This window comes from Syngnathus typhle, linkage group LG2, assembly GCF_033458585.1.
Source record: "Syngnathus typhle isolate RoL2023-S1 ecotype Sweden linkage group LG2, RoL_Styp_1.0, whole genome shotgun sequence".
NCBI classification, from domain to species: domain Eukaryota; kingdom Metazoa; phylum Chordata; class Actinopteri; order Syngnathiformes; family Syngnathidae; genus Syngnathus; species Syngnathus typhle.
In genome coordinates, this window is record NC_083739.1 from 14,928,369 (window position 1) to 15,181,915 (window position 253,547).

The 253,547-nt window shown below is 41.6% G+C and overlaps 17 protein-coding genes and 29 non-coding genes across 58 annotated transcripts; 29 read left to right on the forward strand and 17 right to left on the reverse strand.

Moving 5' to 3' along the window:
- Positions 1-11,406: 11,406 nt before the first annotated feature.
- On the reverse strand, positions 11,407-13,266 carry tmem81 (transmembrane protein 81). Its single transcript, XM_061272736.1, has 5 exons — positions 12,833-13,266; positions 12,617-12,762; positions 12,232-12,347; positions 11,960-12,153; positions 11,407-11,535 (listed from the first exon to the last, which is right to left on the reverse strand). The coding sequence occupies exons 1-5, from the start codon at positions 13,055-13,057 to the stop codon at positions 11,407-11,409; spliced, it is 810 nt and encodes a 269-aa protein (XP_061128720.1). The 5' UTR covers positions 13,058-13,266.
- Positions 13,267-16,741: 3,475 nt separating this feature from the next.
- Positions 16,742-31,328, forward strand: LOC133148209 (cryptochrome-1-like). Its single transcript, XM_061271383.1, has 15 exons — positions 16,742-16,917; positions 19,096-19,259; positions 21,555-21,663; positions 21,747-21,889; positions 22,007-22,191; positions 24,421-24,509; positions 25,311-25,451; positions 25,605-25,916; positions 26,401-26,552; positions 26,858-27,060; positions 27,178-27,291; positions 27,374-27,487; positions 27,639-27,719; positions 27,928-28,049; positions 29,088-31,328. Exons 2-15 carry the CDS (start codon positions 19,102-19,104, stop codon positions 29,094-29,096), a joined length of 1,932 nt encoding a protein of 643 aa, XP_061127367.1. The 5' UTR covers positions 16,742-16,917; positions 19,096-19,101; the 3' UTR covers positions 29,097-31,328.
- A 6,907-nt stretch (positions 31,329-38,235) lies between these two features.
- On the reverse strand, positions 38,236-41,723 carry sdf4 (stromal cell derived factor 4). 2 transcript variants are annotated; one of them, XM_061272386.1, is made up of 8 exons: positions 41,386-41,723; positions 40,948-41,025; positions 40,718-40,865; positions 40,410-40,546; positions 40,100-40,213; positions 39,645-39,803; positions 39,284-39,459; positions 38,236-39,008 (listed from the first exon to the last, which is right to left on the reverse strand). In XM_061272386.1, the coding sequence occupies exons 3-8, from the start codon at positions 40,849-40,851 to the stop codon at positions 38,832-38,834; spliced, it is 897 nt and encodes a 298-aa protein (XP_061128370.1). In that variant the 5' UTR covers positions 40,852-40,865; positions 40,948-41,025; positions 41,386-41,723; the 3' UTR covers positions 38,236-38,831. The 2 variants fall into 2 exon arrangements, with proteins under 2 accessions (XP_061128370.1, XP_061128369.1); XM_061272385.1 differs by having other exon boundaries at positions 40,718-41,025; positions 41,386-41,721.
- Positions 41,724-42,641: 918 nt separating this feature from the next.
- On the forward strand, positions 42,642-53,409 carry c1qtnf12 (C1q and TNF related 12). Of its 2 annotated transcripts, XM_061272518.1 has the most exons (8): positions 42,647-43,656; positions 50,439-50,543; positions 50,792-50,903; positions 50,986-51,173; positions 52,003-52,111; positions 52,364-52,457; positions 52,558-52,636; positions 52,711-53,409. In XM_061272518.1, the coding sequence occupies exons 1-8, from the start codon at positions 43,480-43,482 to the stop codon at positions 52,807-52,809; spliced, it is 963 nt and encodes a 320-aa protein (XP_061128502.1). In that variant the 5' UTR covers positions 42,647-43,479; the 3' UTR covers positions 52,810-53,409. The 2 variants fall into 2 exon arrangements, with proteins under 2 accessions (XP_061128503.1, XP_061128502.1); XM_061272519.1 differs by lacking the exon at positions 50,439-50,543 and having other exon boundaries at positions 42,642-43,656.
- Positions 53,410-63,897: 10,488 nt separating this feature from the next.
- olfml3a (olfactomedin-like 3a) lies at positions 63,898-68,322 on the forward strand. The gene is made up of 3 exons (XM_061273036.1): positions 63,898-64,111; positions 65,102-65,408; positions 66,219-68,322. Exons 1-3 carry the CDS (start codon positions 64,001-64,003, stop codon positions 66,998-67,000), a joined length of 1,200 nt encoding a protein of 399 aa, XP_061129020.1. The 5' UTR covers positions 63,898-64,000; the 3' UTR covers positions 67,001-68,322.
- Positions 68,323-70,646: 2,324 nt separating this feature from the next.
- syt6a (synaptotagmin VIa) lies at positions 70,647-104,669 on the reverse strand. Its single transcript, XM_061273035.1, has 7 exons — positions 104,513-104,669; positions 76,252-76,654; positions 74,572-75,133; positions 73,159-73,279; positions 71,645-71,816; positions 70,952-71,102; positions 70,647-70,818 (listed from the first exon to the last, which is right to left on the reverse strand). The coding sequence occupies exons 1-7, from the start codon at positions 104,667-104,669 to the stop codon at positions 70,747-70,749; spliced, it is 1,638 nt and encodes a 545-aa protein (XP_061129019.1). The 3' UTR covers positions 70,647-70,746.
- A 10,405-nt stretch (positions 104,670-115,074) lies between these two features.
- trnar-ucg (transfer RNA arginine (anticodon UCG)) lies at positions 115,075-115,147 on the reverse strand. The gene has a single exon. It is a non-coding gene; the product is annotated as a tRNA-Arg (tRNA).
- Positions 115,148-115,515: 368 nt separating this feature from the next.
- klhl21 (kelch-like family member 21) lies at positions 115,516-122,194 on the forward strand. Of its 2 annotated transcripts, none has more exons than XM_061296632.1 (5): positions 115,516-115,660; positions 118,392-119,456; positions 119,530-119,935; positions 120,217-120,289; positions 120,580-122,194. In XM_061296632.1, exons 2-5 carry the CDS (start codon positions 118,430-118,432, stop codon positions 120,898-120,900), a joined length of 1,827 nt encoding a protein of 608 aa, XP_061152616.1. In that variant the 5' UTR covers positions 115,516-115,660; positions 118,392-118,429; the 3' UTR covers positions 120,901-122,194. The 2 variants fall into 2 exon arrangements, with proteins under 2 accessions (XP_061152616.1, XP_061152626.1); XM_061296642.1 differs by lacking the exon at positions 115,516-115,660 and adding an exon at positions 115,690-116,249.
- On the reverse strand, positions 122,055-126,558 carry zbtb48 (zinc finger and BTB domain containing 48). 2 transcript variants are annotated; one of them, XM_061296621.1, is made up of 11 exons: positions 126,505-126,558; positions 124,899-125,584; positions 124,544-124,821; positions 124,362-124,467; positions 124,088-124,180; positions 123,932-124,018; positions 123,699-123,853; positions 123,190-123,326; positions 122,956-123,120; positions 122,791-122,879; positions 122,055-122,557 (listed from the first exon to the last, which is right to left on the reverse strand). In XM_061296621.1, exons 2-11 carry the CDS (start codon positions 125,577-125,579, stop codon positions 122,333-122,335), a joined length of 2,016 nt encoding a protein of 671 aa, XP_061152605.1. In that variant the 5' UTR covers positions 125,580-125,584; positions 126,505-126,558; the 3' UTR covers positions 122,055-122,332. The 2 variants fall into 2 exon arrangements, with proteins under 2 accessions (XP_061152605.1, XP_061152595.1); XM_061296611.1 differs by having other exon boundaries at positions 126,384-126,558.
- On the forward strand, positions 126,325-131,056 carry nol9 (nucleolar protein 9). Of its 3 annotated transcripts, XM_061296589.1 has the most exons (14): positions 126,352-126,447; positions 126,524-127,009; positions 127,124-127,590; positions 127,651-127,861; positions 127,957-128,087; positions 128,418-128,553; positions 128,732-128,828; positions 128,905-129,002; positions 129,176-129,343; positions 129,419-129,680; positions 129,768-129,882; positions 130,199-130,373; positions 130,534-130,667; positions 130,776-131,056. In XM_061296589.1, exons 3-14 carry the CDS (start codon positions 127,156-127,158, stop codon positions 130,887-130,889), a joined length of 2,076 nt encoding a protein of 691 aa, XP_061152573.1. In that variant the 5' UTR covers positions 126,352-126,447; positions 126,524-127,009; positions 127,124-127,155; the 3' UTR covers positions 130,890-131,056. The 3 variants fall into 3 exon arrangements, with proteins under 3 accessions (XP_061152582.1, XP_061152573.1, XP_061152563.1); XM_061296598.1 differs by lacking the exon at positions 126,524-127,009 and having other exon boundaries at positions 126,325-126,447; XM_061296579.1 differs by lacking the exon at positions 126,352-126,447 and having other exon boundaries at positions 126,520-127,009.
- Positions 131,057-131,452: 396 nt separating this feature from the next.
- On the reverse strand, positions 131,453-135,168 carry nsmce4a (NSE4 homolog A, SMC5-SMC6 complex component). Of its 2 annotated transcripts, none has more exons than XM_061296664.1 (11): positions 135,026-135,168; positions 133,613-133,805; positions 133,440-133,520; positions 133,189-133,319; positions 132,981-133,129; positions 132,514-132,613; positions 132,260-132,350; positions 132,103-132,197; positions 131,978-132,026; positions 131,812-131,897; positions 131,453-131,627 (listed from the first exon to the last, which is right to left on the reverse strand). In XM_061296664.1, exons 2-11 carry the CDS (start codon positions 133,797-133,799, stop codon positions 131,568-131,570), a joined length of 1,029 nt encoding a protein of 342 aa, XP_061152648.1. In that variant the 5' UTR covers positions 133,800-133,805; positions 135,026-135,168; the 3' UTR covers positions 131,453-131,567. The 2 variants fall into 2 exon arrangements, with proteins under 2 accessions (XP_061152648.1, XP_061152639.1); XM_061296655.1 differs by lacking the exon at positions 135,026-135,168 and adding an exon at positions 133,915-134,036.
- On the forward strand, positions 135,050-174,122 carry plekhg5b (pleckstrin homology domain containing, family G (with RhoGef domain) member 5b). Of its 3 annotated transcripts, none has more exons than XM_061296556.1 (21): positions 135,050-135,185; positions 146,555-146,631; positions 156,594-156,735; positions 156,875-156,974; positions 157,072-157,132; positions 157,557-157,648; positions 157,801-157,937; positions 158,923-159,089; positions 166,623-166,808; positions 168,402-168,575; positions 169,138-169,233; positions 169,422-169,622; positions 169,786-169,896; positions 169,982-170,131; positions 170,220-170,357; positions 170,593-170,712; positions 170,805-170,937; positions 171,102-171,217; positions 171,294-171,451; positions 171,663-172,493; positions 172,745-174,122. In XM_061296556.1, exons 1-21 carry the CDS (start codon positions 135,104-135,106, stop codon positions 172,752-172,754), a joined length of 3,282 nt encoding a protein of 1,093 aa, XP_061152540.1. In that variant the 5' UTR covers positions 135,050-135,103; the 3' UTR covers positions 172,755-174,122. The 3 variants fall into 3 exon arrangements, with proteins under 3 accessions (XP_061152540.1, XP_061152532.1, XP_061152549.1); XM_061296548.1 differs by lacking the exon at positions 135,050-135,185 and adding an exon at positions 141,578-141,725; XM_061296565.1 differs by lacking the exons at positions 135,050-135,185; positions 146,555-146,631 and adding an exon at positions 151,117-151,360.
- A 2,360-nt stretch (positions 174,123-176,482) lies between these two features.
- LOC133150086 (uncharacterized) lies at positions 176,483-187,279 on the forward strand. The gene is made up of 12 exons (XM_061272384.1): positions 176,483-176,845; positions 178,453-178,514; positions 179,080-179,280; positions 180,274-180,330; positions 180,561-180,662; positions 181,568-181,579; positions 181,840-181,974; positions 182,648-182,782; positions 184,688-184,774; positions 185,392-185,464; positions 185,848-185,943; positions 186,024-187,279. The coding sequence occupies exons 1-12, from the start codon at positions 176,713-176,715 to the stop codon at positions 186,200-186,202; spliced, it is 1,272 nt and encodes a 423-aa protein (XP_061128368.1). The 5' UTR covers positions 176,483-176,712; the 3' UTR covers positions 186,203-187,279.
- Positions 187,280-192,870: 5,591 nt separating this feature from the next.
- irx7 (iroquois homeobox 7) lies at positions 192,871-195,317 on the forward strand. The gene is made up of 2 exons (XM_061272459.1): positions 192,871-193,103; positions 194,426-195,317. Exons 1-2 carry the CDS (start codon positions 192,906-192,908, stop codon positions 195,128-195,130), a joined length of 903 nt encoding a protein of 300 aa, XP_061128443.1. The 5' UTR covers positions 192,871-192,905; the 3' UTR covers positions 195,131-195,317.
- A 607-nt stretch (positions 195,318-195,924) lies between these two features.
- cd40 (CD40 molecule, TNF receptor superfamily member 5) lies at positions 195,925-205,913 on the reverse strand. 3 transcript variants are annotated; one of them, XM_061271512.1, is made up of 9 exons: positions 205,766-205,913; positions 204,300-204,381; positions 204,009-204,131; positions 203,780-203,926; positions 203,611-203,704; positions 203,071-203,129; positions 202,563-202,658; positions 196,704-196,729; positions 195,925-196,604 (listed from the first exon to the last, which is right to left on the reverse strand). In XM_061271512.1, exons 1-9 carry the CDS (start codon positions 205,778-205,780, stop codon positions 196,326-196,328), a joined length of 921 nt encoding a protein of 306 aa, XP_061127496.1. In that variant the 5' UTR covers positions 205,781-205,913; the 3' UTR covers positions 195,925-196,325. The 3 variants fall into 3 exon arrangements, with proteins under 3 accessions (XP_061127496.1, XP_061127492.1, XP_061127497.1); XM_061271508.1 differs by lacking the exon at positions 205,766-205,913 and adding an exon at positions 204,803-204,967; XM_061271513.1 differs by lacking the exons at positions 202,563-202,658; positions 205,766-205,913 and adding an exon at positions 204,803-204,969.
- On the forward strand, positions 197,498-197,570 carry trnar-ucg (transfer RNA arginine (anticodon UCG)). Its single transcript has one exon. It is a non-coding gene; the product is annotated as a tRNA-Arg (tRNA).
- On the forward strand, positions 197,875-197,948 carry trnar-ucg (transfer RNA arginine (anticodon UCG)). Its single transcript has one exon. It is a non-coding gene; the product is annotated as a tRNA-Arg (tRNA).
- Positions 198,233-198,305, forward strand: trnar-ucg (transfer RNA arginine (anticodon UCG)). The gene has a single exon. It is a non-coding gene; the product is annotated as a tRNA-Arg (tRNA).
- Positions 198,590-198,662, forward strand: trnar-ucg (transfer RNA arginine (anticodon UCG)). The gene has a single exon. It is a non-coding gene; the product is annotated as a tRNA-Arg (tRNA).
- Positions 198,947-199,019, forward strand: trnar-ucg (transfer RNA arginine (anticodon UCG)). Its single transcript has one exon. It is a non-coding gene; the product is annotated as a tRNA-Arg (tRNA).
- On the forward strand, positions 199,324-199,396 carry trnar-ucg (transfer RNA arginine (anticodon UCG)). Its single transcript has one exon. It is a non-coding gene; the product is annotated as a tRNA-Arg (tRNA).
- Positions 199,701-199,773, forward strand: trnar-ucg (transfer RNA arginine (anticodon UCG)). The gene has a single exon. It is a non-coding gene; the product is annotated as a tRNA-Arg (tRNA).
- trnak-cuu (transfer RNA lysine (anticodon CUU)) lies at positions 200,147-200,219 on the forward strand. Its single transcript has one exon. It is a non-coding gene; the product is annotated as a tRNA-Lys (tRNA).
- Positions 200,594-200,666, reverse strand: trnat-agu (transfer RNA threonine (anticodon AGU)). The gene has a single exon. It is a non-coding gene; the product is annotated as a tRNA-Thr (tRNA).
- On the forward strand, positions 201,040-201,112 carry trnar-ucg (transfer RNA arginine (anticodon UCG)). The gene has a single exon. It is a non-coding gene; the product is annotated as a tRNA-Arg (tRNA).
- Positions 201,799-201,871, reverse strand: trnam-cau (transfer RNA methionine (anticodon CAU)). The gene has a single exon. It is a non-coding gene; the product is annotated as a tRNA-Met (tRNA).
- trnar-ucg (transfer RNA arginine (anticodon UCG)) lies at positions 202,243-202,315 on the forward strand. Its single transcript has one exon. It is a non-coding gene; the product is annotated as a tRNA-Arg (tRNA).
- Positions 205,860-230,664, forward strand: LOC133148432 (uncharacterized). Of its 2 annotated transcripts, XM_061271494.1 has the most exons (17): positions 205,860-206,166; positions 206,640-206,768; positions 207,265-207,339; positions 207,424-207,597; positions 207,673-207,830; positions 217,734-217,922; positions 218,087-218,585; positions 218,747-218,909; positions 220,620-220,731; positions 222,875-222,965; positions 223,521-223,607; positions 224,946-225,098; positions 226,237-226,366; positions 226,446-226,478; positions 226,551-226,648; positions 227,233-227,316; positions 229,859-230,664. In XM_061271494.1, the coding sequence occupies exons 1-17, from the start codon at positions 206,095-206,097 to the stop codon at positions 229,958-229,960; spliced, it is 2,349 nt and encodes a 782-aa protein (XP_061127478.1). In that variant the 5' UTR covers positions 205,860-206,094; the 3' UTR covers positions 229,961-230,664. The 2 variants fall into 2 exon arrangements, with proteins under 2 accessions (XP_061127478.1, XP_061127479.1); XM_061271495.1 differs by lacking the exon at positions 226,551-226,648.
- On the reverse strand, positions 208,731-208,803 carry trnar-ucg (transfer RNA arginine (anticodon UCG)). The gene has a single exon. It is a non-coding gene; the product is annotated as a tRNA-Arg (tRNA).
- On the forward strand, positions 209,442-209,514 carry trnat-agu (transfer RNA threonine (anticodon AGU)). The gene has a single exon. It is a non-coding gene; the product is annotated as a tRNA-Thr (tRNA).
- trnam-cau (transfer RNA methionine (anticodon CAU)) lies at positions 209,776-209,848 on the forward strand. Its single transcript has one exon. It is a non-coding gene; the product is annotated as a tRNA-Met (tRNA).
- trnar-ucg (transfer RNA arginine (anticodon UCG)) lies at positions 210,647-210,719 on the reverse strand. The gene has a single exon. It is a non-coding gene; the product is annotated as a tRNA-Arg (tRNA).
- On the forward strand, positions 211,093-211,165 carry trnat-agu (transfer RNA threonine (anticodon AGU)). Its single transcript has one exon. It is a non-coding gene; the product is annotated as a tRNA-Thr (tRNA).
- Positions 211,939-212,011, reverse strand: trnar-ucg (transfer RNA arginine (anticodon UCG)). The gene has a single exon. It is a non-coding gene; the product is annotated as a tRNA-Arg (tRNA).
- On the forward strand, positions 212,385-212,457 carry trnat-agu (transfer RNA threonine (anticodon AGU)). The gene has a single exon. It is a non-coding gene; the product is annotated as a tRNA-Thr (tRNA).
- trnak-cuu (transfer RNA lysine (anticodon CUU)) lies at positions 212,831-212,903 on the reverse strand. Its single transcript has one exon. It is a non-coding gene; the product is annotated as a tRNA-Lys (tRNA).
- On the forward strand, positions 213,506-213,578 carry trnam-cau (transfer RNA methionine (anticodon CAU)). The gene has a single exon. It is a non-coding gene; the product is annotated as a tRNA-Met (tRNA).
- trnam-cau (transfer RNA methionine (anticodon CAU)) lies at positions 213,783-213,855 on the forward strand. Its single transcript has one exon. It is a non-coding gene; the product is annotated as a tRNA-Met (tRNA).
- On the forward strand, positions 214,078-214,150 carry trnam-cau (transfer RNA methionine (anticodon CAU)). The gene has a single exon. It is a non-coding gene; the product is annotated as a tRNA-Met (tRNA).
- On the reverse strand, positions 214,884-214,956 carry trnar-ucg (transfer RNA arginine (anticodon UCG)). Its single transcript has one exon. It is a non-coding gene; the product is annotated as a tRNA-Arg (tRNA).
- trnam-cau (transfer RNA methionine (anticodon CAU)) lies at positions 215,215-215,287 on the forward strand. Its single transcript has one exon. It is a non-coding gene; the product is annotated as a tRNA-Met (tRNA).
- On the reverse strand, positions 215,975-216,047 carry trnar-ucg (transfer RNA arginine (anticodon UCG)). The gene has a single exon. It is a non-coding gene; the product is annotated as a tRNA-Arg (tRNA).
- On the forward strand, positions 216,421-216,493 carry trnat-agu (transfer RNA threonine (anticodon AGU)). The gene has a single exon. It is a non-coding gene; the product is annotated as a tRNA-Thr (tRNA).
- trnak-cuu (transfer RNA lysine (anticodon CUU)) lies at positions 216,868-216,940 on the reverse strand. Its single transcript has one exon. It is a non-coding gene; the product is annotated as a tRNA-Lys (tRNA).
- A 750-nt stretch (positions 230,665-231,414) lies between the features above and the next one.
- Positions 231,415-235,631, forward strand: cbln4 (cerebellin 4 precursor). Its single transcript, XM_061271522.1, has 3 exons — positions 231,415-231,881; positions 233,592-233,708; positions 235,020-235,631. Exons 1-3 carry the CDS (start codon positions 231,621-231,623, stop codon positions 235,215-235,217), a joined length of 576 nt encoding a protein of 191 aa, XP_061127506.1. The 5' UTR covers positions 231,415-231,620; the 3' UTR covers positions 235,218-235,631.
- Positions 235,632-244,280: 8,649 nt separating this feature from the next.
- On the reverse strand, positions 244,281-245,328 carry LOC133167102 (probable N-acetyltransferase camello). The gene is made up of 2 exons (XM_061297653.1): positions 245,310-245,328; positions 244,281-245,017 (listed from the first exon to the last, which is right to left on the reverse strand). The coding sequence occupies exons 1-2, from the start codon at positions 245,326-245,328 to the stop codon at positions 244,281-244,283; spliced, it is 756 nt and encodes a 251-aa protein (XP_061153637.1).
- Between the last annotated feature and the right edge of the window lie 8,219 nt (positions 245,329-253,547).

Here is a 253,547-nt window from a genome sequence, read left to right on the forward strand (position 1 = left end):
TGGATAACTGGACAACATGATAACTTTTTTTCCCCTCCAAAGCTGCCAATATGTAAATGCAAAAATTGTTTTACCATCATTAGGAAGTCATTTGGTTGATAGTTAGTTAGTTAGTTAGTTAGTTAGTTAGTTAGTTAGTTAGTTAGTTAGTTAGTTAGTTAGTTAGTTAGTTAGTTAGTTAGTTAGTTAGTTAGTGACACAAAAATCAGACACATTTCTCATGAAGGCTTCAATTTGGAAGGATGACATGCTCCAATCAGGAACTCATTCACCGTAATTGTGGTTGCACAGCTGAATTAAAAATGCAAACAAAGGACCGAATTTTCATTGTTGTTATTGAAGTCCCATTGGAACAATCTCATCCTCGCCCCAAAGAGCACGTTATTTGTCGAGGCCTCTCATTTTGTAGTAGACCCTACCCCAATATGCCACCCAGAATAATCTTGATTAAAAAAAAAAGTTTCATCTTCGAATCATGCTCCCGGTAGCACACGGTATGATTTGTGTTGAGCGGGGGGGGGGGATGTCGTTTCCAAAATGTGATGTAGCACCCGCAGCCTTGCATCTTTTCACAGAACAGAAAGACAACCAACAGGAAACAAACACCCCAATTCCCCGAAGTGAAATAGGCACCAAGCAGCTATTAAGCAATATTACTTTGCAACCAGAGTCGTCTATGTTTCTGGCTGAATGAAATCTGCTCCTCTTCGATTTAGGATTATTATTACTTGAGGGAAACCAGTTTACAGAAGTGGGTGGATGGATCTATCAAAATGTCAAATATTTTCACATGAGATGGAAACTTTGTGATTCCCTCAAGACGGCAAGAGAGAAGAGAAGTTCTTGCGGTTGACCTGCTGAAGAAAAATGATTACAGTAAAGATGTGTCGATCTGTATTTATCATTTGCAAATCATTCGTGCCGCTCCCTTACTAACGTTGAACTTATTTGGGTTCATCGCAGTTTTCTCAGAAGTTGGATCATGAGTGACTTTTGTAGTTATAACACTTTGCTTCAAAAGTAAGAGGAGTTGAAAAAGTGTGGCGTGAAAAAGGTAGGAGCAGCTCACCAGCAGCAATCACACCTTCATCAAGCACCCCGGCCGGTTACCATTCGCTCCGGCATGGCTATCAATCTTGGTCCTCTCGCTAAATGAGCTGAATGAACGTCCGAGGCTATTCGTGCTTCAGCGGTAGTTATTCACTATACATGTGCTTTCGGGCAGCAATCACTCCAAATAAATATTTAACCTGAGTTATTTGTATTTAATGCAGGCCAAATTACACATCAAGTCAAAAACTAACGTTTGCAGTTTTTTTTGTGTTTTTTTTTTAAGTATCAAAGTGATAACCGCGGCTTTCCTTACTGAGGAACTGGTAAACAACAGGATTTTCACCAGAAGTTTCTTCTGAGCACTCTCCTGACACACGAGGGAATTTTTTGACCTCTTCCTCTCACCTCACCATGAAATATTGAAGTGCTGGAAAGGTGTGTGTGCGTGTTTGTCTGTCAAATTCATGAAAAGAAATCACAATTTCCTTTTTTTTTTTTTTTTTCGTACTAGTGTCGGTTTTGCTCTACGTCAGCTGTGTACTGTCCCATATCGCATGAGTTTGGGTCTTTAATTATTGATAGAGTGAAAATTCAATGCGCTGTGACGATGCCACATGGCAGCTGCATTCCGGGGTCATCTGGGACATCCAAGGAAGAGGATGAGATCCAGGAAGTTGTTCACCTCAGGGTGATTTGGCTTTTTGAATTGGCACATTACATAATGAAATTCTTCTTCTTGTCAGTGTCGGAGTGACATTAGCTCCATTACTGCTCCAGCTCCAATGGTTACCATTAAAGATTGGACAACCACATGAACAATGAATGAAAAGCCAATCATTCGTGATGAAGTCAGACTGTGCGGAAAGACGTAACTTAAAGAGACGTACAAGTCGACATCATACCTTGTGCTGACATCACAGAGTGAAATCTTTGTTGATGTTTTGTTATGTTGACACTAGAAAAGATTCAATCCCATTAAAAACGAAGACATCATTTTATCTAAAAATGGTGTTGCGCGCACACACATTTTGGAAGAATATGCTCAATTGTCTTTCTCCTTTGCTACGTCAGGCTTCTGTTTATCACCACTTTTTGTTTCCTGTTCTGGGTCACATGAGTTAAACCTTTACCTGAATTTTAGTCAAATTCCAAATCCATCCGGTAGTTGGTAGTAGTCGGGTTGGTCTGATGTGGATTTCACACCGGTGGCTTGTTAAGAGTATGATCATCAATGGTAAATCCTCTGTCAGACAACGACGTTGCCATGGTAATACTGAGGCTTTTTGTGATTTGAATTCCCAAAGAGGCGGCACTGTGTAATTGTCGTCATTGGCTGTCGACAGGTTGTGAATTTCACTCTGTTAGGCATATCTCCCTCCATGAGTGTTCTCTTGACACATCTCAATTATAGGCTTTATATGCTAAATAGACTTCACAAGACAATCACCTCCATTTTGGCATCTGATTATTTCCTTGCTATGGGTCTCTAATAAAGATAATCTGTTTTCCAAAGAACTAATTATCATAAAGTATCTTCCAAGGACTAACATAAGAATGAGCCTTCTTGCCTGGCATTTCATTTACCCTTTCATGTGTGTGCATGTATTTGTGCCTGTTTGCGTGTATTTGTATGTGTGAGCATGAGCGTTAATTAAGTGGAGACATGTGAGTGTAGAACTATCATCACCAGGAACTACCGTATCCAAAGAAAATAGTACACTGTACACCCCAGTTTAATACTTTAAGCCATAAATCTACTTTAAAAGTTGGCAATTTGGCCATCGTAGCTTCATTTAACTTATTTAATTAGGGTGCATGCATTATTATGCATTGCACTGGTCTCCTGTTATAGGGCTCTGCCAATTACCGTAATTGGAAGGATGTACGCAAACAGCATCCTCAACCTATTTCAATTCATCCCAAAAAATGTTGTAAAAAGTGCTGAAGCCTAAAAGAAGTGTTTTTGTTTTGGTATGAGTACACAAGGTGACATTTGATGTTCACTTAATACGACAGCAATGCCAAAGCAACGCAATGCACTCAATCTTAAAATGTCATTTTGTTCATAAAATCAAGGATGATGTTTGTTGTGAACTGCCATCAAACATAATAAATTGATAAGCTTGACATTGAAGAGATAGAGCACCAATGCAGAGATTCATGACTCACTTGGTGGTAAAGCTGAGTGTTTATTGAATGCGGCGAGAAAGAATCAATCTGCATTATTCTACAAACAATACTCAAATAATCTCCTTAAGTGGACCAGACAGCTGCAAGATAGAATCTCGCCATGTTTCCATGGTGGAGAAGATTAAACCAGTTTAGTTACAATAACACATTACCGCTAACTGTCGTCACAGCAACCAGTGAGGTCTGCTCCTCCACCGGAACCATTGGCTGATTTTGTATAGTTTAGACTTTAAAATGGCATGTTGATAACTCTTGCCGAGGTGTGCGGTAAATTCATCAACTGAGCACCTCTGGTGCTTATTTGAGAATGACACCCAAATTGTTATGTGCACCCCTGCTTATAGTACAGTAAGCAGTCTTGAGTAAATGCAAAATACAACTATTAGACTACCAGTCCGTACGTTCAGGTCATCTGTGACAAGTCCAGTTAATTTTTTCCTATCATTTTATCAGTTCAGCGTGTTCAGGGTTCATTTCCTTCCCTTTCAAGTAACAACATAACACATCCTTATCGGTATCTTACTCTCCACTAATGAAGACAGATCATTGTATCTACCTTGTGGAGGAGGACCCACACACACGCGCACGCACGCACGCACGCACGCACACACACACATATAGAGATTTCATTTTCATTCTTCTAGATCCATTTAAAATAAATAAAGAAAATAGCTCTTCATTTAAGAGAAATAAGGAACTGAATTGAATGTTAAATGGCAGCTTTGAAATCAATCATCGTAAATGGAAAGATGTCAACATCTGATGAACCAACTGATCCACAAACTGCTTGCCACAACACAAATTTTGCCTGAATAACAACCCACCCACACACGCACACACACACACACTGTACACATACATTGAGCTGCACAGTGGAAGCGAATTATCTTCTGATGATTCAGAAAGACAGTAAATGCGAATATCGTTTGCATTCGCATTTTACAGCGTTTGTGAGGTCAGACACTTTAATTAAAGTCTAGCGAGTCTGTCGGGTGAAACCCCGCTAGGCCACTTGGCTGTCTGTAACAAGGGATTAAATCTGACCCAGCCAGGAGCTCGGAGGGATTAACGGGAGTTTAGTGATCGATGGGTAAAATAGCAGAAATTCGATTGGGACGTGGTCGACATGATGAGAGGATTAAACATTGAAAGGACGGATAAAAACGGTGGTTAAAATAACCACGAGGCTCACTGATGGCCACAAAATAAAAACAGATAATGATTTAGAGGAAAAAAAACGGAAAAATAATTAGCCATTTGGGTGCTCGGTTTAGTATATTTTATTTCTAGGTTAAATATCTTCACTAGCAAAATTTTAGGATGGAAACTTCATGGATCAACTCTCTGGAAACCATGTCTCCCTGACACCATTTCCTTTGCTGGCAATCTTCGCCACTATCCCGCTGAGAGCATTCAAGCGGAGCACTGATTGCACAACCCAGCGACATTTACGCTGTGGCATGGCAATATGTGCGCGATAGGAAATACAGAGATATGACAACATACTGTATATGGTCCCAGTTCCGGCAATCAGTGCTACCACCTCAACAAATCCAGAAATACGGAACATAATATTCCCCAATTTTCTTTTTTTTTTGCTGGTGCCTATGGTATTTAATCAAAAGAGGTCTTCGAGGTCAAAGATGATTGGAAAGATACCATCCAGAATAAAACTGATTTGAAAGTTTCCATACTGGAGTAAGAAGGCATTTATACTTTTAATAGCTATCCTAGACAGCTTGCGAAAAGTCATAGTTTTCATTCAGAGTGCGTCATAAATGGTTGTGGAGAAATATGACACCTTGAGAGACCTCATAAATATATGGCAAACCTTGTTCAGCGTGACAGGCTTATCTTCTGCGAACTTGCATCGCACTGTAGAGCGTTCACATCCTTATAGGCTTAATATGTCACAATGGTGGCATGACTAACATCACTGATTTTTAAAATAATATGGTGCGGTATTAAATACGAAGGAGACGATTCAAGGTCCTCACAGTTGTATCTAAGAGGAATGATTTGTTGGTTCTATTATACAGTGTCCATGAAAGGATGAAGTTTCACACTGCTTTGTGTCGAGATCACATCTTACATCTTTTTTCTCAAACTGTCCTTCATCACTTTGCATGAATACGAAGGCACAAGTAACTAACTTCAGAACTAATGACAGAAATCTGGCTCGGGACTATTTGTTGGCAGGAGTGGCGGTTGCCAAAGCAAATTCATTCATTAGCAGGGAATTGGACCGGCCCCAGTTCAATTTCAGCCAAACTCCAATAGCAGTTTGAAATGAAGGTGTGACAGGTCGACACAATCATGCATCTCTGCTAATACAGCCAATATTGATTCTCATGTGAATTAAGAGTCACTGCATGGGGTCAGCCTTAAGACTTACCATGAAACAAACATCAACCTGGTACCCCAAATTAGATGTTTTCACTAATGGCCACCAGAAGATAGCTGGAACCATGTTGACACTAAAGCATAAGAACACACTACTGCGTCCTCAGTGTCTTGGCCAGCATACTAAAAATCAGGCCAATTTTGACCATTTTCCCTGCTTTGCATTTAAAGTCAACTTAGGATGTCGCTCAGAGGGGTAAACAGACATACCAATAACAAATTGAACATTTTTTATGCCTTTGCGATCAGAATGGGAAAAAAGGCCCAATTCTTGGATGTCTCTGAAAGATGATCATTATGGAATATCCTGTGGTGAGAAGTGCGTACTTGAAAATCTACTTCCACCCTGATAAATGGAATTTTAAAAATCCAATAAGGATGCTAATAATAATAATAATCAGAAGAAGAATGCATTCTATGACTTGCTTTCGACAATGATTCAAAGGATTTGACACGCATATACTGGATGGACGGTAAGGCGAAAACATCAATATAGGTATTCTCAGTTCTTTTAATCCTCTGTTGTTAACACTGCCCAAACAACGACTGGGTGGAAAAAAAGAACATGTTATTCCGTTCAAAAGCGGTCGGTGTTTATTGGCTTTCCTGCCACATCAATTGTAGAGGACCCCTTGATGGTTTGCCTTCCATGTCACCCTGCTATTTAACAACAAAAGAGAGACCGATTACAACAGCAATAAGGGACCATTACTGACAACACAAGCCGGTTAGTTTTCATGTCATGTTTGCGGTGAGTGCTGTGAGCGGCTGCATGCTGCTATAGGGCATCTCGGCTGCTGGACAATACAAAGAAAAAAGGCAGTAGTAGTAGGAGTGATAGAACCAAAAGTAGAAGCTATGCTAAAGGGTTTGCAGCTGTAAATACTGCGCAGGTTTATGAATACCAATGCTTCCTATCAATGCGTTATAAACAAACAATGCATCTGGAATAAATAGAGCGGCCTGATAGTTTTCTAGCAACTTCCATCGATGAGCTCAAGCGTTGGCAGCTGGAGAGAACCTCTCCAAAACTAATTAGCATCTAAAAGAAATTGCGTGCATGAAAACTGAGAAGCATCTGTCTGAGGTGGAAGATCATCAGCCCTTATGAAAGGATGATTAAGGTGTAATGTGGACACGTTGTTATGCTTTGATCAATATGGAGGCTTCATCCCAGGGGTGACCTGGCTCCGGTCCGCCTCTGGAACGTTGAGGCATGAATATTAAAAAGAACTCTGTTGATGCCTCTCCGCCCACTCGCAGCCTTCGGTGCTACTGTGTATGGTGTTTTAGACAAGCACTGTCTCCAATGTGACACTTGAGTCGAACAATCTAGCTCTCGTGGAGGGATTAATTATAAGAGTCATGAGTGATTCTGTTTCATTGGAAGTTGGTAATGCCCCATTGGATCATTCGAGCCACAGAAGCACAAGCTGCTCGGTCTCTGTTCATTTCAGCCTGCGCTTCATTTGAACACGATAATGAGCCAAAAAAGAAGTGCAGTAGGACATTCATTAGGGTCGGTTTTTGAAAATGAAATATTTGATCCACTTTGCTGAATTTGAATCCTATCCTGACTTTTGGTACATTATTCTTGTGTGATGAGATTTGAACAGATTAATAAATCATCAACAGTTGATATATTTACGTAGAAACGATTGAGATAAATCAATTGAAAGCAGACTTCAAAAGCAACGAAACATTATATTCTTAGCATATTCAATTTATTAGCAATTTCTTTAACATGCAGACTACCTAATTTGACTTACATTTTATATACCGTATTTTCCGGACTATAAGGCGCACCGGACTACAAGGCGCACCTTCAATGAATGGCCCCTTTTAAAACTTTATCCTCATATAAGGCACACCGGACTACAAGGCGCACCATTAATGCATCATGTCAGATTTTAAATCCAAATCAAATCATTCTCCATTTTATCTTTTTTATTTCAACTTCAGACGCAACAAACATGACATGCTAAACACAGATATAAGAAGTAGCAATTCCAGGCTGTTATCATTGCGCATCGTCACCCTGCAAAAAAAAAAAAACATTGAAGAGGAAGAAGATCTACAGTGCAACCACACTAACACTCATCAGAGATTAGGAGAATCTCTTTAGCGACCCCTGAGGCCTTTCAAGTATGCTGTTGCCTACACACTTAATCTACAAGAGACACACTACAGGTGGTTAGAGAGCTGGCTCACAGTCGGGAGGCCTAAGTTAGAATCTCACCTCAAGCCCACCTGTGCAGAGTGAATACGTTCTCCCCATGGGCTACTTGTTTTCTTTGGGGACTCTTGCTTTGTTCCACAGACGCAGTTGGTTCATAGGCTACTCAAAATATACTCGGTCATGTATTGCTTGTACTTCATTTCCGACTTCCAGTCTTCCTGCACTTGAAAGATGTATAAATGTTGTTTCAATGTTGTTTACCCCGATATGGCTAAAATCAACAGCCATTAGGTTAGCATAGCAAGCAGAGAGAAGTACAACAATTGTAATGGGTGGCAAATGGTAGAAATGATAAAAGGTGATTTGTCATTTTTAACAGATGAATTTAAAACAATCCAGTGACTTTTGAATAAAATATATGACATGTGTTATGCTGGTTGGCTAGGTAACTAACTGAATAGTTTATACTTAAATTAATTGGTGTCCCAGCAATTTGGCTAATATGGTCCGTCACATCTGAATGTCGCCCATTGTTTTGATAATGGGTACTATTATGCAGCCGTGTCTCATTCCGAGTAAACAACTCCTTCTGATCATGGACCACTCCACTCTGTCATCTCCAATTGTGTAGCGGAGGGTCAAATCATACTTCACAAATCTCCAATGCACATTTGCCTCAGAGAAACATCTTCAGAATCATGTAGATGTTGCTTTGTCTCGTTTTCAGGAGAATTGTTATCGCCATGGTGACATATCAAGATTGCAATTAATATTGCTGGACCAGCCAGGACACCGCTCATGCTGCAATGAGGCAAGCATGGGTGCTCAAGTAATGTATGCAGTGCTTATGCAAACAGAAGCAAGACAAGGCGTTATTACACAGAGAATATTGTGCGCATATATTAATCATAATGAAGCTCTTATTTTTGGACATCATATCCCAACATTAAAGGACCCCAGGAATGGCAAAAATTCATATCCGTACTTTGCCCAAGCCAATATATCCATTAATCTCATTAATCCATGGAGTATTTTCACCAATGCAATGGAGGCCTGCAGTTCTTTCGATGTTGTCCTGGGTTCCATCGTGACCTCCTGAATGAGACATCATTGCGCTCTTGAGGGGAATGTTTTGGAGCCCGGCGTTTTGTTTTTTATTACCGTGGATTTAAAAACAGCTGTGTGTTTAATGAGATTCTTAAATATATGAGCGTACTATGAAAACGTTTGACCTGGTTTAGAGCTCTATACTCACTTGATGGTTGTATGCATGACGTGAACCTAATTGGAATAATGGCGGTAACGTACTTTTGATGGCTTTTCAAGTACATGCTTGTGAAATGCACATCCAGATATGATTAGATGGACAAAGGACACAGCCCTTTTAAATTAATTATGCTAATATATCACAGGAGCACAATGTCCTTGTCTATGCAGGTCATAATTGGCATGCGACAGATGAAAAAAAAACACAGTACAAAAAAGACAGCCAGAGGGGAGTTTGTTTTTGTAACTGATGTGGATGTGGAGAAAAGTCGACAGGGAGAATATGCAAAACACATTCAGGAAGGCCAAAGCTGGGGTTCAACCTAAAGAACTGAGATGGATGAGCTTTCTACTTGCTCACCATGGAATAAGGAAAAATAAACTTTTGAGTTTTTTTTCTTCGTTTCAGTTTCGGACAGCCAACAGTGTTGATTATCTCCTGATTGACTCAAAGTTTGCACAAATTCATACAAGGTACATATCAAAGAGCAAAAAAAGGTTGGTAGTCATATTGTGGCTTATGGAGAAAGAAGAACCTAAAAATACTTCCGGTGAAGGCCACGCTGAGAAACAATAGTTACCTGTCGGAATCAGTCAGGTCACACAATGCTTGTCCGGCTACTCGTGCGCTCTCACCTGTCATTGCCATACGAAAATGTCACACTTCAAATGCAACTTATTTAATGTGCTCTGTCATCACTGCAGGACCCTTGGACGCATATACCAACCCCCCCCAGTGCGAACGTGTCCAATTACAGACCGGCTCTTCCCGAAAAGGTCATCCACCGAGCAGTGTGTTTGTGCATACAGTGGAACGCCGACATATTCTCCTCTGGCTTATTTCATGTTTTTTTACAATTGAACATTCAACAATTGCTCCAATCATCACTAAGAGCTGCAGCTCAATCTGTAGAGTAACTCGAAAAGCGCTTCATACAAATATTTATTCTAAAAGTTTTTGACTTGCAGGAGAAATGCCCCTCAGAAGCACTCTCAGGCAGCTGACACCATCTAGAAAAAGGCCTTAAAATCACTGGGATGATTGATGACATTGCCTTACAGTAGATGAGCCATCAAAGAGTGATTGTCGCATTACCATTAGGATACTACGAAGCCACGCCTCGGAGAGCCCCAAGTCAAACACCAAACACCTCTACAGCAGCTTTCTCTATTCTGCAATTATGTTCAACAGCCTTCCCCCTACGGTTGACATTACACCAATGGCTATTCGAGACTTTAATAAGAAGCTGAACAAATATCTCAGCAGATGACTACAATCCTTTAAAGCCCAAGGACCATTTCTCAAAATATTACATGTTTATATGCTCCGGACTGAGTGGCTGTAGATCATTGAGGTGCTCTTAGAATTAGACTTCTAAAATCTTCAAAGATTCTACATAACTTGAATATCTATGCAAACAAAGTTGGGCCAAGGGAATCGAAATGTATGACAGTCAGGTCAATTGCATCACTTGCTTTTGTCAGTTTTCTATTTATTTTTACAACCTATTAGTGTATTGAGATGGTTGACGATGGTCGTTACTTTCACGCCAGACGTCCCTCTCGTGCTATCATGCAATAGTCATTACATGAGTCAGTGTGCACATATCTGTTTTGTCAAGCTCACAAATGGAAATGACCGTCTTGTTCCATGTTCCACTAGGAAATGAAGGAGACTCTAATTCGGATTTTGGGGCCCAACGCTTTTCAGATATGTGCTCAAATAGGACACGTGTGGTGCTGAGCTCAGTTCAGTACAGCACATAGGTAAGTGTGTGATTGTAATAACTGCTACCCTCGAGTGACTTACAAAGCACTTGTTTGCTTTTGAGAAGCGTGGCCAACAAATTTGAGTAGTGAGGGTGAGGGAGCCGACTTAAAAGTGTGCAAGCACTGCCATCTATTGGCTTCTTCTCATGCTCACGCTGTCACTTGGAGACAACGTAGAATGTAGTATGTGGTGTCAGGATAACAGTCATTTTCATTTATGTCAAACGACACTTCTGGAATCACCGCTTATCAGTTTTTACAACACGCCTGAGGGCTATTCATGTGAGCATCTCAGTGAGCTGGGTAACCTGGTCTAAATTGAACCCTTAGATGTGGTGGTTTTTGCAGTAATGGTATGACAGTTACATGACAAGAATACGTTTTCCATCATATTCCAAAGGATGGGAAAGTAGGTCGTTTTTTTCCGTCAAATGGCTTAACAAATTAGAACAAATGAAAACAAGAATATGGTACGCGGACTAATATTTATTCCGGAAATGCTTTGTGTAGTGGCGTGCATAAGCTCCATTAAGTGGCAGGAGCTATCAAATCTCAGTCATAGCTTCAACTGTGTTTTCCTCCTCAGGGAGTTTATATGAGCCTCTTTTCGCCCAGATTTTCAGGACCAGGATGAGCACCCCTACAATGTTGAGAAGGCTCAGAAAGGCCAACATCTGTGGATTCACACATACAAGCAACATGGAATGAATCCGACAAAATACTGAAAGCTATGGTATGTAATGTATATACATAAATATGTATGTACATTCTTTGTGTTCATGTCCACACTAATCAATGGAGAGAATGTGTAAACTGTACATAAATATATGTCTGGGTATGTTGATGTTATTGGAATGGAATGTAGGACAGCTTGTAACAGGTTATTTTTTCTGCACACTTGCTACTTGAGAATGCTACAATTTTCAGTCATCCATTACTTACATGGTACAAATGGACTGAAATCTCATCTATGATCAATGCAGAAAATTGGCAGTAACTAGGCTGGGCTCCTACTTTCAGTTCAATGTGAGACACATTTAAAACTTAGCCATACGTCATGACGCCAAACCCTCAGTTGCTGAAGTGGACCTTACTTACGATGTATACCCAGAAGCTCAGGGAACCGTAGCGATTCGACAAAATGTCCGTCTTCTCGTTCCAAGGTGTGTTCCACATATTCTGAGCGTGCTCGTAGTCCAGATCGATGAACCCTTTTGGGAGCACTCTGACACCCCAGTAAACGGATTTCAACATTTTGGAATTGGGATCAAGGACGTCACAGCGGTACGTTCCTGATGGACACAACGGAAACTTGTAAGCACTTTCTCATGTCACCACAAGAGGCCTGCCCTGATTGACACGTTGTTCACCTGCGTGTTCCTCCTTGATTGGGTCCAGAATGAGCAGGTCCAATTGCGGAGACGCAAAGCGCCTGAAAAGCTTGTCGTCAGAGCTGATTACCCCTGGGGCGTAGTACCAACTGACCCTAGAGTGAAGAGAACACAAAACCCTAAAGAACACCACATCAAGTGACCCTAACCTTAATATAATCTCGGCCATTTTGCCACTTGCTGCTGACTGAAAATGAGATCGCAGTCGTCAGGTCTCATGTCACAACCAATCACGGCTCACCAGTTTCATGAAGCTTACAAAGATACTTACAAAAGATACATTGTGCGGAGCAAATGTTTTGGATCCCTTCCTGTGGCATATCAGATGATCCCTCACAACTAACCAATGGGAATCAACGCTTACCTCCATGAGAATGTATTCATCAGTATCGTTTTCTCGAACAGACAATCCAGCTCCAGCATCTCTCCCATTGTCCTAGTGACAGTCTTGATTCCACACTTCTTAAACTCTTGACACCTGACTTGCTCATCGTGACACTTTTCCGTCTTCTGCAATTCAAACACACCATAATAGTCGATGCAGAATCCTTGCCCCTTGATTGGCCGTGTGCTACATTACCTGGTCTTCGGCGGAAAGCTCTTTCGGATTCTTCCCCAACATCGCATTGCTGTCTTTGTACGAGCAGACCGTTTGCGTTTTCATGCCAATGCCACATGTAACACTGCAGGACGTGCTGTTGGTGACCACCCGCAACTCCAACTCCTTTTTATCAACGCTATCTTCATCAGCGCTAAGATGAGGAGCTAATTGGAGGATTAAAAGGAGAACCAACTTTCTATCCATTGCAGTGAGGAATGTTCTGGAATTGAATGACAATACATGTCAATTGTACAGTATTTAACTGCTGAAGGAAGCTCACAGGGTTGGTCCAATTTCTAACCCAAATTGGCTTGCATCATGTTTTTTTTTTTAAATAATACTTTCATATTTTTTTGCTGCTCATAAACATCTCCACACAAAAGCACATTTACAGCAATATAGTGAAAATATTTACTTTGGAAATTGACTTAGTGTCCACCCCTACATTTTCAAAAAAAGAAATAATAATAATTAAGGTCCTATGCGTATTCTACGTCATCGGCGGAGGCTGAACTACTCCAGGAACAAGGAAGTATAGATGACTGTTTTAAAATGCAGAAAGTTAAAACAAAAGCTTCGGAAAAAATATACATGCATAAAGTAAAAAAAATAAATACGTTACCATACGGACTACTGCTCACGACACCCATGTGAATAAAGCTCATGCACGAAGGTAAGGACTTACAGTGTCACACAAAGAATATCCAAAGGCCATCAGTTGGTATGTGACGCTCAAATTTACGTTTGCATGAAATCCAGGCGTCACTTACTGTGCTGCAACATAATCGTCAGAATTATGTATTAAAGGCAAACGAATACAATTTGTTACAACTTAAACCATATTTTATATATTGCTTGCTCACTGTAACTCTAACAACTGCTTTGCTTTGTTTATTATCTTTTCATATGACGGCTTTACATTATCGTCATGACATCCACTTGCACTTTTCTATCTGTCCAGCAGATGTCAGACAAACACTCGAGACGGTTTTATACATAAAGACAAAAGTTGTACTGTCAGAAATTAGGAACATATTGTGGCGGATCTCAGTATCAGGCCTCTCATTCAGCAGACCAGCAGATATGTTTGTCCTTTGTGATGTGATGCTGTCTTTCTATCTTTAATAAATTGTCCTTAGCAACATTGGCAGACGGTCATGGAATAAAGATGTGTTGCTCACTTCTGCCAATCTGTATTTGTGATGGTGATGCTGAGATGCGTTAATTTACATGACTACAGTAACTAGTAAAGGCCTATATGTAATCCAGGGGTGTCAAACTATTTCTTTTCACGGGCCGCATTGTAGTCATAGCTTTTTTCAGAGGGTCATTATGACTGTCAACCCAAATCAATGTCTGAGCACTTCATTACATACAGTAAAAGTAAACTGACAAATAACTCGTTTTCAAATCAGACAAGTAAAAACTGGTCAAATATTGAAAAAAATATATAGTATATTATTAAAAATGAAGACAATTTGCAATTCTAGTAATGACACACAAATGTGATGCATAATTTGTCTTCGAGGGGCACATAAAATGATGTGGCGGGCCGTATCCGGCCCCCGGGCCTTGAGTATGACACCTGTAACATACAAACAGGCAAAGTTTAAAGTATTTCATTTCAAAGTATTATTCATTCCTTTTCATTAAGAAGAAAAAAATAAATGCTGCTCTTATCTTCCAACCATCTCAAGGTATAGCCCGACTCTCATTTAAGTGTGAATAGATTCATGGATGGATTGAGCCAGTTAACTTGTACAATGGAGGTGCAATGAGCTGTTTAGTGATGACGTTAGCCGCCCCCTCCGTCCTCCCCCACTGTCACCAGTGGAAACACAAGAAAAGCATCCTCCGCATCCTGCTGGCCAACAAGGTGACTGAACCTACGGAATTATCCACAACTCGCTGGTGGCAGAGCAGGGCAGATGATCATAGCGACAAATGAATCAGGACGAAAGAAAAGGGGCACATGTGTCTGTGTGTTGTTTCTATATAGAGAGGCGTCAGAACGTGGCATGCAGCATGTTTGTAACCAATTCAGCTTCACCAACCGTCTGTGTCTCTCAGGCATGTTGCATCCGGGTGTTCACAATCTGTAACAGATGGAGGCACGTGGATGTGCAGGTGGCTTCCGAGAATAACCTCAATTGAAATCCTGTTATTTGTCAACATGAGCGCAAAGAATGGCTGCAATGTTGTCACTTTAACAAGCTTATAGTACTTTTATTCATGTGGGTAGGATGGATCTTATTTCTTATATTGGTCCATTTGTCGATTGTTTTTAAACCATGCACATTGCGTACGTGCTAGGAAATCCAATGTTAGCATTCATTGGTTTACATACTTTTTTACATACTTTTTTGTCACGTATACACATGAATATACACAATGCCGCCTCTTGCAGTGTTTGTGCATATAGTCAACAAAGTCTCAGAAAGAGCTCTCCTGGATTCTTTTTTATTCATGTTCGTATAGCATGCACGGAATAAAGGAAATTCTAGTTTATGAAAGTGAAACACCCCAAAATCCAACCACTTCACAAAAAACACATTCAGTACTGGGTAACTGGTTGATCCTATTGTATTTTTTTTCTTTAAATTAGTAACTGTCAAACCTTCAATGTGATTCCTACAGTTGTCAAATTTGAAATGAAGGAAAAACGTCCAGAAAATATATCTAAAATAAAATTTGAGAGTTCAAAGTATCATGTCAGTAAATCTCGCAACCCGTCAGCTCAGTGGGGGCATCACAACTGTTTTACTGCTCACTATGAGAAACCAGTAATCGCTAATTAGAATCATTAAAAGCCAATTACATCCCCCAAATAATTATACCCAGCAGATGCCTCATTGAACATACAGTGCAACTAATTCAACAGCAAAACAAACACAGACAATCATGCCAACAGGCATACATACATTTAATTCATCCCAGCAATATTTTGAGAAGTATTTTAGGCGCTCTGCAAATATCTGTTTTCTCTCATTTACTGAAATGCGTCATGAACTGGTGAATTGTATTACTAATAATTGTATTAAGAATTTTACGATTTCTTCAGAAATATCATCACTTTAAAAAAATGCAACAAACATTCATTTATTTATTTAATGATATTTTTTAAAGAAAATTTAAATAACAGATAATAATGAAAATGTATGCCAACAATCAGGTTTTATTAATATCACTTTAATTCGAACATTAGTTAGATAATAATCAGCATAAATATAACAAAATTGATCATGTATAATACGATATACCCCTATAATTATTATTTAAATAAAACAGGGAAATAAAATGAAAATCAGATCATGTTTTACTCAATAAAACGGAGTTCTGCAGAGATCAATACCTTTGGTTTTCATTCATTTCCAATGTAAAGTGCATGATAAACTAAATGTATTATTATTATTATTATTATTATTATTATTATTATTATTATTATTATTATTATTATTATTATTATTATTATTATTATCATTATTATTATTATTATTATTATTTGCAAAAATAAAAAGCGTCACAAATTAATCTATCGTTAACTTCCGGATTCCCATGCCGCTCACAACGTGACCCAGTGGGCTATGTAGGCCGGCATGCCGACCAATAGAAAGGCAGAAATTGAAGCGTCGCTGCCCTCACGTCACGGTTATGGAGAATTAAACATTGAGATCTTTTAACTGGAAAAGTACCACTATTTTAGTAAATACATTGTGTGTATAAATTCTTTATGCCTAATCATTTTAATTATATACCATTTCGTGTTTTCATCTTATAGGTCTATAAAATATGATGATAATCATTGTTTTGAAAACGATATTTTCGTGCCATCCTGTCGTTCATTTTAGCCACTGCGGGACTCACGAAAGGAGGCTACATGGATTTAGCGCATGCGCCTTTGAGCCAAGTGTTATGAAACCAGGGATCCGTGCGCAAGCAGTTTTGGACCCTCGATTGAGGCCAACGATCCTGCAAGTGGCTGACGGCACTTTAACACCCAAGAGGGAAGAATGTCCATTTCTTTGGGCTTGACTTAAATATTCTCTTCGGGGTGCTTCCGCAAGGTAAGGCAGTTGTTCTGCGGGCGAAGGTGTTTAGTTTTAAGCGGAGAATACCTTTTACTGTTATAAACAGCGCCACCGGTTACATAAAGCGTTCTCCCCTGACCCGGTTTCTTGTGTTTGTGTCCGGTCGTGGACGATCGTTTCAATGGCAAAGTCTTGCTTTTATTTAGTTGTCATCATTGAATTTGAACGAAGGGTCATCGTTTTGGCCTGATCTGAGTGTCAGATTGAAATTGTGAATGGAGTTTACGCTAGGTTCCAAGACAGCACAGACTCATGACCTAGTTTCCATCTGAGAGAAGTTCAGTGCGCCACCAGAGATGTTATGCATGTACAGTATGTACACTTTGTCATTGTGGTCAGGGAATCTATTTTTGTTCCAATGGAATTCACAAATTAGATTACTATCTTCAATAAAGATTGAGATATTAGCTCATTTGTGTTCCATATTGTTTTTAACTAGTCTACAAATCTCTTGCTGGTTTTAACCGTGTTTGGCGAAAATGTGAAAAGCAAAAGTAATAAATCAAGGTTTATTATTATTGCTGTTTAAAGACTTCATTATTCACTCTGGTCATTTGTTTTTTCGGTCAGTATAGGAATTATTCAATAATTATTTATGATGATGAAAATAGCTCTCAAATTTTGAGTGACAGATTATTATTATTATTATTATTATTATTATTATCATTATTATCATTATTATCATTATTATCATTATTATCATTATTATTATTATTATTATTATTAATATTTTGGACACAAATACACTTTATTATGACTGTCAGACTATATTCAGATTGAGCTGTCAGGTTATTGGCGCCAGTAGCCACACTCTTTTTTTTCCAGACTGTTGCTGTCGCAGGTTTCATATCAGCGAATGGGTCACAAGTGACATCATTCATGACAAACGTTTCCTTGACAAATCTGTCAAGTGTAGCCTCCCTGAGATGTCCGCCAATAAAAATCAACAATATGGCAAAGGAAGTGTTATCCTATTTTTGTATTTATTTTCCATTCCCAGATTAGTAAAGGATTACAAGATGAATAAAGCATCTTTGTCTATCCATTCATCAAGCCATCCACCCATACATCCATCTGCCGTTGTTGCAAAATGAGGAGGGCATTTATTTAATGTCAGGCAAGCGGCTCAAAGTCATTCTTGTACTTTGACCTGATGAGTTCTTGGAAATGTTGTTTTCTAACTCCTTGTCTATGGGAAGGTTCTAACATAGAAATCTCCCTGGGCCAAACAGTTACACCAGATAATGGTATAGCACACACTGCTCCAAAGTCAAATTGTCAGGATTGCAAAACTTTTATGACCTATTACATACAGTAATAACGACATGCTAGGTACATGCTCGAAGGCAATTGTCATGCTTTTATTTTTTTTCCCCAATAATCTGTTTATTTTTTCTTGTCAATGCAAACAATGCAATACTGATTTTCTCTTCTTCCTTTTTTAAACTTTGCCCCTAGCCTCTTTTGTATGTGGATATACTGTAAAACCGATATATCCAGTATGTATACGTATATATGCAATACGGACATTCACTCGGGTCTTCCGTTACAGTTGTTCAACAAAAAGGACAGTCATAAAAAGCAGTCGTCCACAAAGATGTTTAAGAGCTGATAAATATAAGCGGGAACTGGTCAGTTCAAAGACAGAATCTTTGAAATTCTCACAAATACATTGTTTTTGGAATTGTCTGTTCTTGCGTCTTGCCTGTAGACGTGGTTAACAGATTTAGTGATGAGCCTTTTCACACCTGCTCAGTCTGGTGTCTCTCTCATTGCAGCAAAAACAATCATGCAAAGAGCATGCTACCAACTCTGTGGGAACAGTTTGTTCAAAACCCATTTTCTGTTCTGACTGGCTTGGATTGGATTGGAGTGGGATAAGCCTGCTATAAACACCTTTAGGATGAACTAGAGCAAGGGTGTTAAACGTACAGTCAGTGGGCTGGAATAGGCCTGCCGGGGGTTCATACGCGGCCTTTGGGATTGTTGTTCTTTTTCATTCTTACATACAAACTCTTATTTAGAAATATAGGATTTGAACTCAAGTGCCTTAGAATCCCAAGTTTTGAGATTCGTGTGAAGATCGCTGTGCACTGATGTAATTTGTCATTGACGTTGACCCAACACTCCTCTTTTCTGTCGTCCCTTCCACAGACAAACATGGCCCCCAATTCCATCCATTGGTTCCGCAAGGGACTCCGTCTTCATGACAACCCAGCTCTTAAGGAGGCAGTCCAGGGGGCAGCCACAGTGCGCTGCGTCTACATTTTGGACCCTTGGTTTGCAGGTTCCTCCAATGTTGGGGTCAACAGGTGGAGGTAAGAGGATTGTATGTGGGGCAAATTGTGTACAAACAGTGAGTTTGACAACTGGGCCTCATAAGCCTTACAAAGAGTCAGTTATTTGGTCTGGCTCGGCGTGAAGAGTTAAATACTTTCAATTACGTACACAAACTGGATTTGAGAAGCAGATGTCAGGTTTAGTAAACTATTAATTCAAACATTCCCTGTACATTTGCTTTGCATACATCTTTTGGATTTCACTTAAACATTTGCAAGAAATTTTCAAATTCTGGGGTGAAATAATTTTTAAGCTTGCGTTACAAAATGAAAATTTTACTTGACTCAAACATTGCGTTCCGGCAAAAGTAACTGTGAGGTGGACGTGCTAACCAATGCGCCACCACGATCTTACGGCGAAAGTATGGGCCTAAAACAAATTGAATCTTTTTTTTTTTTTTAAATAGCCTGGTAATGACACAAGAAAATGGCAGAAGTCCATGTTTACACATATACCTCAATAATAGTTTTTCCTCACTGTTGAATAAGTGAAGAGGCAAATGTAGGTTAGTGTGCCAGGCAGCGACATTCAACTTGCGAGTGCTTATGTGATCGTGACCTACTTGTGGCGAGGCACTCTCCATACCGGCAGAAGCGTTCCCTGAAAAAAAGCTGCAGGCAAACATGCCGGGCGAAGGAAGTGCGCTCGCTCAACACAGCCGCCATATTACCATCTGCCAAAATATACGACAGCATAGAATCAGGATTTGATTCCACCTCCGGCCCTCCCTGTGTAGAGTTTGCTTGTTCACCCCGTGCCTGCGTGGGTTTTCTCCAGCCACTCCAGTTTCCTCCCACATCCTAAAAACATGCTTGGCAGGCCGATTGCCCTTAGGTGTAGGAGAAACCTGTGGTGAGTCCTACATGCAAGAGATTGTGAACCCGGGATATTTAAATGTAATTTGGTCTCATTCTGATTTAGTGCTTCACCACTCACAACCTATAAAAATAACTTGGTATAATTGGCCACGTTGGCCTATTGTTAATTTTGTAACTGACGCAACCATTGCAGCCTTTACACCCAGCTGGGAGGAGAGGCCTGCTTGCCTGATCAAGGCGTAGTGATCTGAACCCTAACTAACCATCCAACCATTGAACAGTCCTCTTCTTTGAACTGTCCCTGTATCTTTATTAGTTGTTAAAGAGCTTTGAGCGTATCTCCTCAGCGACAGTCTGACAGACGTGGACTGACTGTTCTGCTAGGCTCATGCTTGATCCTCATGTAGATCAGACGTAGTCTAGACTGGTGATGCCGAGTTGTTCTGGTTTGTATGTAGGTCAAACCGGCAGATGTGATTAGGCACCAAAACGAATTCAACTAACTGGCAGAAATTGTCATCAAGACTGCTCAAGACATGTTGTACAACAGTCATAGTATTCGAGGTGTTGCGTGTGGGGGAAGATGGTGATGATAACAGCGTCATCAATGTAAATAGCAAGTACTAAAATCCTGCAAAAAAAAGTGAGCTGTTTATATTTCAGCACAACATTGTACACACAACGCGAAGTTACTAAACGTGATTTATGCACGATGCGTTTTAACATCAAATCACATTTTGTCTACGCCGTTATATAAGTGATAATATCAAAATACAAACCTCTCTCACTTGTCAAAATGGGTTGTCTTCGCCATGACCTGCATTTGAATATCGGATGTACAAACAGTGTTCACAGGTAACAGGAACCAATTTTAATCATAATGAACGCTATCTAACCATGATATCGTACCACCGCATACACTGCCATGAAAAAAGGATAAAGAACAGACAAAGATAACCTGATGCAGTTTGATTTATCAACAGGAATGCTACCTTGCCCCTCTTGTTAATTAAATTCCAAATTTTGTTGAATCACATTCCAATTAAACATGAAAAAAAAAATTTAACACACATTTTAAAACTTAATACATGTATACCTTTAACAGTGGCCCATCTTTGCGTTCGTCTGGTTGAGTTATGTAAGTATTGTGCATTTTTCTGTTGCAGGGGACTGTTTTGTAATAATAATAATAGTTATGAATATTAAAAATAAAAATAAAAATAAAAATAAAAATAAAAATAATAATAATAATAATAATAATAATAATAATAATAATAATATTATTATTATTATTATTATTATTATTAGTAGTAGTAGTAGTAGTAGTAGTAGTAGTAGTAGTAGTAGTAGTAGTAGTAGTAGTAGTAGTAGTAGTAGTAGTAGTAGTAGTAGTAAAGTGCTTGATTGTATGCTGGGTCGCAATTCAACTTGTTTAATTTTCTCCTTGTCCATCAGGTTTCTTCTCCAATGTTTGGAGGATCTGGACGGCAAGCTCCGGAAGCTAAACTCCCGCCTTTTTGTCATTAGGGGCCAACCAGCCAATGTTTTCCCACGACTCTTTAAGGTCAGTTTCTCCTGTAAATGTCCCTCTTGGACGTTTTGTGATTTCATTCAAACACCCTTAAGTGCTTGTTGTGTCTGCCACAGGAGTGGAAGATCTCGCGGTTGACCTTTGAGTATGACTCAGAGCCTTTTGGAAAGGAAAGAGATGCTGCTATCAAGAAGCTGGCTATGGAGGCAGGAGTGAAAGTCATCGTTAAGAACTCCCACACGCTGTATGACCTGGACAAGTACGTTCTAAACCTGAAACCAGGCGGACACTGAAAACTTCATTATTGTGTAGCATCTAGTGTGGCCATGTGCAATTGGACTGAGTGATGGTCTCTAACTCTTCATTTACCCACCAGGATTATAGAACTGAACAGTGGCCAACCACCGCTTACATACAAGCGTTTCCAGACACTGATCAGTCGCTTGGATCCGCCTGAGATGCCTGTGGAGACGCTGTCAGACAGCCTGATGGCCAACTGCATCACCCCCATCTTGGAGGACCACGGAGACAAGTATGGGGTTCCATCCTTGGAAGAGCTCGGTGAGAAACCGCTGCTGTCGCTCATTTGAGTTTTTCCGTTTTCTTTTCGCATTGATGGTAAAAACGCGGTTCACAATGATGAGATTGTTTAGTCCACGTAAGACGTATTGGGCAGGGCAATAGACGCTTCATGGCCTACGTCACAATGATGTCACAGTGTTAGCTGGAGGCAAAAGACACCGGAGGCAACTGAACGGAAGCCAGAAGTAAACAACCACTAGCTTCATGAAGAGAAATGTCGTCTTGTTGTGTTTTTGGTTCCGAAAACCGTAAAGGCAAAAATGTGAAATTCTATCACATACCAGCCTCTGCCTGTCAGAGAAATCGCAGATGGCTGTGGTTGAACGTGATTAGGTGAAAGGATTGGAATGAGGGTATCAACAAACAACGCTCGTGTTTGCAGTGTACACGTCGCATCAGGTAAGATATCACAGCAAATGTACTTTCATGAAATGATGAAATTGATAATCGCCCAGCCTCGTCTTCTGTCCCTGTCGTTGACTTGGCAGCATTTGTGACCGCTTGACACAAGAGTCGTTGCTGAAGTATATTGTAAATTTAAACTTGTCAATTCAAAACGTAGGTAATGATTTATAGCCTCCAGTTTATCAGTCATGCAGAGTGTTAGGGTTTGCAGAAGATTAAGTTAGAGTGAGCACCACCCTAACACAGAGTGACTTTATTCACATATTCACTCAAATGACTGTTTTTTGCGTCCTTTACAACATAAACACTGTTGAAAAGTTCTTTGCCTCCAGCTAAGCCACGCCCCATAAAAACTTTGTCTACAAACTTTGAAGGGGTCTACATATATCATATTTTCAACAACATATTTGTTTACAGAAAAACACAATTGTTTCCATAACATAGGCATTGATTGTAAATTAGCTAACTACGACATAGCACACACTCACATAAGGAAAAAGCATTAAGTGCAATTTTAAAACGATAACAAAAATTCAAATGCAGAATATAATGAGGAAGCATGAAAAACGAGTAACAAAAACATTGTACAGTATAAAAAAAATAGAGCAACAACTATAATGAATCTTAATATATTTTCCACATACAAATGATTGAAGGGAAAATGGTTCTAGATTTCACCATTAAAAAAATGTAAGTAGGGTACGTGTATAAAAGGTTTCAAGTAACATTTTGGCAGCTGTGAATGTCATGCGAGTGAAAAAACAGTTATGCACCTGCTGTTCACCGAGAGACATAACAAAACACTGAAAGTCAGCTAGTATGTGACCCTGAACAGGATAAGCAGTAGATAAAAGGATGTTCTCCGTGGTTGAATCAAGTCTATCCGTCACGCCCCTTTTTTGTATTTCAAGAACCCATTGGTCTAAATCTGACGATTGGATTATCTCATCTTCCTCTTGAGCTTCCATCCAGATGTCTGCTTTCCATTCACAGATGGCTTGGCTCGATTGAGAGCACAGATTTACCTGCGGCCGGCCGGCCGCTGCTGTCACACGGGCCTGTCTTTCACACAGTTTATTTAAAGTTTCTAAAGCTACGCCAGCTAAAGTCAGGCTGTTCGTCTCCTAAATTAGCCTCGAACATTAGTCGCGCTGTACGCCGCTGTCAAGCCACACTGACACGAGGCAGCCATCTGCTGCCACCACCTGAATGAGGTGCAAACTGTGTGCCGCATGTGCTTATTTATACCAAGATCAGCACGTGGGATTGTGTTTATTTATGCACACCACCAGTCGATAGTGTGGACACACATTTTAATGAATGAAACCATGTCCAAACTTTTGAGTGGTAGGGGATTGCTTGCATTGACGGATGGGGTCTACCCAATTTCCGCTGCAGTCACATCTGCAAATGTCCAATATGTATCTGATTTTTATCCACATTAGCAAGAGGTCTTATTCTGATGAATTTATACAATTTCATATATTTTCTTCCTTTGGAATTGTACCCCTCCAGAACAAAAACAAGAACGAGGTCATAAATAGTGCCATTGGCTGGATTTGTGCACAAACTTGATATACAAGCATACATTTGAACTCACTTCACAATAAGCAGCACTTGACCAATGGTGAACAACAAAAGTATAAAGGGAACCAAACCTTAAAAGGGACCCAAATCTGAGGTCCACCCAGTCTTTGTGAGTGGATTGTGTTCCACCATAAAGGTTGCACCGTGTTAAATGATATAGAATGTTCCTTTTTAGTTGGTATTAAAAAGCTGAATTAGTTATTATCTGTGTTTTAGGCTTTGACACCGAGGGCCTGCCGACAGCTGTGTGGCCAGGAGGAGAGACTGAGGCTCTAACCAGATTAGAGCGCCATTTAGAAAGAAAAGTGAGCATTGTCTTTTATATTTCGTTTGTATTTGTGATGAGACAGACTTCCTTGAGCATCCACAAAGACACTGCATTCCAGAAAACTGTCAAGTAGAGGTTTGACCTCATTGTGTTCAAGGCAAATGTACAAATATTTACGCCTCCCTTTTTTGTAGATTAAAGGATTATTCATGTTTTAGAAAAAATGTTAAAAATTTGTTGCGTTAGTCTCCTAATTATATTTCAACAGGCATCAATTGTATGCAGATTTACGTTATTTATGGGTCAGGCCAGTCCAATGTACATTTTGCCAAGTTTGAATGACAATTTGATGTTCTATTGCATGTTTCCAAATTGGAGGTTAAACTTTATACTACCCTTTTTCTGGATTGCTGTGCCATGCCATGTCCACAGAAACGGGTATTTTTAAAAGAAGACCAAATTTCCTGAGCATTTTTGTCCAGATTGAAGTTTGAGGGCACTGAATGAGAACCTTTTAGGATACTCTGGCCATTTTCTTTCTAAACAAGTCTCCTTTGGGAGCGACAGAGGAGAAAAAAATCTTTTGTTGCTGTTGTTTTAATAACTCACCCACAACTCATCGAATGACGGTTGTCAGTCCTCTTTTTCTATCAAAGTTAATGCGCCTTCAACTATTGCTTTGCAATACGTTCGCAATTGGTTGTGAAGTTTTTTTCAAACCCCTGGGTGAGGAAGCTAAAAGAAAATTCTAAATACACGTGCCCATGTAGACATTGTCTTACTGTTGGTTGCTGTGGGATGCTCTGCGCCTCCCCTGTTTTCCTTGTGCACGTTGCAGGCATGGGTGGCAAACTTTGAGCGTCCAAGGATGAACGCCAACTCGCTACTGGCCAGCCCAACGGGCGTCAGCCCTTATCTGCGTTTCGGCTGCCTCTCCTGTCGCCTTTTCTACTTCAAGCTCACGGATCTCTATCGCAAGGTGGGCACTCATCACAGAGATCTAGATTGATTTTCAAAAAGCTGCTAGACAGTTACGTAGTTAGTAGTTTCAAAAGTTGGTCGTTGAAATGTTGCAGTTTTATCTGTTATGAGTTGTCCGATTAAAACTCTGCTTCCAATATTTTCTTCTCAGGTGGAAAAGAACAGTTCCCCTCCTCTCTCACAATATGGACAGTTACTGTGGCGCGAATTCTTCTACACGGCGGCCACCAACAATCCGCGCTTTGACAAGATGGAGGGGAACCCCATCTGTGTTCGCATTCCCTGGGACAAAAACCCCGAAGCGCTCGCCAAGTGGGGTGAAGCCAAGACCGGCTTCCCCTGGATAGACGCTATCATGACTCAGCTGAGGCAAGAGGGCTGGATTCATCCCCTGGCTCGCCATGCTGTGGCATGCTTCCTCACCAGAGGTGACTTGTGGATCAGCTGGGAAGAAGGGATGAAGGCAAGCTATAATTGGATTTTAGCCACCGCTATTAACAACCTGTATGTTCCATAAAAAGTGACGATGATTTCTACAATGTTTTAAGACAGGTAGAATTTGACCAAGTCTAGTGGTTCTTTATAGATGGCACAGCTGCGCTCAGGCATGACTTTCGGCGCATGATAGGTTTTGTGCTGGTGCAAATTTTCAGACTGTTATACTGTGGCACGAGACAATTTGCCGGCTGAAAGTCAACTAAACTTGATGCCAGCTAGAACCACATCTAAAAGTTGCCACAGGTAGTATAATGCAATTGGCGAAGACGAACAATTTGGGTGAAAGGTGGACTCCAAGTGTCCACTTCACAGATCTCCCTGGCCAACTTTAGACCAGCTGCTGGTGCAGATCTGCTTGTAGTACTTCATGAATGTACTTTGTGCATTTCAACCTCTTACATTGACCCCAGCACATAAGTTTCGGCTCACTTGGGTTTGTCATGCCACAGGTTTTCGAGGAGCTGCTTCTCGACTCCGACTGGAGTGTGAATGCGGGCAGTTGGATGTGGCTGTCCTGTAGTTCCTTTTTCCAGCAGTTTTTCCACTGCTACTGCCCTGTGGGCTTTGGTCGGCGCATCGACCCCAATGGTGACTTCATCAGGTGGGTAGCTCTCCCTGCACAGAATTCAAAAATAGAATTCAAATTCTCCTGAAGATATATTCTTTCATGTTGGGTCGCTACACTGTATTTCTTGCTTTTAATTGATTTAAGATGCTATATTGGAACAAAATTGTTTGTCGGTTTATATGTTTGTTTATTAAACATGATAGAAAAATAGCAGAAATTCAAACGATCATATAAAACTATTTGGGTAAAAGTCGCTTTTATCATTCCCACATAAACGCACGCACACCTGTGAGGATCATTATCGAGTCAGGGTATCTAATGTCTCCCTGTGCTTGCAGACGTTACTTACCTGTCTTAAGAGCTTTTCCTGCCAAGTTCATATACGACCCATGGAACGCGCCCGAGTCAGTACAAGCGGCCGCCAAGTGCGTCATCGGCGTGAACTACCCAAAACCAATGGTGCACCACGCCGAGGCCAGTCGGCTCAACATTGAGAGGATGAAGCAAATCTACCAGCAACTGAGCCGATACAGAGGACTAGGTGAGGACACATTGTTATTGATGGACACGTTGTTCTGATGTGTAATACAGATTCTGTCAGTCTGCATTTTCGATAGTCACTCTGATACTTCAGCTTGAAATATTTCTGTCAATTTAGGTCTGCTGGCATCCGTTCCATCCACAAATGGTAACGGAAATGGAGGAATGATGGCCTACTCACCTGGAGAACAACAGCAGGGGACCAACCGAAGCAACAACAACACCCCCCACAGTAAGTGCACAGAGGTTTTTATGGGCACGTTTGCTGTACGCCAGCCATCCTGCTTCAATTTTACTTTGCGCCGTCATTCTAGTGGCCGGCGTGTCGGGCAGCTCTGTCGTCACAGGCAACGGCAGCGGGAGCATCCTCCTTAACTTTAACAGCGAGAAACAGCCGGGGCAGCGACGACAAATGGCGCCGCAGCACGGTAAGTCACATGATATGAGTTTCCAGATTAACCATGGATGAAAAGTTCACCTTCTGATACAAGTTGAATCACACAACTGTTGAGTTCTGAATAGTGTGAACATTTGAATGGGTTGTATAGAAAGCGAGTATGTAAACGTTGTCTCTTACAGGTAACCATACAGTGCCCGAAATCAACACAGCGGTCACCAGTGGCAAACTGTACCATGAGTTTGCCGTGCCTCAGCACCCAGGTAGGATGGCATTTATTTAACTGTTTTATTTGGCCATCACTGGTCATCACTTTTGTAGTGGCAAAATCAGTCTTGCACGGTCTTTTCCTTACCTTTACAATTTCACTGTATAAGAACTCATAAGAGTTCACCTTATAAGATCACCTTTTGCTTCTTTTTATCATCTGTAACCCTATCCCGCCCCATTTTTTATTTTTTTTATCTTCAGGACTTGCACACATCAGAGGCAGCATGACAAGAAAACGCGAACGGGAGATAGAACGCGAGGGTTCGAGGGAGGAAGACACGTCGTCCTGCTCGGGTCACAAGATGCAGAGGCAAAGTACAGAGGTCAGTTGGGAGAGTTTAAGCCATCGCGAAAGCTTTTAAACATTTGCCACATGTAGAGTAGCTAAACAGAGATTTCAAACTTCCTTCAGATCCATACATTTTCTGAATGCAATCGAATAGTGTCTGCACAAACAACAAATGGGAACATGATCACATGACAGTTGACTATATAGCTTACATTATGTGTCTGAGCAATGTTCAGTGGATTTTAAGTTGCACTAGGGCTGGGTGATTAATCTACTGCTATTTTACTAATATGTGAGCATTAAGAGAGACTTTTTGTTCAACGCATCCACAACGTCTGTAAGCAAAGGTTGTTGATATTGACAACTTAGCTATATGGTCATTACTTTTAACTATTAAAAAAAAAAGAAAAGACAACACACCTTGATAATTGTATGAAAGCGTATTTTATTTGTTAAGGGCGGAGGTTGTTGCTGTGCCAACAAAGATTTATGGCCAGGCCGCCATGTTTGATAGGACTTGTATTCAAATATGCTGTTGCTGTGCTCACAATGAAAGATCCAAAACACTAACTATGCAAAACGGTGGTGGTGTTCACTCATGGAAACCACCAGTATCTAAAAGGAAAGAAAGTATCACTCATTTTTAGTTTTAAAATGTTTGCATTTCTCTTACAATGCTTACGAGTTGTTGGTCTAAAGGTGAACACACATCTTGTTCTCGTTGCACGTAGCGATCCACGGCTTTACTTAGCTACCTGTATCCTAGTAAGCTAGTCTTAACTGCAAAATAGAAAGATGACAAAATCAGCAAAATACAACCACTATATTAAAGTTAGAATCCTCAACTAAAGACCAAAGCCATTTCAAGGCTAGAATAGGAACGAAATAGGAATTCCTTTTACCAAAAAATGAAAGCTGATTTGCGGCCAACACTTTCCGTTTGCAGTTCTACTTTACGTTACCCACTTTATTTTTCCCTGTTGCATCAGTTAGAGATCACTGCACACCGAGTATGTTTTGTGTTTTATGTTGTGTCTTCTGATTTTTGCTTGTCATGCTTTGTGTCCCGCAGACCACCTAAAGTTCATCACAAAAGAAGACACCGACTTTGGTCTTCTGTGACACACATTCTGTCAGAAACTCCCAGGGTGAACACTGAGGTGAAAATGTGATTCAAGGCTCAGATTTTCCGACACGTCTGGCAACTCCTGACCTAGCTTGCAGACTTGCAAAAAAAAAAACATAGAAAATAATTGCAACTAAGTATTTATTTGTTTTTAAAAAAAAAAAAAAAAAAAAAGAGAAAGACAAAAAAGAAAAAGTCAGACCAGGTGTGCCCGTAAAAACCTTAATTTGTGGGAGCACTACATAATACTTTTTGCTGCCACTTCTCAATATTTATGTATATAAAATAGTTTTTTTCATTGATAATCCACACATAATTTCTCCCAGTTGCATCTGAATGAAAAATAACAGTTCAGCGTTAAACTAACATGTTGCGTACACAAGTGTCAAACTCAAGGCCTATTGTATTTTTCGCACTATAATGCATAATAATGTTTTTTTGAGTAAAGTTTTTAAGTGCGCCTTATAGTGCAGAAAATACGGTAATTGTCTTCCCTTTCTTTGGGTAAGCAGTTCCACTTTTAAAATAAATTGGAAAAACTGATTTTTAAACAAATTCTAACTGAACGTCGTTATCTATAAATTTGTCGTGTAATTGTGATAATATGAGGTAATCATACATTATACGGGTTCACAGTCACAATTCCCGTTCAAGGGAAACCATACCATGATGTGACCCGTGACCAAAAAACAAGTTTGATACCCCTGCTACAGACAATGATATGGCAGTTAAAAGCAACATCGGGTTATAAAGGACAATCTGTCTCTGTATTTTGGTTCATCTAATCTGAAATGTAAAATGAGATATGCCAGGTATTGACACACAACACTGTATATAGTACCTCAAACGAACGTTTGAGAACCCTTTGAAAAAGTAATCAATAGCTTTTGCCGACTCCTGGGGATGTCATTTTTGAGAGAGCATCACAGTTCTGTTAATCTTTGCCATGTCACATTTCCAACTCAGTGGTTGCCCTGACGTTGTCGCTCGAACGTTCTTAAGGGCACTTGAGCCTGTGCGACATTTTCAACGATGGTTCGCAGTCCTAAGGTGTTTTTAAGGACGCGGATCTTCTCCAAGGTCCCCTTTTTTTCTACTGTTTCATATAAAATAACCAGAAAAATAAAGAAAAATAAAGAGAAGTTGTGTTTGAAACAAACATTCCTCACAACCAAGTCCGACCTCCTGTTGAAGGACGTCAACAGCACCAGCGTGTGTGACAATTGACGTCCAGAGGGTGTTGTAAACTGTCGCTGTTTGAAGGATGCCTGAATCCAATTCATAACAAACATGGCTGACATCGGGTACCCGATGGGCTGCGAATAAGTGGCAAAGTCGGCTGCTGTGGTTCGGAGTCGAACCCGAGAATGTCCACATTTCCCCTTGTAGGATGCAATATGATGTTCATACTGCCTAATAAAATCTACATGATGAGTCAACATGTCAACTCTGAGCCCCAGTCAGGCAGGCCGGGGCATTATTGGATTCATAGGACAGAGCCTACAATGTGACTTTGTGTGTCGAACAGGTCGCAATTCTATTTGTCGATTCAGTGTGACCGACAGTAATTCAGAGGCTAACATGAGCCAAAAATGACTTTCTTCAAAGTTATTGTTTTCTCATTGGATTTTTAGTGTTGAAATCGGGTTGTTTTGTAGAATGACTTATAATAAGTAATAATGCTACATTTATTGTATCATTAGCAATGCAAATATCCACTGCCCCTTTTCAACAGTTGTTTTGTTTCAATTGTATCCCAAAAAGGCAGATTGGGGCTGCAGATCATGTGGCGACTCAGACTATTTTGTTGTTGGATTTTTTTTCTTTTATATTTAGGTGGAGAGGGGAGGGGATTGTGGATCTGTATCATAATTCTGTGTTTCTCTTGAGGATTTAAACAGTTTATGTAGCGATGATCACATCCAATGAGAAAGTAAATGTTTTTCTTTGAGTTACGCTGCCCAGCATCGCACAACGGTGGAAGAATGCCATACGCATCCATTACATTTCACCTGTGGCCTCAGTGTCTCACCTGAAATGAGCTGGTATGAGGTGTGAAATTCCTCCACCGACACCATCGAGTGTCTGTAAACTGGTGCTTATTTTTTGTCCTCCATCGTGATGTGAAAGGCCTTGTTTGTGATTGATCATATTCATGACAGCGAAATAAAAATGGTTTCAACTTGACATTCTTTGATTTGAAATTTTTAGGAACGTTTGCAACCATGTCATGTCAAACTGTCTCATTGATTGTAAATCTATTTTTATGTCGTTGACCATCATCCAATTTTAAAGTTGCTCAGTCGGTGAGGTCACATCTTTTCTCATTGCACCTCAGTGGCTCAGAGCTCAACACATTTTTCACGTGTTGTGAATTCCTGAGGGAAGACCGGTGACTCCCTCATTATTACCTGGAATCCCAGGCGCACTCTCTCATACATACACACACCAACGTTTACACATGGAAATCAAGTCCCTGCACTGTTTGCCTCCAAACAAGAGTGTTGCTAGGTCTGACTCACAGCACACACCTGAATCATGACAGTGGGAGCACATGAACTTTAAAATGGCAGCCGTACTGATTAATTAAAATACAGAAGGACTTTAAGCAACAATTAAAAAAAAAAAACAGTGAGCATGTGAAAAATGTCTTAATCATAAAATACTTACCGTAATTTTCGGACTATAAGTCGCACCGGAGTATAAGTCGCACCAGCCATAAAATGCCCACAAAAAGTGAAAAAAAACATATATATGTATATAAGTCGCTCCTGAGTATAAGTTTACAGATTCATGACATTGTGAAAGTAAGCTGAATGTACCACGTTGTAACTATTGCTTATATAATTCTGCTGTCCCTCGTTGTTCTTTAAGCATTTTAAAGACAGTCCTTCCCAATCTGTGATCAAAACAATGACTAAATTGGTGTTTTCAATCATGCTTTGGATTATGGAACCTCAGCAACTCGCCTGCGGCCAGTGCACCATGCAAATGCATTTCGGCGTCACGGGTATGGCAGGGTGTATAAAAACGGAACTGCCTGGACATACACTCATTCAGTTTGGACAGCTCACAACTTTACTTCTTAAAAATTTACTATTCCCACATCAACATGACTGCCAGCAAAACTCTGGTGAGTACAGAACGTTTTGTTTTCCTACTCTAAAAAGAATTACAACATTAAAATGTACATTCAGGTTTAAAGAGAGTTCAATTATGTTCACCTGGAAAGTTTATTGTGCATTTTAGGTTCATTCTGAACATTCCTTTTCGTGGGTGGTTTACTTTGGGTTCAACACCCTTCAAACATGTAAGGAGTATTTGGAAAATACATCTTGCAAAGTGCTCTTAGTGGCGGGATGGCAAGAAATGCGGAAGGGCGACATGCATCCACTGGCCTTTGCCAACTATAGGCAAATATTGATAACAAGCAAACATTGTCCGCATTATGTTTGGAGTAAGGGGCTGATTTGTTTTTAGCCAAAGCTGCCACTACAAGATCTCTATTAACACGCTTCGAAAGCAACGCTCAGAAGTGCTTGCACATATATGGAATTGTTTAGCCAGAGCATTAAATTAAACTATTAAACAATCAGTGCCTTTGCCCTTACTTCGTTGTTGGGCTCTGAGCCGTCCGAGTGCAAAGGGAGTATTGAAAACTGGACACTGGGCAGGAGAAATGCAAGCTCCTCTCCACTATTATGGTTTTGCGTGCATTTGAATGCTAACACTCGGAGCTGTGATGTTACTGCTTAAGAGATCATACTGACAACTCTTGGGCTTTTATTTCTGTTTTCTTTATTAGGGTTTCCAGCTCTTACTGGTCTTACTGGGGACAGTGTGCAGCAAACCTCTGTGTCCAAATAAGTGCACTTCTTCACCCAAATTTCAGCGCACGCACTTCCAACACGTGTCGGATTTGGGAGGATCTTCAGTTGCTCCCTGGGAACTGACGTGAGTTGGAGTTATTACAACCCATCAACAGTTTTCTGGGAATTGCTCTGGGGTCTAAAAACCTGTCCTCATAAAGTTCTATTTCATTGCAGGTGGAATTTTAGTGAAGGTAGGGAGCCTGAGATCATCGAGCATGCCGTCTGCAAGAATTGCACTGTGGCGCACATGGTTGCCAAGCCCATCTACATCCAGATTCCGGTCTACAAGAGAATACGCAACAAGCCACATGATATCTGGTGCAAATGTCCTTACGAGCTGGCCGTGGGATGCACTTGTGTTACCGCGCAAAAGGAATGAGCTTCACATGGGGCCTGTTGTTCTCCTTGCTCTACTCTAGGACACGTCCCTTGTTCTACCGAGCATTGTCGTTTGACTCACTTTGGTACGGTATGCATTTCTTTTGTGTTTTGATTGTACATAGAACGTTCCAAAATATCCCAGTTTCAACCATCATTACGCAATAGGCTGGTGGTGAATCACCAACAGGGGATTTTCTATGGGGAATGGAAAAGGCAAGAAAAATAAGTTTTTAAGACATTATAGTGCATTAAGAGGGAGAGAGGAATTGAAGTTTCTGTCTCGTGTTTACAGATGGTTACTAAGTATGTCACGTTACCTCAAAGGCCTGGAAAAGTGTTAGGGGCTTAGAAAAATCATTTTGAGCTGAATCCATGCACATGGGCACAAAGAATGGTTTTATTTTATCGATGTGCATGTGGTAGGCAATTAACTCGTTTTGACTTTTGCTCATGCATCTTGGCGCTGTGATGTAATGGGAACTGTCAGTAACCACTTGCACTCCAATCTGACTAGAAAGATCAGCAGCAGACAGACGCCAAAAAAACCCACAAGGTTGAACCTTATGTGATATATTTTTTATTACCATAGTTACAGGCTGCTAAAAGTTGTACAAAGTACACGCAAAGTATCTGATAGAACAGGTAAAAAGCTACACGCTACAAGTGCTACCTTGTATAATCTCCAATCTGAAAAAACTCTGAAATTATAGTGTTGCCATTTAGCAATACTGGAGTAATAGAAGATTCACAGAAGGAGTTGAATCTGTGGAATCTCTACACGATGCATTGATGAGCGGAGAATATTTATTTATGAGTTGTGCACTTTGGAATAGACGACTTGCCCTGACACAACAGCAGAAATGCAAACAGGAAAACTCAAGTCTTTGACCTCGAACCCAGGAACTCTCTAATAAGGCTCCTCTGTAACCATGGTAGTGAGATCCTTTGGAATTTCCTTCAATTAAACTTTACAGTCAGAAGTTGTAGTTGTGTGTTGCTGCAAATGGTCGAGCATCCGCCGGTGCCAATGACACACCTGTTGCACAACAACCATGGATTGATTGGTCACACTGACCACAGACTCCCATTGGGAGGTGAGCATTTGCGGTACCTATAGGTACTGGACAAATCTTCCAGGGGTTCAAACATGAACTGGATTTAGGTTAAAAAAGTTTCTAATAAAAGAATGTTACTGAAAAACCTCTCATCATTGTCATCCAGATGTTAATATGTGGATGAGTTGAATAAAACTGAAAAGAATCTTCTAATTTTATTCTTGCCTATGCCTTCTGTCTGATATTTGAGGTTGTTTAGGAGATGTTTCAAAACGGCATCTCGAAACGAATCGGAGTTCGACTCGAACGTTTCCAAGAGCTTTGTCTTAGAGCGATACTGATGGAAGAGGTCCTTGATCACCAACTTGACGAATTTACTGTAGGTGACCATGTCCATAGTGGCAAAGGATTCCAAGTTGACTTCATTCAAAACTTCCCGATAAACCTTAGTGATAATCATCTGCACTTGGCACTGTCCCATCGACTTCTTCACTTTCTTTGGGAACTGTTTCACTAGCGTCATGATTAGCATGCTTACCAGAGTCAGAGCTAGCTTCTCCATGATTGCTGTTGTGATGACAACTGGGGCTGTGTGAGACTGCATTTCAGAAGACAGTGAATCTTCTGGCTGCCAACTGGATTCCCCTTGACTTGGAGTCATAATTGAAGACATGAGCGTGTCGATATCATTTAAGGCACCGCACACTGCATTTGTACTTGCTCTCTTCTTTTTGGACTCCATCTCCATCCAAAGGAGCATCTGCTGCAAGAACGTACCAACGGAATCCTCCACAACGTGAAACAGAACATCCGAGTTCTGTTCCATATATTTACTCTGCCCGTGCATTTGCTTGTCTACAAACTCGGAGTTTGCCTTGACATGATCATAGATTTTATCACTCAGCTTTTTCGAAAACATTGTAATCTCCTCATTGAGTCTTTCATGGGTTTTCACGACTTTTGTTTCTGGCGTTGTAAATTTGATGTAGAAGTCCTCGATATCGTTCTGGATTGCCTGAAAACTGAAAGGAGGAGGGTTGGAGGCAGGTCGGGACACCTCGGGATCACACAAATCAGCAGAGGCGTTGGGGAAAGCCACCAAGTACTCGGATTCTTTCCACAGACCTTGACGGATCACATCAGCCATCATTTTGTCAAACCTGATTCTTGAGAACTCGACAAACTTTTGTTTGCGCGAGTTCGTTTGTGTATGTGAAGAAAAAAAGTTGGTCAACGTCTTCTCAATCAACCTCAGATCGAAATGAGGTCTTACTGGGTTGCTGCCGTTAATGTCCGTATCTGAGGTGTAGTGAAGATCTCCAACAATCGTTGTGACAATGTCAGACGCTGTGCCTTGAACATCTGCAGAGGTTTCAAGTTGTGAATCTTCAGATCCAGTGTTACTGCTATCTGACCATTTGCGGAGGATTTTAGTCACCGCTTCGGTTGTCTCACCAGCACTGATATTTGATTTTGAGATGCAGGATGACTCCAGACTCTGCTGTTTCTCAACCTCTATCAACTGGCCGTGTTCAAGGCTCGACGGCTGACGCCAGCACGCTCCGAAACACCGAGTTTTTGACTCAACGTGACCTAGATAAGTCCGCAACGCACTGCAAGCGAGACGTACCATCTGGTAAAGCACATTGAGATTGGTAAAAGTGCCGGGGATGTACATGAGGGGCACGATCTCTCGCGTGTCTGTTTCTGTAGCTGATGTCAAAGTGCGATTCACCCTTTCAGAAACCTCATCTGTTAACAGTGAGTCCAACTTGCTGGCGGAGTTGCACTGCTGTAACGGGGTGCCCAGCGCTGAAGCAAATGCGCTGTTGGTTGCGCCCTGCGAGACGGGAGTCAAATCCTCAACTGTGGCTTCACCGACCCGCTGGATGAACTCTGGTATGATGAGTCTCAAGGTATCGGTGGCGAGCTTTCGCGTCATCTCTGTGCACATTTCCGCCAACGTGGCTCCCGTATTGGAGTCAAAATGCCCTTTGGAGAGCAAGCACCACTGGGCTGGTGAAATTTTGTCAAAATGTTTGGACACAATCGGCAGGATGCTGTCCGGATCCACTGCAAAGTCTGATTCCATGTTTCTTGTCCAGTGCGTCCCACTTTGAATTCCAGATTGTTAACAATGTGACTTGATTGTTACTACTGAGCAATTTTGTCTGACTCTATGACAAAGGTGGATTTCAATAAATGTTCTTTGTGATGTGATATTGCCCTCTCACATGAGAGTGATGACATCATTTGATCTTGAAAGGTAGACTCTAATCATATAACTTTACTTTATGTAGTAGCAAAAAGACACTAATAACTTGCGTAAGCATTTACTTCTGACATTTGCACTACCCTCCCTCCTATTAATTCTGAGTTTTTGCTCTTTTTTTCAGAAACATGATTTTGGTCTCCAAATGACTGAGGGTGTGATTATTTTCCATTGTTGGCAATGTGAGTCAGGTATTCCGCATTCTATTTTCGGGATACAATCAAATCAAATCCTCGGCCTGTAATTTTTTTTTTATGAATCTATTGCTCAGTTAATATGTTCTGTTTTTCCATAATCCATCTTAAGTGTTAAAAATGTCTTGCTGTCTTTGAGGATGCAGCGATAACGATTGAACAAACGTGACAATTTGGTTTTTTATCTTCTGAAGTGATGGTTTCGTACGACGCCAGTGATTCTATTCTTGTATTTACCGTCCCATTAAACACAAGGCAAGCGGTGTGCGAAGCCAACAAGTTCCCCAGCCGTTTTTGATAACTCCAAATCAATTTGACAATGTGGGGGGTGCCTTAAAAGTTTTATGCCCCTTTTACAGGTGCGGTATCGGGTGATCCAAATACTGAGAAAAGACAAAGTGATTAAATTTAATTAGTACTGTAGTTCAAAAACATTTGTTACATGTCCCCAGAAGGTAGATGAAACTTTCCAAGGCCGAAACATTTAGAGGACAGTTTGCAGTCCGAGTGGTGGAGTGGTAGACCTGAGTAAAGCTCTGCTCAAAACTGTGAAGAACCTTTTCATCGGGCTCATCTCCATGATCAGGTTAAAAGTTTTGAGATTTTTCGTCAAGTGCTTCGACACAACATCATCAATTGATGGCTTGTCTGACATTAGAGCCTCCAGCAGCTTCTTTTGCGAATCATACTGATCAGAGAGGTCCTCGATCATGAGCTTGACAAACTTATTGTAGGCGGCCATGTTCAGAGCAGCCAGAGGCTCCAGGTCGACCTCCTTCAGAACCTTATGGTAGACCCATTCGATTATCAGCTGTAAGTCATATTGTTCAGTCGACTTCCTGACTTTGCGCTGGACGAGTGTCATTATCAGCGTGCTCACAATGTTTCTTGCCAGTTTCTCCTGATGAGGTGACATGGTGTGTTCTTCCCTGGCAAGAACATCTTCGAAATCCGCCATCGCCTGTTGCTCCTGCATGGTGAAAGCTTGAGACGGACTGACGCTGCAGCTTGTTGCCTGATTGTTGATGGCAGAGTAGCCTGCTGAGCAGCTTCGGTCCGTCTTTATGTGACAACAGGACCAGAGCACTCTATGATGCCACTGGACTTTGTATCAAAGACCACAGTTACAACTGATGACTAGATAACTAGACATCTGACCATAATGGACACTGATTCTAAAAATTAAGACTCTAGACATCTGACCATAATGGACACTGATTCTAAAAATTAAGACTCCCAGCAAGGTGCTGTTATGGTCAAATGAAAAAGCACTTTTCTATTGTGTTATGCAAGGAAGTAATTTTACACCACCCAAAAATGATCATTTGGTAAGGAAAAATTTATTTTGCAGTGCTTCTGCAACAGGTGTGACACAATGTTGCCCTTTTTCTTACACATCACTGAGCAGTGTTCCAACACTACAGGGAATAGAACTACAGACTTTCTGGACCACATTTATGTAAAACTTGCTAAAGAAAAAAACATAATTCCAAAATGAGCCTATGTGACACAGTGGTGCTCATATAAATATATATTTGGGCAAGAATATCAGCTGACCTAAATAAATGCTAGAGTTTTGCTGACACCTGAGCATTTGTGATCATATATTAATCTGTTACATTACTTGTCTTTTATTTAATAAACTATTACATGAAACCCACTTTAATGAGCAAGATAAATTTGCTGCATGCGAGTGATATTGAATATTTACACTGTACACTCACAAACTGCTCTTTCAGTCCTATCCAGGGATACATGTCATATGCACATATTGCAAATGCGCACTCATCAATTGTGAACATGGTGCGACACATTCAAGAGTACAGCCGCTTTGCCTGAACGTAGTCCGCAACCCAACGAGACTAGCCAACTCGAGTCGACATTTAAAAAAAAAAAAAAAAAAAAACATGCACTCTTCAGAACTCCTCGTGGACGTTCCTGGCATAGTCCATCAGTTTGCTGCCAGTGAAGTACTCGCTGTATTTAAGAATCTCTTCCAGCTCCAGATTGTGGTTCTGGTTCTCGTCGGCCACCGCGATCATCTGTTTGGCCTCGTTCAGAGCGTTGTGCTCATTCATTGGGTCCATGTACTCCTGTCAAACAGAAAAGCACCAGAAATTTAAGCTTTGGATGTTAGCTTCCAACCATGAGGGAAAAAACAACAACATTTGGACATTTCTTTGTACTCAATCATTTCAGGTGAAAATTTTTCCTTTCTGGGTACATGTTGGTTTTCAGTCTACGAGGGCATTACTAAACTGATCTTAAATCAAGATTGACATGCAATTATGATTACTCATTCCCAAAATCTGTGTGCTTGGCAGGGCCAGGGGGTCGTTCAGCAAATAGCAACAGAAGAAGAGGCCACCTCCAGTTCTTCCATGCTGACGATGCCGTTGTGGTCCGAGTCCATAACGTCCTCAAACTCTTTCCTCCGCTCGCGGACCCAGTCGTCATCCATTTCCTGGCCCTGCTGGTTCTCCACAGTGCCCACAGGGAGAGAGATGAACTCCGACACGGTCAGCTTCTGGTCGCCGTCCTGGTCTGCAAAACAAGCACATTCGCATTTGGATTCAAAACTGGAAAGGAAAATGATACATTTATATTTAAACATGTTTATGCCACCAACAGATTGTCACTGCTGTCCAATGCAAAAAAAAAAACAAAAAACTTAGAGGCCATCAAACGACACGAGGCCTGCAATGCAGACTAGAAATGAGACGGCACACCTAAGTCTCGCATGATCTCCTTGACCATGTATTTGAGCATGCCTCTGCTGTGCTCCGGGTGCAGGAAGGAAAGGAACTCCTGCTCATTGAGCAGCTGGTCTGCTGGTGGGTTGTCAGCTTGGAACCACCGGTCCTTCAGGCTCTCCAGAACGTCCTGAGCTGAAAGCAGTACCATGAAGAAAGATGTGATTGACAAGTTCTGAAGATGACAACACTACGTTAACATGTACAGTGGACGACTTCTTGCGTGCAGTTTGGAATCTGCAGATTTGCTGATTTACTTAGGTAGGTTAATGGTGTGGAGTTACAAACTATATAAACAAAGCTGCCTTGCCTTTGTTCTTGTAATCAGCTTGTGTATTAATCAACTTTTTTCTCATAGTATGTACTTTTCACACAAATTTATAAGCAAGGAACACAAATGCAGGAAATACTCCATGGAGGTCTTTGCTTACTTTCTTCATCCAGTTTAAGGTCTTCATTATTCTTGATTTTCTCTGCAAGTTCCTTTTCAGTAAAACCTTTGCTGCTAAGAAACCTGATTCTGTATTCATCCCATGTCACGTGACCTGTACAGACAATAAGGGGACAAAATTATGTCATCATGAAATGACTTGAACTGGTCTAAAAAATCTGCAAATATAATGTAAGTATTCAATGTTAGAAAGAATCAAATTCATCCAGTACTTGTTTTTGTGACCAAAGGTTCTGACCTAAATTGTCAAACTCAAATGCTGACTTGTTTCTAAATCCACACAGACCTACCGTCGCCGTCTGGATCGACGGCATGGAAGCTGTTCTTATTCTCTTTCATGGCCTCTTGAAAATGTTCCTCTGTCTTCTCCATAATCCAGCGCTGCATTTCCTTGGCACTCACACTGTGGTCCTTGTTGAAATCCACTCTGGGAGAGAGGCAGGCGTTAAACAGAAACATTTGAACTTTCGGTCTGTACATCTAATCTCAAGTGTCTCGACATTGTATCATGTAAGCCTTTTTTTGTTGTTTTATGAAATGCAAAATCTAACTCAAGTGTTTAACATTCAGCATTTTCTTCTTCAAGGTAAGATCATACTTAGAGAAGATTTCAATAAGCTTCTTCCTGTTCCGCCTGGGCTCAGAGTCCTCGTCAAACTCCTCCATGTCTTTGCCCAAGAAGACCTCCTGGTGAAAGTCCTTGTTGAGGTGGCCGTCCAGCTCCATCTTCATGCCATTCAGGTGGTCTGCCGGAAGAATCTCATTGTCGTCCTTATTGGCTAAGCTCTTGTCTTTCGGGGCGGACATGTTAGCCGGCCGAGCCCTTACATTAGTGTCCAGCAGTAAGATCCATAAAGACAGCGACACGGCCAGAATGTTTTGGCTTCTTTGAACGGCCATGATTTGCTGTGGAGAGGCAAGAACCACATGTCAGACTTCAAGAGCACAAATCTGTAGACCATTTTACGGCATTAGATCAAGTGTCGATCAATGGTCATTTGATCCTTTAGGTTTTGTCTAGGAGTAGTTCCTGTCTCAAACTACAAGCATAGAACATACGGAACGGTGATTGCTTCCATATTTTCAGAAGTTACGGTGGCTACCAGATCGTAGTTTTCTGACATTATCAAAGAAAGAAAAATCGGACGCTACCAAACACGTTGGACAACTTTAAGACGCCGTGTGTACTTCACGCACAGCCGGCTAATGTAGCAACGCTAGGCTAGCATCGCAGTAATGTTGATCACAGCTCAATTATGAGCATACCTGTGAAGAACCGTTATAAAGGCACCTCTGCGAACGATAACGCCGTAGGGAGGTGGTAGTCAAGCGAGCGGTGACAAGCAGCTAATGGTAAACCGGCTCTGCGAGTTTCTCCCCACAGCGGGGCTAGCAAAGATGAATGTCGCTTCCTGTAGACGTGGCTTTCACGATTCGTCGTCCAATGTGGGATGTCTCTCCGCTCGATAACGAAAGTGACCCAAAAGATTGTCGGGAAAGTTATTGTTCACTCATAAAATACACGTCACACGATCTGGCAAAGTGCTCGCTGTTTGTTATGACGTCCTGATGACGAGCTACTAAGGAACTGACGACAGGAAGTGAGACCCTTTTTTTAGGAAGTGGGACTTGCACTCGTATCCCAATCTTTGAGGCTTAAGCACATATTAATATTTTAGTAGGAAGAATTTCATGGCACAGCACTAAGCAAACTTCCAGAGATGGAAGAAAGCTCCGCCCCAGTGCTCACCTGAAATTTCAAAAAATATTAACAATTACAGCTGAGAACAAGATTAAAACTACATCGATGTCGTAAAAGGATTTCTTTTCGAAAACAGCGCTGAAATAGCTTTTTCTCTTGAATAAAAGTAAGGCTGACATGTACAAGGTGAATGATTTTTTTTTTATCAATAATGAAAAGAGCAAGATTGACAACTGGGCTTTCATTTTCGTGTTCTACCTTTGGGAAACGTGCAAACATAATCCAGACTGCGGAATATACAATATATATGCAATTATGACATCACTTTGTCACATAGACTATGGCGCCGCCGTTACGTAGAATTTCATGCTTCTGGTGGTTTTCATGTACATTTCTATGGCCACAGCGCTACTTCGCCTTTCTGCCGCTAGATGGCACAATGCTAAAGTATATAACTGGATACTAAAATCTAAATCGTGTATTTTTAACAGGTTTTCAAAGATACCGTTTTATTCTACGCAGATTCGCACTGAAGGCAGTAAATACCAGATTAACTCAGTTAAGGTTTAAATTTTTTAATTGCCAAATTGCTATTTAGCACCACATTATTTCTCTCCAGTAGATTTATTAAAAATAAGATTGATGAAAGTGCTCAAGGCAACTTGGATCTCAGTGTAGTGTTTTGGAGATGTCTGAACAATTTTCATGCATAAATAATTTGTTGCCAAAGAAGCTCTTGTGCTTCAGGTGAGACAAAACAGACCTGGGCCAGCTTGTGTGTTTGCCAACAGTGCAGAAGGAGAGGGGTGGGAGGATAGCTCGTGATATAAACTCCACCGTGCTCCCTTGTGAACACTCAGAAAGTGAGCAGGGGAGAACATGGATATACAGAGAGCAACAACAAAACTCATTCCTGGCGTCTGATGTCAAACAGATGTGAGTTTGCTGGGGGGAGACGACCTTCAGGGAACCACCCCGGCACCTGAGTGTCATGCGGTAAAAAGATAACAGCTCGACCCTGTGATAGGATTAAGGAATATTCAAAAGGAACTCCTGAGAAGAGATTCGGAAGACTGGACCTCCCGCTATTGTGTCCAATTGTCCCATGAGTGGACAGCAGCAACATCTTTTTCACCCCCCGCCCCGTCTTTGGCTGACCTTCGACTTTTAGCCATTACAGCATCACTTTGCCGGATCCACTGCACAGTGAGAGTGAGAAGAAGCAGCCGCTGCAAAGCCTCAAGTTTTTGACACCCCTCCTCTCTGCTGCTGCTGCTGCTGCTGCTTCTTCCCGTACACTCCCTTGGCCCCTACCTCCCATCTTTCAGCTCACCCCCCAACAGAGCAGAAAGCGTGAAAAATCTCACTAATGGGTTTATTTGCTGTCAGATCTGAGCCCATGTGTGAGACCCTCGGAGCATTCTGCTTGAAACATTTCATAGTTGAGTAAGTCTGCAGCAAGTGGCTGAAGTGGGGTGAAAGGGGCTGGGGGTGGGGGGCTCAGCTGCAGTAGTCAGTGTGACTGTCTCTTGGAGTTGCTCTATTCTTTTTGGCTCCTTCCCATCATTCAGGACGTCTGGAGCCGCTGAGCATCCTTGAATAGACGCTTCCTCAAGAGTATTCCGTCTCCATCAGGATCCTGGTGAAATTTTGTGGAGATGAGGTGTGGGACTGCTCCCTTGGTTGTGGCGATTTGCATTTGTTGGACTTCCTATGTCTTGGATGGAGTGGAAGCTAAAAAGGAGAGGAAGAAGCTGAAGGAGACACCACTGCAACACACCGAGACCTACAATGTGACTCTGTCCAACAGTGAAGAAGAGTCTGGAATTCCCAAGGTAGTGACTGAAACTCTTTAAAACAATGTATAATTTTACCATGTGAGTGTTTCTTTGTGTAAGCAGATAGTGATAAGTGACATGAACAGGTTTATCACCATTTTGCCGTCCCAGAGCGGAAAAGCTGAACGATCGCGGGGGACAGGTGTGACCTCTTGGGTCAAACCTCAGCAGGCCGCATTGAAATGTGTGAAATTCTTAATGGATGACTTCCACGGGTATGCCAGGAATGTGCACTGCTAAAGGCTGATCAGAGCATCAATTAGTGTGAAGTCGAGTGTGAATGTCCTCCAACTATTCTCCAAACAAATACGGGGTTTCATGATCAGGTGGGAATTGCATGCTTCTCATAATACTGGCTACAGAACAAAGGTGATGAATTCTTTTGTTGTTGTCATAAAGGGAGACTGAAACCCCGTCCATTTGTTTTTTCGGATCACTATCTCACCTATGTTCAGAAAGAGACAAGCACACTTTAGTGTAATCGGAGGCTTTTGTGTCTTAACATTTGTCAGCCCAACGGGGTTTGGACTGGCACAGGTGCAACACTGGCGGACAGAGATGACCCAAAAAGGTTTCCTTCCACCAGCTGGCCTGCGCTATAAAGGTTGATGGGGTAACTCCATCTTGGAAGGCGCAATAACTGCATTTCCTTCAGCGCTTAGCATTCCGGCACTACCGTGCGACTACCCCAATGGGTCGGAGTCACTATTATCAGAGGAGATTTCCCAGAGGGTAAAGGCTCCAGGCAACAACGTAGATGCTCAGCCGCTGGTGACACTTATCTACATTGTTGGCACGTTTACCAATCTTAGAATGCTTTGCCAGATGGTACGTTTTGCTTGTGGTGTATTGTGAACCTATATCTGGCTTGTGTTAAATTGACAACCTGCTCAGTCCACGAGCCTCTTGAGTCTTGATCAAGAGTGTGAATCATCAATTTCTGGACACCTTCCCTCAGCATCACATCGCACTACCCTCTCATCGGGAAGCCTGGTGAGCAAGGTCAGGAAGTCGCTGCAGCCAAACGAACTGCAGCTGATCGATAAAGTTGCTCTACACGTGAACCCTCTCAGTATTAAACATGTTGCAGCAGTGATCAGCTTTGAATGTTTGTTTTTTGCTTTATTATGGGTGATGCATATTCATGAGAGTTTTCCACCAGGCCCGATTGTTTGCTTTCAGCCCACCCATTATGTTGGAATACAACGCACACAGTCCGATACAGTGTCTTTCTTTCCCTTCGACCCCTACCTTTGGAATCTTACTCCCGTGGAAACAAGCAGTGAGTTCTCCTTTGTATCTATAAAACACCGTGTAGCTGGCTGTGGTCCGCTGCTGTTTATTTGGCTTGGGCCGCCCTGTAAAAGCAGAACCAATGAAGAATGACCTTGTGTCAACTCTAAAGTTGGACGAGATTATAACCCACTCGGATTCCACTCCTCTGTCCCGTCCCACAAGGTGCGGGGGCGTCTCGTATTTTTCACAAACTTCTTCCTGACACCCTCCTGCCCTTCCAGAGGTCCACCAAAGTCGGCTTTTTGCCATGATGTAATTCCCGTGAACGTTAGGTGGGCGGATATTTTGAGAACCTTGGCGGTGTTCTTCCCAGTCAATTGATTCTGTCATTCAAAGACCCGGTCTGACTCCGCTGTGTCTGGGACATCCAATCGGGGGGCGGTGCGGCCTTGGAAAGTGGGACAACCTGCTGTGTAAGGTCTTCACAAAACCCGTTAGAAGGAATACTGAAAGAGAACACCTTGGTAAGGATTAGCTCCTGTTCAAATCCTCCCTTGTCCTTCCCCGCTAACATTGTTTTCATTTCCCGCAATCACAGCAGACTTTACATAATCTCCAAATATTTTTTTACACGATTGTGTTTCTACTCGCTTATACAACTTTCAAAACATGTTGCAGTTTTTACTACACGCTTGTCCTGTAAACAGCCTCCAACAGATCCAGAGTGTTTTTTCCATGCTGTCACCTCGGATGAAAGTCTAAACTTGCAGCTTGACATAAACTACAAAATGTTAGCTCTAGCCACACTTCTCTGCTTTCAGAGTCAAAAGTGTGGCCCGAAACACCTCCCACTACTTATTTAGTAAGTTTATCGCTCGACATATGGCAAGAAAAACAACATGTCTGGTAGAGGTGACCTGGCGTGAAACGTGCGTTGTCAAACGGGCCAAACATTTACACTGCGCATTTAAATTTTTTTTCCCTTCTCATGCCAACTGAAAACAGTTTTTCAGGATGACCAATCCCGTGTGTGGGCTGCTTGCAGTGGGCAAACCTCGGATCATTTTCCCTTTGCCACGACTGTAATAATAATGCTAGTAAAATGTAGCCTTGTTATACTTTTCTACCCAATGTAATGCTACCTGGCCCACGTCCTTGTTTCAATTGAAATTCTCAAGAGAACGTAAGCCTCATTGCTCTCCAAACAAAAGATGAGAGCAATCTGTCATTGTTGAGAGCTCCAAGGAATCCGCAATGGCTGTAATTGGAGGGAGTCAAGTCAAACATCACACTGACGTGTTGATAAACGGCTCCATTTAGCCTAAGGTGAGGCTTTTGTTTCCTCTCTCTCATTCCTGGTGAAGTCTTGGTGACATTTTGGGATCAACCTCTACCAGGGACACTCGTCTTGTTCAATACTTACTGATTGGTTGATGCTCAAAATACATAAGTGGTGTTGGATGGAAAAACATGGGTGGAATTTGAAATTGTTAAATTTCAGGGACTTCATTTCTTTTTTTTTGTCACAAATATTCACAACAAGTATTCTCCAAAAGATATAATTTGGCTCATGTCAGCAAATTGGATCCACTCAGGTTAACAAGATACCCTGATCCCAGATGGCCTCGGGATCCCTTCCTCTTGGTTGTGATGGGTGCGCTGTGATCCCCATCCAGCCATGCATGGATGACTGCACAGGGAGCAGCACAGGCATGGAAAAATAACAAGAGGATTATAAAGCTCTTCATCATCCTGTCTGTCCAGTCTTAAGCCTGCCTGTGCAACACATTCTTTTTTTCCTCTTTTTTTATCACCAACAAAACACAGCTCCCTGCCCCTGTTCGCCAACTTGTACTTGAGCACTTGTAAAGTTGAGCAGAATTCATGGAAAAATACAGGAGATGCTTGAGCTGGAGTCCCAGAGTACTGTTAGTATTTTTCTTAGCACTCAGCCATGTTTTCCTGTTTATGACTTCATATAAAATTAACCATTTGCCCCTGCACGAATCAACAAAATAAACACACGTCCTTTTATGCTTTAGTCCCAAAGGCATAATTCTGCAGCAACTTGGAATAGAAAAAAAAATTACAATTCCACCAATTCCAAGTTGTAATTGTCACATGATAGATCGATCGATCGATCGATCGATCGATCGATCGATCGATCGATCGATCGATCGATCGATCGATAGATAGATAGATAGATAGATAGATAGATAGATAGATAGATAGATAGATAGATAGATAGATAGATAGATAGATAGATAGATAGATAGATAGATAGATAGATAGATAGATAGATAGATAGATAGATAGATAGATAGATAGATAGATTTCATTTCATTTCATTTCATTTAACAACAGTTTTGTGAACAGTCCCAATCTGGACGAGTGTATCTGTGGCATGGCCAGGGGCAGCACTGAGAAAGTCAAATGCCGCTGAGCTGATTTCAAGCCTCTCATCTTCAGACAGACTTCTTGACACGTTCCCTCACTTTGGGCTGTTGACTGATGAGGCCACTTCCAGGCACTCCTGCATCGGTAGTGATCAAAGATGGGGCCCCGGTGTTCTTTGTCGGCTGTCAGGCTGGTACCAGGGCCCCCACTTGAAAATATCAGACCAATCAACATACAGTTAGACTTGTATAAAAAAAAATGCTTGCCCATCTTTCCACTCTTCAAGACTTGCTGCACGTTTCAAGAACAAAGAAGTTGGCAAACAGAATTCTCTTGAACTCACCCTACCCTTTTCCAACCTTTCCATAAAAGCGACCAATCGAAAAATAGACTTTGTTGACCAACTCCCGGTGTAATGTGAGTCACAGTTGTCACTCAACTAGTTCGTCGTCCCAAGTTTTAATCAAAACTATGTTTTGGATTGCCGACGTTAAATAAACTGGATATGATTTGATAATGTATTGTACGCTTTGTGAGTAAGTAATTCACAATGACGGCATTTTCATCAAACAAATTGAAACAAACTTTTTTAAAATAATTTTCCGTTCAAAAAGCTCTCATGTAAACAGCCTGTAAGACAAGCGCTCTCTTGAAATGAACGTATCTTTCTTTGAATGCCATCGGAGCATTCCATTGTGCTGAAACAGTTCACAGCGAATGGAACAAGTGCATCATTCTTTCAAATGGGGATTAAATTATTTATACAATAATTACTGTAATGTTCAGACCACAAATTAAGATAATAATTATGTTGGCTCTTCACATTTATCCTTGAGGACATAAAATCCTCGAGGGGCAAAATTTTAATAGTTTAATTACAAATGTGTGTGCAGGTAGGTGTGTATGTGTGTTTGAAGAGGATAACAAGCATACGCTGTTATGTTGTCGTTATTATGCACGCAAAGCCAGTACGATAATGACTCAGACGTCTGCTCTATGACATAAACGCATGACTAATGTGAAGTTTTGACTTATTTTGGAATTTGTGGCCTTTATCTTTGCTAATGCCACATATCGCTGCTTCAGAGTAGAAATATTAACACACAGTACCCTCAACTAATATTCCTAGCATATAAACTAATGAACAATTTTTTTTTTTAATCTTGTGGATTTGCCAAAATGGTAAACATTTGCAACATTGAAAACATACTTTTTGATGAAGTTCCCCCTTGATATAGTAACAAACGATAGTAATGTAGTGTTGAGTTATTGCTTTAATCGGTTATCAATTCACAGCATTAAATGCTCATTGGCATCTTGCTCTCCATCTCAGAAAATTGTAACCACCCTTTGGACAAAGCCACTGCAGTATTTCCCCTTACAGATCATTAATGGCGTTGTTATGGCACTTAAAAATAACAACCCAAAGTCTTTACCATGATGACTGCTTGGCTTGAGAAATGTTGTTTGCTGCCTTCCTGCAGTCTGGTCTGCAGTCACTATTTGATTGCCATGGTGACCAGTTATAATATTATTATTCAAAAGAATTCAGCTTTGTTCACCTCCTGCTTTTCTTTTATTTACCGTTTTCATGTTAACAGAGATGGCTGGAAACTACACACATATACACACACACACACAAAGAATATCCCTTTAAAACTGTACTTATTCTTAAAAACTCTCTGTGGAAATTTCTCACGAGGCTCTGTTTTATGAAAGCTGGAAAAGAAGTCTCATAACTTCTCCTTTTCATTGCTTTTGTGTGTTTCCCAGCCTGAGAAGCACAACAAAAACCATGAAAATCCAACATGTTAACTTGTTTATTTAGTCTGCTGTCAGACAGAAGAGAAACTCCAAATATTTGAGGGAGGGAGAGAGGGAGGAGAAAGTGTTTTGATTCCAGCACATTTTGAAGGCAAACAAGAAGCCACTTCTTTTATTGCAGTGGAACAAGAGGCAGGTCTTGTACAGTGAAAAAAAAAACAAAAAAAAAACGGTGTTGGTTTTACAGATAAGTGATCTGCGTCCTGCTGCCAAACCTAAACAAATTCCATTTCAGACGACTCACCTTTCGTGGCTCGTCTTTATCTCCTCATCTATCTTGACTGCAAACCTTTGACGTTTGGTGAAAGGCTGCTTAAGATGAATGCAATTGGAATTCATTCAGGCTCTCGTTTGACATAAATCAAAATGCATGCGTGAAAATGTTGTGTCCAGATATCTTGGAACATTTGGAGGGCCTGTGGTAACTTATCAAAAGTGAGTTGTACACACAGTGAAAAGTAGACTAACAATATTAAATCATGTGAAGCCTGGGTACACACTACAAACTATTATGTTATTATAAACAAATGTTGGCAGTCCGCCGCACTTACATGCATTGCAAAGTTTTTTTTTCTCAACCGTCTTGCTCAAGGAACATTCCACATGCTAAGAAATCACTCACTTTTGTTTACATTTTGTCTGAGACTGTTTGGGAAAGTAAGATTTGACATGGCATCCGAGTGAAATATCTGGACGGAGGAAATTAGCAATACAGTAAGTGATTCTTTTAAGAAGAGCATTGGTCTAATTTAATATGGTAAATCAAAAAAAAATGCATTTCATTTTTTTAAGCAAATTATGGTAGAGAGAAAAACTTTCTTCATCTAATAACTGGATCTTTAAAATTTGAATTGGTTTTAAATTTCTTTTTAAATTGGACTATGAATGTACAGACTAAAGGGTGGCATCTGTCCGAAGTGTCAGAGGCGTTTATTTATTATGGATGATTCACCGAGTGATGAATTTGAGTGGATTGATGTGGCCACGGTGTTTTTAGAAATGAAGTGGCAAATAACTCATTTACACTCCAAATCAATAGGCGGCAGGATTTTTGCAAGTCTCCACTACAAGAGTAAAGGAAAAACATGTGTAGCATTCATTGACATATATAATTTTGCCTCCAGGACAAATTAAACAAAAATGTATTTTGTATTCGACAAAATGAGATTTTTTTTTACCCAGACTTGCAAATTTGAAAAACAGGAATTTGATCCTGTTTACAAGTGATTTGCTTTCTAGGCTAGCGTATGCTCGCTATAAATGTCTTTTACACTGTTCCTCCTTTTTTGCAAACCCAAGGTAATATTACCCTCTCGTTGCAGGTTTCTGACAACCAGAGAGTGGATCCATTGGGATCATGGATGGACTTTGTCAAACGACCCGTTGGCAACTTCCCGGCAAAATGCCGCAAACGGAAAAGACCTCTGGTAAAGGCAGAAGATGGCAAAAAAGATTGATTATGCTAATAAACTACCGATAACACTGATTTGGGAGATGAAAAAAAAGACTTCCGAAAGTTGTCTTCTTCTTGTAATAAAGAGCCACCTGTCAAGAAGAAATACGTCTTCCATTGTTGTGCTTTTCTCTTGTTCTTCTTATCACTAGCCCACAAGCAACATGATGTGACTTTAATGACCTGGTTGTTTGCTAACATTTGTTTTTTGTTCTTCACTAGCCAGGCCCACCTGGTCCTCCAGGTCCTCCTGGCCCACAAGGACCACCCGGCTCACCTGGAGCTGAGGTGACCCAGGAAGTTCTCCTCCAAGAGTTCAAAGAAATGATAAAAGGTTGTCCAACTGATATTTTGCATCTAAGCCGTTGGGGTATGAAAGTATTAACCCGACCTTTGCGATGATGTCTTTCTAACAGAGGCTACGGAGAGACGGGCCGTGGCTGTGGATCGACAACCCACTTCCAGCCACCTTCCCGCAGCTCTCCTCACGCTGCAGGAGGGCATGACCTCCTACCGGCGGATCGACGAAGCTTTCCATTGCAAACTCAAGGGGCCCATGGTGGTTGACAAGAAGACTTTGGTGGAGCTCCAGAATTTTCAAACAGTATGTTGCAAATGTTCACATTTACACTGCTCAGTTATATCCACGCGAACATCTTGTGGGCTTCTTCCCAGTTCTGATATTCTGGGTTCACATCTCAGTTTAGGCCCATCTGTGTTCTTTCCATGCTTAAGTTGAAACTCAGAATGCATGGAATAGCTGAGAATTTAAATCAGGGATTCTCAGGTGTTGGCTTGGAGACTCAAAAGTGGGTCACATGGTACCTAGGTTCAACATTTCAAGATCAGCAGTAACGTAAAAGTGTTATAAGAAGGCACTTTCCGTTAGAGCAAATCCATTCGTTCAAATACAATAAGATAAATTGTGTATTTAGTGTGAGGTTTGGATGGGCCGCCTTTTTCTTTTGATTCCCGTAAGATTTGCCCTTTTTCTTCTCTTATTCTTCAAACTTTTTTTTGCTTCTCAGCAACTCTTGGGGTGGGGTTTGTATTTGGTAGACATTGTTTAGTTTGTGTGAGGCATCCTCCCCTCAGTGGTAACTGGCACTGGTTAAGCCAGAAGTTCCACCCAAAGGCCAACCAGTCAAAAATATCAGTTCAATTCCACACATCACTCTCTGGACAGCACACAAAAGGCACTCTGTGTGTGACTTGGAATAAAGTTTGGAGAGGACAGAAATAGACACTGTAAGAAACAGTTTGCTGTAGTGGAAGACGCCTGTTGACGAGCCTAGCATAGCAGAACCTTTATAGGCAGGCTGGGGGCTAGTCGTGTGGAGCTGTGAGTGTGTCCTTATTCTTAAAATCTCCGTTATGTTATTTCAAAGCAATGTTTCTTACTAAAATGCTGACTCTGGTCTTACTGTTTTCAGCCGCCAGCCAAGGGAGCCTTCTTGAGAGGTTCAGGAATGGACCAGACTACTGGTAGATTCACCGCCCCCATCGCAGGAATCTACCAGTTCTCTGCTAATGTCCACATTGGTAAATCAAAATGCACGGATCACTTTAGATCTAGTTAGTAGAGTTAGTTGCCATCCATGATGCTTCGTAACTACAATATTCAACCTCACTGCAAAATGCATGTGTTATATATTCTGTAATAATTGCTGATATGTTTAAGGTTGAATTTTTAGGACACTCAAATAACTCCAACTTCAAGATGCCAAAACACAATTGACATATTAAGTGCTACAATGTCTCCATGTTACAGCAAATGTCAACTTTTTTTTCCAGATCACAGTGAGGTGAAGAGAAGCAAGACGCAGCTGAAGGCCAGAGACAATATCCGTGTATTAATCTGCATCGAGTCACTTTGCCATAGATACACGTAAGTAGGCCACTCGGGAATCAGGAAGGATACTGGGTGGTGTTGCAAATAAGGCCTCTGTAATTATGGTTCTCAAAATATCATTTTTTTTGTCTTGCAGCTCATTGGAGATGATTGTCGGCTTGGAAAGTAACAGTCGGATTTTCACTGTGAGCGTGCAGGGCCTCCTGGAGCTCCAGGTGAGTAGTAGCCTGTGATCTCTTTTAAACAGACCTCTTCTTAAATTAATACAAAATGTGTTGCCTTCTTTCAGGCCGGGCAGTACACCTCCATCTTTGTGGACAACGCCGCCGGGGCCTCGGTTACAATACAGAATGGCTCCGACTTCATGGGCGTGCTCCTCGGCGTGTAGCGTCACGTAGCAGCAATCTGCTAACGCTCTCCTCAAACGAACCGCTCACGAGCGCCACCGCATCAGAGTACCGTGACGTCGCAAGCAAGTCCAAGCTGACTTTTGACCCGACGGCATGTGGGTGGAAGGGGCGGAGCTTAAGTGTTTTCTATTTCACTGCCTCCCTTCTTGGACAAACCCGTGCTGGTAAAATGACCTGAACGTGCATCATGTCATTGTCTTGTAAGGTTTTTAAAACCCCACATAGAACATACAACAAACGTCAAGTATGAGTCATACCGAGTCTTAAATTCATTTCTCAACGATGTAGTCCCATAATTTGTTCATATTGATTGATGATGAAATGGCGACAACATGGCATCAAATTGTGTATTAAGGGTGTGGTTGTCATGGTAAATCTTATGTCCCAGTAATGTTGATTTGATGGTGTGCTGTATATTCTCGACTGTTCTATTATATTCCTGCCATATATTTGTAATTTATCATAACTGCGTAAAATTGTTTAGGTTTGTACTTTATAATATTTATGTTTGACAAACTGTATCATCCTTGTGCTATTTGACTGTTTGATTCCTGCAACAATAAATTGATATCTTTTTACTCGATTGTACAACATGTGACTACACCGCTATGTTTGAATTGGCCTTGGTGATACTTCCCTGCATGGTAAGACAGAAATATTTGATTTCACTGTTATATTGCATTCAATTAGATTCTTTAGGTGTTCCTCGTGTTGGAGGAAAGTTTCGCATATTGTTGGGCCGGCAGCATCAAGTCCAGGGCGCCTCAGTCAAATGAAAAAAACCAAAAAAAAAAAACCACATCCACTGAAACTCCAAATCTTCTTTTCCCATTGCTTCCTTCCAAATATACAAAAGTGAAGGTTAATATGAGTGTTTTATCCTCTCTAAAAATGAATTTGTAGCCTTCCTGGCATCAATGCAGTAAAAAGTGCATGCAAGCACACTTTTTGGACCTGAGCGCCAACCGCAGGAACATTGCACCAACTCAGGCGAGACCCACTTTGCATGTTTTTACTCCTCTTCAGTTTCATGTCGTTTCAAAGTGCACTAAAAATAAAGAAGAGGGTGGAGACTGTCCGTCAACATGTCCAACTGACAGACAAGCCCCCTCAGATGCCAGGGAACAACATACACACACACATGCACACACACACGCACACACATACACACGCAAACTGTTTTAATTGCCTTGATGCTGTGTTTTTTTTTTTTTTTCCAAATTGTGTTTAATGACAGCTATGCGTGCATGCCATAACGCATTTGACTGCCCCGCAGTGGAACACGGAGCCTGCCAAAAAAAAATCCTTGCGAAAGTGCTCTGACAGGAATTTCCCATCGCGCCATTATCAGCATCAGACAGACTGAGTGATGGCAATTACATGTGTCCAAATGCTGAGAGACACTCTTGCTTGTGTTTCCCTCCAGAGTCAAGTCTCTCTGCATGAATGGGCCCCATTGTCAATCTGTGAAGTGTGTGTGTTTGTGAATGCGTGTGTGTTTGCGAATGCGTGCGTGTGCGTGTGTGTGTGTGGGTGTGTGAGAGAGACTTAACAAAGCTTTGATTAGCACATTCCTCTACTTCGATGACCTGCCGGCTGACGCCGTCGAGCGTACGTCTTGCACCTTGGGAAAAATCCACGCCAAAACTAAATTAAGGGATTGTCATGGAGACAACATGCATGCAATATTGTTTATTACAGAAATGATCAACATATTAGGGTGATAACAGTACTAATCATTAAATGTTCCAGGATTGTTTTCCACCCATGTCACAGAAGATTGCTTAAGACAGTGGTTCCCAACCTTTTTTGCGCCACGGACCGGTTACGTGTCAGAAATATTTTCGCAGACCGGCCTTTATATGAATAAATAACAGATTTATATAAATAATACATTTATAATACACTTTCACGTTCCGCAGGAGCTAAAACTTTTCACGCAGGTGCACTTAACAAGGGAATCACACGGACACTCCATTAGGTACACCGCCATTTTCAAGTGTACCTAATAACAGGCCACTTTATTAGGGAAATATCATGGTCAAAGGTCACAAGTGTCAAGCTTTAGTCATCTGGGCCGCATTCCAACATGTTTTCCAAGGACTGGAGGTCCTAAAGTTCATGTTCTGTAGGAGCTAAAACTTGCCCTCACCCTAAGCTTCAGGAAGCTGCATGGTTATATGGGGCAGCACACGAGAAGCGGTGTTGCAAATTTTTTCTATGATAAAATGTTTCAGGTCCCACTGAGGTTTTGAACCAAGGTCGCAGAAGTGATAGTCCAGAGCATTAACCACTATACTATGGATCACATACTCACTGTGCTTAGAGAGAATGTATATATATGGTTTTATGGAACAGCTCACAAATATAGACCAGTGATCCCCAACCTTTTTTGCGCCACGGACTGGTTACGTGTCAGAAATATTTTCGCGGACCAGCCTTTATATGAATAAATAATACATGTATATAAATGAAAAATACATTTATAATAAATATATAAATACGATGAAATAAAATGATACGACTATTTCTTTCTTTTAGTAGTTTTTTTTTTAGTTTTTCCTTGCCTCTGGAGCTTAAGATCAGGGTTGATTTTTTATATTATGTATTTTATCTGCCCTCTCTGCGTCTATTGCAGCCTGGTGATCCTGAAAGGGGGATTCTCCCATCTGTGGTCCCTTCTCAAGGTTTCTCATTTTTCCCCTGGTAGAGGTTTTTTGAGTTTTTCCTTGCCCTCTTGGGAGCTCAAGATCAGGGGATGCTTTGAGAATAATTGTCAATTTGTTTTGTATATGTGAAGCCCTTTGAGACTGCTTGTGATTTAGAGCAAATTAGATAAACTTGACTTGAATTCTTTCTTTCTTTCTTTCTTTCTTTCTTTCTTTCTTTCTTTCTTTCTTTCTTTCTTTCTTTCTTTCTTTCTTTCTTTCTTTCTTTCTTTCTTTCTTTCTTTCTTTCTTTCTTTCTTTCTTTCTTTCTTTCTTTCTTTCTTTCTTTCTTTCTTTCTTTCTTTCTTTCTTTCTTTCTTTCTTTCTTTCTTTCTTTCTTTCTCTCTACCTGCTTTGTAATTTACAGATACGACCATGAGACAAATATTAGTTTACGTTTGAGCTTCTGGTTCACCCTCAGGAGAAAGGTAACTACTTTCTCTACAATAAAATGTGCTCGTTTTTTCCCGTTCTTGATTCCAGCAGAATCCAAATAAAGCAAGATGATCAATCCATATCACTGTGGATTATTACTCACTGTTTCACTTTACTCCAAACACAAACCACAAGAACACACTTTGGATGAGAGACCATAGTAGGAGACCGACTGTGAAGAGGATGAGCGCTCCTGAGAGCGAGCCAGGCACTGGGCTCGGACTCTACACATTCTGTATTCCTTCTGTGCTTGTCGGCACTTCCAAACATGGCGACCTGCAGAGAGGATCAGACACTCAGACTGCGCGCAAAGGATGCCAGGCTCCTGTATATTATGTCTTTAGCATGCCTTGGATTTTTTCGCCGCTGCTGTTGGTTACGCCAAACACAACCTTGGCGGTCCAAGTCCTGCTGATACAGACCTGGGTCTAAACAAAGCAGTTGCTAGGAGACTGTTTTCTTCCTCCAGGTCGAGGAGATGGAGACAAAGAGAGAGAGAAACACGATTTACTCAGTGAAACCTCGGAAGTCCAATGTCCAGGGCGGACTTCCATCTGTAGTGGATTGGTCAATTAAGTAATTCAAGATTTAAAGTAATTAAATATTAAGATTTAAGCAATTAAGTCTTGGTCACATTGATGTTTCTCTCGGTGTTCTGCCATGTTACTGTCTCTGAGTCTATTCCCGGTTTTGTTTGTTTTGGGGATCTTTATTTATTTATTTATTTATTTATTTATTTATTTATTTATTTATTTATTTATTTATTTATTTATTTATTTATTTATTTATTTATTTATTTATTTATTTATTTATTTATTTATTTATTTATTTATTTACTATTCCTTGTGCCTTGCTTGATTGTAGTCTTGTTTTTGAGTGGACTCCTGCTTTGTCTCACTGCTTCCCTGTTTTGGGATCCTCTACAACGCGCATCTCTAACAGAATGACACACTATCCTTCACAACGCTGCAATTACATTCTGTCAGACGGGGATCTGTCACTGGTATTGATTGTTTGTCCCGATGGTTGCATTCAGGAGCCCGCGGGGGGCCCGGACTGGAGCCACTGGTCAGATTGGTATCGTGTTAATGACTCCGCAGGCTCCAAGACACATAACAGCAAAATCATAAGAGGCCCTGGAATGTAGAGCTCGCTTAAATTGTTGCCATAATTAAAGACAATTGCACACTCGGAGCCATTTTTTTTTATCAGCTGTCGTATTTTTCTCATGGAAACAAGAACATCTGAAATCTAGAAATTGCGATTCCTTCCAAAAAGTACATGTCCAGCATATTTTAGCAATATCTCTGGATGTACTAAGTAAAAATGCCAACTAGTGCCTATGATCAGTTAAGAGAAGATGTTACTTCATTGTGAATGGTTAGATTAGAAGGTTAGATTAAATTAGAGGGTTAAGGAGGGTTAGGAACGCTAACCGAATTAGAAAATGCTAATACTACCAAGTGTGACATCACAATCACAATTTTTTACCAATTAATATGATGCAGTGTAATATTGACATTCAGCCGTCAGTGTAATGTAGTAGAGACACATGTCGGTTCACACAGATTGGACAGTTGTGATATTGTTCCCATTATGTGGCTAAAAGGCTCCTGCCAAAAGTAGAATGCGGCAAGCAGAGGTAAAATGTTTTATTTAACATTAACATTCCATTTTTAAAAGTGCATCGTTAAAGGCGATGAATGTGTCTGGGATTGTTCACCTCCCAAGGAATTCTGTTGACACAAAATATTACATTGAATAATATTCTGGGGAGACTGAGTGCATCAGAAAAAAAATATATCTGAAACGATGTCTGACATCAAGTGTGGGACAGGTCAGTCCTCTCCATGATAACAACTTAAATTGCACTATTAACAATAATAAGGGCAACTATCCCCAATTATCTTTTCTCCAAGTGATCAACTAGAATTGGAGTGGGGGCGGTAGCAAACTGGGGCTCCTCGAAATAAACACACATAATTGTGTTGAAAAGGTGGGTGTGACTTCTTTTTATATATATATATACATAATATTCACTATGCAGCTTTAAGATGTAATCTCCCCATGCACCACTAGATGGCAGACACTGCTTAGTTCCACTTGCACCAGGCCATTCACTGTCTTATACGACATAAAAAGCAAAGCCGTTGACCAGGAAGAAGATCCATCTTACTGATTCTCAGTCCAAACTAAGCCTTAATGTTTGTAAAGGCAGAATGTTTGATTGTACTGGATCTCATTACATTGTGCTTGAAGTGTCAGGAAGAGACTTCCATATCACAAATAAAAATCCCATCCCCAGTTTTAAAAGTGACTCTTCACCCACTTCCTCTTCTCTGATATCTAGACAGGTCATAAAAACAATTTTATTAAAGCAACTGAGACTGATTTGTGAACCAAATTTCCAGGCACAGGCTGTAAAAAATAAAAAAATAAAAAAGACTCCCTGTCGGCCTGATATCCATCTTTGGGGATAACCTTTGACCCTGGAATCGCATGACGTCGAGTGCTTGGAGACCCCGCTAGAGCCAGACAGTCTGTCTAGGAACGCCTTCGCTCTCTTACCCCGACACGTCCTTTTCGTTCTCCCTTTCCTCCTCGGTTGGCCTCTCTCCTCATATCCCTGCTTTATCTTGGACAAGACGCTGCGCTTCATGAACAAACACATGTTATTAATAGCGCATTTGGATCACGGCTTTGGCCTGTAATCAAAGGCAATATACACACCCGGTATGCTTCGATAGACTTACACAGCATTGTATTGCCTGACAAATCTGGATTGTAAAAATACAAATACAACTATCAAAGAATGACGTGAACAACAGCAAACAATAGAAGAAAAAACTTGAAACAGTTCTCAGGTGTCTTTTGCTAAATGAAATTAGCCCGTTTGAGTGCCATACGCTGCTAGGAGAAGGACAAGTACATATGGTGTTACCATGACAACCATGGGTGGCACCGAACTGAACAGGCAAACAAGCATCTTCTCCTTGCACAAGCAGAGCCTCGAGTTAAGAAGTGCCCGTAAAGACAATAAAAGCATTTTCACTCGAGCAGGCACTTCATACTGCGTATGTGCAACACAAGCACACATTGACATACAAAAAAAAAACAAAAAACTGCCACCATTTTAGTACTTGTTAGACAACAGTAGCCAGCAAAACTCAATGCAGCTCTGCTTACCTTGTGGCTTTGGTATGATCGCACCTGCAGGGCTGTGGAAGTTTTTATTTTGCAATACTGCCCTGCGTGATAGTGTTTCCAACAGATATTATTATACCTTTTAGAAAATGTTTTGGGATAGACTATTTTAAAACAATATTTTACCTTGCTCATATGTTTTAAAAATCAAATGTGACCTTTGTGTAATGTCAGCAATGTTTGCACATGTCTATTTGTATGTTGACAATATTGGGATGTGGGTTAAATTAACCTATGGTTTTGTGTGTGCATACCATGATCTCACCAAGCAATCATTAAGACATGACCAACGGCCATGTGCTCGATTGCAGCAAGCATGTCACATCACGCTTCCCTGCGTCACGCCGAGAGTCTTGCCCCCGCCCGCTCCCCTGGCACAAGGCACGTTTCGTGACTCACTGCAGAGACATGCCTGCAGCGTGACGCCTGCCAAAGTATGAAGTGAACATAAATGTGTAAACGCAGGGGGCCCACCTGTGAGACACTTTCCAAAACGTGTTGCTTGCCGCCACGTATTTCCCATGTCGGGAGTCGCTGATGTTCCACTTGAGCTTGTCGTGTTGGCGGCATGCCTCAGCCCTGATTGGCACCTAAGACTGGCTCACAATGTAAACTCTGCATATTTATTTAACAAAGTGATGACACGTTCAGCGGCTTGCTCCGTGTCTGGATGAGTGAAAGTATGAATGCATGCCGTTCTCTGTAATTATCATGTGTCTCCTATAAAACCTCAAATAAATCAACCAAAGCTGCCATTGCGTCACAATGGCCTTGCAATAAGATTTCAGGTACCTTTAAAACCACAATGATGAGGGGGGGGGCACTATTTTTTTCCCTAACCCTAAGCCTACTAGGAAGCCAGATAGGAACGCAAACTTCCCAACATGGCAACATTTTAAATCTTGATTAAAAAAAAATATTGATGCTCTGTCTGTTTTAATTGTAAGAGTGTACAGAAGAGTAGCGCAATATATTTGAATTTTACAAAGCATATGGAAAGAACAAAAAAGACATTGCAATAATATAAATTGAACTAAAAAGTTTGTCCAACATTCTGCTTTCATTCAATAGGCATTGTGCTGCTCCTGGTTTATCCCGCATTGGCCACCAGGGGGCAGTAAAATGTTAGATTACTTACAACTACTGGATGTGTTCCTATCTACGATATAATAAACATTAGCGCTCAATAGAGTCAAGTATATATTGATTTGTGAATGTGTTATTTTGACTCCAAAGCATTACGATCTGATATATTTGAGTAAGACTATTCAACACGTACATTTAATGATAAGCTTGAAAAATATACAAGTATTATAGTGGAGCAGACTCCATCATTTTTATCAAGACGCAAAGAAACCAAGGGAGGTGTTCAAATATGACACGCAGGCTACATTGGACTGAGAAACAGTTTCAGTATTGCAGTCATTAGTAGGTTGACTCGGCACTTCTTGACTATCACCTGGACTGACAGGGGCCGAAAAGTCTATTCAGTCAAGCAGAAAGCCTGCAAGCAGCAGGGCTCTCACCGGGTCAAGTGACCTGGCGCCTTGGGTGTATTAAAACCATTTAGGAGGGCCTAAAAGCTTTATGATCTTCATGTTCTCTGGGTCTGAATGCTCATGTGAGCTGGCGCTGAGCTGCAGCTTTGATGACCTTCCACCGACAGGCTTGCATCTTTTTGAGGTCATGTTTTTTTCCTACCTCTCCTTTGCGTGACATCACAATATATTTCTTTTCAGCTATCCCCACATAGGCAGTCTTTGCTCTATGAATAGATTAAAAATTATCCCGTGGCAAAAGGGGACACACTCAATTTTTTTTTTAAGCTACAAATGCATTTCATACATAAACCTACTTAAAGTTTGACTAAACTACAGAAGTTCTGACTTTTGTATACGTTTGGGTCATGTAGCTGCTGTAGTAAGTCTGAACTAACCCCTTGTAGATAGACTTTTCCGTTGCTTAAAAACATGTAATAATCATGTTTAAAAAGTAAATGTCATACACAGATTTTTAGGTTGTCTTAAGTTTTATAATTTGCTTGACAAATCTTTGCTAATTGTTATTTATCAGAGGAAATACACACACGTTGACACTGGTAGGATGCTTCCACCTGGTGGTTCAACGGTGAAACAATGTGCAAGGCATCATTCAAAAGCAATGGAGGCTGCGGCCCACCAGTGTGCTGAGAAATTATTAGAGCTGCCGCCCAAAATGATCCGATTTTGTGGAATATAGATAGCAAAATTGGGTGTTTACGTACACACACGCACGCACACAAACGTATGTTTCACCGGCCTTGAAATGGACCGGCCTTTCGAGAATCGGGACTTCCCAATGGCTACCACACCGCTGCCCTTGGGCCTCCAGCTTTGCAGCATAAATAAATCTCTTGGTATGCTCTCGCATTCAGAGTTCTAAATGGCCAAACGTTTTGAACAATTCCATGCTCTTACCTGTAAGAACAGTTTGAAGATGGATAGTTTCAACAGTTTACAAAGCAAAAGTTCATAAAGTCATGGATGAGAGTGTTTGGTGTGGATGAACTTTACTAGCCATCGCTGCGTCAACCTGATATAATACTTGGGATGAATCACACCAGAGACTAAGAGTAGTGACCACACAAATGTGCTCCGGGAAAAATAATAACAATAATAATAATTCCCATAAACACACTTTTAAAATTGTGTACCTTCTTCCCAGAAGGGGTGAAGTTGTTATTGCGGCAATTTAAAGAATATGCATTAAGAATGGGATGTTACTTCAGTTCATATCAGAGCCAAGGCAGGTGCAAGAATACTTTTGGCATTAGAGCAGTGTGTAACCTTGAACGCTTGAAACAGAGGAAGATCCAAGTGTAGCTCTTGTTTTTACTCCCCTCTCACGTCCTCTCTCCGCCCCTATTTCTTGCTCACTATGTTGAGCCGTGTCAATGTCATTATCTGGGGCGTCATCTGTTTCAAGTCAAAGTCCTCAAAGGCGGTCATCGTGCTCACTCTTTGATCATAAATCAGGATTAGAATCAGATCAGGAGGTTTTACCAGCTATTTCGTCTTCAGTCGATTGCCCTTATTGCCAATGTCTTTCCCATTTTGGTTCAATAAGGTGTTCTGATGGGCAAAGGATAGAGGCAATAAAGAAGCGTGAAGCAGCAGAAGTAGGAGATTAAAGTTACTCGGATAGAATAATCTGGCCAAAATTGGTAGTTTTGCTAATGATTTGAAGAATAGAAGATAAGTCTTAATTTGGGTTAGGGTTAAGGTTAGGGTACCAAGCAATTAGCTTGATGATGTCATTCCTGCTGAGTTAAGAAGCCCCCCACCCCCCATCTTCTTCTAGATGGCTAGAAAGTTTTTTTTCTTTTTTTTAACAGGCTTGTGTTCATGTTGAGAGAAACAAAATTTCAAATATTTCAGTGATGAACCAAAAGTTTAACAGTTAAAAGAAGGCATGTAAACAAAGTTACACCAAAAATGTTCATTTAAAAACTATTTTTATATGTTATATTTGAGATGAAAGTTGGTCATCGAGAGGGAGGGACGGGGGGGGGGGAAAAAGCATTTTATGGACAGATTTGGTTGTGAGTTCAAAATAAATATTTAATAGACACTCTTAGATTTGTCTCAGGGAAAGTATAATTTGAACAAGTATATTTCTGCATTTTGTGCATGGATTATTTGCAGGCGATTTGTAATATAAGTATTTATTTTTCCTATATGCCCTTGGCGTCTTAGCGCTCTCTGCTGGCACACGAGCTTCACTATAAATTAAATTGTTAGTGGCAAGTTCTACAGAAGGTTCTTTTGTTGCTATGACAACACTCGCTCTGGCTGTGAGCCTTAAAAAATACTAATTGGGGTTAAGCCCCGCAGTAAAAAAAAAAAAAAAGATAGAGAGAGCCATCATCGTAACTAACGATCCAGTGTGCAGTGACATCATTAGGGACTTCAATAAATTACTCTGAAATTAGATTTTTTTTTTTTTTTAGCTTTGCATACTGTTACAGTGTTAAAGGTGGACATAAGACATGTTCAAGTTAAGCCGACAAGAGCATCTAAATGTAGCATTTAAGTGTTTTAATGACAGAACTGCACTGAGGATAAAGGTGTGGCTCCCTATTTTTCTTTTATTTTTTTTTTGCATTCTACCATTGTGGGATGCGGTCTCTTGAAATGAAAAAAAAAAAGAAATATGATTTTTTTTTCTTGTTTCTTGACTGTTTTCTTCAATTTATAATATATGTCAATGTTGTATGTTGAAACTCTGCTTATTGCCTTAGATTGGCCAAATTAATGTTATAATTAAACCCATTAGCGAAAGAATTTTAAGACTAAAGGAAGTAACTGCTCAAAACTAAAAGAGGATGTGATCAAATTCTTTAAGAAAATGAAGAAGGCTGAAGTTTCTTAATTATTGCAAACAAAGAAGTTGCAAGTTGCTCTTTAATCCAATTTAGATGCCTCTCCCTTAAAAATATAGTGCTTGATTACAAAGAATGCTAACTTCTATGTTGCGTATCACTTCCAAACGTAAATACAATAAAAGACGTTTTAGACTATTTTACGTTCATAAAAAGTTAACAATGACTGCAAAGAGGTGAAAACGGTTGTGCACAGTGGCCCAGTTGACTTTGGGAGGTATAGTGAGCAGGCCTCCTCCATCAGGCTCCTCCCTGAGAGAAAACATTCCAGCAGAGAGAGAGAGAGAGAGTGCAAAAGGAAGTGGAAAGTCTCAGTCTTAAAACACCTAGCGCTTACTTGGTGTACCTTTGAGAAAGTTCTGAACCCCGAAAAGTGACGCTCATCTCACAATAGCGATCCCAATGAAGCTCGTGCTCATCCTGCTATTTTCCACAACCTGGATGCTGTGTGGAGCTCAGTTCTACTACCAGGCCCTGATGGACTATCTGGACAACAGATTGTTGGCTATTGAGGTAATCGGATACATTTCCAGTGGCATAACCTTAGCTGCATGTGACATTATGTTTGCTCCCTTCCTCTGTTTATAAAGTTATTGCATCTTGTACACAATAAGGATAAACTAAAATGTCTCCATTGCATTCACGAAAGGCTCTCCAAATAGTCACGCAGCCAAGCAGAAACAAGTGAGAACAATAAACTTGCCAAGCTGGTAGCTGCCAATTTCAAAAAAGAAACAACACCACCATACACGAGACATCAACAGCAACTTGCTCTCCTGGGTCTCATCCAAAAGCATCTTTTGAAGAGCCAAATATTGGCACTGAGGGAGCAGATGGGGTAATGACTAACAAGAGGATCGCTTTATTACGTTTGCTTTCAACGTGGAATCGTCCTCTCAAGTGAAATCATTCACTTGAATTAATGTGTTGATTTTCTTCGTGGTTATGCCTTTCCGAGAGACTGATTTTTGTCATATCCAGTCATCGCAGAGGCTGCAAAAGCGTAATTGACAATCTTGAAACTGCTATCGGCATGAAATTTGAACTAAATAAATAAATAATACAGCTATATGAATCCTTCTCGCTTGGGCGTTAATCTGATCAGTGTAGGTCGGGCGAATTGTGTGAATGTTCAACCTGAAGATAAGTTTTATAAATAACAATTTCCCTAACTCCTGACTCCAAAATAAACAGCGCACAGTACGAACAGTACCTGGAGGAAAACTAGTACATCATAAATTCCAAATCCTTTGCATGACATCACAGTGGGGCCTGTGTTTGTTTTTACGTTGTAGTTGTTGAGTCCTTTATTGAGACAGTTAATGAGTGTTCTGATCTCTACTCACTTGCGGCGTTCCGAAAGATCTGCAGCTGTTTGATGCTCTTCTGAGGGAGTCCAGTCAGAAATCCATTTTGATAATCTAGTCTACGGGAAATAAAAGCAGAAATAAGAAAAAAAGCATGAATGCTGTGAGAAGTAAAAAGGTATCTGCATGTTTTTAGGATCGCATGCACTTGTGGCAAGACCAATCGCGTCAATACCACATGCAACTTCAGGATTTACACAAACAATCCCAGAAGACTATGGACGTTCTGAAGAAGGCCCACAGTTCGCTCTCCACAGACGTGGAGGAAGCGGCGCTCCGACTGAACCGGGTGGAACGAGACGTGGATGTTGTGGGGAGCCGGACGTCCCCACGGGCTTGTGCCAAACGTACCGACCGGGTGGTGGAGCAGGGAGTGTGGAGCCAAGAGGAGAGCCGAGAAGAGGATAACGACGTCTGGGAAGAGCTGCCCTCCAGAGTGACCGGTGAGACACGAACCTCGTGGACTCAAAATTGTTTCCAAAAGCATTTAGACTTATTGAGGAATAGAACTGGTCGATGATAATCAGACATGGCTTTATGGAGGTACTTACTAGGGGAAATCATGATCTGAAATTTGCCCAATGGTGAACAACATTTACGTTTATGACTCCCGATTCCAAGACTCAGTAGAGTCGTTTACAGAGCAAACACACGGAGCGAAAATGTTTGGATTTACTCAATCACATCAATATTTATTTCACTGGAAGTGAAATGTTTTAATTGAATGATGATGTCTGATTGCAAATCTCCTTTGGCAGTATTTAGGCAAAATGAACAATTTCCTTAATGTCTCGCACAAATTCAGCGCGAGCAAGATGCCAGTCATGGAGTTTAGAATTAGACTTTGCGCTTTCTCCCAGAAGCCAACAGCACTGCAGAGCTTATTAGAGACGTTGTGCACATTGTGAGGTGACCCTGAGATGAACCTAATTTCCTTGGTTGGAGAGCTTGATTCTTCTTTGCCTCCAGGTCATGTCTGAGGAGCCTTTTATTCCATGCTGCTTTTAAGTTCCTCTCATCCGTTATGTGGCTCCCTCAAGGTTTTGCTCCATCTACTGTAGTTGTTGTCTCCATGAGGGGATTACAGCTCGGTTCACAAACTTTCAGAGATGGGTTTTTTTTTGCTTTGAAAACCATTTGTGGCTTAACTGGGTTATGCATTATGGCAGTCTAAGGTTAAATAATAATTAAATAAAATAAATGACATGAATGTACAAGCAGCCGCCAACTTTTTGCATTTTGTGTCTGCATAGACTGCGTGGAAATCATCTCTACCATCCGCTCGGGTAAGATCCTGAAGCGGCTGGGCGGGTCTAAAGGTGTGTGGCTCAGAGACCCCCGGTCCTCCAAAGTCTACGTGTTCAACGGGACAGCGGGAGACACCATCTACCAGTTTGAGTCCGTCAGGGAGTTTCTTCAGGGCTCTTCCTCGGTCGCCCTCAGTCACCCGCTCAGGCTGCCGTCCAACTGGATGGGCGGCGGAGTCGCTGTTTACAACGGTTATTTGTATTACATCCAGGAAGGGGAAGACATAGATGTAGTCAGATATGACATCCTCGCTGGCGAGCTCACAGATGTCGCCATTTTCCCCGCGGAGAGCCAAGCTGCTGTCTACAGCCTCAACCCTGAGACGCGAGCAGATCTCGCAGTGGACGAGCAAGGCCTCTGGCTTCTTTATGCCGGCGGTGAAACCGAACTGAGCATCAGCCTCGCAAAAATGGATCCCGTCTCCCTGGACATCGAACAAATCTGGGACACCCGCTGCCCGAGAGAGAATTCAGAGGCGGCTTTCATTGTCTGTGGCGTCGTCTACGTTGTTTACAACACTCGGCAGGCCAGTCGCTCCCGGGTCCAGTGTGTCTTTGATGTCAATGACAAGGTGGTCAGTGAGGAGGCACCCCTCTTTTATTTCCCCCGACGATATGGAGCACATGCCAGTCTCAAGTACAACGCCGAGGAGAAACAGATCTACAGCTGGGACGACGGTTACCAAATCCTCTACAGACTGACAACCAAAAGGAAATTGCTGCTTTGACAGCATAGACAATTATAAAAAAAAAATTTTAGTTTACTATTTCAAACCTATCTCCCATTTTCAACTGTATCACAAGTATCAATACTGTAATGTACCACAACTTGGCAATGGTCTAATTAGATGTTGTAAAACATCCCTGCTGTGCAAGTCAGTGTGGATCCGATGTCGATCGCTCTGGCTCGTTAGGCTGCCGACATTACACGGCAAACGCAAACAACAGCCCACTTTGCATAAATTCTTTAATCAAAAGGCAGATTTTGTCACAGAACCAAAACACATCACACCCCATGGAAGGAAAACAATGAAGAGGTTGACAGTGACAAGTGGGGATCAATAGAATGCCAATGATTTCACCGGTAAATTTATAACAAACACCTATAATTACAGTAAGTGTTCATTTCATCAACAGAATATTTTCGCACTGGTCACTATTATACAAAATACCCGTTAAATAAAAATCTATGTTATTCAAGGTGAGAAAAATTATTTTTGAGGAAGGTGGTAACACTAACACTAAAGTGCAGAGGGTTACAAACCATCAGATAAGTACAGGAAACACTCGAAACGGCAACAGTTCCAAACAACTCAGATTGGAACTAAAATTTCAAGGAAATGAAGGTCCGAATGATGTACGGAATGCAGTACCTGAACAAAATTAGTGAGATAAAATCCTAAACTCCGTCGGTCTATTTCATCCATCGATTTCAAAGACATACTGGTTATTGGCAAGTCATCAAGATTTGATACACGCTCTAAAAAAGTGGCATCAGTACATCCTTGTTATTCTTTTCTTTCCTGTTGTATCATGTTGTATCATAAAAACTCATGCAAAGAGCAAGTCGGGTTAAAAGAAAAAATGGGGAGAATACCTGATACACAGAGGCATGCAATTCTACCGGTCCATGGGGGAAAATTAAAACCTGACAAAAACTATGAAAGCTCCTGAAACTATATAAGAACTTCAAGATGTAGTGGGAGGACCAGGGCCAATTAACGAGACTAAGGTCAAATTTAGATGTGTCCATGATATCATGAGAGGTGATGTCAAGCACAAACAGGGGCCAATGACACAAAAAACATACGTTACCGACACGAAAAAAAAAAAAGAAAAAAAAAGCAGATGACTAAAACAGATCCTGGCAGAAACGTGTACATATCCTGAAGCCCCTTTAGAAAAACTGTGATATATGACACACTGATGCACTGTCCTCCATTGTGGGAAGATTTTCACTTCACCATTGAAAGTATTGTCTTTTTTTTTTTTTAAGATTTTGGTTTTTGGGCTACATGGGGCAGAGGTTGAGAATAAATCAGTTGCGAAAGATCTGACTTGCTGCCACTGAATGTCTTGCCAGGTTGGATGTTCAACCAAGAGGCTTCCAAGTTGCTTTCACAATTTTATAATTGGACAACAATCATGAACACGTTTTTTTGTCAACCCTGATATAGCATCAAGTTCTTGATTCATTTGTGAATAGTCCATTGTGGATAAAACTTTTGTCTCTTTTTTTTTTTTTTATCAATTTGGGTACAGTAAAAGCAAGATTTATATTTAACTTCCATTTGGTCACCACTGGAATTTTGAGTGCCAATATATATATTTTTTTTTAAGTAATTTCTATCAACGCTTTCTCAACAACCTAATGTTACCACCATCATGGTTACAAAACAAATGGTACAATATGGAATGATATTTAAAAATGTCTTTAAAACTAAAAATAACAAACTGAATTCATTAAAAAAAAGAGATGATTCATTGATAAACAAGTTTTACTACTGCTGTGTTACTATTTTTATGCAAGTTAGCATTTCCATAACCATTGCTGGTATTTGTTATTGTCCAAGGAAGGGTGAGCCAAAATTATTTAAATACTATGTTTTTGTTCAATATTATCCAAAACGCAAAGAGGGATTTTGTAGATAGAAAAAAATAATTTGGACACGTTCTTTTTTTTTTTTTTTTTTACAGCGATATAATAACACTGCCTCCTGTTTGTTTTGGAGTAAGCATTGTAAAATCCTTTCTGCTTTTAAATCACAACCTTGATAAAATAATTGCGTATGACACAATTAATTTTCAAATGGGAACACTTTTCCCACTCACAACGTCTGAAATGGGAGTTTCCTCTTGGTACAAAATATTTACTTTATCTACAAAATTAAAATCATGACAAAAATGTTTCATCATTAAAGTTCATGATAGTTTAAACAACAACAGATGTAATAAATTAAAGAAGGGGATTCAACTGAACAGCATCAGCATCTGAGTGACATGATCACGTTTTCCACAGGAGAACCAACGCAATGTTTCATAACGCAGTAAACATTGAGGCAGTGATTTCTTTTTCTCTAATTGTCACCACTTGCTAGGCTACATCTAGCTTCACATCTTGTCTGGGTTGAAAGAAGGCAAACAATCACGAAATGTCTGTACACAATTTTATGCTCAAAATTATACATACACTTCTCTACAACAAAAGGAGACCGAGGTGGCAACAAAAACATCAAGTTGTGCTACTTTCACGGCATTTACACAAATAGTGGTCAGTGATGCTTATTTGTTTAACTTGAGCTGGATTTGGAAAAGATGCTGTCGCTTTATTTGCGTGGAAGCATTTTGGGTTGATATTTTACAATAGGGCGGTGGAATATTTATCAAGTGAAACTGGGCTTTAAAACTGAATAAATGGAAAGAACTAAATATTATGGAGAAGTGCAGCGAAACATCTAAACAGATTTGCCGGAAAAAGTCATGTTACCCCCAGATACTAGTCCGAGTCCAACGCAAATCAGAGTTGCCTCAACATTGTGTAACACGTAAATTGTGATGAATCGTCAAAATGTTTAAGTGCTTTTAAGGGCCCTGTTTACTTGCCTAGTGCAAGCAGAGTGCAAAGTACCGTCTAACTATGCGCACATTTGTCAAAATCAAATTCAACAAATTTGCTTAACACCACCTACGCCGCAACTTAGACTTAGTATCTAGCTAGTCAAAATCTAGTCTTTTTTTTTTTTTTTTTTTAATTTGGGCCCTCAGTGCTTTTTTGTTTTCTAATGTGTCAAGGGAGGCCTCTCTTTGAGGGAGGGCATCAACCACTATTTGAGTAAACGGCAAATATGAATTGCTTTTGTTATTTCCTTGTTTTCTAGCTCTAAAGAACAACTTTTTACACTTGTACTTTACTTATACTATACTTTTATTTTATTTTTCTCATCATTCTGTTTTGACAGCTTGTTAGTGATTTAGCCCCGAGTGGAACCAAATGAGTATCACAGTGCATGACGATGCAACTGGAAACTCAATTTTGACACCTTAATGAAGCTCGATAATGTTTCGACGTAAATGAATGCAGCACCAGGACGTTTTGAAAAGCGGCGCACGTCTCCTCAGACATCTTGCTTCGCTTTGAGAAATATCCTCTGATCACCACCACTTTCTCTTAATTTGAGTCTGCACATATCCAACCATGAAGGAAGGGCATTGAGCAGTCAGAACATCCAAAAATACGGCCTAACCCGACGTGATCCCAGATCAGCTTTCTAGGAACCACGCTGGCGGAAGGTGAAGTTCGGTTGTCGACTGAAAGGAAGGGGGGGGGGGAGGTGGCTGAGGGGGGGAGCGGTCGGGAACCACGGCAGGGTTTCTCCTGAATAATCAGACAGACAGGAAGTGGACCAGCAGGAGGAACCTCTCACCACCCTCCATCTGGGTTGTAGGGGGTCGCAGGGGTCGCAGGTGGCGTTGCTCAGGGTGTCGCTGGGGGGCGGGGAGAAGGGCAGGAGCCCTGGCTGTCAAAGCTGGCAGCCCTTGCTTTCCACTGTGACACACACACACACACACACACACACACACAAAGAGTGAGTCTGACATTTTAGAAATAAAGATACAATGTGGTGCAAAACATCTCCAAAACATATCAAGTGATTCCCCAAAATGCACCCTCGACTCACCTCTTTCTCGGATTTCTTAGACTCCAGTAGGGGGTGCCAGTGTGCGATGGGCTTGCGAGGATATGCCAACATTTCGTTCCAGTGGTCCCTTCCCAGTCCTTCTGCGTTGCACCCGACTCGCATCACGCCGATGACCTCGTTGTGACCGACCCTGTGGGGTACGAGCGTGTGCAAAGAGACTTTACGCAAAAGGTCAACTCTGCCGTTAACATACTGTAGCTAAAGTAAGTATAGTTTCCTTCATTTTGTTTATGAAATATCTCCCGTGAAGTGTTCTGGCAGTTACCCAACATTTTAACAGTTAGCTTAGCGTCTTCCTTTTTATCTACCGTAATTTTCGGACTATAAGTTGCGTTTTTTTTCATAGTTTGGGTGGGGGGGGCGACTTATACTCAGGAGCGACTTATATACATATATATGGGGGGTTTTTTTTCACTTTTTGGGGCATTTTATGGCTGGTGGGACTTATACTCTGGTGCGATTTATAGTCCGAAAATTACGGTACTATTGTTCTTTCATCTTCTTGGTATTTTTGTTGTTGTTGTCAATCTGGATTCTCAGTGCAACCACAGTACGTCTCAGAGGTCAATCTTAAAAATACGACAGACATCATTAAGGGTGTAATAGTAAAAACATGCACAGCAAAATCAGTGAATTCCAAATGGTTGCACGCAGCCCACTTTTCATACGCACAAGTCATAATCCATGACAGAGATGTGCAGGCTGACGTGGTCCATGCTGTCGGGTGGGATGTCAAAGATGATGGCCTCGTTGTAGGTGGGATTCAAGGTGTTCTTTTTGATGCTAGTCTTCTTCTTCTTCAGACGCCGCCCGTCACATATTAGTGACACTTTGACGTAAGGGTCTAGATTAGAGAAGGACGACAAAGCGAAGTCATGTGGGGACACGAACATTTATGACAAGCTGAGAGCGGGCCTGCTCTTGCTCTATTTTGTCCCATTGATTTTGAATTATGCCTGCGTTTAAAAGCAGCTGAGCGGTCCAATATCACAATAAAACGGCAACACCTGCTAATCGGCGAATCGCATGGAAAGGATAAGCCTGTAGCACAGTCGTAAATGTTTTTTTTTTTTTTTCCAAAGATGTTATACTAAAAATAGTGTGTGTAGGCCACACCCCTTTTGTGTATTAAATGTAAGATTTTGTCAATTGAGCATAAAAAAGCCTGATGTTCTGTCTTTGAGGAAATGAAAAAATGACTGTATATAAAACTTATAAGGCCATTAGTCAATTTAAGGTTCATGCCATAGCTATCTCTTAACAGCACTGGTAATGACCATAGTCATTTTGCCGTGTAAAATGTAATACATCAGCGTGGATAATGATGACATTTAAATGATATATAATGAATGTAATCCATAACTTTTCAAATGGACTGTTTCATAAAAAAAATGTAAAAAAAATCAAAGGCTTACATTTAAAATTAAAATGTCAAATCAGACGTATGTACTTTGATTCTAACAGAACACAAACAACAATTTTCAAAGTAGATTTTGTGCTTGACAAATTATACAAATATAAAAAGCTCAATGCATTTTGAAATCCGCCCCTTCCAGATCAACATGTAAATCTCAGAGCTAAATAAATTGCACCAGTCTGTATTAAAACACTCCGTGACACTGCATTCTCATTTTCATGAGAGGTGGTCTAATAAATATGGCAAGCTTTGTACGCATAATGTTCATCAATAATACAATAAAATACATGTGTGAACCTCCAGACCTACTCTCAAATAAAAAAAAAGCTTTACCCCTAACAGACATCTAGAAGTCTTCGCAAAAGAGTAAAAGCCAAACGACTGTACATAATAAGTGAAAGCCAAATTAAAATAATGGTAAAGGCAAAACACACTTGGAATTAAAATCATGACTGATTTTGCATCTCAATAAACATCACAAGAAGAAAATGTCACAATAAATCCCAATTATGGCGGAACAGTGGCATTTAAAGCACAATAAATGTCACGTTTCACACGTGCTATCAGTTCTGCAGGGAGACACGGGATGGCAGCCACTTGAATAAAAAATAAAAAATGAAGCAACGACATCCTGACAGTGGCTTGATATTGCACGCCTTGCCAGTGAATAATTGCCGGAATAAACAGAGAGATGGCCTGCCCGCAACTTGCGTGTTTATGATCTCAGACGAGCGTAAACACACATATGCACACACACACACGCACCCACCTGAGTATCCAGTGATGTCCATGGCCTTGAGATTCCTGCACTTGATGACAGTCAGTGTGAGTCTCCCAGCAGTGGGCAGGTAACAGAGTGAGAACATGATCTCCCCAAGGTCAACGCTCTCCTGAGGATGGACACATGGCACATGATAATCAACCTACAGTATTCAAATAATTGCAAAACCTGGTAGATTAAGTAGATTCGTTGATTGAAGCAGTTGTGGGGAAAATCAAGTGTGCTAAAAAAACATCATCAATTTTGCTGTCTACAGCCGCACTTAGACAATGTTCCCGTGGCCATGGGTTAGCCCCATTTGCCCGAAATGTAGTGCTTAGTTTTCTCACACTCTATCATAGCATCCATGACAGGCCATGAGCAGAAGAGGCAGCTGAGTCCCCGAGGTTCGTCTGCGTGCAGTTTACCGCGGAAGTCACAAAGATTCTCCTGCTCCCTTATGTTTATTATGGTCCGTCGAGACTTTCTACACATAAAACGCCAGGCAGCTTTAGAGCGCATTTCTGTGTGTTTCTTTCACGCTCCATCACAACATTAAACACGCCCAAAACATTTGGTGTTTTGGGTTGTACTTGTGCACACTTGACACGCAAACACGTGAGCAGTTTATAGAGATGAATCGCCATAACGAGAGTATTTAGTAAAGACAATTAACCGGCGAGATGCCCTTTTCTCTGCGTAGGTGCAAACCAGCCCAAATTAGCCGCACGTCATCGCACACTCAGAGCTGAACCGCCGACATCCATGTCTTCCAGTGCTGTGGTGCGGAATTCACTTTGAAAGGTGTGAAAGTCAAGCGGTGATGCCAGAGCGCAGCAGTCAAGTGTTGGAAAAGCATAACGTGACACCGATGGGCTGTGGAGGGACTTGTGCTATTTAAAGTGCCAATTTGACAACCGCAGGATTTTCGGCAATTACCTAAACTGCCAAAGCTGTGGTTCATTCTTAAGCTTTGTATACCGATAGAGCGTTAATGCGATATGAAAGGGTGTGAGGTCAACAGTAAGACGGCACGGAAGGGTAGATGAATCCTAATTTAAAGGTTCGGGGTTCAGATTTGTGCTCAGCCCTGTTGATCTACTTGCCTGTTGGCGCAATTACATATTACGCTGGATTAACTTCTCCATGGATGGTAATGTGAGGGTGAATGCATTGAGATGTGCCCCTGATCGGCTTGGGATAGGCTCCGGATCACTCGGGGAGCTAATGAGGACAAGCGCCATAGAAATGGGATGGATTAATACGGAAAGCCGTGGCAAATTTTGAGTTCCCTCACAGTACTTCAAAGGAGCTCAGCGCAACAAGCAAGTCGGGGTTTTGGGAGTCTTCGTACGTGTTGCTTTAAAATGCTGTCTATGCGAACGTAAACTAAATCACATGAAGTATTGAAAAAAGCCTTACACTGGTGGCATATTCGATGTCTCTCCATATATTGGTTTCCCGGGAGAGGTCGGACGTCTCAAACAGGTTGTCCATCACCACCTCCCCGATCATGTCGTGTCGTGAAAACCTGTCAAAGTCGAAAACGCTCATGTGGAGCTTCCTGTTCGGCAAGTCGTCGTAAGGCACAGGAAAGTGGAAGCTTTCAGTAAAGGTGGGGTTGAGGGTTTTTCGATGGACCCGCGTCTGGAACTTCTTGCGGTCGGGCAGCAGGTAGATCTTGACGTACGGGTCGGACGTGCCGCATAAATCCTTGGCGGGAAGGTCGACCGCCCTGATGATGTTGACGAGCAGGGCCTCGTTGTCGTAATCATACTTGAGAGAGAAGTTAATCCTCCCGCAGTTTTTGCTGCTGCTGTTCTTGGAGGAATCCTCAGAGTCACATGTTTTCTCCTGGTAGAGCTCTGGCTGAATACGGCCAATGCTTGTGGATTTTTCCTCTTTGTCCAACATGTAGTCATTCCCCAGATCCAAGCTGCTGACCTGCATCTGCCGGGGAAGGTGTCTTTTGAAGGAATTGTGCCTGCGGAAGGACGAGAGACACAGGAAGACATGGTGATGGGACTTGACATATGAATTTTGATAACTTGCTAGGATTAGGCTAAGCAGACTCAAATTTTCCTCAAACTGATTTCAATTTTTTTCATATGTCATTAAGTGGGAAGTGAACAAATGCCAGCATGCTGAAATCAGACAAGTGAACCACGACACCAGTGACCTTTACATCATTAGCAGCTTTTTTCTGTGGATCGCATGACAAGAACCCAGGAACATGCCGCCCACAGACCATGTGGTTTCATAGATAAGGTGTAAATGGAGGATTCGAGGGCCTTTATAGTCATGTCACTCTATCTGCTGCAAAACAACTGATAAAGTTCAACTATGAGATGCCTCACCTCATTGTTAGTAGCAGTGTTTTTCCAAAAGGAACATTCAGGGACAGTTTTCTTCTTCTCATGTACACCGTTAATTAAAGCGTGAATGAAGTAAATTCACAATGATAAAGTCAAAGTTAAACAGATGCTTCTCACAGCTAATGAGTGATGACACATGGACACTGATAGCATGCCTCTTGTAGCGCTGCATGCACGAGGCATTGCGGAATGCCTGATGAGTTTTGGAGCTGAAGCCCCCCGGGAGCTGACTCCTGCTTTAATTCAAGGACAAAACGATTGAAAGGATGCACGCTCAACATGCTGAAGACATGCAATCGTTCACAGCATTTTGTCCCTTCGGTGAAAGGCTCCCGATGAAGTCATCGCATGCAATTAGCGTCACTGTAATGTCCTGCAAGAACATGCAAAAGCCTTTGAGGTGGCTGACTTGTTGCATAACGCTTTACAAATAAATTGTCTTAAAATCATCTAGGCTTATGAATTTAACTGCAGTACTATGCAACCTCAAATGTGAAATTATTATTCTTGCCGACAAAGCGATACATACTCACTCTGACGCTCATTATTTTAATCTTGTTTTGACAAATAGAGACAACTAATGTGAATGGCAGAACACGCTGATCATGGACGCACTTCCCGAGGCTACCCACGGACTTCTATACGAATGGCCTACCAATGCTGCTTAGTCGGCGTAACGAGAAGTAAAGCCTCGGCCGCACGTACGCACACACGTGTCATGACTAACCGGGTGGAGGAAGCGGGCTCAGTTGTTTGCCTCTGCATGCGCTGTGTGCGGCGCAGGAAGTGCTCCCTCATGGAGAGCTGGACATCAGTGGGGATGTCAGGAGATGTATGGCTTATCTTCACCGCAGCCTCCAGGAAGCCCATCGGGCCCACGGGGTCCTTCATTTTCTCTGTTGCCATGGTAACCGCTGGCTGCTGCAGCTGCTGGGTACCTGGGGCCGACGGCAACGGCAGCGGGCGAGACAGCTGCAGCGGGCGGTGCTCCGGGCTGGGGGACGGAGTGAGGAAGCTGGCTTTGCTCCGCCGAGGCGGACCGCACCGCTTCCAGAAGCCGAAGGCTAGCAGGCCCAGCAGAACCAAGCCGCAGAGCACAAACACACCGAGAAGGAGGCCAAAAGTAGCGTCTGGTGGCGAGCCGTGGGGTCCGGGAACACAATATGGGCGAGCAGATGGCAATGATGAGGGTGAGAGCACAAAAAGAGACACTGTATTAAGTCAATCTTTTTGCACATAACATACACTGCCATTCACTTCCAGAAACTTCAAATTGCTGAAAAAGTTTTTGGGGCCCTCAATCGGGGGACCGTATTTGCTAACACACGTAGAAAGGGAAAATAAGTGTTTTGTTATTGTACATAGTGAATATTGCAATGACGCTTGATTTAAAGACAATGTATAGTGGTCAATAAACCCAACAGAGCAGGAGTACCCAGAAAAAAATATGCATTCAAATAATAATACTCTTGTGGCGTCGTTATTGAATGGCATTGCCATTGAAAGAAAAACAATGGTTGAGGCAGTGCCAATTGGCGGAGAGGAAACATGCAAATGAAATATCGTCTATTTGAATGCTAATCCAAGAAGGCTCCCGGGATGAGGTGTCAAAATGGCCGACACGTGAAGGAACCTGGTCATTGTACCTCAGTCTGAATCACACACAAAAGACTTGGACACGGGCCGAGGACGCTGACAAGCGAGATGCGTGGAGCCTGAGGGAGAACAGGCAAACCATGCTGTTTCTTGAGTCCATATAATCAAATTTCAGCATCTAATACCTGGAACATTCCCCATTCGCTCAAGCCTGAATTCACGTCCCCACATTTTGCAGCAGTGTTCTTTTCCACGCACTGCGTTGACTCAAATTTATCTACCATAGCTGAGTGCTGCTCTCAGAAGACTCCAGTCTCCACGTAATAGTGCAAACATAGCAGGAAGTCGCTTTAGGGCACATTGAATTTGCTTTTTTCTGTCTTTTTTTTTTCCCCGAGAATGTTTATTGAGCTAAATCTTCCCCCCGCTGAAGACAAATAGAAGCAGCTGGAACCTGGAGGCAAGGATGAGTTCATTCCTGATTGTTTTTCCGTTTTATTCATAGAGGAAAGGAGATTGATTGCTTGCTTGTGGATTACAGCTACATAATGTACATTTAGTAGGTAGGCTGTTTAATCTATAAACCCACACGACAATCGGCATTGTGTATGCAAGACAAAAATAAAATACAGTCAGCATTTGAAAGTGATGCGAGCAATCATGTCAGGTACTTAAATCTGGCTGCCAGTCCTTTTAAAAACAGGCAGCAGTTTTCTGAGAAAATACCTTGCCTACTTTTCCCCCCCAGCTGCTCATCTCAAAGACCACCTATTAACAATAGGAAGGGAGTCCATGTCAAAGTCCATCTCATGTACGTAAAGCAATCTTTAGACATTTGAGTTGTGCACAAATAGAATTTTGCAGGATTCAGTATCCAGTGGCACGCCTGTGATCCTGCTTATAGTGGAACAGATGTCAAGCAAGAAGAACTCCGCCTTGGTGCAATGCCAGGTACAGTGCAGAAATGAGCCAACCTTTGAAACATGACTCAGATAGGATAGATTTGAAAGAATGTCATCTTTCTGGTGTGATATTAATCAGTCTATACCAGGCTTTTGTGGTAGTTGAAAGGCTGTTCCGACATAAATCGGCCCACATCTGTTCAGGAATTGTAACACTCCTATTTCAGTCCAGACTTAAGATGACCTGACTTTAGATTTTCACCTGTTAACAAGCATCCAGAAATAAATTGGACTTTGTTTGCTCGTACTCATGGAAGGCCAAGTCAGTTCAGGACCTAAGCTGGTGTATGGTTGTAGCTGAAGATAATGGAAGACGTTCTGTGTGGACAAGTTATATTTCATCTTCAAGTGTTCAAATATCTTGAATATTCCCTTAATGGTCTTGACTGCTGGACTTCTTTCTGGTGTCATGAATCCAAAATTCATGCATAGAAGTTTGTTTTGCTTGACTTCTGATTTAGGTGACATTTCTTCTTTCAGTCCAAGTTGTTTGTGAACCTCAAGCAAAATATTACTTAAATGCCACAATATCGGATTACCTGCAGAATTATTTCCAGACCTCGCATCATGTTTAGAAATAACACAAAAGAATCATTTGCAAAGGACATGAGAACACTACGATCATGACGTTTTTGGCCTCGTGAAGGATGTTAGTGCCATATTTCAAAGAATTGTTCAGCTAGTAAACTTTTCTCGTCAGTCTCTGCACTCGCTGCCTCGGTTTGGTTCAGCGTGAAAAGGTTAATGAGGGAACGATTGTGCCACCACACCTCCACACACTCGTCAATCAATGTGGAAGCCAAAGCAGCGTTTGCCATAATGGCTACAGAAATAGAAACACACAGGCTGAAAAGCAGCGAATAACTTTAGTGCTGCAAAGAAAGAACAGAGTGCTAATAATCCTGGAGTAGTTAGACATGGACAGTAAGCCAAATAGGAAGTGAGAAAAAAAAACGCCGTTGGTCTTCCTCTTCAGAAACACGACTAATGAAGCAAAGCATATTATTCCCGCCGGACACAATCTTTCCTGACAGCGTGAGAATGAATCAACCTGGAGCTTTTTTAGCTGCACTATTAATGATTACACCCACGCCTCTGCAGGAGTGGACCACCACCGGGCCGCGCTTTATCATCAGGCTCTTTACGGCGGTTCCTTCATGCTGAGAAACACTTCTCGCAATCAATACTAGCGAAGCAAAATCAATCAGGCCGCAACGTTCCTTCAGGTGGCTGCTACCTCTGCACCAAACGGGAGTCAGGTGAGCTGCGATGTTATCAAAGACGTTTCGCATCAAGGTTGTAGACCGCCACATTGTTGAACATTTAAGCTGACATTTCTTTTTTTTTCCCCACATTTGGTCAGAAATTGAGCAAGACAACAGATTGATACGCATAAAGGCTTTTCTCCTCTAATCAAACTGTGTTTCTATGGCAACCAGGTCAAAACCTGCTCATCAACTTCTGTAAAATACGAAAAAATTATAATTACAACAGCATTCGACATATATGGTAACTAATTAAAACAGATTTGTTTGTACTTTGTCTTAATTGTGAGATGTTATTGTCATGTTGAGGAAAAACTCAACAAGCTGACGGGATTGTCATACCATGACACTGGAAATGTCCAACACAGCAGAATTCATTCCAAAATGGGATTTGTAGTTTGCAACGTTAATTTGTAAAAGCTGTTTCATCAACATGCATGGGAAGCTTGTCGTTCCCCGAGGGCGGAAATGATTCCCACTAATCTCGATGTGGGCACCTCAGCCGTTTTTGGAGTGCTTATTCCGTGGTGTCTTTTTCACAAAATCCCATAATCCCACCCCCCCACATCCCTAAATCCTAAAGCTCCGGTGCGTGAGAGGAGGTGTTAAGCGCCGGCGGATAAGTCGGCTGTGTGAAACAGCAGTGGGGGAGGGCAAAAAATGATTTTGACAATCAGGCGACGAGGTAAACGATGCTCATGTAGGAAGTTGTAGAATTTAGTGTATTGCGCTGCTTCAAATATTTCAATTCAATTAGTGTTTCTTCCCAAAATGCTCGCAAACGTATGATTGAAAATGACTTTTGAGAAGTTTCATGAATCTGAAATATATAGAAATGTAACTTTTATAAATGCAATTAGCACTAGGCACACACAGACACACACACACACCCTGTTACCCCCTTCAAGGATAAATTTAATCATACTTATCACTTGAAAAGTAAAAAAAAAAATCTAATCCTTTTTGTATTTTTCTGGGGGTGGGATCATGTTCTCTTAACTTCAAAACCTGCTTCCTTGTGGATTTCCATAGCCCAATTGAACCACATGGGAAATGGAACAATTAACCTGCTTGTTGACCGCAAGCTGCAATCGCTATCGCACAGCTTGCAGCCTGCTTCTGCTTGCACGGAGTAAATATTGAAATTATATTACAATATTTAAATGGGACGTGTCGGGCTTGTTCAGCGCTTCCACTGTTGAATGCGCAAATTCAGCAAATCAACTGTAATTAACAGTGTTTGATATTGTATTGGAATGACTGTCTGCATGCAGAACATTTCAGCTTACTTACAGTTGTACATCATCTACATTGATGTAAATGTCATTCCTATTAACTGTCCTTTTGTTCATTCTTTGACTTACTTTTGTTGCTGCCCTGTTTTTTTTTTAGCTATTAAACCTGCTTGACTTCTTTTTCAGCTTGTATGGCAATGGACCGTGTTAAAATACTTTACAATAAATTAAATGGAGAGGAAAAAAGGATTGGCCGTGCAGCAACATTACTTTCCCTTTAAGGGACAATTCTGCTTGCGATTCCATTCATTCACATTCTAGTATATATTCTTTATTCAGCTCTGGGTCATTGGGAGTTGTAGCCTATCCCAGCTGACTCCAGGCCAACGGCAGCGTACACCAAAGACTAATCACTCACAGCACGTATGAAAAGTATAGAGGCAACTTTGTATGCCAAACGTACATCTGAATGACTTTAAAATTGTATTCCTACAAGAATGCACAATTCAAATGTTCATTGAATCACTTCCCAATCTCGCTCCCCCATCATGTCACATTCATTTACTAAAGTGTCAACCGATCTTGAGATGCAATAATAAAACGCAATCACCCACGTGAGGCTGCAAAGTATTCAATGGACCTTGTGTAGTATAAAGTGCAATCGCAATTTGGACTCTACCGAATCTATTGACAAGTCAGATGAACTATGACCCTTATATGAGGAGGAATTCTATTCTATTCTTGTGGAAAAAAAGGACAGTATTGTTCTACAGTGTAAGGACACATCATTATGCAATAATAATAATCATCGTCTCAAACCATAAAAGCTAGCAAAGGGCCACAGCAGGACAGGAATAAAAATGAGCTCGCCATTTGCTGAGGACATGCGGGCAGTTTTTTAGAATGACTCATTGTAGTTTGTTTAAGCTTTATGATATTAATAACCAACAACATTACGATCACCTCGGACCAATGGTGACAGAGCAGCACAGCACGATGCCATCCAATAATAATAAAGACGGACTTTATTGATGTCAGCCATCAGGCTGTTTGAGTCATCCTAATTTTTATCAGCGAGGAATTTAAATGGATTTGCTTCATCCATTACAAACACAAGCTCGCTGATGCTCCGCAGGCTTGAAGTGTCGCAGTATTGTGACGGATTAATACAACTGCAAGTAAGCCTGTCAAGTGGATTGCGGGCGGAGGAGAGATGCTGATTGAAGGAGGAGGCACTTTATCTACTTAACGTCTTGCATTAGCTGGTTTGGGTGGGATATATGTCTTTTCTTTTTATGACAGGCGTCGTGGTTGCCTCACAATCGGTGGTCTGGGGTTGGGATCTCAGTTGTGGCCTTCCTGAGTGGCGTTTGTAGGCGCTTGCCTGGATTCTTCACATTTTCCAAAACCATGTATGCTAGCTTTGTTGAAGTGAATAGGATTAATGTCATCTGAATGAGTCGAAATGAATGAACTTGCCATCGGCAGCTCACACTGGTCTAATGTACATTGTTGGTGTAAAAAAGAAACAAACAGGAAGTGAGCAATGATGGCCAGTTATGATCAATTTCCATCAATGAAACATTTGTCTTCTCCATCGATTCCACTTCAAGAAGTCAACAAAGTATTGCCCCCAACAGAAAAAAAAGCCACCGCATCAAATTTCCGCGAGCTCTAACCCGACCCTCGGCCCCCCGAGGCACTCTGCGATGGCGGGAAACAACAAGTCAGCATGAAGAAATGATGCATCCATCATTGTGACCCTGTTAGATTAAGCGTGGGCTGACATTTAGGCCGTGTGTACTCAGATGCTCACAGCCTCAACATAACAATTGTAAAAGAAAGATGACCGGCAGAGTTCCAGTCATTATTGTTGGCATTGTCAACCTGCCACTAGCTAGCCTCGATTGCACTCCTTCCTCATCTTGATCCAACAGATATCGACCAATAATCGATCCTGCAGTCAAGGAAATAAGTGTAATAGAATTCCAGAAGTTGTGAGGATAAGCCGCTCAGATGATGGATGGAAGTCGAAAATTGAAAGAGATTGCAAGGGAATGGCGAGCGATGCGGTCGCTGAGTTGAAATGCCCGAGAAAGTTAAATGCACCGTAGCACTGGATAGCGCACAAATAGTAGCAGATTTGCAGTTAGGGATGGATAATTACAGTATTATGTATTCATTTTGGTTGTGCTTAGCGACCCCGAACTGATTTTATGTGGCGCTCAATAATCTGCCGAAGTGTTTTAGTATGTAGTAAATTCACGCAAGTATTGAGGCTTCATTGGTTTGGCCTACTTTTAGGCTGTTATAAGTAAAGGTAGCCGATGAAAAGTGCTGAGGTATGAGAAAATTAACGTAGCTTGCTGCTACACTATCCATTACAATCAACTATTTAACACTCATGAAGACAATGCCGCTTATGATCTGGTACATTTGGCAGGTTGGGCTTCAGGAGCTTTGCTGAAACCATGGCGTAATATTCACCTCCAGAAAGTACAAAATTGGCAAGATTTACAAACAGAACGAGAGAAAAGGCACTGAAAAAGTTTCATAATGGCAACATTTATAACTTGCAAAAGATTCTTTTTTTTTTAACTAACTAACCACAGAGGGTCTCTTGTACCGTTACCTGATTTTACTGAGCTTTCACTCAAACCCTGTCACCAACTTCCTAAAAGCACGTTTTCTCTCTCGCGTGAAAACTCCAACGCAGCAAAGTATCGACTTTGTGGCTTGACTGTTTGAGGAATACTAAATTTATAGTTTTCTGTACACAGGACGAAAACACAGAGATGGAAAAAGCCTCTGGCTGTTTTGATCTCTTTATAGATGCAATGTGCAGGTTGCAGTCAGAAGCAACGGCCTGAGCCTTGGTTGAATAAAGGCTTTGAAGTGTCGGATTAAGCAACAAGTTCTAATGTTCTCGGTCGGCCACAGCGGAGCCCACAAGTCACATCGGCCTTATTTCCATCTAGTAAACATGAGCTTCCTGTAACAAGTGAGATCATTGTCAGTATAGCACCACCCCTCGTTTACAAGGCCAACATTATTTCCTCTTATGCTGTATTGATCGGGGACCAAAGGGCTTTAAGAATTCACTCCAATTTTCTATCGGATTGAAACAAACTGTGCCTGGAGGAAATTGGGAGGGGGGAGGAGGCAGTGGGGGCGGGCTTATCGGACCAATCCCGGCCTCCCGTTTTCCCATGTTTATCGCAGCCTCGGTGAGTGACATTTAAACAAAAAGTCATAAAAGGTGTCACACGGGAGGCGCTGCACACAAAGAAAGCCCACGACCCCCGCGGCCATCCTCCTAGCACGCCATCATCAACACACGTGCACGGTCACATGCTCTTTACAAACGCGGAACTCTACACAGTTGCGCACGCAAAGCACAAACGCAGCAAGCCAGCAAGGGTCAACGGGGCCAAATATGAAAGGATGGCTTTGTTCAAAGTCAAGTTTCCACTAAGCGAGCAATCCAGAGGAGTTCTCATTGTGGATTGGGAAGATAAAGAAGAGCTAAACGCAACAGCAAATAATTCTGTTGTGTCACATGACTTCCATATTCTACAATCTAAACCAGGGAGGTGAGCTTTTGGTGTGCACAGGCCTGGCATGCGTATTGCAGTGTTGTTATTGGTCAGATTTTTAGAATGCATTTTTACTGTACGTCACTGATTCTTGCACGTTAAAATAGTTAAAGGTCGCTTTGGGATACTAGGTGTAAGATGCCAAAAAGTAGCGAGATTGTCCAAAAGCGTTTACAAGCCTACCAAAAAAGAAGCAAATTCTAATTCTCGGTGGCTGCTGTTGCTTGTTGCTTGGGTGAGGAAAAGGGCGTGAATAAGCAGCAGGGATGTTAACAGGTTGCACGGTTTCCTTTCTCTCTTTTTCTTGCCTTCTGTCTTCACAGTTTGGCTCATTATCGAACAACAAGCGTCTCAAAGGTGCCAACTGCTCACAATTACACTTTTCCCTCCAGCTCGTACTGATCTCCTCCCCATTAGCCCCACGGCTGTGGCCCTTCATCAAAGTGTCAGGACAAGGAGCAAGAGCGGGGAGCAAGAGATGGGCTGAAAAAGTGGCAGAAAAGACACTCGCACGAAATTCAAAAGCCTGACTTGACCGTGTTTTGCGCTATGCAGCAGAGCAGGTGGCCTTACCTCGGGCTTTACTGTGTTTCATGACTGTTAAAAGCTGGAGGACAACAAAGGGATGGTTTCAGAAAGAAAAAAAAAAAGCAGAGGCGACCGAGATGGGAAGCCTCATCAAATATTAACACGGAGGTCCATCAACGATATTGTAACGTGCAAAACAAAGAAGCTAGTTGCTTTGAATCCAAAAGTAAAATGCTAAGCAAACTACAACTCTTGCGCATCTCAGCAGCAAACTCACCATCACTCATCAACAAAGAAGACAAAAGAAAGACGCTCCGTGCCGTACTCACCCGTGAAAGTGACTTTTGCGTTCTGGATAACCTCACCCGCTCACTTCTCCGTCTGCTTCTCCTCACTTCCAGCCAACCAGTCACAGCACCTCTCTGCTAGCTCTATCTTTGGTCAATGCGCTCCCTCTCCTGAGCGCACACACTGAGAGCCTTGCATGCACCACCCAGGATGCTCCTTTTGGTTTCTATGGCAGCGGGATGCTGCGGTGTAAAAAGGGGCTGGGGTGTCTGTGTGTGTGTGTGTGTGTGTGTGTGTGTGTGTGTGTGTGTGTGTGTAGGGGGGGTAGGTCAGATCAGACTATTGAGACTGAGCATGCAGCATTGGGGCGAGAAGAGGGGAAAAAAAAAAAGCAAGTGACAATGCAGCAAAGCTGCATAAGTTTGAACCGCATGAATATCAATGGTGGGGGTCGGAGCTTCCTCATAAATATCAAAGCAGGTGGTAAAACACATGCAAAGACTTGTTTGAATAGAACCTGACTGGGAGGTGATCAAAAGGGGCCTTTTATTAATATCATTAAATTGTAAGAAAAAAGAAATAAAAGAAATAAAATAAAAATCGTGCTTTGTTGTATAATATAAACGATGATGCCTTATTATTACGATTATCTAGTAGACTCAACTGCAGTCCTGGCGGCGGTCATGCGACATATTGCAGCACAATCATTGAGAAAGAGAGAGAGAAAGAGAGAGAGAGGGGATGGGAGGGGTGATTCCCCCACCCTCCCCCACTCCTCCCAGTCTTCCCTCTATCTAGATTAGCATCACTTCCTCAGCAGCCTGTGGTGGATGAGACCACATGTGACTGCCGCCTCCCACTGCGGGAGCGACGACAAAATAAACACAACTTAATTGCTTTTGAACAGGAACATTTTGGGGGGAGCGTTCAACAAGGTGAGCCCCCAGACGGTGCGTATCAAAGATAAGAAGCAGCTTAGCTGTAAACCTCGCATCAGCTGCATCCCATTTAGTTTATTCCTTGCTCATGGTTCAAAACAGATTCACTATAAGTATAAAGCAAAACATAATCAGTTGACACGGCTCTATAAAATCGTGTGAACATTATAGGGACAATGCCTCTTAGATTGGCAACCCACTCGGTGTATAAAGTGGGTTGTTTTGAACCTTAGCTTTTGCACTGTACCCAAACTTTATTAGGCCTTGATTTATTAGAAGTCACCATGGGACTGGGTCTCATGCATCATTTCAGGTTTACATTGAAAGTGTGCACTGCTTTAGCATCACAACATGGCTTATCAACATGAGGCGCTTTTGTTAAGGGATAAAAACAATGCGGCAAACTCAAATATTGTGAATAGTTTCAGGAGTGTTGACTTATATTATATATTAATATTTTAAAACAATACTAAAATATATTAACATTTTAAAACAATACTAAATATACGTATATATAGGATAGGAAATTATCTGCATTATTACATTTTATAAATGTTCAGAATGAAATAAGTGAATTAAAAAGATACAGCAGATGTAATGGGCCATCCAAACAGTACAGTAATGAAGACAAAAAATAAATAAGGCATGTTTTGAAATCGTCAACCAATGTCCCTGGAGTACGACGTTAACCCTGCCTGCAAACTGATGATGTTTTAATTACGTACATTTTAATTAAATATAATTAAAAAGAATATAAATCAGATATGAATGGGATAGCAGACAAAGGACCATTACAGTGGATCCAAACAAGAAACATTTTGAGAAAACACTATTCAATAATGCAGAAGTAATCCGTCCAGATCAAACGTAATAATAATATTTAGTGCTCCATATGATGTTATCTCATTTTTGTTTTTGTCAAAGCATAGTTGTTAATCTCTGTCATGGACATGGGCACGCAGGTATTGCTTCTGTGTTAAAACCAAACTAGCCGGCCATTTAATCTGATCCGGGTGATTCAACGTGGTTGTAATCCATCCTCAATCTAACCTTATCACATAATGATATCGTCGGTGTAAACATGCCCAACAATAACCTTTAAAGCAATCACTTGGCTGACAGCAGCTGGATGGGCATTGACGGACGGAGGAGCAGCTCAAGTGCTGACGAGTTCCCGATGAACACATCGAGTACGAGCTGCGACTGTCAAGATCCTCTGGTGAGTATCAGGTGGTATTATTAATATTTCAAAGTCAGACACGTTGCGTGAAAGAAGAACCGAAGGCCACATTTGGCTCCGACATGGTCTCTTCGGGTTCAATTTACAAATGTTAATACTGCTACCTAAAGGTCGCCTCATAAGAAGTGTTATTTTTGTCACATTAACAAAAGATCACCGACTAGCACGTCAACTATCTGCAAAAAAATAACTCTCCTCCTGATAAATCTTTGACGGAAAAAAATTGGGCTATACTTTTAGGACCCCACGCAAGCTAAATCCACGCAAGAGCGCACTCGACAAAGTTTGGGGATTTTCGCAGCTCTGTGCAAGAATGCAAAGCGTGGAATTTGTGGTGGGAGTAAACAAAGGCAACTTAATTCGCTGCCAATCAAAAAGATAGACGATATAAAGTTGAAAAATGAGATCACAGATCCTACTTAGCTCCTAAAATCCAATTGTATGCGTCAGGTCGAAGACAATATACAAATATTTCGCATAAAGTGTAAGTCAGCATGTTTTTTTTTTATACATTGCCCAAATACCTTTAGTCTGTTTGCATCTGTCTTGTTGCAAGGTCTGTGAGTTCTTCTCCAAGCTAGTGGAGTTAGTCTCCGGAGCCCCGTTTATCCTGCCGGATTTCGAGTTAGCTTATATATCATGCTTTCTACGCAGAGCCGACTGAATCATTTATCAAGTAACCATCAAGACTTCAAGCTATCGCTGGCAAAAAGATCCGCGCAAGAGAGTGTGAGCTGCTGGCGGGTCTCATATTTTGATTTACTACAAAAACTGAGTAATAATAATCAAAATGAATGCGAAGAATGCTCAAATTCCATCCATTGTGATATCCCAATACAACGCAGTAATGCGAACACAAAAATAAATAGTAGACCTACGACTGCTCTAAATGACTTGGTAAAATGATGTAATGTTAGTTCGTTTTCCTAGAAGATTAAAAAAATATATATGCCTGTGAATATTGTTATATTATCTGTGTTGCACCACCTTTTGTGTTCAAATACCCATTACTTCAAGGGTTTTAAAAACTGAGAACTATCTATGTTAGCATGTCTTACTTTGATATTAAGCTTCCAATGGGAGTGGCATTAAACAGCTTGAAGCTTTTGTTTTGATTAATTGCTTTCTATTTGCTGATAAACTTTTAATTAGAAAAAAAAAATTAAGAAACAGATTGCCCTTTTGTGTAAGGTTTGGTAAAAATACACCTCCACGGTACAGTCACACCATGAGCAGGAAGTTGGCACAACAGCAGGGCATCACTTTCAGCAAAGTAACTCTGTTATTTATCTGCCATGTTTACATTTTTCCCACTTGACTTTCTTTCAATAGAAAAAAAAAAATGAAGCCCATGAAATTCCTGGTGATCCTCCTCATCCAGACTGGATGCTTTTGTTCGGTGTGTGTCCGAGGGAATGTCTACATCTGGTCGGTCGCTTTCTTCCGGAATCCATTCCAGTACTTTAGCTCTCACTTTATAAAAGGCATAGGAATCATCACCCTATTTCAGCTTGAGGCCTTTTTTGGAAACAGAGACAGATTGAAGTCTTTGCCACAGCAGGATGCAAGAGATAGACGTTCGTGAGATGAGGAGTAAAAGGAGTTCCCCGAGTAGCCAGAAATAATGAAGGTCAATGTGCGCTTCTGACGCCTGGAGGAATACCATCCCCTTCACAGCTTTCAGACCATTATTTACCCTTGCAGGTTTTAAATTGAAATTCCTCATTCATGTTATGGATTCAACTTGTTTTAGGTGTGGCTTTGAAATGTTTCAGTCTGTTTAAATAGAAAGTGGGCATAACTAGACGAATTCAGTGGTCCACAATGTTTTCACTGATGTGGGCTGATGAGCAACTTCAATGATCTGAATATAGTTTTCCCCAAACAATTTGGACATCATGCAGAACAGGAAATGTCTGGAATATCCCGACCCATCTCCTAATGGTTAGCTGACATGATAAAAGCTGCACCACTTCCAGCTTTGTCATCTCCCGTTAAGAGACCAAGCTACATTGTCAGCCTTATACTTTTGCTATTGTGAAGTTCAGTTGAAGCGTGAAAGCATGTTTGTACGCCTTCTTCACTTATTTCTCTCACATAAGCGATGGTGAAGGCAAGCAGAAGACAGCGACTTGTCATGATGTCGAAAATGGCCTCGGGGGCTGTCTCGTAAGCACTACCACGGCGATTAGAAATATAAGCAGAGCAGAGTCCCACCACAGTAAACCATTTTAGATGGAGCCTAAATGCAATCAAAGCCTTTTTTTTCCCCCTGGATGATTTGAGAAACACTCTCCAAGCTTTGTAGTGTTTCTGTTTGATGACAGACCCATTATATACGCTTTGTTACCATTTCGAGTTGTTAACATGATTCAGCTCAGTGTTCCGTCAACACAGCATAGCTTAACGACCAATGAAAACATGCTTTATCTCGCCGTGTTTTCAACCATTTTTGCCATTGCTAGAAATGTCCATCAGAGATTGACCTCCTCCAGGCAAAGACCCACAATACGTTCAGCGTTACTATGATTAATTAAGCCAAGAGAAAAGTTGTACTCTAAAGGGGTGTTTGCGCTATTGTGGGAATGAGCACAGCCAACTTGCTCCTCAGCCAATACAAACGACTCCTATCATTCCCTTTAAATTGGTCTACATGTTGGAAGTACAAAAAAGATTTCTACTCCTTGGACACTGTGAAGTAAGCACTTGGAGGTCACATTTTACCCCCCGGATTTTGTGTCGCGGAAGTCTGTCATTGTCACATTTTTTCAGGCTGACCCAGTCTGTCACTCCGTCATTGTTATTTTGAACATGCCTCGCTAAATTACATTTCATTATCGCTATTTTTAAACAGTCCGTAAAACACATTTTTCAATTTTATTAGTTTCGATAATAGTTAATTTTATTAAATTCTCATAATATTACTGCTCTACCTTTTCTGCTCCAAACTGGGCAGGACAATCAAGTAATTGACTTGCCCTTTCAAGACATCTGGCTACTATTTTAAAGGATCTATTCTAGCTGTAAGAACAATTGGGAAGTAAAACGAAATTGTAAAATATTCCAGGGCAGCGGGACAGGGGTGGATACTCGACCATAACTTCTTTTCATTGAGTTGAAAGCAATTGCCCTTGCATTTTACACATGCACATATCTGATTGCAAGATAGCGTGCCACAAAGTGCAATCTTACGCTTCGCTGGGTTCTATTTAAAAAGCAGAAAATGGCAGTTTATTGCTTTTTCTTCAGGATCTCAGTGTAAAAGAGGCTAATGATGACATCCCCACCGAATTGCATGCACACAGTTGTTTTTAGGATAATTATAGAATGCATCATTATTAACTCATCAACGTTTATTATTAACATTTATACGGTGATTCCATTGACACAATTGGCAGGTGTGTAGCCACGTGAGGTACGGAGCCTACAAAGCAGAGATTTTTCATGTGCGGACGCACAGAAGGTTCCAAGCAGGCGGGAGCCGGCCACCATAATTAACCTCTCTGGATGGATAAATAACCCAAGATAATCCTTCAGCAAGAGTAACCTGAGCAACCATGACTTTCTGTCTTGAAAGGATTAGCAGTGATTAGGCAGCAGGCAGGCTAGATCATTCTCCCCGGGGCTCTCAACAAGAGAAATAAAAAGTCTTCAATGAACCAAGAAGGCAAGATGCTGCTGGGACAGGTCATGAAACCTGGCAGCCACAATAGAGTGGCTGCACTGGTCATTGCAGGTGTTCAGCTATTCATGTTCAAGTTAATTGCCCGAGACGGCAATTAACGTTCCATTCCAGGAACCGGGAACCCTGGACACTTAAACTTGTTCAACTGGCCAGTGGTGGCTTCTCGAGGGGCTGGTGCACTGCATCAAACTGAGACACAATTTTGGCAAGAAATATGCTGTAAAACTGTAATTATGGATCCATGTTTTCCTATTTTTATTTGATCATAAAAGCATATGACTGACATGTAATTGTGAGAAAAGGCTATAAAACGTTAAATAAAAAATGCATTATACATCTCTTTCATGATGCATAAATAAAACATCACAAAAGTGAATGACAAATGTGGAATGTGAACCATAGAAAAGGTTCATTCTCATTCTTATACAGCAGGGATACTCAAATAAATATCCTAAAGGGCTTCAAATACTTTTTTAAATGGGTCGAAAGGTCTGTGTATTAAGCTCAATTCAAACAACAAAATGTTTTTTTAATTGGGAACAATAAAAATGAACAAATCTGAAATAAAATGTCCTTTCCATTTTGACATGAATTCAAATGAATCGTTGATCCCTGTTATGAATTCAAAGCAAACATCAAGAGAGGCTTTAGAAAAAAACATCTGTATATTGCAGTTTCACACGTCACACTTTGTGCCAGTGTTTATGAGATAGGCGGTAATTAGCGTCACCTCAAACACAACTAACGGCAATTGCACACAAGGCACTTCCAGTATACTTGCGCGTGCTTACTCGCTTTGCCAGCCAAACAAAATTTACAGTCCAGTACACACACTAGCAAGTGAGTCACAAAGCTATGCTTCCAGCTAGTCATTATGATGTCACTGGCCATGCTCAAGTAGCGTGAACTCGCCCACTTGAATTAACCCTCCATCCATTTTCAACACTGCTTACAAATAGGCGGCTAGCGTGCCGGATGCTGCCCAGGGTCACTTACCGAGTACTCTTGTCATACAATATTTTGTATATTTGCAGGAGTTGGCATGATGTCATTGTCGAATCCAAACAATATTACATTCTCAGATGAGGTATTGAAGACCATTGCTGTCTTTTTGGAGATGTGTGGTGGAAATCAATAGCCTTGAGTGTACCCAGAATGAAATAGTTCTCTCTGGGGAGTCACACGGTAACATTCATCTTTCTAATGAATGGCACATCAAGACCTTCCTGCACTCTCAGGCCCCATCGAAGCAGCTTGCCTGAGGCGGAAATATATGTAAATTTTGTTCAGAGAGAAAGTGGGCTCATGCTGGGGAACGGCGCGCTCTTTTTTTTTTTTTTTTTACACAAGAATACAAATCAGAATCTCCTCAGGTATTCACAGGAGGAGATTTAATATAGACCTCCTAAAACCCTCTCATGGTTCATGGCGCTAACCTGGAAAAGATGGGGAAGCGGTGACCCGAATCAGGTGAGCAGAGATAAAATGTGCAGGAGAGCTTTTTTCTTTTTTTTTTTCTGGGAATGTTGTAATGTTATTTGCTGCTGTGTTCGGAGAAGATGTAATTTGTCATTTCACACAGAACTATATCACAGGTAATCAAGTGAATTGGACCCCGGAGGTGTGTGCAAGATTCTTTAGGAGAAGCCTGAGAAGTGAAGCATTCGGTTTGATAGAATGCTTGATCAATCAAAATTTCCAAGCACCTTTTTGAGCGGTCACCATTTTTTATGGTCTTGAAAAAGAAAAGAAAAGGTTTCCTGGGTAAACACGTCAACTCCCGGCAATAAAAGGATGTGAAGGTTTAGTGTCTTTGGTTTAATCTATGGTCAGTGGTGGCAGGATAGGAGTGGATTTCGCGAAAACCCAGGGGCGTGTTCTCATCGGGCCACTTAAAGTGACACACTCAGTTCTCTGAACCGGCCCACCCAATTTAAGAGTGGGGCCACGTTTCAACAGTGACAATATTCTTCCAGTCTTGGCCCGATTCCTAAGACAGCTTTGTCTATCGATTTGGATGTCTTGCCGTTCCCTCAGCAAGCATGTCAAGAGTGAGGTAGGAAAAGTAAAATCTAAGGTCGTTTGAATGATTTTGTGGAGCAATAAATCTGAGTGACAGAATGCACTTGAATTTTTCTATAAGCACTGCTTAGAAGAGACACAAAAAGTTAGACATTTGACTTCTGGCTAAAATTTAAGGATTGACCTAAAATGCACTATAATCTTTATTGATGAATAAAATCTGACCTTCTCTAAATGTTTAAAGCAAAATCCCCAACAGGTGTTAGAATTGCTAGTTGAACAATCTGCTTCATCATTCATCAAACAGAGGCTCCTCCTGAAAACTGATTCGAAAAGCTTTCTTCAATCCAAAGCAGTTGTTTCATTCTTAATTTGCGTGCTTAAAAGCACATCAAAATGCTTAACATATCGTTTTGAGTGCAAATTGATTTCCAGAAAGATGACAGCAAAAACAAATTGCTCGGAGCGTTCTAAGGAAAATGAAGCAGCGTTATCCCCGTGGAGCCGTGGAGCTATCTTGTTGCCTGTTGATGCGAGTTGAGGAGCTTCATGTAGTGTTTACTTGCCATCTCATGGCTTCTAAAGGCAATTATAAACCCTTTGAGTGGGAGTGTTGATTACTTGTGGATTTTCGCTGCAGGGCAACACTCTACTTACTTGTTTCATTCTACACTTGATTGGCATCAAATTCCAAGAGACCCAACCACTAATTAAAAACCAAATTTGTCATCATATTTCCTCTATAAAGTCAAGGACTTTGGATAATGAATTATCTATTAATCTATGAAATGTGTGGATTCAATCTCAACTAAATATGATGCCGTTGACTTTGTGAACGCATGTAGAGACAAGTCAAGACGAATGGCAAAAATGAAATTAAACCACTGTGGAAAGGGTCATTAAAAGGACAAAACAAATTGTTAGACTGAATATAGTCCACAAACGAGCGGTGGGAGCAAAAATTGGGAGAGAGTAAAGTAATGATGCTTTGAACAGTTCGATTAATCACTTAGCAACGCTTCTCTTATTTGTCTTCATTACAAAGTGGCAGGTCGAAAGTATTAGCGCCCATGTTCGGCCGCCGACATCGATGGCAGGTGATTCGTTATCACTCCGCTGGCACACGCCTCCGCCTGAACTGCCGCCGTGGCCGCCGCTGTTCGTAATTACACGCTCGACTGGGAATTTGCTTGTCAAAGACCCGAGCAATGATGTCGCAGGGGATGAGTTACCGGCTGTGAAACTTATTTACATATTGAGATTTCCATACGTGACCCCCACAGGTCACCGGCAATAACGTGTAAATTAGCGCGACACTCTACTGACGATCGTGGCAGATTTTATACGTGCTAACATTCTTGGCTACTATCGCGGAGGAGGAGCAATTAAAAACATGAGTATAGAAGAACACCAGTGCCGAGAGAGCACATATCTCCGCCAAGGCTTTTGTGACCTTCGAAATTGATTCAACCACGAGGTGTCAAACTAAATGCTTTTTTTTTTTCCCACCGACTAAAGCAAATTAAGTTTGTCAACTTTGTTTTTTGCTAAATGAATTTCTTCTTTTTTTTCCTATTCCTGTTGGCAGTAAATCTATACCCCTTCCAAAAAAATGAATCGCTTGATGCATTTAAGTCCATTAGTTTGCGATTCTTGACAAGAAGGGGCACTGAGTGAAGAGTTATTTGGCTGTTAAAACATTGCCTGAATAGTGAATGAATGTCTTGTTATGGCAATAAATTAGATATTGGGACAGATATTTCACATGATTGATTCATTTTTCTTATATTGCAATTGGTTGGACTTTTTACTTCCAAACAGTTGGTACGGCGTGCACTGAATAGAGACTCTTAGCTGCTGTCATTGTTATTTACGAAGCAAAATTTGCCGGGAAACTAATTAGGATGAAGTCATTTTTATTTGCTTAGACAATCTATAACAAAATATTCATCTTGCATGGAAAGATAAATGAGATATGCAGATTAGATTGTGCGACCTCCGCTGAATAATGTATCGAGGCTCCCTGCATGGCTGAGTGTGCAAAATCTGCTAATTGTGATAATTCATACTTGTTGTCAAAAACAAATAAACTCGTATTGTAGCCTCACTTATGATGTAATCTTAAAAGATTTAAGGTTAGAGTTGAAGTCGATCAATGTATGGCTGGACTAAGATTAGGTAGGCTGACAATAGTTTGGGCCTTTCAAAAGGGTATCTCTCTTTCAAATAATGTTTTTCATGTAGATCAACAAATTGACCCATTTGTTCAAAAAATAATCCACCTATACGTATCCTGGATACCAGAAATAACCATTCACACTCGCATTCACATCTGTGAGCAATTTACACTTTAATAAACGTAACATGCATGTTTTAATGATTTGGAGGGGAAAGATGAAATAAAGGTAGTTGAGTAGAAGTATATTTTGGAAAAAAAAAAAAACTTTGGTACAAGTAACTTATTCAAATATAATTGCTCAAGTCAAAGTAAAAGAAATAAATAATAAAAGCTCTGAAAAGTACTTGGAGTGAAAGTATTTTCTTTGATGGCACGTGAACAGATGTTTCCTCATCACATAATTCATTTTCTTCCCACAAGTCATATAACTTAAAGACTTGAAACATTGCCACTAACTAAACACACCTTTAAAATAGGATTTCCAATATGCAAGTAGATTCACCTCATGTTGGCAGTTTTTTTGTTTATTACAGATTTTTACATTAGTTAAACAGAACTAGGAAAAAAAACACTCCATGTGTAGTTAACTACAACCTCCTAAAAGGAGATCCAGTGAATAATTTTTTTTTTAAATTAAATAAATAAAATAAGAAGAAAAAACACTCCATGTGTAGTTAACTACAACCTCCTAAAAGGAGATCTAGTAAATAAAATAAATAAATAAATCAATAAAAACAAAAAATTGCAGTGCATTCAGAAAACATCAAGTGCCTTTGAAATGCAACAAGAGGATTGTGCTGTTATATTCATGCTAGTTGCCCACTGCAAAGTGTATTTTGACATTTTGTGAGTAGGCAAATGTACATATGTCTAATAATTTCCCATTTTCAAAAAAGGAAATTAAAGTAATATTGAATGAACATGTTTAGGGGAAAACAGTATATCTGGTTATCCAAATTAATTTCTAGACAAGATAAGAGCTAATATTGGGTGGATGCAGAGTACAATTTAGGGGTTAACTTGGCGGTCGATTAAGCAAAAGCAGCAGTGCGGCAGTATGACGGCGACATTAACGTTACACTACTAAATGATTACAGTACAGACATTTTTAAAATACAATTACATTATACATGACATACAATTTTTAACTACTGTACAAAACAAATAACCAACAAAGGTGAATTTGTGCTGAAGCCAGAAATGAAAATGCTTGAATGTTTTGCTTTCCTGTAATTCATTGAATAATTTAGTTGTATAATAAATAACTCAAAGCAAGAATGTACAAAATAAAACATCTTTTAAGATTTTAAATACACATTGCCACAATTTTGACTAACATTGTTTTTGTAAAAATATTGCTTTCATTCTAAAGTATAGAACCGCTGGGCGTTTGTCTTTAAAAGTGAAAGTGTACATAGCAATAGAATTGTTAGTTGTTGACATTTTGTGTGGAGGGCCTTTGAGGATGAGTTTTAAGATGACGAAGTGGACCAGGCAGCACCTTTCCACCAGACAATATGTAAGGTCACGCCATCCGTTTTCATCATCTTTTTAGGCGGTCAGAGGGCCAAATGTCACATGAAGCCAACAACTTTTGTTTTCCAAGCCTGTGCAGTTGCATTCATGGGAAGATATTGGCAATGTTGACAAACCTGAGCTTGTAAATCTACACCGATGCTTACTTCATTCGGCGCTCTGGTCCATTGTCATGAGCCCCTTATTCAATTCCCCCCACCCAACCCCACTCTTTCACTCTAGCTCCCGGTTTCCTCAGGGGACTATTAATGGCAGGACCAGAGAAAACTACTGGAAGCAGCCATAGATTTCAGAAAATGGGAATGGTTCAGTCCAAAGTGATGAAGCGCCAAAGGCACTTCATGTTCTAGGGAACCAAGAAGTTGCAGTTCAACTAGAAGAAGCTTGCTGATATGCTACTACACACAAATACATAGTGACAGTTGCAGAAATATTAATGTAAAGATGCAAAGATGTGAGGCAAGCAAATGCGTAAGTACTACTGAATGTTAATCAACAATGATGGCTAAATGGATTTTTCAGGTCAAACAAGACATACTTAAAATGAAGGTCAGTTTATCCATACATTTTTTATACTCTGTATACCGTTCTGCATCTTAAGCTGGGCACATACAGACTTGGGACAGAACCCCCACTGAGACTTACTCGCTGAGTGGAAACTGAATTCACACTGCCTCCATAGAAGGCAAGAGAGTAAAGTACCGCGCACTCTTCCGTTAAGTGTTCGATTACCTCCTTATGGAACCTGCTACACAGAGGACACCATCTGTCAAGTTGTTCTAGAATGAGTGAGAGCGCTGAGACTTGGTGTGATCCAGTGGCGCTGCGGTCTGTGCACCCATCACTTGCTGTGACTCTACTGTCTAATGAACAAATAAAGATTTGAGCAACATCCGTCCTCCTCCTAATTATCTCCAAGCTGTCAGCACCTCACACTTGACTTCCTTTCATCAAGTCGATTATGTTTTACACCATATCATCAAGCCAGTCTGACTGATGCGTGCTGAAAGCCTTGTGACTTCTCCTAGACAAATGAAGGAACCTTGGAATGTAATGATCAAGGTAAATCGGTTTAATATACAATACTGTGCAAAAATCTTCGGCCACATTGTTTTATTAGAAACGTTGTAATGATCATAAAAAGTAGAATTCCATCAAGTAGACTGTGGAGCTGGATGGATGATGGTTACTGGACGATGGGGAAGCAGATGGGGTGGAAGTGAAGGAGGCAATACAATTATGGGGGAAGGACAGCGCCAATGGTATCATATCGACTCACCCCCAAGAAAATTGAACATGCATCATTTTCCAGATGATCACGCTAAAGTATGTAATAAAATATCATTTGTAGTGGAAAGGTGATTGTTTTGCACTTCACACACAAATTTTCAACATTAATATGCTAGACTGCATGTTCTTTATATTTTTTTTCCTTAAATGAACTTAAACATGCCTTTCCTGACAAATTTGTTTTTATGTGGCGGTTATTATTTGAAGAACTAATATGTAAATAAAATGTCTAATACGGTGGAAATAAAAAATATATCGTTACACATCCACCATGAGCATCACAACAACCACAGAGATTTTGTTTTCGTGAACTGATCAAGTCATCTCCTCAATGTACTGTTCTGCTCTGGTGATGCACACCAGGACAGAAAAGTCATCTCACGCTCTGTTGTGTTTACTAGTTATTTGCTCTCAGCTGTGCACAATTCGAGCATGAGGAGTCCTCAGTCAATTAAAAGCAAGCATTGTTCTGAGAATTTGCTTGGCCAGTCTCGTCATTTTTACCCTCGGTTTATTTAGCAAGGCGTCTGTGATTTTTGGAAGCATGTTGCGGTCAAGTTGTACTACTGCCATAGGCACAGTCTCCATGGGGAGGAGATCATGCTCCACTTCATTGTGACACCGTACAAATTGGCACTCATGGTTCCCTCTCTCCCTCCCTGCCTCCCTCCCTCCCTCGTGTCGTCAGCATTCGCGCAGCCCCAGACCGTGTCACTCCCACGCTTGCCTGTAGCCAAGGCGCACGTCTTTGTTCTCCTCTCACACACTTGACATCATGTGGACCAAATAAGCGTATCTTGGTTTCATCAGACCACAAGACATGGTTCCAGTAATCCATGTCAGATGGTGGCATGTTTTAGAGAGGCTTCCTTCTGGGATGACACCCTTGCAGAGCAATTTGAAGCAGTATGTAGCATATGGTGGGAGCACCAGCAGGCTGACCCTGCAACCCTTCGACCTCTGCAGCAAGACTGGCAGCAGTCATTTTCCATGGAGTATGATGTTGAGTATGTGCACTTAACTTCTTTGCGAGGTCGCGGCGAGGCATGCGACACACCTGGTCCGCATTCACACCCGAGATCTTGTAAAAGTAACAAGTCACAATATACCTGGCTAATTGGGTCTAATTTGGACATTTCAATTTGGGAGTGTGTTCATATTTATTTTCAGTGGATTAACAATACTTGTTAAGTATCATAATAATCGTGATGCCTTGTGAAAATGATGACAGTCAAAATTGTTTGCAAGGTAAAAGCATTTTTAGAAAAAATGTGTCGAACACAGGAAATCTTGTGAGATAAATCAAATTACTATGTGGATAATGCTTAACTAATATTACAATATTATAATATAATATTACAGCAGTAAAATATATTATATAAATGTGACCAGTAGAGCTATTAAAATTAAATAATCGATTGCTAAATTCACTGTTTTACTCATCGAGCCTTCTTATGATTGTCCGAATTCTCAAATGTCATCCTCTCACCAGTATTTATTCAATTATTTTTCAAGTCATTCCTAAAGACAGAAAATAGTTCATTTTTTGTCTTTCATCAAAACCAGACTTTTGCAAACATCAGCTTTTATTTCAGGAAAAAAAAAGGCCTCAAAAATAAATGAATCAGTCTCAAAAACTTTGAAGAGTGCAGCCTGAATCAAATTGTGTTTTTGGATCACTGACCAATACAAACTAAAGGACAATAATTGGGTGGTAACCACTTAATGGGGAAATGATTTTGCATGCAAAATTAAATTTTGCTTGATTATTCCATTAATATCGACAAAATAAGCTATTCTAAAAATATTCGATAGTGTCAGCCCGACTGAGGGGTGAACCAACTTTTGTGAGGTGCTATAAGCGCAGTCAAGAGTGAAGATTTGTATCCATAGCTTGGCATGGCATAGTTATTCCTAGCGACTGATTCTATCCCGGAGAATTCATGTAGGAGATAACATAAAATTTGCACCTTCAGGACAACCCTGAATGTTAAAGTCGGTCATGCGAGGGTCCCGAAGGTGCTCAAGGAGAGCGCAAGAGATGCAGATTTGTAATGCTGTCCACACAAGCGCTTCTTTGGTATTCAAGCCAATGTTGGACTTTTATATGAAAGCACATTCATGTGGATAGAAATGTGCCCTGTATTACCTCCTGGTCCCACAAGATCTGCCTGACTTCTCCGACTCGTGTCGAATTCTGAGCAATCGTTCATGTACTAGTACTCACTAACTCCTTGCCCTGATCACTTCTTGACTGTGCTATTATGACAGACCCGTGTAAACATGGACTCGCAAGCATCCATCCATCCAATCAATGTTGCACTTTTTGATTTCTTTGTCTTTATATGCATGTTTGTTTTGTTGTGTTATGAGGGTGTGATGCAGTCTGGTGCAGTACTAAATGACAGCTGAATCAAATATCCTCTTCCAATGAAGGCTACTAAAGCTCAAGGGGGGGGGGGATAATTATGATCAAAAATAGGGCCGCTCAATTCAAGTCCACACAGCTGATAATGAAAGTGGAATTTTTAATAAGGTGTTTGTATGGGTTGGTGTGTTCAGCACCCTTTTTCCCCACGAGCTCCACAGGCTTCATTTAAGGATACAAAGGCTTGAGCAAATACCAATATTGCAGATTAGCAGTTGATTAGGTTTTGCAAGCAGCAGCAGCAGCAGGTGGGTGCGGTCAGGTCATGTGATAGCCCTCGTACGATGAGGGCGGGCGGAACTAATTGGTCAACAAATAACTTATCTTGTTTCCTCTCAGTCTCGCTGGAAAAAGTTTCAGAATCACTAATTGGTCATTTCATTGTAGTCAATAAAAAAACAAATTAGCTGTGATACGTAAAGTGGTTATCCATGGAAATGGAAGCCACGCACATGAATATTAAGTGTGAATGTGGACTGAGTGAGAACTTTACTTTCGAGACCCAATTATTTGTACCCAAACAATTCAAAAGTCTATTCCTCATAGCCGCTTCAAGATGTTCAGTGAGGAATTCGGAGATTTTTTTGGTTTTGAAGACAATGACAAGACCAGACCACTTTGATACCCCATGATGACATCACTGCTAATATTGTGCTGAGAATCATTCAAACAGAACTGGACTCAACTGGACAAAACTGGAGTGGACGTGACAGTTCAACATGAATCTATGTCAAAAATGTGAACATAAAGCAAAGAAGCTGGATTTCAACACTCAAGAGGGCCAGCTGAGCCAGATAAGGTTTGACATTCAAGTGGGCTTCATGCCCCGCAGTAATGAGACGAATCGGCAGCTCCCGAACACGTGACACACCGATGAAGATGTGCATGGGGCGACAATCAAGCTGACCCACAATTAAGTATGGTAACTGTAGTAATCTGTTGTGACATCAGCGCAGCTAGTATCTCTGCCAAAAGCCCTCGACAAAGTTGAGTTGAAACAACACTTTTAATACTTCTCTTGGGCGGGAAGTGAAGTGCTCGTCGCGTTATGTGACAGGCTCAAACTTTGACAATAATAAACATTTTTATAACACGAATTGAACAAAATTGAATATGCATCATGAGGAACACAATTGACAGTTGTCAGATCAATCTGGCTCCAAAAAATGTAAATCTATCTTCTCACAGCCATCCCATGTCCACTTCATGCTGCAGGCATCCTGCATTATGCTTCATTCAACTGTTAACCATAAAGAGAAATGTCAAATAATATTATCACGATAAGATATTGCTTTTTTTTTTTTTAATCCCGCACAGGTAGATTCCATGCAAACAAGGCTCAAGATGTCATTACAGCATTGCATTTACTTGACATGGCAAAATTTATTATTGTTAATTATGCCACCTGATTTTGTCTCGCATGCATCAATCATTCTCATGTCCGTAAAATTATATTTGTATTGTCAATTATATGCTCAAAACATGACTTAATATGCAAGAATGTCAACACTTGATTTGTTAAAACTGTAAAAATGAGCAAACCTAATGGTGAATTTTATTTAAAATTATTATTAAACTACTAGGAAAATGAAATTACGTCTTTGCGCGAAAACTGTCCGTGGCCTAAAAAACAAGTGGGGACCACTGTACCGTGCTGAACCATAACATCTTCAATAAATCGATTTTGAATCAATTAGTATTGTTGCTTTATACGTATAAACCCGACATGATAGCAGTGGTAATAAAAATTGGACTAAATCCAATATTCCCTACTGAAGCCCCGCTGGGGTGTTATGCAAACGCTTGACACAACCATTTGCTCCACTGTTTGTTTGCTGTTGTTAATATTTACCATTATCAGAAGCAACCAAACAAATCTGGCAGGAAAAATCCCCTTGATAATTGCTCAAGATAATCTTTCAGAGACATCCAATTATCAAGCGTATGATGACTTTGATCACTAAGGAGGGAAAGTGCTCTATATTTGATGTGATTGCCTGAATGGGTGTTTTGCTATGCTATGATGTCATACGCACATAACACGGGCAGGATTTTAACTTCCAATTCCATAAGTGGGCCACTCAGTTTACAATAAATATTTTGGGGAAAATATAGACGAGGCGACGTCAAATCCCACAGCAACCTCTATACCTCAACATCACCACAAGTATCTCATCTGGAAGATTCACGTGGCAGAAACTGTTTACATCAGCGACAGCAGCGTGATATAGTGGACGTCAGTGGCATGCATGGTGACGTATGATACAACCCCCACGCTGAGAATGATGCGAGATGACAGCGTCGACAAGCGGGAACGGCGTCAAAAAGGCAAGTAAAGCATTTTGGATTGCACCTGCTGACAGCAACTAACTTTTGGATTTCACATCCTGACAACAAAGGAGACACCTGTTAGACTTTTGGACATCAGACGGCCACCATCTTGAAAGGTTTACAACTACATTCTGGTTATTTAACCACATGATTTATTATGTTTACAAGGTAAAGGTTTACAACTACATTCTGGTTATTTAACCACATTAATTTACCGTATTTTCCGCCCTATAAGGCGCACCTAAAAACCTAAAATTTTCTCAAAAACCAACAGTGCGCCTTATAGCCCAGTGCGCCTTATATATGGACCAAATTCCGAAATTTAAACTGGCCCAAAGCATTGTGTCATGAAAGTGGCCCGCTGAAGACTATGAATCATGACTCAAAAAGACTATGGATCATTATTTTATGATTATAAAGTAATTTGTTTCCGTCTGAAGTTGAAATAAAAAAGATAAAATGGAGAATGATTTGATTTGGATTAAAAATCTGACATGATGCATTAATGGTGCGCCTTATAGTCCGGTGTGCCTTATATAAGGATAAAGTTTTAAAATGGGCCATTCATTGAAGGTGCGCCTTATAGTCCGGTGCGCCTTATAGGCCGGAAAATACGGTAGTTGTATTTCAATCATTTGAAAGTTGTGTCTCTTTATTTAGCCTGAATACACACGCGTCAAATATTATTGTTCATAAGAAACCTTGATTACTAATTTAATCATTTCCTTATGCTGTTGCGGCATTTGGCTCGGGAATTTAGAATAAAATGTGGCATGCACTGAATAATGAATACACAAATTATAGTGGAAAAGATGCATCAATGGCCCCGAGGTCTTCAATTTGATTTTGGAGGAAACAAGGTCTCTTTGGTTAGTCATCAGTTGAGATCACAGCATACCTCCAGAGGCCAATTTTCAGCAAGGAATGAACTTTTGCCATGTTTTGCTATGGGGAGAGGGGAGACTTTTGTGGCCTTTCCAAAACAATGAGCAGACTAAACAAAGAGAAGAATGTCAGAAAAGCAACTAAGGAAGATACAAGGGGAGGAAGTAAGTAAGGTGACTCTCAAAACTCTTCAAAGGATGTTAAACATTCTAACTGGAGTTGTTTCACAGGTGATTGGTTATAGTGGCATGGAAACATTCAATGTCATACTTTATAGCATAAGTGTCAAACTCAAGGCTCGGGGGCCAGATACGGCCCGCCACATCATTTTATGTGGCCCGCAAAGACAAATTTTGCATCAGATTCGTGTGTCATTACTCGAATTGCAAATTGTCTTCACTTTTAATTTATTTTAATTTTTTAAAAATATTTGATCAGTTTTTACTCATCTGATTTGAAGACTAATTATTTGTCAGTTTGTTTTGTAGCTTTTACTGTATATAATATGAGGTGCTCATACATTGATAATAATGGCCCTCCGAAAGACTATAATGCTGACACCCCTCCTTTATAGTGTCTGTCCTCACCCTGGTCACAGGTGAGCTGCAGCCTATGCCAGCCGACTTTGATATCCACCGTTTGGAATGTTGGAGAAAGACAATTAATACAAGCATGAGCAATGCACTTCGAACCCATGCAAGTTCTTAGGAAGGGGAGGCTGACATGCAAACCGTGCCGCCCATCAACTGTTCCAAGAAACTGAATACAAACTTTATCAAACAATGGAATCAGCCGACTGTGTTTTAAATTATGATATTGTCTTCTTTAAAAATAAATAAATAAAAATCTGATGTCAAGCAGAACAAACTGAAGCCAAATTAAAGGGTTGTCACTTTTTGTACATGGCAGGTAGAAATAAGAGTGCAAAACAAGACAAGTGAGATTCAACAGCCAGAATGCACGCATCATCGGGATTGTGCTTACCTTGATCCGTGTGCTTGGCGCCGTGACCGGACAACAGAAAAAGGAAGTCCTGACACGTGTCCTGCTCCAACAGCGAGCTGTTGTGCAGGCAGAGGTCCACAATGAGGGTCACGGCTCTCTGACACACCATGTCATACTCGGCTCGCTCCGAACTCATGCTGCTCCCAGCTGCATCGTCAGCCGTGGAGTGCGCTCATTAGAGGGCACAGCAGCGTGCGCGCGCGCGCGCAAGCACTCACACCCTGGCGCGCGTGCGCGCGTGCACACACGCACACGTTGTAGCCGATTATGCAGAAAATGAATGCAACAAGTTGTGTGCGTGCGTGTCTATATGCTTGTTCATTTTCAAGAGGGCGTTGAAAGTTCTTACACTACTTAAAAGTTCAAATAAATTACAGACTGAACTGCACTTCTATTTTCTTCAATCTCTTTTGATGACTCGGCTCTATGAAACAATATCACCATTAAAATGTTCCATACATTTTATTGTGGATCGTCAAATAAAAAGGAATCATTCTTGTAGCAGATAAAACCAAGCAATTCCCCGTGGATTCAAATTGATTCAAATTGGCTCCGTTATTAAAGGATACGTCAAGTCAAAAAAAACTTTATTTACAATAATACATTCTATGCACTCCCACTATTCTAAAGGCTGTATTCTGATTTGAATTGCATTTGTCAACATATGAATTACCGTTTTTTTCCATGTATAATGCGCAAAATTTAACTAATTTGTTGACCTAAAATCTGGGGTGCGCATTATACATGGGTACAAAAAAAATTATTTTTTTTTTTTTTTTTTTCTAAATCCGGATATCATATGGAGGCCGCCATTACAGATGCGCTTTCTTCTCTGCTGTTCACTTCAAATACGCTCCATACGAACACAATGCTCTTGTATCAGACGCTTGCTAGATCACCTGCTCGTATGCTGTCACAATATACCCTACACAAATCCGAAACATTTCTTCGCTATTGAGTATGCTAGTGCATGCGCAATGATACTGACCGGCAGAATAACATCCGGTTGTTCCCAAAGATGATCTTTTTTCTGAAATAATTTTATGTTCACGGACTTAAGTAGGAGTCAAAATTTGGGTGCGTATTATACATGGGTACAGGCTTTTTTCCAGCATCAACATGCCATTTTTAGGGTGCGTATTATACAGCGGGGCGCATTATACATGGAAAAAAACGGTAAGCAACCAAATCCATCTCAGGGGTTAGTCATTTTGCCACTTGATGTCAACTGAAAATGACATCACAGTGCCCAAGAACTCAACATAGTACAGTGACAAAATATTTGCCTTTGTCATGACCCGTCCATGCGCAAATTTATTCAAACATAAGCATACAATATTCGTGTATGTGTGTATTCTGTGTATGCACACCAAACCTCATTTGTTGACTTAATGAAACACATCGTCCCTGGTGACAACACAAAGAGTCCACCGCCTCACACGAATACAAAAAAAAAAAAAAAAACACAATATCAAGTGCCTTGAATACAAATGCAAAATCACCCCCACCTTCCCAACCCAGCTGTGTTTGTCGCCCGACTTTTATGATTTGGACGAGGTGACCTACTTGATACAAGCGTCTAAACGGAGTCTTAACGACCACTGGGCTTATTTTTCTCAAGTCGACGGTCATAATGCCTCCCTCAGGTCACAAAGTCTCATGGGGCATGCTTCTCCTGAGGTAAAGTACCTCTGATGAGGAGGTCCTACACACACACATACACACACACCTCTTTCTGCGAAACCATTGAATGTTTACAACCAAGGATGATCGGGATGATTCCAGGCAATACATTCACAACAAAACAATATCTTGTCAGAAACAACAACACAGCAATTATCCTTGTGGCGTGGAAAGTAATGTGCCTTATTTTCAAATTCGTGTTTGCTTTTTATGATTGATATTTTTGATGAGCTCTTGAATCAAATCTGCACGCATTGAAGCATTCGGATTGGAATTGAGATCTGCCCAGCCCATCATCTTTCCGATGCTGGCGTCAAGTTGAAGGTGCTTAACCTGCCCATTAAAAAAGACAGTCAAGCGATTACGTTCTCTTTTGGGCAGTTTTATAAAAAAAATAATAATAATCTATTGTGCCCTCTGTAGACATGCACTATTTAGTTAGGCAGATACCTAACAGTTCTCCTAATGAGATGCAAATTGTTCTTGCTCCAGGCGGTTTATTTGTCAACACTTATGTTCATTCAATGTACTTTCGACACAGCATTATTGCCAAGATCATTAACGTCTATCATCTTAATGTTAGCATACGGTGGCATTCAATGACAAATGAGACCGTTTCATTCGAGCACAGGAGCAACAAACAATTTGGACATTTAAAATGAAGATGGATTTTCTGTTCCTTTGCACCACATAGACAAATAAAACATGCATGACATTGGAATTGGTGACTCCTGGTAGTGACACTGGAGATTAAGACATAGTTGGGACTATTATGGAGAAGGGAAGCATTGCGGGCTAGTAAGTAGCGACGACTAGCGACTTGCAAATCAGGTTGTACTCTGCCTCCCACCAAAAGTCATCTTGCATCGACTCAGCTTTCTGAAGACCCCAATGAGGACAATAGAAGATGAATAGATGGATTATGGACAGACATGAACTCAGTGCCACCAGAGGAAAAAACGATAAGGATTATTTGTAGGGAATTCATTTACAACAATAATCCATGCTTTATCTGTCTGACTGTCCAGTCCAGGACGTAAAAGTCAGTTGGGATAGGCTCCAGCCAGCACGGCCTAATGAGCAAAGTGCTGCAGATATTGGATGGATGGGCCTATTGATGATGTCTTACTTGTGTGGGTTTCTTCACCAAAACAACAAATACTTTTATTCAACCATCAATCCATTTTCCTTTTTTTACTGTTAAACCTTTGGGGGATGGATGCTTTGAATAGTAAATGCAATCTAATACAATGCAATTTCACTCATGTAATTTGCTTTTATATCTATCTCCTGCCATCTGCACATATTTATTACAAACCCTGGGCATGGAAAGTTAAAACAGATGCAGCGATTCTGTATTCTCTAACATTTCTGCTTCAATTATTTCTTTATGTATGACTCATATTGGTGCGCTCCCCGCCAAAAGGTTGTAAAATCAATTCATGATTGACTTGACTTTGTCACTGCATTGTGGTGAACTGTGTTTGAACCCTTCTGTCCTTTTTTTGCTAATTATGTTCCAAACATAACCTTTAATCAAAGTAATTGAATACACCAAGGGACGAAATTAAATCGAATCAAATCGGATTAGGTGGATTTTAACCAGCTTCTGGTTGACTCCAATTTTAACTGAATTAAAGCAGAGCCAAAAGATGACACCGTCTACCTTTACAGGGGAGCGTGGGGGTTATTGTTCCAGGATAGATCATTAAGAGCTTATCTAAGTCTTTCCCTTGTCCTCCTGTCTCCCTCAAAGGCTTGAATGAGGGTCTGCCATGCTTCCTGTTCTTGAAGATTGGATCTATTCCATGAAGGCCAACCTGATTAGCAGCCAAATAAGAAATTATTTTCATCTGAGGCCTTTCAAAGGAGTCCATTACTCCTGCGTATCTGCTTCACCTGACTTTGTTTCCGCTTGCAACTAGCTGTGCAATGAGCTAATAAGGGCATAATAAGGACGCCAGAGTGGAAGTATTAGCCTATCGCAGGGGTGTCAAACTCGTTTTTTTCGTGGGCCGCATTGTAGTCATTGCGTCTTTTAGGCCATTATGACTGTCAGCCCAAATAAATGTATGAGCACCTCATACGTTTTCAAATCAGACAAGTAATAACTGAAAAAAAAAAGATATTATTAAAAGTGAAGACAATTTGCAATTCTAGTAATGACACGAATTTGATGCACAATTTGTCTTCGCGGGCCACATAAAATGATGTGGCGGGCCGTATCTGGGCCCCGGTGTTAGGGTTTACAGATTATGAGCACCACCCTAACACCCGGGCCTTGAGTCTGACACCTGTGGCCTATCGGTTAAGACCACAACTCCTGTGTTATACTTCAACTGATCCTGATTCCAGCTGTTTCTGCTAATTTTGGTCCCCAATCTGCCTATAGATTTATAGTTATTTTTTATTTCATTTTGAGGTTAGTTTTGTTAATATAATTTAATTTTTAACGGGGAGTAAATTCCAAACAAAAACAACAATCACTCTTGTCTCGTTAATTAGGTTAAAACGTTGATTAAACTGCTGAGATTCAACAGGCCTCACCTTTTATCATCTGTATTAATAATTTGTGAGGTGCAGTTAGCAAGAACGCAAAAACTGTCTCTCGTAGAAGTGCTCAGCCAGCTTTAAATAATTGAAAGCTCTGCAGCTCCATGAGCACTTAAAGGGAAACTAGCTTCCGTATACTAATGGCAAATTAATGAGATCATAAAGACAACTGCTGAGAGAGCTTAACCGGACAGCCACGCTAACTAATAACACGTTTAAGAGACGTTTCCCGGCTGCCATTTGGGATTCATCGTGGAGAAGAGACATCAACCAGGACGTTCGGGGACTTTGAAGCAGGTGCAGCCTTTCAACCAAGAGCCTATTTTGATGTGCAAATCGAAGTGTTGCGAGGCAAATCTTTGAGCTGCAGATGTTGCCGGACAAAAGGTCGGTCACTCAAAGCTATGCTAATCCCCTCCTCAATGCTTCCTTGCTGGCTCCCGAGGGCCACTGCTGTGTCTGGAGCTTCGCCGTCTTTCTATTTTTATTCTCCGGTCAGCTCGTTATTTACTGTCATCAGTTCCGCTTGCAACGATCAACAATCCAACGGATGAACCACTCATCTGGGCAGAAATACTGTCTGTCTGTCTGTCTGTCCCTGTCCGACCATCTGTCCATCTAAATTTTATTTTATTTTCAATAATGCATGAATCCTATTGTCAGAATTCAGACATGCACTGTAGCACAGTGCCCCTGTAAGCAAATATACGTATATATTTCAGGTAAAAAAAAAAAAGATCATCCCCATGAAATCTCCAGTCTGGAAATTTATACCTGCATAATACAAGCACAAAGAGCAAAATAAGAACAAAGCAATTGTCGGGGTTTATATATTGAAATAGAAAAATATCACGTAGTCGAATCCCGGGGATAAGGAGCCAAGTGATAATAACAACAATAATGCAGGACATTTATACTTCTTTACCAAGTATAAAGCAATGCAATGTTTATGCCATTGCTAATCTTGCATTCTGATTACACTTTTAGAGAAAGTGTCTGACACCATGTTATGTGTCAAACTTGTTTTGGTTCATGAGGTCTCCCACTCAAGTTTTGTATTGCTTCTACCTTTTGCATTTGTATTGGGATGTCTATAAAAATAAATTAATGCATTTTGTTGTTTGTTTCTTGTCATGGTTTTGGCGACTGTTTTGGCCCACCTGTGAAGAAAAGAGGAGAATAAACCCAGATCCTGACATTTCTTTGTTTATTCTTAGCTCAGTTAAAATACACAATGAGTTTATGACGAGAGGCAATATGAAATACGGTTTAAGTACACTTTCATTCTTTTCCTGGAGGACTGTGGCCATTAAAATGTACAAAAAGGTCAAATCAAGCCCATGAGAGATTTTTATAAGAGTTGATGTAAAAGAGGTCACTGGTTCTGCTGTCCTGATTTCTTGAGACATATCATGCTACAGAAATGTGCTGTGCAAAAAGCGCACACACATGCACGCAGGCACACACACACACACACACACGCACACGCACACACACACACACACACACATTTTGCTTAATCATACATGTATCCATACAAATTTGATTTATGTTCTTCATAGACACTACATCAATAATCAATATAGTCAATATAAATAGAATGAGTCGTTTTTCGTCTTTAAAAATTCTCACATCCTCGGTATAAGCAAATCAATTAACTCTTGGTGTGTTTGTTACAGCATGACATGGATGGCAGACATTTTACTCAATTTGCCATCATGCAACTAGATCATTACTATTTTAATGGTATTTAAAAATGAGTATAATATTACATTAATGATGATGATGATGATAGTGATGGAAATACATTTATAGTCATTGGTGTTTTTTCCTCCTACATTATTGCCTTTCATCTCTTCCAGTCTTATTGAATGATTTTGTTTATTTTTTAATCTTGTCCACAGAGATCCTAATCTTATTCCATCTCACTGTCCAGTGAAGTGTATTGCAATGACAGCAAATGTATCTTCCATTGTCTCTCATGGGTGAATGCAGCAATGAAATGAGGAGTGTGTGTGTTGAACAGTTGATCTTCTGTTTTTGTCCACTAATTCAAGTTGACAGCAGCGGTCCAGCAAAACTTGAGCTGTGCCCAACGGACAAAGTCTAGCTTTTTGCTGTCTCCTCTCCTCTTGTGAAGAAACAAATCACGTGCTCTTGAAAGAAACCGCCACTGGATGGATAGCGCTGACGTTTGCTGAAAGTCATCCTGGCTCCCATGAGAAGAATGTTGGCATCAAAAAACTATTCCACAATTGTCAATTCATTGCGACACTCCTGAGCATTCAATCAACAAAAAAATATTTGTATTCTTCTCGCTTTTGCGACCCTCTTAAAAATCTCCAAGAATCTTGGTTTGCTGTTTGGTTTGGTTTGGCTCTCACTTTGAACCAGAGTTCTACATTTTGACTTTTTATCAATGTGGGGATGCATCATGTTGGTTTTCTTTCTATGTTCATGTAGCCACCCGGCCGACCACCAAAGAGATGACAAGGCTCTGCTGGTTGGAATAATCCACCGTCTTCTCAGCAGTCTTCCTCCTTGATAACACTGTTGCCAAATGACTGTGACAGGACGCCCACGGACATCTAAGCGCCTTTGGGAAGAAGGGGCGGCAAATCGGCTCTCGAGGGGAAAGGCTGCATCCCTCTCAGGATTTACTGTCTGCTCGGAGAATGAAGTAGGAACACTCTTCTGTCCGAGTGTCAGCTCTTGTGTACACACTAGGGAATGCGTGGAAATGAGGAAAGATAAGAAATGTAACGCTTTTTTTTTCGTCATCCGACTCGCATTTAAATGACGGCAGGATTATTAGCTTGGAAGATACCGAGGCCTAAGCCATGGAGTCAGCGAAATAAAGTTGACCGTGCACACAGCCCGATATCACACATCTTTTTTGCTGACTCAGACATGCATGATTCAGTCTTATTAAGGCTTTACAGACACAGTATCTCTCTGGCATTGTTTTTTTAATTAGGAAGTTGAAGCTCATTGAAGCAGTGTTGCAAAGCTACGATGTGTCCAAGGCCACCATCCCTATTGTTTACTTATGATGAACATTTTAAATTCCAATTAGACTTGAAAGATACGGTTGCAGAGATATTAGCGATAATGTAGTGGTTCACTGTGTGGTCTGGTTTGCAAAACTAGCTTCATTTTTATTTTAAGTGTTTTCCTAGGCTGGTCCAGCAGTATTATAGTGAGACAGCTAAAGTCCATATGACAAGCCATTTTAGCCTTCTGCTGATTTTATCACAGATTTGTAAAGGGCACATTATTCCATTGCTTCAAATGTCAACAGTGGAGACGAGTTGTGTCTCACATTTTGCTCCTACATCTCCACTAAGTGTTAGATTATGTTGACAGGTGGCGACTGCAAGTCATTTTTTATATTCATCAAAACCTTCAACAGCATTTCCACTTCCTTTTTTCCCCCAATATCCTGCCGTTGATTTATAGTTCTTGTTAAGCTTATCTCGTTGAGCACGCTTTATTGCTTGCATCTTTATTTGTTTTATTGATCTGCTTTCAACTCTTAAACTTGTTCACTGCAAGAGCCATATTGATCTATGTATGATATTACACTCGAGATGGCTAGCTAAGGTCAAAGGACATTTTCCCTTTCGGTTTTAGGTCTCAAATCGTCGAGATAGTCATTTCGTGCCAGGTTAGCCAGTCTGTATTTGAAAATATCCATATTTGTGTCTAAATTAGTTCACATTCCACATGAGACTTGCTCACGGTGAAGGTAAAAAGCACAAGTCAATAGCTACTGCATTTCTTTTTGTTGTCTTATTTTGTGACACAGTGTCAGTCTGATCCCGTCCACCTCAGGCCTTCAAGCATGCAAGTGTGTGACAAGCGTGACTAACAGCAGCATTTGTTTGGCGGCAAAGTGACAGCCTCGTTTCTGTGCGGTCCTGTGACATTCTTTGTTTCGCTGTCGTATAGAAATTAGGGATGAGTAGTCAATTAAGATCATTTATAATTGTCTTTGGAATTGTTTGTTGGTGGATTGTGTCTTGAAGCCACTGAGGCAAAATAGAGCTCCAGACTCATTTTTAACTTATTTACCAAGACAAAAACAAACATTTTAATTATTTTGTTTGAAGTTATTATTTATTGAGAGAATTAGAGTAGTGGCTTCAAATAAGAGGGTCCAGGCTTTTGATTTTTTTGAGGTACGAACCCTGTAGACAATTCTTTTCCTTGGACTTCGGAGGTAAAATTTATTAAACAAGTGCATGCAAGATGTGTTGAGATTGGAATTGTGCATGAAGTTAAGTCACATTATTATTATTATTATTATTATTATTAGTAGTAGTAGTAGTAGTAGTAGTCGTAGTAGTGGTAGTATCTCATGAAACAGAATTAAAATCTTAAAATTGTAGATCACTACGACATTCACCTCATGTATTCTTTTAATTAGTTATGTTGAAAAGTCAAAATAATCAGCTACTTTTTATTTCAAAATATTTCTTAGCTATATATTGTAGGTTAAACTATGAGGAAACTTTTAAATAATTGACTTTGAATAGATGTGCAGTCTGTCCCCCCTCCATCCCCATTTCTATTCATTGGTTCCTTGCCAAATAGCTAAGGAAGTCATTGCTAATCACGACTTGCGCAGATGAAACCTCTCCAAGTACAGCTAGCTGCACACGCTGAATAATTCTGCCCTCAGGTGTATTGTGTCGCTCATAAATAACAATGCATGTAAAAATAATAAATAATGACACAATTCGAATGCATGACTAACAATGAATGCAAATAAATAAATGAATGCAACAAAATATTTTCCCCTTTTCCCAATGCGAAGCTTTGCCCTATTTTATGGGCGGCACACAAAGACATTTTGCTTGATATTGTTTGACGTGAGCTGATGTTTAGCCATTGCACTAATCATACACCCACTCTCTCAGCGAGCCCGGAGTGTGGGATTCAAGGCTCTTGAAATCTGTCGCCGTGAGGAAAAAAAACCCACCTGGACCACAATACATTGGGAATTAAATTAGGAAAGGCACATCTTGACCTTTCATTATATTACAGCACACCACCTAAGTAGGTTGTTATGATGCCCCATATAAACGTGGCTAAGCAGAAGGGGACTGTACATTCTTTTATACGGTAGAAGCTCTAGTGGAAGACACTTTGTTGTGAGACCACTCGTATTTTGAAATCACTCTCCCCATTGGAAAAAATGGAACAATAACGTTTTTGTTAAATTTCAAACTGCCTTGATTAATTTAAAATGTATTTACTGTCAGCAAACATGTCATCAGCGGCCTCTCGCTTTCCCCACCTCGCTTCGGTCTTTCCATCTATTGATCTCGGTCAGGGTATTGTTCTAGCTCTGTTTCTAGGGAGATGTATTGACAATGGAAGCTGCGGTCTGTCATATCAATAATTCACATGGTGAGACTGCAAACGGAGTATCAGAATAATGCATACATACACACGTCTTCAGTGTAACTACCGTGTTGTCAAATCAATTTTCCAATAGATTGCTTTCAGATGGATAAACAATAGTAGTCTGCATCTGTCATCTATCTGACAATTAAACTGTAAAAGAAAAGAGCAAATGAATCATTTTAACTTTTGCTGAGACAGAATTCACTCTGGATTTCACTCAGTTTTCTTAAAAGGCATCTAATATTTTTTTGCCTCCTTCAAATAAACAAAGACAAATGGGGGGGAAACGTGTACAGTATTAAATGTAATTATCTCAATCTGTAACTATCTATTTGGTTTTGTTTACGCACAGATATACAAAAGTTAAAATGCTTAGCTCAATGAACTCCATTACAAACCAAAACAACAGAAGAATTTAAAAACTTGCACAATTTCCAAATTAATTAAGTTACCTGCTCAGTGTTTAAAATTGTCTGACTAGATCGTTTTAAACATTTTTGCATTGCTGCCTTTATTGAACTTAATTGAAAAGTGAGGCTTGTCGCCATCTTGTGGCGAAGCTGTTGTAAGGCGCCTGTTTCATCAGTTATATGCCCGGCTTGTTTTTGTTTTAAGTGAGTAGTCATCAGTGATCGCCGAAGAAAAGGCGCTTTTATTGTCATGGTTATGCTTTTACATTTGTGTAACCTCACACTATAAGAGTTACAGAAAATAACAGTAAAGCTTCTACGGTCGCTGCAGTTTTTCATGTTGGAGAAATTATCATCACTTGTCACAAGACAAGTCCCCCAATCGAACGTAGTCTAAAAATACATTTTAATATGAATGGATTCAATTTGCTCGTGACAGTTAAAGCATAGAGACCATGAGTCATCCACAGCGCACAAAAAAATTGACCACGAAGGGACTCGAACCCTCAATCTTCTGATCCGAAGTCAGACGCCTTATCCATTAGGCCACGCGGCCGTCCTGTGATGCAGTTCAAACTGTATGTATTTAACAAATATAATTATCTATGTGATCCCGGATACATTATACTTAAGAAATGTTCCCATCATGCAAAACCATACAAATAAAAATATCAACAGTGATTTGTAGTTGTGGCCTTTCATGTGTTTTTCAAATAATAAGGGCCTTTTGAGTGCTTTTCAAATAATGGCAACCAAAGTGAATGATCTTATTCATTGGCTAGAATGCAATATTTATTTAGATCACAACAGACTCAGAGTGGAAAAGCAGAAAGAGAAATAAAAACCGGAGAAATACAAAATTCCAATATCTACTGCCTGCGTGTTCACTGAAGTACTCGTTTTCCCCACACTCCCTGAAGGCAGCGTGTGGCAGTTCATACTATCATGGCGTTGAAGGAGGCCGAACACATCTGCGACATCAAAGTTTCATCGCTGATTCTTTTGTAAAAGCTTTCCTTTTTTCGCAGTTACTTGAATATTTATGAGGCCAGAGCGAGGACAAACACGGGTAAGAAGGCTTTTATAGTCGATGTTTGCACCAATTTCCATGCAGCGAAGAGTAAGCACGACAGCAACCTTTTTGCTTTTAGATTAAATTATGACGTCTGTAAATTCGCACTCACCGCTCCACAGCGTTCAACTTTTAACAGTGACCCCAAAAAAAATCCAAACAAAAAGTGTTTTTTTCCCCATGTTTCGTCACAAACGCCAAAACGTCATAAACCGTCTATCGGGGTAATAAACGCAATGAGTCGAATCGGTATTCGCCATCCACCGAATTTCTGAGCCATCCCGTTCATAGTTTTTGTTTAAGTATACAAAACAAGGTTCGGTGACTTGTTAATATATTTTGCGTGAGCTCCACTTTGTGATCGAACGTCAGAGTCTCTGTTCGTATTGTTTTAGATGCTATTAGTTCTGTTACTTATGCGGGGAAGTTTTGGCATTCGTCAGTAACTTGAGCCTCAAGCCACAGCGTTTGGGATGGACATGTATGGTTGCTTGAACGAAGGAAGGAAGGATGCAAGGCGACTGACTGAAAACGTCTTCATTGACTGCACGAGGAGGAATGACAAGAATGTGAGAAGCACAGCTTGGTATGTAACAACGTGGCTGGGAGAAGAAAAAAAGTTGAAAACTTGCAAGTATTTTAGATAGTGTCAGATGGTAGAACCTGTGCTTCGGGAGACAATTTCAGATCGATGTCAAGGTAGAAAGTAAATCACACGGTGATCTAACATTGTTCTTAAAGTTTTCCACTTGAACTGAGAGAGACTATGTGCTGGTCTGCTTCACTAAGTGAGCTGAGTATATGTGTGTGGCTTTTTATGGCCTGGTCAAGCTGATCTCTGGTGACTCGGGCATTACGTAGCTGCACTCCGATGGTGAGCAACCGACTGCAGCTGTTGCATGAGTGGCCAGCCAGCCGTGCAGTGCAGATAACCGTTTTTTGTTTAGGTCACCTTGGTGATGGTCATCTGACTCCCAAGATTATGTCCTCATTGTCATCAGTGCACAGTAGATTTAGTATTGTGTAGGAAAGAACTCTCCTGAAGTTCTTGGAATAAAACTGCTTTTACCTGTATGTCCCCTTATCAACAGCAAGACAATTCAGATGTGAATAGAACCAATAGACCTCCATTGAGATTGTTAAGCTTGTGAGGATAGGTAATAAATAATGAATGAATGATAATGACAATCAAATAAGCATATTAGGAAATATGACTAACAAGTGAGTCATGAATTCTGGCCTAACCAGCACGATGGAATATCCTGGATCAGGGTAATTGTGACATCCATAAAATCTGGTGTCACATGGAAGGATTTCTATTCCACTGGTGTTTACACGGGTGTCATTGCTTGAAAAAGCAGCATTAACCCTCAGGAGCTATTTTCAGAAGGAGCAGAGTAACAAATATCATGTGTCTTACGTAAAGCCCAGATGGGTTCCCGAGATCATTTGAGCAACGTGTCCCGACGCTGGTTGGACGTCATTCATAGACTAGCGGCCGGCCACCTTCCCTCCAGAATCACTGTATGAGCTTCTGATAAATCTTCCCACTGTACGTATATTGCTTAGCATTCAATCGGTGGTAGTGGCATTAGGAGAATCGGATTTCCCCAAAGCAACCATATCCTACATACAGACCAGTTCTTACCTTGGTGGCAAAGGCTTATATGTTATTGCAGCGTGGGTTGTATAAAGGTCTCGTTCACTCTCGCGGCAGGCATTTTAATCTTTCACAGAGCTCCATGTGTGGCTCTATTGTTGAAGCGCCTGAGTGGAATGTGTGCCAAGTCGGCTGGCCATAGCCCAGCGGCTTTATTATGACCTTAAAAGCAAACGTCTGTAAGCAGAGCCCTTCTTATTTTAAGAGGAAATGATCTCCAAATGTTAACAAGAGGTGATTAATGGTGCTTCAGCAATGTGCTTATAAAAAGATTGATGATCCTTGAAGAGAATATTAGAAGTTTGATCCCTACCGCCGAAAAGTCAAGTAGTTATTTTAAACGCCTGCACTACCTACTGGTTCAAATTTGATGAACAGTGGCCCCAAAAGTCCAACACAACCAGTTCCAGGAGGTGGTCCGACCATCAATTTCTTCCGATTTAGACCTTAAATACTTCTTGCCGAAATGCAATATTTTACAAATGTTGACCTTTTCAACACAGCAAGATGGTGGAGAGCTCCTGAACGATCTGAGCTGTGGACCAACAGACACACCAAAGCCTAAATCAAAACAATAAACAAGAGCTCAAACGTTAAACAACACTAAAATAGTACGTAGCGTCCACGTGTAACATATTAAATGTGGTCGCAGCTGTCAGGGTGACGCCATCAGTAATCATCGAACAACACGCCACATTGAAGAAATTGTAACCGAAAGTTGGTGCTTTGGATCGTGCGGCTTGCGTAAACTGACATCACAGATAAACGTAAGAGGTCTGGCTGTAATTTTCTGCCGCCCTCACAACAGGCTAGGTGTTCTTCCAAGGCCCCATCCAAATCCCCCCCCACTCAGTGGAAATGGAAACTGTTTGTGTATTTATAGCCTCAGCGCACAAGTGAGCTGCCTGTCTTTAGGAAGGAACTGTTCATATCAGTCCAAGCTGGCGAATGTTCTAGACTGTTGTGTTGAGCCCTGCCCACGGGGTATAGGAATAAACTTTTGAAATGGTTTTGGATTAGTTGTAGAATCTAATGACAGGTGAGTGTGTTCGTGTGCTTTGTTTTTAGATGTAAACGTCTTCCCGAGCGCAACCATTTGAGACGAGATGGAGAATCCCGTCTTACAGACGCAAGCGTCCACTCTGCCGTTTTTTGACACGGCCCACGCCTTCAACCTGCTTCGAGGAATTCACGAGCTCCGGGCAGAGCGCAAGTTTTTCGACGTGACTTTGTGCGCGGAGGGCCGCGAGTTCCACTGCCACCGCACGGTGTTGGCCGCCGCCAGCACCTACTTCCGGGCTATGTTTGCCGGTACGCTACGGGAGAGCATCATGGACCGGGTGGTTCTACACGAGGTTTCGGCCGAGCTTTTGGGACTGCTGGTGGACTTCTGCTACACAGGGCGGGTCACCGTCACACAGGACAACGTGGATCTTCTGCTGAAAACAGCCGATCTCTTTCAGTTCCCGTCAGTCAAAGAAGCCTGCTGTGCGTTCCTGGAGCAACGTCTGGATGTTACCAACTGCTTAGAAATCCAAGACTTTGCGGAGGCCTACGCCTGCCGAGAGCTGGCGGCCAGCGCCCGCCGCTTTGTCCTCAAAAACTTAATGGATCTGGCTAAAGGGAAAGACTTTGAACGCTTGCCTTGGAAGCGCCTCCTTGAGTTTGTGTCTGATGACGAGCTATGCGTGGACAAAGAGGAGACCGTCTATCAGATCGCGGTGCGCTGGGTGAAGGCCGACCTCCAACGGAGACTTCACTACTGGCCCGAGCTCCTCCAGCAGGTCCGACTCCCTTTTGTCAGGAGGTTCTTCCTTTTGGCCCATGTGGAGAGCGACCCCCTCGTGTATCTTTCGCCCACCTGCCTCCGCATGGTCAACGAGGCCCGTAGCTTCCAGTCCAGCGAGTATGACCGCCACGACAGACCGTGCCGCCGCATGCGTCCGCGGCCGTCCACCGGACTGGCCGAGATCCTGGTGGTGGTGGGGGGTTGCGACCAGGACTGTGACGAGCTGGTGACCGTCGACTGCTTCAACCCGCAAACGGGCCAGTGGCGCTACCTGGCCGAGTTCCCCGACCACCTTGGAGGGGGCTACAGCATAGCTGCCCTCGGGAATGATATGTATGTCACCGGTAAGTGTTGGTGCAAATCAAACACAATTTGGCTTTAGAATCGCACGCCATCCATTCTTTTGTCCTCCGGCAGGCGGCTCTGACGGCTCTCGCCTGTACGACGGCGTGTGGCGCTACAAGTCCAGCGTCAACGAATGGACGGAGGTGTCGCCCATGCTGAAAGCGCGCGAGTACCACAGCTCGTGCGTGCTGAAAGGTCAGCTGTACGTGGTGGCGTCGGACAGCACCGAGCGCTACGACCACACGTTGGATTGCTGGGAGGCCCTGCCGCCCATGCTGCACGCCATGGACAACTGCTCCACCACCACGTGCAACGGACGTCTGTACGCCATCGGCTGTCTCGCCGGGGAGGACACCATGGCCGTCCAGACCTACGAGCCGGACAGCAAACGTTGGTCCATGGTGAACTGCGGACAGCTGCCGCTGTGGTCGTTCACCCCTAAAACGGTGACCCTCAACGGCCTCATCTTCTTTGTCAGGTGCGGAGGAAACTGTCAATCTTAAGAGCTGAGTGTATTGTCACTTGGAGTCACTCTTCTTACAGGCGGCGGCAGCGGCGTATTTTCTTCAGCAACTCCAGAAGATAGCTCGTTTGACTGTATCGGTTTTATTTCTGGCCTGTTGGCAGAAATCTGCGTCACTAATGACAATGCGTACCAGTTTGAAACTCAACAAATTGGGAAGGGTTCAAGAGTTGACTCGTGTGCTATTTAATTTACGCTTAATTTAAGAAGAAAAATGACTTGTGCATTTCTTGTAGGGATGACTCAGCAGAGGTTGACGTTTACAACCCCCCGACAAACCAGTGGGATAAGATTAGCCCTATGAACCAGGTTTGGATACTTCTTCATATATTTTGCTTGTTAAGCAGCGTGTCCACTGGAAATGATTTTTACTATGACTTTCATAATAAAATTCATTTCTTTAGCATTTGGTATGCATTTTAATTGAATCAAAATGTATGTATATACTCATTTTGAAATATGAAAGTCTGTAGGAATAAAATCAAAGTCGTTTTTGATTAACGCGATTCTAATGTTGGTACTTGTCATTTTGATACTTTGTGTAAAATATTTTTAGCAGTACTTGATCAAATGTTTCTTGTACATCTTTGTCCATTCAGGTTCACGTCGGAGGCAGCGTGGCGGCGCTGGGCGGCAAACTGTTTGTATCCGGCGGTTACGACAACACGTTCGAATTGTCGGACGTAGTGGAAGCATATGACCCGGCCACTCGCACCTGGAGCGTCGCGGGCCGGCTGCCCCAGCCCACTTTTTGGCACGGCAGCGTCAGCATATTCCGACAGTTCATGCCTCTGGTGTCGAATGCCTTTGAGCCTGTCGGCCCCCCGGACGCTAACGCCATCCACCTGCACCGGCACCAGCGTCACCAGGCTATCCACAACCTCAACAACGTCAATCAGGACGTGAACGCGGCCCGCTGACTTTGGATGGCTGTTCGTTGACTGTGAGTTTTCATCACAATGCTGAAACATGAATGCGTCACCTGACTTTTGGTGACTGATGGTTTTGAAAGAGGATCCAAGCCTCTCGGGCTTGAAACTGTTGTCATGTACATACGGAAAGACTAAGGCAGAATGATCATCATTCAGAAGCTGCAAAACAGATTGATTAAATAGGGTAATAGTGTTAAAAAAAAAAAAAGAAGATATAAAACTTTCAGTCAACTTGAAATGTATCTTTTGCATTTTTAAGTCAAGGAAGTGATGCGGCCAACGGTACCAGAGAAATACTTAATTTCATTATCTAACTACTCGGCTAACACAATCACAACAACTCTTAAGTTTTGTTTTAGCTGTGAATGTCCTCCAGTGCAGGCTGTATGATGAATGGATAATCAAATCACATTTACAAATCACTCATGGATTATTTAAATCGTTCAGCCCTACCTGGAAGCATGCTGGAAGCACCCGCCCAATTAAACTTTTTTCTCATGAAAGTGTGTCAAAACACTTTTGATTCCAATTGTGGATGCTCAGTCATTGAGCTAGATTAAAGGTAACATTGAGAAACATGGTTTAGTAAGTCGTGAATATCATATTTTGAGCTGCATACAGTATGTGCTTGTCAGCTATATTTATAAAGCATGCCACAATGTTTACGTTCCGAAACTGACACTCTGTTACCCTGAAGCATAAATGACGTAATTGTCACAGTGCCTGAGTAATGCTTATTAGTGGTTCGCTTCTTATGTGCATGGACCTTCCCTTAATATGTTTGTGTATGCATGATAATTACATTCTCATAATGTGGTATCAATGAATGCACCTTTGAAACAAATGAGGCAAAGTAGCATGTACTCTGTGGCCACTGTTGAGTTAGTCTCAACTAGTTACCATAACGTCAGAGATGTGAAGTCCGTTAAGGAACTGCACCTCGGTCGGCTGGTCCCAACTGGAAGTGCAACGGGGTCTCAGTTAACTTTCACATGGAACTTTTTGTTACATTTGCGTGCCCATGTATTTCTCTTTTTTGACCTCAATGTAAATTTATCGCTTATGTTTACGATTTTCTTAGCTGGAAGTGAAAGATTTAAGCTTCTTGTGTTGGTTAGCCTCTTGCTAATTGTTAATTTGTGCTCAACTTTTCTTCTTTTTTTTTTTTTTTTACAAAGAAAACAAATGCATGAGGTTTTATATTTAAATGTATTTAATAGCAAGTGTAGCATGATGCATTCGCCTTGAATGTCGAAATAAATCATGCATTTAAAATCAAAAATATTGAGTCTATTTGTTCCCAGGTAAGGATATTTTCAGCACAATGCCATAATGTCCAATTGTCCTTGATTGCTGTATTAAGGAACAGGTAGATGAGAAGAATCCTGTCCTGATTTTGAGTTAAATTATTTTCTATCATTTACTGTTCAATCACCACAGCGACCACACAAGTGGACTCTGTGCCGCCAGCAGCTGTGGAGCCAACCGCTTCCGGAGTGACTGACAAAGGATCTTCGGGTTTGGTGGCTTCAAAGTCACCCGCACCTTCGTCCTGCTCATCCACGACCACGTTCCTCAGCTTCCTTTGTCGCGGGTTGTAATTCTCAGTCCGCTTGTGGATCTGAACGTGTCGACGCAGGTGTGCCTGAGACCGAAAACGAATTTCAGCTACAATTCAGATAATATTGCCTCAAACACTTCAGAATTCATTGTGATTCTTTTATCACAGATAGGAACTGGTTGACTGGCCGCAGCCACCAATGCCCCCCTAGCCATGGAACAGTTAATCAAGCAGCCAACTGTCCCATTACTTTTGGACGATGTGCTTTACTACTAAAATGTGGAAGGCCCTGCCCATAGCTACATGCTGTCTCATACCTGTCGGGTGAACTTGTAGCCGCAGTCGCCACACTCGAACTTCCTCATACCCTTATGGCGACCCAGATGCACGCGCAGTTGTTCTTTGGCTAGCGAAGAAAACCAGAGGTGGTCAAATTTGTTTATTGTTCGTTCGGGCCACTGGCACACCGGCGGTGTTCTAACCTTTAAAGGTCTTGCTACAGATGTGGCAACAGTGGGGGCGTCCCTCCTCGTGCTTGCTGGCCTTGTGGCGAAGGAGGGCGCCCTTCTCGGTGAAGCGCTGCTCGCACACGTCGCAGGGGAAGGGCCGCTCGCCCGTGTGCGTGCGGTGGTGTTTTTCCAGGCTGGCTGCCGTCCGAGCAGAGCGGGATCAATTTGGCGCACAACCAACAATCGCGTCACTCAGACAGCCGTTACCTTGCGTGCGGAATGTTTTGCCGCACAGGTGACACTGGTATGGTCTTTCGCCGCTATGCACGCGAAGGTGCATGTTTAGGTTGTTTTTCTGGGAAAAGGCATGGCCGCAGATGCTACAAAGGAAGGGCCGCTCATTTCTAGGAAAAAGAAAGTGGATCAGGTAACTGATCTCCTGGGAACTTTTAATGGGAATGATGAGAATATACTGGCTCGTCATCTGAACGGAAATACTCAAAACTCTGATTTTGATGAAGTCGGCCGGGCTGCTGAGTAAAATGTGGATAAATGCAGAATACAATGATTTGTCTTCTGTTTTTTTCAGTTTTACAGAAATGTCACAATTTCATTAGAATTGTAGATGGGGAAAATATTTCTTTGCTATAGTCGTAAAACAAATTAGATGTCGTGTGCGGTCAAATATGTAGACTTAATATATGAATATGTATACTAACGGGGGAATGTCGGAACAATCCACCAAACTATTTGAAAAGAAAAAAGTGAGGTCCGACCTGTGGATAGCCTTGATGTGCATCTGCAGGCCGTTGCGACTGGACGCTCGGTGCCCACACTCCTCACACACAAACGGCTTTTCCCCGCGGTGCTTAGCGGCTTCGTGGACTCGCAACTCGTAGCGAGTCCAGAAGGTTTTCGGGCACTGTGGGCACTGACAGAGAAACCTTTTTTTTAAGGCTTTTCATTTGAATGCAATTATGACAAATCTAGAAATTATAGACCAATTTACAGCATGTGGTTTGGGGTGGCCGTGGACCTTCATCATGTGACACGTCAAGTGTTTCTTATACATGAATTGTTCAGCACACTGTGTACACTGAGGAAAAAAAGCGACAAGACGTCAAAAATGAGCATTCATTTCAAGGCACGCTGACGTAGGCGCTACCTTGTAGGGCATCTGTTCAGCATGGGAGACCATGTGTGCACGCAGCTCCTCTTTTCCTTTGAATGACGTCGAACACGTCTGACACGTGAATGTCTGGCGTGAGTGGCAAAAAACGTCATACGGTTCTCCAGTTCAACACAGAAAAATACACTGCACACTTTTGTTTCATTGGTTTTTGTAGGTAAATAAATCCAATTAATTTGATAAATAGATTTACAAACGCTTTTTGACCCATGATAGGACAAAAACAATCAACAAAAGATGTTGACCTCACCTGTGTTGCGGCACAGTGCCTGAGCTCATGAATTAAAAGATTCTCTTTTCTGAAGTAGTGCTTCCCGCATTTGTGGCAACTAAACGGTTTCTCGCCAGTATGACGTCTTGAGGGCATAAAACAGCATTAAACCAGAATTCGTCCCAACGCAGACATGAGAGAATTTGGGGACCGGCACCTACCTGTTGTGCACTTTGAGGTAATATTTACTCTTGAAGACTTTGTGGCAGATAGGACAGTGCACGGAGTTCTCGGATTCTCCTCCGTCCGCCGTCTCATTCTCGCCGCTCTTGCGCAAACTGGGGCGGCGTTGTCGATTTCTTGATGCAGATGCCACAGTGGGACTGGACTTGTCAATGGGTACGTATTCTTCATCAGAGTCGTGGACAGTCCAGTCAAAACGGACGCTTTCGTCCTCAACTTCCACTGAATCGTTCATGTGGCTCGGCGGGTCGCTAATCTGCAATATGTAAAACGGATTATTCGTGTATTTGATATTGAGGTCATCCCCAAAAAAAGTATCTGTTTATTTTTTACCTGAGTTTGATCCATTTGCTGCTCAGTGTTCTGACCCTGCTCATCAGCATGCTCTGAAAATGGATGCAGAGCTTCCTCACTGGCCAGGACATCACAGGAGGCATCTTCTTCAGAGATCATCCGTCTGGGCTCTTTGACCACACGGCCCGAGCGGGTAGTCGCAGCGGTGACGGGGGGCTTCAAGTCGTTTCCGACCCCCTCTAGGACAGATTCCTCTTTAGTCCCTGTCAGTTTGTTTGTGTCTTCACCAGAGACAGAGAAGTCCTCAGATTTTGTCTTTCTCGGTCTGCCTCGCCCTCGCTTGACAAGAGAGACGGCGTCAACTGGCTTGTCCCTAAAGCGTTGACACATTGCAAGCGCTTCGGGGATACACAAACTAGAGGCTGCACTCTGCACATTATCCAGGACACCCGGATCCAGCTTGAGTTCCCCTGTGTAGACGAAGTCCAGCAGCAGCTCGAGGCCTTCGCTGGAGCACTCATGGAGGTGGAACTCCACGCTGGGTGAGGCAGTGGCCATATCGGCCGCCTGAAAGACTTGACTAAAGCAGGCCAGGACACTACGATGGGCAGTGTAGACCACCCCATCGGTCACTTTCAGCAAGGCATCACAGAAGCTCCCTGCTGCCCTCTGCTGATTCAAGGTAGACAGGACACGCTGTGCATGGTCAGCGACACGCATTTCCACTGGAACAAAAACAACGCGAGATATTTTTGAAATCTTCAAATCCATGCATCAATTTTCTATAGCGCATAAATATCTGTAGTAGTTGAGCGAGTGAGTTGATACACCGCCGGGGTGTGTGTATGTGTGTGTGTGTATATATATATATATATATATATATATCATTACTGTTTGTACAGTTTCATTTGAGCGAAGCTGTTTTGGCGCAAACTGTATATCATATTCGTAGGTGCCATTTAAATAAAAGTTATCCTGTAAGGAAAATATGCAAAATAGTTACAAGAAATATAAAAATCATGTTCAGTTTCACTGTATTATTTATAAATATTTGCAAAACAATTTCACCGATTTCTCAAATTGTTAGACGTTATAATAAATCAATTAACCAATTATTTTGCCAAGTCAAATTAATATGAAAACGAATAAACATTGACGTTTTTGGGGGAGGCATCCAAGCGAATATAATAAATATTACAGGAGTGTTAATAATGTAGATGCTCAGTGGAGCAGAACAACGCTGGCCATACTTTGACCTACACTGCCCCAATACATTTACAGTTTCAAAAACAATTGGAGGATGCCCAGTGGTGTACGCTACGGTTGTGGGACTACAAAATATAAATAAACCTCTATAACTAACAATTGCAATATTTACAGTGAAAATAAGTAGTACATTAACTTTAAATACAGATGAACAATGTAGTGCAAATTCTTAGCATGTCGACGTTTACGTCCTAGCATCATTTTTCTAGACGCTCCCTTAGCTTGGCTGGTACGCTGCGGTGGCATTTCAAGACTTACCACAAGAATGATGAAACTAACGTCGATCTGTAAAATGTTCACCAGAATTCATTTCCCGTTGAAGGTGCGTAGACAGTGCATGGTATTTTTCGAGTAAAAGTGCCAAACTAGCTCCATTTACCTTGTTTTGCGTCTTGTAGGCCCCTTAAACAAAGCGGACGTGACGTAGTACGAGACCTCCGGAATAAAATGGTAGGGGTTAATATACCACATCAGTATTTAGCTTGTAACAAAAAAACAAACATTTTTTTAAATATATATAAAGTGAGGGCTTGTATCTGAATTGGGTTTCTGTGTATTCCTACCACGATACAAATTAGGCAAGTATCACGGGGAAATCATTGTTGGCCATCTCCATTCAATCAAGTCTTGTGGCTCCCTGGTACACATGTTAGCTAGCTGGCTAACCACAACTTTGGGACCAGACGATTCGTAATCAACCATTTAAAGTGGTTAAGTGGTCGCCGAGGAGTTCCGAGCAACCTCCAAATTCGTGAATTTTCTTATTGTCGTAGTTGCAGTTTGCCTTTATGTCAGACAAAGAACATTAGACGACCATGCAAAGTTAGCGAGGTATCGCTAGCTAGCCCCGCTCATTTCTCTTAGCCGATGGTTCCTGTTTGAAGGTAAATTGATCTTTTATCTTTGTTATAAAAACGCAAAACTGTGAAATTCTTTTTTTTTTCCGGTTGCATTCTATGAAGAAAGAATATCATTCTTGATTTGTTTACATTTGTTAGTGCTTATCCACCAGCCACCTAACATTGGCATAATGAAGGCGAAGAAAGTTACGAATTCAAAGAGCAGCGCCACATCTCAGAAGTGGAAGGATGTGAGGGGTAAACGGTACAGGCCTCCCATTAGTTCCTCTAACCTCAACTCCACTCCTGTCATGGTTGGGGTGATCAAAGACCATAAGGAGGCCATGAAAAAGAAGCCAACTGTCAAGAGACTAAAGAAGAAGCCAAAGCCAGTGTCTGGGAAAAGTGCAAAGACAAAGTCTTTCACAAATGGCAACATGGGCCTGGATTCTGATGAGTTTCAGGACTCGGAGGAGTACTCCCGGTCGGTCCAAGGGAATGGGCTTGAAACGCAAGGTGCCACAGAGGATAAGCATCCATGTCGACTGGATGGGAAGTCTCTCCATCAGTGCGCAGAGAGGGATGACCAGAGGAAGCATGCAGTACTTGTCATGCAAAAAGGACAGGTACGCTACAGGAAATCTTACCATCAAGTCTATTTCTAACCTTGTCCATTATTCTTTCAGACCCTGTGTTTCCGCGGGAAGTGTTTTTTGACTTGCTTGTACGGGCGCGTGGAAGTGATGGGCTTCACCATCGAAGAGGGCCAACAGTCATATCCGCTCTTCTCTCCCGCCTCACATTGTCCGCTGACCATCACAGCCACGGAGGGTTGCGATGACAGCAGAGACTACGAAAGTGCGGCAACAGAGATCCTGTGCAATTACCTTCCGGCAGGTAAATCAACCTCGCAAGGGGCATCTACACTCGATGAGTGCTGCTGACTGTCGTTACAGCTGTGTTTTATATTTTCCCATCACCTGTTTTTGCAGCGTCACAGAAGAAGCTGCTTAAAAAGGTTGTCAGCAACTCCTCAATAATCCTGCTGGAGCCCATGGAGATTCCGCTGACACGCTTCCTATCGAGCTTCAGCAATCTCAGTACCCTGTTTGACCCCACTATGGTAAGATGACACCCCCGTGTCAGCATTTCTTTTTGGAGTTGAAGCCGTCAGCAGGGTGGAGGGGGAACACGATCAAAACAAGAGCATTTGAGTGTAGACAGAAAAAACAGCGCAGTTTTTGCCCTAAAAGGTAGCGCCCCGATTTGCAAAGCATCGGGACTGAGCCCCGCTTTGTAGCAAAAACAGATAAGACCTCCCAACAAAATATGTGACTAGACGCATTTGCAAATGCTAAACTGCAAAAATGTTTTACGTATCACCTAAAATGTGCTTAGAACATATTTAGTTGTGCGTGTAGAGTGTAAGCTCCTCTCCAACCTATGCTTACAGGCGGAACTGCTGTCTGCCGTACCAGACACGCCCCTTAATGGTCTAGGGATGATTCCTCTGGTCGGCAGTATCGAGGGCCTGAAGGTGTCACCCAGCTGCCGGGCATCCTTGGATGCGGTGGTCAGTGCCTGCAGAGGTTTGAGCATTTGCGTGTTTGTTCCTGGGCAAAAGGAATGTTCAAAAATAGGGTGAAATAATTGATTATAAAGATTGTCAGTTCAATAATATTTGCTTAAGGCTGTCTGGCATTATTCTTCAGCCTTGGCGGTGGTCTAAGATCACCTTTAAGTCTTGTCTGTGTTTGTCTCTCACAGGGGACATGGACGGTTGTGCAGTCGTCCTCGTTTGCGGAGCCAAAAATGTCGGCAAGTCCACGTTCATCCGCATGGTGATCAATACGCTACTAAATCAGTAAGTGTCCTGTTCATCATTCGTGGATGCTCGAATGATATTGCAAGATCAATTGTGTCTCTGTGTGTGCGTGTAGTACAACTAGTGTGGACTATTTGGAAGCGGACCTCGGTCAAACGGAGTTCACCCCGGCTAGCTGCTTGTCTTTGTTGACTGTCAGAGAACCTCTGCTGGGTACGTTTCATCTCGTCCGTGCTGCTTTCTAGATTGTGTTTGACTTTAGAGGTTCCACCGTATCAAATTTCAACCCGCTTGTACTGTGTTCATTTGTTATTATGAATCATTGAATAGCTTCAGATGTCATGCAGGCACTTAATTGTTGTAATCTTTGCACGATCAAATCTCAGGCCCCCCCTTCACACATCAGCGCGATCCCGACCACATGGTCTACTACGGCGAGTCGTCTTGCCAGTCTGACTTAAGCCGCTACCTGGAAAGCCTCAAGTCCTTGTGGCACAGACGCTCTTCAAGCAAGGAGACACCCATTGTCATCAATACTATGGGCTGGGTTAAAGGTCAGTGAAAAGGTTTTTGTCCTCCTCCTCCCCCCCCCTAATCCACTTAAAGTTAATAACGGGTGAAATCTCTAGGTTTTGGACTGCAGCTGCTAGTAGACATGCTCCGCTTCTTCCCGGTCTCACATGTCATCCAACTGGGTCACGCCGACAGCACCGCTCAATGCCCTGCCCTCACCCCCGAGTTTCTTAGGACGGCCCACGGCTTCCAAACGCACCCGCCCGCTCAAACTGCGCTGGACGAGTTCACCGAGAACACACAAAGCCCACCCCTCACCTACGTTCACATGACTATTTATTCCGACTTCGAACGCGGCGGCTCTCAAGGGACGACGACGTAAGCGCCCGTCTTTCAGCGTTGCAATTTCACTGGCGTTATGGTGTGACATCAGCGGATCACGTGCTCATTTGTTGTGTCGGACAGGAAACACCAACGCAGCAATGAGCTGCGAGAGCTGTCAGTGCTGGCCTATCTTAGTCAGCTGCAGTCGGCTGATCCGGGACCTGTTCGACCTCTTCACTCTCTCACGCCCTACCAGGTGCCCTTTTGTTTTTTTTAAACAAGCTTCTCTATTGTTTATGACATCTTCATGAACTTTAAATGAAAATTCAATTCGTCTTTAAACATAGCATGTTCCTCATTAGAACCTCTTAATATCATTTTTAAAAGAGATATGATTAAAGCGTCAAATAGCAATTCGGGGGGAACGATTTTGAAAAATAAGGAACCCCTGTCTCCCAATTTTGGCTTCATCACTTCAACTTTTCATCTTTCATGAAAAGGTGACATGTTAATATGTGGACCCCACTTCCAAAGCACATCATAAAATAATCAACGTTATTGTGCCCCTGCAGGTGCCCCACAAAGATGTGGCTTTGGGTGTGGTCCATTTCGACGTGGCGCCCAATGACATGTTCTATGCCGCCAACTCCAGCCTGGTGGGACTCTGTTGCCTGGCAGAGAAGGTGACCAGCAAAGGAGGTCCGGTTTTGCTGTCCCAAGCTCCCATCTGCCCCTGTGTGGGCCTAGGTACAAAATCATCTTTTCATTTGTTGTCTTCCTGTTTTAAGTGTAAAATAGTCTGTACTGTGTGGTTGCAATTTTGTTATTGTTTTGGGGTGTGCAGAACAAAGGTCTGCGCTCTCTTGATACTGCTTGTCTTGGAAGCTATTCGTTTTTCATCTCGCAGGTGTGCTGCGAGGGATTGACATGGCGCGAGGACTCTACTTTGTACTGACGCCTGTAAATCCTGCCGTTCTGCGCAAGGTCAATTGTCTCCTTCTCGGAGCCACGTCGTTGCCCTCCTGCATCTTGACGACGCAGGTTAGACGCTGGCTTGACTTAGACTGCTCGCCAAAAAGTTTGACATATTGGGTATTAGATGACATTTCTCAACCACTACACACTAACAACGGCAACTTTGTGGGGCAGGGTGGTTTCCAGGGAGAGCTGCCTTACGTCACGTCGGAGTACAGCTTTGACCTGACGGGCGCTGGAAAGCTGCGAGTCTTCAAAGGCCTGCAGAGATCAAGTCAGATGCACTGATGTTGCGACAAGTGCTTTGTGCCACCCCCCCCCCCCCCCCCAAACATCAAGTCTGACATGGACTCTTCAGGAGAGAAATCTCTCAGAACACATTTGTTTTGTACCACTGCCATTTCAAAATTGCATTTGAATTCTGGTGTCATATTAAAAGCAGAAAAGAATGTTCAGATTTGCAGTATCAGTTTTATTCTGATGTAACATTGTAAAAGAAAGAATCTGGTCACTTTCCAAAACAAGATATTTTTCAAATAAAAAAAAGAATATATCAAAAGTAATGTGACCCACGGACCAGTATCCCATGGTTGGGAACCGTTGTCCTAGAAAATCTTCCACTACTGGACTTTTTACAATTATTTTTCTTCCACATAAACAAATAAAATAAGTCATAATTCCAGTGCGGCCTGAAGTCAAAGACTAAACAGTGGAAGGAAATGTACCAACTGATAAACTAAACCCCGCTCTTTATAAATAAGCTTTATTTACATTCTTTTGTATATATTTGTATGATGATCTATCTTTTTGTTAGCTTTGTGGATCAAATGAGTCAATCTAGCATACACCCATGATGACAAAAATGTCTTTATTGAAATATAAACAATATCTCCAATATGAATTCAAAATTGAAACAAATTCGTAACAAACAAAAATGCAAGTCCATCGAGTCCCTGGTTTGGTCCATCACTGACTGTTCAGAGGGGGAATCATGGGCTCAGTGATTTCAAAAGCTTCGATGAGCTCCTTGGAAAATGAGAGGGGGGGAAAATGGTTCGTCAGGTACCACGTAAGAATAGTTTAGGACTTTTCATTTGAGCTCTCCTTTATCTTGTTTGCAGTTTTACTTTCCAGGACAAGGACAAAAAACAGTATGTTTACCCACTTGAGAGCTTTCAAGAGACAATGCTCTGAAAAGGCGTGTTCTCACCTTCCAGCTCTTTGGGCTGATTGTAACAATAGCTGCATGACAGTTTCCTCTTTCTCCAGCTTCTCCTTCCACCTCCTCCACCGGAGCTGAAAGACGCAACAAAATCATCTTCGTTGACATGTGTTGCACGCCCTCTTAACTGACAAATCAATACAAGGTTATTTACCTATAAAAGGCAACTTATCTAGATCCAAACCAATTTGTACCAAACCATCCTGAAAAGAGACGTGTGGAGTCACGAGACGGCAAGCTCAGCGTTCATTTGGATTCTTCATTGCTAAGAGAACTCACCCTGACCAGGAACGACGTGTGAAAAATGTTCTCCACGGTGCGTGGAAAGGAGTTGGGGTCAATGACAAACTCGTAATACGATATCGGCGACATCGCTGTGACGGAAGCAGAGTGGTGAATTTTGGCACAGAGGTTGAGTGGTCAACTGTGAACTCACGGTCATCTTGATGATAACTTTTTAGGCAGGCCAGGATCCTCTCCACTTCTTTCTCAGTGGCTTCTTGCTCAGTCTCTTCCATCGTTTTCAGCTGATATGTGCATGTGAGATCAATACAAGAAGGCAGAAGATAACTAATTCAATGTTAGATTTTTGACTAGTTTTGTGTGGTGATTTGATGGATGTCTAATGTAAAGTGAGAGCCTTATCATTTTTGGTAAATGGAAATAGTGGCCTGAATGGTTCATAATCACCTGAGTGGGCATGATCCTTTTTGCTTCCTTGCTAGGGGCTTTCTTTTGGCGTACTATCTTTTGCTTCGGAGGGGGCGGCTCTGCATGGAAGGAACCCAACCTGATGAGAGATAGAGGACATCACGTGGAGTGCACGGGATACATTTAACCGTCAAGCACAGCTTGGAAAAAAATAGTTCTCTGAATGTACCACCATAATCTGCACATGCCGAACCACAAATAGACATGGGCTGACTGGAGTTGAAAACCTTAAGATCGAGATGACCACTAGAGGGCAGACAAGCCTTAGTCGCACTTACATCGGGTCTTGTACTGTCGAATTGACCTGATATTTTGCAGCAGATTTGGACTAACATACAGGACAAAGAAAAATATTATTTTGAGGGAATTGATTTTGGTGGAAAAATATAAACAGATGGAGTTAAGGCAGGTTAATGCAGTGAGCTGAATAACAATGGCACCCGCACATGTAGTGGAAGGTCGGCGCTGTCCGAAAGCAAGCCTCAGCTCTCTGGGCCAGTCTCTGCCAGGCATCTTTGGGCAAATAACCCTCAATTTCCTCTTCGCTCTGCTCCCCCCTACCACTTTCCAGTCGGTTGAGACCCATGAAGGAGAGCTGTTGACGGGATAAAAGCAATCATAGAATGCAAGTGACAAAAGAGTGGAATCACTTACAAGGTGCTCAGCAAAAGCAGCGTGGTCAAAAGCACTGTCCTCTTCTCGCATCTGGCTGGCTCTTTCGTTGTTCAGGTCCGTAGCCATTAAAACGAACTTGGAATCCAGCACCGCTTCGCTCGTCTCTCGCACTGTCAAACAACTCCGCTGTCAGACATTGCAATGTTCTTCAGTTGCTCACTTTTTCAAGGTACAACACATGGAATACTTTGTCTACTTTAATGAAAAGTTAAGATAGAAATGAAACGTACCATTTTCAAAAAGGCTGTCTGCCGCTTCCAAAATCTCTGTAAGTTTGTTGTTTGATGGACTCAGTAAATCTTCTCTATTTTCTGAAATTAAAAAAAAAGCACAAGCATAGGACCAAAACACAAAAATAAATAAACAAAGCAAGCTGCCACCTCTTGGGAAGTCACCAACTCACGTTGGACTGAATCGATGAGATCTCTGTACTTGGTCCTTATTTCTTTCCTGGTGCCTCTTTCCTGTGCACTCATAGAACCAAAGCTGGACCCCCCATTCAGCTGCTGTTGGTCTCCGCTGCTGTGCCCTGCAGCTCCGTCTTGCTGGGGGGCTTCCTTATCAGTGGACGGCCGTCTGAGCTGCTCCATCGAAAGCTGAACGCAGAAACAGTAAAGTTTGAAGTTTAGATTGACATTTAGTAGAGGTATGTGATTATTGAATATTTATTATAACCGCAAATTCCCATCTATTGTGGCACCTAACTGTTGGTCACTTCACAACTGTGCGGAAGGAGTGCGGAAATGCGTTTTTGGACGGAAATTGCGTCACAATACGGGTGCTGTGACCAGTAGCCCCGCTACCGATGTGCCTACGTGGCAGCCATGTTGGGAGGGGCGACTTCCCCCTCAAAGGCAATGCAATGGCATTGAAATGAAATCATAACGCGCTCATTTCTTGATTAGAAGGTCTGAATGGTGGTTGCACAGTCTACTACGAATCTGTCAAAGTATGTGGAATTCTGAGATAAGTATAAGTTTCAGGGTTTTGTTAAACAATACAAAGGTCTGATGAAAGCAATTCCACACAAGGAAAGATGAGGAAGGTGAAATGTTTTCTTATTCCCGGAGGGGGTGGATGGGTTGGGGCTAGCATAACAGAAAATAATTTTGAAGTTTTTAAATCAATCAATCAATCAATCAATCAATCAATCAATCAATCAAATAACCGTTTTCTGGTTAATTTTGAGTATATTTTTGGGAAAATCATTTGAAATGATGGACTGTTTATATAACGTATATACAGGCATAAATGATGTATTTTGAATATTTATTTGTATTGTAACTTGAGTTTTCCATCTTGTCTTCACTGCGAGTTAGCGTCCCTAGGGGCACTTACTTGCCACTGCAGAGCAAATCGCTTCAGCGGATGAATGGAAGGCAGACAGGCGCTCGGTGAATGTTTGGAGGGGGAGGCACGATGCTAAAAAAGGAGCTGCACTTTGTTTAAAAGTTCTCAGAGTAAATTCGCTTTCTTTAAAACACCACTGGGGACATTACTTTGTATTATCCCATTTGGACAGCAGACTTGCACGCCAAGTCCAACGAACGGCGTTTTCACCGATGAGCATTTAATTTTTAAATGTTAAGTACCAGGTTAGGACAGACTGTATGTTTTGTAGTTGAGGTGAAGACGCAGGGTGGCTTAAACAACACCATTTGCCTTCCACGCGCTCGGCGTGATGTGAGATCCGAATCGAACCGAGCTTCAGCTGCAGTGTGAAAGACAATGTGGAAGCGCTTTTGACCGGACTGCTCAGCAAATCTACCGGGTGATTAGCAATTAGCATCGAGCACACCGCCGGCGGCACGCGAACCTGTTGGGAACCAGCGTGGGCTCCCCGTTGCCACCAAATCACCACAGGACCACCAAAAACGAAGGATTGCACGCCTCCATGGTTCCGAACAAGTGGACCATGAATTCAGTCCTGCACAAGTCGCCTCCGCGGAGCTGGCTCGGACTCAAGTTGAGGCTCAGTAAGTGATCATTTTTGTTTTGATGTTGTACGTAAAGTGGAACGCGCCGTAGGCAATCATTAACGTACACTTTTTTTTTTTTTTAATGTAATCTCATTTGAAAATTCACTCCTCATTCCTACAATGTAAGGCTATTAAAAGAGATTTTCTTTTGCAATGCTGACCTGGCTGCGGAGCAGACAGCAGTCAAAAATAAAATGAAAAACATACAGTAGACAAATTAATAATAATAATAATAATAATAATAATAATAAACTCAAATAGCTAGTCAAACTGTGATGCATTACATCAGGGGTCCCCAAACTTTTTCCTGTGAGGGCCACATAACCTTTCCCTTCTCTGATGGCGGGCCGGTGTCAGTTTGTAACAGAAAAAGTGTGACGATCGTAGGGGAGCTTAAAAATTTTATTGTTTTCCAGAAAGCCACACATAACCAAATAACGGTTATTTAATAACCCTTTCCAGGTTCTATACAGAAAAAAAGTCAGGAAACAAATAACACTACGTATTAATGAAATAAATAATAACTAAATAACCCTCTCTGAGTTCTTCACAGAAAAAACAGGAAATAAATAATAACTAAATAACTCTCTCTGGGTTCTTCATAGAAAGAAAACCATGGAACATTAACTTTCTGTTGTGCCATGCACAATCTTAACAGATAAAAGTTCAGCTCAGTTGTCAGAGCAGAACCTCTCTGACACATATGAGCAGTCTCTTAAAGTTCTTGTGTTCCTTCCTTATAATCCTTTTGTAGGTTCCAGTAGGCTTGTCGACACCGCTGTCTTTTTTGTTAAAGTTTGCTAGTGCGTCATAGTCTGGAGTAAAATTTGTTGTGGCAATTCTTAGGCGAGATCCGAGGTGTTGGTCCGTTTACCTCGATCTTTGACGGGTAGATGTTGACGTTCATGTGGCTGAACGTCACGTCGCGTACGTCGAGCCAAATTGGCCACTCTTTTTTAACATTCGGCACTCACTTCTTTTCTTCGGGCCACTCATTTTAATGGAAGGATTCCAGGGGAAGGTTTGTGGGTGGCTTTAGCGCAAAACTGCATCTGAAAGCTCAGCGCGCAAATTACAAGAATGCTGTCGTCACAGCCCACGCTCTAAATTCGGGACTGATACAAATAGAGCGCGAGTGCGCCATGTCCGTACGTACACGCACTTGTGAGTGTGCACCGAGCTTTCTGACACGGCTTCCGGTAGTAAATGCGCAGGCGAGCGCTTCCCCATCTACTGGGCAAACGCAGTCATTGCAGGCAAAATGAGCAAAAAAAAAAAAAAAAAGTTTAATAATACAATTTGTTCAGGGTTGGCGGGCCGGATTAAACGGTCCCGTGGGCCGTATCCGGCCCGCGGGCCGTAGTTTGGTGACCCCTGCATTACATCATGAAAGCAACTAGTACTGTGAAATCCAGTTTGAGCATAAGTAAATTATATGGAAAAACAGCTAGATCGTGCCAACATATTCGGTCACCACAGCAACTAATATTAAATTCTGACAACTGAATCGTATGAAAACTGAGGCAATATACATACTTCAAAATAATAACAATTATTCATTCAGAGAATCTGTTGTTGAACATTCACAAAATATTGTGACAATATTTTATAGATAATTTGTTGTTGAACATTCAGAAAACATAGTGAAGAAACTTAAGCAAAATAGATGAACAATAAATGGGCAGTGAAGTCCAAGAAAATCTTTACAATATGTTCTATGCACCACCACTAGTCTAAACGTGGCATTCTGATTAATATTGTGTTTGTGGAATACTAATTAAGCAGCAAAATCCACCCATTTTTATCTATCTTACGATTGTTTTGTCACTTGCCAAAAACATCGTCACAGTGTCTTAGCTTGCAAATGTCATGTGACCAGACTCAGAAAACAGGTGAGCCGTATTTGTTCATTCCCTAAGCCCTTAGGCACTGTGATGTCATTTTCAGTCAACAGCAAGTGGCGGTACAAAGCCCAAACACTGTACACAGTACAAAAAACAAGTGACCTAATTGTGTGGGTTTTTTTTTTATTTTGAAGAAGAAATTTGGCTCTCAAGTGGCACGATTGGGAGTATTGGGAGGAAAAAAAAAAAAATGGAATCTAATATCTTCAGATTAGAACAAGGCTTCTTCCAAATGTGAATATAATGCTGTATAAAGGTTATGTAATGTTTTTTTTGCTTCCATGTTATGGCTGCTCTGTGTTGACACTTCTGGAGCCTGCAATTTTGGCATCTTTGCATGCGAGTTGTTTGACAGTGTTTCTATACTTTCGGGTAGCTGCTGAAACCTGGGTGCCTCTGTCTTCTTTTTTTGCCTTGTTTTAAAATGATAATCAAAATGTATTTGATTTACCGTGTGATCAGCTAATCAGCTGCCTATCGATTTCTTTCCTTCTCTGAATCCACCTGTCCTGTTTGGGTGCTTGGTCAAGCAGAATCTGTATGTCTGAATGTTTCAACTCCCCCTACCGTCACTCGACTTCACGTTGCCACTGCCGGCAGTCAACGGGTTCATAGCGTTAACACAATGTGTAAGTTTAGCAGTCTTAATAGTTTGAGTCTGGAGGCCTTCAGTGTTCCAGGCCACTGGAGTCTTAAGTTGGTTTTAAAGTCACTGGTCTAATCTGGAGCCAGATGTCTTGTCTGGTCTCTGTGGAGCGTCCAAAAAGCAAACGGAAACGGGTTTCTCGTCTACCTCCGGAAGGTCTCCCCAAGCATCGGGCAAGTGTTGGCAGACCACCTTTGTTCCACTGGTATAATTCTTCCACTTTAGTCAGCACACTAATACGAAACGCAATCTCGGTCATAATTGCTGACCCCGTGTCTCTTTCCAATGCGTGAACAGTCTTTCCCCATTGGAAATGATAGAAATGGAGATAAACAGTTCTCTTAGTATAACAGTGTAAAAGTAATAAGTCTTGCTTGACTTTAGTGGAATTTTGCCCCTCGCAAACTTCAGACCGAGTGATTTGTGTTTATCAAAGCAATTATCTTCTCAGTAGTGGTCCTTGGCGTGCCATTATAGTACACAGGGTTTGGACCAGACTGTTCTGAGTGGACTTGAAAGTTCTTTAACATCAACTTGTGGAGTCACGAGTGCTCATGTTTTCAGGTGCGCACATGAAGTGCGTGTGTGCGTGCGTGCATCCACATACGTGTGTGTTGGTTCTGGCCCGCCACGTGACTTGTTACAGTTTAGACTTCCGCCTCCATTGTTTTACTTTATGCTCGACAGTAATTTCCTTTCTCTCGTCTTTTTCATCCCGAGGCAGGTCTCTTGTTTTCTCTCTCTTTTGTTCAGGACTAACGTCATCTATACGTTTCTATACTGCACTTACATGGCTTATATTTCTGGATACCGTAAGGCTCAGTCAACCTGTCTTTGTTGTTTGCCCATAATCCGGACATGTGTTGTATTTTAGACATTTTAAATGATACTTTTAGTGTGTTTGCGTGTACAGTGTATTTAAAAAAAATCTCCGACATTTGTTATTGTCCTAAGCCATATTCCTTTGGTACAAGAAGTTGCAGTTAGTTACCACCCAACTAATGTTTTCGTATTTTATTGTTTTATGTCTGTGGCCAAAATATATTGTATATACATTCAACAAAATTGTGACTTTAATTTAATTTGACACATTATTGACCAAGCTAAAGGATTTAAAACAGCTTGCTCTCATTGGTCTCTTGTTGAATGACTTCAAATAGCTAATAATTATTTGATGGAATTTATAAGTGTTGCGTGAGGGTTGGGACTTGGCAATGTCGTCAACTCTGCACTGTAGTGTCATTTTTTTTTCAGTTTATTCCGTGATGAAGTCACCGTCATAAACACGGTCACAGCTGGAGCCCCCCCACACACACACACTCGTCTCTCGTGTGCCTTTTCCCATCATTCTTTTCTCCCAAACATGGTGCCTAGTGTATGCTGATCTTAACTCCCGGGCTCCTCTTTCACTTTTGTACCCGTCACTGCTATTTAAAGTCACTGTTCTTGTTTTTGTGCCATGTAGATTCACCGCACTTAAAAATATCTGCAAAACAGGTGTGTTGTTATTTGTCCCAGAGGTGCTCGGAATTTATTTTTTGATCAGATCTGCATGCCAAACTGCTTCAATCCAAAATTAGCTCCCATATCATATTATTGCTAACTTGGTATTTCAAGGAATTTAAGGTATGTTTATTCAACACAGACTTTCAAAATTTGGAACGACATTATCCATTGTCGGTTTTATCAACGGGCCTGGTCTTCCGGACCTAAATCATCCATGTGGCATACTATGTTTGTTTTTGCACCTTGCTTTGTTGGAGGAAATAGTTGACTTCCCAGAAATAGTCCTCACAGGTGAAAGTTGGAAGCATCCACCTGATAAAAACAATTGCTCACCAGAATTAAGAATCAAAGTGTGCCAACACACTGAACAATGGTAGCAAAAATCTGAAAATTCGACTACCTGACACCCCCTCATTAATGATTACTAATAAATGACTGGTTAAGAGTTATTGCCTGTGCCTTTGACGGTCTGCTGTGCTAACTATAACCTAAATAACGGGCATGGACTAGCGCCGTGCACTCCCTCTGGCATCAGACTGGATCACACCCTTTTAAAATTCTTAAATACGATGAGCCTTCGCAGCGACACACAATTAAGTTGATTTAGTTAGTCATCTCCAGGTACTTATCAGAACTGACAGTTCTTTCTTTTGCTGTATGAAACTTATATAACATATTTTCCAGAAAAAAACAATGGCAAAAATGTTGGTTTTTTTTCATCTTGGGGATATAGCGCCACCTGCTGCTTTGGCATGCACATGACAGGCAGCAAATGTCTCCAAGAGAGTAGTATAGTACTGGGTTAAAAAAAAAAAAATCTTTGTGGATGTCGGAGTGACGTGGGTTTGTCTTTCTAATGCAAACCTTGTGAGGATGAGATCATCCAGATGTAAATGCCATGTGTGCAACATGCAGGTGCTTTGTTTGTGGAGAGTCTTATTATGAAAGGGTGACCTGATGATGAAAGCGAGGTTGTCTCATATCTCCTTTGCCCCCCCCCCCCTCCACACACATCCTTTGTTTCTGCAGGAGGTGGAAATTGGCCCTTGTATTGGCATATTGGTTCTCATGCTTCACATCTGCTTGCTTCATTAAAAGGGAAGCTTCTTGCCCAAAGCTGCTTTTGATGATTACCACATGTCTGCAAAGCCCAGAGCCGCGCAGCAAGGCCGGCTCTCATCCTACCCTCTAATTTCTCATCCCAAAATTGGACATGTTGGTTGCTACATGTGACTGCATCCCTCCCTTTTCTCGGCCCGGCCAGACTCAATCTCGCACTATTCCTTCTCCCGTTTTTAGATGTGCTACAGAAGTGAGTCAGTCCTCAAGGATCACTGGGTAAGGTTTTACAGTACTGTGCAAAAGGTTTTGGTATCCTTGACACATCTAATCAATTTCACAAGCAATAAATTAAGAAATGGATAAAAAAAAAAAACATACAGACTCAAGTGCATCAAAACTACTCTGGTACATTTTATCTCCAAAGTTGCTCGAATAAATGGAACGGGTTACCACCCACCCCTGGCCACTGTTTTGACTGTGTTGACTTCATCAGTGTGCTCATCACCATCCCTACCTTTCATATTGATCTGTGCATAGTATGTAAGCCTACCCTGCCCCCTCCCACACAGACAGAAGGCAGCTCATTGATAGAACCAAATTCAGCTAAAGGGCAAAGCCATAAATTAATGCAGAATATAAGCCCTTTGCAGATACTGCAAAGTAGTGCATGTAGGATGGGTGTTTAAAAGAGATCTTTGTGCAGTCAGGTCCAAAAGCCATGGGTCCAGACTACCCCAGCATGCATCTCTCACCCCTTCATGAATGCACCACTTGTCTGACTGCGTGGGCCCTAAAAGCCCCCCTGCGGTCGAGACGTCCTACACAAGCAGCTTGGCTCGCACAAATGTTTTACAGTTGGCGAAACGCCCATCACAGACACGCTCGAGTCTCAGAGAGAGCGTCGGTGACGGAAGGGATCACTCGAATGGTTTTGAGGACTCTGACAAGGTGGTGACTGGTGGTCTCAACAGGAGGAGGACTTTTTTTGTTCTGTTGTTTAGATTTGAACTCAATTTTATAGGAGGAGCTTCTCCGGTCTCCTCGAGATGTAGAAAGAAGAAGCTTGGCGGCAAGACTGCATGAGATCATCGTGCAGGTGGATGTTTGGAATGAGTCTATTGGCAGACTTTGAACTGGCAAGTTTTTGTTTTGAAAGATGAACTCATCTTGGTGGAGAAACCGCAGGCTGATCAGAAACTCAACAGGCCACTCTCGGCTGGGTCATATCTCATTTGATAGCATCATTTAAAGAGTTGCCTTTTCATGAATAGGGTCAATCAGTCGAAGTCAGCAAAATGTTCCTGTATTGGAAGAAGCGCGGCGCTTATGACTTGGAGCCACCAACATCGTCTTGCTCCCAAGTGGGAATGGAGCGCTACTACTGGTCGTCATCCCTGGACGCCATCCATGATCTGTGCGGTAAGATCACCAACTAATCCTAGAGTGAGTTTGTTGGAATGGCAATAGCAACAGATCTTTTCTATTTTTGAACAATTCCAAATTCTGAACAAATTCAAGACCACCAAATAGATTTAAAGAAAAACATGGATGATGTCAAACTGCAAATGGTCTAGACATCGGTCGGTTTTGCGCTCCACCGTGTTGTCTTTTGATGCATCAGTCAGCACTGTCATCAGTTCTGAGCCAACACCCAGCCATGAGGAATCTCCGGTGCCGGTCGCAAGCCTGCATAAATGGCCGGCTTGCGTCAGTAAGCCTTTCTGGTCTTTAAAAACTTGTGCGTCATCCCACAGTGTGGTCAATGCTCCTCTTTTTCTGTTCTTTTCCCGATGTTTTATACGCATCAACACTGTTGTCAGTTTAATGCGAGACATTTGTTGCACGATTATTGTGCAATTTATTATTTGATCCCTCACTTTGTAAAAGACATGACTTCATTTTGTTGTGTTTACTGCCTAAAAAAGTGCACAGCTGCTCCAAAACACCTCTGTGTGTCCTGTCTCAGTTTTTTGGGGGAGTGATGTGGCACCGGGGCAGTCACTTTCCGCTGCCCTTCCTCATCCACGCTATTAGTGAAAGGGATGTGATAACACTGGCCTGTGAAAGAATGTTCCTCAACCACCCTGCCAGCCAGTCTGAAAAGGCTGGAACTTTCCAGCCATCTTAAAGACGGTGGCTGCTGACGCGAAGCCGTTTGGCAGACAAATGTGTCATCGAGATGTTTTGATCAGTGCATTTTTAATTCTAACCTCTCTGTCCACATTTAACTTTTTGAATTTGTAATTTGAGTTCCAAGGTTACATGGGCGCACAACACACGTACACAGAAGAGTTCTCCTTCACATAAGACTACGCCTTTCTTCGTTACAGGCTTTGGTGAACCAACATTACCGCTATGTAAACTTAAAAAAAAAGAAAATTTCCTGTTGCTTGTCTGACAGTCATTTGTATGTGACATACATTCGACATCCATTCATTTTGATTTGGCAGCTTGCTTTTGTTTGACCACAGTATTGCATATTTCATAGCTTTAAAGCTCAACGGAATGCTGCTTTCTATGTTTTTTGCTGTTATTCTTGGTCGTAGGACATTGGTGGATGCAATATTGAATTAAAAAGCACGAAAGTGAGAAAGTGAGACCCTGGAGGGTCTGATTAATTGTCTAGGTTTTGATTTTGCTTTATCCATGTAGCCCTATGATGGACCTATAAAGCAGGGATTCTCAACAGGTTTATTCCAAGGGACCACTATCATAACCAAGAAGCAACTCGGGGACAACTGCTTTGGCGGAATATTATTTTATTTTCCACCAAAGGAGACCTATACAGGCTATTTATTTGCATCTGTATGTCTATTTTGGGAATATTGGGTGCATTTGACATAATTTGGATGGGTAAATGATTCGCATGATTAGCTGGAAAATATATCAAGTCTGAGTCAGCCATAAAATGTATTTTAATTTTTTTTACAATTATTTACCTTTTCCAATTTTGTAGACCACCTGCAATACGGCCACGGAACATTACAAGGCCAGGGACCACGGGTTGACAATCCCTGCTATAAAGTATAAAGGGCCCATGGAGAACAGACATTTTACTACGATAATATGGATGAATATGTCAACAATGACAATGCCTTCATTTTGCTCAAATCTGCTATTTTACGGCAGACCGTATTATATAAAGGCAAATTGTTCCATAATCGTTTGGCTTTTGTCCTCTTACTGTACCTTGTGACACAAATACCCTCAGATCTTTGGGCTATGCGGTAATCTCCTCGTGAGTGCTTTTGAACGTGGTGACTGAAATATGTGATTAGCCAAAAATGAGTGAGTACATTGAATGCAACTTGATTTGTCAGCATGTTTCAACGTGGAACATGTCCTCCCATCTCTGGAACACTGTTCACTTGGTTGTTCTGTGGCTTCATACTGCATGTAGATGGGAGACCCGGTAGGGGATCCTCTCAGATGTAGGAACCAAGAAAGCACATGCATGTGCGGGACCGAACCACTGGATAGGAAAGTTCTTAATCAAAAATATCTTTTGATGTTTCTGGTTATTACAGTTTTGGGATTTGATTATATGGTGCATCTTCTCCCAAATCTTCACCCAAACCTCAGTTTTAGCCATTTGTCTGCATGTGCGATTTAAAAACATGATCTGTGAAAATCATGCAAGTTCCCATGGACAAAATACAAAATCACAAACATTGCACATTTAATACGACACGCAAAAAATAAAAATAAAATTAGATCCTACTGAAATTCGGCCTAAACAAACGTAACAGATTTTTTAAAGTGTCTATAAAAGAGGGCACTTTTTTGATAATCCTGAGAGATAGATGGACATTAAGTGGCAGGTAAGAAAGCATTATTAATCAATTATTTTTGTGGGCCCAGGTAATTCCCGGATGGCATATTGTAAATCTGTTTCTTTGCAATGCTGACATTTTTGTCAACTTGACAAGTTGCCGTTTATGTGAGGACACACTGACGAGATTACGGGTTCCCGCACCGTAGAAGGGACAGAGCGTAATATTGCAGTGGCACTGCTGTTGTTATCGCTCACCCTTCTCAAATATCGGCAGATGTTTTTGTTATTCTGCTGACAATTATACAAACGAAGGGGGGGTGAGCTTGCTCCATCTCATGTTCTGTGAGACGTCATTAAGTTGCGTGTGGCATTCTTAACATTCCCCATGGACATATGGGAAAACGTTGACAGCATAACATCCTCCTGTCACAGCTTCTGGCGCTGAAACACACACGCCTGACGTTTTCAGATGACCTTAGGCAGAGGTAGCTTGTACTGGAGTGAACTTCCGGAGAAAACCGAAGCCAAACGACAGTCCAACTTTGGTATATATTACCCCCCTCATCAATGGACAATTGACGATATATCTACCTTTTATTTTTCCACATCGTTTGTCTGGCTTTGTTGATGCAAGCTGGTGGCTGCAAGGGTTAGCAATTTAGCACCATTGCTGCCAACCAAGAATGGAAGAACATATTGCAAACCTTTTTCTTTTTTTTTTTTGCAGATTTTTTGAGGGAATTTGACGGAAATGGGACAACGCTTATTGGGCTTCTCAATTAATGAAGATGTTGTCTTTGCCACACGTAACAAATGAGCCATCTATGTCCGCCTTGTGTTTGAAGTGGGATGATGTTCAAGTCAAATATAAAATGAAGACTTTTGAAAATAGTGAACAGACCAAACCCAAATGTCCAGTACAGGCCAAGACAGCGACCCCCGCCCATTGTGAAACTCTTTGCTGTGATTGATGGCTAGCTGCTAATGTGAACATGGTCATGACCCACTTTCTATCACGTCAGTGATCTATGGTTATGACAGTAAAGCCACTTGGCACCCAGAATGCATTGTATGGCGCAACGCATGATTGAAGTTATAAGGACGCAAGTCATAGCGTATATCTGAGTTTGCCATTTGTTTGGTAGAAAAGTAAACAGACTAGTTCCAACTGGCACATACCTCAGTTTGCAGCGAGCGGCATAGAGAGATTGTCCACTGTCTCTTTAGTGTGCCATCTCTTTGTGCACTGTCACGTGTGTATCCGTGTATAGCTTGTGTTAGCTTTTGACTTCATCAGCACTGCTGAGTTGAGGAATTCCGATTCATCAGAGAGACAGAGAGAGAGTGCAAGTGTGAGATGGAACGTCAGCATGATATGAGGAAGTCAACGGGAAGATGGGGCGCAGTGTATAAAAAAATAGAGAATGCAAGTTTTACGATCTTAACGAGATTCATTCCATTTAACAATTCATTGTTAAGAAATCTAAATTACCCTAATGGCCATCCATTGATGAATACATTTAATTTTTAAAATAATTCTTTATCACCTGGGGTGGAGGTTTACATTTGTTGCCTTTTCAAGGAAGCTAGGGAAAAGACCACAGGAAACCGCAGACCATGAGGTCTGCAGCAATTACCGTTTTACTCCCCCATTTCCCACAAGGACCTCTGACCTGTCGGTCTAGCTGTGATCAAGTGGATGACTAAAAAGTCTTACCATGCAGAACAGGGCTTTGGGTCGTTTCTTTTTTTTTTTTCCTCCTCTTGGCCTGAAAATGTTCAGCTTCATGTTTCAACAACAACCTTTTCCAAAGTGCCTTTTACCTTCTTAGACTCCATGGTGAAATGTTATAGTTGGCTTCTTTTGAAAGGGAACAGGTGACACTACCCTATTGTGAACACCCCCCCGCCCGACGTGAGGCCTCATTCGACAGGCGGATGGATAAACATGCCCGTGTTTTCCTATCATGTCTTTATCTCGTGTACCGTATGTACTCGGACAAGCTGAAGACATAAACAAGGCCTTTAATCACTTGCTCAATAGTAACGAACGGAGTAGCTTTCGGAGCTTTGTTTGACAAGAGTGATTTGTTATTGTGGACCATGGAGTGAGTGCACTTAAAAAAAAAAAAAAAAAAAAAAAAAAAAAAGAGGGATGAAGCTTTCTACTCCGTTGCTCCAGTCCTGTCACTCATTATTCATGTCCTTTTGATCTCTTCCCATTAGTGCCCCCCTCCCCACCTCGGTCCCTCATGGCTTGTGTTTACTCTGTCTCACTTTGCTCTCTATTGCCGCTTGGTCACCCCCCATTGCCCAACCCCCTCCTCCACATTGTCCATACATACTGTAAACTCAGGCGATAAGTCCTGGCCATATTTTCAACAGCCTGACCAAAAAAGGAGTGTTAATAAACTCATGTAATTAAGTCTTTTTTTTTTTTCTCATGTGGTGTCACATGTTTGTTTTGTTTCAGATGACAAGCCTGTTCAGGAGGAGGACTGGGTGGTGTGCCAGCACCCCGAGTGCCCCGATCGACGCAGGGCCTCAAAGGTAAGACCACCTAACACGAAATGCCTTTAGAAGTCATATGAAAAGAAGACATGAAACCTTTACACAAAACTAATTAACATGAGTTAATCGAGTACAACCAATCTAAATTTTGAGAGACTTGCAAGGGATGGGAGAACAGTGTTGATTGACAGGTATTTAAAATCGGAGCTTTACGATCATGTGACCGTAGCCTCCCACGGTGCATAATACTCATTTGCTGAGATTTTTAAACGGGGTTGGTAAACTGGAACCTCAAAAAGCAACTTGAGCAGGCCAACCACCTCCCGTGTTGATTTCTTCATCAGATTTAGTAACAGCAAACTATATCTCCAAGGTCAGGCCGAGGGCTAAAGCCGCCGCACGTCTTTTAAACAGTATGAAAGCGGTGTCGAGCCTTTTGTGTCTGGCCGCCGGAGCGTTTAATGAATTAGTGCTTTGAAGCCGCCAGTTTTGACAATGGGAGTCTGGCCAGAAGACGGAGGGAGACGGTGTCCGCTCGCCGTTTGCTTGTTTTGGTTGTCCTGCTCTCTGTCCTGCTTCCCTTCCACCCCGGCATCACGTGAATGTTCCTCTTTTCATTTGAGTATCATGTTGTCTCTGCCTTTTCTCCACAGAGAAACCCCCCCAAAAAAAGGGAAAATTGGACGACAAAATTATTGTTATCAGATTATTTATGTACAATGGTTAATCGTTCCACCCTGGAGAAGAGAACTGTTGAAATCGATGTTTATACAGTTAGCCCCAAATTTATGTGACACTCATTCCCATTAATGTGGATGAAAACGGCAACTGTTTGTACAATTGCGGTCACTAGTGACATTATTGGATTATTCTCAGAAAACATGGTCCTAATTCCAAATGTATCTTCATAATTAGTTGAAAAGGCTAAACGTGCTTTAAATCAAAACTTTTTGCAGTGTGCTACGAAGAAATAAAGATAGTTCATTCTGCCCTGTGTTCGCGATGAATTGTTCAATGCCGAATTCTACTCTGCGGTTGGTACATGGACACCAAACACTGAGTACTGGAGTACCAATTTTTTTTTTTTTAATATATTATTTCTACACTTGAACAGCTTCACAATCTTCAGTCAAAACGGGAACATAGTAAGTAAAAAATGACCTCTGAATATTGTACAGAACCAACCACCATCATGTATGGTCGTTACATTCAAAAGACGACGGTAGACACCACAACTTATCAGCTGTTTGCTTCGCAAAATGCAAAATGCCTGCAGCTGCATGCCTTTCCAATCCTGCAGACTCGTATTTTAGGGTAGGAAGGGCTCTTGTTTACATGGAGGTGTCGCATGTCGGAGGTAATCACAGGGGCTTTCATTGATTGCAAGAATCTCTGATGTTGTTTATTTTATCGCCCTCCACATGATATACCCAAATCATCATTTTTCGTGATTCCCATGTCAGCCCCTAAATACCCAATACAAGGTAATCAATAATTGACACTTCATCAAATCCCCATAAAGAAGCTTGAGGATGGTCTTAAATTTGTCAGTAGTTACAAAAATAGCGCAGGTTTGTCTGCTTATTTGGGAAAGTTATGTAAGGTTTCACACCAAGCCTTACTGTGTCATTTTTTAAACACTTCTTCTCATGGTCTGACTCGCATCGACATGGCCTTTTGCGGATGTGATATTCCCCAATGTCACAATTTCTAATGTTCCTCTTGAATTTATGACATGGAGGTGTGGGGTGAGAGGAGGAAAACACCTCCCTCCATCTTTGTTCTGGCATTTCTTGGCTATAAAGAAGGATTTATTATCAGATCTTGTTCTCTTGATATCTCTCGATCTTATCCTAAGTTATTTATGAATCTGTTTTAATAGTCCTTAAATAGCAAAATTGCATCCTGCCACTGGATTTATTCTCTAAATTCAATTTGATTAGCAAGTAAATATAAATAGACCTCCTTCCCCTCCTTATTGAAATCATCGTCTTTGCTGATTGTGCTGCCGTGTGTTGTCCAAATATTTAGTTGTTTATTTCCATTACTTTGCGCTGCGGGTTGCTGTAAATCCAGGAGATTAAATACTGCCTACAAGGTGGATTGGTGGCGTTCGAAGCAGCCCTCGCTAGTTTTGCATCAAATTGCGCTTGGTGCTAGTCTCAGCTTGCTTGTCTTTTTTTTTTTTTGCCTTTCTTCTCCCTCTCGTAAGCCTCAACGGACAGGACCAAACAAGACAAGTTGTGAGGTTTGCCTTTCCATGGAAGCAGGCCCTTCCCTCCAAACAGCTGGAGCCCAAGGCTGTCTGTGTTGTCACTCTCGCCTTTGCGTCACAATTTGGCCTTTTTAATTTTCACCCAAACTCACCTCTTTTTTCCTAATTGGCGTTTATCCCTTCTTTTCCGCCGCTGCTGTTGAAAATCTAACAAGTGCGGACATGCTGATGTGCTAAAGCTGCGCGGTTAACCCAAGCAAAGCGACTGTTTTTAATTAGCGTTTAGTAACAACAATCTGATTTTCAATTGCTCTTTTTGGGAAAAAAATATTTGAAATGTCATTTGTCCCGAACACGTCAACTAACGATTGTTTTGCTTATTTAAAGAAAATAACTAAGAAAAATCCGAACGCTGGAAAAAAGGGTTCATTCGAGCTTTGACCTCAGCATGCTCCAAGCTTTCCATGACACTCACACACTTTGTCAGCCGCACACTAATCGCACTTTTCTGCCAGTTAGTACTTTTCCATGCAGCCATTGATGATGAAAATAGTGCTGCAGTACAAATACAGAAGGAGCACCTGAAAATATCGACGTTCCCATTTCTAAAGTAGTATTTAAAACAATGTCCAAGAGGTTATGTTTTTGTGATTCTGACACTTTGAACCTGGAAATATCAATTTCCAAACTCATCCCAGAGCAATGTTTCTATTGCACTTGATGTCTTAACAGGAAATAGTAAACATAAATGACGCCAATTCATCCCGTCAAGAGCGTGTCCCTGTTAGGATTCAGGAAGCATTGCAACAGAGAGGGAATAACAGGAAGAGACTATCCATTACTAAAAAAGTTACTTGTAACGGGCCCATAGGTCGGAGTTCACGGAAAAGCCTAAGCGAGGAGGGGTTACGGAAACAAGCCGCCCGAAATTAGCTTAATGAAATGTTGAGTCCGCACGGCTCAGCTACAGATGGAGCGCAAAAGTTTTTTTTCACAAACGCTTGCCCAGTTTCAGCACGCTCGCTTTCCAAAATTGAAGCCAACCAAGCCAGCGGCCAAGAATATGTGGAAACTAACAGCAGTATCTCAGGGGAAATATTTGGCTTTAATCCTCTCCGTGCGTCCGTGGCCCGTTTCATATGCCGACGCGGCTCATCCTCGTTATCCTCACACTGCCGCTTTTCTTTGTTTGCCCTCGCGACGCCGCAGACTTCCCCGGGAAGACCTGGTGGAATTCAAAGCTCACGCTCGGTCAGGGGGTTAATGCCAAGGTCGGGTCACAGAGGCAAGCCAACTATTCATTTCTCCCCCAACAATGGCATCGCTGGCGGGGTCTAATCCTTCACGTTAATTGCATTGCTGGCCTCCCCTCTTTTAAGAGTAGCCTCTTCTAATTAAGACTGACAGCGGGGGACATGGATTCAACAGGTTGCTTTATTTGGAGCAACTGCTGTGGGGGTTGTTAGGCATTAAGAGCCACCCGCAAGCATGTGCCACCCCCACCCCCCACTTCTGCCCTGGGGGCGCCCCCTTGTTTTTGTGAGCTAGCTAATTGCGAGGGATTTAAATGCAGTCATCTCGGATTAGACCGAAGAATAAAAGAGCGGCCGGACTGCGCCGCCTTTTATCTTGGAAGTCCGAACTTGAACTTGGGAATGACATCACTCCCAGAATCATTATTTTCCTTTTCTTATTTCATTTAATGGGCCAGCGCTGAATCTGCTTCAAAACGCCAGAGTTGGGATTAGTCCACCTCTAGTCCAAAAATGTCTTTGGCCTCAAATGGTTGGACGGTCTCGATTGCGAGTGAGCAGGATGTTTTGCGTTGCTAAAAAACAACCAAAGCTTGTGCAATAATAAGTCATAAAAACACAAATGGGATGCCTCCAGGTGTAATAGTTCGATTGTGCAATTCACTTTTCAGATTTTGAACCCCACAAGAGTATTATAGAGATAAAGTAACTGTGAAACTTTTCCTTGATATTTTCAGTTCTGAAGTCTGTCGAAATATGATTTCAATGCATTCTGACCTTTGTGACAACCACGATGCTAGATTTTTCCACCTTTATAAGACAAAGATTACTTGCCATCCTTTTCCGGGTTACTTCAAGGTGACTATTAAACCTTTCATGTTTGAAAAGTCTGGAAAGATGCGGCTACAGTGACGTGATGTGAATCAGCCAGAACGTTAGGGAGCAAAACTGGAGTTGACGTGAGTCAGTTTTGATGCGTGTAAACTTGTGTGGGTGTGATTGGGATTGGGAAGGGGAAGGGATGGTGGGCGGGGCCTGTGACTCTCAGCCTGTGTTGGTGTGTGCGGTTGTCAGACTGCTGTCATAAAGAGAACACATCCACTGTCATCGTTTGGGATCAGGAATATCATACAAGCAGGAAAGTTACTGGGACCGCCTCGCACGATAAGATCCAGTTTGAGTCAGGTCGCAACTGGAACTCTAACATTTGCTGTATCTTTTGGACTTTGTCAATATTGATCGTTTTTTTTCACTGCAATTCCCAAGGCTTGTCGTTCCTGGGAAGGTGCCTTTTTCTATGGTAGGTCATTTTTCAATATGCACTTAATTTCGATTGTAGTACGACTGACTTCTCAAACTTTTCCGTTCGTTCCTGCTCAAAGTAAAGGCAGGTGTGTGACATTAGAATTTACAATGGCCGCTTTTGTTTTTCCACATTTGAGTGGAACAGCACTTTGTCTGTTTTTCTTCCCAAGTGTGCATATTTCACATCTGCTTCTTATATCAACACACCAGCCTCTCTCTTGGCACACACCAACCTTCTCCTGAACAGGAAAAAAAAAAGTTTCAGACAAATCTTTCTCTGTGTCAACTTTGGAACAGCTCTTATCCAAATCAGCAGTCAGTATTGGGATTTGAATATTCTGGGGCCCTGTGCACCCACTTGTCTATCGGTGTGCCTGCCCTCGGGCTATGGATAGAATGGTCGCTCGTTGCCACATAGATTGTGCGAGCTGCTGCTGCTCCGCTTGACTCTGAGTCCCAGCTGTAGGTGAGTGGCACTTACCTGTCATGGTTTGGACGGTCCGGGATTTTAATTTCAAGAACCGCTTTTCAGTGTGTCTTTATTTGTATGACGACAACAAGGCAGGTTCATGTCCACAGTCCATGGATCTGGAGTGCATAGAAAAAACGAAATTTCACATTTCAACCAATCGCGTTAATAGTTTTCTGAGGGGAAAAGATTGATGTGAGCATGTCGTCAGGGTGGTTGGAGTCAATGATTTCCAGAGAAACCTTCTGGCAACAGTCTGATGTATAATTTTGATTTTAGATGATTCTCTGCTGATGGTTGTTTTGATTGTGATGCATAGACGACTGTATATTTGTTCGTAACCAATGATTTCCCAATCTGGGTAAGTCTACTTTTCTGTCATCATGCGTCATGAGCAGATGATGAGGCAGATTGTTGAAGCAGGGCTTCATTCTAGACACTGAGTCACATGACCTTAGATTTACTATAAATATGAGCCTCGCTTGTTGAATCTTGTTGTTTTGTTCTTTATTTTAATTTACACAACATTGTAGTTTTGTTGATTCGCTCAGCTGTGGTGGGACATTGTGATTTACTGAGAAATCTGTCAATGTGATCCTTTCTCAATGTTGAAAGAAAGAAAAGAATTTTTTCCTACTTTATTAAATCTGTGATAATCCTTGTAAAAAATCGTGATGTAGATGAAAATCATGAATTATTATTGACCTAATTTGAAATTGTTATTTCAGAAGTACAGTATGTATCAAAGTAGGAGTCCTTCGCATTAACCAATAACCAAGAAGTAGCTCTCCGTTTCAAAATGGTTGGTGACCCCCTGTTTAGAGCAAGTCCATAGAAAAAGAAATTTGGCGGCAAATCAGCTGGACGTGTGTATTACATTTTAGTATAGATGGGCAATGCTGGCTAAAGTAGGCTGAAATGATCTTTTGATTGGCAGCTGTCCACTAGCTAAAATCTTAATCTCATTCCATCGATTCAATCTTTTACCCCTTTAAATTCAGCGAGTGTGTGGATCGCGTAGGTTGTTGTGTGTACTGTGCACTTAAAACACGTGCATGTGTGCAAACACACATGCATACATATACAGACAAGGTCCAGGTAATTCGCCTCTTTGGCTTTTGGTCTACACACAAATCATATTTGAAGTCATGACTCATGACATTCTGAAAAAAATCCAACTGGGATTCGGTGCTGCATGTAGAAGGAATCTGGCTTTCTTTTCCTTGCGCTGTTTGAGTTACAGTGGAACCATAGCGATACATACGTATAAATTGGAATCATCATCGATAAATCGACAAAAACATCAACAGATTACTCCCTCGTTAAAATAATTATTAGTTAAAAGTTTTGGGTTAAACCTGTACAAAGGTGTCAGTAATATGTGAAATAAGATTGTAATGACGATACTGGAAGTAAGTGGTTATTACCAAAAGTGGAGCTGATAAATCTAAATATACATAAACACTAGACCTGTAAACTACTCAAACATGTTACGATGGCCGACCAACACATGTAACAGATAAGTTGTTACCATTGTTTCTTTCAGACAAATTGAAGGAAAGCCAGCGTCCAGATTTTGTATGACGGCCTTTGTGTTATTTTGTACATGTCAGCTAAAGCGATGGACTAGTCCAAGACGGTGGTTTTGTTTTCCACCTTGAAGGATCAAAGACAAGCGCCTCTGTTTGAGTAGCTCCGCATGTGAGTGGCCACAATCAAGTTGTTTAATGTAAAGCAGGCGTGCGGACAGGCGCCCAGTCGGGTTGCATAAGCGCTCTCCAGGCGCATATTGCTGCACCCAGCTCAACACATGTTCTCTTTATTTATTGATAATAAATAAAGGCATGGGCAGGGCTTTGCTTTGCCTCCCCCCTTGGATCTCGCCGGACACTGATCCCCACTCAAAAGCAAAACGCTTGAAAGGGCCCATCAATAGTCTCATGTTCGCCTCCCAAGGGGATAGTGCAAGTTTATCTGGAAGAAAAAAGCGTGGGGGGGGGGGAGGATTGCGCTGACAGTTTGTGGTGGTGGATGTGCTGTCTGGTCCAGTTAGACCACAGTTGATCCTTCCACCCATATTCTGACTGCTGGTCAGATGAAGCTGAGCTGTGGGCCTGGCTTTGTCTCACCTCAAATGCTTGTGCTGAAAATGGATGGATCCAATTGGATGACAGTATAGACAATGGGTTTATTTAAATGCCATTGAGGTTCAATCAACAGGTCTCAATTGCTTATTTTGGGGAATAAGAAACAAACACACTAAAAGCTTAATTTCGCTTCATATCCCAAAACTCTGATCAGTCTGTCCATTACATTTAACGATGTATGCAGCCTACCGCTATTGTGCCATATTTACACCGCATTTAATGGTCTATGTGCCTCTAATGGACCATATTTACATCATAAACTTTATAGAGCAGAAATAAATGGAGCTTTGATTACTCACCTTGACTGTGATAGGAGGTACTGCCTGCGGTAGGTAAACCTCCTCCCTCTTCCAATCCTCCCACCCTAAACTCTCCTTCTTGGACCGGACAGACACAAACATGAACACAGTGTTGCATAAGTGCAAGGTGTACTGTGGCAGGGCGGGCTGTTCTTTGAGTTTGGAGGGAAAATGCTTACCAGTCTGCTCCTCACACAAGGAACCATCACTTTTAGGTCACCAACACTGTGTGGTCAATTGATTTTTCCTTTCTGGACCTTCAGACAGCTCTCCACAATGCAATGTTAACTCCAAGACTGTAATTGAGATGATTTTATTCAGCTTTTCTGAATAATTGTGCATGCACATGTTAATATGCTTGTAGGGTCACAGAAAACTTTTAGACCATGCATGATGTCACCCAGGGCGTCAAAGTACCTTGTGAGTGCTCGGCCTAGAGTTTGTCAAAGTTGTTGTGTGTTCTGTAACAAAAACAATTTGAATCAAAACATTGTTTTTGGAATTATACATTGCAAGTATATCACCGAACCGAATCAACTTGTTCTTCAGAATACATCAAATAAAACCAAAATGCATTTTTTTTTTTAGATTCCTGATTGAGCAGATTAACATATTGATCGTTTCAGACCATTTCTGACATAAATCAAGTACCAAAAAAATGAAGTCCACCTTGAAGGGAAAACAAGATTTATGTAGAGTACAGTAAATCGTTTTTGGACACGGACGCATTCAATGAGAACTTCTTCAGTATCTTTCTAAATATAACTTTGTTCAGGGCCCAGCTCAGTCTGGCCCATCTATTGTGAGTGTGGCTGGAAAGAAGAGGAAGGGAGGGGTCGTAGCCACGAGAAAGGGAAGGAGGAGGTTCTGGTAGGCCGAGCAGCTCTGTTTAATCTCTGTTGGACCGTCAGATGGTTTTGACAGAGCACAGGCACCAATTAGGCCTCAAGATTAGGCGAGAAACACTTTCCCAAATGCTTCTGGTGGAAAGTTTTTTTCCTTCCTATGTTGCTTTATATTTTCAGTGGGATCCCTCATCCTTCTCCCCTCCGCTTTTATTTAACTACCCTGCCCCCTGCAAGCTGCGATTATACCTGGCTAGACATTGAGAGAGGAGGGGATTATTAATTAATGAGGTGGGGGGGGGGGGCTTGCTAGCCGCCTGGCAAGGTGGCCAAATGGACGTTTAGTCAACGCAGACATGGAGCTGTGTCGCACAGACACGGTTTTACTCTAGCTTGGTGATGTCCTTGGCCCTTTTCCCGTGATGTCAACGGACTACTTCCTCTTTGACAGGAAGTGGAATATTTGTTCTTTCTGTTCATTTGGTTGTTAAGTCATTGGAGTCACACTTGAGGATATGAAATCACTTTTGGGTATGTCTTTCCCCCCCCCCCCCCCTCTTTCTTCTTAAGATGATTAGTTAAGTATTGCCATAATGCATCGTGTAAAGTATGTTAACTTAATCAAATTATTTAACTGACCACACCGGTAACTGAATTAATCTGTGCATTTTCTGCACTGTCAATTTGGAAGATTTTTTCTTTTTGTCGATATAGGTTGAGTAGTTAAAACTTGTTTTTAAATCTGATTAATCGATGAATTAATTAAATGATCGATGTGTAGAGACTATAAAAATAAGCTCTAATTTTATTTAATGTATTGCTGAAGAGCCGATTGACAACAGATGCTATCTCAAAGCACAAGGTCACTGCAGGGGCGTCTCTAACATTAGTGACGACACTGTTGTGCATGCACAGAATCTGCACAAGCACAATAACAGGAAGTTCATTAGCGGGACTGCCATTGTATCTCACTATACATCCTTGCATCCTTGACGCGCGTGTGCGTGATGGTGGCGGAGGCGTGCAAGAGCCTCCTGGAGTTTCTCAGCCTACCACCCCTCGAGGTGAGGGATGAGGAGAGGTCACTGGGTTAGATTGGTGGTGAGTGTTGGATCTGTCTGGTCTGAGACAGATCTCCTTAATCCTGCAGCCTTCTGCTGCCTGTTGTCTGGACTCTGGAGAAAAAAAAGCTGGATCGTAGTCAAACCTGGCTGCTTGCTAACATTTCTTGGGTGGCCATTTTGGATTGTGAACTAGTAAGCCGATCTCAGAGGTGAAAAGCTGACAGACTAAACCAGATGGTGGGAAGGTTGGAGTCTCCAAATCTTAGGAATCAGTTGTCATTTAAATCGCTGAGGTGTTGCCAAAGGTGGATTTATCAAGTAGTTGCTTTGTACTTTATTCTGCTTGAGTCCAGTTTCTGACTGTTACATAATTATTTTTGTACGTATACATTTGTAATTTACAGGTTTGCCACCACCCTGACTGCCAAGGCCTGAATAGCAAAAGCCCCCTACACCTGTGTGAGTCATGTGACTCACGTTCCCACTTGGAGAAGAACGACAACATGCACTTTGACCGGCACCCCCGATTTGACTTACAACCTCAAGGTAGCATGCATTTTCTTCACTCTCCCATCATTTGATCACCGTTAGTTGATATTGGTTAGCAGGAAAGCCATTTTCCACTGCATGGCAATGATGTGGTACTTAGACTCAGTATTGTTATTATTCAACAACACCTCTTTAGCTTCCATCCTGGCCCGGAACGTGTCCACGCGATCCTGCCCGCCACGCACCAGCGCCCCCTCCGACCTCGAAGAAGAAGATGAGGGGAGCAGTGACCGTGGGTTGGTAACCTTCCTCTTATTAGAATGATATAATCACCCCCCCCCCCCCTTTTTTTTTTTTTTTTTTTTTTTTAACTCAAGTGTCCCTTATTTGCAGGGAGAAGAAAACTGGGGGTATGAAGCTGGTGAAGAAGAAGCCAAGGAGGAGACACACTGATGTATGTCTTCATCCTGACTCAAGGCACTTCCTGCACGCAGCACCATAAAACCCACCAGGCAGAAGCATACATTTGTTTTTTGCACATTACACGCTTGAAATTGCTGGGTTAAAAATTGGACCGACCCAGAAAGTTGAGTCAATTTGACCCAACTTTGGTTTGGTTTGTTTGTTGGGTTGCTTTGTACAAAAATGGGCTGTTTTGTCCCTCTTTTAACCCCAAATTGGGTTGGTTTTAACCCAACATTTTTAAGGGCATATGCTGCTAGGAGTTTTCTCCTTAGCTGCCCTGAGGCTTAAAGCTAGAGTGCACTGCATATGAGCCTCCCTGTGGGGGTGCTAAGAGCTCGCATGTGCTCCATCAACAGTGTCGCCAGGGGAGCTTCTGTGTAAGCTAAGAGTGTGTATACCCTTTCTTCCTTCAGGACCCCAGCAAAGAGTGCTTCAGTCTTAAGTTTGACCTCAACGTGGACATCAACACAGAAATAGTGCCCGCCATGAAAAAGAAAACCCTGAGGTGAGATCGGAATTTTCATACCTGTCACCATACTGCTCACATCTTTGATACCATTTAATCTCTGCAAAGATCATGCAGATGGAAGAACCCTTGTGGATTAACATGTTTTGTTTTCCCCAATTCTTTCAATGGCATTTGTCTCCTGGTGCCAGAGAGGTTCTAGGTCCAGTGTTTGAGAGGAACGGCATCGAGCTATCCCGTGTCGACTTGTTCTTGGATCAGTCCAACACGCCGCTGTCCCTCAATTTTGAGGCCTATCGATTTGGCGGACACTACCTCAAAGTCAAAGGTAAAGGCACCACAGTCGTATCATGTCTCATTGGTTGCTCATTTTTTAATACTGGCTGAAGGTTTGGGTTTTTTTCTGGAGTCCAAACTGTCAAATGATGTTTGTCCAAAAGCTGCTGTCTGCCAGATGCTATTGTTCTTACCAACCTAAAAATGACTCGTGACACTGGCATCAACAATACCACTTTGTTCATAGAAAGTAAGAAGCTTTTTGATTCAATGCCAAGTGGTGTATTTGACATATGCACTCTTATCTGAGCTGACCCTTACAACAACGAGGGTAATCTGTATGGACCAGTTTCCTCTCACACCCGTTGTCCTGACTAAAAGAGGAAAAGGAGTGGACTCCTTCAAGTGAATAAAGCTAACAGGAGAGGTGGAACACCTTCTTCTCGTTTATATCTGTGCTGGAGAAAAATAGGGTAATTGTAACAGAGATTGTCTACCCTGATTAAAAAGCAAGCAGCAGAGCTCGGGCCCGGAGCTAAATATGGTCGCATTCAAATAGACAAAACAATTCAAGACAAAGTAAATATAGTGTGTATGGATTCTTGCAGAGAAAGCAAATGCTCCAGAGGTACCTAGTTATTGATGTGCTGTATTGACCTCACTCCCCTGCAGATCCTCACTCCATTTATTTTACCACTTTATATTTGTGTGTGTGTGTGCAGAACAGCTACACACCTGCCTCTCAGTTCTCAGGTTCGAGGTTCAAACATCAAACATCTTTGTGTGGAGTGTGTGTCCCCCCCCCCCCCCAGTTTTCTGAGTTTGGTCATGAGATGTTTGCAAGCTGAGCCGTGATTGGTCATTACCTTAGCCCTTTGGCACTATGATGTTAATTTCAGTCACTGGCAAGTGTTTCCACTGCTGCCTTAGATGAAAGAAAAGAAAAACTAAAATAATAATCAGAACGCTGTTTAGTGAGGGTGCATAGAATATATTTTAAATACCATGTTCGACTTGGCTTCTGTTTTGTCCTGAAGCACGGCCTGGCGACGAGCTAAAAGTGGAACAGGGGGTGAAGGACATGAGGTCGCTGAGCTTGCCCAACATGAAGCCCGCTGGGAGTCAGACCCCATACATCCTCACACCAGCCAATGAGAGGGTGGAGCACGGATCTCTGGGACGTCGCGAGGGCGCCGATCCGTTGGTGAGTCATCTCACACATACACACCCTTCTCTTCTTTCCATCACTTCATCTTCTATTGTTGGACTCCCATCATGCTTTATTGCCATCGCATCCCTCGTCGGTGATCCAATCATGACCTCGGTGTCCGAGGAGTATGTTCCCCAGTGGAACTGGTCTGGAATTGTGTGGCTGTCCTGATACAATACTTTTTAGTCCACTTCCTGCCTCACTCTGGTGTGGAAGTAGGACACTCGAGTCATCAAGTTGATGCTACCTAATGACCCTTGTCACATGGACCAAGAGTTCTATTTCCTGAAGATGAACAACTCGCTTTCATTTCCCAGCATGTCACTTTGGATTAGGGTAGCATTAAATCCCACATACTTTGCTTTGCTTTAGTTAGGCCACTTCTGTACCAACACTGCTGTAATAATTTCTTTAACCTTGTATGCCTAACTTGCCGATCTCCAAATTCCTTCACGAAATGGCGCTACTGGCAAATTAAAAACCAAATTAAAAACCAAACCCACTAAGAAATTAAGGAAAAGGTCTCAGCAATACTAATGTTTTTTTATTGTCATTAAGTAGTATAACATTTTCTGGTATTGGCAAAGCACCTACTTCCCTTGCCGCCAGACCCCCCCTGCTGGCCCTGAGGAAAAAATACAGGCTTCACATAAGTGGCCGTATCTGTGGAGAGGACTAAACTAAACGAGCCAAGTTTCCTCACACACCAAAGCAGCTAAATAGGGTTTTGCGTTAGGTCAACGTTACTATTGCCAAATACATACTGCACTGTCCAAAAAAGTTTGATAACCTGTATAAAATACCAACCCCAAAACAATACTTGATCTTCATCCTTGTGTATTACTAAACAACACAGGACACAATTTAGAGAAGCTCCTAGTCGTATTTGAAATGTGGGCCTATTATCTCTTCAAACTGGTTGTCAAAGCTGAGACTGTGGGTGCTCATATCAATGTGGAGTTGGGCAGGGTAAAACGGTTAAAAATTTCTCTTGACAGCTGTAGTTGCAAGTCTGGAAAGTTAGTCAGCAAGCGCGTACACACACCGAAACAAAACACAAACATCCCGGTTGCTAAGGAAGTCTCTTTGATTCGAGTAGCGTCAGACCTCCCGATGCATCATGGGATATGTCTTTGTGTCTGTAAACTGACACAGTCATTATTTTACAGCTAGTCATCCAGTCGGGAGTTGTTTTTATGTAGGAATGGCAAACCAGTTGTTAAAATGACCCTCTTAGGTGCAGTGAAACAGGGAAAACACTTATGAAATAAGTACAAAATGAATCATCAGGTCAATAGGGGTCGAAAAGCACGTCAATATTATATGAACAGATTGCAGTTTTTGACATGTCAGCCGGAATTTTTTTCTTTTAATAATTGGTACATATTTTATAATGTTGTTATTGGGGGCCTGAAATTGATAGCTGGATATATGGTTGATGAATAAACTTGAGTAAATTGCCCTTCAAAATCAAGTACCTCCATGTTGTGGAACCATTGGGCTCTGCTGAAATATGTCCTAGCTTTAGGTTTCTGTCGGTCACTTCTCTACTGGCTTACTCTTTGTTTATATTTTATTAAGACTCCATCGTAGTCAACTGCTGCTTGTTATTATCTCCTTCAAGGTTGTGATGAGATGACTATTTTACAAGGGAGCCTCAGCTGAGCAATCTGATTGGTCCAAGACGAATTCCGGCAATACTATTTGATAATTCCTATAAAGGCAGTGACTTATCTTTTTAAAAGTGACCTCAAGTTCAACTTTGGCTCCCATGCAAAAAGTAACTAAATTAGCAATTTACACTCAAAGGTCATGCGCTTGACTGAAACCACAGCACTTTACTTGGACTGAATTGTCAGAGTTAGCAGAATTTCATAGATTTGGCTAAGTACATACTTTTAGGTCCCCCCCCCCTTTTTTTTCTTTTTTTTTCATATATATATATATATATATATATACATAACCAGCTTGCCTACAGCCTATATCACGAAACATTACACAAGAAGGCCTTTGCTGACTTGACTTGCGTTAATACACTTAGTGTGTAATTTTTTACGGTACTGGCATTGCAGGTGGTTACCATTATCTCATGATAAAATCTGGACTTTGGAAATATTACTTAAAAAAAAAACCAGAAGTCTTCACGACTGTGTAAAGTTCATGTGAGTGATAAGAGGTTGACGAGTGTGGCCAACGAACAAAAGTATTTCTACACTCTGTCCTCTGTTGTATTGTATTCATTTCTTTGTGTGTAAGCAATTGTCTTCATTAACTTAACTTCCTTTTCCCCCAAACTATGCAGTTAACTCTTGAATCCGCTTCATGTTATTTCTACACAGCTTGACAGTCTCTATCAGACTTGTCTGATGGCTCACAATGGGAGTGTTGGGTTGCACGTTGGCTAGCGTGTGGCTGTTTTTGCATGTCAATGACCGACTGAGTGGCGGTCACATGTGTCTTCTTGGCGGCGTTTGATCTGACTCGCTCTCCAATGAGTCGCTGTCTAATACCAACAATATAATTTGTTAACAGGCAAGTATCAGTGAATGGCTTAATAAAACATACTTAATACTAGGAATGTTCAATATCAGTTTTTTTGAGACCGATACCGGGACAAGTACTCAGTTCTTGAATAGTTACTGATACCAACCACCAATGCAACTAGTACTTTTCATACGTAAAATCCCCCCAAAACAATGACAGATAGTTTTAAAGAATGGGCTAGGGTTAGAATGAATGAATCCAAACATAAAATTTTCCCTTTAAATGAAATCAATGGCAATTTTCTATTCTTCTAATTTTTACATTGGTTTTGGTACTTGCCCATCCCTACTCAATCCTTAAATAAAATATGACCACTTTGCAGCTCAGTTTTCCTCCTCATGCCTATGGTAAAAACGATAATGCCAATGATAAAAACTAATATTGATAAATTTTAAATTGTGTGTTTCAAGTGTACCAAATTTAAATATTTTGACTTTCTCATTTTTCTCTTGCTAAATCGAACCTGCAAAGATCTAGTGTAGTTTAATATGCTGACTGCGTCTTGTGGGTGGAGCAGCAGAAGTATGTGTGTGTGTTGTGTGCGTGCTGTAGGACAAAAGAGATCTCCTGACACCCTTAGGTGGGGATGAGTGGATGCGTGATCTTCGGCCTGTAGCCCTTTGTACCTGCAGGATCAGGTCGCGTTAGTTCATTTTCGTTAGTTTTGAACTACTGCTATTATTCTGAGCCCTGTCTTCCCGACAGAATTTTTTGAATATTGATTTGCGTGACTAATTAAAGGATGCGCTTTAGTCGCCTGTCGTCATGGTACAGCTGGGACCTTCTTCAACTGGAGATCCCAGAGTCTCCACAACCGGACGTTTACCAAGCAAATGACTGTCAGGTGAGAGGCACTGAGCCTTGCGTAGTTGTTGTTTCATGAGTCAATGAATTCTGTTCAATGGGAATTGTTTTATCTATTGGCGTTTTTGAAAATGTTCACTTACAGACAATAAGATTAAAACCTGTTTTTGCAAACCTTCAAAAATGAAGTTGGCAATGACTTGCATATCAAATGCTTGTCTTGCATTTTTTTTCAGAGTTAGTTTGAATACAACAAATAATAAATAATAGTAAATAATTCCAGTAATCTTTGTTTCTGGACCACTGGTGAAATGTGATCAAGCCTTTTCACTTTAGGTTTCCTTCTTAAAAATGTGCATCACTAAAAGGACCGTTATGTAAAATACATTTTTCCTATTATTTAACTCGTGTCAACATCTGATTATCTCCACATTTGTGTGACAAAATCAGCAACCTGCAGCAGTCCGTATGTTTTTTTTGTTTTATTTATGAAACCGATTAGAAAGCTCTCAAGCGGAAACGGCGTCTGGTTGTTGTATTAGTCACTGTGGTGTACAGTGACAGTCTCAATTGAGGCTACAGGTAGGTGTGCTCGGAATGTACTTTTTGTTTACGTCACTTTGTTAGCATTTGTTCAATAAATCGATAGTTTCAATCATCCCTCTATGGATTAGTCTTTGTTCTAACTGGCCGTGGTAGGCAATAATAAATTAGCTATCAATATTTACCAGAGATGTGCAGTTAAGGATACAATTTTATGCAGTGGTGTCCTTATAACAACATTATAGACGAATGAAATATAGTAACCAAGGAGAGTTGGGTGTGTGTGTGTGGGGGGGGGGGGGGGGGGTATTATCTTCATCCTGGAGGGTAAAACAGAAAATAATTGAGAGGCACTGGGCTAACCCAGATTTTTATTCCAATTCCATGTCAACAGTTTCTGTGACCTCTTCAGTGTGAAGCATGTGTTCACAGCGGGGGGATTCCTTGTCACATCCATTTCCTGGTTGTTCAAGGGACATTTCTGTGCAGGCCAATGTCTAATGTGTGTTTTGGAGCTTTCGGGAAGGTTGCAGTGTTGTGTTTTCCCATCGATAATCAAACCTGCCTGGTCAAGGAGAATTGTTATCAGTGATGGGGGAGGGGAAGTATTAACATACAGTCCTCTCCCATGTAAGGGTTCTCCCATTTCTCAGCCAAGGTTACTGCCGCAAATGGCCATTGGTAAGATAAGGCTGTGAGTGAGGTTTAATATCATTAACCTGGACGCCAACCCCCCCCCCCCCCCCCCCCCCTCCTCACTTTCTTACTATAAATGGAGGCTTTGTGGCTTGGAGCATCACTGCCAGGCCTGACACGTTCACAAATGCTTTAGGTAGAGTTAGCCAAGTGAGCAAAACTTCAGAGATTTTGAAACAAATGGAAGCAAATAATAAACATGGAAATAATCTGCTCCATGCATGGTTTCAACTAAACGTTGAAGAAATTATTCTTTTAATCATAGCACTGCAAGCTGTTGCCTTGACGCTCTGCCTCCAAATATTCAAATCAGCCTCTTCCCTCCGGTGGGAGGTGAGGGGGCAGGGGTCTGCTGCCTCGCGTCCTCTTTCCTGGCCAACACAATGAGGCAGGATCCTCCTGGTTGCTATGACTTCATGCCAGTGTCTGCGTGATATGCAAGCAGCCAGGAGCTTCGCTACACCGCCTGGGCGTCCCCCTCGTCAAGAAAATAATCATTCTTTGTGGAACGGCATTACCCTGTGGCCACTCCAACCGGGTCCTGGACCGTAACCCCTCCAGGTAGACAAGAGCCGCGAGTCGACTGGATGCAGGACAGAGTTTAAAAAGGAGAAAAACTGCAGAAGTTGGTTCCAGAATGGCCTGCGACCCATGAGTCCATTTGAGGGATCAGTATGGTTTTTGTTACTTTTGACATGCCTCTGACTTCAATGGTGAGTGGAGAAGGACACTAATCAGAATTTCCTCAATGTTTGCTTCGTCCTTTTTCTTTCTTCTTTTTTCAAAGGCTTTGTTTGCATCATTATCATCAAATGTGAACCCTGAACCCCAAAAGAAATCAATTGTAGATTGTATTCAGTTCAACTGTCAGCAGAGGAGAACATAGGCTGAAAGACCAAAACGGTTCTATATGTTCCTTTACCAATTACTGAAGTTGTGAACACAATTATTAGTAGTCGTCATTTTGCTGAGCAATAGTTCTTTTGGTCACAATCTTGGTTCCTTTATTTAAATAATCAGAGATGAATGCATGGAGGTGACCAAAACGGAGGCAGGAAGCTTCTGCGTTTGACATGCCAAGGTCGTTGGTTTATTCAAAGAAATCATCATAAGTGGTTCTCACCGTCGCGTTGTTGTACTGAATGTCTTTACTCTTCCCCCAGACAAAGTGGAGGAAGTTCCGAAATGTTGGTGATAGTTTAAACAGATTTTGTGGAGGTCTCCACCAGTCTTACCTCATTAGTCCCTGAAAACCTTCTTATTCGGTCTGTTGGCCCAGAGAGTCCCTCAAAAACCGGTAGTTATCTTTTATTCCTTATCTTTCGTTTGTAAGGTTAGGTGCTCTTTGTTACGATTGCGTGAATGGAATGGAGTGTATTTCTTTTTTTTCTTTTTTCAAAGCTATGGAATCATACCATCGGCTGTAAAAGATGAGACGATCAAGTCATTTACAATTGTGTATTCACTCAGGTTTTTGTGATCCAGCTCTTTTTACTCATTGTGAATAATTGCTTGATTTGAGAAGTAATCGGATTGTTTGGCCATCAAATTTTGACAAGAGAGACACCAAATTGTTCCATTTCCATGTTTGTTTTGAATTCCGACTCGCAGTATACAATTTGTGGTTTAATATAAATATAAAATCAAAGCAATCTTTTTCTTGTGTGTGGAGGCCATTCTCCATTTAACAAATTGTCTTGTGTAAAGGTCACGAAACCTTAATGGTCCATGCACCGACCTCCTCCTGGGTCTGACCATAAGCCTTCACCCAATCAGCTTTGAGCACAAACGTGTCTCTGGTGTTTGTTTGCGTCTGCAAAGGAATTTGTTTGGAATTGTGTTCCATTGCTGGTGTCAACGTTGTGGAATGTGAGGTTCCTGAAACTATATTTGAAGGTGCGGGGGGAATTCTCTCCCTGACCTCCCCCCCCTTAGCGGTAGATTCCTCATCACTGACACTGCGGCGGTAAAAAACAAGTGCTTCCTCAGATACGGCGGCAGAGGCCCCTGTTTGTTTGCTCGGTTGGTGCTCGTAAAGTGAAGGGTGCACGGCAGGGCATGCTGACAGGGTAACAATAGTGGGGTAGTGTGTGTGTGTGTCGGGGGGGCTATGAGTGGTCAGTCTTGGAATGGCGCAAACTTTCTGTGATGTAATGAGCATTCACTGCAAGGAAGTGGCCGTCCTTCCCTCTCCTGTTTGTGTCTGACTGCTTTAATGGCCCTGCTGATGTCATCTCCAACGGCAAATTCCCCGGAAAACTTCCTGTTTGTGTCTCCCCTTTATGTATTTCCCTCGTTCCATTCATCCATCTGGAACATTTCTGTTTTCCCGAGAGATGGGGAAAATACCGATACTTCTTTCATGTTCTTTTATTGTCACTGTCCTGTGACCACCGTGTGCTGTCTGTCTATCTGTCCGCTTAATGATTTTAAATGTTAAAGTAGCCTTAATGTTGTTTTGTCTAACAATGGCATCGCATGGTGAACCGATACTTGCAAGTTGGAAATGCTTTTCTCTGCGAGTAAAAATTAATAGCACAAGTTAAAATAATTTTACATTGAAAACTAATGTATAGCCACCTGAGCAATATGCCTGTTTTTATCCGTCTTGGGGGTTTTTCCACATGCTGTCGACTGAAAAAGACATCGCAGTTGCTCGCTTCTGGTAATGACGAATCCCGTCATTTTCACTCGACACCAAATCGCAATATGGCTGTCTCCTGAGATGGATAAAAACAGGTGGATGTTGCTGCTTAATTCATATTCCACAAACACAATATTAATCAGAGTCCTGTTTTGAGACTAGTAGGGGGTTCAAATTCAATGTTAAAAAAATCTAAATTGTCAAGATGTGGACATTCAGTGATTTACATTCAAAAGTGCTGTGATGTTCTTTGCCAAGTTTCTCCTTGCTAAGTTCCGTCCTCTCCACACCCGTAGGGTCAGTCTCGGCGGAGGAAGAACATGACCGAGTTTCTGGGAGAGACCAACATTCCCACACCAGATACGCTCGGTCAGCTCGGTGGCTCGCTGCCCGGCTCCGGTCCTGACAGTTGGAAGAACCGAGCCGCCAGCCGCTTCAGTGGCTTTTTCAGCTCCAACGCCGCAGCAGCATCCTTCGGCAAGGTAAGCCCGTATGGCTTCTTCTTCTTTGACCAATAAGGGCGTCTAGTGGGCCAGAAATTTAAAAATTAGCAGACCAAGGCAACCGTGTGACGACTTCCTGTTTGGCTTTAATGGCTTGCTGGTACTGAAAAGAGAACATTACAGTAAAGCTGTAGTAAGGCAACTGTGGGGTGGAGTTCAATGGTCCAGGTGGTGAGATCATTTCCCTCCAAATACTGTTGGCTCAGATATTTTCCTGCCAGCACTTTTGGAAATGAGTTGTCAGAGGAAATGTTCCGTACTGCTTGTCCCTCACGTTAAAAACGAAATCGTTGACGTTGGTTATTTTCTTTATGGAAGTTTTTAGTGTAACAGTAGAAGGCCGTTGTTTTAAATTAAAGTTAGATTTTTTTTTATATTCATATCAAATTACTGTGATGCGCACAAATGCCAAAACTATGTTACGAAACAATAAATTAAGCCATTATCAAATCAATAATTATTTCGATAATTATTTGTTTTAATACCTTAACTTAAAATTGATCAAATTTTTAGAATTTGAACCTCTCAACAGTATCACCGATTTCTGTTGTCCTCCATAAGCAGATACAGCAGATTCTTTGTGTGTTACTGAAATAATACATTTGCTTTTACTTTGGAAAACAATGATCATTTTCAGATTGCGGGCGTGCAGGTCATATGATACACATGTGCATGTGATTTAGTGGATTTTACAGTAAGTTTCAGAAGCAATGAAGTTAATGTTTGCCAAATCATCACCCTTGTCAGCATTAACAGTTGGATGTGATGGTGTCTTTTCCTGAGAAAGATTTCCTCGGCAAAGTGAAACCAGAATTATTTGTAACAAATCTTCAATGATCTTGCCAGATATTAATCTGACAATGGCTACTGGTCACACCCAGTTTTTAATTTTACTTTTTTTTTTTCTTGGTATGGCCCTAGAACTCCTTTGTTGTCCTTTCCTTTGTTGACGTGGGAATAAACAACCTATCCAAATGTGTAAATATTTAGACTTTAGAATAAAGAGCTGAGCAGAGAATGGAAGTGTTTGACGGTCCTAAATAGCAGTAAACCTTGCTTGCAACAAAGCCCTCATAAAAACATTGTGTTACTTCCCCCTTGTGAGTTCACATCCCACCCAGGGACAGACGTCAGCTAGAGACACAATCTGTCAGTCACCTGTCAGGGGTGGGCTCGTGTCTATTCACCCTGTCCAGCCCCTTTAACCTCTCCAGAGTCTGAGATCCTCCAGCGGGACCTAGACCTTTTGCACCTCAATATTTGCTCCAACCACACACACACACGCACGCACATACCCATTTGAGTAACATGGATCTATGACCCCTACCCCTGGTCGTCCTTTGTTTCTTTCATTTGACATCCCTGCCTTGAAGCCCATTGTTAGAATGTTCTCCCCAATCTTAATTTGATTTCATAATTACGTAAAAGGACCTCTTCTTCCGTTTGACATCACTTCCTTTGAAGCCCATTGTTAGAAGGTTCACCCTGCACACAATTCGTTCTTATGACATTAAGGGCCGGCCGGCCGGCGTCGCCATGTTCCATCATAACAGTCAACTTTGTGGCCAACAGGAAGTGGACCGACTGGAGCAGCTTCATAGCAAGCTGCACTCGTACACATTATTCGGGCTGCCCAAGGTGCCGCGGCTGCTCTCCTTCCACCAGGACTCCTGGGAGGAGGAGGACGAGCAGGAGCCCGACTTGGTCCTGGAAGACAGCTGGCGGATGTTACTGGACAATGCTGAGGTAACCCAAACAAATTCATATCCAGAACCTCTCAACTATGGTAATAGCCATTTTGCTATGCCATACTGTTGCTGTGATGACAAAACAAAATACTCTTACCTAATTTTTACAGTACAAACATCCACTAATCTTTGAGTGGCAGCACAGTGGCCGAAAAGTTATTTTAATTGCATATTAAGTGTTTTTTTTGTTTTGTTTTTAATTAGTGCACATTAATAGTATACATTGTTGATAGTTTAAACCAAAAATGAACCACAAACTATTATCCAAAACATCTTGGAAGGGTCTCGTAGTACACTACTTCCATATGGTTTACCTTCTCTGATTTCCCAGAAGGATGTTTACAAGACAATTATCGCACTGCTGTTAATTTCAAGCGCAAGTGCATGACTAACCAAGATAGCCAGCCATTTATTGCTTTGGCGATACGCATGTGCTATGATTATATAACATGCTATAAATTTACATTGTCTGATATGTGCACATTTCTCAGGCTCAGACTTGTTTGACTCACGTGTTTGTGTGTTTTGTTTCTTTGTTTGTTTGTGCGTGTGTATTTTAGACTTTGACACGGAGACAGTTTCACCAACAGGAGGCAATATGGGAGCTGCTGCACACAGAAGCCACCTACATTAAAAAACTCCGAGTCATCACTGATGTGAGTCCAATAGAACAACCACGGTACAGCCACACGCAGACATACAAAGGTCACAGAATGACAGACATCACTTGCTGGAAGTCGTAAAATACCAAGTAGCCTTTCCCTGAAACATTAGCCAATCAACGTGATGCGCTCATGGAGCTCAAGTCATTTCATCTGTGTTAAATTTATCAATGCTTTTGCAGCTCTTCCTCTGCGGCCTGCTCAACCTTCAGGAGAGTGGCCTGCTCACCGAAGTGGAACCCCAGCGGCTCTTCAGCAACATCCAGGAGATAGTGCGTCTGCACACGGCCTTCTGGAACCAAGTCATGCTCCCCCTGTTAGACAAAGCCAGGCAGGCGCGGGCTCTTCTCGACCCCACCGACCTTGAGCACGGATTCAGGACGGTGGGTTGCAGCTTTTGAAACAGAGGGTCCCACATCTTCACAGTCACTTTGATGTATTTACGTATTTTGGAACAGTACTTGTCCCAATAGTTCTACTGTACCATCAAGCGATAGTGGCAGCCTCACGTGCATGTACTGAGCCAAGTGTTGCGTTTGTCTTCAGTTCGCCTCCAGGTTCAAACCTTACATCCGCTACTGCATGGAGGAGGAAAACTGCATGGAGAACATGCGAGCACTTCTCAGGGACAATGAACTCTTCAGGACCTATGTTACGGTGAGTCAGAGGCAACAGCCAATGGTCTAGTGTGTGTTCCTGTTTCTGTGTTGTGGTGTGTAACAAGTCTCTTGTCTGTTGACAGTGGGCAGAGACGCACAAGCAGTGCAATCGTCTGAAATTGGCAGACATGTTAGCAAAACCTCATCAGCGGCTGACCAAATATCCCCTCCTGCTCAAGAGCGTGCTCAAGAAGACGGATGAGCCCAACGACCGAGATGTCATCGGCAGCATGGTAAGGGGCGCATCGAATACACGCTTATCAGACATTTATCATTAAAACAAGCCTGAAACCGCCCTAAACGATCATGCTTGACCTCTAGGTGGCCTCGGTGGAGGGCTTCATCGACAGCATCAACTCCCACATGCGTCAGCGTCAGGAGCAGCAGAGGCTGGCCACCACATGTGCCCGCATCGACTCCTACGAGGCAGTAGAGGGCAGTAGCGAGGAGGTGGAGAAGGTGAGGACAAAAAACGGTGGAGCTCGCTCAGCAGGATTTTGGAACTGTGAACAGGATTTGCAATTTTAAATATCAGTAGGTTTGACCTACACCGCTGTGTATTTGGTCAGGGTAATTTTTCAGTGATAGTTTAGAATGAGGCCGGAAAAAAAGAAATGACGGCAAATATAGTAAAACTTGGATTTAACCCAAACACGCGCATTTATTTGGTGACAACCCACGTGTTCCCATTCAGATCCTCAAGGAGTTCAACCACTTTGACCTCATGGCTCCCATGAGAGGAACGTCTCCCGAGGAGACTCGGCAGCTTCACCTGGAGGGCGCTCTAAGGATGAAGGAGGGCAAAGACAGCCGGGTAAAGCCAATTTTCCCCTGCTTTTAATCTTTCTGCCTTGTGTGCGTGTGTGTTATGTTTTCTTAATTATTGACTGGTTCTCTTCACTATAGATGGACGTCTACTGCTTCCTTTTCACTGACATGCTCCTCATCACAAAGCCCGTGAAGAGAGTTGAGAAGGTCAAAGTCATCCGGCAGCCTCTCCTCATCCACAACGTCGTCTGCAAGGAGCTGAAAGACACAGGTGACATGTCACTGACGTCTCTGTTGTGACTTACCGAAGGATCTTCTTTTAAATTCACTGAAGAGTCCCCCAATCAGTTTGTTAGAAGCTCATTGGCCCGACCTCCTTGTGCCAACCCTCAATAATCCACCTATGTAACATTTTGCCCTCTCTCATTTCTGAAGGATCCTTCATCCTCATCTACCTCAATGAGTTCAGGAGCGCTGTGGCTGCCTACACCTTCCAAGCCAACAGCGCCCCCCAGGGGAGAAGCTGGATTGAGGCAATCTGCAACGTCCAGGTTTGCTTTCTCAGCATCTCTTCCTTTGTAAAGTGGCAGGAGGAGTTTGTTTAACTTGTCATTTTACACGACACAGAACCAACTCCAGAGGCTCCGCAACGAGGAAGTGATTCGACTGCAGAATTCTCAGACGAGTTGCACGGAGGCTGAAGAAGAGCGAGATGAGGAAGACGAGAGCAGCAACTCCAACGCGAGTTCCCCGTGTCTGAGGCACAAAGATGAGCATGACTTAAGGTACTTGAGGAGGAATATGCAGGACCAAAACTGCCTTTAAAAACAGAGATAAATAAATGTGAAAATAAACATATAAAAAGACGTAATTTAGAATTGTAATTTAAAAATGTTTAAATGGATATAAGAACAACAAAATATACCCATATTCAGTACATAAATAAATAGAAGTAAAACCTATGAACCTGACATATTTTCTTCTGTTAATTTTCAGTCAATCAGATGGTTCCACTGAGACGTTGTCAGTGATGGATGTCGATGAGCCGGCCGAATCGCAAACACCTTCTGCCGCTATCGTTAGCCTCGAGGGACACAGCAATGTAGCCGATAGTGTCTCTGCCCTGTCGGACGTTGAGCGGCCCACAGCTCTTCACAGGACCAGCTCCGCCGTTTACTCTGAGGTGGATCAGGAGCCGGATCCCGAGGGCGACGAGCTTGACCCTCAGTGTCGCTCTCTGTCCATGGACAGCGCCTACGGTACACTCTCCCCGGAGTCACTCCTCAGGGAACTTCAGCCCCCGCAAAGTGAAGAAGATGGCACAGAGGAGGCAGAAGAGGAAGATGAAGAAGAGGAGGATTCTGCTTCGCTTGGCTCGCAATTGTCAGTGGTCCAGCCGTGCAAACCTCGTCGACGTCCTCATGTGCAGTCAAGAGTCCACTGCCTCCAGAACGTGTCCACTCTGGTCTTATCGCGCTCCGAGGACAACCTTCTGCAGCGCCTCCACGCCAAAACGGCGCCCTCGCTCAACAGCGCTGAGCCGTCGCCAACGGACGCGGCCTCACTGGTGCACAGCAAGAGCTTGTCGGAGCTCGGGAGTAAGGACGCCGACTTCCCAGAGGATCCCCGCTGCGCTGTCCTCAAAGAGGGCGGTCCTTGCGTCGCAGACGTAGAAGCTAAGAGGAAGTCGGATCCGACTGGCTGCAATTCGGGAGAAATTTTGCCCATAGCAAGGAAATCGCCGGTGCAGCAGCACCAAAAACTGACGCTAGCAGAGCTTTATCGAATACGCACCACTTTGGTCCTCAACTCCACGCTTACCGCATCGTAAGTGCCCTCATTTACACAGATAAGAGAAGCTACTCACAAAAAGTTGCAAAATTTGTGGCGTTTCGGCTGGAGTATCAGGATATTTGTGCTATGGTATTTGCAAACCGTACTTTGTCAGTGTAAAGCTTAGAGTGACCTTCATGTGTTCATCTCGAAATATCCCAACTTTTTGTGAGTAGGCTTGTTTGATTGATCGATCCATCAACTGTAGTACATTTGACTTACTTTTTGTTTTCTCACTTCCACAGAGAGGTGTAACCACCAACTTGACTTTCTTCCCGGAGACATGACTGCACTCTGTCTTGTTAATAACCCCCCCCCCCCCACACACCTCCTCTCTTTCTCAACGCCGCTCCGGGCAGCCGATGCACGTGGTCAACAACAACAAGCACCGCTACGGTCGTCCCCCGGGAGCCTGCAGCCGAGAGACTCCTTCACTGCTTGCACTTTGCAGAGGACGTAGCACCACAAGGGGGCGCCACTGACCTTTCACTAGAGAACGTGAGGGGTCGTCCGCACCTCTTGAACAAGACCCAGAGTGGGTGTTGTTGAGACTTTTTGATGTGCTTCAACAAGAGGAAAGGTAATTGCACATTTGTAAAGGAAAACAAGAAGAGTCACTAGGGAGTAAAACTACATTTGTGTTTGAATCATCAATGACCAAAAGTGGACCAAGCAACCAAAGACATTTTTTCAGAATTATTTTCTCTTGGTTAGCGTTCTTGCTTCTAGTTTTGGTTGATTTTCTTGCCCAGTAAGGTGCGGGGGGGAGCTAGACCATGACCAGAACGGGAGTGACTGTTGAGGGCTTTGCTGCACTACGACGTATTGCAACACACACGACCTCTTCTTGCCGGTCGTGTTTTTGCTTTTGTAGCAAGATTGGGAAAAAAATTGTTTGGAAGAGGATGTCGAATATTACGAGTATATTACGCCAATTCTTCCCAGGAGATAAAACACTTTAACACTTAGCTTTCCAAACAAAGATTTTGTCTGTTTACTTTTGTTTTGTTAATGTTGAATATTTATTTTGTACAAAGGAGCATGAATGTCTCACTGAAGAGAAAAAAAAATGCTGTTCTGAAAGGGCAAAGTTACAAGATTACAGTTGTAATGCCATGAGAAAAAGGTAAAATATTAAGGGAATGAAGGTGTAAATGTAAGAGATTAAGTTAATCTGAAACCCAAACTATGTTGATAATAAAATAATTTACAAGAAAGAAATTGCAAAAATAGTTTCATCCCAGGAAAAAAAACATTTTGTATTATTGATCACAGTTCTTTTGAGAGAGAATATATATTTTCTTTCACAAGTCCAATTCGGGCCTTTTCCTTTGTTTCAATGGGAATTTATATGTAGTGATATGATTTCATTCTGATATTGTAACGTTTTTTTTTTCCCTCTCCAATGTGGTCAATATGCTTCTTTGTTATTTTGCTTATGTATAAATATAAATAAGATGTTGTTAATATTGTTGTGCTTCCAATATTTGTACATTATTTTTTGTTGACGTAGTCTAAAAATGAGTTTTCTTGTCGGCCACCAATGTGCTGCCAACTGAAATCATGTGTTTCCTGACTTAAAAAGTGTCTTACGGAATAAAAAAAAAAAGAATGCAAACGTGTGTTGCAATCCCTGCTTTAATGGTTTAATCCACCCTAATGGAGCCATCAAGCATTAAAACCTCTCGGAGTCAGACAACAGGTGGTGAGAGAACATCTTTTTTTATTATTATTTTGGGATGGTGCAAAATGTCACCGTCTGTAACTCAGTAGAGCATCTGGAAGCGGGCAGCAGTGGTGGCTCTGTTGAATGACTGAAGGTGCTTAAAATAAGGTATATCAAGGCACCCTTCAATGAGTTTGATGTGAAACAGCAAACCTGTCAAATCAAATGGATACACTGCAACAGCTTGTACAGTCTTTACAGAAGATGGTTGGGGGCGGGGGGACTCTTTCCAGGTTGACATCATGTCCCAAGACTTTTGACCTGACTACAGCGATCGGTCCGATATTAAACGACCTTGACCTTGGCAGCAGAGGTGCTCTGAGGCAGTGCGGCTGGCCTTGCTGTACTGTATTTACAGCTCATTATATCAGCTAATCTGCAGATTACAGCATGTTGAGTCCACACGAGCCACTAAACTGCAGGGGGAACCACGACGACGCTCCCGCCTGTGGGATTTGTCCCATAATCTGAAGCCCAGAATCCCACCCATCATCATTCTCACATCTGGACCGTGCAGGATTTACGGTTGTAATCCTTCACTTTAGAAACAATTTTATTATACCTCACCAGGCTTTTAATTATGAAAATGCAGCTTTGGTGTGGAAGTAATTACAGATCTTTGTCCTATTAGCCTCTGCTAAGTGATTAATCAGGTTGGAACATATTTTACTTTTCCTCAAGTTTGTGCGACGTGGAACACTTTTGGTAGACACTTAAATAATGTGACTCATATAAGCACGTCTTTCTAAGAATGATGTTCACATTGTACATGCAGCCGGGAAGAGAAGGAAAGGGCAAAAGGATTAATACCACTTGCTGTGGCAGATGTCACAAAACATGCTGTAAAAAATGTCCGATTAACACAAAAGGGGCACTTTGACAAATCCCGATTATGGGAGCACTTTCCTTTATTAAACTCGACCCCAGTCGTGCACTCATCGTGAGGGTGGATTAAAAACTGGTAGACACCATTGTCTGTACGAACAATCCCCATATAAACCGCCCCCTTCTCAGTGCCAGCTTATGGCCCGCCTGTAACAATTCCCAATCTTCATCATCATCATCTCAATCGGGATGCAATGGCTGGATTTAGGACACTTCCAGTCCGGGGTAAAAAAAAAAAGAACAGAGAACTAGAGCGTGTTTACAAGTTGGGCGGCATATGGAACGAGCGCGACATCTGGCCTCCGACCCCTGCACACCCTGACCTTCACAATGACACATGGCAACATCTGCAATGCCTCTCAGATGTGTTTGAAGACAGTTGCAAGGAGAGGCTTACATGCAGTACGAGGTTTGAAAAGTTCCAGGACTTGCTGTCGACTGTAAAGGTTACAACCAATCAGCTTTAGAAAATGTGAAATTTTGGGGGTTGACTTCTGTTTCAAAGTCATTTAAAAAAGCAAAGTAAAGTAGCTTAATTTACTGACAGTGAAATCAATTTTGAATGCTTAGAAGACCTTAATAAAAGGTAATCATTTAGAACGATAGTGTTCTAGGTGACCAACGTGCGTGCGGTCAGCTGCTCTCTGGCATGAATCGAATGCACAAAGGCGCGGCATATGCTAAAGGATCAAATATCGTTATCCTCTTGAAAGTTGTGTTGTTTCTGAAATTGAATGAGCATAAGGTCCCGCTTTTTCTCGCCACCGTGTAAACTGCTCACGTCAATAATTGTATCAGTCGTAAGAAGCTTACTGTAATTACAATATTGTCCTGTCCTCAAATACGGACGCACTCATCAAATTAAACGGAATTCGTTCAAAGAGAAACCATGGAGGGATTAACGTGTAAGTCTCCTACATTTAATATTTACAGCGCAACCGCGCAATTAATCAGACAATGTGTTTTGTCTAATGCATGCGGCTATCGTCAACGCGCGTACACGACCAAAAAAAAAGTGACCTAAATAGCATCCAGAGCTTGCTAGCTGCTGTCTTATTGTATTTTTCAAGGACATATTCTGGTTTGCTTATCATTTGGGTTTTTGTGTATATAAACTTAATCAACACATCTTCTTTACATGCCATTTTAAACCTGGAAGTAGTAGTACAGAGTGTACCACCTTTGCATGTATTGACTGTTTATATTTTATGCACTTTTCTAAGTCCAGTACATTAACCACTGCACGCCCGTCGCTATGTTATTTCAATGAAGTGGACAAACGTTTATGTTCGAAAGTGGCATTTCAAAGAGGCGTTCAATGCCACTGACAGAAAATCGGACAAACGAGTACTCTCCCAAAACTGAGGGAAGATGCGACTTCAGCTCAGGAAGGGGTTAAAACGAACTGGAGGAGGCTCAGCAGCAGCTGCGGCGGTAAACTCGCTAGCATGGGTGGAGTGAGATGTTGACATGAAAAGCCGCAAATTAGCCGTGAAGAAATTTCCGGGGGAGGCTGCGTGAAAAAGAGAAGCCGCAAAAAGGGCGTCTAAAAGTAGCCGCAGCGTCCAAAGTGTCTTAAATTCGACGTAAACTGCAGCTAATATGAATGATGTGAGCGAGGAGTCTCTGCTGGATTACTTCTACGACACTGCGGGCAGCTCAGGCAAAGTGAGAAATGCAGACATACTGAAGACTTTTAAGCCTTTTATTGGCCACAGTGACGTGCAGTTGCGTGGTAAGTAGCATCATGATCTCGTTAACTTAGCAAAACATAACTAGCACGACAGAGTTCATATTCTGTATGTGTTGTCATGCGTATTTTAATGTTGCAAAGAGTTTTTTTCTGTTGTGTTCCCCTCGCTCTATGATAAGTATTTTACGTAAGATAAATAAATATAAACCTGAAAGAAAATTGAATAAGGATGCTGCCATTTCCTCCCCCATGTAGGGGACTTGAACCCCACCATGCTAAACTACACGTGACATCCTGACGTCATCTCCTGCATGAGCCAAATCATAACTGTCAGTCGTGGTAAAAGATGCTTGTGTTAACTAACCTGCTGTTGAAAGTAGTTCTGATCCCTCTCCTTCATCTGGAAACTATGATGTGTTAGCCAAAAATAAGATGTTACTTGATTTATATTGTTTCCATGAGAGACAAAACTGCAGCCATTACATTTATGATAATGGACAAGTTGATTCCAAAAGAGACTAGTGACATAAATTCCTGGATCACAAGTGTCCCTGCAAATTGACCTTTTGCCGTTCTGCACGCATAAAATTTAGCAATACACAAAATAACTCGTCTTTTGGAATGGCCATTTTGGAATTGCTGTTTTTTTTATCTTCGTCTGAGGCCGAAAGGCAAATATGTCAATCTTGCCAAACAAATTCTGATCCAGGGTGACCTTGAACTGCTGCCACATGTGGTCCAGATGTGACGTCAGCGCCATCTGACGTGGCCATCCGGTGATTAGAGAAGTGCTTCCCACCATGTTTGCCCGAACATGTGGTTGAGTCTCCTCGTGTTGTAAAATTGATGATCGTATTTTAATCACAATTAAGTCTGCACGCATGACGGGATTTAGTCTTCTAACAAGAGTGTGAATGGGGGATTTTTTAATAGATATGAAAAGTGGACCACGTTGGCAAATGAAGAAGCGGGGTGGATGGGAATTGATTTTTTTGGTCAATGGGTAACTGGACCTTGTAACTTGCTGTCGTAAGCATCTAATATCTGTGTGAAGCACATGTGAGCTGTCGCTTCCTGTTGTTGTCGGTGTGGATCACCACCAGTGCGTATCACCACCAGTGTGTATCCTTTGTGTCCGCACCGGGAAGAGGAAACTTCTCAATAGTCCACGTAGGAATGTACGCAAATACACAGCCAGCCAATAGTCCAATATTGGCGTACTGACTTGCCAGATGTTTGTTCATTTGAAAATAGCCTTTTGGGAGGACAACATGGCTGCAGTGCCCGAGCTAGCTATCCGTTAAATAAACAAGGATGGCGGCCTTGTAAACACATTCAGCAGTATTTATTTTTCCCATCAAATACAGTATCACGAAAACATTGGAGGGAATAGTTAAAAAGCTAACTTTAGTGGGCCGGTCTGATCTATGAAACTCCATGGCTGAAACTAGCCCTGTTAATCTATCATTAGTAGAATGTCTGTCTTGATCAATGCTTTATTTGGTATATTAGTTTTTATTTGTTTTGATTTTTAATGCTAGACATGCTAGACCTTCACGCCATGCTTATATGATGTGATTATATAACATTGTGGGTTGATGGTGCACTAAATATAGCCAGAATGTGAACTTGTTTTCATGTCCTTGCAGCTAAATACAGAGAGGAATTCAAGCTCATTATTGACAGAATTGCTGTGGTCAAGTCTGAAAATGTGAGTACATATACATTGTTGTAATCAAGTTTTGTTTTTGTTTTTTGTTTTTTTTAGTCTTGAGTTTTATACAACTTGATTTGCCTTTGACTTTTGTTTTTACCTCTGTAGGTACTAGAGGTGTTTTTTATAGTAAAATGTACTGTTATTATGACTACAGCTGTGCTAATGCTAGACTATGGCACATTATAATTTGCTTAAAAATACAGGAGTAATGGCAAAGCAAAGTTTCAAATCTGCTTCACGAACCAGTTGTTTTTTGTTTTGTTTTTTTACTCTTCTCAATGGCACTCTCTCTGAAAGCACACTGACTTGCCATGTCTTCGAGTGCCATCCAGAGAAGTCGACAAATATAACAACTGGTTCATGAAGCAAATTTGAAGCTTCATTTTTCCTACCAATAAAATTTGGGTCACATTGACAGTGTAGGACTAGAACTACAAGGAAGCCCTGTACTATGTTGCATTGGTAGTGCAAAACTGCACTTCTTCTTTGTACTATTCTAACCCCTCTCACATAGCTATGTGAACATATAACATTGCCTTTGTTTTTTTTACTATTGCAGGGAGATAAGTACCTTTTCCTCAAGAAGAAATACAGACAGCTGCTGCTAGCACGAGACAAAGACAAAACTCACGGGTCCGATGCGGACGGGCATAGACTTTCGAGTCCCTCCACGGTGCCAGCGACAGCACAGAGGGAGGCAACAGAAAGGGAATGTCGGGATGAGCTGATTACCTACGGCGAGCCAGACAGTGCTGCAGAGGTGAAATGAAAAAAAAATTCTCTTTCTCTAAAGAAAAGCTGTCATTCTCTGTTTCTCTTGGTGTTTATCTGTGTTGAATTTGTCTGATATTGCAAATTTAGTTTAAAATAACGCAGGTCTGATAACAGATTTCATTATGTCAGCGCTTGTTGGGTTGGACGCAGCAGTCTCCAATTTTTATACTTGGGAAGAACCCGGAAACATTCTACTATCCTTTCTTTTATTCCTTTACCAAGCCGCTTAACCTTGACTGTTAAATGCTAGCAGTACCAGTATCACCCGCCAGGTGACGCCAGATTAATTGGGTTCTACATCATTTGAAGCAGCAGAGACCAGACTCATTGAGTGCGAGGGAGGCACAGGGGGGCACAATCTCCATTTAAATTAAGATCCCCTGTTATTATGCTAAGCAGTAACATGTTGGGACTCATTAGGAAGATAATAATCATTTGTGCCTATTAAGAGCAATTCACACACATTCACATTAAAGACATACAGTGTGCAACTCTTTTTGGAGGTTCATGCTTGTGTATGTGATCAGATTGTCTTTTTTCGTTAAACACATTAGTCAGAGCATTGTGCACTCTTGAGGACGAGGGTTTACTATTGGTCATCCAAAACAACAAGTCAAATCAGGTCAAAATGTTTCAAAATAAGCATTTTTCTTTTCTGCGTACAGCAAACAATTGACCAGAATTAATTTTAACTTCTGCATGTGGGTCACTTTTTTTTTTTTTTTTTTCCTTTTTTGCGCTTCAGGTGTGTTGTTTTCGCTAAGTGGATTGTTATTCATTACCTTTCATGTGTAAAACGTCTTTCTCGCTGTCTTGTTAGCTCTCTCCGTCTGACACCCTTTGGTTAGCAGCAGGATGACTTCGAATCAGCCTTACACAACTCTGTGTGTGTGTGTGTGTGTGTGTGTGTGCGTGTGTGTGCGGTTATGGCTGACTGCGTCATACTTTTAGTTATTTTTGCCTTTTGTCCATCTTTCAGTGGGAATCTGAGCAAGACGAGGAGTCGACGGGTAGTATGGGATCTGCTGCAGTCGCAGTAAGTCTATTGTAACAACCTTTTCTACTTTTTACAGTAGAAGCTGACAGATTGTCAAACTAGCAAAATAAAACTGTTGTCTCAAATGTGACACTGTAATTGTTACAGCTATCTGAGCTGTGTTTTCTTTGTGAGGCTGTTTTAAGTGCATGGACAAATGAGTAGCAAAATGAAAATATTTGAGGGGAGAAAACAAATCTGTGTAAGACCCCATTCTCTTTCCATGTCAGCTGGACCCTTTAGAAAAAGAGTGGATCTACTTTGCGGCTGGTGCTCGAGTTCCTGACCTCTCTCATCTGCTTCGACAAGACCCATCACTTGCCAACAAGAAGGTAGCATCATTATCTAGTTTAGTTTGTTATACTGGACATATGACAGCAGTAGACAAATTTACTAAAGTTAAAGAATTTAGAATAGCTAGTTACCAGCAAGTCTGTGCAGGTCAAACCTGGGTTATTATTATTATTACCTGGGTTGTTATTATTTAAAATTACTGTTCAAAGTTGTTATGCTTGCTAATTCATTGTTCAACACTACAAACAGTACCAATCAGTTGACTGCGAATCAAGTAGGCTTTGTTCACACCCACAACTGTACCTGCCTGCATGGGTCTGCGAAAATGCCTTTACTTGGTCTACCATACCAATGTGCAGATGTAGATGACACCTCATGCCAGATTAGCACTGGGTGTGTTCAAAGCTGTTTAGATAGGTAGTGGTCAAAGCTAGTTACGGAGCCAGCTAATATGTGCCTTAGTGAATTTCAGATTAGCACCAAAAACATTTCCCAACAAAAAGAAATTGAAGTTTTTTTTGGCAAAATAAAGTAGACAAAGAAATGGAATAAATTGAACCAGAAGTACTTGTAGTCATGGTAATAAATGGCCACCAGGGAGTTTGCTGGTTTAGTTTGTGTTCAAATCTACTTTCTCTTCCAAGTCAATTTGCTAACTGATGTTCATTTGTTTAGCTCACAAGCTGAATTATATATCTTGTTAAAAAACAAATCATAGTCCTTTAAATTGAATGTGACTTGAGTTGATTAGAGATAAAAAAGATCATTGGTTTTTAAATCAGAAAAATGACGCTTAAGAATTTATGCATGATATGATGTTACCATAAGGGGAATTTCAGTTGGGACAGGACAATATGAATGGAACAGTGTAAATAAAAAAAATATTTAAAAAATGTCTCATCAAGTCTTTAACATGCTTTTTTATGTTTTGTGTCTAAACCAGGACTTCACATCAGTGAGTATTTGATCCATTTCCTCTTGCATGTACTTACAGTCAGGGATACCCATAAGCAGTCCTTCAAAAATTTCTTTTCCCCTGGTTAAGATGCTTTATGATGTGAACACATGAATGTCTCTTGTTGTTGACTGTTTTAATGTGTTAAATAGGGAAACCTGAAAAGTCGGTGAAAGGTTTAAACTGTATGTTGATGATTATAATTCTTTTTCTGTCTGTTTTCTTTTTCCCATGCCCTCGATTATCACCGTATTCATCAGGGGGTGAGTTTCTTTGCTCCTAAACTATTTACACTGTTCAAGTTCTTTTATTTTTTTTATTTGAGATACAAGCGGGCGCACGATGCTTGCCTGCCCTCAGACCTGCGTTCCGCTTGTGTAACTTTCATGCAGTCATTCTGAGATTTTGTCCCCCTCTTAATGGAATTCCGAGAAGGCCGTGTTAAAACATCCAGATCATGCATTTCAAAGGTCCACTATCAAAAGGATTATGAAAGATAGCTTTTTAGCTCCTGTGCCCCCCTTGACAACCCAAATCCTTTTATTTGTCTCCCTGTGCGCTTAAGAGATTTGAGCTCATGTTTGTTGTCCCTCCCCAGTGTCACAGTTCTCACACTGTCTTGCAGTCACTGCGGACCACCTTCTAAGCCACCGCTGTCCCCACCCGGACAAGATAGCACGGCCGCCATTGAAGTGCACGGCAATGAGAGGGGGGGTCATGGATTAAGGAGAGTCTTAATTCCCCACAAAGACTTCACCTACTTAAAGATAATCTGAAAGTAATAGAGCAGGCTGGGATTAATTGTAGAACAATGCCGCTTGTGTCCCTGGGAAGGTGCTAAATCGCTTTTGGTGCGCTTTGATGTTCCCTTTTAACTTCCTGGTTAGTGGAGAGGAAGATGGTTTTTCCACAGATGGCGTCCACGCTTACCTTACCCCGAGTCAAAAGCGGTCGGTCACATGACTCATGAGAACCAGCTCAAAATGTCGGTTTTCACCGGGATTGGTGAAGGGATTACTCTCAGGGAGAATTAAGAGTTTCCTGTTTCTGACCAAATATTGATTTGAGGATTGTGTGAGTTTAAGGTTGCGAGTGAACATGTGTGAAAGCACCCTCACGTTATGTGTTTGTGTCTCTGCTCCCATTATGACGTGGACCTCGCACCCTGCTGGGACCTGCTCTTCCTCTCGGGCCACACAGTTTGTAAGTACATTTTCTGCCCATCACTCCTCTTCATCTTCCTCCTTCACTGAGCCTATTTAGTAGGAGTGGCGGGGTAGTGGCATCCCTCATGTTTTCAAGTAGACAGAGGGTGGGTGTGGGTATTTCAGGAACCCAAGATGCAGGAAATGGAGAAGCTGTATCCTGTTCAGGCTCGTCACTCACTCTTTCCCACTAGGAGTCTTCTGACAAACGGAGCTTTGGCCAATCAGTCTTGTGTTGTGACAGCGGGCTGACAATAGAGATGGAGAGACTAGATCCAAACTAAATTTATGGTGTTCTGTCTCCTGTACACCTCCTAGCCCATTACCATTGTTGTTTTAAAAAAAATATAGCACTTGGGAGGGCAAAAACCTGGGATGGCAGGACTTGTTTGTGACCTTGTCAAGGTCGTTATGTATGTATGTTTGTTTTACCAAAACATTTTATTTTATTTACAAAGCATGACTTTAGGTTATGTGTAAAATAGTGACCTCCAGGTCAATTCCTTCCACAACTTGCATTGCTCACCTAACCCCTGTACAAATGAAAATGTGCTTTGTTTTGAATACAGCTCCATATAATGACCTTATCAAGAAATTTCCTGTATATATTGAGGGATAACAGGTTATATTGTCAATTTATGTTTAATAAATACTCAAACCAATGCTGCTTCTGCATAACTGCTATAAATGATCGGAATGCATATAGGTAAAAACAATTGGTAAACATCGGCCAGTCGGCTGATTTTTTTTTTAGCCGATGTTTGAAAGGACGTAATCGTCTCACTCAATTGGCCAGCCGATTAATTGCTCAGGCCCTAGACATTGCTGCTTTTTGGTATTTAACAACTTTCAAGAATCCAGCAATGACAAGGTGGCCTAGACACATGAAGAGTTGGATGACCTCAGCTTTACATAAAATATTAAGAAAATTTTACCCCCCACCCCCCTTATTAGTTTTTCTGTAACGTTATAAAAAACTGTTCTGGACAGGTGAACAAAAGTATCCTGCAGTAACTGTTTAAGTAGCTTTAGTAGCATTCCCATGGCACACGTTCAAAGAACTTGTAGCCACCCTGAAAGAGAATACTGTCATAGAAAAACATCACGTTGGCCCAAGACAACTTGACCCAATGAACTCTTTCTAAGACCTTCCATACAGTCCCCCATCCAGCAGGCTTTATTCCCATCTGAGGTTATTTACACTTGTCCAAAAATAATAAGTCATTTTGATGTGGCTTGTGTTTGATTTTCCGTGTTAAGGGTCCGATTCCGACAGGATGGTTGTGGTTATTTAGCTGACACCTGTTGATGGCCCATAATTACACACTCTAAAGAGTGATGGAAAAACATGGGAGATCACAGTGCGACAGGTGGACGTGTGTTTTTTTTTCCCTGCTACATACTTGCGTCTATTATTTTCACATTGCATGCCGACCTGTGGGCGTATCTTTGCAAAGCGTCGTTATTGCGCTTTGACGTGCGCTGACAGTTGTGTCTGGGTGGGGCTCCCCTTTGCGGGTCACACTAACATCATCAATCTTGCCTGTGGTGACAGGCATCCCCCCCCCCCACCAGCGTGCGCACCGCGCTGTGTTATTTTGTAATTAGGCTCCGTTAGATGGCAGGAAACCATCCCTCCATTCATCCCCTACCCTCTTGAGTGCAGCTGGTCTCACTGGCAGCGAGTAAAAAAGTCCGATGACAATTTTGTAGCCAAGCCACATCCATCTTGGCGTGTAACGTTTCTTAACATCATGACTGAGAGGTGCCTCAGATAAATGAGGAGGCCTATGTGTGCTTGATTTCTGAACTGCGGTCATGTAGAAATAGAGAAGAGCATAAAATTGGTTCTTGTAAATAAGAGTTAGATATGAGTTGAGGAACGTTTTGCTGTTTTCCACAGACTGCTCTGCATTGGGCTGCCAAACACGGCAACGAGGACATGGCAACTCTGATCGCAAATGCCGGCGCTGATGTCAACACCAAATCGGTGAGTTTATTTCCTCTCTGCAGCCAGCGAGAAGTAAAAAAAGAAATGCATCAATGCTTTTTTTTTTCTTTCTTTAAATACTTGTTGTACATTAGGGATAATAATCAAAAGATTATCATGTGGAATCTTTTTATTCATTGTTTAAATTCATCTCGTCCATCTCTGTTTTGCAGCATGTGAGTATCCTGCCATGTGGCACAGAGCATAAGTCCGCCAACAAGCCAGCATCTCCTGCCGTAGCTCTCCTATGCAATCTTAGCGAAGATCCAGCTGTGCAAATGCACGATGGGAGCGCAGGCACTCGGCTAATAAATCATCACATCATGTCACGTTAATAGTCTCCTATAACAGGGCGTCTGTGTCCCGGCATGCACCGCTCTGAAACAACGCAATTTTCAACAAATTACCTGGCAATTATGTTTTTATCATTATTTTGTGTTTCCACAAGCTTTTCTAATTTCTATTTTCTTTCCTTGCTGTTTGCGTTGGCCACCCTGGGCGCTGGGAAACTCCAGGGGGTAGGTACTCCAAAACACCCCCTCCCCGTTACGGTCACACCAACACAGGAATGTCATCACTGTTCCCTCTACTCATCCACATTATCTCCTCTTCCTCAGGGTTATACACCTTTACACATCGCGGCGCTGCATGGACATCGGAACATTCTTGATCTGCTCGTAGGGACTTATGGTAAAAATAAAAAAGACTTCCAGACACGGCCCAAAATTAAAACAGGGTGCTTCATCAGCTTAGATGCACCAGTTGATGGAAGAAATGTGCCTTGCAAAAAAGCACCTGGACAGAAGGACTCGGGCCCTCCAGAACCAAACTCAGTTTTTCTCTATCATGTCACGTTTTTGAGCTATTCATGACCGTTTTCTTAAATGAACAGCAAAAAAAAAAAAACGTGACATGAAACAACTTATGAAATGGAACAGACTGCAATTTTGGAATCAGCAGAGTTAGCTACAGAATTTAATTTCCCAAAATCTTTGCCCAGGATTATTTCTCTATCTACCTTATTTCATCCACAATGTTTGATAATATTCATATCTGCAAAATATTCCCATCAGGTGCTAAGGAGAATTTGAGGGATTACAGTGGCCGTCTTGCTTTGCATTATCTCAATCCGAAAGAAGCAGAAGGTCCAGAGGAGGACTGCGAGCTGCGTGAGTGCCCTTTACTTTCATACTTGTTAAGTCTGTCAAGTAGCAAGTTTACGACTCTAAGCGTTTGTTGTCTTTCACAGCAGCCGAATTCCAAGTGTCCCAGGCCAGAGAGCGTAACAAGAACAGGAAGTTGGTGTCACTCTTCCAGTCCAAGAAGAAGTGGGGCTCTGCCGAGGACCTGGAACCCATCGAGGAAGAGAGAACGACGACGCATCAGCTGGCCGTTCCCGCTTTCAGACCCAGGAAGTTTTCACGCTGAGGGACAATGGACACTCAGGACTGTTCTGCAAGTTGAATTCAGTTTTTACAATCTGCTTAATTGTGAATGCGGCTTTTGCACTTTGCTTAATTGCTGCATTGGTTTTGAACCATCAATTATCTGTGGACACCAACATCCTCCATACAGCTTCTATCTGTAGTATCTATTATTATTTTGTGACTACATCAGTATTTACACTTGAATGGATATTGCCTTACGCTACATATAGAACCAGCTAGCCTTGGAGCTCCGGGTCATTTTAAAGTTATCGAATTCTCTTGTGTTTATGTTTACACTTTCATCCCTTAAACCAAAAAATAGCTTTTATTGTGAAAAGCTAATTAACTGCCTAAAAAGTGAATGCTTTATTGCTGTAGTTTGAACTAACTGCAGATTTGATCCAAAACAACCACTACGTACTGGCTCATACCTGCACAGTTAGCGCTCAATCTTGTTTGCTGGAAAGCTCTTAGATTTTATGCCATGTTAAACTTTTTTATGCACTTAGATGAGATGAGAGCAAACATAATTGGCTTGAAAGGGAGCTGTGTGCAGTGACTTTTTTCTACCACCCCCCAACCATTGTTTTCATACTGCTAACTTGTAAATTTTAGGTGATTAGCACATTGCCTTCGGGTTTTAATACCTAGGTTAAGAAGATCATCTAAAAATTGTGACCTGTTAAACGACTACTGGGACATTTACAGCATGAGTAGGGGGGAGGGGGGTGGGGTTACACATTCTAAAAACTAACCAAAAGTCTGCAAAGTTTGATGTCAGATGATGGCTCAAGGTGTCACTTGGCTGCCATTTGGAGTTCAGACGATGTGAATTTGTATGGTAATTAACGTTTTCATGCTGGCATCGGATAATTAAGTGCCTTAATTAAGTTTAGCGCTAGTTTTTACTTGTCGATGCCATTTGCAGTGTTACTGTGCCAATTTATATTTCAAAGGGAATTCTGTTTTTTTTTTTTTTTACTGTTGAAAGGCGATACTTGCAATTTGTAACTCAGTTACTTGTACCAACCGTGACTGTTGTTTAAACAATATAAATACATTGTTTATATGTATTGAACTATTTTCTACTAAATTCACCTCCTAGTGTCTTTAAAATTGTATTAGCTGCAGTGGGCTACGCACGGACACATGCACGAAAGTTTTACCTCATACTCAAGAGGATGCTGACAAGGCAGTGACGCAAAGAAGGCATGGTGGGGTGAGATAGATCACCTAAATTTATAAAATGCTTCTCAGATGAAAATAATTGCTGGTTAGAAACAGGATCAGAGTTGTTAGTGAAAACGAGTTTTCATGTAAATGGCCCCCCGAGTAACACCGCCTCCGACGTTTCTTCAACTACCTGACTTTTTTGGTCACAGATGGAGTAAATATGGACGCTGCTAACTCTCCATACAACTTCAGATTTTAATTCCTGATTAGCTGAAAAGGGCACCACTTCCTCGCGGGATCTCGGGATATCGGACGACACCAAAGGGGGGAAGAGGGCAAGTGTTTTTGTGCCTCATTTTTGAAGCGGGGATGTTGGCGGGATAAGAGGGAGTTTCTGTAATAGATACTTATCTTACTGCCCTCAAGCCCCTCAAACAAAGTCCCCCTCTGAAGAGATTATAACCCAGGGAGGCACATTAACTCTAATCCCATGCTTTGAGGCCTCGCACCCCCGTACCTCCCTCTGCCCCATTTATTCCATCCCTTCTGTTGTTTGAGGAGAGGGGGGGCCCACCTTGTTTCTGGTGCTTGTAAGAGCGAGGCCTGTGGCTACGTGACGCCTGTGTGTGCGGGTGGGGGGAGTATTGGAGTGACTGCTGCTGTTTCTATAGCCCGCTGACTCTAGTGAAAAGCACCGAGGGCTGCATACTGCTGTGTAACCGATTCCTCTCTGAAGAGATTAGGCGCTACATTGTCGCTTCGGTTGCTCATTTCCATGAGAGCGCAGCCTCCCGCCGGCGCTCCGCTCGCCTTTGTTATTTCCACTCGGAAAACACAGGGCCCGATGTCCCGGGCTTCCTCGTTGTCTTTGTTTCACAAATAGGCCCCGAATGTAGATGTCATGTCACAGATGCCCATTAGTGGCTGGAGAGAACACATGTGCATGAACTTCAATTTGTTGTGTTTGTGCATCGCGTGGATTTGACAGGACCACTTTGAGATTTATTAATATTGCTGGGAGACATTATTTTTACCAACTGTGCTCCTCAATTATTGGCTGATAATCTCTGGTGAGATCATTTATGACGAAAAAACTAAAATTATTTTGTGGATAAAAAAGTGTCTCAAATGGGTCATGTTACTTTCAGAGTAAGTCAGCTTGATTATGCAACACTCTCAGAGAGACTTAAAAAAAAATCAACTTTTATTTCTATTGACCTTTTAATGTATGTTTTTGATAAGGCCGTGTACACTGATGTAAAACATGTAACGCAAACTCAAATTGCACCAAAATTTGTCAACACCGTTCTGTGACAAAATGAAAGTAAAGCATTATAAATGAATAATACGTGACATTATTTCAGTTGCTTGACTTCCGCGAAATACACGTAAGTTTGCCAAACTATGGTATGGGCCTGGCATGCGTATTACAGAGTTGTCAGTTGTTTCTAGTGGTGTGAATGGTGATAGTTTTGACATCTTTGCATGAAAGTCAAAATGTCGCCAGTTTGACCATTGGTACTCTTTTGAAAAATAATGTGAATGACTCCACCACCATGAAAGGGTCGAAACACCTGCCGCATTTCATTTTTGGTGCACTAGTAAAAACCCTCTTTTTCGTTTTGCACATTGACACATCGCTTTGCAGTCACACCATAAAGGACGTGCTTTACAAGAAGAATCCCGTCCGGTTATCAAATGATATTCCACTGGGGGCAGCACCACCTGGTTGCCTCCCGAACCAATGAATGGCGCCTGTCACTCACCCAGCGGAGGGCCGTCAATCAGCCCGCACCCTGGGGCGGGTCTGGTGGGGGGCGTACCTCGGTCCGGCCCCAAACAAAGACATCCTTACATTTGCAGGCGCTTTCAACGCCACGACTATTTTGAAAGAATGATAGAGTGGTACTGATAAGAGCAATGACAAAGGACAAAGAATGGAAGGGGGTCTTCTGGGAGGGGGTTAGATAGTATAGAAGTGGGAAGGCATGATAACATTCACACTTTGCTTCCATCTCCCCATTTGTGCTGCTCCCCCAGGGAAATCCCATTAGGCAACTCAATTGGATATTTGCCGTAAAGCATTTCATGTAAATGGCGGCAATAATCGCAACATTGATCTTTACATGCAATGACAATAACTTGTGTGTCTTGGGACTCGTGTCCTGCGTGTAAAAATAAACTAACAAGGTGGCAAAGGTGTCGACAACTCTTGCGGATTGTCGCTTTGGTCTCTTGTTGTCTTGCGCTCGCATGCCGACGAGCACTTGTAATTACACGTTTGGCGGCCACCTTGAACAGGCTTCACACCTCCAAACACGTCCCAGTGACACCATCATCTCAATATTTGACAGTATGGTGATAAGCGCCGTGTGCGTGAAAAAGGAGAAGCTCACACTCTGAGTGGCCTCCGAAGAATTAAAAATAATGGTATTACTAATACACAATAATACTTTTTTAAATGAGGTGGGCTTCTGAACTTGTTTCCTCTACTAAACTTCATTTTTGCATACTCACTGTTGACAAATCTTGATATTTTATTTTCCCCAATATTTTTCAGTATACTTGTACATTAAAAATAAAAAAAACTCCCCAAAATGAAATGTCGACTTAATGGTCAAATATGTTTGTGCAATTAGTGGGACTAACCAAATAAAATCATTTCTTTTTTAATATACAACTTTTGATCATTTGTATTTTTTGTTTACGTACCTATTTTGCCAATAACAACAAGATTTCAAGTGATACAACACTTTCCCATGTCTTAATTCCGGTCTTGGTCTTCCCAGGGACACTTCTTTTTTTTTTTTTTTTTTTTTTAATCCTTTGAGCTATCTTGTATGTTATCACATCAGGCTGGGAGAACAATCAAGATTCCATTTGGTCACTTCCCTCCCCCTGGTCCTCTACTATGGGCTCCCCCCGCTGTAAACGAGCAACATCCTAACAGCAAACAGCGCCGCTCTGACTCGTCGGAGCAGCACCGACACCTGCATCGGGGCCCAAAAAGAGGAAGAGGATGAAAAGAAGAGTCCGAGCATGGGACAAAGGCAGCTGCCCGGAGCTTGTTTGTCTTGAGATGTTTTCTCCTGATGCAGTTAGCCTCCCTGTCTTCTTCTTCTGCTACTCCACTTGGCTATTGTTGTCCCTGTACAAATTTGCTCGAGGGCTTTGTGGGCCAAGCCCAAATAAATCCCCCATTTTTTTTCACCCCAGGATCATACCAACAGCATCATATTTGTTCCTTGTGCTCCCATCCCAAATTGTTTTCTTTACCCTTAACATCCATGAACATTTCAAGTGACACATTTCCAATCTGGTTGTGTTTACATTCGGCTAGATTTACTCTTCCACAATTTATTTTCATGTCTGTATCTTGTTTCCCATTTACATATAATCACATATCCAATTTGCTTGTGTCAATTCGAAAACGGCACAAAATCAACTTAAAGGCTGCACCATCCGGAAATTTTGTTAAAAAAAAGTAAACCTATATAACTGTGGTGTTGAATATGATGCAGTAGAAATTTTGGACTCACTTTTGTGCTGGTGTTTGGTGCACCGCTGAAACCAATGCATAAAGTTAGTCTCGAACTCCGTTAAAAGTTAAATACGACAATGTTTGAATGTGAATAGGAACAAAGATGAAATTTTCTTCTTTCTTTTTGAAAAAATGTGAGATGTGATGGGCTCATACATCGAAGGACTTTGCTACATTTATTGTGACCTTGGTTATCCCTCTCTTCTGCTAAAAACAAAACAAAAATAGAAGTAGTCAGTAATTTTTCTGCATCAGCAGGAAGTGAAAAGACAAAGGTATACTCTGGGAAAACTTCCTCCAAGATGTGGGAGCTGTTGATCCTCAAGGTTTTTGAGGTCTGCAATGTAGTGCACGTTGCTTTCTTAAAGCTGCTTTGCAACACTGTTCAAGTTGGAATTGTGCAACATGACTTGACAAGACGATGACTTGAGTTCAAGGACTCATAATAGTCGTTATTGTTATTAACTATATGCTATTGTCTCGCCCCTCCTGTAGGTCCCTACCCTTTTTATTCCCTGTAAAGCGTCTATGGGTCATTGAAAAGAGCTATATAAATTAAATTAATTATAATATTATTCATGAATTGAGTAACTCTCCAGTTATGTTACGTTAAATCGACAATTTTCAAGTTTTAAAAATTAATGGGGAGAAAAAAAAATCATGCTTGTTTTCACAATTACTAATATTTTGACATTTTACTGGTTAATTCAAAACAATTCTAATTATTTAATTGGATTATTTAATTATTAGAAGTTACTAACTCTCCTGTTTCAAATCAAATACACCCACTACACTCTTTTCGATAAATTCATATTTTACTTAAACAAATTAAAATTACTTATCTATTATATATGTTTTATATGTTGTATATATTTGTTTAAAAAAAAAGTGTTGCAGCTCTTGTGTACTGTGTTGCATTAGTAAGGCTCAACCATGGGACTATATTTGGGGTTAATCTCAGTCATACAATTAAATCAAGTGTGTGAGTTCACATTGCAGCAAGTTGGCTACATGAGATACGTCAACGTTTGTGCGTGGATGTTCTTTTTCAGAAGTGCAAACTTGCAACAACATGCATTAGCATCTGTTATCTGACAATTATCATATACATTAGTCTACACCTGTTTCCCCTAAACTGCTTTCATTAGGACAACAATAGCCGAGCAGCAACAAGTCAAAAGGAACACTTTGTTTACTCTACAAATAATTACAATACGCAACAACACGTATGTGCACCATTCATACATTTCAATTATGTCATGTCATGCATGTGAAAAGTGCTGTGCTGCATCATTTAGTAACATGCAGCGATATGACCCCCACCCACTAGCATTTTTTTTTTCTTTCGTGACTCGTGAGACGTGTCAAATTGTTAACAAAGCAATGCAACACTGCAACACAAAAAGTAACACAACCATCTCAAAGACTTCGCCTTTTATTATTTGCCATTTACTAAATACAAATGCGTTTTGTATGATGCTACAATTACATACGTCACTTTCTGTGATTTTTACGCATAACATACCTTTCAAAGCGTATTAAAGGGACTGCGTTACCGTGGGGAAAATTCCATTAAATATAATTAAACACAAACAATTAAGTATAAATGTAAAATATAACTAGAATGGTGCCTATATTTTTTCCAAAGAGAGAGCAGGAGAGCGCTCTACTTAAACTTTTTTGACGCCACTAAAACTCACCCATCGATTTTGCAGATCGACGACTGCAGTATGCAAATCAAATTCAATAACATGTTGATGATTTTGTGCAAACTTAAAGGTTGAATTAGAGCGTTCAAACACTAAAAGGAACAGCAGTGCTTTGATGGGATTTAGTGAAAGCTTGACCTGTCAGTCAACAGTTGTGCCCCCCTTGTCTCTTCAACCCCCCCCCCCCCACCCCCCGGGCAGCTGGCGGGATAAAAGCCCACGCACGTCCCGCAGCAGCCCCACAACTCTTCTTCACCTCACCCTACAACACGCAGGGAAATATGCCAGCTTCGCCGCCCGACTTTGGTGCGTTCTTCGTGGACCGTAGCATGGGGATGATGGCCATGGGCCCCCTCAGCCCCGGCTATCTGGGGGCACAGCAACAGCACCTCAGCGTCCCTGTCTCCTACTCGGGACTACACGGATACAGCTTGATCCCCTTGGCAGCCCACCACCACCACAGACAAATCACGCACCTGGTGAGCAGTGTTGTACTTGGAATTTTCACATATCAGTAATTGACTACATTTCTGGACATTTTTACATTTACCCCGCTAAATTCTCCAAATAAAATGCATCCATTTACTCAAATACATGTTACTGCTTGCAAAAATTCATAATGAATGCCAGAATCAAACTGGGTGCTCAAAATCCTTTTATTAACCAAAATCTTTTGTTAATTTTATTTGGTATCAGAAAGTAACTTTTCATACCCAGCACGTGACAGACCATGACTTAAACACTCAATTGAAATGATAAAGGTTGACCTGTTAAGGTACTCAACTTGTATTTTTATTTAATATCTCATTCATGCATTAGCCTAAATATGTATACGTAAGAATGTGTCGATTATAAATTTGAAACATAAATAAATTAAATAAATTTGAGAATCAAATGAAAAGCTGTGAATTACTAAGCAATTACAAATTTGTTTTTCAAGAATCAAAAGTAGAAAATAAAACAATATATAAAAAAAGAAAAACTAGACTAGGTTGCAAAATTGTCCTTATTCCATTCTGTTGTATCTTATCTTGGTATAGCACAACGTATTAGCACCGCATTGTGATGCGCTTGTCCTCCCAAAGTGCCAACGTTGCAGAATACTTTGTTACAAATGCAGGAATACAACAATGTACTTTTGACGGTCAATACAAGAAAAAACACAAATTAAAATAGATACAAATCTAAACAGATATTTAACAATTTAGTCTATCAGGAATGCCTGCCTTTTAAAAATGCCCCCCCCCCACCAAAAAAGCAAATGCATTCCATAGAATGTATACTTTTGTAGTTTGACCCTGAACTTGCAGTTAGCTCGTAGAGGAAAGTTTAAAAAGCATAGAAAAATAAGGATCTATTAAAAATCATTGTAATAATAAAAAGGAATGAATGCTAAACTTTAGATTTCATGTTTGACTTCAAGTATGTGTACTTGAGACTCGCCCATTAAATAGTGAAATGGTCAAACTGGTGCTGTGGCCAAAGTATTCCTAACTTTCCACAGAGCTGTACTGAGGAGGTTTTGGGGTCAAAGTTGACAAAACATGACTGTAGGTCTACGTTCATAATTGTCCACAGATATTACATGATGGAGGTTAAGCTTTCACTTTCCCTAAATGAAGCTCTTCAAGTCATTATGGCAAAGCACTGCTGTTGTCTAAATGAAGTTCCTCTCAACCCACTTTAACATACTGTGTTGTTACTTCCTTAGTACCAAGGTGGGGACAAAGCACTACTTTTATTTCTACTGTGATGCAATTTGTGTTGGCTTCTTGTTACTAACCGTGTGTCTCATTCCCAGGGCAATACCTTTGACCTGAAGACCGCCGTCTCCCCTTACTACCATGCGCTGCTGGCCCGCGGGGGCCCTTTCTTCCCGCCCTTCAGACCCAGCCCAGCAGAGGAGCCCGGGCGCGGGGTGGCCAAGGTGGCCACTCGTGAAAGCACGGGGGCGCTGAAGGCGTGGCTGGGCGAGCACTTGAAGAACCCGTACCCTACCAAGGGTGAAAAGGTCATGCTGGCCATCATCACCAAGATGAGCCTGACGCAGGTCTCCACCTGGTTCGCCAATGCGCGCCGCCGCCTCAAGAAGGAGAACCGTGTCAGCTGGGCCTCCTCCAGGTCCAAGTCAGATGAGGAAGAGAGTGAGGACGAAGAGGAAGAGGAGGAAGAGGCTCTGAGGAAGTGCGACACAAACGCTGTAGACGAGTCGGAGCGGCCGGGTGTCGAGAGTGTGCCGGAAACTGCGGCGGACGTGGGAGTGACATCACAAGATGGGGGCAAGGGCGCGCCTGTGGAGGCCCACCACACGCCCTCACCTGCGAAGAGCAAACAAGCAGACACTCCAAAGCCCAAAATCTGGTCACTAGCTGAGACCGCCACATCAGAGACGCTGAAGAAACCAGAGGAGCACGCATACCAGTCCGCGGGGAAAATGTGGGCCGAGTGGGCCTCCCGCAGCGCGTGCCTGTTGCCAGCCTGTTACACTGCCCACGAAATCCACTAATGACATCCCCTACCCTTCACAACCCTTAGACAATGTCCACTATTGATGCACTTTAACCTCTCAGACGAAAGGGATCGGAGCTCATCCCTGGAAATCTGTTTCCAGACCAAAGATGTTTTTAATGTAAATAAATGTAGATGTATTTTTCCAACAGACCTGTATATCATGTCTTTTTTGTCTGCTGAAAGAGGAATATTTTTACTTAAATAAAAAATCAGACCTGTTTTTTATTCAGATGCTTTATTTGGGGCACATTTAGATACATCAACACTGTGTGTATCAGGATTGAATTTAACATATAGTATTTCATATTTTATATTTCTTATTCAGGAGATTAAACTTTTTGTCTTTTGTCTCATCTAGGTATATTCTGTTGCAATGCTCCGTCGCTGAAGTTGAACATCTGACGCCCTCTGGTGGGCGAAGATTTATTTAGCTTAATTTAATGGAGTGGGGGGGCAATTATTTGTGTCAGGGCTGACTGAATTCCTATCCTCCGTAAATAGAGGGTATTAAGTATAAAATTAAAAAACAAATAGGTACCTACCCATTAAGTATAAAATTAAAAAACAAAGAGCACGTAGCACAATATGTGGGACCCGATGTTGAGCTGCTTACTTGCATGACACAGGGATGCTCTCTCAAACTGGCTAAATTCAGCAAGACAAGAAATGGGGTGTGTACTATTATTGTTGGTATTTTAATGAAAGTACTCCATGACATTTTACTTGAAAAAAAAAAAACTGCATGATGTCACAAAAGGAGACAAGCGACTGACAAAATACAATCACATGTACAGATAAACACAACATTTATTGTAGAGTTCAGCACCAAGACTAACACACAAGATAACACTTTACCACATGTAACTCTCACAAAAGTGAACAAATAAATTAGAGACTCTGCAAAATTAGCAAATAAGTTTTTCTCACCTTTGCCTTTAACAACTGAAAACAGGATATTGCATCAAATATTTCACAATCCTGTTGACAGATAATTAGTTCAGTCTGCAAAGTGTAAAACTGTGTTAAACTATGAGTCCACACACTCATGTCAGGCATTAAACTCCACATCTTTGATTTTAGCTCTGAAAGAGTGTGATGCAATCTGGGAGTGAATGCATTTGATAGATAAAGGTGACATAGGTGTCTGTCAAGCATGTGCAGAAACAAGTAACCGCCATTCAGCAAAGATCTCAAATAGACAATCCACTGGTCTCAGTCCTGCTTTGTGATTCTTGACGGGATAGCACTTCCGCTTTTCCGTTCTCCTGCGTCACGAAATTGCCTTTATCGCTTAAGAGTACATCTCCCAGGACCGGTAGACCGGGACCGTCCTCGTTCTCTTCGGGTTCCCCCGCGCTGCTGCTGTCTGCCAGCGACACCTGCACTCCAGGCGACATGGGCGCTTCATGGATGCCGTTAGGGATTAGTAACACCTCTTTGTCATGCTGCACGCACGCCTCATTGCAGCCCTGGAGAAGATTGTTATCTCATCTTAACTCAGCAAGAGGAAAAATGTCTGCCATAGAGACAAGTAATGACAACACACAATACAACACAACAATACTTACCTTTCCTTTGAAATCTTTTTGTCTACCTAACACAGACAGATAATGGGAGAATGTGTCACAATGTGAAGGACATGTATTGTGTAATGCAGAAACAAAACAAAAACAATTATTGAATGTTAGAAATTGACAATGAAGGGACTTGAACCTCTTAATCTTCTGATCCAAAGTCAGTCAACTTCACTTGAATCCAGGCTGTAGATTAACTGTAGATGCTCAAAAATCATTGCACTGTTATCACTTGTCAGAATTTCCTGTATGGCTATGTGCCCTAATGGATAAGATTTCAGATCTAAACACTGTCTTCAAGTCTAGTGTATCATCAAATTGAAAGAGGAAAATATAGGTAAGCTGTTTGTGTGCTGTTTTCATCTTTGTCCAACTAAGGTTTCCAACTGGGGCTAGGGTTTCCAACTAGGGCTCGAACTAAATAAGAGTGTAAGAGAGTAGTTGGTTTTACATAGCTATTTTACTGTAGAATTGATTCAACTGCCGTTCATTTGCATCAGACTCAACTTCACGGAAAGAAAACTTCCTTTTATTCTGAGTGACCAGCTTTCTTCTGAAATTGACAATTATTTTACTGCGGACTATGGAAAACCGTGCCCCTTGTGTGGGTCGAGCTCACAAACTTTGAATTATGAGACTGACGCACAACAACTTGCACTATCAAGGCTACACGTCAATGGCAGTACTATTCTCTTTTACTGCCATGTTTGAATCAACTGTGAACTTGCCACTAAAGGCTGCAGTCATCAGAGTCATGGCTATGTTTTACTTGGTAGAGTCTTATACATGGCTATGTGGCCTAATGGATAAGGCGTCTGACTTCGGATCAGAAGATTGAGGGTTCGAGTCCCTTCGTAGTCATTTCTTTGTGTCATGCTATACAAATCAAACTTTGACTTCTTTTTTGTTGTGCTGACCCAATGTCAGTTTTCAGTGCAACGAAGTGACAAAAAACAAAAGAAAAAATGCTTTCTCTATTGCACACTAGGGCCAGCGTTTCCAACTTGGGTTTCAAACTAGGATTTCCAACTGGGGCAAAGGTTTCCAATTGGGCTTTCCAACTCGAGCTGGGGTTTGTCTGTAACCACTGTGAACTTAAATTGTCATTAAAGGCTGCAGTCATCAGAAGTCGTTGCCTTGTTTCACTTGGTACAGTCTTACATATGGCTATGTGGCCTAATGGATAAGGCGTCTGACTTCGGATCAGAAGATTGAGGCGTTCAAGTCCCTTCATAGTCACTTTCTTGTGTAATGCTTTAGAATTCGAACTTCTTTGTTTTCAAAGTTTTCAGTGCAACGAAGTGACAAAAACCAAAAGAAATAATGCTTTCTCCATTGCACACTAGGGCCAGCGTTTCCAACTAAGGTTTCAAACTAGGATTTCCAACTAGGGCAAAGGTTTCCAATTGGGCTTTCCAACTCGGGCTGGGGTTTGTCTGTAACCACTGTGAACTTAAATTGTCATTAAAGGCTGCAGTCATCAGAAGTCGTTGCCTTGTTTCACTTGGTACAGTCTTACATATGGCTATGTGGCCTAATGGATAAGGCGTCTGACTTCGGATCAGAAGATTGAGGGTTCGAGTCCCTTCATAGTCACTTCCTTGTGTCATGCTTTAGAATTCAAACTTCTTTGTTTTCAAAGTTTTCAGTGCAACGAAGTGACAAAAAGCAAAAGAAACAATGCTTTCTCCATTGCACACTAGGGCCAGCGTTTCCAACTAAGGTTTCAAACTAGGATTTCCAACTAGGGCAAAGGTTTCCAATTGGGCTTTCCAACTCGGGCTGGGGTTTGTCTGTAACCACTGTGAACTTAAATTGTCGTTAAAGGCTGCAGTCATCAGAAGTCGTTGCCTTGTTTCACTTGATACAGTCTTACATATGGCTATGTGGCCTAATGGATAAGGCGTCTGACTTCGGATCAGAAGATTGAGGGTTCAAGTCCCTTCATAGTCACTTCCTTGTGTCATGCTTTAGAATTCAAACTTCTTTGTTTTCAAAGTTTTCAGTGCAACGAAGTGACAAAAACCAAAAGAAATAATGCTTTCTCCATTGCACACTAGGGCCAGCGTTTCCAACTAAGGTTTCAAACTAGGATTTCCAACGAGGGCAAAGGTTTCCAATTGGGCTTTCCAACTCGGGCTGGGGTTTGTCTGTAACCACTGTGAACTTAAATTGCTATTAAAGGCTGCAGTCATCAGAAGTTGTTGCCTTGTTTCACTTCGTACAGTTTTACACATGGCTATGTGGCCTAATGGATAAGGCGTCTGACTTCGGATCAGAAGATTGAGGGTTCGAGTCCCTTCATAGTCACTTCCTTGTGTCATGCTTTAGAAATCAAACATTGACTTCTTTTTTGTTGTGCTGACCCAATGTCAGTTTTCAGTGCAACGGAGTGACAAAAACCAAAAGAAAAAATGCTTTCTCTATTGCACACTAGGGCCAGCGTTTCCAACTTGGGTTTCAAACTAGGATTTCCAACTGGGGCAAAGGATTCCAATTGGGCTTTCCAACTCGGGCTGGGGTTTGTCTGTAACCACTGTGAACTTAAATTGCTACTAAAGGCTGCAGTCATCAGAAGTCGTTGCCTTGTTTCACTTGGTATAGTCTTTTACATGGCTATGTGGCCTAATGGATAAGGCGTCTGACTTCGGATCAGAAGATTGAGGGTTCGAGTCCCTTCATAGTCATTTCCTTGTGTCATGCTGTAGAAATCAATCTCTGACTTCTTTTTTGTTGTGCTGACCCAATGTCAGTTTTCAGTGCAACGAAGTGACAAAAAACAAAAGTAAAAATGCTTTCTATATTGCACACTAGGGCCAGCGTTTCCAACTTGGGTTTCAAACTAGGATTTCCAACTGGGGCAAAGGTTTCCAATTGGGCTTTCCAACTCGAGCTGGGGTTTGTCTGTAACCACTGTGAACTTAAATTGTCATTAAAGGCTGCAGTCATCAGAAGTCGTTGCCTTGTTTCACTTGGTATAGTTTTACACATGGCTATGTGGCCTAATGGATAAGGCGTCTGACTTCGGATCAGAAGATTGAGGGTTAGAGTCCCTTCACAGTCACTTCCTTGTGTCATGCTTTAGAAATCAAACTCTGACTTCTTCTTTGTTTTCAAAGTTTTCAGTGCAACGAAGTGACAAAAACCAAAAGAGATAATGCTTTCTCCATTGCACACTAGGGCCAGCGTTTCCAACTAAGGTTTCAAACAAGGATTTCCAACTAGGGCAAAGGTTTCCAATTGGGCTTTCCAACTCGGGCTGGGGTTTCCAACTAGAGACAACATTGGACAGCTGTCACTTGTTGGGAACCTTTGAATGTTTAGTCTTATCAATTAATGTGTTTCTGAGGCCAGATTTAAAACGTGGCTGCTGGTTTTACCGAACCTAACCCATTAAAAGAAAAGCCTGAAAGAATGAAACAATTCATCACATGGAAGCCCGGTTAGCTCAGTCGGTAGAGCATGAGACTCTTAATCTCAGGGTCGTGGGTTCGAGCCCCACATTGGGCGCCCTTCACTTGTTGGGAACCTTTGAATGTTTGGTCTTGTCAATGAACGTTTCTCAGAGGCCACACTTAAAATGTTGCTTCCACTTTCATTGCCCAAACCCATAAAAAAAACCCTGAAAGAATGAAACCATTCCAAGGTCGAGAAGCCTTGCATCAAATTCGTGTGTCATTACTAGAAATGCAAATTGTCTTCACTTTTAATATCTTTTTTTTAAAATATTTCACCAGTTTTTACTCGTCTGATTTGAAAATAAGTTATTTGTCAGTTTGTTTTGTAGCTTTGACTGTATATAATGGGGTGCTCATACATTTATTTGGGATGAGTCTTAATGGCCCTTCGAAAGAAGCTATGACTACAATGCCTAAATAAATGTGTGCCCCGTGTGAGGGTCGAACTCACGACCTTCAGTTTACTAGACTGACGCGCTACCGCCTGCGCCAACGGGGCTATGAATAGTCGGTTTTACAAAGATATTTTACTGTAAAATTGATTCTACCTTGCCGTTTTAATTAGACTCAACTTCACGGACAGAAAATTTTATTCTATTCTGAGCAACCTGCTATCTTCTGAAATTGACAATGATTTTACTGTGGACTATGGAAAACAGTGAGGGTCGAGCTCACAACCTTCAGATTTTGAGACTGATGCATGACCCCTTGCACTAACAAGGCTATATGTCAGTTGCATTGTAATTCTCTTACTGTAAATGGATTAATCCACAGTCTATTCTTGTCTGTAACCACTGTGAATTTAAATTGCCACTTAAGGCTGCAGTCATCAGGAGTCGTTGCCTTGTTTCACTTCGCACTGTTTTACACATGGCTATGTGGCCTAATGGATAAGGCGTCTGACTTCGGATCAGAAGATTGAGGGTTCGAGTCCCTTCATAGTCACATTCTTGTGTCCTGCTTTAGAAATCAAAAGGGTTACCAACTGCAGCTAGGATTTCCAATTAGGACGAGGGTTTCCAACTCGGGCTAGAGTTAGGGTTAGTGCTTCTTTGGACTATATAAAAGTGTGCCCCGTGTGAGAGTCGAACTCACGACCTTCAGATTATGAGACTGACGCGCTAACGAGGCTTTGCGTATTAGGTCTTATAAAGCATTTTTACTGTCAAATTGATTCAATCACCAGCCATTTCCGGCAAACTGAACTTCATAGAAAGAAAAAGTTACTTTAGTCTGAGCATTCTGAAACTAGGGTTAGGGTGTCCAACTAAGATTTCCAACCGGGGCTAGGGTTTCCAACCAGGGCTAGAGTTAGAGCTCATTTGGACTATATAAAAATGCACACTGTGTGAGGGTCAAACTCACCACTTTCATATTATGAGACTGACGCATTACCACCTGCACCAACGAGGTTATACATTTGCTGTCTTACAATTCTTTTTTACTGTAAAACTTATTCAACCACCGGCCATTTCCATCAGGCTGAACGTCATTGAAAGAAAAAGTTACTTATGTCTGAGCATTCTCAAACTAGGGTTTCCAACTTGGCTCAGTTTGTCCAACTAAGGTTTCAAACTGGGGCTAGGGTTTCCAACAAAGGCGAGAATTAAGGTTAGGACTAAATAAAAGTGTGCCCTGTGTGAGGGTCGAACTCACGACCTTCAGATTATGAGACTGACGCGCTACCACCTGCGCTAACAAGGCTATGAATAGTGGGTTTTACAAAGATATTTTACTGTAAAATTGATTCTACCTCCAGCCATTTTAATTACACTCAACTTCACGGACAGAAAACTTTATTCTATTCTGAGCAACCTGCTATCTTCTGGAATTGACAATGATTTTACTGTGGAGTATGGAAAACAGTGAGGGTCGAGCTCACAACCTTCAGATTTTGAGACTGATGCATGACCCCTTGCACTAAAAAGGCTATATGTCAATTGCATTGCAATTCTCCTTTACTGTAAATGGATGAATCCACAGGCTGCCTGTAACCTCTGTGAACTTCACTTGCCACTTAAGCCTGCAGTCATCAGAAGGCTTTGCCCTGTTTCACTTGGTGCAGTCTTGCACATGGCTATGTGGCCTAATGGATAAGGCGTCTGACTTCGGATCAGAAGATTGAGGGTTCGAGTCCCTTCATAGTCAATTTAATGTGTCATGCTTTTTTTTTAGAAATCAAAAGCTTTACTTTAGTCTGAACCAATTCTTAAATGGAAAGGATTTTGGGTTCTGATTTCTTTTTTGTCGTGCTGACTCCCCCCAATGTCAGTTTTCAGTGCAATAAAAACCAAAAGAAAAAAGTTTTCTCTGTTGCAGATGTGTTGATCATTAAAACAATGTTAAACTGAGGAGCCGTGAAAGCACTGCTTTAACAATTCGGGAATACACGTACGTTTTGTGTGCCAAATCTTCATTACAGCCAATAGCATAATCCCGATCAAAGGTACCAAAAGACAGGCGATGACTATGTGTGTCCGCTGGTTCTTCTCTGCAACACAGTAAGTTTGCATTAGCATTTAAACCGTTAAACACCATCAAGCAGGCGAAAGGCAGCCCCCCACAACCACATGAGTAGCCAACAGGCCTGTTCTAAAACAGCTCACTGGTGATGGCGTATTATTTTCAAGGAATGTTCGAGAAGTAATCGTTGTTAAAAAAACACACATGATGGTGGTACTTGGAGATCACTGTTTATATATATACACACACGCGCACACACACAAACACACACATATATTGAGTCTAGGGAGACAAATATAGCGCAAACTGTGGGTAGGTGTCAGGTAATGAGCCACAGAAGAAATCACAGTTACCACAGAAAGATGACAAGCTTCATTTTGAAGCAGAGCTAAACATTGTGTGTGAGGAAGCCTCACGTCCGGTCTGCACACATAACTTACCACACACAACATCAGATTGGGCCGATCCGCTTTGCATGATCACATAACCGCTCTCGCACCTGCAGAGAAGGTTGCGTTTCATGAGATCAGTCCATTTTAAATAACAGATGAACAAAACATAACTGGACTGTACTTTTATATGAACACGTCGAGCTATGAGCTCCACATAACTGGACTGTACTTTTATATGAACACATGTGAAGCTATGAACTAGAGAGGCAGTGGTTGCGGACAGCTTTAGAAGAAGAGGAAAAAGTGGTGGGACGTGAGTGATGGTGACTGCCACTACCACTAAACTTTTCCTTAAGCAGTAGAAGCTTTTCAAAATAACTGCATTATTTAAACAGTGTAGAAATGCTTGATTGATTGTTGGTTTTGTTTTTACCGTGTTTAATAAATTAAAGTAACATGGAAAACATCTGAAGTCTATGCTCAGCGTTGTTGCTTATGCTTATTGTAATAAGACATTTTGCTGTGGACATCTTTTAAAGTAAAAGAAAAGTGGATACATATGTTTAATGAAACTTGAAATGCACTGACTTGGTCCATATCCAACATTCGCTGTCCCATGAGGTCTGGCTGGAGAATGTGCCATCAGGACATTTATGGCACACCGTGTCATGAGTATGGTTTCCTGCAACAGAAAGGACATTTTTCATGAAATGACAAGGGGAAATTAGTGTGTTGTGTATACTTCAAAATGCCACACCTTTAAATAGCACCCCCCATCCGGGCTCACAACGCCTGTGAGGTACACAGGTGAAACACGCTTTACTGGAACAATGGGATCCAAGTTTACACGTGCAGGTGTTTTTCTGGGTTTTGCTCGTCTGCACCGAAATCTGAAAGTTTTTGTCTGGAAGAGAAAAAAAACACACCGAAATTCAGCACCGTTGAACAAATCAGGCTGTGATGGATGGGTGGGGAAGTTGTCTCACTTGGGTCGCAGTACGGCTGACGTTTACACTTTGTGTCCGTCGTGTATGTGTCTTGATACTCGTCCTCGTCACATTGGAGGCACTGAGGAGTTGTGCATGTGCCCAAGTCAGACATGCTAGTGCCTGAAATCATGTTTATGTTATAAAAAAGTGGCCTCAGTCATGTTAAAGATAATTTCAAGGTTTCGGTTATTTGCTTCTTGACTTTCTTGCTGCTGAATGAACATTGTTGATTAGCAGTAGTGCCGTCTTTTACATGTTTTATGTACTATGTAGACATTTTTACTTTACCTGGAGGACACATTTGGCAACACTTTCCATTAAGTCCGTACTGAGTCAAGGGGTCACACAGAGGCTGAGGTGCAATAATTACCTGGAAAACAAAACGCAAGTCTTCATTGTCCCATCATTAAGGAAAGGGTCAGTTGCGTGGAATTACAGGTTGCAAAGAAACAAAGGTTTTGAACTAGTTTATAATAAGCAGAGCAAAAAAGGAACGCCCTGTTATTGTTTTTCATTTGATTGTTTTATATTTGTGGCATAGATGTGAATGAACATTAAACATTACTGTAATTACAACGTTTTATTTTTTAATGCATTAGAGCAAATTCAGACTTCATCAAGTTCCTTTTAGGAGGTCAACAACCGATAAAACAAATGGTTTCACTTTCGTTTTGACAGACCACCCCCCCCCCCCCCCCCCCGGCCAACACATGCGGTCAAAACGAAAGTGAAAGCGAAAGTACGTATGTTGTTTTGAAATCGCATTTCAAGAGGTGTTGACGAGTACTCACCACAGCTGCCCACAGAATCGGCATTATTTTTAGAACCATGATAATTGTCAATGTGGAGAATTCTCCGACGGGATGCGTGGCTCGTCTCTTTCTGCCACTCGGAGATCAGTACAACTCGTCGGTAGTCTGACTCCTTTTACCGAGGGGGAGGAGGCAATGGCAAGGGGGTGGAGTCACTTTCCTAGTGTTGTGCATGTTGTGAAACCATGCCTTTAAATCATTTTCCCTCAAAGTCTTTTTCTTTGCCCTTCCCCAAAGAAGGAGCATCCACGTTCGAAGTAGCATGACTCCAGTGTCACCATCATCAAAAGCAAGCTTCAAATTGTATTATGAAAGTTATTTTTAGGAATTTCTGTTGGGATCGATACAATATCTACCATATCCAAAGGTGGGCGATTTTTATGGCCCACGTGCCCGACACAGCCTGTTCAGTTATCAATATGAAAATGGCAGTAATTCCTTGCATTAGTTGATGTCTTCCTTCCAAAAAATGCTTAAAAATCAATGCATTAACTAATCAAGTGGTTTAGAAAATTGATAGCTGGATATTTTGCATTCTAGCTCATCAGGATTAATTAATTTTAATAGAATTAATTATAGATAACACAATAATTTGTGGACGATTATGATAGTTTGTCATTCAAGTCATCCATTACTATTATGTATTACTTTTTAAGCTTTACATGTTCAATGTTCAATTATGACCTAAAACATAGCCTGTGCAGTTCATTAAGTACTACACTACTATTTCCCCCATGAAACTATTTCCCATGAAAGTTTCAAAGGGTAACAATTGGGCCATCTGGTAGATTTGGTGGGTACTCCTGTTGCTAACATGCACGCACACAGTTAGAAAAAAAAAAGAGAACAAATTGTGTTATCTAGGTATGTGACCAAACTGGTTGCTCTTTCTGTCGTGTTTTGATGGTGTGAAAGTGAAAAGCTGTCAGTTGTTATACGTACCTTGCAATGTAGCATTAGTTTCTAGTGTCCCCTTTCTCCCTCTTCCTCATTTTAAACTTCCTTATGAGGGCACATTTCCCACCCGAATGAATAGCCTGAGGTGAAAGCTGCAAGGTGGGGCAAGAGGCAGGGCCTATATAGTCAGGCGGGGCCTGGCATACCTACAAGAAGTGGAACCTGAGGTGAAAGTGGGTGGGGAACTGCCACAGACAGAATATGATAACAACGGTTGGATTTTTTCTTTTTGAGGAGCAGGTCAGTGCAAGAATAGAACAAAACAAGTCCAGTGGAGTTTGGAAGGGTGCTGGATTTGAAGGCTAACTCCAAGAATGCCGAGTTTAGGAGCAAAGAAGAAGGACAATGTGTCCACAATGGAGAGATTTATTGAGGACTTGCCACAGGTAAGAGAACGCCAATCAGTACAAGAGAGATTGTGTTAAAAGCAGATACTCGTCCAAAGTCTAATATGTCGTAACACAGAATGTGGACTCTTATTTACCTTTTGGAAGGATCTGAAACTGTATTACTTCCTTGTAACTTGTGCAAAGACTCTCATGGGCAAGCTTATATCTACAGTAGTGTTTCCTCTTTCAAAGATCTGTGATCTAGCGGTTAGCGTGGCTGCTTCACAGTTCTGAGGTTCATGGTTTGAATCTCGCATCGAGTACTCTCTGCTTGGCGATTGCATGCTATCCTCATGTGTGGATTTTATTCGAAAGACATGCCTGTTAGACATATTAGAAGGTAATACTTGATGAAAATGCCAATGAACGTAGCAACAATATTGAAAGTTTAATTTGGAAACAAACAGAAACTTCGTGATGACAAAAGTCAAAACTTGAAATAAGAGTGTTGCGATGTGCTGTGTTTTCAGCTTAGCAACGAAATGCAGCTGAGCATCATGCATAAAGTGAAAACTGGAGAGTTGTCCATCGACGACGCTCTGGAACTGGCCAGGAAAGACCGGGACCGGTTAACCAAACTGCAGAGTTCCCCTGACGAGGTCAGAACATTTCGATTGAGAGAACATCCGAATCTTACTGTCTTTGTGCCGACCTAAAGTTATGATGCTATCATACTGTGACAACTTTATTGCTCACAGAAAGATGGTGATGTATTTACAATCATTTTAGTCCATCCATTCATTTTCATAGGTGAGCATGGGCTCATACTATAAACATCAAGAATTCTCACTCACATTGACACGCTGAGCTGGAATCATTCAACAAAAATCTGTCAACAAATACTCGCTTAGTAGTCTCATTCATACAGTAATTTGCATTACAAAACATTTTTATTGCCTTAAAATGTGACACACACAGTCATGAGCCAGTGATGATTAATTTGTTCAATTTGCCCAATCAATTTTGTAGTTCATTTGTTCAGACAGGAAACAAGTATAAAATTGACTTAGTTACTAAATGGTAATACTATTTTGTCGTCTATTAATTTGTTCTTTTATGTCTTCAATATTTCTTATGCTGTGGTTTTCAACACAGGAGGAGCTTCCTTCACAGTACAACTTTAGCGTGCACAAGCATGGACGCTACAGATGGAAGAAGCGCGTTCTTCAGGTATCACCTACCTAGCTACCTACCTACCCACCTTCCCCTCTATCCATCTATCTATGGAAAAAATAAATCTGTCTATCTATGCAGATGGATTTCACCACCAAAATGCTGTGCACGATTGAGAAAGGCATCATCAAGCGCCAACTTCCCTTTGTTATGGTCAAGAGTTGTGATGATGGCGTCGGTTCCAGATTCTCTATTTCATTCAAAGGCCACAATGATTACGAACTGGAGGCTACTTCAGTGGACGATAAGCACAAGGTTGAATTTTGACATTTCAAACTACAAACTAGATTTGCTTTGACTCCATCAACATCTGTGCTTCTTTCACTCCAGATAATGCAGCTTGTTAACCAGATCATTTATAGAAACATCTACAGTCATGCTGAGGGGGGCAGTGCAGGGGCACAGCAGCAACCTCAAGCACCCCAAACCCTCCGGGAAAGTGTCCTTATGCTGCACAGAGGCGGACTGGCTTCTTTCCGATGGGTCAAGTACAAACATTCTCTTCTAAGTCATTTACTTCCCTTCAGCTTTAGTAGTTTACTGTGTTTTGGAATTTGGCAGACCGTGTTGCACCTTTCTGAGTGTTTCAACAGGTGGAGCCCATTTTCTATTCCACTTCCCCGGCGCACATGACAGTCTTTGACAGAAAGCAGACCAGACCTTAGACCAGTGGTTCTTAACCTTGTTGAAGTTACCGAACCCTAACAGTTTCATATGCGCATTCAGCGAACTCGTCTTTGGTGAAAAATAGAATATTTTTTTTCTCAAATTCAAGACAGATGTTTTTTACTGGTACACAGAATGAACCATGTATGAACATTACCTCTTTCAAATAACAAAACCAACACAATGCATGAACTCACAACAAATGACATACCTGCAAATACTAGAAGTGTGGCTTCTGCAGTTGCCTTTGCAAGACCAGTTAAGATTTGCGTCATCATGAATTTACACAATATATCAGGTGTGTTTGGACCTCCGCAGTGGAGGCTCTGTCGAACCCCTGACACTGACTTACAATCCCCTAGGGTTCGATCGAACCCAGGTTAAGAACCACTGCCCTAGTTGGAAACCCTAGACCTAGTTGGAAACCCTAACTGAGTTGGAAACCTTAGTTGGAAACCCGTGCCTCAGTTGGAAACCCTAGTTTGAAATCCTACCCTGAGTTGGAAACCCTAGCCCTAGTTGGAAACCCTCGTTGGAAACGCTGGCCCTAGTGTGCAGTAGAGAAAGCATTTTTTCTTTTGGTTTTTGTCACTTTGTTGCACTGAAAACGGAGGTTGGGGGGGAGTCAGCACAACAAAAAAGAATTCAGAACACAAAATCCTTTCCATTGACAGTTGGTTCAGACTGAAGTATTTTGATTTCTAAAGTATGACGCATTAAATTGACTATGAAGGGACTCGAACCCTCAATCTTCTGATCCGAAGTCAGACGCCTTATCCATTAGGCCACATTGCCATGTGCAAGACTGTACCAAGTGAAACAGGGCAACACCTTCTGATGATTGCAGCCTTTAGTGGCAAGTGAAGTTCACAGTGGTTACAGACATAAATGGCCTGTTGATTAATCCATTTACAGTAAAGGATAATTGTAATCCAACTGACATATAGCCTTGTTACTGCAAGTGGTCGAGCATCAGTCTCAAAATCTGAAGGTTGTGAGCTCGACTCTCACACGGGGCGCTGTTTTCCATAGTCCACAGTAAAATCATTGTCGATTCCACCTCCGGCCCTCCCTGTGTGGAGTTTGCATGTTCTCCCCGGGCCCGCGTGGGTTTTCTCCGGGTACTCCGGTTTCTTCCCACATCCCAAAAGCATGCTTGGTAGGCCGACTGAAGACTCCAAATTGTCCCTAGGTATGAGTGCGAGTGCGATTGGTTGTTTGTCTCTGTGTGCCCTGCGATGGGCTGGCAACCGGTTCAGGGTGTCCCCCGCCTACTGCCCGATGACGGCTGGGATAGCACTCCCGCGACCCACGTGGGGACTAAGCGGTTCAGAAAATGGATGGATGGATGGATTGATGAAGTTGAGTCTAATTAAAATGGGAGGTAGAATCAGTTTTACAGTAAAATATCTTTGTAAAACCCACTATTCGTGGCCTCGTTAGCGCAGGTGGTAGCGCGTCAGTCTAGTAAACTGAAGGTCGTGAGTTCGACCCTCACACGGGGCATACTTTTATTTAGGCGCTGTCGTCTTCTTTCGGAGGGCCATTATGACTGTCAACCCAAATGAATGTATGAGCACCTCACATTATATACAGTCAAAGCTACAAAACAAACTGACAAATAACTCAGACGAGTTGTTTGAAACCCTAACCCTAGCTTCCAGGGGTGTCGAACACCAATCCTCGGGATGAGTCATCCAAGTTACCCGTTAAACACACCTGAGGGAAAAGATCAGTTCATTTTCACATTCTGACAGGAAGTGTATAGCCTCGTTGGCGCAGGTGGTAGCGCGTCAGTCTCATAATCTGAAGGTCGTGAGTTCGACCCTCACACAGGGCACACTTTTATTTAGTCCTAACCCTAATTCTCGCCTTTGTTGGAAACCCTAGCCCCAGTTTGAAACCTTAGTTGGACAAACTGAGCCAAGTTGGAAACCCTAGTTTGAGAATGCTCAGACATAAGTAACTTTTTCTTTCAATGACGTTCAGTTTGATGGAAATGGCCGGTGGTTGAATAAGTTTTACAGTAAAAAAGAATTGTAAGACAGCAAATGTATAACCTCGTTGGTGCAGGTGGTAATGCGTCAGTCTCATAATATGAAAGTGGTGAGTTTGACCCTCACACAGTGTGCATTTTTATATAGTCCAAATGAGCTCTAACTCTAGCCCTGGTTGGAAATCCTAGCCCCGGTTGGAAATCTTAGTTGGACACCCTAACCCTAGTTTCAGAATGCTCAGACTAAAGCAGTGCTTCTCGCGCAATTACACTTTATTCTAGTACTGCCAAAAAAAAAGCCTGTTCCCCAGGGTCACACGCGCCCCCCCAGGAAGCGCCCCACTATTTGAGAAGCACTGGACTAAAGTAACTTTTTCTTTCTATGAAGTTCAGTTTGCCGGAAATGGCTGGTGATTGAATAAATTTGACAGTAAAAACGCTTTATAAATCCTAATACTCAAAGCCTCGTTAGTGCATCAGTCGCATAATCTGAAGGTCGTGAGTTCGACCCTCACACGGGGTACACTTTTATATAGTCCAAACAAGCCCTAACCCTAGCCCGAGTTGGAAACCCTCGTCCTAGTTGGAAACCCTAGCTGCAGTTGGTAACCCTTTTGATTTCTAAAGCATGACACAAGAAAGTGACTATGAAGGGACTCGAACCCTCAATCTTCTGATCCGAAGTCAGACGCCTTATCCATTAGGCCACATAGCCATGTGTAAGACAGTGCGAAGTGAAACAAGGCAACGACTTCTGATGACTGCAGCCTTAAGTGGCAATTTAAGTTCACAGTGGTTACAGACAAGAATAGACTGTGGATTAATCCATTTACTGTAAGAGAATTACAATGCAACTGACATATAGCCTTGTTAGTGTAAGGGGTCATGCATCAGTCTCAAAATCTGAAGGTTGTGAGCTCGACCCTCACTGTTTTCCATAGTCCACAGTAAAATCATTGTCAATTTCAGAAGATAGCAGGTTGCTCAGAATAGAATAAAATTTTCTGTCCGTGAAGTTGAGTCTAATTAAAACGGCGAGGTAGAATCAATTTTACAGTAAAATATCTTTGTAAAACCCACTATACATAGCCTCGTTGGCGCAGGCGGTAGCGCGTCAGTCTAGTAAACTGAAGGTCGTGAGTTCGACCCTCACACGGGGCACACATTTATTTAGGCATTGTAGTCATAGCTTCTTTCGGAGGGCCATTATGACTCATCCCAAATAAATGTATTAGCACCTCATTATATACAGTCAAAGCTACAAAACAAACTGACAAATAACTTATTTTCATATCAGACGAGTAAAAACTGGTGAAATATTTTAAAAAAAGTCAAGTTAGAAACCCTAGTTTGAGAATGCTCAGACATAAGTAACTTTTTCTTTCAATGACGTTCAGTCTGATGGAAATGGCCGCTGGTTGAATCAGTTTTACAGTAAAAAAGAATTGTAAGACAGCAAATGTATAACCTCGTTGGTGCAGGTGGTAATGCGTCAGTCTCATAATTTGAAAGTGGTGAGTTTGACCCTCACACAGTGTGCATTTTTATATAGTCCAAATGAGCTCCAACTCTAGCCCTGGTTGGAAACCCTAGCCCCGGTTGGAAATCTTAGTTGGACACCCTAACCCTAGTTTCAGAATGCTCAGACTAAAGTAACTTTTTCTTTCTATGAAGTTCAGTTTGCCGGAAATGGCTGGTGATTGAATCAATTTGACAGTAAAAACGCTTTATAAGACCTAATACTCAAAGCCTCGTTAGCGCGTCAGTCTCATAATGTGAAGGTCGTGAGTTCGACTGTCACACGGGGCACACTTTTATATAGTCCAAAGAAGCCCTAACCCTAACTCTAGCCCGAGTTGGAAACCCTCGTCCTAGTTGGAAATCCTAGCTGCAGTTGGTAACCCTTTTGATTTCTAAAGCAGGACACAAGAATGTGACTATGAAGGGACTCGAACCCTCAATCTTCTGATCCGAAGTCAGACGCCTTATCCATTAGGCCACATAGCCATGTGTAAGACAGTGCGAAGTGAAACAAGGCAACGACTTCTGATGACTGCAGCCTTAAGTGGCAATTTAAGTTCACAGTGGTTACAGACAAGAATAGACTGTGGATTAATCCATTTACAGTAAGAGAATTACAATGCAACTGACATATAGCCTTGTTAGTGCAAGGGGTCATGCATCAGTCTCAAAATCTGAAGGTTGTGAGCTCGACCCTCACTGTTTTCCATAGTCCACAGTAAAATCATTGTCAATTTCAGAAGATAGCAGGTTGCTCAGAATAGAATAAAATTTTCTGTCCGTGAAGTTGAGTCTAATTAAAACGGCGAGGTAGAATCAATTTTACAGTAAAATATCTTTGTAAAACCCACTATTCATAGCCCCGTTGGCGCAGGCGGTAGCGCGTCAGTCTAGTAAACTGAAGGTCGTGAGTTCGACCCTCACACGGGGCACACATTTATTTAGGCATTGTAGTCATAGCTTCTTTCGGAGGGCCATTATGACTCATCCCAAATAAATGTATGAGCACCTCATTATATACAGTCAAAGCTACAAAACAAACTGACAAATAACTTATTTTCAAATCAGACGAGTAAAAACTGGTCAAATATTTAAAAAAAAGATATTAAAAGTGAAGACAATTTGCCTTTCTAGTAATGACACACGAATTTGATGCAAGGGTTCTCGACCTTGGAATGGTTTCATTCTTTCAGTTTTTTTTTTATCGGTTTGGGCAGTGAAAGTGGAAGCAACATTTTAAGCGTGGCCTCTGAGACACGTTCATTGACAAGACCAAACATTCAAAGGTTCCCAACAAGTGAAGGCCGCCCAATGTGGGGCTCGAACCCACGACCCTGAGATTAAGAGTCTCATGCTCTACCGACTGAGCTAACCGGGCTTCCCTGTGAAGAATCGTTTCATTCTTTCAGGTTTTTTTTTTAATGGGTTAGGTTCGGTAAAACCAGCAGCCACGTTTTAAATCTGGCCTCAGAAACACATTAATTGATAAGACTAAACATTCAAAGGTTCCCAACAAGTGACAGCTGTCCAATGTTGTCTCTAGTTGGAAACCCCAGCCCGAGTTGGAAAGCCCAATTGGAAACCTTTGCCCTAGTTGGAAATCCTAGTTGGAAACCCTAGCCCTGTCAATTTCAGAAGATAGCAGGTTGCTCAGAATAGAATAAAATTTTCTGTCCGTGAAGTTGAGTCTAATTAAAATGGCGTGAGGTAGATACAATTTTACAGTAAAATATCTTTGTAAAACCCACGATTCATAGCCTCGTTGGCAATAATCAGAAATATTTTTGCGGACCCTAACCCTAACCCTCACACGGGGCACTGTTTTCCATAGTCCATAGTAAAATCATTGTCAATTTCAGAAGATAGCAGGTTGCTCATAATAGAATAAAATTTTCTGTCCGTGAAGTTGAGTCTAATTAAAATGGCGTGAGGTAGAATCAATTTTACAGCAAAAAATCTTTGTAAAAGCCCCTAGTCATAGCCTTGTTAGCGCAGGCGGTAGCGCGTCAGTCTCATAATCTGAAGGTTGTGAGTTCGACCCTCACACGGGGCACACTTTTATTTAGTCCTAACCCTAATTCTCGCCTTTGTTGAAACCCGAGCCCCGGTTGGAAATCTTAGTTGGACACCCTAACCCTAGTTTGAGAATGCTCAGACTAAAGTAACTTTTTCTTTCTATGAAGTTCGGTTTGCCGGAAATGGCTGGTGATTGAATCAATTCTACAGTAAGAACGCTGTACATAACCCAATATTCAAACCCTTGTTAGCGCAGGTGGTAGCGCATCAGTCTCATAATCTGAAGGTTGTGAGTTCAACCCTCACACGGGGCACATTTTTATATAGTCCAAACAAGCCTGCCTAACTCTAGCCTGAGTTGGAAACCCTCGTCCTAGTTGGAAACCCTAGCTGCAGTTGGTAACCATAGTATCAGAAGGTAGCAGGTTGCTCAAACTAAAATAACTTTTTCTTTCAGTGAAGTTCAGTTTGATCGCGATGGCTGGTGATTGAATCGATTTTGCAGTAAAAAAGAATTGCAAGACGGTGAGTGTATAGCCTCGTTGGCGCAGGCGGTAGCGCGTCAGTCTCATAATCTGAAGGTCGTGAGTTCAACCCTCACACGAGGCACACTTTTATACAGTACAAACAAGCCTTAACCCTAACGCTAGCCCAAATTGGAAACCCTAGCTGCAGTTGGAAACCCTAATATCAGAAGGTAGTAAATTGCTCAGACTAAGATTACTTTTTCTTTCAGTGAAGTTTAGATTAATGGAAATGGCTGGTGGTCGAATCAATTTGACAGCAAAATAGAATTGTAAGACTGTAAGTACATGGCCTCGTTAGCGCAGGCGGTAACCCATGATCTGAAGGTCGTGAGTCCAATCCTGACAAGAAATCATTCAGAAGAGTCTCATGCTCTACTGACAGAGCTAACCGGACTTCTGTCATTAAGCAGTCTTTCATTTATTTCTGTTTTCTTAATGGGTAATTAGTTTTACCCCCAGTTGGTCTGTTGTTATAATGTGTCGCCGCAATTGCAATTTTCCAGTTGGAAACCTTAGTTGGAAACCCTAGCCCTAATTGGAAACCCTAGCCCCAGTTGGAAACCCTAGTTGGAAACGCTAGCTGTAGTTGGAAACCCTAGCTCTGGTTGCAAACCCTAGCCCTAGTTCAATGGTTCTTAGTTGGAAACCCTAGCCCTAGTTGGAAATCCTAGTTTGAAACCCTAGTTGGAAACGTGGCCCTAGTGTGCAATGGAGAAAGCATTTTTTCCTTTCGGTTTTTGTCACTTCGTTGCACTGAAAACTTTGAAAACAAAGAAGAAATCAGAGTTTGATTTCTAAAGCATGACACAAGAGTGTGACTATGAAGGGACTCGAACCCTCAATCTTCTGATCCGAAGTCAGACGCCTTATCCATTAGGCCACATAGCCATGTGTAAAATATCTTTGTAAAACCCATGATTCATAGCCTCGTTGGCAATAATCAGATTTTTTTGCGGACCCTAACCCTAACCCTCGCACGGGGCACTGTTTTCCATAGTCCACAGTAAAATCATTGTCAATTTCAGAAGATAGCAGGTTGCTCTTAATAGAATAAAATTTTCTGTCCGTGAAGTTGAGTCTAATTAAAATGGCGTGAGGTAGAATCAATTTTACAGTAAAAACTGTTTGTAAAACCCACTGGTCATAGCCTTGTTAGCGCAGGCGGTAGCGCGTCAGTCTCATAATCTGAAGGTCGTGAGTTCGACCCTCACACGGGGCATACTTTTATTTAGTCCTAACCCTAATTCTCGCCTTTGTTGGAAACCCTAGCCCCAGTTTGAAACCTTAGTTGGACAAACTGAGCCAAGTTGGAAACCCTAGTTTGAGAATGCTCAGACATAAGTAACTTTTTCTTTCAATGACGTTCAGTCTGATGGAAATGGCCGCTGGTTGAATAAGTTTTACAGTAAAAAAGAATTGTAAAAACAGCAAATGTATAACCTCGTTGGTGCAGGTGGTAATGCGTCAGTCTCATAATTTGAAAGTGGTGAGTTTGACCCTCACACAGTGTGCATTTTTATATAGTCCAAATGAGCTCCAACTCTAGCCCTGGTTGGAAACCCTAGCCCCGGTTGGAAATCTTAGTTGGACACCCTAACCCTAGTTTCAGAATGCTCAGACTAAAGTAACTTTTTCTTTCTATGAAGTTCAGTTTGCCGGAAATGGCTGGGGATTGAATCAATTTTACAGTAAAAACGCTTTATAAGACCTAATACTCAAAGCCTCGTTAGCGCGTCAGTCTCATAATCTGAAGGTCGTGAGTTCGACCCTCACACGGGGCACACTTTTATATAGTCCAAACAAGCCCTAACCCTAACTCCAGCCCGAGCTGGAAACCCTCGTCCTAGTTGGAAACCCTAGCTGTAGTTGGTAACCCTTTTGAATTCTAAAGCATGACACAAGAAAGTGACTATGAAGGGACTCGAACCCTCAATCTTCTGATCCGAAGTCAGACGCCTTATCCATTAGGCCACATAGCCATGTGTAAGACTGTGCGAAGTGAAACAAGGCAACGACTTCTGATGACTGCAACCTTAAGTGGCAATTTAAGTTCACAGTGGTTACAGACAAGAATAGACTGTGGATTAATCCATTTACAGTAAGAGAATTACAATGCAACTGACATATAGCCTTGTTAGTGCAAGGGGTCATGCATCAGTCTCAAAATCTGAAGGTTGTGAGCTCGACCCTCACTGTTTTCCATAGTCCACAGTAAAATCATTGTCAATTTCAGAAGATAGCAGGTTGCTCAGAATAGGATAAAATTTTCTGTCCGTGAAGTTGAGTCTAATTAAAACGGCGAGGTAGAATCAATTTTACAGTAAAATATCTTTGTAAAACCCACTATTCATAGCCCCGTTGGCGCAGACGGTAGCGCGTCAGTCTAGTAAACTGAAGGTAGTGAGTTCGACCCTCACACGGGGCACGCATTTCTTTAGGCATTGTAGTCATAGCTTCTTTCGGAGGGCCATTATGACTCATCCCAAATAAATGTATGAGCACCTCATTATATACAGTCAAAGCTACAAAACAAACTGACAAATAACTTATTTTCAAATCAGACAAGTAAAAACTGGTGAAATATTTTAAAAGACGATATTAAAAGTGAAGACAATTTGCATTTCTAGTAATGACACACGAATTTAATGCAAGGCTTCTCGACCTTGGAACTGTTTCATTCTTTCAGTTTTTTTTTTTTAGGTTTGGGCAATGAAAGTGTTAAGCAACATTTTAAATGTGGCCTCTGAGACACGTTCATTGACAAGACCAAACATTCAAAGGTTCCCAACAAGTGAAGGCCACCCAATGTGGGGCTCGAACCCACGACCCTGAGATTAAGAGTCTCATGCTCTACCGACTGAGCTAACCGGGCTTCCCTGTAAAGAATCGTTTCATTCTTTCAGCCTTTTTTTTTAATGGGTTAGGTTCGGTAAAACCAGCAGCCACGTTTTAAATCTGGCCTCAGAAACACATTAATTGATAAGACTAAACATTCAAAGGTTCCCAACAAGTGACAGCTGTCCAATGTTGTCTCTAGTTGGAAACCCCAGCCCGAGTTGGAAAGCCCAATTGGAAACCTTTGCCCTAGTTGGAAATCCTAGTTGGAAACCCTAGCCCTGTCAATTTCAGAAGATCTCTCTTCAGAAACTCTGCCAAACACTTCTCATGCAAATCCTCCGGACAAAAAATACGGGTGTGCTGCTGTGGAAACCCCTTCGGGGAAAAGCCGAAAGGACCCACTGTCTAATTTTACTAATGTTATTGTAACATATGATCATTTAGCTGTTTGGGCATCAGCATGATGCGTTTGTTTTGAGAAAGAACGGGAAGACCTTCAACATTAAAAATACTGTTCCCACTGTGAAGCATGATGGTGGGAGCACAATGCCCTGGGGCTGTTTTGTTGCTTCAGGCACAAGAAGAACCTTGAAGTGTGTGGTACCGCGTAATGTTGATAGAATAAGAATAACATCTACATGACTGTTGCCATTCTGGTTTCAAGTGGTTTCTTGTCAGTTTCCTAACAAGAAAATGACACTTAAAACTGGTCCTTATAAAGGCAAGTAATTTGGGCATAGCATCTGTTGGATGGATGGCCAGAATTTACGCTACTCCAGTCTATCTGCTCCTTAAAAATTGCATGATCTGCTCCACTGTCATTCCAGATATGAGGTCCAGCTGCACCCTGGCCAACTAACCTTGGTGCCCTTCAGTCGGCGAGCCACCGCCGAGGGCGAATTGATGTCCTCGACTCCTGTAAGCATTGTGATCCATCTGTCGGACGGCGACACCAGTGTCCAGAAACGTCACCGTGCCGATACCTTTACCCTCGTCACTCGTAGAAATGAATACCAGTGAGTGGAAGTCTTCATCTCAACATGATAAAAGTTATAATCATAAGAATTGTTGATATTGCGAATGCTATTTTTGAGGACAGTGCCATTATTTCCAGCACCTTCCAACAATATATTCCATCAAAATAGTACAAAGGATAAGGACATTATCTGTTTCATTACAGCTTCAGAGTGCCCCCATCGTGTCAGCCACTTCCCGGTGCTGTGCAAACAGAACGAGATGCTTGGGTCCATGCCATCAGCAAGTTGTGTTCGGACTGGAAAAGAAAGTCCAAGAGTGAGTGTATGATTGCGGGCAGCGACAGACTCCGGCATCTCAGCATAGCAGAAGATACAGGCGAGGACAATAACAGCTCTGACGTCGAGTCTCCTGGTGAGGATGTTTATGAAGATCCAAATTTGCCTGAGGAACCAAGTCAAAGTTCCTCCTCAGCAGTTCCTGATGTTCCCACACAGATCGCCCCTGATCCTAACCCCTCCCACCCTGGTCCCCCACCCTCTAACACAAACCCTCCAAACCATCTAGAAGAATCCTTAGGGAGAAAAGTCCCTTCCAGCAAGACAATCCCACTAGCCCCACCTTTACCCACCATCAAGTTAAACATCAGTCCAAGAAAGAACCGCACCAAGGCTTTTCACTGGGACCTAGTTGGACCTGACAAGGTAGCACATCACCTAACACGTCCATTGTTGTTACCGGTTGGTTACAAAGCACATTTCTGCAATATTTGGGGATTGGTGTGATACGCTGTGATATAGTATGTTAATCATGTATTCTTCTATAATGTGTTCATTTCACCTGCAAACGTGTTGTTTCTTTGCAGATTATGAAATCATTTTGGGGAAAAGGGAGCCAGCAAAGGCTTGAAGTGGACACAAGGCGTTTGTACATGCAGTTTTCTGTAAAAAACGTGGGGTCCTTTGCAGCACCGGAGCCCAGCGGTACACAACACATCATGCTCAACCAGAAGATTGCACACAACTTCAGTGAGTAACCAAACATAATTAGCATTATTGCTGAAGCTTAATCTGTGGGTTTTACCAATTTATTAAATGTACGAGCTCACGCAAATAAAAGTTTTGAAAGAAAAAACACAAGTTGAGAGTTGGACCATTTTGAAGCAGGTAGCCTGTTTGGCCTGCAGGGTGCAGTCTGTCATCAGTGGCTGCAGCAGAGCCCGCCAGAAGTGGGTCATATTGTTTTTCTTCTTCAAAAGCTTTTTGATTAACTGATGGCGTGCTGCTTGTATATTTCAAGAGCACAGTCGGGGGAGACCATTTCACAAGCTTCCGTCACCAAGTCCTCCAAGTAGCTCAGGCTCAGGGACCGAGCGGTGAGCGGTGGCCTGCTGAATGGAATCAGGATGAATGTGCAGGCGGGCAACATAATTAGAGTCCACGTATTTATGAAATATAGATTCAGAATGTTCTAGATAGCTGCGATCCCCTGTGGGACAGAGACTACCTCAGAAATTGCTCAGCTTGTCGTTTTCAAAGGCCTGAAAATGTTGCCGCTGAGGCCATGTGAACTCAAAATATCGACATGTAATATTTATTTCAATGGTTTGGTGAAGACAATTATTATTTTGCTTTTGGGGATTTAAAAATACACACAAAGTCCCCCTGGAGTCAAGTTTCATTAATGCAAATATGGGTGGAAAAAAACAGTTTTTAATAGGAGTTTTTCCCTCTCCGCCCTTTGTGGTCTCTAGGCACCCCTCCCCACACACACAGAGTGCACTATTTGCATGATTTTGAAAAATAAGTCAGCATTGCTGCTGTTTATTCTTCTTATTCTTCTCATATCTCATTCCACACCACTTATCAGATGGGATTTCACAAACAGTGTGCAGAGTGTGTTTGTGCTCTTGTGCAGTTGTGTGTGATTATCAGTGTGTGTGCATGTGTGTGTGTGTGTGTGTTGCTGAACTCTATCCTGGGCTGACTTTTTGCTACCTTTTGGAAGGAGCTATGTAATGTCAGGTCAATAAATATTGGGACACGGACTCATGGACTCAATTCTCTTATTTTTTTGTTTTAAACTACCACAATGGATTTTAAATATGATTTTACTGGAGACTTTTATCTTAGATCTGGGGTTATTTATATTACAATTAGGTAAATGGTGTAGGAATCACAATTTATATTAATGCCTGCTCCTTTCTGAACAATCAAAAGGATTGGGATAAATTAACAATCATCTAAACAACTTTCTAAAACTGAAAATCCATTCTGGTTTATTACAGCCGGAAGTCTGGAATGCATAAGACATCACCAGACATTGCATTTCATTACCTCCAGATTTCATTCATTCATTCATTTGTTCTTTCCCATTCATTCATACATACACACATTCATTCATTTATACACTGGTGTTTGTAAAAGGGGAGTTTCTGGTTTTTCCTTTATGACGGCTTGAATAAAAAAAAAAATATATATATATATTTACTGAATGAGTCTTTATGAATGAGAAAACTCTTTAAGCAGTTGATTCTCGCACGCGGCTGCTTTCAAATTTTGTGTAAAAACAAAACAAATCGACCTGCTGTTGCAAATGTGTTTCCCTGAGGTGTTAGGAGGAACGAGGCATAATTAGGGTGCAAACCTTTTGTCTTCTTGGTTCGAGTCATTTCAATACAAGACAAGACAAAAGAAAAAAGAGCCGAGCTCACCCTCTCGCTTTTCTTGTTCTTGCAGACATTTTCCTCAAAAGTTTTGCGGTGCAGCCCGCCGAGCTGAAGGACAAACTGTTCATCATTAACGAGGAGGACGGAGGCCTGTCTGACGAGCACATCACATCTCTGAGGAGGTACGACTTTTTCAGGCCCCAACTTGCTCATTTGTATTCCTTCTTCGCTGCCACGAGAGGCGACTCGATCTTTGTGCCCAAGTCAGCGAGCAGGGGAAACGGCGGATTTCACCCTTTGGCCTTCACTGGTCTCCTATTCCAACTTCAAGAGGATATTAATGCCATCACGTGGCACTGAGGCTGTGGAACCTAATGAGAGACATGATAAGTTGTTTGATTCAATTTGGTTTACCAAGGATTCTACCGATCAGGTGGAATTTGAGCCATCAAATATCGATTACATTTGGCAATTTTCGTATGGTCCTGCTCACCTTCAGTGTTGGTTTATTTCCCATGTGCTTTATTAGCCAACACAAGATGTAAACAAATGAATAACGAAGATAAAGTGAGACAATTCTATTTAATGATTTAGCGTAGCAATATTAATTGAAAGGCAGAGATGCGCATCAGTATGTTTGCTCCCGGTGACAAGCGCGTGATTAATTCTTTTCTATTTAACAAAGATGGCAACATTTGTAATAGATGTCAGTCCAACTCTGACAATACCAATTCAATCAGCGCTAAAAGCAACAGAAGACAGATCGAAGAAAGCAGAAAGGAGAAGGAAAACACAAAGGTAGTTATAGCGTAGCTTTGTTCTCTGATGATTATTGTTCAAGTAGAAAAGAAGGCCAAGCTGGCCCACGTAGCTCAACCGGCAGAGGCCCCATTTGAAGCACGCTCTTCTGCATGCTCGGGGTTGTCATACTAAAGAGCCAGTGGCAAAACCTTTTACCAGAGCAGAGCGGTAATGAAAATTCTATCCTGGGATATTTGTGGAGATGGAAACTATTGACATGCCCTCTGGAAGGTCATGGAGAAAGTGGCTTCTTACTTGCAGTTAACTCACTGCATTTGGATGCTGACCCCCTCTGTAGGGCATCCGCTGATCCAATGTACTGTGGAAGGGAAGGATTTTATTTATTCTATGAAAACATAATATATATTTTAATGCGCCACTACGTGTGCCTCAGGAATACAATCTTAAAAAGAAGCTCTCCCAACAGGTGCTGCAATATTAATGTCCGGTGGCGCTCCGGAGGCACGAAGCGGCCTCATGAAAAAGTCACCGCGTTTGGTTTGGAGTTCAGAAGCCGAGTAAATGACAGAAAGAGGAAGTTGGACCGCACACGACCGAGGTTAAAGTCAGTGCAGGGACTAAACGCCTCTGCCCCGACCGGAGAGTAGCATCCGGTCTAAACGTAAATGGGCAGAATGACATAAAAGGGTCAACGTAGGGGCGTATCTTGAGGCCCAGAAAAAATGGCCTCTATGAAACTAAAAAAAATGTGATTGATGTGGCAGCTCTCAGCTTTGATTTGATAGCTGGTATTTATCAATTTTTGATTGAGACTATTTCCCGCATCCTTGATACCACGCTTACCTAAGGCAAATGCTGTCGGGGTATTTTCAGCAACGCTCACTTTGAGCGTCGACAAGTCTATTCCAGGAAATCATCTTATTTCATTCATAAATATGACAACGAATGGGCATAAAAAAAAAAAAAACAGGGTAATTCTGTTTGTCATTCTGTTTGTCATTGTGTCCCTACTAAGCTGTGTCCAAATTAAATTCATGGATGTTTTTTTTAGCTGTGCTTAGTGTCTACATTTCTGGTGAAACTTTGCAAGATTTTGTCTATATATACGATTTGAAAGAACCTTTGCATTTGCAACATTTGTATCCACGCGCATGGTTTGAAATGTCACAGCTTGTGCACTAGACAGAAATTGAAATGCAGCACATCTCTTGATAGGACAAACAACCACATTGGCTCACTTAATTCAAAATCAATGCCACCCGCTCGCTAAAAAGCAGCAGAAACTTGTGCCTTCCTTCCATCTCGCCAAGAAGGATGATACTAATAAAAATGAATAATTAAAAAGGAAAGAAAGTTCAATTGGCATATCATCCTCCGTTTAGCTATTAAGATCTTAGAATTGGATTTAAAAGGTGATACATTTAACAAAGTCTTGGGAGTGTGAGACGTCAATTAACATATTCGCAACGCTTTCAACTCGACAAGAAACTCTTGAGAAGTCTTTTCTGAGAAGTGACTGTAGAATTTTGCACTGGGCTGATGATGTGTTTTCAAACCTGACAGGTATGTTCCCACTCTGGAGGATGTGGAGATGTATGAATCCTACAAAGGACCAGTGAGTGAGCTACATATTGTGGACCAGTACATGATGGAGGTAGAATTTAAGTTTCTCGATTGTGACTAACACCTTCAGATTTAACACACATGGCCCTATTTCAATAACATTCTCACTCTGCCAAGATGCTTTCTTACAAAATATCCACCCATCTGACCTCCGTGTGTATATTTCTGTGTGCATGCCTGGTCAAAAGAGATAAAAAGCACAAACATCCCACAATGGCTTCCAGGATGGTAGACCTGAGAGGGATTTCAGATGCAAGACGAGCGCGTCATTGCATGTGCAACATGCTGATTCTTCTGTGCAGGCAAATGTTACCTGTGACAAGCTCCAGGCAGTCCGCCAGAATAAATAAACATCCCCAATTACTGTTTGCTATTTGTGGCAAGCTAACACACAGTGTGGAATATCCCACAAAGCTAGCAGATTAAAAAGGAAAGAAAACAAGGTGACGTTTTTGGCTAGAGCACGCTTAATTTTGGTTGAACAGCGGGCTCACGGTGTGAGCAGGAATCATTTAACAATATTGTCATCTGGAGGTGAAATGTTTCCTAGGTTGTCATTTTATAAAGGCTTCCTCGTGTTTTGCAGATGTGTGACATTCCCTACCTGAGCACACAACTAGACCTGCTGCTGACCCTGAGAGAGCTTCCCATCAGCATGAGGGACCTACAGCCTGTGAGTGCAGTGACCTGCAAAAAAAAAAAAAAAAGGTCAAATCCTTGCTGTCATGTGTGCGACATCCCTAAAAGCTCCCATCACGCTAACCACTATTAATGGAGCAAGAGCTCTTTGCCCCGTCCTTTGAATCTTCACGCTTTTTATTTGATTTGCAAGACTTCAAACAAAACACACTCTTGATGTGATGGAGAACGAGGAGAAAGGATCTTAATCAAATCAAATTTGTTCAGAAGATGCCGCCAAGAATTCAAAGAATGCAATTTAACTTCATTGGGAAAACTTCCAATTCTCTATGAAGACAAATGAATGAAGAGAGGTCCAAACAAAATAAGCAAATATAGTTTTTAGTGTTTTTTGCTGGCATGAGGATCAATATTTCATCATTAGCCAGTGTGACTCTCTTACACAGGATCATTGTTTATTGGCTTTAGGGACTGCAGGCTGTGAAGTTATTGAAGTCAGACAGCAACAGCTCCCAGCTCTTCTTCTACTCTTTTATTTTTTTATTCTTCACAAACTTCTCTTTCATTTCAACTGAATGAAGATAAACAGTGGCGCTGCGTCACACTCAACTAAAATGGAAAAATAGAAAACTTTATTTCTACCTGGTTGTAATTTAAGCGAGGTATACATGCCGATTTACACCATCTTAATGTTTACATTAACTTCCCAGCAGCCATGTTGAAGGCCGCCGTGGCCAAAACAGGTCGGTTGTGGGAAAGAATGGGCAAACGTGACAGACTGATTTCCTGGCCAAATTATAAACTGCCAAAAAAATTGCCGCAAAAGTCACAGTGCAGATGAGAAACCTAGGCCATTGTAAAAATGTGGTAAATTGTAAAAATATGGTAAATGCAACAAAACATTAGTTATTGTGACTTTGTGATGTTTGAGATCCCTCGTCCAAACTAAATTTGCAGCTCAGATGTGGCAAATCACCAACTTCTGAAGATACGTATTTCCATTGACGTTTGTGTGTGTGTGCCTTCCGACATCATCCTCTTTTTCTGCTCCAAACAGCTCATTGGAAAAACTGAAGCAGTCCTACTTTCACTTCCGCCTTGTGCTTGTTAAACCAGAGTTGTGTGTTTTTTCCAGAGGGATATTAGCACTTGACACAATTCCATACAAAATAATCATCTTGCCCAACAACACAGGCCTGATTATTCATCTCATTGGGTCAAATGAGGTGGTGTTTAGAATAAAAAAAAAAAAAAACCCTCACTATTGCCCAGAGTTATTTTGACCTTAAAACTTAACATTCAAAACATGTTTGTTGTGCGGGGAAATTAATTCAAGCAAAAATAATAAAGTCAGACGTTGTTTGCCTTGCAGCTGATTGGCCAGAAGATTGCAATGTCTGCAGAGCTGCAAACCTGCAGGTCATTCGATGCCGTGCTGGAGTACCTGCTGGCCATCGGCAATTACCTCAATGAGAATGCCGGAAAGAAAAAGGCCAAGGGATTCCGCCTCTCAACGTTAGCTAAAGTATGACTCCGCTGTTGAGCTGTGGCGCAGCGCTAATAAGACGCCGCTCATTGACATACACAACAGGGCTTCTCTTCATTTTGACTCACGGCCGTCCTGCTGCGGCCGCTTAAGTACATTCGGGTCTCTCACGCTTACATTTTGACGAATGATCACTTTGTACCTCAAATTCACAAATGAAAGGAACATTTACACAGTGTAGGCACGGGAATAGCACAGCTTACATAAAGCAATACAAATGTTCTAATAAAGGAATTTGTCGCATTATAGTTTGGTGGAAAAGACAGTTGGCAAAAGTACTCATTTTCTGTATTTAGGTAAGTACAGATAGTAAAAATACTTGTCGTATCGACAATATGCAGTAGCATTGCCTGAATATTATAGCATAGAATAGTATGGAACAAATGAGCTTACTGCATCATTGCAGAAATTAGCATTGCACACAAATAGCAAAACAGCATAGTTGTAAGATGTTGAATGTCACCAGCTGATGTTTTTTGCCTTGCTAGACATGGTGAGAAAGTGAAATCCACGTGGGGGAATTAAATATAATTATGTTTCGCTTAAAAGTCTAAATGGCTTTGGAGTCTTGTGATGCAACTGTTCCGAATTTAATTTGAACTTCTGCCGTGTCCGAGTGTCTCCACCGGGAGTTTTTAAGGGCCCGTATGTTGGGCCCACACCTAAAATGTCCTCGACCTGCTCTAATGAAGCCGAGGCCTTCCGTTCCCTTCTGAGGCGTGGTCTTATTGGGCTATTAAGGTGACAGACAGATAGACACTCTTTGAGTGAACGCCTGACTGCAAGAAAAAGGCACTGAAGATTATTTTAAACTCACTGGACACTTCTTGTAAGATTTGCTGAGACAGATGTCTTTCACTTGTATTGATCCTATTATGACATTAAACACTACACTCATGATGTGGACAAAGTAAAACAAACAAACACACAAACAAACAAACAAACAAACAAAAAAGTCACCTTGAAGGAATCAATCTTTCCATCGACAATCTCCTGTCTGGCCTTTACATGTAGAAACACTTAAGAATAAACACACAAACCCTTCGACCAATGTAATGTACTTTTAAACAAAGAAGGTTCTGCCATGTCATTGTTTGTCTGCGCTGTCAATCCACAGCTCTCGCAGCTTCGCGGTAGAGAGCGGACGTTCACCTTGCTCCATGCCCTTGTGGAGCAGATCATGTTACACGAGCCAGTATTGGCCAACTTTACTAACGAGTTGGCGGAATTTGAAGCGGTCCCAGGAGGTATTTACGACCCAATGTTTGATCGAAGATGAAAGAAAATTAAGTTATATGAAACAGCTTTTTTTCCTGTGTGCCTTAGCTTCTGTCAAAGGCCTAACTGCTGAGGTAGATGGTGAGTAAATGGCATCTTATGAGTTTGGCCCCAATGGCCTGCAGCATCAAAATTGTGTCTGTGCTCTCTCAGTCCTGAAAAATGAACTGCAAAAAGTCATCCAGTACGGCAAAACATCCAAGAAGAAAAATGTTGGGGCGCATCATGCACAATTTAGCAAAGACCTGAAGGTAAAATTAAAAACTTATAAGTACCGTAAATTTCGGACTATAAAGCGCGACTTTTTTCTCAAATTTTGAACCCTGCGGCTTATAGTCCGGTGCGGCTTGTATAGGAGTTTTTCTGTAATTTTTCTCATGACTAATACACTTATACACTCATAAAAAGGCTGTGGACCGCTGTTGGGCTGTTATTTTAGCTGGTGCTGCTTATAGTCGGGTGCGGTTTATAGTCTGAAAATTACGGTAATAGATTAGTATGTCAGTTGATTTCTGATAAATTGGTCGGTAATTTGATTCAAAGTATATCTGTTGGTACTTATAAAGGTACATACTGTTTTTCAACTTTGAGTTTGGTAGGTCAAAAATTTGGTGCTGAGTAGGTAAGTAGATGGTTCAATCCCTATATGAAAGAAAGGTAGTTTGTTTCTATGTGAGTCAGAGGTTAATTAGCAGAGCTCATCCAGCAACCACTACTGTATGAACACAGCATACTAAACAGACTGGAATTTTCTGAAAGAATAATTAGTGATGAGCACAGACTGTCTGATTGAAAAGCCACTTACCTGCTGCACTCTATTGTCTTTATTCCCCAGGTGGCTGTGGAGAAATACAACACAGAGCTTTTGGACTTGATGAGGTCTTGCGAGGAGATGAAAAAGCTCTACTCTGGCATTTTGGTAATCCCGGACTTTATATATGAAAATCTTCTTTTTATTGTTCCAGTGTCCTGTGGTGTCAAGTATTTGCACGTTTGTGCAGCGGAAGCACAGGGAGGTCGAAAAAATACAAGCCGAACGCCTGGAACTCATCCCGGGTGTCGGGCGCACGAGGCTCCAGAGCCACCGTGGACCCCCCCAGAGCGAGCCCAGTGGCCGTGGGGGTATTATCATTATAAGAAGAAAACAGAAAGTAGAATTGTCATCCGTCTCCGTTTAACCTCGAGAGTATAAACCATGACAGTACAGAGGTACTTTGACTTGAGTTTATTATGTTTCGTGACCACACTGAAACCACTTGTATCTCAAATCAGCCTTCCCGATTTAAATGAAAGGAAATGTCATTAATTCGTTCCATCTGCCGCAAAAACAGCCATTTTTTTTGGGGGGGGTGGGATTATGTTTTTAATGAAGAAAGTAGCACTGTATTGTCTTTCATAAATATTTGTCTGTTCATAATAGTCATAAAAATGTCAGAGCCTAGTAAATCCAAAGTACCTGCTCCAGTCCTCTAATAGGCGACGACTGACTTCGAACCGTCCAGACTTCCTTAAGAGTTGGGGTTCTAATCCAGGGTGCCATGGGAAATTATCCAATCTAAAAAAAATGGTCCAAACATTTTTCATTTGCTACAAATAATACATCTCAATTCATCTATCTCTGTCAGTGACAACTGCAGTGCTGACAGAACAATAAAATGCTCCACTATTAGATTGCAAAAAGTACACACATTGGTCTGTGTATCCAATTTTGTGACGTGAATGGTGTGCAATTAGATTTATTTTTCTTCCGTAAAACATACCTTCTTTGACTCGAAACTTTGGAAATGCTGCCTTAGCGTAAGCAGTATGGGACCAACCTTACTTGGTAGAGGTCGTAAAAGATATCTCAATACTTTCCCATCTATCAACAAGCTATTTTGTGCTAGCACCTTAAATTCACATTAATATTTTGGGGTTCTTTTTTTTCTCCCGAAAGAACAAAGCCAGTCCTTTAGAAAAATCCCTCATATGGCCTCTATCAATCTCCATTGAAAGCCCACACATGCTCACCACTGGCTATGATGGAATGAGCGGTATAGAATCAGCGCTAGGAGAGCAGACAATTGGGTTACACAAAGCCAAAATGAGATTGCTCTGTTTCGCCACAGCTTGCACTCGAGTGAGCGACGACGAGAGACTGGAGTGAGCGCAGCAAACGTTCACCCTCTGACGTTTTGTCTCGTCCCGTTAAAACCTTCCTCCTTAAGTCAAAAACCCATGTGACAGTATTTAGAGAGAAAGTTTGACTCCAGGGCAAAAAGTGTGATGAAAAATATTACTTTCTCTGATTATTGTCAAACTCTGTTGTTTGTTATTGAGTGTTTATTGCTTTGACATTATATTGTGGACTGTCTTAGAATGTTAATGAAATCTAGTATCAGTAGTCAAAATTTGGTATCCAGGTCATTACTGAGGACCTGAACATGACCCCCCATGGAAAGTTCAAAAATAAATAAATAAATTGCCCCTGACACCAGTTTTAGTGACATACTCATGAATTTGCCCAAATGAGCCCAGTCAAAAGCAGGTATGCTCAACAGAGGATAAATGAACAAGCTTTTGCTTGCACCATCAAATTGTGGCAGTGCATCATTTCAATGATCCATTCTGACATAAGGGCTGAGAAGACCTGGAAATGTATTTATTTTGTCTCATGTCTTTCAATCTGGTGTTGTATCGAGTGTAATGTAGTGTGGAGTAATATGATGTACGTAGTGCGGAGTAACGTGATGTAGTGCGGAGTAATGTGATGTAACCCAAAGCTACTTGCAACGCCATGGAGACAGATGATTGCAGCAGAGGATCTGCAAAAGGACTCATATGACTTAATAATATTAAGCCTGGTCACAAGGGCACAGAATACTTAACGATGACCTTGAATAGTTGAGATGTTTTATGTATAAAACATTACGGCTGCTTGTAAAGACGTTTGAGGCAAGGAAATGGTAATAGTGCAAGGAGACATGACATGCTGTAAACTAGATGTTGTGTTCGCTGGAAATATGCCGACACTTTTTAGTTCTGTCAAACGTGCATAGATTTATAATCAATTGGTGATATAAGACAATAAATGGTGTTTCCCTTTTGTTCAAATGTTAAAAAAGGAAAAACCTCAGAGGCACTCCCACCAGCATGCAGCACTTTAATTAGGCCACTTAACCCCAATCGACCTTTAGAAAGTTTGGTGTCGGTGACCCCGAAGGGTCCAGATGAGTATTAAGTAAGCAATCCATGTTCAAGTCAGTGTTAACATACACCAGCGGAGCAGGTGGCATGCAGCGGCACTTTATGAGGTCATTAATTCGACCGGTGTTAAGAACAAACGTACGCCACCCAGGAATGGGCGCACTAATCAGGCTAAACGGCGCTCGCTAATTGTAAATTAATTGCGCTAGCTGAAATTGAGTGTGCATGTGTCCTCCCAAGCAAATAACCACATGTGTGTTTTCTCTTGCTACAAGGTGAAGTTTGGAGAGGCGGCTGACCAGGACTCTCAGGAGCTCTTTGGCTTCATCTGTCAATTCATCCACGACTTCAAGAGGGCCCGCGCTGAGGTTATATAGATGGCAACGGAAATTAGAATTCATTCTCTATACGTGACGAGAATATCAACTATTTGGTTTCTGTTCCTGTTTTCCAGCATTTTTAAATCAAGCAATCAAATGGTGAAAACTCATTCTGTCAAATAATGGAAATAGAAAGCATGTGTTTTCAATTCCACACGGTAAAACCTTAATTAAACATATAAACAATATTTTAATTACCAAGACTGCAATACAAGTGTATGAAGGGAAACGAATGCATGTCTTGGCGCCGACAAAAAAAATTCCGATTTGTGTTTGTTTGTCCATCTGTTTGTTAGTTCGCAGACGTCTTCCTGGTTCATGCGTGACAATGAGCAGCTGGGCAGTCCCATTATTATTTTGGGGTAACGTCATAGATACTCAAATGGGGAAAATGAATTCTTGCACCACCCTCTGCGGTTTTGTATTTTTTTTGTGTAATTTTGCTAAATGTTCTATTAATGTCCACATGACTGAAAACAATACAACTAGTGTTGAGACTACTGTCTGACTTGGTTTAAAAGAAGGAAATAGTTTACTTAGATTCTTGCATAAACCACCACTTCATTCATGTGTTTTGGGTCATGCTGTGTCTTTTGATGGCCATTTTACACTTCAGGAAAGTGGGACGGTTGTTGGCTGTGTTTAAATGGACTGTATTTGGAGTACTATTGAATGAATAAATGATGTGTTTCTGAGATAAACATTTTGTTTTTGAGTGATTTCATTCTTATGCGTTTGACTTTGTCTGATTGTTTCCCGATATACTGTCCCAGCCATTCATCTACTCTACTACGTGGTGAAAAAAAAAGTAATCCAAGCAACAATGTCTTGAAGTACCAAGTTCGCCAACTATTTATTGATCCATAAAGAAAAAAGCACGATTGTCAAATCGTGTGCAAAGAAACTGATAGCAAATTGCAAAAACCCTGCCACAGTGTGGCTTTAGCCACAAGTGACAGGTAAATAAATAAATAAATAAATAAATAAATAAATAAATAAATAAATAAATAAATAAATAAATAAATAAATAAATAAATAAATAAATAAATAAATAAATAAATAAATAAATAAATAAATAAACAAATAAATAGTATAACTGCAGTTGAGTCTTATCTAGATAAACCCAGCAGCTCGATGAACATAGTATCCCCCCCCGTTTTGTTTAAATTGTGATCAACAAAACCAATGGAACCAATTGATGAGCAAACATGAATTGAAGACCCTGCTAATTGCCCTAAGTCAAGTTCTTGTCGCAACTTGCAAGTGAGATGGTGCGTGTAACGTGCAAGACGGTATCTGACAACTGTTAATTGAGGTTCGGGTGCGCGTGCGCGCCGCGCAGAGAGCTCGGCTGGCTGCGTTTGGGCGCTCAATCACGCAGCACCACTGAGCAAATATCTTCAGATCTGTGCGTGGAGCGGACGGACGCAGGTGCATCATCCTTTGACTTGCATCAAGGAATCGCAGAGTTTTGATTTGCGCACGCATACGCACCAACTTTACTCATTTGCTTGCTTTATTTGAATGACACGCTCAGACGTTTTTCGAGCTGGGAATTTGGACTCAACAAGGATGCCGTGCGCGATGAGGGTGTCTCTAGTGTACGCGGCGCATGTGCGGAGCCGCTAGTGGACAACTCGCGGGGTAACTCGCGGAGATGCGGTTGTTGGGCTGGAGCGTGCTGTGGGTTCTGGCTGCGACGTTGCAAGCCCAGAACGACACGGAGCCCATCGTGCTGGAGGGCAAGTGTCTGGTGGTCTGTGATTCCAACCCGGCTGCCGACTGGCGGGCGTCCAACTCGCCACTCGGCATCTCGGTGCGCGCCGCCAACTCCAAGGTGGCTTTCTCGGCGGTGCGGAGCAACAACCATGAACCCTCCGAGATGAGCAACAAGACCAGGATCATCTACTTCGACCAGGTCCAGAACCTTTGCGTGTTACTTGTCAATACAACAGTTGCCATGTTTATGTAGAGCTGTCATGTATTCAGTGGGGGAGGGGTCCATCCTGTCCATCTCATCACCTGCAGATCAACCATCAACCCCAAACTCAACCCCCCAAAATACAAAAGTATCATTTATGTATTTTGGGTGGGGATTCTTTAAATGTTTATCATGATCAAAAATAATCTAAATGTAACTGTAATGTACCTATGAATAAGTGCTCCATCCATCCATCCATCCATCCATCCATCCATCCATCCATCCATCCATCCATCCATCCATCCATCCATCCATCCATCCATCCATCCATCCATCCATCCATCCATCCATCCATCCATCCATCCATCCATCCATCCATCCATCCATCCATCCATCCATCCTTCCATCCATCCATCCATCCATCCATCCATCCATCCATCCATCCATCCATCCATCCATCCATCCATCCATCCAAACGAATTTCCCCAATGTGAATCGTGGAAATTGAAATAATCTGTCTCTTTATTATAGGCAACGTTTTAACAAATTCCTAATTGTCATACAAATGTGAAAATAAGTTTCCACTATTAATGATTCAAGGTTAAAAAATGTTATTTTTAATGATGACCATGTATTGTGACTTAGATGCATTGAAAGTGAGCTTCTGTGAGTATCCTCCTCCCCATCAATCTTAAAAGCACTTGTTGAGAGAGTCCCCTCTTTCAGTGAAATGATGGCAAGGACAAGGAAAAACACATGAACCACTATTTTCATGCCCGGCGCAAGTTGAGCGTAAATGCAGTCTAATTGTGCGCATGAGTTTTCTTTGTTGTGGTACTTTTGTAGATGGGAGCAGTTAGAAATGGGTGTTTGTGTCGTTGTGTGAGTAAACACAAGCAAATTGATTCTCAGCCTGTCAAAACGGTTCCTGTCATTCTGTTTAAATTCAGTACAAGAGAGGCACGCCGTTTGCCTGGCGGAAGCAGAACGGACTTGCTGGCATCGGTACAAGAAATTGGCAAGAGCTTAGTACGTTTAGTAAAGTTGGCTGCCGTGAACCCTAATTATGCGTCTGTGTGTGACAAATTGCATCACATTACTTGTGCCACAATTTAGACCTTTTTTTTTTTTAATCTGGCTAAACTCCAAGCCACCTTCTGTCACCAAATTGTCAGGTGTGCTGCGAGGCGTGTAATAAAAAACAGCCACAGCGTAACATGGGCTCTCAAATTTCCAAACATGATAAATTAGACTTGCTCCCACATAAATATTAGGATGCGCATGTTATGACCAGTGCACGTGCGCAATCCTTTGAGTCACACTGAACTAGGGTTGCACGTGACATCAAATGGAACCCCATAGTTTTGTGTGACGTTAGACGCATATTTAGTCATAAAATGAAATGTTGGTTTCAGGTAATTCTTCATATTTAACATGATAGTTTGTTAATAACATCTGATTTGGAGTTGTCACAACAATTCCAACAATAGCTCAAGTTGCTGATGCAATAATTTCAACTATAGAGCCTGGGTGACCTCATTCCATTCACTTTGCACCACTTTACTGCCCCTTGTAGATAAACGTACAGATTATATCGATGAAATTTAAAAATAAAAAATAAAAAATCACCAAATGTCATCAAAACTGTCCTGTCATTTCCAAAACAAAGATCGATTGTGAGCTTCTGTTGTCTGTCTTCTCTTGTAGGTTCTGGTAAATATTGGAAACTTCTTCACATTTGAGTCTGTGTTTTTGTCCCCAAGAAAAGGAGTCTACAGTTTCAACTTCCATGTCATTAAAGTGTACCAGAGCCAGACCATACAGGTATGCCTTTGAAAGAACGCCGTTAACCCAATTGAGGTTTTTTGGTTTTGCCCTCAAGTGGCACAAAAAGACCATCTAATATGATACAAACTTCACCTCATCTGAATACATCAAAATGAAATATGCATATCTTACATGAGAGGCATGCCCGTCATTAAATACTCATTGCCGACCGAGGTTACCCTTTATTAAATCAACGGTGAGAAGAGTTAGCTCAAGCCAACAAAATTGTATATTAACCTTCACAGGGGACATTATAGAAAATGCATTTTTAATGTTAGCACAGTATATAAATAGTTGGTTCTCTGGAGTGTCTCCTTCCTCTCAAAAGGAAAATTAAATAACCAAGTCAAGTCAAGTCAAGTCAAGTTTATTTGTATAGCCCCAAATCACAAGCAGTCTCAAAGGGCTTCACATAGACAGAAATTGACAATTATTCTCAAAGCATCCCCTGATCTTAAGCTCCAAGTCAATTTGAGTGTCTGCTTATTTCTGAAAGTGTACGGCTGAGCAAGTCTGGCGGGGCTAACCAACACAACTCCTCACAGGTCAAAGTTCTCAGTCTGCCTGTCAGTCAGTGTGTCTCCCTGTGTTGTGTTCCATCAGTGTAAGCATCGCCGTGTCGGATATGTGCCACTTGAAATGTACATGGAAATAGTAGAAAACATCAGATGTAAGGCATTAAATCACAATGAGGCACTTGGACCTGCAGTGTTTTATCACTTCATGCCTGGTCTTTGAAGCATGCCTTATAAAATTTGTGCTGGCCAAGAAACAAGACAAAAAATTATAGTATGGATCACGATAAAGGTGCAGATTGATTTAGTATTTTTACTGTTGGAAATTGAAGTGATTATGACATGATTGGTACAGTTCAGTCCAGGCCGAATATAAAAGTTATGTTTCCTCTGCAAACCAGAAAGTAGCCTCCTGACTAAAATTATGCTAATATCTCACTTTATTTTCATTTTTGAGAAGGATTTGCTCGTTTTCCTCTTTCCTTTCCTATTTAAATATACTAATCCAAAGGCTCTCGCAGACTTACTTCCATATCTGCTCCTATTGTATTATGATGAACAAAGCCTTGATTGGGTCCCAGGCAGAGACATTTCACAATTTCTTTGTTCTTGAGGACACTCGAGTGTCTAACTATAAAAATGAACACCATTCTTTTTCTGATTTGACAATTGTATCAGATTATGGGATTAAACAATTGTCATTGTCAATGGTGGCCGCTGCCTTTCTCTTTCTTGAATAAAGCCTAAAAATGTGGATATGATTTGACAGTTGTTTAATTGTCTGACTTTCTAGGTGAACCTAATGTTAAACGGGAGGCCCGTCATTTCAGCGTTTGCGGGGGACAAGGACGTAACTCGCGAGGCCGCCACGAATGGAGTTCTGCTCTATCTGGAAAAGGAGGACAAAGTCTACCTGAAATTGGAGAAGGGCAACCTGGTCGGCGGATGGCAGTACTCGACATTTTCCGGCTTTCTCGTCTTTCCTCTGTGAATAATAAGAAAACCACAACGGTTTGTAAAGTGACCGACTTCTCTTTCGTGATGTGTCGTCGCTGCATAAATAAAAACATGACTGCCAAAGCAGCATCACAAAACTGGGTTTTGAAGATGCTTTGTTTAGCGTGATCCTGTCAATCAAGATGCTCCCAGAGAGAAGCCTTCCACACCCTGCAAGCGCTTTGTTGTCATGACAACTGTTGCTCAGGTGTGTCTGCCTTTTTGCTAACTGAGCTCTTTAGTTTGTCGCTAAAACCCATTTGATATGACATCTGCTTTAAACGTAGCTAACCTCCCAAACATACCCTCAATTAAAAAAAAATACATGTCCGTTATATGACAACGATGAAAACAGCTTTTTATTTTTCTATATGCTGTATATGTGATATATTAAAATGAATGTCCATAGTGTCCTCTGTTATCTGATGCTGCATGTTAAAAGAAGGTGCTGTCTCAACTGACAAGAAATTTTCATCAAGTCACATACATTGGAACCTCTAAAGCCGAACAGCCATGAGGTTGTACACTGTTAGCGAACCAGATTATGGGAAGAAGATATGACTCCAGAGTCAGCCAAAACAGTAGAGTTCCATTTCTAAGGTATTGACGTAAACCACATTTTTACATATGATGAAAGTGAAAGTATAGGGGTAACATCCAAGAAGCAATACAAGGAAATCATAATGGCTTTTTGAATTGGGCAACTAATGTTCAATGATAAGACCGCTAAAGTGAATGGAGTCATTAAAATCGCTGGACTTTGCTTTGTCATTACGATATGGTCATTAATATTCAAGATGGGGCGCAACGACATCTTCCAATTGCACACACTGTAATCTTGGAATGTTGTACGGTGCATTCGGGACAGTCGTAAACAGAAGCGTTACCCTGTGTACAGGATGTTCAGTGAAAGGACAGTGGAATCGGAAAAACGTGGTCAGCATACACCGTTGTGAGTTCTCAAAGCAAAGACAGCATTATTTCCTTTTAGCCTTTTATTTTGCATTTATAGGATGATGAAGAATGTTTAAAGAAAATTGATGTGACAAGTGTGAGGTGGGACTGTAAAGCAAATCAATGCCTTTATCACATATATATTACACATGACTGTTTTTTTATGTCCCATCATTTTGTGGAAGACGGTTTTACTTGCATTTGCATAAGAGTTGAGAACGTTCAAATGTTACCTAAAAAATGATCTGTAAAGGTTTTATGATGGTTCACAGTTTGACCATGGAACAAACTATTTACATCAATGAGTTTCAGATCCTCAGAGGTTCCATTGTATGTTACACAGTGCACATTTTTTTATTAATTTATTAACCTATTAATTTAATACGCGATTATTTGGGGTTGATTTAAATTCCAATTATTTACGATTTTACGGCACAGCCACGAGCCGAAAGAAGAAAAGGTCAAACTTGGAGTTGTAGTCCTCTTAATGAAATTAAGGGCGATTTTTGCTTCTTCTAATAATTAGAAGAAGCAAAAATCGCCCTTAATTTCAGATACTATAAATTAAAATCTAATCTGCTGACGGTACTGATGTAGATATCTGGTATCGGTACTTCTCCATCCCTAATTTTCTCTGTTGTCAACTTGTGTTGACAACTTTTGTGTGTCTCCAAAAGTTTACTCATTCACATCATATTACAACGACAATAAAGAAGTTATGGGGCAACCGCTGCTTGTCTTGGTTTCATCGTATAAGCCGTGCTTGTCTGTCTTTTCACTGTTAGTGTAGGGCGATTGATAAATATGCCGAGGGTCAATGTAATGTTGTTTATTAGCTAGCATTAACAAAAGCCTTTTTAGGTGGGCTTTTATTACATCTCATTACAGTATACACTTACATTTTTGCAAGTGAATCTTCTACCAGTCTCATTTTCGGGAAACATTTCTACACGCCTCAGGCACCACTGCTAGTTTGCTTCACCGACCGATGACCTACGAGCCATCTGTTTTATTCATGCCAAAACACGTGATTCCCGATTAATTAAACACAATCTATGACCATTATTCAGGAGTCGTAAAGCCAGCGCATCGATTAGCCATCCAGTCAGTTTGACCCCTACCGAACACGTAACAAGATTTTCACCAATAATCATAAATCTCCTCCCCGAAAAGGATGTCTGTTGCAATACCAAGACATACTCAGAGAAAGTACAAATTACAAGAACATAAAGCGTTCGAAGAAGAAACAGAAGGAGCTAGGATGTTACCTGATCTGTTTACTAAACTCTTGTAAACTTCTCCTTGTCATTTTAATTGTGCTGAACGACCTTGGAGTTGTACTGACTGCTGTGCAAGGTTCAATTCTAACAGGTTATTTTTCAGTTTTACATCCAAATCTTGGCCCATGCTGTGTAGAGTTTGGATGTTCTCCCCATGCCTGCATGTTTTTTTTTTCTTTCATGATCAACATATTATAGCTACAAATGGTTCTGCTTGGGAACACATTGGTACACTGTTGTGATAACAAGCTTTCTTGTGAGTTTAATAAACGTTTGCAAAGAGAAAATCTCCAAATGAATGCCAGTGGATTGACTTGTTTTTTTCCTGACTTACATTCACCACCTACATTACATTTTATGAGCACTTTAAAACATGTGGTGAATAGCGAGATAAATTGACATTCCTAATGGCACAACTTATAAAAGGAAAGCTTTCATTAAAAGCTTATTCCCACACGTTTTGGATTTAACTCTGACAGATAAGAGAGTGAAAAAAAATCATTCTTTTCTTTTGCAAATAGTTGTACTCTTTGATGGAGCGATTCCTTGAAAAGATTGTAAGAAAAGTTCATTTGGAATCAATGATACCTCCACACAGAACATTTACTTTCAGTTTATAATCATTTTACTCATCTTATTTCTTTCACTTCCATTTTCTGAAGTGGGAATCATCTTAACCTATCATTAAGGGAGTTAAGAGAGATCCCAGTCATGATAAAAAAAAATAACACAGATGTCACTTAGAGGAGGAGCTACTACTATCACCTACTGACAACATAACTCCTAGACACAAATATTGGCCATTTCGACTAACAAAAAAGTAATAAAAGTGTCGCATTCTTTTTGCTTCCATTTTTCCAGAGCTTTATACTTTTCACGTTCCAGCGTTCTCCTTGATTGCATCCACTGGGTCACATAAATACCCCCTGAAGTGAACTGTAACTAAGCATTAGTCAGAGCGGCATGGAGTCTATCTAATGAGGAAAAACACGGTGGCTCGTGATGATGATGTTGATGTGTGTGACCCTGCTTCCCGTCAAAGGTGCAATGCCCATGAAGGAAGAGAACATTTCATTCCTTTCATTCCCACAGCCACTTAAGGGAACAAAACACATTTCTGTTGAGAGGAGGGGGCACAAAAGACGCCCCTGACCCAACCAGCAGCTCTTTCCCAGCAACTGTCGTTAGGTACAACCAGGCCTGTTATTTTTTTTTTCTTCTCTTCTCAAAACAAGTGCCCTGGCACAACTTGAACTGTGTTGAAACACACTGTGGAGGATTTCAAATCGTTCAATTTTGCTCAGATGCGAACAATGCCAGCTGTGTAATTTACATGTCACATTTAAATGATAGAATAGAAAAATAATTATCATCTCTCAACCGCCCAGTTCAGATTAATTTGGGTGAATCCTTGTGAGAACCACCACTGTCCAAGATGTAAAGATGTGCAGCCATGTTTGGAGCGCAATTTAAGGGTCATACCGTGGTTCTTTTTGCATGTTGCCACACAAAGTTGTTAGAGTTCAGGCTGATTTTTCTGCCTGTGGTGGTGATTGCTAGCATGTCATGATATACATCACTGGTGTAATCCTCCTGTCTTTTAGGGGAAAAGCATTTTGGGACCAATCATCTCCTGCTCGGCTCATCCTTGCCCTTGTCATGACGCTAACCACGAGTGACATGCCGGCTTTCAGCAGAACTCCCACCAACCCTGCCCTCAATTTTTACCTTTGCATGATTCTGTGAGCAAGCTGCATTATGGCAAGTTGATGGACGTCATTGAACTGCCAGTCTGGTCTGTGATGAAGGATAAGGGCGGTCTGCTTTCTGTCACGGCAGCTCCTATGAAAAACAAGCGCATAAATGACTTTGACTGAAAATGAGGGCATTAAGGTGGAGGTGAATGTAAGAGGAATCGCTTTGCTAGAAAAGAAACAGGAAGTAGAGTTTGGCATGCACACAAAAATGAACCAACATCTGGGTCAGACCAGGTGTTTTTTTTATCTCTTGGTGTCTGTTATTAGATTATTTTACAAATGTCGTTTGTCTTATTAATACACTACTTTTTTAATAAGCCCTAAATATCGACTCAAATCGACTCAAAGTAGGGTTTCAAACTCGATTTAAGGTTTCAAATTAGGATTAAATCGTGAAATCTTTTTTCACAGGGATTGCTTTCCATTTCATATTCTCAGAACAAATCTTCTGTTTTTCTTCCAGTGTCAGTTATTGATGTTTGTTTCCTTTTCTTTTTCGTTGCTTTTGGTACGGGTCAGACAACTGTTGGGCTAAACAGCCAAGTCAGCGTTTTCTAGAGACTGTGATGTTTTTAACTGGATTGTATGGCTATTTTTTTCTAATTAAAATCTAATTTGTACTGATTGAAGTCAAATTCATCTTAGGTTAAAGTTAACATCACTTGTCAACCATTTGGATTGTGCCTTTGGATAGTGTCAAAGCAGCCATTGTGTTGCCTTGCGGCCAGCAGCAGTTCCTCCACGTGATCGGCTTGCTGAACGCCACTTGAACTTTCGCTCATTAGATGGCGGCGTGAGGTCACAGGCAGCGCGTGACTCATGATTAGCACACAAAGAAGTGTTTTAAACATTGTGACAGACGCAGGCAGATTGTAAGCTCTTGAAATAATACTATTATAAAAAGATATTCAAATGACAGCCTACAGTATCAGCATATGTCCGAAAATTAGAGGCTGGCTTGTTTACTCAACAGCAGATGGGGTGAGGCAATCATTGTGAGGTAGTTGGAGTCTTGGTGACTTGTAACTTGGGATTTTTAACACATTATTTTATTTTTTTATTTGAGTGCAAAACGTCCCATGCATTTCAATAGCCATCACTTGGACGTGCATTTCTCTATTCACGGGTCAACCCAGTCCCATCCTCCATGACTAGAGAGGGTCCACTGCACAGGAAAACAAACTTTTTCCACGACTAATTATGTGAGTGAGCAGGAATGGGGGGATCAACATCTTGAGATGGCACTAAGAAATTCAACAACACTTTTGAATGTACAAAAAAAAATGATGAAAAGTCTTAGCTGTAGAAAAATATATTCCAGAATGTTCAGACCCAAGTGGCTCTTTGAGAGGGAGGAAAAGGGTAGATAACTTTTCATCTTGAGAAAATTACTCCCAGCCAAAAGATAGCTCCTTTACATGAATGTCGGCTTTTTAAACTTTGTTAATGTCCACGCTTTGAATCTCGCCTCACTCCAGGGTAAAAAAAAATCATAGCAAAAACATTTACTGTCCATAGCAATGATGTTTAAATTGGAAAAATGTTATCCTACACTTTGGTATTGATCCAATAGTTTCCAAATATTTGTGACCTTATCTCAACTCATTCCGTAATAGTCTTGACTAAAACACAGTGATTTTATTCTGGAACGCTCGCTAAGCATCTAAACAGCAGCAAACTGCAAAGAGGTCAAATGAGTGATGGTGGTTTTGGTCCCTCAGCGTGATTGCGACGACGAGGTGAGGGAAGTCGCTGAGTCGCGTTGACAAGAAGGGAACATAAGAGAGAAACGTTGAGCCGACTCGGCATGAATGACAAAGCGCCAACAATGATGCCTGATGAGAGCATCTGACTTCCTGCATGCGCTCTTTTGATCATTCAGTTTTTCATTACAAATCACGGCTGTTGTGTGCCACTATCGTATTCTGTCAGAAGAAGAAAAAATAAACTCCAGTCGTACACACAGTGGGCCATTCCAGATTTGGAGAAATCGTTCCCCAAGTGGAATTTCAAAATAAAGTTGTTGTGACCTTACATAACCTATATGACAGAAAACATACATCAAGCTTTAAATGAACCTTTTTGCATGATTTTGTTGATAATTATAATTATTAAAACACTTTAATTGACTAGATTTTTTTTAAAACTGCTCTGAGGTTTAGCGTCTCAACATATGAACATGTGACCCTGTAACTAAAACCTGCAGTGGACCAGAGCACATGTAGACAATCATTCACTCATTTTTAGTGGATATGTGCTTTAGAAAACAGAAGAATGGATAAGGAATGGATCTATGAATGGATTACCATTCATAGATGTGATATTTCAGATCAAATTCCATCTGTTGCAGACATAACTTTAAATTCATAAACATTATTGTTATTATTAACAAATATTTTCTTGCATCTCTGATTAAAAAATGTGAAAATTACTTGATGTGTTTTTAGACGCTGGAACAGATTATTCCATTTTCCTTTTTACTATGAGAATTATTTTTTTTTTAAATCGGAACAAAGCGTTAGCCAACCAGCTTCCATATTCACTGTATTGCAAAGGAAAAACTCCACCACTATCAGTTGGATTTGGTGGGGCACTGCTCTGCCTGCCCCTAATGCAGTATTAGCCCTGTCTGACATCTTCCACTCTCATATGCTATTTTATAGACTATATATTTGGAATTTATGTTAAAAAGAAGGTAAATCCCTTGCAGACTATTATATATTTGGTTTGAAAAACGATTAGTTCTGTTCATGCCGTCAACAATAATTAGAAAGACCTTGATGCCACCGTGTCATTTAATTGTCTCGCCAGTGTTTTTATTCGCATCTTTTACTGCAGAGTGAAGGTTAGTAATCTCTGAGCGCTTTGAAGAGAGAACAGTCTGTCTCTTCACCAGCATGTTGGAATCTCCCCAGGCTCGTCACTGTCTTCAGTTATTATCAGTTTTGACACACACCAAAAACTCATTTAGAAATCATAGTTTGATAATTAAAAACCCAACTCATTCCATTCCCGCAGGAAGGTGAGCATGGGATGCTCGCAGCGGCTGCCAACATGCGTGTTCATTCCCAAAAAGTTGATCCTCATCAGCAGTCGCTGGTCGGCCTCGCCCTTTATGCCCCTCTTGTAGTATCAGCTCTTATTTCCATTTCAAAAGCCTTCACACAGATGCAAGTCAAATTCTGAGCAATAAACATGGAAAAAAAGCGTAGAGGGGGACAAACATTTTTTAGTCGATAGCACAGCAACAATGGGCAGTTTTAAAATGAATAAAATCCAAGAAAAAAACTGAGATGAGTACAAACAAAAACAGCCGGAGATGTCAAAACTCAAAGATGTCCCAGTGTGGAGACCCACCAGCAGCCATCATGGATTCTGTGCTTCGTGCAAACTCAATGCATTTGATTTTCGCTCCATGTTATTTTGTTTGTTTGGTTTGAGTGCTGATTGGGACCGAGGTCAGGCATTAGATGATTTGAAAGATACATTTTATACGATGCAACTTCAATCAACACAATACAACACATGCCCTGCAATCATGCGACATGATAACAAATGAAGTTGCGCCTGCACACAAATGGAAACGCTCCTCTTTTGTTTGTCATTAGTTCTAATCTCAGTATTTTCACCGTGCGTGCCGGCCTGAATGCAATGCGTTATACTCCGTTCGTTATCCTCTTTGTATGCCGCACTGTTTCAGCTCCAAAGAATTTGAAATCTCCCAGTGTCCTGACACTATTGCATTTTTCATTGGTATTTTAAGCAGAGTTGTGAGGTCTTAGAAGACGGCTGGCATTAATTCCTCCGAGGTAGACGGATTCAACTTCTCCCTGGAAAGCGGCTTAACACAAAGTTCTCCCCCACCTCCAAATGACTCAACTTCTCACATATTTGAGCACGCTCAAGAACAATAGCTAGACCGCAACACGGGCGCTATTTATTGTCCATAGTATGTTGCACACGGACATTAATTCAATTGAACGCAAACTTCTAGGGTAAAAAAAAAAAACTGTTTGAAAAACGAACGAACATGATGACAAAGAATATTCCAATGCCATCCTCCACATATAGTATTGTCTCTGTAAATTTTGGACAAATGATTCGATGAATTATTTAATTCATTCACTACCATGGATGTCAAAGATCTATTTGAACTGCGCTGGCAGTGAATGAGGCAATCAATGCTACGATGATCATAAAGTATGTCACAATGTTACGCAACACCATTTAAACTTCTCCTAATGCCTGCCAGGAAAAGTGCAAATACTCTTTAAACAGTCACATCCATTGATACCATCCATGTTGAACATGAACTGTAGCTCTGCACGACTGTTGTGAAAAGACTCATGAAATCATTTTTCATCTGTGTGAAACATTTTTTCCATTTGACGGGCTAGAATTTGCATCGCCACATCGTGCAATTACAATTTTGTTTTTGAATCGCAGCAAAACCAGCGGCTGAGGCTCATCCACTCGTGAAATCTGTGATAGACAGGTAGAGATAAAAGTACCGGGCCGTTCTGGAACGTGCAATGAAAATAATGTCGATTTGATATTACAACCTCTTCAACTGCTTCTCATTATTTTTCTGGGCACTACTCGACTACTTGTGTTTGCCCCTCATGGACTAAACTCATTTTAACACCAAGTCCTTGCAAACTCACTCCCCCACAAGGGAGGCAATCTCTCTTTTTGTCAGTGGACATCAGATAGCGCTTCTGTTTTTTGTTTTTCTTCTGAGCCCAAACATTTCCCTCAAACGGCACAACACTGCCCTGAAACCATTTGTCTCTTTCAACTCTTTGGTCAACTGCAGCATCACACATATAGTCATATCTGTTTGTGACATCAAAGGTCACCAAATGTAAATACAGCTTTTTTTTCTTTCTTGACGAGACAAATGGAGGCATTTATTTGAGGATAGGTATTTATTTGGTCAAGTGGATGACACACCCCGGTATTGAAGTTGGGTTGACATCTATTTGAGTGGAGCTACAAATTATATTGCATTATGTAAGTGGAAAATATGCGCTTCACAGTCCAGGTTGGAAGAGGTCTTGGAGTCTTTCAGAGGAATTTCTCCATGCGCGTCACACTGATTCTGGCCAGTTTGGAGATCCAGCGATTGGAGTGCGTGGTGTTGTGCGATGACGTCGGAATAAAGCCGCTCTTTCGGAGGAGGGAGATAGCCCCCGTCTGTGGTGAGCTGACATCCAGCAAAAGACGAGCGAAGCCCCGTTCTTTGCAGAAGTCCAATGCCCGCTGGGTCAGCTGGGAGCCCACCTTCCTGCGACGCCACGGGAACGCCACAACTAAGAAGGACATCTCTCCGCTATCGCCGCTCCCATCGGCCGATGATCCTGTCCCTAATCTGCCGTTCAGGATGTCATGATGCTCTTCTTCGGTTTCCCTTCTCCCGGTCATCATCACCATGCCCACCACCCGGGACAGTTCTCCGTCTCCCGCCTCCGCCACCCAGAAGCCATTATTTGGGTTATCCAGATAGTTGGCTTGGATATCAGCCATATCTGCGCTCAGCCTTCTTAGCATGTAGCCCTCGTAGATTTCGTGGCAACAGAAGTAGATGAGCCCTGCCCATGCAGCGCCAAAGAGCAGTGCCTGGAAGTAGGAGCTGCTGCCGAGCACGTAGCCGGCCATAGAGATGCTCAGTGCCACACCCACGTGGTCCGGGTGGCTCATGGACTTGAAGAAGGCCGGGTATATGTTCTCACGAACGCCGTCACAAAACAACTCTGTGACCACACGTTGATCAGAGGGCCGGTATTCCCTGATGTTGAGCTGGACTGAATGAAGGAAGCAGGAGAAAGAGCTCAGCGAGGCTAATCTATGTGCAGCTTTAACATTCTTGCTGGATTTTCTGATATGGAAGCTAAGAACAGTGTTCTGGTCTGGCTAAGGCAGTTTCTGTACCAAATGGATGCAAAGAGCAAATGTAAAAAGCACAACTCAAATCAGGATCACAAAGGTTACTATAGAAATCTTTGGATGAGAATAACAAAACCACAAACACCTCACAGAATGTGACAATTATTCCTGATCTAATCAGCTAATTAAAGAAAATTCATCCTAACTTACGGTTGTTTTTCTGGGCCATGATGACTCCTACGTTTTTCGTGCACTATGAACTTCTCGACGCTGTGCTGGCCCCAAAACTTAAGCTACGTCTAATCAGCCAATCACAGAGGGGATGCAAATTACTCTGAACAAATCCCTTTAACACCTCCCTCCAAACACAAACACACATTGAGATCATCAAATGAAACGGCTGCCTGAGTGGACACGCTTCAAATCAAATAGATCACAGTGTTTGGATGATGGGATGTCTTTCCAAAGTTAATTATCTCAGTTGACGAACTCTGCAGTCAAGGAGGATGAGCACAAATCCCGATTAAATTAAAGCCTGATGTGAATTCAGTGTGTTCGTGCTTTTTTCCTCCGAGAAATAATATTAGCTACAGCCGTGTCCTCCGCCACACTGCCTTTAAACGTATTCTCGTGAAAGCAAAGTTTAGATGGTGACATAAACATGGTGGCAGGGTCCATGTCTTCTGATAAAGCGCCCCTCTCAACAACTGCGATTAAAGTCAAGTCAAAAATGTTCTTAATTATTTCTATTTCTAAAAATGATAATCTGATCAATGTTGGATTTGTGGAATATGAATTAAGCAGAAAAATCCACCCCTTCTTGTCTCTCAGGGTAGCCATTTTATCTTGTATTGTCACTTACTGTCGACTGAAATGATATTAAAGTGGCAAAAGTGCTCAATTTGTGAACATAGTATAACGTGCATGGTATCCACAGTTTAAAGCGTTTGTTTGCGCCGTTAAAGAACATTTGCTTCCCGGCCAATGGAAGCGGCTCCTCTCATTGCCTTTAAAACAAGCTCACAAGAGGCAAAACGTTTTTGACACTGTGGAAACAGAAATAGACAAAGTTGCACAAATTCTAGCCCATCAAATATATTTGTTATGGATATTTAATACAAGTATTGCTTATCTAATGCTAGTCTACAGTTACTGCAGTTATGCCTCATTTAAAATTCTAATGCCAGATAAACTTAACATCATGAGGGCATCAAATTCAAATATGTGACTTGTCATGGTAACATGCAGCCACCTAGCATTGTTGTATTAAGGTCAGATTGAGGGCATGTTATGATGCAAACAAGAAATTTCCACGAAGCTTTCAGAGGTGCATCCCATCTACGGGGACGCCTCCTCAAGGGTGCAGCTTCAGAGATGCTCGTGTGATTTGACAGGAACACCCACACACTCATACATGCACTCAGAAATGTCGCATTTGCTGTGCTCCCTCCTCTACTACTGCATGCCTCTCTAAATTAAACCAACTTGCATTATATAACTAACTCTAAAGAATGTTGGTGGACATTTTTTGTTATGGCATTTCAGAATGCATTCAATATTTTCCTAGAATGCTAGTGGTTATTTTCCATTCATCCATTTTCACCACTACTTTTCCAATTCAGGGTGACGGTGTGGTTATTTTATGTTCCAATTCTATTTCGCAACTTCACGTTGACCTGTGAACTAGCATTCCACTCATTTCACATTCACGCGATATTTCTTGAAAAGGCCTATTGGCACGCCACTGATGCAATTGAAAACACGGATGACATGAACCACGGTTGCGCAAGCATCATGATATGGGGGCGGGGGGAAATATACCACTATGATGTTCGGCATATTCATCTGCTACCAGGGATCATGGATCAGTATGAATTAATGAGAATACTGATGGGGTAATGTGACTTAATACAAATATGGAAATATCCTTCAAACCATGCAGTGTCGCTATCAGCATCTTGCTTCCAGTTCAACAAAGTGGAGTGGTCAGAAAATGTGATGCAAAAAAACAAAATACTTTGTATTGGTGCCGTTATCCAGTGTTTTGAGTTTGCACATGAGCGAGCACGTCTTCCCTTTTCCTCACTCGCACGCACGCACACATACATACATACATACATATTTTTTTACATTCATGCATGAGACAGAGCAGCTAGAACTTTTGGGCACAGTTACTTTTGAGTGGTCACAGGTTAAAAAAAGAACATTCTACGTTGATTACCTGGCTATGATTCCACGAAATCAACACGCTTTCAAACAGTCAACCTGAATTTCTTAGTCTCTTTTATTGGAAATGAGCCGGAAGTACTTGAGGCCTGATTGGTCATTGTCACAAAACCAATTCAGTTGCTGTGGAAACACAACTGGTCTGCTTGGTATGCTTGTCACACGATGGCCGCATTAAGAGTCTAAAGCATTAAATTCCTCCTCATGTGCAGGCATCATTTAAACACACTCCACACAACTTCAACTCCAGCCCACTCGCTTCCAAACTTTGAAATTGAACCTGACGTGTCTCCAAAGTGCTTACGTGTCGTGCAAAAACAGCACACAAATTTCCATTTAGTCCAAACGTCTTCCATTATTTTATGAATGCATTTCTGCATGGGCAATAAAGTGGCTCAGTACTGATGGAATGCTTTTATCTGGGAGTGCTCATCAAACCAAACGAAGTTGGATCACCCATGCTTTTTTTAACTTTGCATTTTTGTTGTGTAAGAAGGACTTGACATAAGTTAGTCAAGTCAGTTTAGTTTCTTTGATGAAGAATTTTCCCTTGGCACAATTGTGCACAGCTGTGATTCTTCGAGGTGTGCCCAGACAAAAATGAGACGCGATCTCACCTCAAAGTGAGATGCTCAACTAATCATCATCCTGGAAATAAGAGGATTGCACGCAAATGCGCACTCTCAAGAGGCTAGCGAATATGTTTAAAATTCAAGTGAATAAATCAGAACACCGGCGACAGGGAGACTTATGGCAGGACAGAGATACAGGGGAACTGCCAAGGCGAGGATGTACTGACGCACTAAAAAAATATCTCCAAGGGCTGCATACAGAAAAATAGGCTAAAAAGGACACTTTGATATTCAGCACCCTTGACCCATTCTAAAACCAGTCCATCAGTGTACATGCAGTGAAAATACAGTCATTTCCTTCTGACAATTTCTTTTCCATTTATTAAGGCATTACAATCATTGGTCACTATTTTAGTTGCATGTTTTTATGTATTTCATATCAACAAGAAAATAAAAACAAGTATTATTTGTTGTAGCATTTCCCCAGGAGGGTGTGGATACATATTCATATAAAAATGTGATGTCACTGTGATTGACTCAAATCTTTTTAACGGTATACAAATTAAAAAAACTGGGAGGTCAATGATGTTGATGAAAATCTTGTCAACAGAGATATGGTAAAGAATACCAATGCACAAGATTGAATCTTTTTCATCCTCGTTAATGTTTACCGTAATTTTCGGACTATAAATCGCGGTTTTTTTTCATAGTTTGGGTGGGGGGGGGGCGACTTATACTCAGGAGCGACTTATATACATATATATGTTTTTTTTCACTTTTTTGGGCATTTTATGACTAGTGCGATTTATACTCCGGTGCGATTTATAGTCCGAAAATTACGGTACATCAAAAAGATGGAGAGAGTCAGATGGGGTAGGCTTGTGACCTTAATGAGTATAAACAGCTTTGAAAATGGATAAATGCTATACTGGAAGGCATAAATGTTGACCACAATAAACGTGAGATCCTTTTAAAAGCTCTTAACTGTCACGGTGCAAAATAGAGAATAACTGCAAATAATCTAGAGTTTAAAAAAAAAAAAAAAAAATCCATGATGCGCTTAGATATGCCAGGGCCTATGTACAAGCTCACAATTTCACGATCACTTCATTGTTATTGCTTCTCTACCAAGTGAGTCATAATAATCGCTGTCTAGGACAACGTAAGTGCGTTGGACGAGTAGAAAAACTATCCGGAGGAGAAAAAAATCCACAGGGTGCTCATTCGTTGCTATCCAGTTATTAGTGATGATAGCTACCTTCACAAATTGAAATGAACAGAACGTAGAACTGTGTAATGAAATAAGGGGATACATAAATGGGCTGGAATCCAATTGCTTAAAAAGCAGTGAGACAGTGAGGATGGCGATGGAGGTCTGTTGAATATCACAAGCCCGCCCTTATTGCACATAGGCTCGATCACAAAGCTCACCATGACAATCTGAGTGATAGGACGTAAAGACTTTGAGGATTTAAGGTAAAGTGTGGGACACAAACCTGATGTTTGCAATCATTTAAGATTTATAAGGCACACAAATGTTGTAACTTGAGGTATTATGTGTGGGACTTTTATTAGTTTCACAATAATGAGTTGAGTCCCTTTGCTTCCTTGGACGCTTTGCAGGGATGTCGTTCATTTCATTACTGTCTATCACGTTGATCAGCCAAGACTGCAAAGACACGTGCTACTGCAGCATTAAGCGGTACAACAATAAAGACAAAGTCAGCCTGTGTGTGTGAGTGTGTGTGTTTGCAATTAAGATGGGCAAGCGCCCTGGGAACACTGTTTTCCCCGAGTTAACAGCCTGCGGTTTATTTAAAGATTTCTTTATCTTCATTTATGAATGACTAGAAGTAGAAATCAAGGGAAGTATTTTATTCCCACAATAATGCTCCCTTAGAATCACATCCCCTGCCCTGTGTATGCAGCATAATGTTGGATTTCCATTTTCACAACACAAGTAAGCAAGTTAGTCATTATACAAAAAAATTCTATGAATATCATTACCAGTGGCTAAATTTATTAAAAAAACAATTTTGGACATACTGTAGCATAGCAACTTTGAGGAGAGTGTTCAGAGTGCAGAATAACTAGAAGATGCCTGACTAAGAGGGCTTCAGGTAAACCTCCCAACCATATACTGTATTTTCCGGACTATAAGGCGCAGCGGACTATAAGGCGCACCTTCAATGAATGGCCCATTTTACACCTTTGTCCTTATATAAGGCGCACCAGACTGACTAAAAGTCGCACCATTAATGCATCATGTCAGATTTTTAATCCAAATCAAATCATTCTCCATTTTATCTTTTTTATTTCAACTTCAGATGCAACAAATTACTTTATAATCACAAAATAATGATCCATAGTCTGTTTGATTCATGATTCATAGTCTTCAGCGGGCCACTTATGATTAATTTCATGATTTTCAATTTTTTTTTTTATTTCAACTATTAGGTGCGCCTTATAGTTTGCAAAATACGGTATTGTATGTCTGTCACAAGTGCTTGGTACCCAAATGGACAGACCGGATTCATTTATCAGCTTTAAAGGCTAATGTTAGCTAGCATTTCAGGTTTTGTGGAATTGTAAATGAAAATACCATTGACAAAACGTACTCCATATGTAAGACATGTCCAATAAAATTCAAATGTAGCTACATGCAAAATCACAGAAGTGTGGCGTTTCCAATGTTCCAGTTAGTACATTCAAATATGATATAAGTTTGAACATGATTACAGGTATGTTCAAACATTCTCTCAAAAACATTCGAACGTTCTCGCAAATACGTTTGAACGTTCTTGCAAATACGTTTGAAAGTATTAGCCAGCTAAATGCACAAGCCAATAGCCTTCCCTTTGAACTGGCTATAATAGAAAAGGGATGAATTACAAAACTTTTGAATTTTGATGCAAAAGTGAACTCTTATAACTTTTCTTAGTGACACTGATGTTAATGACAATGCGCAAGCATTTGGTCAGTTCACATCAGCAAAGCTGATGACCTCTGGGTGGCTCCAGCGAGCCAATCTAAAAGTCCACATGTTGCGCCTCAATATTCCTCAGACGGCATTTACCAAAGAAGAATGACTACTTTACATTCACCCCGGCAGGATTATGCTCTAGAAAAGATTTTAAAAAGCAGATCAGTCATATTAGCGCCACGCCGACTCAGCTCTGCTGTCAGCCAATTAGCCTCAATTGATGTTGCAACAACATGCGCTGTTGTCATTCTCACACAAGGACTCACTTTTACGGCCTAATAGTATGCTACAACCGAGGGATAACAAGGACGAATTATGAGTTGTTTTCTTTTTTAAATCAAATTTTCCAGTGAGCATTGTAAAAGCATCTGCAATGTGGCTGTAAAATGTTTAAGATTTGCAAAGTGGTGACTCGGTATGGTGCTATTTTTCCTACAAGACGGTGCATATAATATTTAATTTCAAACCACAATTTGAAGTTTATATACAACTCAATTATTTGGGTAAGTATAAACAAGTAAACAAGACACAGTTTGTCTTCCAAAAACAAGAGGAACAACACATTCTGGTAAAAGACACATGACGACTTTTGCATGTTAACCCAATCGAAGGTGTGTGCTCAACATGGCCGCCTCTCAGTTGAGGTTATGGGTTTGAATTTCCTTCCCGAGTGGAGTTTTCATGTTGTCCGGATGCTTGTGTAGGTTTTCTCCGGGTACTCTGGCTTCCTCTCAGATCCTCAAAACATGCATGTTAGGTTCAGTGAAGACTCTACATTGTCTATAGGTGTGAATGTGAGAGTGAATGATTGCTGGTTTATATGTGACCAGTCCAGGGGGTACTCCTATCTAGGTCCCAGCTGACCCTTGACCTTAAGAGGATGAGAGCCTCTGTATAGAAAATAGCTGAAACTCATTTTGCATTCTGTAACATTGCTCAGTCAGGCTTTTATGAAGAGTGCATTATGGATGTTACATCAGAAATAATGATTTGATTTACAAAAACACTTTGCACTTTATTTCCGTCTACATTAAATCAAATTTGGGACAGTTTATTTTTGAAAAACAAAATGCTCTCAGCCAAACAATGTCGCAGGCTTTAAAATAATTTCAACACTGTCAGCTAATGGAGGTCTAATGGAAAATGCATACATAATAACTATCCATTCTGCCCTGTTCCCACTCAACTGTATTTAAGTAAAAGTAGATATTGCTTTTATTAAGACTGCTCGTGGGAAATTATATTTCAGTAGTATATAAAGAAAACAGCAATTTCACTTGTCCATGGAATGTCACTTAGTGTACACATTATGTGACCTGGCCTTTCTTTTAAAATGTCTGTCACCAGATCACAAGTAGTCAATAAATCCAGTTTATAATCTGACTTCACTGTAAAATGTCGGGCCCAGGTCACCTTTTCATTCAAAGCGTTTACAGAAACCAGTGTTTCTTGTGTAATTTAAAACGTTATTATATAATTTGATCAACATTTATATGCTCAAAACACCGCCCTGGCCAACATAAAATAAAAATTAAAACTGCTGTCTTAAAAATTGGACTGACCCAGGAAGGTGGGTCACGTTGACCCAGGAAAGTGGGTCAAATTGACCCAACTTTGGGTTGTTTAGCACAAACTAAACAATCACTTTGGGGGTTGTTTTGTACAATAAAAAGCCCAGTCGGGTCAAATGGACACGTATTACTTTGAGAAGTGATACTATGGCTGCTGACTTTTACAAATCAAAGGTGCAGCATGGAATAAAGAAACTGCAGCATCCTCCGTGGAAATGTTTGACTGTTCTGACATTTGGACAATCGTGCAGGAGCAAAGGGCAAACACAATTGTTTCTTCACTGTAGCGCCACAGAGGAGATCACGTAGATGAGCCAACATTGGGGAACAGAGGTAGGTGAAGAGCACGTACAAAAAGACTTCCACTCTAGCCTCGCTTTTGTCATATTCCAGTTTCTTCAAGGTTCTTTGATTACGTGTTTTGGTGCGGCGAGACCGACTGACATAACTTCTCTCTGGCCGTGGTCATTTGTTTTTCAGTGCTGGGGAAACAGCGACCCGCTGTGGAAGGTCACTGCAAGTAGCATCACTTGCAAAACATTGGGAATATCAATATATGTAATGAGAAAAACCTCCGATGACTACCTTGAGTTGATCATTTCGGTTAGTCTTAAAACTCAATTATAACCTGTGTCTAAGGGGATTGTGCTTGACTTAATAGAAGTTAATCTGTATTTTCATTTCTACTACATCTCAAGTATCCTATGAAAACAAACATTAAATGTTTCCGAGCTGATAGTCCCACTGCATGGAAAAATGCCTAACAAGCAGTTTCCCCAGTGCACTTCAACTCAGCTCATCAACATGAGAAGAGAGTAAACAAGATCACAAGGGGAAATAAGTTCAGTCGTTTCCATGCATCTTCTTCTTTTAACAAGTGCTGTGTAAAGATGCTGTGTGGTCTTAATTACAGGTAGTTCTTTATCAGGAATTTGGATGTGGAGCAAGAGAGTGCACCAGCAGGGTACCACTCAAGTGTGATCCACAAGCAGATCAACCAGCGATGTCTACTTCAACTATTTTATTACCCAATTTGCACTTATCTTGTACAATACTGTAGTTGTGATTCATTTTTGTCTTTCTTACCTACCCACGA

What these genes read in the sequence shown, in the direction of transcription:
- tmem81 (XM_061272736.1), bottom strand. Translation starts at nt 13,057, where the DNA reads ATGGATAGAAAGTTGGTTCTCCTTTTAATCCTCCAATTAGCTCCTCAT. An exon ending in AGCTTTCCGCCGAAGACCAG is followed by an intron (nt 12,763 to 12,832) that starts GTAATGTAGCAC and finishes TTTGAATTGCAG; the next exon opens with AAGACGGAAAAGTGTCACGA. An exon ending in AATCAAGGAGGAACACGCAG is followed by an intron (nt 12,154 to 12,231) that starts GTGAACAACGTG and finishes TGTGTCCATCAG; the next exon opens with GAACGTACCGCTGTGACGTC.
- LOC133148209 (XM_061271383.1), top strand. Translation starts at nt 19,102, where the DNA reads ATGGCCCCCAATTCCATCCATTGGTTCCGCAAGGGACTCCGTCTTCAT. An exon ending in GTTGGGGTCAACAGGTGGAG is followed by an intron (nt 19,260 to 21,554) that starts GTAAGAGGATTG and finishes CTTGTCCATCAG; the next exon opens with GTTTCTTCTCCAATGTTTGG. An exon ending in AGCGCCATTTAGAAAGAAAA is followed by an intron (nt 24,510 to 25,310) that starts GTGAGCATTGTC and finishes TGCACGTTGCAG; the next exon opens with GCATGGGTGGCAAACTTTGA.
- sdf4 (XM_061272385.1), bottom strand. Translation starts at nt 41,019, where the DNA reads ATGGCCGTTCAAAGAAGCCAAAACATTCTGGCCGTGTCGCTGTCTTTA. An exon ending in GGAGATCATGCGAGACTTAG is followed by an intron (nt 39,460 to 39,644) that starts GTGTGCCGTCTC and finishes CTTGTTTTGCAG; the next exon opens with ACCAGGACGGCGACCAGAAG. An exon ending in TCAGCATGGAAGAACTGGAG is followed by an intron (nt 39,009 to 39,283) that starts GTGGCCTCTTCT and finishes TCTGTTTGACAG; the next exon opens with GAGTACATGGACCCAATGAA.
- c1qtnf12 (XM_061272518.1), top strand. Translation starts at nt 43,480, where the DNA reads ATGAGGTGTGGGACTGCTCCCTTGGTTGTGGCGATTTGCATTTGTTGG. An exon ending in AAGAGTCTGGAATTCCCAAG is followed by an intron (nt 43,657 to 50,438) that starts GTAGTGACTGAA and finishes CTCTCGTTGCAG; the next exon opens with GTTTCTGACAACCAGAGAGT. An exon ending in CTCTGCTAATGTCCACATTG is followed by an intron (nt 52,112 to 52,363) that starts GTAAATCAAAAT and finishes TTTTTTTTCCAG; the next exon opens with ATCACAGTGAGGTGAAGAGA.
- olfml3a (XM_061273036.1), top strand. Translation starts at nt 64,001, where the DNA reads ATGAAGCTCGTGCTCATCCTGCTATTTTCCACAACCTGGATGCTGTGT. An exon ending in ACAGATTGTTGGCTATTGAG is followed by an intron (nt 64,112 to 65,101) that starts GTAATCGGATAC and finishes GCATGTTTTTAG; the next exon opens with GATCGCATGCACTTGTGGCA. An exon ending in GCTGCCCTCCAGAGTGACCG is followed by an intron (nt 65,409 to 66,218) that starts GTGAGACACGAA and finishes GTGTCTGCATAG; the next exon opens with ACTGCGTGGAAATCATCTCT.
- syt6a (XM_061273035.1), bottom strand. Translation starts at nt 104,669, where the DNA reads ATGAGTTCGGAGCGAGCCGAGTATGACATGGTGTGTCAGAGAGCCGTG. An exon ending in GAGCCCGCTTCCTCCACCCG is followed by an intron (nt 75,134 to 76,251) that starts GTTAGTCATGAC and finishes GTCCTTCCGCAG; the next exon opens with GCACAATTCCTTCAAAAGAC. An exon ending in TCTGTCATGGATTATGACTT is followed by an intron (nt 71,103 to 71,644) that starts GTGCGTATGAAA and finishes CGTACCCCACAG; the next exon opens with GGTCGGTCACAACGAGGTCA.
- klhl21 (XM_061296632.1), top strand. Translation starts at nt 118,430, where the DNA reads ATGGAGAATCCCGTCTTACAGACGCAAGCGTCCACTCTGCCGTTTTTT. An exon ending in GAATGATATGTATGTCACCG is followed by an intron (nt 119,457 to 119,529) that starts GTAAGTGTTGGT and finishes GTCCTCCGGCAG; the next exon opens with GCGGCTCTGACGGCTCTCGC. An exon ending in GGCCTCATCTTCTTTGTCAG is followed by an intron (nt 119,936 to 120,216) that starts GTGCGGAGGAAA and finishes CATTTCTTGTAG; the next exon opens with GGATGACTCAGCAGAGGTTG.
- zbtb48 (XM_061296621.1), bottom strand. Translation starts at nt 125,579, where the DNA reads ATGCGTGTCGCTGACCATGCACAGCGTGTCCTGTCTACCTTGAATCAG. An exon ending in CAAAACATTCCGCACGCAAG is followed by an intron (nt 123,121 to 123,189) that starts GTAACGGCTGTC and finishes CTCGGACGGCAG; the next exon opens with CCAGCCTGGAAAAACACCAC. An exon ending in CTGTAGCAAGACCTTTAAAG is followed by an intron (nt 122,880 to 122,955) that starts GTTAGAACACCG and finishes TTTCTTCGCTAG; the next exon opens with CCAAAGAACAACTGCGCGTG.
- nol9 (XM_061296598.1), top strand. Translation starts at nt 127,156, where the DNA reads ATGAAGGCGAAGAAAGTTACGAATTCAAAGAGCAGCGCCACATCTCAG. An exon ending in TACTATGGGCTGGGTTAAAG is followed by an intron (nt 129,344 to 129,418) that starts GTCAGTGAAAAG and finishes TGAAATCTCTAG; the next exon opens with GTTTTGGACTGCAGCTGCTA. An exon ending in GGCTCTCAAGGGACGACGAC is followed by an intron (nt 129,681 to 129,767) that starts GTAAGCGCCCGT and finishes TGTGTCGGACAG; the next exon opens with GAAACACCAACGCAGCAATG.
- nsmce4a (XM_061296664.1), bottom strand. Translation starts at nt 133,799, where the DNA reads ATGGAGCAGCTCAGACGGCCGTCCACTGATAAGGAAGCCCCCCAGCAA. An exon ending in AGACAGCCTTTTTGAAAATG is followed by an intron (nt 133,320 to 133,439) that starts GTACGTTTCATT and finishes GTTGTTTGACAG; the next exon opens with TGCGAGAGACGAGCGAAGCG. An exon ending in GCGCCGACCTTCCACTACAT is followed by an intron (nt 132,614 to 132,980) that starts GTGCGGGTGCCA and finishes ATCTCTCATCAG; the next exon opens with GTTGGGTTCCTTCCATGCAG.
- plekhg5b (XM_061296548.1), top strand. Translation starts at nt 141,602, where the DNA reads ATGTTCCTGTATTGGAAGAAGCGCGGCGCTTATGACTTGGAGCCACCA. An exon ending in CGCCATCCATGATCTGTGCG is followed by an intron (nt 141,726 to 146,554) that starts GTAAGATCACCA and finishes GTTTTGTTTCAG; the next exon opens with ATGACAAGCCTGTTCAGGAG. An exon ending in AACTCCGAGTCATCACTGAT is followed by an intron (nt 169,234 to 169,421) that starts GTGAGTCCAATA and finishes ATGCTTTTGCAG; the next exon opens with CTCTTCCTCTGCGGCCTGCT.
- LOC133150086 (XM_061272384.1), top strand. Translation starts at nt 176,713, where the DNA reads ATGAATGATGTGAGCGAGGAGTCTCTGCTGGATTACTTCTACGACACT. An exon ending in CAGTGACGTGCAGTTGCGTG is followed by an intron (nt 176,846 to 178,452) that starts GTAAGTAGCATC and finishes ATGTCCTTGCAG; the next exon opens with CTAAATACAGAGAGGAATTC. An exon ending in GTGTAACTTTCATGCAGTCA is followed by an intron (nt 181,975 to 182,647) that starts TTCTGAGATTTT and finishes TATTGATTTGAG; the next exon opens with GATTGTGTGAGTTTAAGGTT.
- irx7 (XM_061272459.1), top strand. Translation starts at nt 192,906, where the DNA reads ATGCCAGCTTCGCCGCCCGACTTTGGTGCGTTCTTCGTGGACCGTAGC. An exon ending in ACAGACAAATCACGCACCTG is followed by an intron (nt 193,104 to 194,425) that starts GTGAGCAGTGTT and finishes TCTCATTCCCAG; the next exon opens with GGCAATACCTTTGACCTGAA.
- cd40 (XM_061271508.1), bottom strand. Translation starts at nt 204,841, where the DNA reads ATGGTTCTAAAAATAATGCCGATTCTGTGGGCAGCTGTG. An exon ending in TTGCCAAATGTGTCCTCCAG is followed by an intron (nt 204,132 to 204,299) that starts GTAAAGTAAAAA and finishes ACATGATTTCAG; the next exon opens with GCACTAGCATGTCTGACTTG. An exon ending in GAAGATTTGGCACACAAAAC is followed by an intron (nt 196,730 to 202,562) that starts GTACGTGTATTC and finishes TGTCTGTGTTAG; the next exon opens with GTAGACAAAAAGATTTCAAA.
- LOC133148432 (XM_061271494.1), top strand. Translation starts at nt 206,095, where the DNA reads ATGCCGAGTTTAGGAGCAAAGAAGAAGGACAATGTGTCCACAATGGAG. An exon ending in TGCAGAGTTCCCCTGACGAG is followed by an intron (nt 206,769 to 207,264) that starts GTCAGAACATTT and finishes TTTTCAACACAG; the next exon opens with GAGGAGCTTCCTTCACAGTA. An exon ending in GCTTCTTTCCGATGGGTCAA is followed by an intron (nt 207,831 to 217,733) that starts GTACAAACATTC and finishes CTGTCATTCCAG; the next exon opens with ATATGAGGTCCAGCTGCACC.
- cbln4 (XM_061271522.1), top strand. Translation starts at nt 231,621, where the DNA reads ATGCGGTTGTTGGGCTGGAGCGTGCTGTGGGTTCTGGCTGCGACGTTG. An exon ending in GGATCATCTACTTCGACCAG is followed by an intron (nt 231,882 to 233,591) that starts GTCCAGAACCTT and finishes CTTCTCTTGTAG; the next exon opens with GTTCTGGTAAATATTGGAAA. An exon ending in ACCAGAGCCAGACCATACAG is followed by an intron (nt 233,709 to 235,019) that starts GTATGCCTTTGA and finishes CTGACTTTCTAG; the next exon opens with GTGAACCTAATGTTAAACGG.